The sequence below is a fragment of the Camarhynchus parvulus genome, chromosome 6 (genome assembly GCF_901933205.1).
Source record: "Camarhynchus parvulus chromosome 6, STF_HiC, whole genome shotgun sequence".
NCBI classification, from domain to species: domain Eukaryota; kingdom Metazoa; phylum Chordata; class Aves; order Passeriformes; family Thraupidae; genus Camarhynchus; species Camarhynchus parvulus.
In genome coordinates, this window is record NC_044576.1 from 21,841,307 (window position 1) to 22,111,893 (window position 270,587).

Below are 270,587 nucleotides of genomic sequence, written 5' to 3' on the forward strand. Positions count from 1 at the left end.
AAGTAGGAGCAGGGGTTGGGTTGGCATCTGCAGTGAGGGACATCACCAGGCTGTGACAGGGCTGAGGTTGGGGGGCTGCAGGACACAGGTGCTGTGGTAGGAGCTCATGGCTGGGCAGGTGAGGGCAGGGTGGCCCTGATGAGTCCATGGTGTGGCACCCAGAGCTGAGGCATCAATAAATACCCTCGTTTCTAACATGTCTGAGCTCTGGCAGGCTCAGTGGGATGCCCTGGATGGCAAGGGAGCAATGCCCTGCAGGAGCAGATCCTGCCATCTGTGATGGATCCTCCATATGCCTGGCTGGATCCTGCACATGCAGCCGAGAGCTGCTGGAGGGCCCCAAGGCAACACTTCAGGCTTGAGGTCTGAGCTGGAGAGCCCAAAGGTACCTGTGAAGCTCCCAAGCCTCCTTCCCCCACATCAGCTCCAATGCTGTGGGAAACTCACTAGTTGTTGCTTTTTTTTTCCTCTCTTTTTTTGTTGGGATGAATCTGTGCCCTCTGCTGCTCTGCCCCAGTGCCAGTGCTGTGCCAGAGGGTCTCACATGACACTGGCACCCAGCATGGGCCAGACAAGGAAGAAAACCTGAAGCAGGGCTGCCCTTCTCCCTGGGCCACCTTCACCTAAGGTCACAGAGTGCAGTGATGCCTGCTTCTGCCAAGGAAAGTTAAGCAGTAACTGGAGGTGGCCATGCGCAAGCCGTGGGTGCTGGAGAGGCAGGGAGCCCCCCATGCAAAGGTCATGCAGGTACAGCTCACCCAGAGTCCCTGCCGGTCCTGTCTAAAAGCCCGGGGACACATGCAGGGACACAGGGCAGGGGCCAAGCACCGTGCTGGGGGCTCCACTACTTCGGGGCAGGAGGTGGGAGGTGCAGCAGAGGGCTGCCATAGGGGCAAGGTGGGCAGCAGGGCGGGCTCTCGGCAAGGGTGCCGTGTCAGGGTGGGCTGCTGGAGGGGCCAGCAGTGGCTCTGGCAGTGTGGGGTGAGTGCTGGGTCTCTTGGACAAGGAGGGAGCATCCCCAGCCAGAGGGCCGGTGGGCGGCCGGCTCTCCCATGCGGGACAGGGCAGGGGCCGGGGTCTCTGGGGGAGATGCAGGATGTCAGGATGGGCTGGGGCCAGGAGCAGGGCTGCCCCTCGGGTGAAGGAGGGGTGCCAAGGTGCAGCGAGGAGGGGTGGGCAGAGGGCTCCCCCTCGGCAGAAGACGGGGCCGGCGCGGCCGGACAGACCCCGGCGGGCCGGGGCGGAAGGGGCGGCTCTGTCCGGCCCTCCCGCACCTCCCGGAGCCACCCGCGCCGCGGGCTCGGTGCGGAGCCGTGCCGAGCTGGGGAGCTCCGCCTGCCGGGACGGGACCCCCGGGCCACCTGCCCCGCGTACACCGGGTGCGTCCGCAGCACAACCGGGAGCGACCTCCGGCCCCTCCCGCCCCTGCCTCCGGCTGCGGTTCCCGGAGCTCCGCGGCGGGGCCGGGGGATGGAGCCGCGCGGCGTGGGAAAGCTCCGCGGGGAGCGGGGATGGAGCCCAGCGGGCGCCCAGCCTTTGGGAAAAATGCTGTCTGGGGACCCCTGAGGCTGTTCCCCGCTTGGGGGGACCGGGCCGCGCGTGAAAAATGCCGGGTTTGCCGCAGTGCCCCATTTCGGAAGGTTTTTAGATGCAAAACCCGCTTCTGTGGCTACAGCTGGTTTGTGTTGAAACTCTGAACGGCTCCACGCACCCCATCCCGAAAGGATGCAGATGGTGTGGGGCGGAGCGGGCGGGACGGCTGCCCTCGGGATCACCCCGGGCCACCCAGCTCCTGAGCTGGGGCAGGAGGAAACCAGCAACGGGCAGGGGAGCTTAGCGGAGAGGGAGGAGAGGGACTCTTCCCCATGCCTGCGTCGGGACAGGTCGGTGGTGACCCTGACCCCGGTATAGGGAGGCGGCCCGAGGCGGCCGGGTGCCAAGAGCCGTAAGGGGCAGGGTGGGGCGATCCCGGTATCGCGCCTGCCCCGGCAAACAGCTTGTCAGCAATCACCGCTGAAACTTAAACAAACCACAGAGCTGGGCGCTGGCACGCTGCGGCCGGACCCTGCTGCAGCCGTGGGTGCAGAGAGGTGTCAGAGGACTCGGTGAGTGCTCTGAATCCGCTTCACCCCCCCCCACAGCCCCCCGGTCCTTTGTGGGCACCTCCTGCCGGGCTTCCCACCCCACTGCTGGCAGGGGTGGGGATGGGTGCACCCATCCTTCCTCGGTGCTCTCCCGCAGCTCTGTCCTTCCGGGCGGGAGCGGGCAGGTGCCTCATTTTTTCTCTCTGCATTTCCTGGTCGGAGGCAGGAGGCAGGGCAGGCTGGGTGGTCCCGAGCCCCGACGACACCGACAGCTCCTCTCGGTGCCCAGGTGTCCACAGGAGCTGCTGCGATGGAGCTGGGGGACATCTGGAAGCCCACGTACGGCCCTGGCCCCGAGGCGCCGGGGAGCAGCACGCCGGGGCTGGTGGCGATGGCACACGGCTTCCTGCGGCTGGTGCAGCCCAACGCCCTGCCCACAGGTGGGTGCATGGCCGAGGGGGCTGGCTCGGGTGTGATGGCTGGGGCCATCGGGAGTGGGATCCAAGGATTACCAGCTGTGTCCTGCTCATGTCTATAATAACTGTGGGGCCATCTTAGCTGGGCCCCAGGACAGGTGTTAGAGGTAGTGCCACCTTGCAGAGTGCTGCCCCATCCTCCCTCCAGGTATCTTAATCCTAGGCCCCCAAAAATGTGCAGAGCAAACCCCACTCTGCCTGCAGGCTCTTTGCCTGTCTTGCAGCCCTCTGTGTTTGCTGGCCACCAAGAGCAGTGTGTCCCAGTGTCGGTGTGCTCTCCCTGTGCACTGCCCTGCTTGCTAGCACTTGCCCTTGCTCCTGTCGCTGTCACAGCTCTGTCCCGAAGCAGCTGCAGGTTTGCACAGGTGATACCAGGAGCCTGCAGCTGCTCCATATTCATGGGGCAACTGCTGCCCACCTGGAGGGAAATGCCACTCTGGGTACTGCCATTGTGTGTCCTCCTTCACTGGCTTCAACCCCTGCTCACCAGCAACATGCTGGCAAAGGTGTGGCTGGCAGCACAGGTCCTGCTTTGTGGACCTGTGTCACACAGACACCAGGGTACCAATCAATGTCCCCATGTGCCATCAAGGCTTGTAATGAGGGCATATGGCACAGGTAAGGAGAGCCCTGGGAATGAAAGAGGCAGCGTGGCAGTTGGCCTTTGCCCCACTACTCATTCCTCACTGGCAGTGCCGTTGGGCCTCTCTGCAGGAGGGCAGCCACAGGGCAGTGTCCCTTATGCCCACAGTGGTGAGGAACTCCCTTGTTCTGTGAACCCCTGAGAGCCTGGGAGCTGGCAGAACTTTTCCTGGGTGCAAAAATGCTGCATGATGTGATGGCTGGGGAGGGCAGCTGCAAGGGAGAAAAATGCCATACTCAGAGCTGGTCTGAGCTGCAGGTGATGCCTTGGGCTGGGAGGGGTGAGCAGGGTCTGGGACCCTCTTGGAGAACTCCATAGGGCCCAGCACCTGCTCACAGCCCTCTGTGCTTCTTGTCTTCCAGAGCTGATTAATTTTGAGCAGTCCCAGAGCGGGTTCAGCCAAGATAACATCAATGAGGTGAGCAGGCAGCTGGGATGGGGAGCTGGCAGCCCCAGAGCACCGTGGACTGGGGGGTGCTGGTGGGTGCTGCTCTGAGGCTGAGCCCTGGATGCCGGGCAGCAGCAGGGGGACATGTTCTGCTCCCCGGGGGGACCCATTTTGTCTGTTTGGGTCTGGACAGGGTGCGCAGAGCTGAGGGGCCTTCGGGGGCACCAACGCTGCTTCTCATTCTTCCTATCCCAGCTGCTGCTCTACGAACTGGGTTTCCTAATCTGCGTGGCCATTGGAGTCCTCCTCATCATCCTGGTGCCGCTGGTGGGATGCTGCTTCTGCTGCTGCCGCTGCTGCGGGAACTGTGGGGGCCGCATGTACCAGAAGCAGCACCGGCGGATGCGCTGCCGGCGCCGGGCGCTCTGGGCCTCCCTCCTGCTGCTCTCCGCTTTCCTCCTGTGAGTGCGCGGGCCGGGAGGCTCCGGATGGAACCCAGGGGTGGCTGGAAATGCCGGCGCTTGGCGGCCGTGCCAGGAAACTGCCATTGTTCACGAGTAGATCGCGGCACGGTGGGACAAAGGAGAGGAAGCAGCGGCGGTGGGGAGCTGGCCCCGGGGGGCTGTGCACTGCAGACCGTGCAGAACTTTCCCGACAGCTTCCCCACGGCTACCGGGCTCTGCCGTGCCTCAGTTCCCCGCGTCCCTCCTCTGGTCCCTCGGGGCAGGGCACGTGCTGGGATGCACTGGAAGCAGGAGTCACTGGCGTGCTCCAGACCCTGCAGGCTGGTGGGGTCTGTGTGGGTGCATTTGGAGGGTGCTGGGGGCAGCTCTGGGACTGACCTTGCCACCCTTCCCTTGTAGGGCTGGTGGTGTCTGTGCCCTTATCAGCAACAGCCGCTTCTCCCAGGCTGTGAAGAGCACCTTCCCCAGTGTGAACAACACTCTGGACAACATCCACACCTACCTGGCCTCCATCCCCCAGGCACGCATGGTCCCCCTGCCATGTCTTGGGGGCAAGGGGCAGGCAGGAGGAGCAGCCCAAATAGCCCCCTGGGGAAGGGCAGCAGAGGGGCTGGCAGCAGAGAAAGGTCCCCACCCTCACTGACACCACATCTCTGTCCCTGCAGCAAGTTGATTTTGTCATCGACAAGAGCGATGTCCCACTGAACTATGCCAACCACAGCCTCCAGGGTGAGAGGGTGCGACGGGAGGGGCTGGAGCGTCCCCAGGGCCCTGTGGGAGCTGCTCCAGGGCTGGGGGCTCTCGGGCAGTGGGAGTGTTGTGTGGGTTTACCTTTCTGCCCTGTGGATGGTTGCTCACCCTGCAGGCCACTGGGCTTGTTCTTATGGCGATGTCTAAGGGGTCTGTGTCTGGAGGCTCTTCCAAGCTCCAGCTCTGCTCCAGTTTCTGCTTTTCCCTATTCAGGCTCCTCTCTGGGAAGGGTGATGTGGGTGGTGGCAGAGTGAGGATATTCCCATTGCCCCCCACCTGGGAGGTGGGTGAGGGAGGGGTGCTGATGGTGTCCGTGTTTTCACCAGCTTTCCTGCAAGCCCCAGGACCTTGCAGGGATCCTGTTATTGACACCACCTCTCCCATCTCTGCAGACATTGGGCCCAAACTGGGCAGTATGATCACCTCCCACATCAGGAGCAGCACGGATGGGGCTCTGGGATCTCTCCAGAGCCTCTTGCAAGGTACTGGCCCTATCCCTGGGAGACTGGCAAAGGACTCAGGGGGATTAAGAGATGGGGTGGGTGCATTTTTGGGTAAGAATCCCATGGAGGTGGATCCCTTTGGCCTCCCAGCCACACCTGGGACAAGTGCCATGACTTTGGGGGTGCCCCTATGCTGCATTTTTTCACGGGTTCCCAAGGTTCAGCTGGATGAGAAGGAGTCCCTGGCACAGTGGCAGGATGAGGCCCTGAGCTCCCTGCTCTCTCCCCAGGGATGGAGACACTGAACAACACCTTTGCCAACATTGCCCTCCGCCGCTCAGACCTCGAGGAGCTGCAGAGCAACTACAGCCAGGGGCTGGTCAGCCTGAGGGACAGGCTCAATGGCACCCTGCAGAAATGTGGCCTCCCCTGCAGCCGAGTGTCCCTGGAGGGGCTCACCTTCACTGCCAACTTCAGCACGGTGAGGAGGGCAGGGTGTGGGTGTGGGGCCCCCTGCCCCAGCCCCCACAGCTCCCTCACCCCAGGCTCTTCCCCACAGATCCCAGGTGTGGAGCAGCAGCTGCAGGCACTGCGTGAGGTCTCTGAGTCAAACATAAAGTCTGATTTAGAGGAGGTAAGGAGTGCCTCCTTCGCCCAGACTCAAAGCTGGGTGCTCCTGCAGCTGCTGAGGCTGTGCTGACAGGCTGTGGGTTGGGAAGAGTTCTGTCAGGAGTTCAGTGTGTCACACGGAGGGAAGGGCTGGCCAGAGTTCTGCTCGCTGTCCCAACCATCCCTGCACACTGGTAGGGTGGACTGGCTGCTGTGGGGAGCCTGGCTGTTGTGTGTTGTGTGTTACATCAGGGGGATGTGCTGCTCAGCCCTGGATTGCAGGCAGGGATGTGAGTTTCATGCTGTGCTTCCCTGGATGCAGGTTAACACAACGCTGGGCATGACCCCCAACAAGGTGCAAGAGCAGTCCCAAGAAGTGGTGGCAAGTAAGCAGGGCTTTGTGTGCTGACTTCTCCCTCTTCTAGGATTCCCTCCTCCCTTCTCAAGCCATTCTTTCCTGGAGGCCTTCCCTGCAGCCCTGGCTGTCCCCAGGTGCCATCATGCCATTGTCATCCTTGGCCATGACTGCCCCTTTCCTATCCTGTCTGAGTCCCTGCTGCCCTGCAGGACCTGGGCAGCAGCTCGCAATGTCAGCGTGTCCCCATTCCTTGCAGAGAGCCAGAACCAGCTGCTCCTCATCAGGCAGGAGATCAGGAACTTGCAGGGAAGGTTGCCACTCCTGGATGTGGAGCAGAAAGTTGGGGCCTTTGTGAACAATGCCACATCCATGCTGGAGAAGTACAGGGAGCCGATCGTGGCCTGGGATGGGCTCAGGTGGGTGAGGGGCTGCAGCCCTGGCTCCATTGTCTGGGGGTTTTAGGGCTCCTGCTCCTTCCATTGCTGGAGGTGGGGGCTTGCTGGGTGGTGGGGTTGTGGGTGCAGGGTACTCAGAGCTGTGCCTTGCAGACACACGTGCCCCGTCCCTGCTGTGCTGTCTGGGACCTTTTTTCCTCCCCATGAAGGCAGCCAGTGGGCTGCAGGGTGCTGCTCAGGGTCCCAGGTTCAACTGCCTGACTCCCGCCCTTTGTCTTGCCCCAGGTTGATCGTGTGTGCCCTCCTGTGCTGCACGGTGCTGCTGGTGGTCCTCTGCAACGTTTTTGGGCTGCTGCTGGGGCCCCTGGGGCTGAAGGAAGGTGTGCTGCCCACACAGCGCAGCAGCCTCTCCGATGCTGGCGGGAACTTCTTCATGGCGTGAGGCTCAGCTGGCTGCCAAGGACACGTGTGGGAGCGGTGGGGTGGGTGGGCAGGGCTGCCCTGGGAACACTCGAGCTCCTAAATCATCATTTTACTGCAGCTTAATGGCCTGCCCCGTGGTGACTCCCTGTGCAGGTGGTAAATTGAAGGTCAATCGTGGTGCTGGTGAGAGGTGTTTGAGGGAGCCCGTTTGCCCCGTGACAGCAGCGAGGGCTGGCAGGGTGAGCGTGGCTCCTGCAGCTCTGCGGGGGAGTGCTGGCTTCCAAAGCTGTGGGAAGCTATTCTGGAGCCCAAGCTCCAGGGCAGAGCCTGGCCATGCTCTGGGGTCTGAAGGCAGAACAGAGACAAGCTTGTGGGAAGGGTGGTGTTCCCACAACTGTGGGGGTGAGGGGTGCACAGCCCCTGGGTTCTGGGGGCAATGCCAGCATCAGTGCTGGGCTGCTGGTGGTGATGGCATTTCTGTCCCGGCAGAGGGGTTGGCTTCAGTTTCATCTTCTACTGGCTGCTCATGCTGCTGGTGATGATCATCTTTGTGCTGGGGGGGAACATTTACATGCTCCTCTGCGAGTCCTGGCACAACCAGCAGCTCTTCCAGGTAAGCTTGCTGTGGGGAAACTGCCTGGAGATACTGCTTCCTAAAATGAGGGCTGCTGGTGGAGCAGAGGCAGCACTAGCCATTTAAGATGCTCTTCCAAGGTGTCCTGTCCTGCACTATGTCTAGTTTCTCCATCTCTTTCCTTGCTCTTAGCTCCTGGACACTCCTGGCAAGATCCCCAGCTTCAATCTCTCAGAGCTGCTGGGCCTGAAGGGTGACACAACAAACTTCTCAGAGATATACAGGTGGGTCCCAGCCCTGACACTGTGTCTTTGGTGGGGGTAAAGCTGCTCAATGCCCTCAGATGATCTCCAGGAGCAGGGCAGCTGGCCCTACCTTCCCAGGCTGTGGGTAGGCATTGATCACAGGGAAGGAGCAAGGTGCAACCTACCTGCACAGGTGAGGGCATGCTCTTGGGAGAAGGTGGCCCTCACCTGCCCTGTTTTAAACCCCATGCCCCCATCCTGCAGGCAGTGCCAGCAAGATGCTTCCCTGTGGCAAACTCTGCACTTGGACCAGAGCGTGTCCCTGGATGAGCTCTTGAATATCAGCCAGGTGAGTGTGAGAGTGCCAGGGGCTTGAGGGCAGGAATCCAGACCAAGGGCATGGGGACAGTGAGGGGCCAGCACATGTCCCATCATGGCCCCCTTTGCTCTGGCAGTACGCAGGAAACATCTCCACAGCTTTTGAGAAGATGGACATCACCCTCAGCCCCATCTCCCTGCTCAACCAGAGCCAGAAAGACCTGCTGCTGAGGGCCAGTCGGGCTGCACAGCCTCCCAACTTCACCCTCACCCTGGAGCAGGTGTGCTGGGTGTAGCCTGGTCTTGGCATCGGGGTGGGGGGATTGGATGTGGGTTGAGGAGGTCTATTGCACTCTCCTTTTTGCTGCTGTGAGAGTCCTCTGGCATCTGTGCAACCTGTTAGGGTAACAAGGCACATCCTCTGCCTAGAAGGCCCTGGCTCCACTCTGTCCCACAAAGAAGGGGTATAGCTCCCCTTGTGAACCCCATTCCTCATTCTCATGGCTCTGTCTCTGCCTTTTCCAGCTGGATCAGAATATGACCCAAGGAAGCCTCCTGGATCTGGCTGCAGAGTTGGAGCAGCTGGCAGAGGAAGTGGTGAGAGACCATGAGACCCAGGGCCATAGCCACCCTGTCCCCAAAGCCACTGGTTACTGGGCTCCTCTGTGCCTGCCTGGGTGTTGAGGGGAGGCACAGAGCTGGGCACTGCTGACTGCAGCTCTTCCAGGGCACAGACGTGAAGAAGGACCTGCAAAATAATGCTCGTGAACTGAGGGAGCTGGAAAAGGAGATGCAGGCGAGCTTCTCTGGGCCACTAGTGAGTGATGCTGGGGCACATCCTGGGGATGCTGGGCTGGGCTTCCCTAGAGCTCAGAGCCTGCTGGCAGGGTCTGGGGCTGCACCTCTGATCCCCCTTCTCTCCGTCCCCAGCAAAGTCTGAAGGAGAACATCCACTCAGCGCAGAGTGGGGCTGCCCAGCTAGAGGTAAGCTGCACAAGGGGAGTGCATGCCAGTCCTGGGCACCCTGCAAAGCACCCTCGAGGTCCTGCAGTGGAGGTGGTGGGGCTGACCTGCAGTCTGGGGGCTGCCGTGGCACTCTTCATGTGCTGCAGGGGCTGTTCATGGCGTAGAGGGAGGGAGGCCATGGACCCTGCCAAGCACAGGCTCCCTCCACCTGAGGTACCTGGCACTAGCAGCGTGTCACTGCTGGGAACACCACAGCTCCGAGAGGCTATGCCCCAGGGAGTGCTGCTTGCAGGGCTGGTGAAGTGCAGAGACCCCACTTAGATCACAGTGCTGAGAGCACTTTCACCTCAGGGACAGACAACAGCTGCGCTGGACAAAGCCAACAAAACCCAGGAGTTCCTGGAGAGGGAGATGCCAAACATCATCAAGAACGTGAGCTTGCCTTCCCCTGCTGTCAGGTCACACACCAGACCCCCTCACCAAGACCTCCCTCTATACAGGGAAGCCAAACCTTGTCTGGCTGCTCATCCTGCTTGCCTTCCCTGAGTGTCTCTTGCACCCCTGGGTGCCCCCTTTCCTTATGGCATCCCTGGCAAGGGACTGGGGTGGGGTGAAGTATTGAGCCCTGTTGCTGCTGGGCTGAGGTGGTCTGAGAGCCCTGGTCCTGACATGGAAGGGACATGGGGCATGGAGGTGCTGGTGGTGGCAACATCTCCACTCTGTGCTTGCCCCTCCAGGAGACATTGGCCTTCCTGGAGCAGCTGTTGGATTTCTTTGAGACCTACATTTCATGGGCCAAGAGCAGGGTAAGCTGAGCCTTCCTCAGTGAGGTGGAGAGAAGGGCAGAATGAGCTGCAAGGCTTGGTGGATGCTGACATATGCTGTCCCCACCATGTCCCCAGGTGACAGAAGATGTGGCACGTTGCAAGCCCATAGCTCAGTCCTTGGATAACGTGGAGGTCATTGGCTGTGACTATATCATGGACTCTGTGGTGAGTGGGGCAGCGGTGTGTAGAGTGACACACACGTGTGGGGTGGCAGTGAGGTCCTCTTGTCCTCCTCATGGATAAGGGATGCAGGAAATGATCAGGGATGCACAGGAAGCAGTGCTCAGCTTCTGCCCAGCAAAGTGCTGTGGCTAAGAGGAAAGGCCAGGCTCTGAGAAGGAGTGGGTGGTCATTGGGGAGCACTGGGAGCAAAAGAGATGCTCCCAGTCACACTCTGGACCTAATGGCTCTTCCTGCACCCTATGCAGAATGCCTTCTGGTTCAGCCTGGGCTGGTGCACCTTGTTCCTGCTGCCCAGCATCATCCTGTCTGTCAGACTTGCCAAGTTTTACCGCCGCATGGACACTGCTGATGTGTACAGGTGAGGAGCAGCCCCACCCCTGGGACCACACTGCGTCTGGGGTCCCCCTGCCTCCTGTTCCTTCATGTCCTGTGGTAGCCTGTGGGGCTCATGCTAAAGCAGTGTGGGCTGGGGAGAATCTGAGAGGTGACTTGGGGCCCTCAGCCTCTGAGGATGGGGATGTTCTGGAGCTTTTCTCTGCCTGCTCTGAGCCTCCTGGTAGGGAGGGCAGACAAAGGTGCATTCCCTTTGGAGGAAGGAGCCTGGCAGGACTGCAGCCACAGCCTGGCTCGAGTCCACCACCTGACTTGCTGTGTTTTGCACCATTTTTGTGCTGGAGCTCTGGCATGGGAGCCCATGGATGCTGTGCAGAATGCAGTGTGCTGCGTGGTTGGTGGCATTGCCACGAGGGTGCAGTGCTTGCTCACGTGCCTGTGGCCAGCAGTGTCCTGGGGCTGCCCCAGCCCTCTGGGCCCCTCTGCCTGGCAGCTCCATCACCGGCACAGGCACTGACCCCTGGGGATAGCGAGGTAGTTGGATTTCTGACTCCTGAGGGCTACCTCGTGGCCCTGTGGTGCAGCTGCTGTGCTGGGGGTTCCCCAGCTCCTGCCACCCCTCTGAGCTGGCTGGAGACACGGGCTCAGCTGCCCAGGAACCTCAGGGAGCTCAAGCTGAGGCACAGGGAGCTGGTGCTGCTGAGCATGGGGCCCTGCTCTGCCTGCCTGGGGAAGGAGCACTGATGCTCTGGGGGGCTGTAAGAGCCAGTGCTCTCTGATCAGATCAGGCAGCCAGGATGGAGGGGACCACAGCACCCTGAAGCCCATTTGCTCTCCTTTTGTGACCCATTGGAGACCCTGTCCTACCATGAGATGTTGTCTTGTCCCACAAGGCATCTTCTTGCCCCACTTTTTAACTTGTTAACACTGTCCCCTCTTTTTTCTCCCCTCTAGGAATGAAGACTTTGAGATGTAAGCTTCTTACACTGCCAGGTCCCATTGTGGGGTGGGGGACAGCCCCTGTAGGTACAGGGGAGTCAGGGGACAGAAGGAGGGGGTGGGGACCAGGGTGAGTGCAGACCAAGGAGTGTGCTGGTACCAGGGGATGGCTGTGAAGGTGGGACTTTTGTAGTGCATGCAGTTGTGGTGTCCCCTATCATCTTCCCACACTCCCAAGTCTGGAGGTGCTGCTGGTCCCAGTCTCCCAAGCTGGTGGGTTTGGGGAGGTGTCTCCATACCCCGTTTCCTGTGGGGCTGGGTGATAGGAATGGGATGATATTTGACCATCCCAGTGCATCCTGAGATGTCCCTTACCCCCCTCTGTGGCTGGGGGTGACATATGTGACCTTGGTTTTGCAGGCCACCAACATTCAACTTCTATAAAATCCCCAGGCCTTCCACAAGGCATTAGCTCCCATCACCACAGATGGAGGAGGAAATGGACAGACCTCCCCACTTGAAAAATGTGACTATTTATTTTTGCAGGGAACCTGCCTCTTTCCAAGGCTGTAATTTTTGGTGTCAAACAATAAATGGTGTGTTTGTGTGCACTGTGGGATGTGACTGTGCTCCTCGGGTCTAGCAGTGATGGAAGTAAGCAGGGCGAGGGGCTGGAGGGTTCCCCACAAGCTGAGGCTGTGCCTGGGACCACAGGGCTCTTTCTGGTGTTCCACAGCCAGCCTATGGGTCAATACAGGATCACTGCTCAGTGTCACCAAGACTGGGTGATGTTCCCCTCACTGGGCAGCCCTTTGCACCTCTGACTGGGTGAGTGCCAGGTCCCTCCCTGGGACAAGCCACACGAAGAGCCTCCTGTCTATGAAGTGCCATCCCAAGCTGTCCCCAGTACATAAGCACTTCCCTCTGGCAACCCTAGCATGTATCATCTGTGGATTTCCAGTGAGTTTGTGGGGTGCCTGCAGCCCACACCTCCTTCTCTCTGCAAGATATGTGCAAGATATGGTGCCATGGGTACTTTCTGTGCTCACCCCTGCACACACCGTGCTCTGCACAGATAAATCAAGGGTGACTTGGTCTGGAGCCTTGGGCTGAGTTCAGGTATTGCTTTGTGCTGCTTCTTGGTGCAAGCACAGGGCCCATCCCGGAAGCTGTGTCAGGCACAGGGGATATACGTGAGCAGCTTGACTCATTTCCTTTGTTGCAAAGTCCAAGCTTCTCTGGAGCAGAGTGAGAGGGCCAGGCCAACTCCCCCTCCACTACGTGCATCTCTTACTGCTTTTTCCCCTTGCCTTCAGATCCAATTGCTAGTTTTTCCTTTGGGCTTTATCTGAGGCTGCACCAGCCTTACCTCCTGCTGTCTCCCCCTAGCAGAATCTGACTGCAGAGAGAGAGCCCTGTGCTTGCCTGTAAGTCAGCTCAATCTGTCCTTCAGGTTGCTTTGGCCCCTGCTTCCCCCAGGGATGCTCACCCTTCCTGGTTCTTGGCATGAGACATCCAGCAACCCCTTGGAAAGCATTCAGCTCAGTTATCTGCCCTGGACCCTCAGCCTCCAGAATTCTGTTTCCTGTTTGTCTGGGGCCCATACATGGAGGCTTCTGCCCCCAGGCCTCAGGCTGTCCCTACTGCGTCATGTTCCCACTTCCTCTTCCCTTGCTGTGCCTCGGGGATGCTGTGTCTCACACAGCACTGCTGCTGGCTTCAGTTTCTGCTTGCTGGCTTTGTGGGCATTGCTTCTTCCCTGCTCTCCGTTTTCTGCAGAGCCAGTGCTGGAAGGCAGGGAGCTTCACCCTCATTCACTGTGGCTACTTGCACCCAAACCCAGCCCTGGCAATGAAGATATCCCCCCAAATACTGCACAGCCTTTGCCAAGGTGTGGGGCTTGCTCTCAGCAGCTCCCCATTCAGTGCAGCTCCAGGGCAGTGTTCCAATCTCTGGAGCCATGGCTCGAAGAGGTGCTGGGCTCCGTCCATCATCCTCCTCCCAAACAGCCCTGGGAGGGGGGTGAGACCAGAGTCAGGCAAGGCCACCAGCTGCCTGGAGAGGAGGCAAGGACAGCTCTATACAGAATGCCCACAGTGGATGCCACCAGCTCTCCTTTCAAGCCTGTTCCCTCTGCTCACGTGTGGCAGCTGCCAGAGTGAGAGGGAAACTCACAGTGCCCCATGGCCACAGCACAAGGACCCCCCCAAGGAAGGTCTCATCAATAACCAGCCAGCCTCTAGGGCACCACTGCAGCAGTTCCTCTTCCTCTTTGCCTGGCTTTTTTCCACCACAGGGACTTTCCACAGACAAGCCTTTCTCTGGGGGAGACCCTGCCACATCTTTACAGTGGTTTCACAAACAATAATCTCTCCAACGGCAGCTGTGACACTGTGCCTGGCAGCAGGATTTTGCTGGGCCAGCCAGGTGCTCTCTGTTGCTAGTTTTCCTAAAAAATAGAGAATTTGCAGCTCTTGACAAAAAAATCCCCCCTTCCTCAACTCTCTGTTGGGCCCAGCCACAGCTGTGCATGGCCTGGGTGGCCCTTCCCTGTGGCACACAGCTCCAGCCTGCCTGTGCAGACTCTGCCTCTGTGGCTTCATAGTGGTAAGCAGCTGAGTACCACAGAGGGAATGAGCTCTGAGCTCTACTAGTTGTGAGCCATGCTGGCCAGCACCAGAGAGATGAGCCTGGCCACTTTTCACCACAGGCAAAACAAGACTGCCCCGCTCCTGAGGGTGTGTACCCTCATAACATCCACCACCACCTCAGCAGTGCTTTAGGAACCTTTATTTTTAAAAGGAGTCTGTCTTCCACACTTAAGACCACTCTCAAGAGGATGAATGCAGGTCAATCTCTACAGCCCAACAAGGCACCAGACAGCTCCTTCAGACCAGAGCCCAGAATGCAGGGGCAAAGCCACAGCGAGGGTCTCCCTCCTGGAGGAGGGGACCAGGCACCTGAGAGAGGCTGGAACCTGGATCTTCCTGCACAAACTATTCTCAAGTTACACTGATTTTGCAAACAGAGGCACAATATGAGCCAGACAACCCTGACAAAGCCCCTTTGTATGCAAAGGGCAAAGGTAGAGGAGATGGGAACAGAGGGCTCGGGTGTCCTGCAGCATAATCTAAGCTTCCACAAAGGAAAGGGAAAGGCAGGGCCAGCCCCAAGCTCTCATAGCCTGCTGCAAGCTTCTCAGCTCAGCAGAGAGTTTGGGTACTGTCTGGGACAGAGAGATAAGGGAATTAGGCTGCTCTTTTCAGCTAAGTAGCTGCAATCAGTCACAGCTACAGGACTGATCCCAGAGGAGCTGTGGCGAGACAATCTGTGGAGTGCTGCAACTGCCAGTGCGTGTGCTGGGATCCCCAGTGCCATGGAGCTGTGCCACACTGGCCTTTAGCATCTGACTGAGCCCAGAGCAGCAGCACTCAGTGACCCAGCTGCAGGAAACATGTCCTGCTTCTCATAGGCAGAGCTTGGAGGTACCACCCAGCCCACTGAGCAGAGAATGGGGAGGAAAGACTGTGTACTGCCTACCACTCCACCACCAGTACCAGAGGATCAGGGAAGTAGAAGTGGAGCTAGAAAGGAGCCAAACAAACCAAAGTGCTTTGGGCGGGGAGCAGTTCTGTAGTTTTGTAGTGCAGCCAGCGTTTTCATCTGCAAATGCACCTGGCATTTGCTCCTCCACTGGCATGCACACAATTGCACTTGCTAGGAATAACCCGAAAGCCTGGCTCAGAGATCCCCCAACCTCAGCCACCCAACAGGCTTTTTGAGATGCTGCAGGGATGCTTCAGAAAGGAGCAGGCTTCTGTACTGCCAACACAGGTAGGATTTCCCTTCCTTGCGCACCCAGGGCTTGGGATGACATTGTCCTTCCCCCCCTTCACACACTGTCATCCTGTAGCAGTGCTGAGGGCGAGGAAGTCCTTGCTATAGGTGGCTGAGGAACATCATCAGCCACTGCTTTTGAGGGGATTTTGTGCTCTCGGGGTGGGGTAGGAGGGGGGAAGGTGCTGCTCTGCAGGGCATCTGAGTACATCTCATCCTGGACACTGGGACGCTGCACAACCCTTTGCAGCAGTGGCTTAAGCAAGCCCACAGTCAGCTGGTTGCCCTCGCTGGAGAAGGGCACTGGGTCCTCCTGGGAATGAGGGAGGTGCTGCAGGACCGTGGTGAGGATGTCTGAGGCAGTGAGCTCTGCAGGGCACAGCGGCCACAGCCTGTCCAGATAAGGGTCCAGCTCCCGGTGCTGGGCAAACTCAGCCAGCAGTGTGATGAATATCTCCTTGTTGAGCAAGGGGCTGAGTTTGGAGAACTTCTCTGCCACCTCCACCACCCGCTGCCACTGCTTCAGATGGATGAGAAGGTGCAGAGCTTGCAGCACGGCCTTAGGTCTCTTGCTGCAGAGCAGCAGTTCCAGCTCCATCTCCTCATCCGCCTCGCCGTGTTTGTTCTTTCGGGCCAGCACTCCGAGTGCTCTCTTGTACAGTGGCACCCGGCCCTCTGGGCCCTCCTTGCTGCCGTATAACCAAGAGCTGCTAACATACTGCTGGGTCAGCTCCACAAAGCTGGGCAGCCACTTGGGTTTGAACCTCAGGAAGGAGGCGCAAATGAGCTCAAAGAGCGGGACCATCCCATTCTGACCCACCTCCTCCAGCTGAGGCTGACACAGGACCTTCTTCCATACCTCTGGGGTGGCCCTGGCTACCAAGAGGCCATCCCCATTCTGCTGCAGCTGCAGGCAGCTCCGTGTGGCCTTCCAGGCAGCCCTGGGGAAGGAGGCAAAGACAGAGTTCAGATAGGCCAAGTTGTCTTTGTCCATGTCAGACTGCAGAATGCGGCTGACCTCCTGCTCCACCAGCTCCTTGCAGTAGCTTTCCACCTCACTTTCTGGGGCGCACACCACGCAAGTCTTGAGGAGCTCCAGGCTCCTGTAGCTCTGCAGCTCCAGGCTCACTGTACTCAACAGCTTGGAGTAAGAGTCTTGAAGGCTTCGGGCTGGCTTCTGCTTCTGGTGGAGGCTGTGCTGCAGGATGGCAGCGAGGACCACAGGAGCCTGGAACGTACCACCTTTCTTCAACTTCTCCACCGTCAGCTTGGAGCTGCTGAGGCTCCTCCTCTGATAATATCTGCAGGCCTCCTCAAACACCATCTCCACCAGGCAGGGCTCAGGCCTGCTGTTGTCCTCAGGTTTGGAAAAGGTAAAGCTGTAGATGCCACTCTGACTGAGGAGCTGGATACTGTCCTCCTCTCCCTGGGACTCCAGGAAATGCACCTCTTTCATGCTCAGGACTTCCTTTTCTACAAGCCTTCCACTGTTCTGGTCGACAAGGTACAGTACTCCAGCCAGCACACAGGCCAGGATGCTGCCAAAAGTCTTCAGCTGGACAGGACTCCCTTGGGCCAGGGGGCCGCTCTCCAGGTCAAAGATATGCCTCTGTGTCCCATCTGGCTCCAGGATACTCACAGAACCCTTTGTGCTCACCAGCAGCAGACCCCCGCTGTTGGACACAGTGGAGGTGTGAATATCCAGAGGTGCAAAACCTGAGAGAAGGCCCACAGAACCCAGCAGGAGCTTCTTGAAGTCTGACTCGCTGCTGGAGCGCAGCACCTTGCTGTGGATGAAGCCTGCAGAGGGGGCTGTGATGGTGAACTCTGCATTCTCTGGGTGCCAGATGAGGAGGAATTTGGAAGTGGTGGTGAAGCCGGCAGCAGCAGGCACTAGGAACACATGCTGGGGAGAGGCCAGGACCTGGTACTCGGGGCTGTTGTGCAGGACTATCCTCGCAGTGCCCAGCCGCACACCTTGCTCCCCCAGCTCCAGAGCACGGGCGCAGACACAGAACCTGAAGGCACACTTGCTCACGTCCGAGTGAGCGCCCAGCGGCGGCCTCTCCTCACACCACACCAGGCTGGCTCCCTGGCTGCACACGGACACCACTCGTGCCCGAGCACCCTGGCACAGCTCCAGCGTCTGCAGCAGCTGCCAGCCCACGGCCACCACAAAGTGCCACACCTCAGTCCGGCCGTGTTCCCACACCACGGCCAGCACCCAGGAGTCTGGTACCACAGGGCTCTGCAGGAAGAGCAGTCCCACAGGAGCTGGCTGGGGCGGCTGCCAGCTCCTCTCCAGGTCGGCTCCAGCGATGCTGTGGCGCTGGAAGGCCACCACCCGCGGCAGGGCGGGCGGCCGGCTCTTGAGCAGGAGCAGGACATGCTGCCCGTCGGGGCTGGACTGGACGTGGCTGGGCTCTTCTCCGCGGCACAGCAACTCCCGCAGCCAATGGCCTCGGCTGAAGTCACTCAAGTCGGAGACCTGCCGCAGCTTCATCCTGTCAGCGACAGCGTGCAGCAGGGCGAGCTGGGGCACGGAGCCACAGCCGCCACTCAGCCCCTCCCGGCGCCCCGCCACACCCTGCCCCCGGCACGCTGCTCCCTCGGCTCTCTAGGAGGCCTCCACGGACACCTCGGGCACCTGCCCCCGCGGCTCGCCGCTTCCGCGGCAGCGACTCCCAGGGACCGGCCGCGCCCGGGGCTCGCCGCACACCCAGCGCCGCCCGGGAAACTCCGCGCTGCCCCGGGCACACACCGGGTCCCCCTCCCGCCGGGACCCACCTGCCGCGGCGGCGACTGACGGCCGGGCCCGGGCCGGGCCAGCGGCAGCTCCGCTCAGCGCTGCGCAGTCACGGGGCCGCGGGTTTCCGGGCGGAGCCGCTCGGCGCCGCCGCGGGCCGGCCCGCTCCTACTTCCGCCGCCGGTGCGGAGCGGGCTGCGGGGCCGCGTCCCGAGGGCGACCCGCGGATCCCCGCAGATGGCGGGGCCATTTGTTACCGGGGTGCGCGTGTGTACGTGCGTGTGTCAGTGCCCGCGGGGCGAGCCGAGCTCCGGCCGGCCCGGGGAGGAGCCTCCCCCGCCCGCCCCGCCCGCAGGAGCCGCGGCCGCGCGGGGAACCGGCGGGCGCACGCGCGGCGCCTGCGCGGTGTGCGGGGAGCGGCTGCCCGCAGGTGAGTGCGGGAGCGGCGGGGGGACGCGGGACCCCGCCCGCGGGGCCGGGCGCCCCCCGCTGCCCCTCCGGCACCGGGGGCTCCGCCGCACCGGGGGCTCCGCGGGGCGGGTGCGCTCCCCGCCGCGAGGGGCCTCGCCGGGTACCGGCACCCGGTTCCAGGGCCGCTCGCTGCCCACCCCGGTTGGCTGCGGGAGCGGCCGCACGCACCCGTGCAGCGGGAGGTGGTTCTCATGGCCCGCCGGTAACGGCGCGGTGCCCCGGTGCGTGCCCCGGGTGCCGGCCCCGAGGAGGCCTCGGGGCCTGCCGCAGCCCAGCCCTTCGGTGCTCGTGGGCCGCACCGTCCCCGGCTGCCTGCCGGTGGTTGGGGCTCGAGATAACCCCTAAGGAAAGAACGAGCGTTCGCTGATCATTCCACTTGTCTGGTTTACCTCGCCCTTCTCCGAACACTTGTGCGGGCAATGCAAAGGGGAACAGCAGCGGTGGCAAAGCAGTGGGAGCTTGCCGTGTTTATTGTGCTGAAGGCAGAGGCACTTGCTGCATGAGCAAGCTGCGGCCTCGGTCTAACCCTGTTGCGTATGTCGCTGTAACAAAGTTTGTTCATCAGCAGAGACTGTGATCCGAATGTATGGTGAGAGCCAGTTAGTGGGAGCGGGCGGATGGAATATGCAAAGCAATGCGATAATTTGAATCATTGCGATACGTGGTGGCTGCAGTTCACCAGCTGTTTGAGCTCTAGTAGGAAATGTGACAAAAATGTAGAAGAGGAATTTCGAGGGGAGGAAAGAACAACAGTTTGCCTTTCCAGTGATAATAGGTTGATCCACTGTGTAATTTATGGCACTTTTCCTGTGTGCAAAGAGATACTGTGGGCAGAGTACATGCAGTGTAAAAAAGTTAAATAGTTATTGGCTAGCATGCACAAAAGGAACAGTGAGGCTTTAATAGGCTGCTGGGCTAAGCATTCATCTGCTCCCTCCCCCAGCTAACACACCAGGCAGCCATGCAGACATCCTTTAGGAGGGGAAGGGTCAGCCTCTGCTGCTCAGAGTTGCTGAGTTGCTGTATTCTGGGCTCCCTATTTTTGATTTTTTTTTGAACTTACACCTTTTCATGTTTGCATTTTAACTCCTGAGTACTTGTGCTGCTGATGTTCTGTATTGCAAAAATGCTACTCACTCTGCAGCTCCACCTTTCTTATCTTGGTGTGACTTTACTGTGCAGCTTCTTAGAACATAGCAGCTACCTCAGAAGTCAGAGCCGAGGTCATGCAGCTGCACTGTATTCAGCATGGGCCTTGGATCCACACCACCAGCTGAAGCCATGGGAAAAGGGCAGGGAAGGTTACAGGGAGAGTGTTTTTCTTCAGAAGGAAGGCATTTGAAAAAGTCTGCAGGTGACATGAGCTCTTAGGTAGGAGTGTAAAGGCAGTGCAGAATATTTCATGATAAACTATGTGGAATGGATTCTAAAGCGCTTGAAAAGTGAAAACCCAAATTCATTTTCTGACATGAGAGAGCTGGTCATGGTAGCCAGGAATACAGAGAGAAAGTGTGGTGAAATGAAGAAAATTACCTCGTATGAAAATGGTGTGAACAGATGCTGGCAGAAGCATGCAGACCTTGTCTGGAGGGACTTGACAGGAGGAAGCATAGCTAGTTGGTGGTGTGAAGTTGATGGATTGGGTGTTATTTTAACTGGACATATAGAAATTAATGCAGTTATGCATGAAGTGTTAAAATTGTAGCTCAAATGTTACTCTTCTATATCATTGCTAAAGCAGGTGGAATGGGAGAGGTAGCATGTGGCTGTATTTGGCTAATTTTCTAATTTTTCGAGAGGTAAAAAATAGGTCAGAAATGGTGTAATTAGATTGTACTGTGTAGAAGCACATACACTGAGTGGGATGGAAGGAATTTCTAGTAAAATATATATATACACACACACTGTGGCTGTGCTGGGGGTTGTTGCTTTGTACTGCAGAAAAAATAGGATCTCTATGGGCTTTTTGTCATCAGCACGCCTTCAGAATATGTTTCTCGTGTACTGCCTAAAGGCACCTGGAAATTCTGCAGCATGGCTCCAAAGCTGGCATGCTGTGTTACTGTTTCCCTTGTTGGTGGGTTGAGCACCTTACAGTTGTAGAGGAAAGCATAGTTTGAGCAGTATTTATTCCTATGGACAATATACAAATGAAGTTGTAAACAATGGATGGAATATAAAAGCAGTGTGGATGTACTTGCACAATCTGTAACTGCCACTGCAAGAGTTTGTGGAGAAAGAGCTGCAAAAGGGCTTATGGCAGAAGTTTGTCCATGATGGTTTCTAAAGCATTGAAAAAAGCCCTATGTGTTCTTGCTCTGTTTTCAGTAGTGGTCTACTGGGCTGCTGATGGGGGGTCCTGGGGGTTTTAGCAGAGGAGCTGGAACTGGGTCCAGGCACTCCCTGTGCACTGGGATTCATAAATTCTTGTTCTGGGTGCAGGTTGTCTGTTGCTTCCAGCGATGGATGGGCTCTGGGATCTGTGTTGTAGCTGCCTGTTGTTCAGGTCCAGTATTTACTCTGCACATTCATCACACGAATCAAGTGCAAGTTTTTTCATGGTACTTCACTGAAGTATGGTTGCTTAGCTTGTAACACATTGCTTTAGAAGCTGTGAGTTAACTTTTAGACAGGAATGTATCCCCCCTCTTGCATGATGGAGGCAGTTTTTGAGCAACTTTGCTTTAATCCTGAGTGATGTACCTGCAGAACACCTTGAAAGGCAAAGCATGATCACACTGAGTCCCAGGTGCATACACTCAGGGAGGGAGGAGGCAATTGCTGTCTTTGAAATGTTTGAACAGGTGAGTCGAATCTTAGTAGTTCTGGCAAGTCAAGGGACCTTGGATTCTAAAAGCAGAAGTATCTTAGCTCATACTCAGAGTCTTTATAAAATTGATTGAGGTTCAGGGCTTTGACATTAACAAACTAATACAGATCACGTCATTTGCACAGCCTTTTCCAGGTAGTGAATAAATGGTTTGCCAAGTAAGTTGTATGTGAAAATACAATTTAGCATCATCTGTATTCTTTTTGTCTAGCCAAGAAGTGTTGCAGTATATTTTGTGAGGGGTCCACTCTGGACAAAATACACTTATTCATGTTTGGTTGCATGTGGGGGTTGTGTATGTGCATTTATAATCATGAAAATTTTCAGGTTTGTTAGCTAAGGCAATTGAATGCAAAGTATTGTGCTTGATGGGCTGCATGCAAGATTACACAAGTTACAAGTTTTGGATCCTGATGTCATTATGCTGTAGATGTGCATTAGTGTTATCCTCTTGACAGTATTTTTGCTGTTAAAAGACAGTCTGTGGAATGCTAATAAGTCTGTGCAGGAGCTGAGTGACAGTGTGAAGCACTGTGTAGCGGTTCTCAGTGTGCACAAGTCTGAGTAAATCTCAGACTCAAAACACCAGGTACATTTTCCCTGTGGCTACTCTAACAAAAAGCTAACAGAGCTGTGTTCATTGGAATGTCATATGTTTGGTTGGAATCTCTGTTACAAGTTCTGGAGTGAAACAGAAGGGAGCTGCCTGGTTGGATGTGCTCATCTCTTCCTGACTGGATCAGCTGATTCTGGGGTTGATGAGAGATAAAGCAAGAGTCTGCCTGAACTTGTGTCTTTTATCTTCCTGCCTTTGAGCTGCCAAGACTCGTGCTCTGTCAAGTTTTCTTTTAGTTCCAGATGAAGCATCTTGGATCTAGTGCTGCACAGCAAAGTGTTTGTTGTTCTAAAAATCCCCATGTGTGTGCTTCTCGCGGCCCTGAGGGGCAGTTCTCCTGTGCAGTCAGTGAATACAGCAGGATTCACTTAGCAGCATGTGTTAATGGGAATGACCTATTGACAGAATAAATTATCCATTTGAACCTAAAATGTGGAAAATGTACCGATGTCTTTTAAATGTGGTGTTTAAAGCAAAATTGTTAATTATCATCAGTGTTGTTGTTTTCATAAGCTGTCAGGGCATCACGATAATTTGACACTTCTGCAACTTATTTATAAATGTTTTGTGCATTTAACTGTTGTTTTCTGCAGCTGAGTAGAAGGTCTCCATTAGCAAAATGCAGTTTTCTGTTTGTCTTTATGACATCTAGAAAATGTAATTGCGTAAAGTGAAAAGAAAAAACCATTTGTATGACCTGATCATCATAGGTCACAAAACAAACACAGCCTAATAAAGCGTTGGCATGAGAGGCATGGTTTACGTTTCTCTCCTTGCTCCTCCATATGCTCATTTGTAGAATAGCAAATTATAAACAAGAACATTATTTAATCTTTGCCTCTAGCAGTTGTCTTTGTATGTGCTCTGTGCAGCTTTGATTGAGAGAATGTGAATCCTAAGACCCGTTTTGACAGAGACTAGAATTTTCACATCATCATGTGATCCTTCTGGTGCTCACCCTTTGTATCTTGATGTATTTCGATTTTTCTGTCTTTCTGGAAATGTAGGAGAAGGGTTATAATACAGCTCTGAAAATCCAGGGACTAAGCAGAGCTTATTGATCCCCTCCCATTCACATACACATTTGATGTGAGAACGCTGACCTAGAAGCACTGAGAGTTAGTTTATTAGTTTTGACATTGGGATTCGTTAGCTGTAATTCAATTAGAAGCACACTGATGGATGTGTTTGTATGCTGGGGCTGGCAGCTGTTCAGAAACTTACAGTTCTAGTAGGAAAATTGTTTTGTGCAATCTTACCCAAGATTTGTATTCCTAGGCTGAAAGTGACATCGCTCTTGATTTGGTTTTTAGTAGATTTCTCAGTGTTTCCAGTTATGTTTCTAATTAGAATAATGTCTTATTTCCCTTGACAGTTTAAAAATAATGCAAAGTCTTTAAAAGAGAACCTATCAAGATGATTGAATAATGTTTTCTTTTTTGTTTGTTAGTTGGAAACCTTCTTCCATCTTAGTTTGATACATAGACCTACTAGGCTATGGGAATAATTTTGGATTTTACAGAAGGTTATGGTGCACTTGTTGTTAAGCTTTCTTCTGTCGGTGTCTCTGAGCTCTTTCCATTCCCACCCCAGCCCATAACCAGTCAGAGTTCCCTTTCTCTGGGAAAGGTTCCCTTTCTAGTGGGAAGACAACACCTCTCTCCTTATGTAAATGTTAGCTTTTCAGGTGTGAGATCTGCTGCTCTCTGTCCTTTCCCATCCCAGCAAAGTTCCTTCCCTTTGCACCTGGAGCAGGGTCTTTTGCAGCAGAATTCTTTTTCCAGGCCTGAAAATGTTTTTCTTCCCCTTAGAACCAAGATTTATGGCTAAAGGGATGTTTGAATAACTGTCTCTGGAAGCCTGAGAGTCCTAGTTGAGAACAGAGTTGTAAGTCAGCTAAAAAATTGTCTGCAGTGGAAAGAATGTAAGGGAGATATGGAACTGGAATTCAGTAGTTGGTAGAACTTGGTCTTTGAGGGAAAGACAGATCTAAACCTGTGGCAGGAGATTCAGGCAGTCTGGGATGGAGGCTACATCCAAAGCTATCTCCATGGCTGTCAGCTCAGAAAGCTCTGGGGTCCTTGTTTGGAACAGTGAACTTACCTCTCTGTCCATGATTTATCATGGCTGAGTGCGACTCCCACAGGAGCCTGCCCATGCTTTCCTGGAGCATGACTTAAGCCTCTGTGTGTGGGATGCTGCTGCCATGTGTGTAATTACCTTGGAGGTATGGGAGAAAGTCTGGGAGCTCAGGGGCATGAGAAGGGATGGCATTCCCTTTCTGCCGAGTACTTGTGACATTCTGCAGTGATGGAGGAGGTTAGAACAGTGCTAAAGCTGTGATGCTTGCCAGGAAAATCTGTGACTGCAGACAAATGTGTATTTGCAAGGTCAGAGTAGTGCTGCACTTGGTAGCATCACACATGAGGTTGAGAATATGTGGCAAGTTGTGTGTTCTGACTCAGCCCCTGGAGTGGGTTGTCTCTCACAGAAGGCTCAGGACCATGTTACTTTGTGTAATGGCTCATTTTGTAATAAGGATACCTCTTTTTTTTAACAGTATAATCAGTAAGGCACCAATTAATGATAGTAAAACTTCTTTGTGGTTTTAGAAAACCCTTTGCTGTCAAATGGATAATGAAATTAAGTTGGTTAAAAAAAAAATCCCTGAAAATTTGTCCTCTGTCTTGCATCCTCCTCCCAAAACTGAACCACATGGGGTGCTTTTGGGGTCGGGCTTTCTCTCTGGCTTCATTTGCAGAGCAGCTGGCCCAGATAAGGGTGCTAAGGTACAGAGGGAGATGTGAACAAGGGTGGCAGGAGTGCTTTATGGAGGCTTGCCTTGTGTTGGATGCCACTTCAGAGTACAAAAAGCACAATTTGAAGTGCTTTGGTAGGCAGCAAATTAAACAGAAAAGAGAAAACTTTCAAATAGTTTCAGGAGCTTCATGTCACCAGATGCCTTTGAGGCTTGACCAGTATAAAAAAAGACTGGGTACCTATTTGTTATCAAGTATCACAATTCCTCCAGTGAGATTAAAAAATACATACTTTCCTAAATGTAAACTGCATTGGTCTGGATAATGAATCGGTTCCTAATAGAGAAGAATTAAAATTTATCCATAAGGAGCTTATTCTGTTTCTGCCTGTGTGCGGACTTCTGCATGTCTTTGAAATGGGATGTAGAGCTAGATGGGTCCTTTGATCTGATTTCTTATCTGATATAGTTATAAATGCCCCTACTTAGAGCTTGTGAGAGACTGTTAGTATTTCAGTGCAGTGAAAAAAAATCTTTCATGGTTGAGGCAGGCCAGATATGCCTTGAAGAAAAGTTCAAGTTTTCTGAGCTTTTTTGTCTGGTCTGTTCTTCCCTTCAGGGTATACAGCATGGCCCAAACAGAGAAGAAAGGTGGGCTGCTCCGGAAATCTTCAGCCTCCAAGAAGCCATTGAAAGAGAAAGTGGTGTTGATGTATGATGAAATTTTCACGGTAAGCAGCTGAGCATCTCTTTTTTCTAAAGGTTTGTGTTAAATTTTCTTTGTTTAGTTTATGCTCAGGGTTTTTTCCAGTGGGTTTCTTTCCTCAAGGTAAGGCCTGCACAGTGTAGGCACATGCTCCAGGCTCTCCTACTGAGTCAAGCAGAACTCTGTATTCTGCTCTCTTCCAAAATGTCTCTGTGTCCTGTTGCCTACCAGAACCTACCATCTATGGGAAGTCATGGCTTTTCCAGTGTTTCTCAAATAACAATTCAGAAAATAAACAGAGGCATCCCAATTGGGAGCTGCTTCTCTTGGTCCTTCTTTGTTCGGGGAATCTCTGTAGCCAGAATTCTGCACTTTGAGATGTCTTGGTAATCTGGCAGGTGGTGCTGACTCTGAGCTACCCATGATAAAGACTTTCTTTAAATTCTGCCTGGATGATTTCTTTGTCCTCATGCCTGTTCCTTTTCCTTACAGACAGAGGACCCCAGTAAGTGCAACCCTAGGTTTTGGGAGGAGCTATTTCTCATGAAGGTAACAGCATGTGAACATCCTGTTGCTGTTCTGCCTACAAAGTGGCAGACAGTCAGTGCAAGGACTTCTGTTTCTAAGGTGTTGGTGATGGCATAATGTGCATGAACTGCTTCTTAACCTGACAGGTCAACCTGGAGTATCTAGAAGGCAAGCTGGAGGCCCTGGATGGGGAAGAATTAATGAAGATAAAAGACAACATCAACTGCTTGTTTCAGCACTGCATCCAGGCCCTGGGTGAGGAGCACCCAATCAGAGTGGTGAATGCATTACAGGTACCACGCTGGGGGACAGGGAATGCTGTCTTTCTACTTCTGATGCTGGTATCAAACACCTTGTGCCTGTTTCTTTGTTATTGAGAAGTGATGTCTACAGGGCAGTTGCTACTTGTTGTCTGTGGAGGTTCCAAACATTCATAGTCTCTACTCTTGGTACAGCAATAGATGGTTTCAGAATTCATGAGGATCTGATGATGGAGCATGAAGTGGATGGCAGTGAGGAATCAAAGGGGCTTGTTCACATTGCAGGCTGTTGGTTTGGGGTCTCAAAAGTACTTAGGCTGGTGTGGCTTTGTGTTTTACTTTTGCCTCTTGTCCCTTATTTCAGCTGCCTTTTTCCATTTCCATTTGGGTCAAAAAAGAAATAAAGCTCTGGAGAAGTTAGTGTGAAATTTACGCAGGAAATTGCCTCAGCTGAACACTTCCTAATTGGAAGCTGTGAAGAATTATCACTCAGAACTCATAGCCATTTTTGTGCAGGTTGTTCCTTACCCAAGCTCTGCTGCTCCATATCTTGTGGGAGACTCCCCTCCTCAGTCTTGATATTTGATGTTAATAGTTCACAAGCTGATTCTCACAGTTTGGTGAATGCGTTTGTTTTAGGAGTATGCAGAATGCATTTCAGGAGTACAGGATATGAAATTCAGGTTTGAAGAAGTCATCTGTAGGAGACTTTGGACCAGCAGTGAGCTGGGAAAAGTTGATTTAAAACAGAATATTACATCTCTGTACAATCTTGCATTGTTTTATTGTTATTTTTAGAATTAATTTGAAAGGGTGCTACTAAAATTGTAGTTATAGCTACATAGACAGCTCAGACCAGCCCCAAATTCTTAAACTTGTATCCAGACTCTTGGAAGAACTTAGGGTAGGTCACAAGAATCCTGCTGTGTGCATGTAAATAGGAACCAGGTAACACATCCTGAGCTCAAACTGGGAGAGTGTTCCCTTAACCAGACTATGTTAATGTGGAAAGTGATCCTGAAGCCAAAACTTACTTAAGCAATCCTTTTTTTGAGAATCAGCATGGTGACCAAAGGTTTGTTTAGCTCAGTATCTGTTTCTGACAGTAACCAAAAAAAGGATGTCTACCTTACCTTTTTGCTTTTGTGTGGTTCTGGAGGTCTGCTAAATCTATCAGGTCTGTTTTGTCTCCAGCTTCACATGTGAAACTAATTACCTCTCACTGGTGAATTTAAGCTGGAATCTAAAAATGCAGTGGTGGTATTCCTGCTCATTCCCCTCTTCAAGGGTCTGAGAGGTGCCTGACGACAAAAGTCACCCCAGACATTTCTGTCTCTTAGGACAAATGAGTAATTTGCTGCCTATGAATTTTCTAGAGAGTCTGCTGATAGTGTGCTGATACCTGTGTATCTTCAAGAATTTGGAATGAAGCAGTAATTAAGCTGCCTGATAGACTTGTAGCCTCTTTTTTTTTGTGGGAAGATTGGTTCTTCTTGTTGACAAAGACACAGTTTATTGGTCCACCTTGGTATAGCAATGTGATAACCAAACAGAAATTTGTGCTCAAACAAGGAAAATATGGACAAATCTATTCTTCTCCAATTTTTACAAATTTTCAGCATCCAAGATACCTTTTAGAAATGCCAGAGCTGGAGGAGAGGTCAGACAGAATGTATGGCCTCCAGGTTGGTGGTATTAATTTCAGTATCTGCTAGTGCTAGGAGAGGGTCATGCAGTGGATTTTGCTGTTGAGTTGGAGGTGTTGCCTTACATCTCACCTTCTGGTTTTTCCCTTTGCAGACTTTGTGTGCATTGATCCGGGGTGTCCATCAGAAGAACAAATCCACTTCTGGGTTTGACATCATCAACATGCTTGTGGGTTTTGACAAGGCAGAGCTGTGTATGAAGGTGAGGCCCTGGCAATGCAGAGAAGCAGTTTGCACAGCAGCTGTGTGGCAAGGGCAGTGAGTGTACATGGGTATGTCTACCAGGCAGCAGCTTTTGGGGGAAATATTTGAGCCACTTACTAAAAATAGCTGTCCTGAAGTTCTGTACCTGCCAGTAGCGCAGACATTTGGGGTCCCTGGATTGGTTAGTAATACAACAGAGCACATTCTTTTTCTTTAGTTCCACACTGTGTAGTCACTACTGTTGAGAAACCTTAAAGCCAGAAAAGGCTGTCACAGGTGATCAGCACCTAATATTGAACCTCACATCTTTTTCTTTATCTGGGAGTCATACCCTGTATTCTCACACTCCATCAGCACATGTACTGTTTTAAACCTACTTGATGTTCTTCTCTGTAAAGATGTTGAGTTTGGGAAATGACAAAGTAACCAGTGATAGAGCTGAATTCTTGTTGTATCTTTCATCTCTGTACAAGAGTAGCAATTTTTCTTCTCTATACAACATGTAATATATTTAGGGAAAACATTAAGTAGTAGTTTGCCTATCAGATTTTTAATCATAACTTATGTATGTATTGTTAATTGGAGCTGTGCTGCTGCATCTAGAGAAAACTCATGGAAAATGGTAATGATGTTCTACCAGTAGTCATTAGGCTGTAGTTAACACAAATAGTGTTGAGAAGCAATAGTATGAATATGGCCTGGGTAGCAGTAGTAATGGCTCAATTATTGATTCTGGAATAACATGGCTTTATATTAGTGCTCTGCTACTTGAATCTTCCGGAAGGCTTTATATAAAAAACATTTCAAGTAATTTAAAATACTACTTTTAAATAATGTGACTGTTGTTCTTTAGAATCTGATGGAGAGCTTGGACTCCCTCCTCTGTGCAGAAGGTTCTGAAAGCCTCAAAAGCTTGTGTCTGAAGCTACTTCTCTGCTTGGTGACAGTAAGTAATTAACAGCTGTATAATAACTTAAGGGCTTATATGAGCCACATCTGAGGGATGGAGCTGTTTCAAAACTTGAGCAGAATGCTGCAGTGTGAAGCTTAAAAAGGAGAAATAAATGGTGAATGAGAGCCAGTGTCAGTCCAGAATATGCATGATGGCTCCAACCATGATGCCAGTGCAGACTAGCAGACACTTTTCATCCTGTTAGATAGGTGTCACCTGGGGCTGAAGGGGAGAGGCAGGAGCAAGTATCAGTTGGATTCACAGGTGTGTATTTTTTTAAGGAAAAAATACTTAAGAAGTCTCAGATAAATGGAAAGGAGGGGAGAAGGGTTGAGGTAAGACAGAAGGTGTGGAGTAGACCGGAGTGGTGAGGATGTGAAGAATGAGGAAGTTGTAATAAATTACCACTCATCAGCTTTTGGAGATGGTCAACTGTGAACTATTTTGACTATGATAAGAGATAAATGAGAGTGGTGGAGCTCTTCATTGCCCTCTTCATGATGGCAAGGTTCTCAGTGGAGCATATGTGCCCTATTTTTCATTCTCTTCCTCCTGTGTAGAGCCTGCAGCAGCTGATGGCTGTTGTCATTCATGCAGCTGTGTAAAATACCAACGTGTGGAGGAGTGGGGGAGCTCTTAGTCCGTGGGTGGTGCTTCTTGGCAGAGAGAGGACTGGCAGGCAGGACAGATTTCTTTTACTTCGTGTCTAGCTCTATTGCTAGTCACACCTTGACTTGCTAAGTGTGAGATTCTGGATAAATGTGTCCATCTGGAAACAGAACTCCCCTGTTCCCAGTGTGTGCCAGAGGCAGCTACAGCATTGGTGGAGGTTTTGGATGAGCTTTTAAAACTTGTGTTTGTACTCAGGTGACAGATAACATTAGCCAGAACACCATCCTGGAGTATGTGATGATTAACAGCATATTTGAAGCTATTTTACAGGTAAGAGTTCTTGCTTCTACTGTGGACACTCTTCCATAGTGATAACTTTCAGTAATGTGTTTGCTTTTCAGCTTTTTCAATGCAATGTGGTTCACTGGTACTGTTGCTGCATCCATTCATAGCTCAGTCATACATAAATTTTGTAATGTTCTCTCCCCTTTAGTCTGCTGTTTTTAGTCACTACTGACTATTTAAAGTATTTTCACTTGAGACATTTCTGCACAGTTAGATTCTGAACAGATTTCTGGGCTAATTTCACACAGAATTTCTTTACTGCAGAAACTGTTTTTCAAAAGGTAGTGTGGATATATTTTTTTCTGCTCTTGGATAAATTATACTTTTTTCAGTGGAACTGAGCCTTGGAGAAACCCAGAACACTTGCACAGTTTATGATGAGATACTATACAATGCTGTTGTGAAATATATTTGCCCTTTATGCCCTGAAAGCCTGTGTGCATCCTTTCTGTGATAAATGAGCTTCTCTGTGTGCAGAACTTCCTTGAGGCACTGACACTCCCTTCACCCAAATATCCTCTTTCAGATAAGACATAATTTGCTCTTACACATACATTTCATGGCTGTGCTCTGAGTCACTGCAAGCTTCCTGCAGGAGGCCTGACAGAGCAGTGTGATTGTTTATTCCAGATCCTGTCCAGCCCTCTTAGTCGCAGGGAACATGGGTATGATGCTGTTGTCCTTCTGGCCTTGCTGGTCAACTACAGAAAGTATGAGGTAGGTGTTGAAACATCACTTCTCTCTACTTTGTTGATTTAGAGTGGCCTCTGGATTATGAAGGCAGCACACAGAACAGTTTTTAGCAGTCCACACTGTAGCATCAGGGCATCAGCATGGAGCAGGAGAAGCTTTGCAAGGCAGCCCTGTTATGCTCCCTGTGTCTGTCTCTGATGTATGTGTACAATCAAATGTGTATGATACTCCTACACCTCCTTCTGTGCCAGCATGAAAGAAACTACCTAGGGAATTTGCATTTCGTTCCTCTGAGGAAGGTCCTTTTGGAAGAGTTGCTGTTGTGCCAAACCACATGTCTGCCCGTGTGAGTGTGTGGTTATACATAGTCTCCCAAGTAAAATGAGCTGTCAGTCATCCTGGGCTTCAGACTGAATTTGTGATTCAGGAGCTGACTAGCTGACTGAAAGAGCACAGATCCCCAGAAGAGATGGTGAAGCTGTGACCAAAGAATGAACTGAAACATCACAGCTAGTAGTTCCAAGAGAAGTCTCTCTCTCTCTCTCTCTCTCTCTTTGATGGATTCCTCTTTGAGGAACTTTATTCATCATCCTTTTTATGTTTATGGTATATTCCCATTTTTTCCTGTTATTCATCAGCTTGAAAAAAAACATTTCAGATGTCAGAACAACACCTGATGTTGGCTTTTCTTTGTATGATACATGATGCTTTAATGATCAGGGTTTTTTTCTTCATAAATAGGAATATCTTAATATACTTCATTAGGCAGCAAATAGGAAAGTTCTGGAATAACTTGCCCTTCAACAGAATTACTAGGAGGGAGCAGGCTTCAAAACCTACCTGGTTTTATAATAGATCTTGTTCTGTATTACGAATAGATCTAGAGAATATGCAAGGACAGGAACTACACTTGGTGTCAAAGTAATGCCTGTCACTTTCTCATTCCTGTCAATGATGTCAGCATCATGAATTGCAGATTCTCTTCAGCGTTCTGTGCTGTGGTAGCATGGAACAGGAGCATGGAGCCTGATTTCAGTATATGGCTATGAGGGAAAGCTGTTGGGAATTATCTGTAAGTGGGGTTACTTATGAGGGTGGACTGGGAAGACCAGAGGTGTCATTGCAACATTCAGACAAGTGCTGGAGAGCTGTGTAATGCCATCCCTGGGACTGCAGTTTATGTCCTTAGTCAGGTAGAATGCTGTGAGTGCAGGAGGCTTGTCCTTGGCTTTCTGGGGAGTGTTGGGCTGGGGTCAAGTGCTTTGGAGAACACTCTGAGACATCTTGAAACTGGGCACTCTGAAGGAAGTTGTGCTGATGTTTGAAAAGTGCAATCCCTACAATCCAGCTAAAGCAGACGTGTAGCAAGGGGAACTTCAGCCCAACCAGCTCCTCTGGCAAGGCTGAAAGTCACTCCCAGGAGGGTTTTATGTGACAGCTGCCCAGCACTGCCTTGGTAGGAGTGCTACAAGCCAAGCCTCCAGTAATGCAACCATTTTATTGTCCTTGAGTAACTGATTTCATACGCTGTTCTTTGGCCCTTAGGGTCAGTATGGTGGTTGTCTGGTTGTCAGTCAATTGTAGCACACTTTCATGCCTCAGGTGCTTTGGAGTTCTCTTTTTAGTTAGCTGTGGTGCAGCTGAGAGGTTCTCTTTTGGTCTGAACTCCATTGGTTGTGTTTCCAGCTGTTTAAGAAAATCTAATAAGGCTCAAAATCCATTAGCTGACTATGATTTTGTGTCTGTTTTTAGCATAAATATCAGTGTGTTTTACATTAGGATGTTTTTTTTGTGTTTTTGGGATGAGAATTTTGTAATCTCTCAATTTTCTTGGAAGTATCTCTCCATGTTGTCATTACCCATGTTGATGAGAGCTTGGCTTGCTTATTAACTTCTGTTCTAGGGATTTATATCTCTTTACTTGGAATCTTTAAAGGGATGCCCCTGATTGAAATCCTAATAGTTTTCAGAAGTTGTTCCAACTATATACTTATCCAAGCCATCAGCTATATTTTTTTTTTTTTAATACTAGTCATGATTTCAGAGAAAATACTTTTGCATTGATACTGCGAGAAAGAAAATGCTTTGAGAAAAAGTATTTATTTGATCACTTTCCCAGTGTTTTAAGGGATGGCTGATAGGACAGCAACTTAAAACATAAAATCAAGTAGTGACTTTTGAATACATATTCATTGATAGCATATAGGCAAAAGTTTGTTTGCATCATGTTCAACCTGTTAGAACTGCATTGTAGCTTTTGATAGAGCTGAAAGAAATTAGTTAAAATGTGGGGTTTTCCCTTTGTGTGCTTGTCTGGCAGCATATAGTGTATCCAACAACCCCTTGTGTCCAGTTTTGTGCACTTGCTTCTCTTTGGGATAGACAACTACAGGTCTGAAAGACACAGCTTTGGAGAATCAGAAAGTTCATGTGTTTTTCTTTTTTTTTTCTCCAAAGATCTTGCATAACTCAATTTTTTTTTTTTAGTTCTTTAACAAAAAAGTAATTATTCAAGCTCCAATTCCCTGCCAAATGCCCTGCCTGCAGATGAAACTTTTCTTCTGTGTCTTGATTCAAAATCAACTTTTTTAGTTTTGCACTGACACACAAAAACCAGGAAAAATGTGCATTGCTAATCTGAAATGCTTTGGAAATTATTAGCATTTGTCTTTATAGATGAAGCCTGTGTGCTTTCTTCAGCTAAATTCAAGGCATTTATATTCTCTAGAGACTTCCAGCTCCTAGTGGTGCAAACAAAGTGTTGCTCTCTAACCCAGCAGCAGATGAGTCTAGGATGTTGTCCTGCCTTCCTGGGTGCTGCAGAAGGGAGATAGCAGAGCACTAATGCTGCATCCAGCCTCACTGCCTGTTCCTGCTGCAAAACTGTGTGTGTGTCGCAGATAACAGGCTTGCAGGATGGCTGCTCCACTTTCCAGACTGACAGATGAGCTGGTGGAGGGACAGAAACTCCCTCCTCTTCTCAATAAAATCAGGAGACTGCCTGGCTGAGCCAATAAGGGGAACATGTCCCTGGCCTAGTGGTCTTAGCATGTGCTGTGAGTCTGCTTATTTATGTGTATTCTGTTTTATGGGACAGGACAGAGATTCTGCCCAGGTGGTTGTGTAAACTTGGAAACATAATAGTGTTTTTCTTCCCCTGAAGGCTGAACTTAAAACCATTTTTCTTTCTTCTTTTTCACCCCACCTTGAGCAGTCAGTGAATCCCTACATTGTGAAGCTGTCCATTGTGGATGATGAGGCCACACTCAATGTGAGTACTTGGCTTGATTCCTCTGTGCTGCTGAAGATGCTCTTTCACATGAAGTGTAGGCTAATGGATGCCAGCATGGTGTATGGTAGAAATCAGGTCTCAGAACAGTGCTGCTCTAAGGGGCACCAGTGCAGTGGTTGTTCAGCCCTGTGCTCTTGCAGTAGGTTAGGCAGCTCATGATTTGGACAGTTTGATTACCATTTAAATGCTGATTAAAAGCTAGGTAACAAGGAACATGCTAAAGTTGATCTATTATGCATTCATGACCTATCTGTACACTGTTTGCTGTCATGTGCCAAAGAAGCACAGGATGATTTATGCCAAAGGGAATCTCATTTCTGGTGCTGTGTCACTTGATTTTACCAGTCAATTCTTGTAACTCAGCGGAAGCTTGTAACTGAGACAAGAGTCCTGCAATATATTTTGGGTTGTAGCTATAGTCTGATTTTTTTATCCAGGCCTGGATTAAAATTGACAGCAGACTGAGTTATGTGAGTTCTGAACTTGGAAGCTGCTCTTTAGGCATGAAGTAGAAAGCAAGCTCCATGCTGAGTAAAGGGTGAGAACTGTTAGTAGTTCTGTAATGGTGGAGGCTGTTTGCAGGAAGTCCAAGGTTATTTGTGTCTGTGACTCTTTGTTTTGAATTTTTGGATGTCCTTCCTCTGACACCAACTTCTTTCTAAATGTCTTGATGCCTTACTGAGAATTCTTGAGAGAAGAAGAAATGCTTTCTGCTTAACTTAGTAATTAGTAATTAACTTTCAGTTTTGTTGTCTGGGTTTTTGTGTTATAGTGTTGTATTGTAGCACATCTTAATAGTTCAAACAGCTTCAAGGGAAATTCTGCATAGCATGCTAGGTTATCTTGGGGGGGGCAGCATTGCAATGTGTGTTCAGTGTGTGATTTTCTCCCTTGAGATTTTAATGTCAAGTTTTTTTTAAATAATTTTTTTTCAGGGAATGGGACTTGTAATTGCCCAGGCTTTATCAGAATATAACAGGTAAACCCAAATTTTGTCTTGTTTCTCAATACATGATAGTTACTGTATATTTTCACAAACTTTTTTTTTTGTGTGTGTTAAAGCACTTGTTTATCACCTGACAGCCTTGATGCACCTGGAGAGGCAGGGAATAGTCTTATTTTTTGAGGTACTTTGCTTCAGTTGATGCAGTCATTGCACGTCTCAGTGCATCTATACCAGCTGGGCTGATGTGCTTCAGGAGAGATCTTGCTGTAGGGAAGGATATCCATTGTATGTTTTTACTGTCATGGGTTTTACCTCTGTATGAACTCTGTGTAAAATCCTAGTCACAAGCGAAAAGATAATAATTTGCTGACAACTCCTCTGTTGAAAAATTGATTTAACTCAAACACTATCTACAACAAACAAACAAATGCATCCTGGGCTGTCCGCCTGCCAGATCAGAGATGATTAGGAGATGTAAACTCTTCCAAATGGTGGAAAGCAGTAACTCCTGCAGAAGAAAAGAGATAGAAAGTCAGCAGAAAGGGTAGCATATTCTTAGCCTCTGCTTCATAAGTAGCATCATAAAACATGCAAGCTTTCCTAAGACGAAAAATTTGGAAAGCTTGGAAACTTACTTTGGAAAAATTTGGAAACTTACAGCAATTTCACCTAGGAAACTCAAGATTTTTTTTTTTTTTGTGCAGTAGGGTTCTCAAAATATCCAGAAAAATGTTTTAATTCCTTTGAAAGCCTGCTGTGATAGTTATGCAGGTGACTTGCAAAATCAACTAATCATGTAGATGTATTTAACAGAGTAAATGATTAGAGTAAAGCAGAAAAAAACCTTCACCCACCCAATTTCCTTCATTCTGACAAAAGCTGTCTCAGATCATGGCCTCTTTTGCTTAGCTCATTCCTTCCCCCTTTCCCAAGAATTTAGAGTTGGTTTCTTGGCCTGTTACATGTGTGTGATCAGATTCCTGTGTGACAGACAAAATAAATGGCCATGTGAGCTTTGCTAGTCCCTTTGAGTGCCAGATGAAGCAGTGTAGCTTAAATCTGAGGTACCCAACCTGTTTGTTGACTTCACTTGCTCCAGTTTCAGTCTCTTCACTTGCTCCAGGAAAGTGGGATCAGGCCACGAACCATAAAGGTCCATCTGGTTTCTTTCTGCACCCAGTAGGGTGACCAACTCTGATTTTTTTCTGTGGTTGATGATGAAATGAAACCGTTCTGTGGTTACTGACCCTGTGTGCCCCTGTGGCTGATTTCTGTTTGTCCAGTGCAGGACAAAATTTCTGAAGTCACTTGATCCCTTTCCTTCAGAGTTAGCCCAAATTGCTTGTGTCCTCTGTAACAGTACAGGCATTGTTCAAGTTTCACATCTTTCAGCAGCCTCACTCCAACTCTACACAATTTACAAATATTTTAATACCCTTTGTCTCTTATTTTGTGAGTTCTTGAAAAAGGCTGTTGAATGTTCAAGTTTCCTCCACCCTATATTCTTGTCAAATAAGACTAAGACATAGAGATTTAGGGGAAGTAACCCTGGTTCCATTTCGAATCCTGAAACATCATCCTTATTCCTTTTTGTTCAGGCAATACAAAGATAAAGAAGAGGAGCATCAGACTGGTTTCTTCTCTGCCCTAACTAACATGGTAAGCAAGGAAATGGTGATTTTCCATTCTTAGAAAGGTGCATTCATGCAAGTTCAGCAGGAGAGTGTTTCTAAAAAGTTTGAGTTTGGAATGTGAGTTCTGGAGGTAGAGATGCATTGAACAAATCAAAACTAAATACAGCTGAAGTGGTTGTGTTCTGAGGAGTGTGTTGTCTGGCTGGAAAAGCTCTTTCAAAGGACTCTCTACTCTTCTGTTGATAGCTGAAATTCTTTTCCTGCATCTTCTTCCCTCTAGGTGACTTTATTTTAAAAATCGCCTTATTTAAACTTTCAGTAATTTTTTTAACTTCTTAATTCTTTTAAACAGCTATGCATTTTTAAAAACTACTTGCTGTTCAGGTGATGTGGCCTAAAATGTAGTGGCACATAGTCTGGAATGTCACTAGTCTTTGAGGTTCTGTTTCTTTACTGTTTTGTTTCTCAAGCATGGATGCACTTTAGCTATGGAGTGCATTGGGCACTGTCTGCATTTTTGAAGGGGTACCCTGCAAAAACAGTTCTGAATTTCTTCCTTGTAAAGAATATCCACTGTTCCCCTTGTTCAGTTTAGCTTTGCTTTAGTCAGAGATTTCATAGTATTTTGAGGTCTAACTGACTGAAAAATTTCCTGCAGTTGAGGGTAATTCAGTGTAGACAGCTCTCTGTCAGGAGTGACTTGGGTAAAACTGCATCCACCCTGGAGCAAGCAGGTAGGAAATAATCTCTGTTGTCCCCTTAAAAAATGGCAAACTAATCCAGGCTGGGATTCAAGATCCAGTATTTTCTTTTTTTCGTCCTTTTTTGTGATTTGACAGGTGAAGCATTGGTCAGTGACAGTACAGCAAAATAAAATGTATTTTCATCCATGTGTTGTCTGTTGTCTAATAGCTTTCCCACATTCCTGCTGTGCAATGCTCTCTCTTTCCATAGGTGGGCAGCATGTTCATAGCAGATGCTGATGAGAAGATCTCTGTCCAGTAAGTGCACAGATGTTATTTTATTTACACAATGGAGTGGTCAGTGCCATCCATTACCTCACAGAGCTATTTAATGTCACAAAGCAAACTAGAGGAGCAGGCTCTCCTGTCACTAAAATGATACCACAGCCTGCAAACTGTGGATTTGCCCTTCTGTGAGAAGGGTACAGCAGGAGGAGACACAGCTGAATTGCTTGTAATGAAGTCTATTAAAAAATTCCAGTGGTTTTTGAGGTATTTAGGATATATATTAGGTGACTCAGAGGTGGCACATAAGAAGCAAAAGTTCATGCACTCTGGCCCTCACCAAAGTATTTTCTAAATTAAGGGGGCAAGTGATAAATATGACGGATTTTAGTGTCTTTAGGACCCTATGCTCTTAAAGGAGAGGACTTCATATGGAAAACACTGAGTAACTAGGGACATCTTCAGTGGGAAGGCAACAAAGGTTGTAGCTGTGCTCTAAAAATAGCTACTTTTATGAGTTGCTACTACTAGTACTATTATTAGTGCTACTAATAATTGGAAGAACAACTGGATTGCAGAGGCAGAGTTTTCCATAGTTGAAAAAAATTTCTTATTTTTTCAGATAGGCCATGCTTCTGAAAAACTTGGCTCCTTGTATTCTGATCACTAACTGTGCCTTTGTCTATATCCTTCCCACAGAACAAATGAAGCAATCCTTTTGGCCCTCTATGAAGCTGTTCACTTAAACAGGAATTTCATCACAGTTCTGGCACAAGTGAGTTTCAGTGGAATGTTTCCCCATTTCTTTGTAGTGGATGTCTTTGAAATCAGAGAGCCAGAAATGGAATTGGTGAAAAGATAGTTTCTTTTTTTTTTCCCTTACGTACTTGTCATAGGATCAGCATGAAAGAGCAGAAGCAGGCCAGGACCAGAGGAAGAATTTGTTTGATATACTTCCTGCCTTGACAGTAAATGAGTAGAGTTTTGAGGTCACAGTTCATGTTGGAATTATTAATTTTTGCCATTAAATGGGAAGGGCTGCATGGAGTGCCTCTGTGCCCCATTGATAGTCCCCTTAAGGGGAGGATGGAGTGAGCAAAGCAGTTGCTGTAGCTCTCAGATCAAATCACATTTTTATTAAGTTAGGGTTGAGAGAAAGAGGCTGATTCAGCCCCCAATTTGGATGGATTGTCCTGTGTGTGTGTGCATGGACTGTGTGTTGTTGTCTGTTTGGGTATTCTTCACTTAGGGACCAACTGGCATGTGACAGTTGTTGTTTCAAATAGTATTTTGTGTTCAGACTTCCTTGAAGAGCCCAGCCCCTTTGGCATGGGAACCTGTTGTTGGAGCATGGCATTTGTCCTTGGGCTTTTTATGGTGGAGAAGCAGCCTTCTGAGAGGCTGCTCTCAAAAGTCTCACAAGTCTCTGGATGGTTTTCTAAACCCTGTGTGAGTTTGGAGAGGTGGTTGCTGCTGGGAGGCAGATGATGAGCCTGATGTAGTGATTGTGCTAAAAGGGTAGCCTGACGGACCTTCAGGTTCAGGCTTTTAATTTTGGTTTGTAGGTACTGCTTGTAATCTATTAGAAGAACAACATCAACAAAACAGTTAACACCTTTCCCCAGTTTGTTCAGGTCCTCAGACTGCAGCCATAGACCTCAGGCTGGACACTTGGCATGATGGAGGAGACCTTTGGGGACTCCTGACAGTAGTGGTGATGGAAGAGGTCTGATAAGCAGATCTACAGCCTCTGAAGAAGGCTTCTGTTTCATGGGTGGTTAATTTGCTGAAGTTCCCTGCTTGTCTTTTCCCAGGTTATTCATTCCTACCACTTCTCAGAGATTTCTGCTCTTTCAGTTCTGTGTAATACCAGCTCAGGCCTTTCTGTGGACAAGATACTCCTGAGAGACATTTGGCAGGGAAAAGAGCAGAGCAGAAAAAGATCAGCTAGAGATCAACTCTTAAAAATAAAAGGATAGACTAGTTACTTGTGAAAGAAGTTGAAGCAGCCCCTGATCCAGTGGGTTGAATTGCAGAACTGATACTCTTGGGTGGATTGTCTGTAATCCTTCATTTAAGAGAGGGCAAGGTAGGTCCTGTCATGTTGAAAAAACCTCATAACAGCTGATGAATGCTCTTTCCTAAGCTGGTGTCCATTGCTTGGGGCTGCATGAATGGCTTCCTGCTGCTGTGTGGCACATGGGAAGAGCAGGGATTCAGGTGTGTGGGTATCTGGAGCGTTGAGTGTGTGCTCACCAGCTGTGGATGCTTGGGTTTGCTGCTGGGTGGCACTCTTGTCTCTCAACTGCCAGTCACTGTTCTGGAGAAAGAAGGTAAGCCTCCAAAACCTGTCTAAGGAAATCTGGCTTATGTAAGACTTTCAGTGAAAAATTGTATTTTAAGTGTAAGTTGGTAGCTGTGGGGATGCAAATTATTTTTGAGTTCTAGTATATGTGTCTGTGCTTCTCATAAAATATATGCATTTATAGTTGCTCATAAAATGAGATATTCAAAGGCAGTATGAAGGATATCCACTTGTGAAAAATCCTATGGAACTAAGTAACATCAAATCAGCAGTTCTGTATCTTTCTTTTATTTTGAAATTGTGATGATATATTAAGGCAGATGATACATTTATGTAAAACTTGCCCTATGAAATGGACACTTTGCTTGGCAGCCAGGCTCAAAAATAGCATGGCAGATTTCCTATACTCCCACCAGTGTGGATGGGTCCAGAAGCCTGCAAAGAGTGAAGTCAAAGCAGTAATTAGGCAGGCAACTATTAGCAAAGATTAGATGGGGAGAGTGACTGGCTAATGGAAGCTGAGAGGATCAATAATGATAGTATTATTTATGTTATGCACTGTTTTCCTGCAGTGTCTTTCCTGCAGGGTTTTACAGTGAGATAGGAAAGTAATAAATTGCTGTTATCTTTGAATGTGAACAGGTGGGGGGGCAGGAGCAAGGAGAATTTGCTCTTAGAAATAGAAGTAAAAGGATTGTAGGGGAAGACTGAATGCACATCCTTGGGTTGTTTTAGGGGGAATTAGAAGCTATTAAAATTGTAGGCTTTTGCAAATCTCCCATTCTACGTTAGGGAAGGGGATTTTTTCTGTCTGCTGGGGAGAGCCACCACTTTCTGGTGTATCTTTGTGTTTTGTGGAGTAGAGAAATTGATGTACAGTTTAATCGTTAGACATCCAAAGTCAGGAACTATGGCCTGGCTCTTTGGAGAAGAGGCTGAAATTTCTTGAGACTTCTTCAGTCATGACAATTGTGCAAGAGTTTGGAACAGTACAAGTAGTGATCTGTGTTTCCAGTGCCTGGGGAAGCAGTTGACCTGTGCATTTGTGTTTTCTCTTAGAGCCACCCTGAAATGGGCCTGATGACATCACCAACGAGCCCAGTTCCAACCACACCTGTCACTCCACTTGGAACCACCCCACCTTCTTCAGATGGTAAAAATGCAATCATCTCCTGAGAAAAAAGAATTTAAAACTGTTAATTAACTAGCAAACTATTTTCTGGAGATTGCAGCTAATGAGGTCTGTCTGGAGCAGATGTAACTTGGTGGTCTTTTCCTGGGGTAATATGGCTTGCTAAACATGAGCAAGATTCTTTGACTCAAATTTATTTTTATTTTGCCTTGTGTATTGCTCAATGCAATTATGCTGATATTCCTTCTGAAAATAGTACTGCCCCAATATTTGCATGAAAGTATACCCAGCCCATTTGTTATTCTGTGTAGGCTTTTACTTACGAATATTTCTAGTGTCAGGTCCTTTGCCTGGGATTATTTCTCATTGGAACAGATTTACAGAGAATTGCTGTGGATTCCTGCTTGTCCTTAATGCACTTGTCCTCAGCTTTGAATTAATTGGGATTTGAATTCAGTCTGGGTGTGGAAGTATTCCTCCCACTTACTGCCTTTTCTTTGACAGGCTTTGTAAAAGACTGCTTAACCTGAGATCTCTCTTCTAAATGAGATGTTATGTGTCCACATAAATATGCTTTGAAATCATCTAAAATAAAACCCTTTCATTTTAAGGTATGGATAGATATAGCCTAGTTGAAGAGAAGAAATGAAATGGCTGTTTTCATGTACTTTAATGGCATCTGAGCTGAAGAGAGTTTAATGAAGGAACAGAGTCAATTTGGATAGAGCACAGTTTGGAAATATTTCTGGGGAAAAGCAGCCTGGGTTTCTCAGTTATATCAGCTATTCAGGTCATTTGATACCCTAGTTAAGGATGATCCTCCTCATGGATGAATTCTGTCTGGTTGCCATGGATAACAAAAGCTTCAGATAAAGAGTCTCCTAGGTCTCTGTGTGCATTTAACATAAAATGTGGAGGGATGGGCATTTGTGGGCTTCTGTTCAACGTGTTCATTGCAAATGTATCCACCCCCACACCATATTACACAACTGACAGAATTTGTGCTTACCTCCATCTACGGCTTGCTTGCACTTTTTTTTCTTTATTTTTTCATTTACCACAAGACAAAACAAAACCTCCATCCTGCTTTCAGCAGCGACAGTGATCTTGAGAAGTTTGAGGCTTCTTGTGGCTTGTATGGTTACTAAATTTAAGAAAAGGATCTGATCTTTATGTGCAGCAATTGTATTGGGAAAGTTGCTTTATTTTTATCTGCTGTTACCTTGTTGATCCCTACAATGTGATTTTTTTTTTTTTGTGGCCCTTGGCTTGGTTTAGTTTGGTGGTGCTTGAGTACTGCTGTTTTAAAGAGATGTCAGAATTTTCCTCATTTACTAAGGTCTTGCAACTCAGCTGTAAAATTTGCCTATGTGGCTGCCAGTTAGCAAGAGGCTTTTTGGCTTTGGAATGATAAGATTGCTTTCTCTTTACTGTGCTAAAATAATGTGTAAACAGTTGAACTGTTTACAAGTTACATTAACATGTAGAAATCCATCTATGAATTTCAGGTGCTTTTCTTTTATGCTGTCTGGGATAAAAAAAGGGTTCATATTCTAGTTTGAAATTTCTCTGGCTGTTAACCTATAGTGTAAATTAAAACCTTGTAAAGTTTCAAAATGTGTGTTAAAAAAGATCTATATCATGAACCTGGATAAGCAGAGATGTGTGCTTCAGAGTGATTTCTTCCTTTTTTTTTTTGGTGAAATGAGGCTTTTGCTAGAAACTGTTTATCCATAATATGTAAATCAAGTGTGCCTGTCACCATAGTTATCTAAATGTCAGTTTGCTTACTGTTGTTAAATATTCATTCACTACGTTCATTGTAACAGCTCAAGAAGGATCCACTGGGGATATAAATACATTTTTCAGACTTTTAGCTAAATCTTTGAGCTATTCATAATATTGGGAGTGAGAAAGCTTCCAGACTCATTGCACAGACTTTGCCAACAGACATGGCACATGAGTAATGTGTCAGGAGCCCCAGGTCTTCAAGACTGAATGGACTAAACCAGTTCATGCCTGGGAATGTGCAGCCTTTATAACCTAAAAGCCCCATTATGTTTTTTTATGTGATTCAAACAGTGAAGTTACACTGATCTATTTGACCTCTTGTTTCCAAGGGCTACAGTTTTGTACTGAAGGTGATTTTGTAATCCTGAGGTCCATGAGGTCCTCTGCTGTACTCTGGGCCTCTCGCTGCACAGTTTAAAGAATCCTGCATTTTACTCTTGCCTTGTCTCCTTCATCCTTCTGTCCCTGCCCTTGCCCCCGTTGAAGCCTTACTTGCCTCATTACAGGGTTATGAGATACAAACCTTGAATTTTGAAAGGGGTTTTATATTAAAGCAGACTTTTCTCTGAACCAAAGTTCGGTTGTGTACAGGATGAAATTCCCCTCAGAGCCCCCAACTTAGTCATCCAACAATCAGATGTAATTCCTCACTTCTTAAAAAGTCCAATCTCATGATAAATACCTTTTTCTTTCCTAAAAGACGAGAAAAGCCTTGAGCATTCCTGAGGATAGGCCGAAAAGAGATGATATAATACTTAAAATGTGTGTTCTAGTGGTCTGCAAGTCTGTTTCCAGTGCAAAAGGTGCCTTGTCTTAGGCTGTTTTTATAGTGTGAGAAGAGAGAGACTTTGGTCAATTGTAATTCAAGCCATCTGTGACCTCCTGAATGTGAGAACCTGTGAGTTTCACCGCCTAGGCAGCCAGAACAGTCATGTTATTGTCATGTCAGGACAGTTGCATAGAGCTGGAAAAGGTCTCCTTAACTCTTGAGCCCAGTGCCCTCTGCTTGCAGGCATATCATCATGCAATCCCTTGAATTTATCAAGCTCTGACTGAATCTGTTAAATTTGTTTCCCAATAATTTCTGTTGGGGGGAGTTTTGACATCTTGTTCCTTGGTTAGAAATATTTAACTTTGCGACCTGGATTTCTTGTAAATTCATACCCATTTGTCATGGTGTTAAGCCTCCCTTGAAACAAAGCTTGCTCTTCTTCACATGTTGGTTTACTCACCTGTGTGTTTTGCTGTCTCACAAGAAGAGTACTCTCTTCTTCTGGTCAACATACTAGCCTGTCTTTAAACTTGTTCAAGTTTAAGTTTATCCTGTTTGAACACAGCTTGTGCATAGTTATGCACAGTGGTTGAGACAAGGCCTCACCAGCACCTTGTGCAGGGCACTACAGTGTCTCTGCTGGAAGTGCATTTCTGGATATATGTTGTAGAACTGCACTCCTCAGCCCTTCATGCTGGTAGCTTGTCACCTCGTGATCTGATCATGGTATTTGGTTTGCAGCTGATGAGGTCTCAGCTTGCCATGGTAGTAAATCCCTGAATTCCTGACCCTATGGCTTGCATTGTTTAATTTCATCTTGTGTTTATTATCTGTTCTTGTTTTTATCCCATTCTTTGTGTGCAGTCTGATACTCCTCTGTGTTTACACATCCCAACTTTCTGCCATTAGCAGGTTCGTTATCAAGCAACTGTTTCTTATATCCAGGTCACACAGAAAAAAAAAGAATTATTCTCTAAACTGATGTCTACAGAATTCAAGCAGTAGTTTTTTCTCAGACCAGTAATTTCTCTGATTATATCTTGTTTGCCAGATCTTTGATGTGAAATAGAAATTTAATTCTATTTAAATTTCTTTATGGGTTCCCACCTATTTCCTTCACTTTAATTTTTTTATACAAAGCTGTATTAAGTACTCTACTGAATATTCCTAAGCTAGCTTCATTAGCTTGGGGATTTTTTTGTCTGAGCTACATTATCTTAAATGCTAGCAGACTTATCTGACAGGATCTGCAGGTAAATGCATGATGCATGTTTCCCACTGATCTTTCTCCTCCCTTTCAATATTTCTTGTAAAGCTTTCCAAATGGGAAGGCGGAGAATGGCCCTTTAGGACAGCTCAGGCTCAGTCATCAGTAAAAATGTGGCTCAGTCACATGGCAGAGGCTTGACAGCTCATAAACTCAGTGCTTCAGATGGTGCATGGGGAGTGGGGGAATGAGCGAGGAGGCACATTGTGCAATCAGCTGAGGAGATGAAATAGCTTCTTGTAAAGTCTGAGGCTGATGATGTCCATGGTTAGGGTGTCAAAAGTACAGCTGGTGTGCTCGAGAAATGCCAGTGAACTGCTGTGGGTATGGAAGGTACAGTTCTGCTTCCTGCTGGCTTGGGGTGTATCTAGCACAAGCTGTGACTGCTTTTGCTTCTTGGTTTTTATAGATCTTCTGTTTCTGCCTTCTTGTTCTATCTCTTTGGTACTGCAATAATTGTTACATTGTCTTGTGCGTTGCTCCTGCAAGAGAAACTGTTGTTAAGAGGGAAGAATGGAATTGACCCAGACTTTTTGGAACTAACATTTCAAAATTGCTGAAACAGGGAAGGGCCTTTCCTGGGCACGTCTTCTTACAAAATGAGAATTGTGTGAGTGTTATTTGTGTTGCTTATGAGAATTAATTGGGTATCAGTGCCAATATCCCGATTTCCCTAGGCTGGGGATGTTGATGAGTGCTAAAACCGTGGGCTCATCTCCCTGGGAGGAGGAGCAGGGGCAGGACAGAGAAGGATATCACTTTGCAGGGTACCACAGTCTGTGCTTAGAGCAGGAGAAATGGTCTCTGAGGGAGTGCTACCAGTCTTCATAACAAAATCTTTCCTGGGTGGTCATGGAGCAGGAGGAGGAGCTCAGGTGGCCCTGCAGGTAGACTGATCCTACTCCAGACCTGTAAGTCTGTGTCTTAGTTCTCTGTATAGTTATTTCTTGTATTTGTATAGGATAAATGTGTCTTATCTGCTTTGTTCCAGTTATAAGCTCTGCAGAGCTGCCTTTGGATGCTGATGTGCAAACGAGCAACCTGCTGATAACCTTCTTGAAGTACAGCTCAATTGTGATGCAGGACACAAAAGGTAAGCGAAGTCTCTGGATGCAGCCAACAGTGCTTCTGAAGTCAGGAGGGCACAAGAACTTGCCTAGTGACTCCAGAAATAGAAGTGGAGTCTCTTTATAAAAAGATTGAAGATTTCACCTTTTGAAAAAAATTAAGTGATTTCTTATTATGAGATAAGACTTATGAAAGTAGGAGAGATGTCAGGTATGGAAAGAATGTAATAATAAAAGATAATACCTAATAACCAAGCCTGTCTATGTGCTGAAGGTGTGAGTATATCTGATTCACAACTATCTGTCAGAGAGGGCAAGTCTGACACCAGAGCTGTATTTTTAAGAACACTTAGAAACTGACACAGAGGGCAAAGCTCAGCATTAGAAGGAAATACTTCCTTTGTCCTTTGGTTAAACAAGTAGCTCTGTTATTATAAATAGGGCAGCAGCAACTTAGACTGCACTGGCAGTAATTTGCTTGAGAAAGTATCTGTCTGTGTTGTGCTTTTTGTTTCTCCTGTAGTTCTGTGGGGGTTAATTTCAGCTTGCTGGAGCTGAAGTATTGCTTAATCTCCTGCTCAGGGTACCCAAGGGTGCTGTTTTGCCCAGTGGTTATAAGGGCAGGACCACAGTGTGAACATAACAAGTGATCTTTGCACCGTATTTCAGGCTGTTACTGGCTTTTGCTGTTAAGTTAGATATAACAATAGAAATATGAAGATATCTGCAGAGCTGTGATACATCAATTACTGAGTTTCATGAATGCTTAGCATTGAATAAGAGAGCAGGCAGTTTCCTTTTATCTACTAGCTTGCAGTGAAGTTGTATTTTGCTGTCTGGCACTTGTTCAGTAAGCAAGCTAGTTGAAGAAAAAATAGTAATTGAAATTAGGACCAAAAGGAACTTCCTGCACCCCTGTCTGGTTTTGGCTGGGACAGAGTTAATTTTCTTCTTAGTATCTGGTACAGTGCTGTGGTTTTGGATTCAGGATGAGAATGATATTGATAACACACTGATATGTTGGCTCTGGCTAAGTAGTGCTAACCCTATGTCAAGGACTTGTCATTGCTCTGTCAGTGGGGAGGTGCACAAAAAGCAGGGAGGGAGAAGGGACAGGGTAGGTGCCCTGAGCTGGCCAGAGGGATATTCCACACCACAGAATGTTATGCCCAGTATATAAACTGCAGGAGTTACCCAGAAAGAGATGATTGTTGTTTGGGGATGGGATGGGATGGGCAGCAGGCCATGAGTAATTGTATAATGAACTGTATTGTGCATCACTTGTTTGTCTTTGGTTCTGTTACCCTCTCTCACTCTGCTGATGATTATTATGATTATCACGATTATGATGATGAGGTTTCAGTTATTAAATTGTTCTTATCTCAACCCACATGATTTACTTTTTATTTCCAATCCTTCCCCCCACTGTGGGGAGAGAAGCATTGTGAGTGATTGAGCAGCTGCATGGTACTTAGCTGCTGTCTGGGGTTAAACCACAACTCCTTGGAACCCAGGCAGAATCAGGTTTACCTGTATCTTTTCTCAGAGGTTTTGCTGACAGGTTGGGTGAAGATACTGTGATAATGGAGCACCATTTTCAGACTATCCATTCCAGTATTTAACTTACTGTCCTTACTGTGAGAAAGCCTTGTGTGCTTCCTAAATTCTTTGCTGTGATTTAAATTAATTACTAGTTATCTTCTCCAAGATAGATATTGAGAATGGATTATTTCTTTTTTCTGTGTGTCATCCCTTACATATTTGAAGTCTGCTTTCATGTTTCCTCTTGCTTTTGTCTTTTGAACTAAACCACATCAATCTTGGCTCAGTCATTTTCATAGATTACACACGTGAGGAGGACTTACCAGCCCTCTGATTTGCTCATTCTCATTTGCTTTTCTCAGGGTCTGTCTTGCTGATCCAAGACTCTTGTAGAACAATTTTATATTTTTCAATTTAACTTCTGCCATTATTAGTCACTGTAATATGGAAAGTCTGCGCAGGGCCTTGGAAGCTGCCACACAGGATTAGTTTCAGATAGAATGAAATCTGATAGAAGGGATTCCTTACTAAACAAGCCAATGAGAGACGAGTTTATTGTGTTATGAGACAGGAGTTGATGTTTCTTTCTTTCTTTACTTTGGTTCTAGCTTGTTTGGGTTTGAAATTTGTGTAGCTGATAGACTCCTTCCCACCACACTAATTCATGGCAGTGAGCTCCACTGATCATTTAAAAAGTGTGCCTTCCAAACCAATGCTTATTAATTCTAGTGGGTATGTTCCTGTCCTTCTATTTTGATTATAGATGCAGCACTGCCTTATTTTTTTTCTTGTATAAGATCAAGCATGGAACAGACTGCCCAGGGAAGTGCTTGAGTCGCAATCCCTGAAGGTATTTAAAAACATGTAGATGTGGCAGTTAGGGACATGGTTTACTGGGAGATTGGCAGTGCTGGATTAACATTTGGACTCCATGATTTTAAAGGTCTGTACTAACCTAAACGATTCTGTGCTTCTATGTGACACCAATATAGCAAGAAGAATGAATAATTCTCATTTACTCCTTGTTTCTTGAGACAGGTGGGAACACTAAGAGGGGAAACTGGTTTGTTCCACATCCAGGACTAGACAGTTGTTTTGGTCCTATCCCAGAGAGCATAATTTAATAGACTGTGTTTGCTAGATCCTTCTCTTGTTATCCTCCCTTGTGTCAGTCAGAGGCAGCTGCCTTGGGAGAAACAAAACCTCTGTGTCATTTTCTCCCATCTGCAAAACAGGTTTTGTGCTGCTATGCCTCCCTGTAGGAAGTGGTCTGCTTTGTTGCTTTAATGAAGGATTCTGTGAAAGTGTGAAGTGTGTGCAAGTAACTGCTTGCATAGCTGCCCCACAGCTCCTGAAAATGGTCTGATGTTCACAATACACTGGCAGAGGGCAGAGTCCATGGTGTGAGACAGGAGCCTTTACATCATGATCCCCAGAGAGACAAGTGGTAGCAGCACCTACAGAAATATACAGGGAGGCCTTACAATATAAAAATAACAAGACTCCTGTGTATCAGTTTTATTCTAGGTCATTTCTCCTTGCTGAAGTACAAAACCTGACACTTAAACGTTTTAGCTGAGGTAAGGAGATGGGAGAGGCGTTTAACTCTTCCATTCCAAAATTCCTCTTCATCTTACTTAGTGCTGCAAGATGAAATCAGCACACTTCAGGGCACATCTTGCTAGTAAATATCTGTCCCTGAGCAGCATAGAAAAGAAAACAAAACAGGTGTCAAACTAGACAGAACAGCTAGCTAAGCCCATTCTGTCTGTTCTTATAATTACCATATACACACCAGCTAGCAAAGTGTTTGTAAAAGTCACCTGCAAAGAAGGAATTGGGCTGATGCTGTGTTCTGCTTTATATGAAAGTGTATCTGACTGTTTCAGATATCCCTCTCCTTTGAGTTTGACTCTAAGGCAGAAGTCTGGGATGGCATGTTTAGTACTCCTGTGCTTTAGAGCAGCTTTTGGAAATCTTGGGAATGTGCAACATGAAGCCTTCTCAGATCTTAGTTATGAGTGTGTTGTTTTTTGTTGGTTTATTTTTGTGGGTTTTGGGGGTGTGTGGTCCAAGCATGTTATTTTTTAGAATGATGATTTTTAAATGTGCTTGATTGGACAGTACCTTCTTCAACATGATCTTACCTGACCCTGCTTTGAGCAAGGATTGAACCAGAGATTTCTTCCATCCTGTGTTACTCCATGACTATACATATCTTGGGGTGTTTTTTTTTATATTCAAGGTTAAAATTGAGAGGAGTTTTAAATAATCCAAATAAAAATTGCATTCTTCTGCCTTAGTCCCTCTGTTTTGCTCCAGCTGTCATTCAAGGCAAAAGCTTTTTGAAGTTGTGAGATGAATAAGAAGTTGTGGAACATGATCAGGGTGAAACTCTTGGCTTAAAATTCTAAGTCTTTGCAGAGTCCCTTCTTTCATGGTTTTGCAAAGAGCAAAGTAGGTTGTGTCTCTCAATATTGGGGTTAAAGCTTGGAACTTGGAGCATAATGTCAGCAGTTGTTTTGCTACACAGTGCTGTGCCTCTGTGAAAGCTTTGCTGCTTGTTTCATAACCTACAGCAAAGGTGATGTTTTGCTTTCCACCTTGTCTAAGAGAGGGAACAGTGTGTCTCTGCTGTGACAGAAGGACAGTATTTAAAATATCTGTGGAAGTAAAACTGAATGTGACAGAAGCCCAGTGGATTGTTACAATGCTGTTGGAAGTTCAAATCTGAATCTTTGCTGTTGGTGCAGACTGGTGACAAGTGGGTGGGATTAAGTGGCCAGGCTGGACGGTGAGTGCTTAATACTATTAGCTATCATGGAGGAAGTAGGACTATGAAGAATCTCCAAGCTGGGCTTTTCTTTTGCTGCAACAGCTGTCTTGCTCTTCAGCCTTGCTAGGCTTGTGTGGCTCATGGAGGGTTTGTTTTCTCTCCTTTGCAGATGAGCACCGGTTGCACAGTGGCAAGCTGTGCCTCATTATCCTGACGTGCATAGCAGAGGTAGGTTTCTCCTGTGAAGCTGCTCAGCTGATGGTGTGTTACAGGGCTCTGTGCCCCTGCCTCCTGTGGGACAGGAGCTGAATATTCACAGTGGTGCTGAGTGGTGAGGTCCTCAGGCACTTACTTGATGCAGTAATGTTAAAGTTGACTTGAAACTTGGATCATCTTTTTTGAGTTAGCCAACTTGTGGGGATGAGGAGAAAAAAAGAGTGATCCAAAGCCTTTTCTCTCTAAACTTTTGAGTGACGCAGTGGTCTGGCTCTTAGATGAGTAATGTGCTAATGGCTTTCAGCTCTGTGCTGTTCATGGTAAACATGGCTGTGCCATATCCCTTCAGCCAAAGAAGGATACAAGTCTGAAAGTAAATCACATGTTTGTAGGTCCCTACAAGCAAGACAAGTAGCAAATGTGGAAGTAGGGTGAGAAAGCAGCATCACAGAGTTCTGTCAGCAGTCCTGGCTGATTGTGGCCCTGTCTTATGGGGACTGTGTTCTAATGGCTGTCTGATGTTCCTGAATGGTGGTTGTGTTTGTGTGGCATTTACATTTTGCTTGCTTGCAAGTAAAGACCTTTAATCCTTAAAGAATAAAAAGCAGTGAGGAAGATAGCCCTTGTAAGGATTCTGTAATAATGTTTCTTCTCGGTACAGCCTGAAAAAAAATCATCTACATTTAAAATTTTTCTAATTAAATGGTTTTGGCACTTGTTCTTCAGGTGGCTGCATAGATAGTACAAGATAAGAAATTCTGTACCTGCATAACAAGGGCATTCTTTGGTTCTGATATTAAAGAGAGGGTATATTTATTAGCTATTCTGGCTGTGCATTATCTGGAGAAGTCTCTTTAATTTAGAGGTGGTCTTGGAATGAGATTTGCTTGAGGGATGGACCAGCTCATAAACCTATCTGCTAGTACTGTAGTAGCTTCTGGAATCAAAATGCCAGAAGAAACCTTGATCCACACAGTCACAGAACTGGTGCTGGAGACCCACCTCTTACATTATATACCTGGAGCACTTGTTAAACTTGTGACACCATGGTGTGTACAGTCCAGAGTTTAAATGAGTAAAGGGGGAGAAAGTTAGACTGAACTACTGCTTGTTTTGTTAGCAATTTATTTTTCTAAAGTGGAATTGGGAGGGGGGTTTACTTTTATGTGACTGGAAACATGAGTGGGACAAGAAGAAATGGACAGATGGCTTTATAGCTTGGTGGTTGTATCTTGGGATTTTGACACTGAAACACGTGATTTGAAAGGCAGCTGCAGGGTGTTGGGCTTTTCATATCTCCTCCCTTTTCTTGCCCTTTTCAATAGGATCAATATGCTAATGCTTTTCTTCATGATGACAACATGAATTTTCGTGTAAACCTACACAGAATGGTGAGTCTTTTCCTCCAGATTGTTTTCTCTTTAGAATGCAAACACAGAGGATTTGAGTATGTATGAAAAGTATATGTTGAAAATTGTGTCACAGACATCTAACCTACATTGCTAAGGCATGTGGAAATACTGTCAGAAATACAGTAGCTGCAGAATGATTTTGAAGTTGCTCTCAGAATGTCTCCATTCTTCAAAGAACAAAGAGCTCTTTGCCCTGTCAGTGAATCCAGAGGCCTGTCTAGCTGGCGAGGAGCTGTGTGAGGAGCTGTGTATTACGAGGTCTCTGAGGAAATCAGTGCTAGAGAGAACATTCTGCCTTAATCTCCAGCAAGCATTAGCCCGCATGTGATACATAATAGCCAGCTGGAGTTACACTGAGTGCTCTTATTTGCCTTATTCTGGGTGGAGTGATTCGCCTTCAGGGAGGAAAGTGTTTTTTCCAGAGCTTTTTCCTGTGATGGAAGTGTCCTTACCTGGCTCATGAAGCTCTGCACTTACAAGTAATTTGAATAGTTACCCTAACTTGATGCATTCTGTTTTTGTGGTACTGGCACAAAGTTCCACCTCATCTGACAGTGAAGCAGCACTTGAAAGTCACTCACTGTTCAAGAAACAAACAAACATTTTACTTTACGGAGACCATACTGCAAGAATGCTAGTCATTAGCCCTTAACAACAGGTTTGCTATCCAGTTTGCCTTTCTGGTCTGCTTCAATGGACACCAAAGCCATTGACTACTGTACTTACTGTTAAGAATGCCAGTCAGACTTCGGCGTCAGAAACAAATCAGTATGTTAACCAAGGGGGAGAAATTTCTGTGGGATTTGTTTTTGTCTTGGGGTCCCTCCCCTCAGTAGAACAGTGCCATCCAGCTTCACAGCTAGAGAAACAAATCCCCAGTATCAGCATGCTGGAAAGCAGGCATGATTTTCCTCCAGCCATGGCCTTTAGGGTTAGTATGTATAAGATGGCAGTTGGAGAAAAAGACAAAAGAAAGCCTGTGCTGATTGTACTATTTGCTTGAAAAATACAGTAATACACAGACTGTCACTTGAGGCTTCTGCTGACTTCTTTTCATCTTTGTGTGTTTGCAGCCAATGAGGCATCGGAAGAAAGCAGCAGACAAGAACCTGCCCTGCCGCCCGCTGGTGTGTGCGGTGCTCGGTGAGTGTTGTCAGAGCCACTGGGTGCTTGTGGCTCCTGAAGCATCTCTTGTTGGGCAATAGAAATATGAGATTTGAGGATTAAATGGAGCAGTGGATGGACTTAAAAGAAGGACAGTTAATACTAAAGATGTTTCCAGGAATCCATACCCATCTTTGTACATGGCTACCTCGCAGACAAACCCAAGATTGCAGCTCTGTAGCAATAAATCCTATATACATTTACAGAAGGTTTTACAGACACCGCTTGGCCCATTTGAGCTGAGTTTTTAATAAGAGGGAGGGCAGCTGATTAATAAATTGTGTTTAGGTGAGTGTGGTAGCAGCGACAAGTATTTTGTAGATGATATGATGATGGCAAACCTGTGGTTCCCAAAAACATATTTGTGAACATGTTTGCTGGGCATTGAGCCTTTTCTGAGCCAAAAAACAACAGGAATATTAGTAGCTAGGATTGTTTTTTCCTGTGGATATGGAGGCGTAGTTGAAAGCTTTTCATGCAGCACATGATTAAGTTGTGACTCTCGTTACTGTGGAGGCCAAAAGCACATGTGGGTTCAGAAATGGATGGAACCTGCATCCCTGAACGGCTGTTCAGCCTGATGGTACAGGAGCAGTCTTCGACTTCAGCATTTTCAAACATGATTGTTGAAGCCAAGACACCAGAGCTGCATGAAGAATCTTCTTAGAGCTCTCAGATCCCCTCTTCACCTGCACTATTTCTAGTCACTTGAATCACACTGCTGGGCTCTTACTGCCCTAGGAGGTTACAGCTCACGACTGTGGCTTGGTATAAGCATTTCGTGCTGAAGTTGGGTTGAACACACCCCCACACACATTCAATTGTCATTGATTAGCTTCTCTCAATTGTATTTCTATACTCTTTGCCTCTTATCTTCATACTGGAAGCCCTTAAATGTTAGACACATTCTGCTTTTTTCTTTTTCCCCCAAATTAGTTTTAAGCAGAAGCTTAGCCTATGTTGCGATCAAACTAGCTTTACTTGCTTCAGAATTTGTTTTAGGAAAAATAGGTGTTATTTACTATGTCTCTAAGTAGCATCTAGGTTGTGCATTGTTTCTGAATAATTTTCTAAAATGTGCTTCTTAATAGAATTTTCCATTAGTGACAGGGCTTGAAATATGAGAGCAGTTCTAAACATCAGAAGTCATGGTATAGTCTTTATTTGACTAATAGTGGGGGAAACCATATGGGGAAGCAGTGCCTCAAAGCAAATTACAGTATGTACCCTCAGTTTCCAGTAGGTTCTTTTCTAGTTCCAGCAAATGTCTACTGTTCTTTAGAACAAACAAACAAAAAAGTGAAATCCCTTTCATCTAAGCAGGACTATTGTCTGGTAGAGATAGGTAGGTGGGGCAATTTGACTTCCTTGTAGTTGACTAAAAGCTAACAGTAGCCAGTTCAATACTTACTTTTATAATTTTCTTTTCTGTCAGATTTGATGGTGGAATTCATTGTAACACACATGATGAAAGAATTTCCTATGGATCTCTATGTGTAAGTGTCTGTGGGGTAACTCACTGTGATTTCATTTGAAGTTTGAATTTAGGTAGAATCCTGCCCATAGAGCAATCTTCTGGCTGAAATAACACTTTGTGGCTGGTGGGGAGCGGGATGGCTTTTCATGAACTCTTCCAGTAACTTTTTCTACTTCAAAAATCCTCTGTGTTCCAGAAAATTGAAAGCAATTCAATTTCAGACTGTTTCCCTAATCTACTTGATCTAACACAAAGAGCTTTTCAGTCTAAAAGAAGTTTCATAACACAGAGTCATTGCAGCAATCCCCACTTCCCTGAAGATGAATCTTGGTCTAGAAACAGAAAAGACGGTTTTGAAAAAGCAAGGATGACTGGCACGAGGCCTGCAAGGCAGTGTGGGGAGGGAGGGAGGTTTAAGCCTGAGATGGACTGCTAGGCAGCAAGGGGTAAAACTCAGCAATGGGCAAAAGGAGACAAGAGGACAGAGCATTCCCTGTGTCCCACAGGGGCCTCTCCAGTGCTTTGTACTGCTTTAGCCTGGAGGGCAGAAGTAGGATTTAGATGGTTTGTTGGCTTTGCTCTGACTGTTTTTACAGTGCTGAATTTCCTCAAGATGTGAACAGCACTATATTCTGGAGCAAAGATAAAGACACATAGGATGTTCTCCCTTAAGGTAACTTTTCAGCATATTCTGGTTTTGCCCAAATAACCTTGCAATTACAGTGCCTTTGCAAGGGTTGTGCGATTCAATTGAGTTTGTGAGAATTTCTCTTTTTTAATGACAATTGCAGAACTAATTGTAGATGGGTGTAATGCTCAGGAGTTTCACAAGAAGGTGTGAAACGCTTGGACTCAAAAGCAACATCACATCTAGAAACCCTGTAACACTAGAAATAATGAGCAGTAGCAACCATCAGTGGACATTTGTATCCATTTATTTTGGCATGTTTGTGCAGTCCTTTCACTCTGCTCCTGTCTGAAACCATCCCATAGCAGACACAGTTATTGCAGACAAAGCGGGTGTTCTGAATGCACAAGTAGTGTCATACTTCTCTGCAGTACATTTAAGAGGTGACAATATGAAGCTGCACAAGGCTGGGCATATTAATATTTAAAAGAGAAATCCAGGTTCCTTAGCCTAAAAGTACTTTTTGTCCATTATTTGTATTATGCATCCTCAGCACGAAACTTTTAAAAACCAGAGACACCACACCAGGACAGATAACTTCATAACTTGACTTGCAGCCAAGCAGATACAGAGGTGAGAAGGTGCTGGGCATTGTCCAGTACCAGTAACATCAGAAACAGGAGATTTCTCCCCATAGTAGTTGCTGTTCCTGATCTGAAGACAGGTGTCTATCCTAGCTGGTTTGCTTCCTTTTCTTGGTTGAATTTATGAGAATCCAATTTGAAATGCAGCACTTAATGTCATGCTCAGTGATTATAAATAGTTTTACCTTTATTCAAAGTTAGTTTCAGTTCGTGCCTTGTTGTATTTTTGGGATTATCTATGGGTCTGGAAAGAATAATGCATACCTTCTGCATATTTTTTTGCTACAACCTTGTTTTAAAGCCTTGTCTTGAACTTTTCATCTCATTTTGAATAAATTCCACGAAAACTTTTAGAAACTAATTTCTCCATGTTTATCTGATGTGCAGTGTCTTTCATCAGTGTCTTTTCAGAAAGATGTGGGTTTTAATGAGATAATGTGTTTTTGAGAAATAGGGATTTGGGGGGAAAGAGATGTTTCTGTTTTGTAGTCTTCCTTCTATTTTTTCTCCATGTTGATAGCTAAAAGTAGCTTGGCCTGACAAATTCAAATTTGTATATATTTTTTGTCTTGCCCATAATGATAGAGTTAGAGAATTTACTCATTGTACTGTATTTTTGGTTTGAATGTTATTTGTGAAGAATATTTGTGCACCTAAGAGTCTGGATGAACATTAGATGCTTTAGAGATCTACAGGATTTGGAGACTTGAGAAGTGCACTTCTTGTATGTTGGGGGATTCCAGAGCTTGCATGTGTATTGCATGAACATTGCAAAGTCATACTTAAGTTACGGAGACTGGAAAATTTGATAGAAATATATTTCTTTTATTTTTTAATTTAATTAAACCATACACCTCAGTCAAACTAAAAATCCTGTGGTTTTTCTGACACCCTCATTTCCTTTAGCCTCATCACTGGGGCCAGAGAAACAGAGAAGCTCCATTGTGTCCAAATTTTACAGTAGCTTGCAGTATCTCACTGCAAGTTAAGTAACTCGTTCTATAGAGTTTGTGAGGTCCTTAGGTTAGGGTAGCAAAAGGTGAAAAGTATTTATTGAACAGCAAACATGCATTTGTGGTTAGTCCTATCCTGTTGAGTGTAAGCTAGCATACAGGCCCCTTTTTTCATTTGGTCAGATTCTTTCTTTTGTGAGTGTTGATTCCCCTTAGGAGGCAAAAGTCACAACTCCCATCCTCCTCTGATAGTCTTTGAATTTGTCTATTTCCCTGCTGCTGATTTCAGTGATATTTCCAGGCTTGCTGTAGAATTGTGGGAAGATACAATGTCATTAATCCTTTGCCCTCTCTTTTCCAGACGGTGCATTCAGATTGTGCACAAGCTGCTGTGCTACCAGAAGAAATGCAGAGTGAGGCTTCATTACACTTGGAGGGAGCTCTGGTCAGGTACTTGGCCTCTGCAGAGACAGTCAAATATGAAAATCCCACAGTGCTGGTTGTTCTGTGGCTGTGACTGCTTGTTCCATTGCTGCTGGGTTGAAAAGCAAGCAGCAGTTCTGTTAAAGCATCTTTATGTTGCTTCTTAGTTGCTGCATGCAAATTGCCTCCTTTGGAAAGCCAGTTCATTATCATAATGGTAGCTAATTTACTTCCTTGTCTTCCATGCTCACTATGGTATCCAAATGTCTTTGTTTTTCTGTTCCATTACCTGAGTCTCTCTTTACCTGATTGGAGAAAATGGAGTAATGTTTTATGGAGTAGTATTTCTCTCTCTGATATTTGTGAGTAGGAAGGAGGTAGGCTCTTGGGTAAAGGGAGATGGACCTTTGCTTTCCTTTTACTGCAAGAGATGCTCATGCATAGAATAGTGTATGCAGCTCCTAAAGAGAGCAGCCTTGAAATGTCAGTGTGAGGATAGAGAGGCTTTTAACTCTGACCTTTGAGTTGATGGTAGATAGTCTGGTTTGTGCCACTTGCATCCCAAGATGGATAAATAAGTATTGTGAAGTCTGACATAATCTTGTGGACAGCTTTGTAGGACTCTTCTGTGAAGCAGTCATAGTGTGGGAGGTCTGGGGAGGGGAGTAGCAGAATGGATGATGAGACCTAACAGGCATCTTTGGTGGATATGGTTTGTGCTTCAGTTCTTATCTAGCCAGTGAAGTAGCTCAGCCAGGAAGTACAGTTAATCCCCTTGCTGTTGTGGCTTAAACAAGAGCTTTATGAAAATTCAAGGGAACATGGCCCTAATTGTGTATTCCTGGAGCTGTGCTTGAGACCTAGGATCAGCGACTTGCCTGGTGTAATGCAACTCTCATCAGAAATTTGAGAGGATGGCTTTTGAAAGAGGCAGTGATCAGTGGTTTGTGAAGCTCTTCTCAATTGACACTGAATACTTCCCTTCAGTAGCCTTGCCCAGCTGAGATGTAGGTACTGAGAAGTGAACCAACAACCTGAGTCATTTTCAGTTACTGAATTTTCACCTTGTGTGACATGTGGCCCATTCAGACTTTCTAAATTATTTCTGCAGAAGGTGAAGTGGGTGCCACTAATTAAGGGACTAGCAGCTCCTTTTCAGTTGTTTTCCTCAGAACAGAGCCCCTAGAGGCATGGCTGTAGTGTAGTGCCAGTTCAGGAGATGAGTGTGTACAATGTGGATGTCTGTTGTGAATGGAAATTGCATCTGGCAATGTGTGTGATACCTTCTTGGCAGCTACAGTGAACCAGAGCCATTTCTATTTGGCCAGGCTGGAATTTTCTGCTTTTCTGTGCACTGTCAGAGTGAAAGTTTGAAATATAGCACCTTTTGCTTAAAAGTATTGTTCCATGGTTCAGGGAGCACACTTGTTGGCATCTTTAAATCCTTAACTTTTCCTATTTTAGGGAAGGAGAAAAAATTAACATACTCACTACACACTGAGATTCAGCATCTTGGGATATTCTTGTTAGCTGTCTCTAATTAGCTGGTGTTTATATAGACCTTTGGAAACATAAAGTGCCTGAGAAGTATTAAGTACTGCACATGCTTTGAAAGCAAAGCAGTAATATAAAAACACTTGGGTTGGTCAGGTTTCTGTGAAGGAACTGAAACATTGGCACACCCGATGTAGCTGAAGAGCTCCATGCTTGCGATAGATTTTTGTGTATTTTAGGTGATCCTCTTCTGAGAGTAAACTACTGTAGAATGTTTCAAAATTTTTTTTTTAATAGGATGTTGAGGTGAACAGAGATTCTTCTGTAGGTGCTTAAGTGGTTTATACAGGCTGGAAGACCCTGGGTGAAATGGTGCATACACCTGTAAAAGGGCAGATCCTGGCTGCTCCAGGTGTGCTTCTAGAATGCTATATAATTTGCAGAATAAATGCTAATTGCCAGCCCTGTCTTGAGATTGGTTTCATACTTAACTCTGACCCTGTCAAGGTTGCTCTTTGATTACTCAGAATGCTGCTGCCTTTGATGTGAAAGAATGTCTCTTTCTGTGGTCTTGATCTGTGTGACAGACAATTCCAAACCAGAGCAGGAGACTTGTGAAATAATTTCTGTCCTTCATATGACCATGAGGCTTTTGTTTTGGATTGAAGAGTTAGTTATCTCTGCTGGATGAACAGCCAGAAGGGAGCAGCTATTCACTGTAAGGTCTGAGATACCAGGTTGCCCCATCAGGTGTGCTTTACAGAAGGTCTTCAAGCCCACACTTGTCTTCTAGAATGACAAAGTCTGTGATGATTTAAGCAGTGCCCCTGTGGTGTAGTGTGGATAATAGCAGTGGAGGCCCCCCAGCAGAGCTGAGTGGAACAAAGAGGCTGGAGAGAATTTGTGTAAGGAAGTATTGGAAGAAAGGGAGAGAGTTATACCTGGCACATAAAAGGAGGAGAGTTTTTTCAGGCAGAAAATTGAGTGGGAGAAGAAGACAAAGAGAATGCTGGGGGCAGGGAGTCGGTATCAGGTGCGGAGGAACTGAGATAAAGGCTGGAGGTGGAGGCAGTAGCTGTGTATGGAGCCTTCTGTTCACTTGCCAAATCTAATGTTAGCTGATCTCTAATTAAGGAAAGCCACTTGGGTGTCATCTGATGGATTGATGCTCTTCCTTTGTGGATGCTTTGTCTTCAGTATGGAAGGCCAGCAGCACTTTGAGAGTTGCTGCATTTACTGTTTGATTTTAATTTGCAGTGATGGCAGGGAAAAGTAGTGGAGCCAGGTGCTTTGGCATCTCTCAGGACACGTATCGTGCTGTTTATGCAGTCTGTAATACTTTATGCTTTTTTGGATATGCCATTATTTGGCACATTGTTTCCATATGATCTTATTTCTGTTGAACTTTCTTCTGCAACATCTGAGTTTAAAGAAGAACAATATTGTTACAGTCTTTGGATGTAATCCAGCCTGAGCTTCTCTATTAGAATAATTTTTTCACATTAAGTTAAGGGACCAGAGGAATGGTACTTAAAGCAGCATAAATCTCTGGCTGTGCTGACCAGATGACTAAGAATGTTTAGGTGACAGAGAAAGATGCAGGGATTTGAGAGCTGGAAACAGGATTGACAGAAAGAAAAATCTGTGGGTGGCAAGAGTAGTGTGTAGAAGGTTGTTCTAGCTGAAAGCAGTGCGAAAATAAATATCAGATCACTAGTGGAGCTAAATTCTGGAACATCTTGAAAAGAGGGCTGGAGAGTGAAATCTGATTAACCTATGAAAGTGATTGGCAAAGGCAGTTACTAGATACACCAGACATTCAGATCGAGAAGTGTCTGTTGATCTTGGTTGTTTTTTAATAGCCCTTTTCACCAGTCTGTTCACTTCTGTTCCACCACTGATTAGTGTGCAGTTCTTCCCTTTGAGTGCTAAAGAAAATCTTCAGGTTTTTCACCACTGACCACGTACCATTGCTGGTACTAGCTGGTACTAGCTTGGAAATTTGGCCAAGGTCAGAAACTCTAAGTGGCTATGACTCTGTTGACCTGTTTGCTTGCAGACATTTTGGCCAACTGGGAGTCTCCTGGATTGTTATGCCAGGTACCTTATTCTTTTTAAACACTGATTAATTGAATGTCAAGTGTAAGGTACTTCCTAGAGCCAATTAAGAAACTTGGGAACAGCCAGTTCACTGGTCTCAGAAACAGCCTGTTATACTGAATGTTCTTGGGCTGGTTTGTACAGCACTTGAGTGATGGGCAGTGCTATATGTGTTGTTGTTGTTGTTAAGCATGTATGAGCTATGCCAGAGGAGTTTTCATGAGTCATTTAAGCTTTTTATATAAAAAGACCTCATTTCTTCAACTCCTCCCACTTCAAAATTAGCTATGCTTGAGCAATTCACGCTGAGCTTAGGGGGTGCAGGTAACTTCTTTGCAGTTGCTATGGTTTGCTTTAAGCAAAAGCTGTGTTTAAAGAAACAGAAAAGCAATACTAATAAAGACTTCTAATAGCAAGAGTAGAGCCTAAAAAATCTGAATTATAATAATGGTGAAATAGCTATTTATTGGGGTAGTTGAATGCAAAGTAGGATTAACAGTGGGTATGACCATTAGTAAGATCAGTTGAAGATCAGTTTTCAAATTGTTTTAACATAAGGCTGTAATTCCTTTTCTTGTAGCTTAGTTAATTTGGTAGATGCAGAATGCATTGTTAATACAAGGGTACTTCAAATATGTAGCACCATCAAGAAGTTAATTTTTCTCCTTTTCATTTTAGGGTTATCAAAGCAGACTTCTACTATGCTACTAGACAAAATAGACTTCTTTTTTCCCTTTTTGTACCCTCTTCAGATTTCTTTGTCAGGTTCTGTATTTATAACAAGGATAGTACTGCATTCAAAAATTTTTGTGTGCATACTAAAGACATGAAAGGTTCCTGTGTGGAAGATTTTAAAATAAAGAAGCAATTTTTTGTGAAGGAGACTCTCCCACCCCAACTTTCAGTATATATAATGCTGCCCTTATGCAGTGCATATTTAAAATGGTTTAATCACTTTGCTTTGTTATTTTTGTGACTGAAATGTTAATTACTGAGAGTGTGTTAGCTATGTAATTTCTGTTTCTACAACTGTGGATCAGGTCGGCTTCAACCCTCTGATTTATGTTGCTGAACAGACTGGGAAGTCAGGTGATGTTGTGTCTTCCCTTCATCTCTAATCCAGCTGTCACTGTCACTTTCTGCAGCAGCTATCTGGCAAGGGAAGCTTATCATCTTGCAGTTCTTGTGGAGGCAGGATTCACACACTGGTGTACCAGACAGTCGAGTTCACTGGCAAAGTTCCTGGTCACTGGATGTCATGAGAGTTGGGAAGAACACAGAGCTGCTTGGCCAGTTAGCAAATGACTCAGTTTCTCACACAAACTAAAAGCTGTAACTGTTGTGTGCCATGGAATACATACTGGAAGTTTGCAGCCTTAGGGGATCCTATTTTCTTTATTATAGGAGTGTTGGTGCTTGTGATACGTGGTAGTGTGTCGGCCCAAGCTGGGTTCAGGAATGCAATTGTTAATCCTGTTATCTATTTCACAGTATGATATATCTATCATACTGACGGAATTCAGGAAAGGATTGAAATTGAAAGATGGTTTTATAAAATAATTTTTGTTTATAGCTGCGGTGTGTGTTGTGGGTTGATAGTTATTGATTTATTTAATTTGTACTCCTGGCAGAACTCCACGTTACCCCAAAGAAAACCCCCGTCCCATCTTACACAGCTCACTTACAGGCAGCAAGATGGGAAGGTCAGAGGGAGGACTGCAAATGTCTGCTTGTAGTATTCTGCTGTCATTCTCAGCTGGTGGGACAATGTCATGCTCAGCTGTCCACATTACCTCCTCAACCAATGCTAGGATATTTTCATGGGAGCACTCCAGCCATTTAGTGAAATGCCTTGGTGTTAAACTCTTAAAGAAGATAGTGTAAGAAATGCAGAAACTCAGTGGCTTTCTTGTAAAGGAGGATGTTCTAAATTCCCTGCACGAGTCATTTTAAGGAAGCATCTGCTTTTACCTAATTCTAGTTTAATTTTACTTTATGCTAACATATTTTAATACTGATGGTAAAGAGTTTACCCTGATAGCTAGTGAACAGAAAAAGTATAAGATTTGGGGCTGTTATTGATCACCTGATGAGATGAGGGTGGGAATTTCTCAACATAGCCTTGCTCAGGTAAGCACAAATGGAATTTAGTCATTTGCATGGATAAAAGTCTGGCAATGTTTTGGTCATCCTGCCTCAGCCTGGCAGTTCTCATCCAGATATGTTGCTCTGTCATGTTTTAAATACAGCTAGCAAATGCTGGAGAACTTGATTGTGGATCATTAACAGTTTGCAGATCATAGTGACCTAGTGGAGCTAGTGTGATAACTTCTCCTGGGAAATGGTCCCATTGGTGATAGAAGTGTTACAGTCAGCTGCTCAAAGCTGTTTCTTTATCTGCAGGGAGGGATTGCAGCACTCAGAATGCAGCACTCAGAATTTATCCTGTGCCCCTTTTTGTGTTCAAGCAGCATCACTCCTGGGTTCCTTACCTTGCAGTCTTTCCATGTTCTCACACAATATTTCTTCTCTTTCTCTAGATTCTCCACCTTTTCTGTTTTAAAACCTGAGGCAAAAATGTGCAATGGTAACTCCCAAGACTACTGTTTAACAGTGTGAACCTACACTGTCAGACAAAACAGAATTGAGCTCAATACTAACCTTTCCTCTAAAGAGGGATGAAGCTTGTGGGTGTGTGCTTTTTAAAAAAAATAAATTATTTATTTATTTGTAAGAAAAAAGCATATTGTTCATCTGAGCTTTAGCTGAAGTTGGAAAATTTGTGTTATTTCTTTTTGCTTGCTGGATTGCCATCTAGCAGCATTGCTCTGGCATCAGCAATCACCATTTCCATTAAGCTTGCAATTTCACACTGTTGGCTCCATTTAGGTGGGAACAGTGAGTACCAGGGATGGGGGCTATATAAAGAGAGTAAAGGCTTGGAAGTGAAGGAGCCTGCTCGACTAATCCTGGGAGTGATGGCTTGTGCCAGCATGTGCTCCAGCCCTCTGGCAAGCTGTTGATTCTCATTAAGAAAACAGCCTGCTTTCATGGATGCACCCTTGAGAGCCAGCCATGGGGAAAAGAGAGGGCAGCTGTAGAGTGCTGGTGATGGGGAGCCTGCCAGTTGCCAGCTGCTTTGTGCCACAGAGCTGTGGTGGCTGGGAGGAGGAACTCGGCTGTGCCTGTGGCAGCAAGAGGGAGGGTAGAGGAGTGTCTAGGCAGGTGATGGTTACAGCAGGGAGCAGAATGCTCCCTCCTGATCAGAGCAGAGGGAAGGAGCTGGAGCATGTTGACTGGTGATGTTGACAGAGCTTTTATTGCTTCCCCTGCTCCCGAGAGGGGACTGCAGCGTTGGTGCAAGAGTCTTGTGTTCTAATGCTGTGGGTGATTGACAGGAAGCTGCAAGTGCTGTCCCTGAGTAATTGCTTCACTTGTCCAAGGGTTCTGGGGTAGTTTGTGCCTCAGGGAGTTCTGGTGTGTTAGTTTGTAATAGCAATGTAACTATTTCTCTGACAGGATTCCTATTCCTACAACTCTATCTGGAAAATACCTCTGTAGGTTCTTTCCTGTCAAACCCAATCTGTAGATTCTCCTCTCCTGCTGAGTTTGTTTTGATCACTGTTCTTCTGAGTGCCTGCCAGAGCTGAATGTGGCCAGATCTGCACCCTCTTAACACGTAGGTCATCTCAGAATGTCATATTTGAGCCTTTTGCTTCCCTAAATCCGAACTGCCTTTCAGGTATAGCATTTTCTAGAGGTGATTACTCTGTTCTGGGGTCTCTTCTCCTCATGGCTGCACAGTGGGCTCTATGGTTATCCTAGCTTAGCCCTTGTGACTTCCAGTCTGGAGCAAGAGAGTGGACTGGTCTGTGGTTATGGTATTGGCATGTTGTGAGAATCTGCTTTTTTCACATTCTGTGCTGTAATTTCCCTCGTGTAAGGGAATCGTGCTGAATTTTGGAATCTGGAAGAACATATTAGAAAGCATTATTTGGCCTATTGTTTCTCCACAAGTGTTTGATGTTGATTGACCATTTAGAGACAGAACACTAACCTTAGGTGGACCTTTGATCTGGCCAGGTACAGCCAGGGCTCGTGGTGTTGCTCTGTTTATACTGTTGCAGGGAGAATGCTCCTGTTTTTCTTGTATGTTGGAAGAACTGAAGCACAGAAAGACCAGTGCTGCTTCCTGGAGAATCTAATCCACTCTGTTCTTAGTTGCACTCGGCCTTAATTGGATCTGGCTACAGTGAGTAGTGTGGACCTTGCCTTGGCAGTATCTACACATGAACAGGGTGGCTGTAAGAGGTGCAGGGTGGTTACTGTGCTGCTGCTGAAGCACTTGTAGGCAGATGACTTCTCTGCAGCATGGAAGTGTTGCCCAGATGTCATGATCAGCTGCCTTCCAGTGGTAGATGGGTGGGGATCCTTCTAAGGGGGTTGTGGTTTGAGACATTGGAAGGAGGACACTGAATACACTGTTGGTTCAGTGGTAACTTCTAGAGGGAATGGGCAAGTCACTGTTCTTCCTTGTGTGCCCTGAAAGTTGGAGGGTAGAAAATTGGAGAATTTTAGTAGAGCGCTGTATCCTGTTAATGGATGTTATACTGCAGCTGAGGAGCCCTCACATCTCTCTCTGCCTTGCTCCTTTCTTGAGGACCATTATATGCACCATTAGAAGATTCTTGACCTGTAAGAACCTGTAGATGCAGTGACAGAGGCCTCTGTACTGTGCTCAACCCATCCAGCTCTCATTGATGAGTGTTTCAGGGCTTTTCTCTTCTGCTCCATTGTGCAATAACACATCAGAGCCTTCTGATGCTCCTGGCAGAGTCTGTGCTACATTCTCACTTGCTCAGGGGATAAATACTACTCTTTTTTCCCCCCTTTTCTCTTGGCCTGCCTCCATGGTCGTGTTGCATTACACATGATCCAAACAGAGAACACTGAGACACTAAATAAAAAAACCCCAACTTTGTGTGAATCCAAATTTACCTGGGGCTGAATATACTTCTGTTTGAAACAAGACTTACAGGGGGAGAAGTTAAGTCTGCTATGTGAATAGGAACAGGGGAAGGAGGGAGTGAAGGGCAGCTGTAACAGGAATTACCTCCTTCCTGGTAGAAGAAAATGAGAGATGGTGGCTGCCCACAGTCTTCTCACAGAGGACTGGCTTGAGAGAGGGCAGCAAATAACTGAGCAGGCGTGTACTGCTGCTCCTTAGCAGACAGAGTGGCTACAGAAGCTGATAAGGGAAAGTGTCTTTAAAAGCAGCTGTGCAGCAAAAGAGCTGAGAGGTTCTTTGACTGTAGTCATTTCAGTTTAAAAAGTAGGGAGGATATCTATGATGTCACTCTTCATCCTTTGGCTGTAATAATCCTTTGGAGAGAAAATTGTCCAAGAGCCAACCTGCTATATACCACTTTTCACATGCAGCCTGCCATATGGCTCTGTGTCCACTCAGCGTGCTTGTCTACTTGGGTTTGAGGCTCTAAACATAAGTGTCCAAAGCTGTGTTCTCTTCTTGTTGATTCAAGAAGCATAGCCAGTGTACTCAGCTCAGGTCACTTACATGAACATACTGGTGGCTGCTTGTTTAGTTACAGCCTTCTCCCTTTATTACTAAAGAAGTCACACCGTTGTATTGTGAAATTATGGATGTTCCAAGACTCACCACAGTGGGTTTTTCAGGTCCTGCTAATGAATGCCAAGAACAGATATCTTTAGGGAGGAAAAAAAGGCTCTAGAGGGTATTGCAAAAATGGTGCTGTTTTCCAGTTAATGTTGAAATAGATCTCATACCCAAACCATCCATTGCTGTTAAATCCTGGAGCATAATTTGGGATAAGGTGGCTGAGCCCGAGCAAGGAGCACATTTGTGTCTGCCTGTGCAGCTGGGAGACTGAATTGCTCCTCTGCTGGGGAAAAAAAAGAAAAAAAAGAAGATAATTTCCTGGCTAGAAAGGGCAGTCTGCAGGTGGGGTGTGAGAGGCAAACAGTTGATTGCAGCAGGGAAAATGTGACACATCTGGTTTGGCTTCAGACTGTTTAGGAAAAGTAGCATCAGTGCTCTGTTGGAGCTCAGGGGCAGAGGGGTGTTCAGTCAGTTGGACTTTCCTCTAAAGGTTTATTTTGTGTGTGTAATTGTTGCTGAAGGGCACTAGGCATGTGAAGCCAGATCTAAAAGTTGCTAGTTCTGAAAACTTCAGGGCATAGCTGTCCTAATTTTCAGTACAGGGTCTGCCTTACAAACAAACTACAGAGACATGGCAAAGGGATTAAAGGTTCCACAGTGTTTGTGGTCCTTAGAGACACTTGAGTAGAGGCTGCTGTAGAATGTGCTGGTGTGGAAAAAGATTGGCTGCTCTTTTAGCATTGATGTAGTGTATATCCCAGTTAGGAATACTGCAACTTTTCTAGGAATGTGTGGTTTCCTAGCAGTTGATAAATTTTTCAGTGCAGGGCACACAGTGACTGTAAACCTCTGATAGGGTAGTTCTTGTGACCAGGCTCTGAGCCCACACTCAGTTTCTTCTTCATGTGAAGCATGTCCCTCTCCTTCCTAGTTCTTAGGGAAGGAACAGCACCGAGAGTTTTGAGTGGGCTATGATTCAGTGCAATTCAGGTATAAATACTGACTTCAAGCAGAGCTAATCTCTTGTCTTCTTTGTAACTGAAACAGGAAAATTAAACATAGATTCATCATGATGGCCGAAACAAATGTAGGGATAGAACAGAGAAAGTGCTCCTTCAAGTATTGTCACCAATATAGAGCAGTACAAGTGCTTCAGGGTGGTTTATGAGAAGTACTGCAGTGGGCAGTTGTAGGGTGCTTGTCCTTGTCATTTGCTGGGTGCTTGTGCTCTGGATGAATACACTTGTTCTTTTAAAATAGTTTTTCCTCATCACAGACAGCTTTCATGTTCACTGATTTTGGATGATTGTTGGTGGCTTCTTGTCACACTGTGCCATGAGCTGCTGACAAAGGCCATTCAGCAGGGCTCTTGTGGGACAGTAAGAAGCAAAGGAATGAACATGAGGCTTCTCACAACTTGTCATAGGAAATCCAGAGCTCTGCTACTTTGCTTCCACAAACCCAAGCTGCTGCTAATTGAACAGCAGCACCTGGCCATGAGCTGTGACCCTGTGGACTTGGTGGCTGGGAAGGAGGTAAAACCAAGCTTGTAACCATGAGATGGAGAAATGGCCACTGAGCTGCTGTGACAGAGATGCAGGGCAGCTGTCTGCAGTCCAAGGCACTGACTGCAGGAGACTTTTTTGCTGTGGAGATTTGGTTACCTTGGCAACCTGTTTTTAGCTGGATCTTTGCTCCGGTGGAGAGCCCATCTGTACCTGCTACTTTGTTTTGAAACGTTTGTTTTGCAAGAAAAGAACTGACAGGGGTATTTTCAGAGCTGTGTTACTGTGGCATCCAGGCTCTGCTTTTGGTCCCAGGAGTTTGTGTGATGATGGGGTGATGATGGTATGGAGAGTTGCGTGGCTGGATTGAAAAGGTGTTAATGTATTTGCTTCATGAGGTGAGCTGCTGACATGGCAGGGAGAAATGCTGTTGCTGATGGTTAATCCTGGAATAGCTCTGAAAGATGCATCACTTGCATGTCTGGAGTTTGCAGAGAATTTTGTTCATTCCTGGTTTTCAGTTCAGCATCAGACATCTGCTGGAAGGTTAGATGGAAGTAGCTTCTGCCTGTGATGAGTAAATACCCACCTTGGGCTGCAGGCTTCCCTTTGAGTGTGCATGTATAAACTTGTGATACTCATGGTCAACTTGTAGTACTGTAAAGTAGAGCTTGCAGGACTGCATTCAGAATCTGAAAATTTTGTTTAATTCAAGATCAGACTGGTGTGTTTGCATGGTTTTGCTGTAGGTTTTTTGATTTTACCTTTTGTGAATACTTTGCAGTCTTGAAAGGGATGAGTATGTAAATTCTGCCCATACCTCATTCCTGTTCCTTGTGCTTTATCTCTTCCTCTTTCGTAGCCTGTACCTTGGGCTGAATGGTCTTTTCTGCATTCACTGTGGAGTTCCCCCAAACCACAGTTTATTTTCACACCAGTTACTGGATGGTGTGTGACACCTGTGTAATGTTGGGGGAAAAACGGATTAGTGGGTTCTACTTGTGCCTGTAAGAAATAGGAGTAATGCCTGGTATTGTTCTGTTGGACGAAGTTACTAATTAGTAGATAATTAGGAACCCTTTAAAAAAGATGTGTACACTGTTCCAGCATTGACTTTTCAGGACATCTTAATTCAGATGTTTTAAGTCTTGAAATGTGTTGACTTCAGAGAAGAGAGTACATTAAGAACCTCTTCTAGTCAGGCGTCAGCTTTCACTGCTGAACAGCTATAATGCAGAAGAAACTAGTTTTCTGAAAATTTCAACAACTAGGGAAAAAAAAAGATAAGAAACTTTACATTTTATTCAAGTGCATGGGATGCAGTTGTTTATTGTAAAGTCTGTTTGATTAAAGCATTTTTAGCCAACCTTTTTGTTAATTGCCACTGTTACTAACTGATACTGGGTGGTTACAGCAGGAGCTTTTGTTGGTTTATTATTTAAGACAAGTGTGAACCAGATCTGTAATCTTTACGGCACAGCCCCAGATAACTGACACAATAAAGTACTACATCCTTCTTTTTACCACTGCAGCAGCATTGACACAGAGCTACAGAAAAGCTGTGCTATGGGGGTTTTCTTACCTTTTTTATTTTTTATAACTGCGGGTATCAACAAGAGTGACAGTTTGGGGCTGCCTGTGCATACATCATGTTGGTGATATATGAAGCAGAAATGAGACAGTTGGATTCTCCAACCCCAAAGCTCACTCCAGGATCTAGCAGATAAAAAAAATCTTGAACTGAGTTAACAAAGGACGTACCTTGAGCCTGAGTAGATTTGATTGGGAAGTCAGTGAAGGAGAATAAATGTGGGAAGGTAAAATCACTGTCACTTACCTGTTTGGCAGGGTATTGTAGCAACAAAAAGCACTGCCAAACCCTACATATAAATTGATATATTTCTGAGTTGAATAGCTGGCATTTAGTTTAATTTACACTAGATAATGTAAATGCATCTGTATATAAGTGACTTGTTGAGAATGACTTTGCTTTTTATAGTATTTTAAAAATACTTATTATTTTCTCCTAGCTTTGATCAACTTGTTGAAGTTCCTCATGTCTAATGAGACTGTGTTGCTGGCCAAGCACAACATCTTCACCCTTGCTCTTATGGTGAGCATCTTTACCCTTGCACAAATCATCTTAATTTTAACAACTCAATTGTGAACTAGTATTAGGAAGGAATTGTAATGCTGAAAGGATTCCAGAAAGTATTTCTGGCCTGTTAAGGAGATATGAGAACATGGCCATGAAGCAGAGTAATATCGTGGTTGGTTTCACTATGTGTTTGGAAAGGGCAGTGCTTGGACTCACTATAGGATTGGCTCATTGAAATAAAGAAGTCTGTGTGAGGAAAGGCCTAGTTTAATTTTCCAGATTTGTTAAATTTTTTTTTGTTCTGTGCTCCCTTGTATTCAAAATAGAAACATGTGTTTCTGGCCCTAGATAAAAGAGTATTTAAGCTTTTTGTCTGTCTCTCAGGTACTATAAGGAAAATAAGCTGCAATTGCAAGCTATTCCTTTGAAGGTTTTGGACATAATGTGTATTGTTTCTGTTGCAGAATAGATTTGGGATAAATATTCCTGTTGCAACTTCTTTTCACTTGTATAGGTTGTGAACCTGTTCAACATGTTCATCACTTATGGAGACACATTTCTGCCCACTCCCAGCAGCTATGATGAGCTCTATTATGAAATCATTCGCATGCACCAGAATTTTGACAACCTTTATTCTATGGGTGAGTACCTCCTGACTCGTCAGGACTGCTGCTGCCTGGAAGTGAGGGTGGTGGAAGAGGGATGTTTGTGTCAAGTGTTTGCTGTCTACCTGCTACTGATGTCTGCTGTGCTGGGTGAACATGTTTTGTGTACTAGGGCATGTTGGTAAATTAAGAATTGAGAGAGGGATAAACTTATTAAAAGGTTAAGTTTTTTTTAATGTCACAAAAGAATTACAAACAGGCTCCTTGCCCCTCCCTCTGTCACCTAATGTTGGAAATATAAATTTATTGTCACAATGGAGTATGTGGTATTTCATGCATTTTGTGTAGTTTTCCTCTATTACATTTGACAATTTCAAGTCAAAAAGCAGGTACATGCTGCAGAACCACCCAGCATAGAGAAACACTGAATGCAAGTAAGAATTTGGAAAGGAATTTGAGAAACTTACAGCAAGAAGCTTGCTGTGCTAGACAAATCACGTCTACTTCACTCATTGCCAAAGCAACCAAGAAAACAGCCCTCACAAACCTGCTTGCAGTGACAAGTGAATTGCTGGACTGAATAATGTTCCCCCTGGCAAAACAGGGAGAAGCTGCCAACCTTCAAGAGAGAGGGAAGGGAGCCAAGTGTCACCCAGCAGGGAAGAGGAACAAAGAAAAGCAAGGAATGCATGGAGGCATAATCAGTCAGTGTTAGACACTGGCACCTGCAGCCCAGGGTAGCTGCAGCAGCACTGGTGTGCTGCATACTTGAAGCTGTGAAAAAAAGAATATAGCTGTGTTCTTTGTTTGTTTCATTCCAAAAGGACCTTTCATTCCTTCACCCTCTCCTCCCTTCTCAGCTTGACCACCCAAGGAACAACAGGAATTGATATAAATGTGTAAGGAGAGCTAAAGGGCAGACAGTTGGGCCACAGCCCTCTTCTGACATGGGGGAGAGACATCCTCACCTGAATGAAAGTAGCCAAGTACCCCTGTAACTGCAAGCAGAAACAAACTGCCCTTTTGTATAAATTTCCCACAGTTTTCAACTGTTACATAAGGGATTGCTTGGCCATTTTTGTGCCCTCTTAAGTGCGTAAGATTTTTTGCTTACCCATTTTCTACTCCCAAGAGTTGCAACTAGTGAGGTGAGGTGCTTTTACTAGGTAATATTTTTTTCAAACCCATCCCCTGTAGAAGATGAAGGTAAGTGGAATAGAAGAATAATGCACTCAAATATTTCCTCAGTTGAGTTGCAAAAGGCACAGCTGAGCTGTTGAAACAATTTATCACATGAACATTTGCCATCCTCCTATGTAGAGTGAACCCCGTTGAATTACTCGTGCAGATGCCTGAATTGAATATATTACTTCAGATATTCTAGTACAGTACCTACTGTTTGACAAAACAATGTTACTCAGAGAAGACAACTTTTTTCTGCAGATGGCATGTAATGGTAGAATAGGAGGTGAGAAGGTAGCAGTGTCTCAAGCAATGAAAGCTACCAGGTGTCCTGAAAGCTTCCCTTTGCTTGTCAGACTAATTCTGAGACTACAGTGACCCTTCTGTCCCCTAGCCTTGGGGTGTTAGTACAGATGAGAAAGCTACTCAGACCTTTAGTTTTTCTGTTAATGTGGTTGAAACTTACCATGTTGGGAGTGGAGGTGGAATCTAATTGATTTGGTTTTTTTTTTCCCTTGTTCTGAAATTAAACTTTGTCCAGATCTGCAGGACTGAAAGCTTCTGTCCTTCAATTATAAGCATTAATATGCAGCCACTGTGTTTAAGCATTCACTTGTAGAATCCATGTTTCTGCATGATCTTAAATTTGGATGCTGAGCTGTTCCTTCACTTCTAAATTGAGGGTGAACCTTTCTTGTGGAGTCTAACCTCCAGAAAACCCTGTATGTACAAATTCATAGAAAATTCTCTTTGTTCAGGCAAGATGGAAATTAATCAAAACATCTGCTACAGGATCTGTTATTGTTTTGATGCTTACCAAGAGTTGTGCAAGTAACTGCCACCATAAAAACACTACATATTTTGACCTAAATAAGTATTTTTGGTACTCTGGCAGAAAGGAATTGGGTTCCCTAGAAGTTCTTCCTGTTGCAGAATGTTTTCAGATCTGCTCTTAAGTCTGTCAGCGACCATCTGTGCAGGAGAACACCACCCTTCTTCCTACAGGCAGTGTTTTTCTTTACCTTGGTGTGTAATTCCTCTCTGCAGCTCTAGGTAAATGGGCATGTGAAGAATTCTGCATTGCTGGAGAGGGTTTTAACTGCAGTATGTAGTCCAGTTCAGATGGAACCTTGCATTAGCAGGAGCTGGAGGAGAACAGCTGTGTGTGGAATAAGAGCTATTCTAGGCTTGGGATGCTGCTCTGTTTCTGGGGAAAATGAACTCTGTGTGTGATAGTGAAAGCAGTTTGGAGCACCCAGCTTCTCCCATCCCCTGTGGCTCAAGTCATTATTCTGTTCTGCTCACCCCTTCCATGTTCCTTATGTTTCTTAGATGGGCTTTGAAGGGAATTTCTACCCTGGATCACATATTCTCAAAGATGACATTTGTTATTATGTGGTTCCTGGACTGCCATCTTGCCAAAGCAGATTCTTTTTCCTGTTTGGAATTATGAAATTGCCAGTTCTGTGCCAGCTCTGTTAACTGTCTTCTCCTTTCAGTTCTAAGGCTGTCTACCAATGCTGGTCAATGGAAAGAGCCTGCAAGCAAGGTGACCCATGCATTAGTCAATATTAGGTAAGGAGTAGAAGTTAATTGCTCTTTTAAAGTTTCTCATTTCCTGTGTGTGACTACATTTTTATCATGACAGTTACACATTTGTTTTAATGAATTTTGTTTTGAATCTGTTCTACTTGTTGGGCTAAGTTGTTGCTCAGACAGGGCTCACAGGCATAAAGGTTTGATTGTCCCCTAATAATTCTCTCAGCTCTTCTGTAGACTGAGTGCTTTCAAAGTGTAGCACAAACTGTAATGAATTAATCCTCATACCATTCTTGGGAGAAGTTACACAGTGGAGAATAATGCTGTGCTGGCAGAGCAGTTGTGAACCCGATGGATTTCTGGTGTGTGGTTCCATAGCAATTGCACAAAGCTATGGAGGGGACTGTAAGCCTGCTGTAATAAGCAGATTTGAGGTCTCTTAATATTGCAAGATTTTTGTGTGTTTAAAACTGATTATTTAAGGATATTTCAATGTTCTCTTAAACCTCCACTTCCTGTTCAAGGGCAGAAGGGGAGAAATGCTTTACTTGTAAGTCTAAGGAGTGTAAATCTAGGTATGTATTTTTTCACAATGGCAATAATTTATTTTTATGGCACCTAAAGCAGCTACTAGTGACCAAACTGGGTACTGGGCAAGAAGATCATGGATATGATTAATTGGAAAATGGAGGAATGTTGAGAGGGAAAATTTACTTCTTAGCTCTGGCTTATGAACAAACCATGTAAGATAAAAGTACTTGTATTGAAAAAAAATCTGTATATCACTTCCCTAGTCACTCCAGACACTTGGTGTCTGTGCAACACCAAGTAGCTCAGTAATGTTGCATTGCTTGTACTCATTGTTTTCCTCATTACAAAAGACATTGTGTAGGACAAACTCCCTGAGGGCATTTTTCAAGACAATATACATCTACATGTCTGTAAACCACCTTAAAGGTTCCCTTAAAAAGTCTGTAAGCTTGATAACATCATATATGATTCTAGACTTATTTTGCTGCTATCCTTATTTTTGGATTTTTTTAACCAGATGTAAGTGAACGTGTGTGGGTAGATAGTGCACTTGGAGTGAAGCAGAAGAACAGGTGGCTGTTGACTAATGTCACTTGATGTGACAAAGTGCCTGCTCTGGGAATGCTCTGTATAACCAGTGAGAGAAATCTACACTTGGAAGGGAGAAAAACCAAGTGATCACAGAGAGTTTGTGCTCACCTCTGGTTTGTGGAACCAGGGCTTTGCATGGGCTTATTTCCTGTTGACTTGGTAACTGCTTTTTGTGAAGATCAGCATGCAGTTGAGACAAGATGCAACCAAAAAAACCAGCAAAAACCCCACTTTGTGTGTCCTGTTATGGTATGGACATGATGTGCCTGCAAGGACAACCTGTATCAGACATGTTCAGAAGGTGGTGATGTCTGCAATCAGTGGAGCCTCTAGTCTGTTTCTCTTCTGGACTTAAGGTAGCTTTCCTCTTCTCCACCCAACTGCTCATCTATGTTGAAATTTCATGAGTGCTTTTCATTCAGTGAAATAAGTAATGGTCTAAATTACAGATGATTCAAGGCTTTGAGAGGGACTAGAATTCTGAGAAGTTAGTCTGATTTATCCCATTTCCTCGCTCTCAAAAGAGGGAAGGAAGAGAGTTTTGTCTTCTGGTTTGTTTTCTTCTGGTGGTAAAAATACTGTGTTTGAAGGATTCTTTAGCTGAATAGATTTCAGGCAGCCACAGAAGTCCAAAGGTAGTGTGCTTTTGTGAAGGTGTTTGACGGTGTGATGTGACAGGGACTAGAACCTGGCTTAGCTCCCCATTATCTGGGTTTCCTGTTTGTTTGTGCCCCTTTGGTTTTCCCTTAGAGTATTCTTAGTGTGCTGTCTTATTTGGGTGCTTTTGCCATGAAGGAAATGAATTTAGAGAAATCCACACTGGATTTTTTCCTCCTCTTGCTTCATCATTCTGTAAAGTTTTTATGAGCAGTGATTACCTGCTTTTTGCTGTAACTGTGCAGTGCAAAGTCATGCTTTGGTTTATATCTTGGTCTCATTACACAAGCTATTTAAAAATAAATAAACCTTGCAATTTCCTTATCCTAGGGCTTTTAGTGGGTTTTAGAAATATAGAAGCATCTGCCTGTGCATGCATACAGTGGGCTTTAACAAGTGTCTTAAATCCTAGTGTACAATTTTATGTGCATTTCTGCTGGGAGAGGGGTGGTGCATTGTTTACAGTGTTTCAAGGCTGCAATGCCTTTGTGTTACAGGAGTAACTATTGAGGGGACACTGAAACAGTCCTGCTTGTACCCCACAGTGCTGGACTGATGAGGTCTGCTGAATAATTGCTTAAATAGACAGGATGAGTAATGCCTAGAGAATCTTAGACATGTTCTTCTTTAAACTCAGCCACAGAGAGATCCTGCTTTGTGTGTCCTGTTACGGTATGAACAGCACCTTTTAGTTGGACTAAAAATTCTCCAGTAGAGTCTGAGTTTTGTTGTTGCTGATTTTTTGAATTTTGTTGTCCTTACTCCAGTCAAAAAAGCAGTCATGAATATTCTTTTTGAGTATTAAGAGATAGGGAGACTATTCCTGCCTTCTTTCCTTTCTACAGATAATTCATAATTTCTGTCCAACCCAAAGAAAATGAAAAATTGAAGAAGAAAGAATAATAATATCCTTATCTGTCTGAAAATCTTACATACCAAACTGGAATGAGTGATTCTGATTGCTGTCCTATCTCATAATAGTCATTATAATTTCTGTCTGTGGATTTGTCTCTGTGGTTTTCATAAATAATTGAGATATGATAGACTGCAAGATATAGCTGCAGCACTGATGAGGTTGAAATAGGAAGGTGCAGCAGTTGGTGGTTTGAAAACTCACCTTCTCACCTATGAGGAAATAAGCACATTTTGAGACAAGTTTTTTTTTTTTTTACCTAATGAGCCTCTTCAAGATAACACTGTGCCGATTTGCATTTAATGAGAATTTTATTAACGTGGGGTTCAAAGGGGCATTTTCTGATTGACTGTTCTGTGAGCAAGGTGGCAGCTGAATCCCTATATTCTTTTAATAGACTTTTTCCTGATCAGGATTTTTCCAAGGTGAATAAATGGATTAACTCAATGATTAATAGACTGAATTTCTCCCTTGTCTGAAATTCATCCCCATTGTAATTTTATTTTTCTGACTGAAACACTTTTAATAAGCAGAGAGTAAGTTTGTAGCATGGAACTGGGTGATAGGATTTTTTTAAGGTGTTTTCTGTGCTGTTGTAGCATAGGCTGCAATCCTCGCTTGGGTGCTTTCATTCACTCTTCCATTTTGCAGCTACTTTTGTTCCACTTGAGCCACCCTGTGTGATGCTTTTGCCTTGAATGGAAGGTGCTGCTTCTTCCAGGGCTCCTTTGGGGTTGTAAAGGAGAGGCTGGGGATTTGGGAGGAGCACTCAGAGCGTTGCATGGATGTGTATAAAATGATTATGCTCGGTGCCAGTCTATGTAGAAGCACTCTGAAGGAACATTGGCAATTTTAGTTAGGCCAAATTGAACTGTGCTTGTTTGTTGTAGAACACTTGTCATCCTGGCCCTGAAGCTATAGCTCCTGATAAATTACCAGCACTCACAGAACTGCACTTACTGAAAACCTGGACAGAGGAGAAGGCTCCATTCAGATATTTGTTAGAAAGTGGGTGACTGCAAGCAGTCCAGCTAGTACCTTCAGGATTGTTCCACCAGACTGCAAGGAATTTATCATTTAAGGAGAGAGACCAAAATGCTGCTGACCTAGTCATGTTGGAATGGCTTTTATGCATTATATGTGAAAATGGACCTGCTGATAGAGAAATGCATCTGTATTTGTGGTGTAGGTGGTGACCTACAGATTACAGTCAGCTGAGACTGTGTGCAAAATACTTATTTATATCGGTATACACACACTTTCTTCCTTGCCTCTCTGTACAGACTTAGACATACAAACACATTTCTTGCCAATATGAATCAGAGTGAAAATAGGAGAACAAGCTTAAAGGCTGTTTATCAAAAGAAATGGTCAAGAAAATCTATGTGCATATATGTTAAAATACACGTCTGTATTAACATTATAAGTATATGCACCTTTATAAGTGTGAATATCCAAATATGGACGTCTGTGTATATATAAATGCCTATACAATACTTATATAGACATACACACATATATACACTTATATACATTTATTTAGATATAGAACACACATACAGACATGTTTCCTTTGGCAATGGGCTTATTAAAGTCATAATCTCTGAGCTGAAAATACCAAGGCTCTACCAAGCTAGAACCTGTTTCTGGCCTCTCCCAGATGAACCACAAGGCTATAGATGCTCAGGTGTTGCTTCTTCCAGCAGTATGGTTGCACTGGATGAGTCCCCTGGGACTGTGGGACCATGTGGAGTTGCTCAGGGCCAGCCAGTACAGGGCAGCAGAGGGTGCTCAGGCATGCAGGTTACAGCCCACAGTGATCTGGAGTTCATTCCCTGCAATTCTTAAAACCACCTGTGAGGACTACACTGATGGAATAACAACTCCACTGAATTGTTCACTGAGGTGTGTTTAATGGTAATGACCTCTGACATGCTGTCACTGCTAATCAGCCTGACTGAGCTCAGATCACAGGATAGTACAAGACAGTCAACAATTATTTTTTTTAATAAGAAAAAAAGCAACAAGGCCTAAAGAGAAACTCAGCAATGTATTTTCTCAGTACTTTTAAATTGTAACACAAACTTGACAAGATTATGGATAAAATTCTTACTAAAATGATGTAAGACAACTTCTGAAGTGTATGCATCCAAGCTATTTGAAGAATTAGTTCATTGCAGTTTTCAGGTGGTAGTGTGGTAGCTGGAAAAAATACTGATGCTGAAAATCTGAAAGCAGATTTTAGATCTGGATTCTGGCTTTGTTCTGTTTCTTTTTTAGTGATCTGTGGTCACTCCTCACAGAAGTAGCAAAAGTAGCAGGCCCTTCTTGTCATTTCATGTGTTTCTTGTTGCATGCTTTTCTGGCTGCAGAGGGACTTCGGCACAGCAGAACAGTTCCTGAAATGCCACAGTAGTTATAACAGAGTTATAGTGGTTACTCAGAATTCACCTGCTACCACTGCTTGTTTTTCACTTCACCTTGCAGTATTGTGGTAGGGAAAGTTCCTTCCCTAGGAGCAGCAGATCTTGGTGTGAACAGGTTCTGGCACCTGAGCAGAGAAAGCAGACGGATTGAAAGACCCTGTGACCAGCAACATATTAACAGAAGAATCAAAAAAGAAGGAAAGAAGCATTCCTATCTTGGGTTGCAATGTTTCATCTTTTCACAGCAGTCTAACCCATGTTTCAGTTATTTTTGTAAGTATTTAAGGCTTTCATCTAGTTGTGTAACTTCAGTGCTTCGTTTCTTGTACATGATCTGATTTCTTCTCAAAACAGGAGCGTTAGTTTTCAGTTGTTGCTCTTTATTTACTCACTGATTCATCTTGGTGTGTTTCTTTTATAGAGCCATAGCCAATTTCATTCTGCTATAATTTTCTTTCATTCTTTCTCATTTGTGCAGTGGCTTAATTAAATGTTGTCTCTGCCACTGGCCCAAATCCAGAGAGCAAATCTATTGGTTGAGTGGTGTTGTATGGACCATTTCCACAAACACAGCAGCATGGTACATCCCAGCTCACCTTTCTGCTTTCTGTCAGTTACTTCATTTCAGTCATGAAGGGACTCTGACAATGTCCAGTCTGTTTTCTCTTTAATGAACTTGTGTTTTCAGTAGGTTTTCAAAAGGATTGATTTCTTTGTTGTTTGCTTCTTTCTGTGGTGACTTACAGTTTCTGGAGCTGATGCTGATTTTAAGCAAAGATGTTTGTATGGCAAAGAATGCCTCTGTCTGAGATACCATAGCCATGGCTTGCTTTCTGCAGTGCATTTGGATGCCATTCTGCAGAGATCACTAAAATTTCATCCTCAAAGTAAACAAGGCTCTCTGGATTGGAGTGGTTAGAATCTTGAAATGATTTATTCCTAGGACAGTAGCCTCGCTTAACTGGCTTTTGTAGCTTTTCCCCAAGGTCTGCAATTGTATCAGCAGCTTTCATCTCCTTTCCTCGTGTCTCAAAGGTGACAGGCTGGCCTTCCGGAGGGGCCTGGGAGCAGGATCCACTTCTGTACTTCAGCTGCTCTCTAGGGTTTGCTGTGGAGGTGAGCCCTGTGTACAAGGGAGGATTGTTCGCTGGGTGGAGAGGAAACTCCTCTGCAGAGCAGGCACTGCTTGGCAGCCTCTTCTGAAGTTCAGCAGGTCTCCCAGCTCATGTGATCCTTGTAAGGTGAACATCTCAATGCAGTTTGCCCACTTGTGAGCTTTTGTCCTCCTGGACATTTTATTGGAAACATTTCTTCCTTGAAATGTGAAAGATTTGCAAAGTTAGGCAGGATCTGTAGGCTGCTTATCAGTTTGGGGAGAAGTGTTGCCTCCATTGCAAATGTGTTAGGACCCAGATTTCATTTGTTTTTTGTCAAATGCTCTGCTCTGTGAATAGGGAATTGCTGTCTGCAGATCTCTGCTGGACTCATGGGTGCAGATTGTAGGCTTACAAGGTGGAGTTAGTTAAGCTGCTAGCAATTTTCTTTTGTTTTTTGAAAGCTGTGTATGCAGCCTGGGAAGTGTGATGTTGGCACATCATTTCAGCTGTTGTGCTGATGAATTTGGGGTGTGAAACTTTGGGAAAACAGTAGAGAAGTCAGAGACTTCTCAGTGCAGTTGAGGATTGAGGTCTCTTGTTTGATTTATGGGAGTGACTGTGCACAGCCTGGTTTGAAGAAGTGTGGCACCAGGCAAGAAATTGTTTTTTGTTTTGTTTGCCAAATACCTTTCTCTGTAGAAACATCAAGTAGTGGAGAGTATATGTCAGCATGGGGAGTACTTCTAGTTTATTTCAGAAGTGGATATAGTATTTACTGGTCAGAAGTTATTTTTCTATGTAATTTGCAGACATTTTGGTCTTTAATCCCAGTGCTGGACTACAGGCAAGTTATGTCTGGGCTTAGTAATGCATTAAAGCAGGTGATGCAAACCTAGGATGCAGACTTGTAAACATCTTGGGTTTTTTGTTGAAGCTCAAAATCCTGAGAGCTCTGCTGTTTCTCTCTCTGAATTGTTGTATTGTTTCCTCCTGCTTATGAGAACAATCTTCATTACTTCTCTGGTACTGTGGCTGGCATGAGTTCAGTTCCTAATTGATAGATTTCAACCTTACAGTCAATGTCTTTGTTGGTTGCTCTGTTGCAGCCAGGAAGCAACCAGATTCTTTTGGCCCCAAGAACTGGCTCTACTGGAACATGATTGAAGCACAGTTTGAAACAGCTGTTTATAGCTTGTCGAAACTTCATCCATGCTGGTTTTATTCTTTGGGTAAATACAAGGGACTCTGATCTCTGCTGGTCTCAAATCTGGCTTTCAAGATTTGCTTCAGTGGAGAAAGAACATTAAGCAACTTTCTTCATAACCCAAACAATGTAAAAATCATTGAGAGCTTAAATAACACCTTTTCCCCTTGAAAAGTGATGTAGTATAATGCTGTTTTGCTCTTTCTGTTTAAAAGAAATCTGTTGCTCACAGCAGCAGCCAGAATTATTATTCCCTCTGAAAGTCTGGGCTGTGGGATGTGTACTTAAAGAAAAGCTTTTCAAAAGCCAGTAACATGTATTTCTTATTATCTTATACTGGTGGGGGGCCTAAAATTTGGATTTGCTCTAGGAATGTAAATGCTCTGTTCTCCTAATCTTCCTTTAGTACTAAACTGACAAAGTACCCACTCATTAAGTACATCTGCTCATTAAGGTAATGAAGTACCTACCTTATCTTGAACTGATACCCAGGATAATACATTGTTAGCATGACTGCAGAACTGCAGTCTGTGGTTTTTAGGTTTTTTGGTTGGTTTTTTTTTTTTTCCTGGCGCATTCCAGATTGCACCAGAATCTGGAGCTCAGTTCCCAGGGGACTGTGAGAGGAAGACATCTTGTTTCTAAGACTTTGTTCTTTTAAATAAATACTCGTTCCAGCTTTTAAAGTGTTGGGGCTTTTTTAGGAGCTCCAGCCATGAAGGTAGAAAAGGTTGTCTTACCCTACCAGTAGGTTGTCTTGCCCTATTTGTCAAGCAAAACAAAAAACAATTTCTTGCCTGGTGCCACACTTCTTCAGATGAGGCAGTGCACAATCACTCACATAAATCAAGGCTGCAAAGGGGCTGACTTTGCAACTCCCAGGAAAGTAAGATGCTGCTTGGAGGGGAGGGGAAAAATAGAACTTGAGTGTGATTTCCACACACTACCCCCCTACCCCACCTTCCAAAATGTGAAATCTATGTGCTCTAATATTTCTGAGTCCACACAGAAACTCTAAGATACATCAGAGTTTCTGGTGACCTGAATGAAATTGACTGCTTGGGAATCCTAGAATGCAACTTTTTATTCCTACTCTATGTAATTTTTAAATCTTTTTCCTAACCCTTGCAGCTAGAAGAAAGTTCTAGCTGCAAGGAAATGATGGCATAATGCTTGAGCAGTAGCAATTTCTCCCTTTGCTCTCAGGTCAGACTTCTGTTGCCTGTTTCAGGGGATGCTGACTGAAGGTTCAGCAGTCAGAAATGCCCATGTGCTCGGCTGCTTCTCAGCAGTCAAAGCCAACCAGGTTAAGGTAACAGTGATCTCATGAAGAATTCATCTGTGTTGGGTACCTGATTCTGATATCTCATCCTGTTAAGGGTTTAGTTCAAGGATGTTCCTCTGGCCAAACTGCCCCAAGTGTGCTTCCTCAGCCTGCGCTCTGCTCACTTGGAGAAGGTATAAACTGACAGAGCTCCTGCCTTCTCTTCTGTGGGAGCAGCCTGCATCGTTCAGCTGCACGTAGAGGAGGAGACTGGAGACCTGACTTAGGATAAGACTCTGTTGGCAGGACAAAAAAGGACAAAACAATGTGTTTTAATGTGGCTCTGTTCTCAAGCCTTCATTGGATACACACATGTGACTGCTTGTGTCAGCCTGCAGAGGGTGGAGGCACAAACTGCTCAGTGTTAGGGACAACAGGACAGTCTCTCTTAGCAGCATTGACCTGTTAAAATAGTTTTAAGCTGAAATGTTACCAAGTGTTCTTTATGGTTATGTCCAGAGTCATCAGAGGTCACAGATGTGATGCTTTGCAGGGTCTAAACTTACATGTTCTCTTGCTTGTGCTGGTATAGTGCAGGGTGGCTTTTGCAAACTGTTCTTGCTGTTAATATCAACATAATCATTGCCTCAAGCTTTGCCTTAAGCACTGGGCTTGAGACAATAGTCCTGTGAGCCCAGAAAGTGGGAACTTGGGTGTTACTGGGTCCAGAGTCTGAAGTAGGAGATCACTGACTCACTGGAGGCATCCCACTGCAGTGGAGTCCTGTTTGATAGGATATAAAAGCATGGTCTCAAAAGCATCTTATTTTCAGGGTCACCAGAAGTGGAATGACCTTAAAAGCTCCCTGGCAATCCTTTTGCCTGACTTTGCTAGAAAACTTTGACAGCCTAAAGCTTTTTCATGTTGCTGCTTTAGTGATTAATTAGGTCATCACTTTGTGTGTTAATTACAGTGGCATTTTTCTTCTCATTAGTTGGATTATGGAAAGTTTTTGAGTCTGTGTGGGATGGGAAGTAATGCAACCTTTGTGGCCAAGGGAAGGATGATTTCAAACTTTAGAACATTGAATTTCAGTGGTGGCTTTGGGTACTATAAAAAAAATGCTGCAATCTGCTATACAAAATGTGTCTGGTAAGTGCTTTGAGGGCAGGATAAATGCCTTTTATTCTAAACAAACGTGATGTTGCATACACTTTGGGTGAGGAATTTTAAACTGGATCCTTCTTCTGGAAGATTGTGTAGTTGTGTATTGTATTAATTAATGTAAAGCTCTAGCTGCTGACAGAGGGGTGTGAATTTGATATACTTCATATAATGTCCTTCATGGTGTGTCTGAAAAGACTTTACAGAGAGGTCATTAAGCAAAGCAGTGTACGTGAACGAAGGCCAACTGCTTTTACTTACAATTTTTTCTAATTATTTATTGTCCTTCTTGTAATTTTGCGACACTGTTTGCTTTGAAATCTGAGCTTTACATTAATTTTTAATGATGTTTGAGATGAGCTTGTCTGGGGCAGACATTTCCTTATAAACTTAGAAAGCAATAGGTCTGCCATACATTGTTCTTGATTTCTTGGTTTGAAAGCTGTGGTTGCTTTGAGGTTAAGCCCATGTGTGATAAATTGAGCCTTGCTGAGAGAGCAGACTGTGCAATTCTTGCTGGGTAGCACCTATTTTTCTTCCTTGTTTGGTGATTTTTACTCTTAGCGTGAACTAATGTCAGAAATGAAGAGTCCCAAAACAAGAGTGTCCAGGATCTGAGGTTTGACTGGGGAATAAAGTCAGATTGCAATAAGGAGGCTCTTCTCAGAATGAGTGATCCCATACTGGACCAGATGGCTCAGTGCAATCTCCATCCTTGGGACTTGTTCATACCTTACCTGAACATAGCTGTGAGTGAACTGGCCCAGTGATGGGTACAAAGTTGGACCATGGAACCTGCCAAGGTCCTTTTTAACATAACCTTTTAACCTAACCAAGGTCCTTTTTAACCATCTGATTTTAGAAAGTAGTCTCTTTACTGCATGGTCAAATGGTAAAAGAAGCAAGAAAGCTTGTTTTCATGGAATGTGTTGTGCTGTGTGTTAACTATGGACCTGTCTGCTAGACGTGCAGAGAGGGCACTTACTTAAATCAGTAGGTGCTTGGCATCTATTTTCTTTCCCTGAAAGGTCTTTAAAGAGTAAAAACTAGAGAACTTGCTGTATGTGTTGTTGCAGATGCCCAGTATTGCCTGCTGTCTGTGATCTTACCATTAAATTGGATCCTGCCAATGAGATCCAGCTACACAACTCAGTCATTTGTGAGGAGAAACTGTTCTCAGTGTGATTAATGCTGTGCTTGATGACAGGCATGGAAAGCAGAGCTTTGAATAATGCCCATAATGGCACATTCCCCTGTGTGTGTGCCTTTAAAGGAAGAGGCTGTGCTTATATGGGATTGAGGGCATTTAAGAGGCAGCTAATGACAAGTGAAAATGATAGCTAGGGTGGATTAATTGTTAAATGAATTGTGCCTGCCCTTGCTGTCGTTTTAATGTGGTGTTGGTCTGCGTATGATGTTATATAGCAGGAAGGCATCAGGGAGCAATTCCATGCACTTGGGTTCAGGTCAGAGGAGTTTAAAGGCGTAGCCATCAGGAGTTTTTCCTCTACTTTAGACATCTTTTTGCAGTGTGGAGTTTTCTTCTTCCCCTCTGGGAGTACAAAAATCTTTGTTTTGATTAATTTTGGTTTAATGAGTTTTTTTCTCTGTGCTTTTTTTGACAGTGGAGTAAAGCAGTGTTTTCTCATAATCAGTTTAATATACGCTTTGCATTAACTGTTTCTGGAATGAGATGATACTAACTGAACTTCATCTAGAGCATAGCTCAGGGGTTTTTTCTTATTTTTCTAAATTGTACTCTATCGCCAGGACTACATATTTAACTTTGATTTGTCATGGGGCTGCTTTATATTCATGCCTTCAGTCTGAGTGGAGCATAAGGGAAATTAAGCTGGAAGAGGACTGAAAGCAGCCAGCCATAGGTCTCATCCTGTCATTACTGTGAAGAAATTTGTCCTTTGAATTGATTTGGAGTGACAGTGGGCCAGGAAGGCATTGGCAGAAGTTGTATGTCTCTTGCAAGCTTTTGTTCACACATGGCCAGTAGCCTCATTTGAGTGAATTTTCTTTTGTGTGTTTTCTAGATGAAATGTTACCACATATATTTCAGTAAAGTTTAGTGGTCCCTGATAAGACTTAACTGTACTGAGGGGTTCTTAGGGCCCTTTTCCCTCCTAATACTTTATTTTTAAAGGATTTGCTGTGTTTGGAGATGAATCAGTTTGGGCCAAGGGCACTTAGAGGATGTGAGCTTTGATTGCTTTCAGCCTGCTAATCTTCATGATCACTCAGGCAGAAGAAAAATAATGCCATCTACACAGGAAGATAGACTTTCTGTTAAGTATTTTCCTTTCCTAGGAAGAGAGGAGGCCTTCAAATTCATCTTATAGAAAGATAAACTTATATGGGGACAGGAATCATGATTTCTTTCTGAAGAACTCTTGGCTCATGCTTTGCCCAATCTAGCAAAGAGAAAACTAGTGGATACTGCTAATGTAGTGGAAAACAAAAGTGTTGTAGAACAGCTTTTGAAGCTGAAGTGTTGTTTGTAATGGGAACAAATGGATGGGGGGGAGTATCATGAATAAATAAAAGTTAGAAATGAAAGGTTTTCTAAAATTAAAAGCACTGAAAGGCTGGGGCACTCCTGTAATCAGTTAGAATGATGCAATCTAAAACAAGGAAGGATTATTTTGAAGCTGAGAATATGAAAGACTGGAGAGAGCCAGAGCCCTATATGTCCACCAGGAGGAACCCAGGTGAAAGATGTCTGCAGAGGTTCTCAGTGAGCAAGGGAAGTGGGGGTTTTTTGTGGGTTTGACTTTTTTTTAATTCTCCCTCTCCCATCAGTAATGTTACCAGCTCCAGGGTGTTAGAGATGGATCAGATCAGGTTGGTCCATGGCTTAAGATATGATTTATACAGTGTGATAGATACCATTGCAGGGTTTTCTACAGTATAAGCCTCTAAAAAGTCGTAGCTGCTCTTACACTGTATGTAGGTTACTTGCTCCTGCATCAGTGATTGAGAACCTGTTACTGTTAATAGGGGAGCTGCTTCCAAAAGTCTGGTGCCACTCCCTCCTGTCTGTCAGGGATCACTTTCCCACTGAAGGAAGACAGTAAATGTCTTCAGTAAAATTCAGGGGCTGGCTAACAAATTGCAGTTTAGAATACATTACAGATGATGAATGTGATCTCCTTAAAGGGAAATCTGTTCGTTTGACTTAGTGCTCTTACGATTAATTGCTTGCCAGATTAAATTGCTCCATAAAATGCTTGCTACTTTATTCCATCTCTTCATGATGAGATTAGCTGGGCTATGCTGGTTCTTTGTATGTTAATTACAGTGGTATTTTCTTCTTCAATTTAATTATTAAATTGTTTAGCACAGCATGCTTTCTCCTAGCCTCGGGAAAGTTGTCTGTATTTTTCTTTTGACCACCATCCTGTAATCACACTGCCCTCTTTCCAGAAATATTCTGGGTTCCTTTACAGAAGTATCACACACTGTAGAGGATACATCCTGAGATTTTTCTGTTTTCTTTGGTGTTCTGCTGAAACAGAAATGGTTCTAATGTTGCACAGGTTCATTATGTGACAGTCTAGGGCGAGGAATGAGGAAAGTCTGAACTGAAGCTGTGGAGGCAAATTTCCAGGGTTGCTACACAAACAGGAATTTATCCAGATAAACTAAGCTTTCTGCCTTTGCTGAGAAGTGTAAACCTCACTGAGTGGCTGGGATGTTTGCTTTTTGTCTCAGCTAGAAAATCAATAAGTTCAGTATTCTGTGCTGTTGATGTTTCAGACCAAATTTGGAGGGAAGGACCATATATGCTTTCCTTGTTCTTGAAGGACTTCTCTGTTCTCAGTGACCATAACCAAGACACATTTTTTCCTGAAAACCTGGAAAATAGAGACACAAGAGCTTGAACAGCACTAGAATTGTGGTGACAGCCTATAGCCTACAGTTACTGAAGGAGGCCAGCAGTAAAAAATTTAAGGAAAATTTAAGAAAAAATTAATTTAAGTTTTCATTACCAGACTTGTCCCAGCCTTTAGGATATTAGTTCATTAATTTAGGATATTAGTTCATGCTCCCTTCCTCAGTCAGGGACCTGACTGCATGTGGAACTGCCCCCCACATGCACACACCAAATAACCCCCTATTCTTTTGCAGTGCCAAGACTGGGATTTGCAAATAACTCAATGTTCCCACAGTAGCATTACAGAGGTTCTGTTGGAAAATTGTCGGTTTTCTTTATTTCAAAATTTTTAAAATGTTTATTCTGCTATACCACTCTAGATAAAATATGTAATATGCATCAATTAAACTGTTGTGGTGTTTAAAATCATTCAGATCTATTGGCCTAAAATGGAGCTTCTCTTATCCAGCTGTAAAAACTTTAAAAAAATTTTGCTTCTCAGTTTATCCCCTCTCCCTCAGAAAACAGTGTGTTATCTTCTAACAGAATTGATTCCCAAAGCCAAGGCAAATTTTTGTATTTATTGACCTAGTCTTTCATTTCCCATCTATACAGAGCTTAGAAAATTCAAAAGGGTATAGGAGGACTAGGAAAGTTTCAGAAAGGGGCATCAAGAATGACTGAAGGAATGGAACCAGATGTGTTATGAAGAACATTTATATACCTGGCAAGTCTTCGGACTGGAAGAGATGGCAGAGAATATATACAAGAGTTAGTCAAAATTACCAAATGTCAGAGAGAAGGTGAAGGGGAGTTGTAAGAAGACAGTGTATCAGAAGATCAGATAAGCTTGAACCAAAGAAATACTGCTTCATGCTATGCTTAGTTAAACTGTGAAATGTCTAAAAAGTTATATGAATTTAAAGCAATGATTATACAAATTAATGGAACAGAATTTAATCATGGGTGGATCATACAGATGTTACCTCTGCTTCACATATTATCTTGAAGTGTATTTGGCTGGAGGTAAGGATTCTTTTTGGGACAGTATCATTTTGCTTGTGTCTGCTTTTAGACTGTTACCTGAGCTCCAAATTGTAGACAGTTTTGTAGAGACACAGAGGCCTTTGTTACCTCAGTATGGCAATTTTAAAAGTTTACATAAATTTTATCTGTCAGCATTTTCTGAGGAATAAATTGCTTCAAAGTTTTTAGCCAAGGGTAAATCCACATGTCAGCATCCCCCTCCCACTGCTCTGAGGATGGAGGCATTGCAGTTTGCTTTCAGTCACACATCTGGTTGTGTACATGGTGTGTTCAGTCTGTCTCTGCAAGCTGAGCAGAATTCCCACGTTAGGGGTCTGTAAGGGTTCATTGTTAGGTGAAGGAGTCTCCTACCTGCACTTTGACCCACACTCTCAGTGTGTGCAGAAGGAGAGGCCTCCAAGCCTCTCTGTGGTTTGCTGCTGTTACTTGTGTGTGCACAGGAAATTCTGTCTGTGGTAATTTAAAACAGGGATGTCTAAGGAAGAACATGAGCTGATCTCCTGTTTGGCAGCCTTTTGGTCTTTTATAGAAGTGGCAGACAAGGGAATGATTTTCTAGAGCACTGATGAAGACAAGAGTAGAATGAATAACCATGGAAGATTTTTCTTCCCTCATGATTTTACTTCGGGATTTCAGTCATCCTCACTGTTCCTTTTTTCTCCAGAAAGAGCTCATGGAGAGCTATCAAGATCATGTACTTATAAACCTCATGAAAGTAAAACCCGTGCCAGCTGAGCAAGACATGATTTTAATTAAGACTAACAGGATTTTTTGTCTTTTTTCTTCCTTGCTAGCCCCAACCCAAATATAAAAGTCTTTTAATTTCAGTAGCCTCTTGTTTGTCAGCTAAAAAAAGCTGAGTTGATGGAGCCTTTTGAGACTTCTTTGATTAAAAAAATTAAAAGTTAAAGGCCCTGTGTTTCTTTAATTTGCTTAAGGGGACAGATCCTTTTACTGCATCTGTAGAGCAAGGAATTGAGCAGGAATATAATCAGGTTTTTTCTGTTGCAGGTTACTGTTCTAAAGGAAGTTTGTGTTGGATAATTTATCATTCATTCCTTTTTCCTTCTGGCTGCTGTAGATCCCAATGCACTGCTCTATAAATAGATGTATAAAAGGTTCTTTTGCTGACATCTCTGAAGACAACTTTCGATTTCACTTAATCCAAAGGAAAAAAAACCTAGAGTGAATTCTCAGTGCACAAGTTAGAGGAGTTAGGAAAAGAAAGGGATCAGGGTAATCTGATCTCTGCTGTAAGTGCCTCAAATAATGACCTGTTCTTTGTGATGAGCATTTATCTGTGAAAACCAGCCAAGGTGAATTAAAGGAGCATTATCTGAAAGCAGGTGAAGCCACATATCCTCGTGTTGTCCCCAGACTAGCTGTGTACGGAGCTGGGGAGGATTTTTCCCTTGCTGGGGAGCTGAGACCTTGTGGCTCCAGCTGGTTCTCCTGCCCAGAGCTGCTCTCCCAGGCCAGTTCTCCATCCCTGCCTGTGCTCCCTACAAGCAGCACCAGCACAGTGGAGGCTGAGAAGGGTCTCCTTTGGAGCGCAGTGCTGACCTGACTGAGTGCCAGGCTGAATTTGCTTCCCATCCATTTCTCCCCAGTCCATGGTATCTCTTACAGGGAAAGCCATCTGTGTTACAGCATTTTTATCTCTGCTTGGGGAAGCAGATGAAACAGAGCTATTGTGATGCTTGTGGACTGATGTTGTGAAGCAGGTCAAGTTGCCTACTGCATGCAAACCTGGTCCTGACTGTTTAGGCTCTAAATGATGCAGGTACAGTTCTCCTGGAAAGACTGGGTGCTGAGGGTGTCTCTAATTCCTGCCTTTCTAAACAAATCTTCCCTTCTGTGTTACCAGTTATTCAGTTGAAAGAGTTTGCTTGATGTGGAACAATGCTGCTGTGGAACCCTACTAAGGCCCCATCTGCTAAGAGCTTGTATTGATTTGTGTCTTAGTTTATAAAAGCCTTCAATTCACCTTGTGTAAATGCCATAAATAATGCAGATGTACTAGATGAAATGTGCTGTGGGAACATCCCAGAAATCATTTTGGTCTGGGTTGAATAGAGCTAATCTAATCATGGTTAGGAGTTTCTCAATAGCTGTGAAGCAAGAAGTGTATTGTCTTATTCTAGCTTAATGTATTAGTCAATACACAGGGGCAGGAATATAGATATTTGAAAGTGGTAATCAACTTTATTGGAAACAAGAGTTTTTAATGTTAAAATATTACAAAACTTCAGCTGAAACTATTTGTAGATTATATATGTACACACACAGTGGGAGTATAGTCAAGTCCAGTCCTGTGCCTGTGATATATTTGCATAATCCTAACATTTGTATGCCTCTTTGTCACCAGGACTGCAGTGCTTCAGAGGCTATATGTATATATACTAAATAAATCATTTTGCCCACTCACAGCAAACAGCCACTTTGTGCCAGCAACATTGCAGAATGCATTTTAGTACAGAGGGGACATTGATGAATATTTTGTCCTTTTGAAATTCCATGGGCTTTAGGGCACCAAAATATATTTCAGGTTGGACTAGGTCCAGATGTGTATGAGAACTCCTTGGCAATCTTGTAGAAAGCATATGGGAGTTTTAAAGGTGACCTCTTTTTAGAAATTTAATTGGATTTTTCTTCTATTCAATTATGTGTAAAGAAGGCAAAAAGATAAAGGGATGTGGTATTTCTTAGATTGTTCAGTTAGGAATATCCATCATATCAAGGCTGATTTTTCTTCAGAGTGATGTGTAGGCATGGCATCTTGAGTTCTCTGCATTGGAGAGATCAGCTGATGTGCAGTGCTTCCTGTAGAGGAAAGAGAATGTGTGCCCATAAATTGCTTCTAATAAATGTTTCCCTGGCAGTTACTACAATTGCAAGATGAAGAATGTGTCTAGGTGTTAGTAGCATTGTTAATTGAGAGGAAACATGGATACAGCCCATTGTGAGAGCTGAGACTTGTCTTCCTGTCACTTTTCTGCACTTGATGGCCCCAAAACTGCTGATGTGATAAAATAGGACATTGCAGACAACAGTGATGGGACAAGTCCAGAACTCACTAATTCTGCCTCAGATTTTTATCAGCAAGCACTTGGTCTTGGCTAAAGCAGACAAACCATACAAACAGTTGTCCGTTGGCAAAGAGTTTTTAGGAATTAGGGGTCATATGTCAGCATTCATTGCTGAAGGAGCTCCAGGTGCCTAGAGGGACTTGGAGACCTCCTGAATGTCAGTGCAGGGCAAGACTGAAGAACTCCTTGAGATTGCTGCTGGTGTGACTTGGCTTGATGTTGGTGCCCCAAGTATTATTTGCTGACAATTGTAGCTCATCTGCTCAACTGGAAAGCTCATGACAGTACAGAAAAGTAGTATTTAAGATATATATATAATATATAAATTTTATAGTATATAAAACTTTGTGTGTCAGTTTTACAGCAGGGATTCCTGAGGTTCTAGGGACACGTGGAACTCGTAGTGTTTCTTTTGGAGCTAGTAGTGGGCATCAGTGACAATGCTGGAGATGCCAAGAGTGAATGATGTGACAAAGCACTTGTGGAGCATCTCTAGAAAACCAGGAAGGGTGCCTTTCTTAGGTGATGAGGATGAAAAGAGTGCTACATAAATTTTTCAGTGATCAGAAGGGACATAAGGATTTCTTATGAATGTTGCAAATTATGGGAAGACTGGCAGAAGGTTAAATCATGAAGTAGATGAAGCGTGTGATCTGAATTGCTTTTTAACCTATCAGGCAGTTCTTGAAATGCAGTTCTTGAAAAAATAAGTGCCAGCTTGCAAAAAGGGACTGTATCTTGAAAAGCAGTGTTTCAAGAAGCGTTGACTGACAGCTTTACTCTAGGTCTTTTGTGAAACATTCAGCTAAAGAGGTTTATTTAACCCTAGAAATATGAACAGGAGACAGAAAGTGATTTTATGATTGTATATATTTTGCAATTTTTTCTGGTGTCTTTCAAAAAAGGATATTGAATAACTGGAGAAAGGACAGAGAAGCCCCAGTTATGAGAAACTGGTGAAAATGCTTTCAAGATTTCAGTATCATAATCTCTTTAAAGCAAAACCTGTGGTATGCTCTTTAAAGTGTTCAAGCGTCTTTGACGAGATGAAATACCAAAACCAGAAAAGGAGTGTGAGGCTAGACACGGAAACCAAATTGCAGCTGCAGATTATATAACCATTTCTTAATAGGTAATTAATCACTGTAGTAAATGACTGAAAGGTTTTCTTCTCCTGTTCCTATCTGAATAGAATACCTTGGTGAAAGGTGCTGTAGCTAGCTTCTGACATGACAGTAATGCTGTAAGGGTAATGTTGAAAAATGTGGTGTACAGAAGTTCAGATAAACTGATCTACTGACTTGTAGTGCATGAATCAGGTTGATTGGATCAAAGGTGTCATTTTGCATTTAAAACTTAACAAATTCACTCTGGATTCTTGTGCTTTTGGCTTTTATCTTTGCAATGAGAGATTTCTCCTCCAGTACATCAGTCATAGGCATACTGAAATTTATCCATGGAGCAATTAAACAGAAGGGCAACCCTGAGAATTATTTTGAGGCATTTTTTCTCTTGAGACTGCAAGACAGAGGTGAGAGTCAAGGAGATGTCAGTAGGCCACAAGCTTTTCATTTTTCTGCAGTTTGCAGTCACCATGATGGCTGTGCTTGAGAGAGTAGGGCCCAGGATGAAGTACTTGTGCTGCAAGGAACTGTGGAGAAATTGTTCACTAGCTTAACCTCCAAGTGAAATTATTACATCTGTAGTTTGAATTTTCAGTGGTACGTTTCAGTTTTTTTGGGGAGAAGGGATTTTTCTCATTGTGTTTCGGAATGGAAAGAGTTTTGTACTCAGTTGTTATAGCAAAAGAAAGTGCTTCAGAGAGGCCTTAAAAAATAAGGTTTTACTGAATAAATTTTGCTCAATTTTCCAAGTTAAGTCTTGGAATTAATGGACAGGAGCAGTAAATCATGCTAGGAATTGTCCTGAAACCTAAGGAAGGGTTAAATATGCTGATTGTTTCAGCAAAGTCTCTCTTTTTTTTAAAGTGCATACATCTAGAGTAAGCTTAAGTGTTGATGTTCTTGAGCACTCTGATATTGAGGATGCCAAGACAGCCTTTGGCACAAGAGGACCTTGTTGATCAGCTCCAGGGTCTGAGGCCTGGCACCTGGAAGAGGCCCCCTGTATCCATGTGTCCAGGTACTCTGCAATTGGAACACGACTGGCAGTCCCATAGCATCTCTGTGTGTGTAAAAGTAGGGCGGGAACTGCACGTTAATGATGCCCACCACCGGGAGAAAGGAAACTGCTGAGCTGTGCCACAGCGAATTGTGACTCCCAGCTCCTGCCAGAGCTGGAAGAGAGCTCGACCTTCAGCAGCTGTCTGACTGCAGTTTTCCTGGAATGGTTAAAAATACTTAAAAGTGATGGTGTGATTGATGATATGTTAAAAACCATTAAAGGAAACAGGAAAAGCACTCAATACTTGGTGCAGATCTATTGCTGGGTCATGGAGAGCTGCTCTGAGGGAGGGTGTAAAAAAGCCCAGGACAATCTGTTTTGGAGCTTTTAGTAGCTGCCCCAGCATGTAACTGCAGAGAATCTGCAAAGGCTGCAAGTCTGTCTTCACTCTTTTAATGCCAGCCCCTAATTCTGTCTGCTGTATAATGGCAGAGGTGTTTTGGGGCACCAAATCAAACTCTCAGGTTTGCCATTGCTATTCAAGAGGTTAAGCACTCTGTTTACTCCTGCTCTCCTGTGCCACTGGCATTGAGGCAAGAGGTTCTTTGTTTCTCTGGGGGCACTCCCAGTTCATCACTATGCAGAATGAAACTGTTCATCACTATGCAGAATGAAACTTAGAAGTTGCCTGAATATTAATTTTTCAGGCTTTCTGAGAACTGTGGAAAGTAAAGGTCGGGGGAAATATATTGGCTTCTATGAAGGCAGAATGATGAGCACCCTGAGCAGTGAGCAGGCATGCCAGCCTGTAATACACCCCAAACTTGGGCCTGCTACCAGCACCTCTGGCCTCCTGCCAGGAGCCTGGCAGCAACTTGTACAGAGCAGTTGCACATCTCCTCTGTGTGCAGGGATGTTGTGTCTGAAGGCTTAGACATCCACAGAGTCCTGCTCTCTGGCAAGAGGAGTCCTGCTAGAAAGGGAGGCAAACCATTAGCCCTTGGTAGGTCTGTTTTGTGTCTATGTGCAGTGTGCAAGGAAATACTCTGTGCTGGAGCCAGTGGGTTTATTTTAGAGATTGCTTGGAAAGAACTTGGATGTAACCATTTTCTGGTGTACAGCTGAAATCAAAACACTTTTCAATATTTGCCAATTCTTATTTTGAAATATCACCTCACATTTTTAAATAGCTGGATGCTTTCAACATGCAGGTTTGTCACTTTTACCCCAAACCTTGTGTTTCAAAATTGAACTGAAATCTTGAATTTTGTCCAGAGTTTTGAATCATCTCAATTTATGGACAAATATGAAAGGAAAAGAAAAAAACTTTTAAATTTTGTTCACCTTTCTTATTTAGTTATTATGCAGCTTGTCTGAATCCAAATACAGTTTTGCCCTTTAGATAGCATTCATGGTTTCGTTTTATTTGTTTGGGTTTATATCCTTTTTTGCTTTCCATATCTAATTTTTTTTCCAGGAAGAGGTTTATACAGTTTTAGCTTTCTTGAATAATGAGCATGCTGCCAAGCCTTGGCTCTTGCAAACTGCTAAGTGCTGTTGCTCATTAGCATCAAATGCCACAGCCCATCTCATTTTGCTCCATTGCTCAGTGAGTGCATGCTGCCTGTTGTATTGGGTTTGTGTGGCAAGGGTTTGGTGGTGGGGCTACAGGGGTAGCCCTGAGAAGCTTCCAGAAGCTTCCCGTGTCCCATGGAGCCAGTGGCAGCCAGCTGCAGGGTGGATCCACTCAGGGCCAAGGCTGAGCCCATCAGTGGTGGTGGTGGTGCTTCTGAGATAATTTAATTAAGAAGGCCAAAAGTGACCCCATGGGAAGCCCTCTCTGGACCAGACTCTTGGAATGACCTGTGGTGCCATGGAGAGAGGAGCCCACACTGGAGCAGGCTTGTTCCTGCAGAAGGGATCCATGCTGGAGCTGCTTGTTCCTGAAGGATTGCACTCTGTGAAGGGACCCACATGGGTGCAGTTTGTGAAGAACTGCAGCCTGTGGGAAGGACTTACATTGCAGAAGTTCCTGGAGAACTGTCTCCCATTGGATGGACAGACCCACACTGGAGCAGGGGAAGTGTGTGAGGAGTCTCATTACCCATCCCTGATTTTGTTGGCAATGAATTAAACTAACTTCCCCAAGCTGAGTCTGTTTTGCCAGTGTTGGTAACTGGTAAGTAATCTCTCCCTGTCCTTATATCAAGCCATAACCTTGTCATTATATATTCCCTCACCCTTCAGCTGAGAAGGAAAAAGAGAGTGTCTTTGGTGGGCATCTGACATCTAGCCAGGGCTAACCCACCCTGGCTAATAAAGCAGCAATTAATTGCTTTGATACTGAATGGGTTCTGTAATAATCTGACCTGTTATTTAAAATAATAATCTAAGTTCCCTAGTGACTCTCATGATTTAGTTCCTTCAGGAGTCTTGCAACAGATGAGAAAATTCTGCCATGCAAGCTAACTTAGAGTAGCTGGAGAGCTGCTGGCAAAGAATGCTTTTTAAATACAGTCAAGAAAAAGATGTCTTAAGCAAAAGCAGTGTGGGTGAAGGGAAAACAGTGTTTGGTGGGTGAACAGTGAGCAAGTCTGATTGCTCTCTGTTGCTCTAACACATTTTTTGCTGCAAATTGGACTAGAGTTTTTGGAGCAAGATTTTTACAGGATTTTACCTGGCAGTAAATGCTGTATCAGTCAGGCTAGAGCAGTGCTGGATCTGGGTTAAGTTGTCAGAAATTTCCAAGTGTGTGCCTATCAATAGTAAGTAATTATGCATATGCTCAGAAGGAATGCTAGCCAAGGGAAAGAAGGCGTGCAATTTCTTTTTTTCTCTCTAAATGTGGTGGAATCTGCAGTGTCACAAAAGCATGCAGTAATCATTGACAGTTCAAAACTTTGTAATAGTGACCTGTATATGTGCTGAATGCCTTTTTAAAAGATATGCCTGTTCCTCCATGTTTTCTAAAATGCTTAAATTGGGCAGCTTTCCCTTCATGGCATATGACAGCACTCCTATCTCCAACGTTTCTAGTGCTGGGCTGATTTTGCTAATGCAAAATCAGGGGAACAACACCAGGGGAAAGATTGTGGCCTCTGGCCTGCAGACAGAAGAGTGGTTAGGTGGGACAGGAGTAGGAATCAGCCTGCTGCAGTGGTTGGACCACCAGAGAAGTGCTGCCTTCAGTCTTTGAATGGAAGAGCTAAAGGGAACTGAGGAAAAATCAAATTGCTGACAAGTAGTTAACACTGCATTTTTGACAATGTGAAATGACAGGTCAAGATTTCAACAGCCTTTTAATGCTTAGATTTTGTTGTTCACTAGAGCAATTCTGAATCAAATAGAGCTCAGAGAAATTAATGCAACCAAGTATGGTGACTTCCTTTTTGCTATTAATTATTTTACAAAAAACTGCAATACATGTTGCTTTTAAATTAAGTTTGGGGTTTTTTTTCCCTTTGCATTTTCACTTGATTATGGATAACATGTATTTGTGTTGTTGCTGAATTGGGAAGTTGTGTGGTCTTCTCCAAATGCTGAGTGTCTACAAACCTTTTCAGCATCCCCTGAATACATGGATGCTTTGTATTTCAAAAAGAAAAAGGAAAGGAGGGGATAAAACACTGACTGTGTTGCACCACTCAGAGGTTGACTCAAAGTCTGGAATATTGAATTAGAAGTATTGGTGTAAGAATTGTACAGCTTAAGCTTCAAAAAGAAACTGGCTTGAGCTATCCAAAGCTACTGCCCTGGTTAGAACTAATGTATCTCCCTGGCGTGTAGTTGTGTATTAGCAATTATAAGGAAAAAGCAGAGGAAAACCTTTAGCTCTCCTTCCATAGAGAAAAGTCCAGGGCTCCTTTCTTAGATCTTTCAGATCCTCTGCCACCTGCATTATGTCACATGTAACTGGTTAAAAATCAGTGGCCTTTTTTTGCATTATGTTTTTGTAAGAGCCTTGAAAAACACTTAAATTCTAAAGCAGGAAAGATATATCAGTAGCAGAACACTGTAGGAGTTGGGCTTTTTATTTGACTTGATGGATGGGAAAACATCAGCAGTTAACTTGGAAATGTTTGGTGTGCTGCTGTTTCTAAGACTGGAGGACCATACTTCATTTTTGAAATAGAAAATGCACTTCACTGGCCTTGCTTTTGCTAACACTCATACAAAGGACAGAGCAGAAAAAAAGCTTATGTCTAAATTACAAACCCAAAGCTTTGAGAGAGAGGTGAGCATGTATAGACATGTCAGGGATGATAGTGGGTGGTTTGAAAAGAAACTGGATTTCTCTACTTCTGTGACATGGGAAAGTGTTCCCAAAGATCTGCACTTCAACGGCCGATTCAGCTGAACGGGTTTTGTCAACTTCTGCCTGAAATTCTCTGCAGGATGAGGATGGGTGAAGTAAAAGCAAAACCCAGAAAACCCCAGCTCTGTTGAAGTGATTCTGGAAACCCTTGGTGAGGCAGATGATTGAAAAAAAGTTGTCCATTGTCCTCTGGGCTATGATGAGTTGATCCCAGTCCTCCTGTGGTCAGGAATAGGGAGTCTCTGGGCACGGGCGAGTTTATCTGTGGCATTTTACTCTGCAGGAACAATGGATTTACAACATGCTTATTGCCAGTAACTCAGTTGGTAACCTGATCAACGTCAATAAATCACTTGCTTCTGATCATCAGCTCTTAGTGAGAGTAGAGATGTCAGTAGTGTAGATATTTGTGAGATGTGAGGATATTGGGATGGAGGGGGCTAGGCTTTCAGGGAGATGGGTCAGTTTAAGGCAATTAAATGGGGAAGAAGATGGGTATACATGAAATACAGCAAAGGAGATAAGATGGAGCTCTCCACTGGTCCATAAACCAGGTAGCCTGTCTCAGGAAAACAGAATCTTAATCATCTACAGGTCCTCCAGTCTTTCAGACATGAATTAAATATCCTGAAAAGAATAACATTCATTCAGCTGTAATGCTGTTGGATTCTAGCTTTCCTTGCCATTGAAAACCAACTTCACCTTGTCCCAGGTGATGTGTGGTGACATCTTTATTGAGGATGTGGTATTCACTTGGGGTGTGTCTGGGGGTGTCAGCAGAATCCATGCTTCAGTCTTGGTCCTGGATTTTGGAAGGATCTGAATTCCACTAGGCATTTTTCAACAAATGTGATTCTCATTTGCACCTGTCTGACAAGAAAAAACATTGGGAGGTTTGCAACATCTTGTATTTTCAGAGGATTGGACTGTAAATAATGGGTTTTGGTTGGCATGGCAGTTGGTAGTGTCTCAAAGGCTGATATTGTGAACCCTGATTTACGTGGCTGTGCAGGTACAGCCATAGCTGACACTTGGTGTAATTAAGCTAATTAAATACCGTCGTGGGACTCATTTTAATTTCCTTTGCAAAGTAGGTTTGACTGTAGCTGATTCTTGCTTAGACAGTGTTCCTTCCCCTCCTCTCTCTGTAATTTAATATCCAGCTACTTCATGACTCGATTGCATTGTTCTAACCCTTCACTCACTCAATACAGACAAATGCTGATCCTTCAGGGCCTTCTTTCCCTCTGGGACTTCTGTTGCAGGCACCGGTTTTACTCTGAGTCAGTAAAATAAGTTTGTGCTCCATGACCTAGAGAGGGAGGTTTGTCTTGCTGCCACAGCCTGCAAACAGGGTGTTCAGGACCTCATGCAATACCTGCTGGCTCACACCTGACAAAATGAGGTAATAAGAGTCGTTTCCAGTGCACTCTAGATAATGCAGGGTTGATGGCAGGTTTTCACTAAGTTAATTAAACTAGCAGCCTACTCAGAGCCTTTCTCAGAGAACTTTAAAAGGTCCCAGTGGGATGACTTATAAACTTTCTAAGTCTCACTCTTCACTTGATATGTTTGGAAGCTGGTGTGTGCATCTGTACAGTATTTTGTGCTAGATGGAGTATCCAATAATCCAGGCTTTCCTCAAAGTCAAACATCCTGTGATTAAATACTGAGGAAGATAGTAAATGTAATTTTAAAACTTCAGGTTAAGATTCTGTTTGAGGTTTTGTGATGTGTCTTGTGTCTCAGGAGGCTTGGATAGCATCCTGTAACCTGAATTATGAAGCAGTGGGTAGATGCTGACCCACTTATAGCACTTGCATAATAATAATAAAGAACAAATATTTGCCATAATGCTTTACTTCAGGTCTTAACCAGAAGTAAAGAAGGTGGCCATGTAAACGTGTATGGTGAACTACTGTCAAATGCGCTTTTTCCCTCCCTTTTTTTTCTTTGTTTAGCTCTTATTTTTTCCTTGCCTTCTGGATGAATTATTTCTTCATACCTTGCGGTTTGTTTTAGGTTGCCTTGTTACATGAGAGTTAAAAGCTGGTGTGGCTGAAGGGCTGTATTTGCTGTTAAAGCAGTGTTCTGTAACCCATTTCACTGCTCTACACCAACTGGCTATAAGAGACTGTCGCGCTGTTTGCATCACAGAATGCTTGGATGCTAAAAGAACCACAGCCTGTTTGGCCTGTGGATTGTACTTGTTTAGTACAGCTGAAGAACTTTGGACAAAGGAATGTATATGAGGTGAAAGAACTGGGAAATAGGTGCTGCAGAAAAGGTTGTTAAGGCTCTGAAAAACTTACTTCCATATTAATATTGCTTGTTATGGCTCTGTGCAGATATTAAGCCAGGACCACAGCCCTAGGGCAGTAGGTACTTTTTAAAGGAATATATTAAGGAAGTTTCAAAGAAGGACTTCTCATTTTCAAAGCTGGCTGAATCTTCAAAATTGGTAACACAGATGTGGAAGAAGCACAGACATTGTGCCTAAAATCCAGTATGCTGACATAAATCATGGTTGGCTCTCGCACCTGGGACATGCTAGTCTGAGCTGCAGGTTTTAGTGCTGGGTGGCCTGAGCTCAGAGTTCCTCTATTCCATCACACAGCTCCAGCTCTGTTTGTAGTCAGAGGTGAGCAGGTATAGTTACCTGCTGCTCTCTGGATTGAGGTGTAATGAAGGGTTGGCTTTTTAATGTCTTTACTTTGGTAAATGTAAACTCTTGCCCCACTCTCACCACTACTAGCCAGCTGTTTTGTAGCAGTGAAATGTGACATAAAATATGTCATTTGATCTCTCATAAATTACATGTTTGAGATGAGAAATGTATTTGTTATCAAGTGATAGCTTTGTTGTAGAACAGTCAATTACAGATTAGGAGATGAGCAGGAACACAGATCAGTCTGGTGCCCTGTGCTTCTGTAGATATTTTCACTCTCTCTGCCTAGGTAATATTTTTTATTTTGTCATTCATACCACTTAAATTATCAGTGCCACTGGTTATGTATACCTAAGAATTCTGATGCTTACTTATTGAGAGAAGGGAACAGAAATGCTTCTTAGATTAGTTTCCAGTGATGCACTGGCTGCATGAAAATAGGTGAGTGGATAAATTCCCTAAATTGTAGTCTCAAGTGAGATGTTGTGCATCTGTTCCAAAAGATGAATTAACTGCTCACCCATGAGGATTTCCTTAGTTAAGAAGACAAATAGAAGTTAACTGAGGTATTTGATTTGCTTGACTTAAATTTATAGACATGGACTGTAAAAAGAGAAAATCAGCATATCCTGCAGCTGTGGTGATACCGGGTTAGTATCCAGCAACACTGAAGTGCCAAGATGCACTGTGTAGCTGCCTGGTGGTTCAGAATGCACATCTTCTGCTTCTGCCCCTGCAGAATGGAGCTTGGTGAAACCATGCTGAGAAATGTGAGAAGCTCAGTTGCTGTGTGTGCACTCTTTTGTCCCCTCCTTATTACATAAATAGAGCGTGTATCTCCCTCTGCCATGGAAGCTGTCACTGGGATCAATAGTTTCCAGGATGGCAGAATTGAACAGGTGTAGCAGTTGCTTCTCCTCTGAAATTGCTGCAGTGCTGACTCGGATATTTTCAGTGAGCTCTAAAGCAAATGCTTTTGACTAAAATATCCTTTTGTCTTGGATTCTTCCCTGCAGTTTATTATTGTGTCTGGAAGGTGCCTCCCACTGTGAGTTGTGGACTTTCAGCTTAATGTCAGTACTCATTAAATTGTAGGAGCAAAAGAAATTTAACAGACTGGAGTTAAACCACAGTAGAAGGAAGAATTTGGTGCACAGTTCCAGGGAGTTTGCTTGCTTTTAATTGCTGCAGACAGCTTAGGTATGGTAGGTATGTGTACTTCATAGCACTGCTTCATGGATGTGTGTTAAAATAATGTAAACCCTCTCACCTCCTGCCAGGTGGGGTTGTACATATGGAGCAACTCCATCTAATTGTTGCAGGCATGGAACAGATGGGGTTTTATTGTCTGGAGTTCTGGGAGTGCCTATGAGAGCAATGTCAGCAAGATCCTTGCCCCAAACAGCACTTGCTGCAGGAAGAAGACACAGCTTGCTGCAGGAAGATTGCCTTGGAAGCTTTACATAAATCTCCAGCAACCATGGTTATGATGGCATGTATGGGAGAAAAGGAGAGAGGGTTTGTGTTCATTTTGGTCTCTGTGTTGTGTGTAATTTACTTGCTGCCCTGTGCTTGAGCAGTTTCCAACATACCACATAGCAGAACACTGAGTCTTACCACCTTGGGTAAAACACTTTGTGGAAGTGATTGCTCTTATTTCCATTTCATAAAGGAGAAACTAAGATGTATGAGAGGGAGAGGGAACTGGTGTGGCAAATCAAAGAGAAACTGTTTGCTTATTGATTCCTGTTCCTGAACAACAACTACTTCATCTCAGGCCTCCTTTTTGTAGTAAAGCAGCTTTGTGGAGTATGATGAAAGACAACTATGCCCTTTCCTGCTTGCCTATTCCTAGCCTTCATAATAGATGAAGCTTAGTGTGTGCTGGAGTATTTGTCCATCTCAGATTGTGCCAGTTTTCATTGCAGAGGGTGAGTGAACTGGCTGCCTTTGGCGTGCATTCAGTTTTACTCAGTGAGGACTGAGATGCATTCCCTGCTGCCCAGTGTGCTGTGCTGGCATGAGCAGATGAGAAGATGAATGTCTGCAGTGAGTATAAGGTCACCCTTGATTTCCTGGGAAGGGGTAAATACCAGCCAAGAGCTGCTGCTTTTCTGTTCCACTCTAGCACAATGGAGGAAGAAGTGAACTTGTGGTGTTACTTTTATTGTGCAAGAAATGTTTGGGAATCCACAAGAATACTTTGTCAGGCACTGCATGCTGGGCTTGTGAAGTAGGTGCAAAGGCCAGGTTCATGCAGCAAATGATGGCTCAGCATTCCCATCTCTATATTAGGCTTTGCAACCTTTCCGTTCTTCCCTTAGCCTACTTTCAGCGCCTCCACAGTGCTGTACTTTGTTGCTCAGGATAAGAGGACAGTGTTGTCTTATGGGACACTGGCAATGTAGCTGCTGTCAGGCAAGAGTGGGTATTAGACAGCTCATCTGCAATAACTTGATGGGGAGAGTCTGGAGGTCAGAGAAAATGTGCTGAAGAAATGCTGCCTGCCTGAGCAGGGTGATTTTGCTTTCCCTGCACATTGGACCCAGCCCAGCTCGTTGGGAGGTTAAGGAGGGTGAGGTGCCTTCCTTACCATGGGGGGTCACCTAGGCTGGAGGCTCCTGTTAATTGTGGGACCAGTGCCTTCGTGTTGCTGGTGTGTTTCACTTCTCACACCTGATGTTACAACTAGTGGTGAATTAAACTCAGGAAGTAATTAAACCTTTTCTTTCCATGCATGCCATATTAGTTTTCATAGGAGCCCTTTCCAGTCAGCAGAATTTGTGTCTTCAGAAGTTCTTTTAGTCTGGGCCTCTCTTCAGGGCAGCACTGGTTGTTTCTCTTTATCAAGGACTAACTCTAGGCAGTTTTTAAAGACTATGAGCCTAAGTTTTTAAATGTTATTGTCTGGAAAGCTACTGCAGCCACTGCAGAAGCAAGTCCTGTAGCAGTGAACACAGTGAGGGTAGGGGAATGCAGCTTACCTGGGGGATTCCTTCTGTCACTGTAGCTCTAGGTGAGAGCTCCACAGTGTCATGTCCCTATTTGGGGAACAAAAAGCCAGCAGGGCCCACATGGAGATTCTTTTGCTTCTCACCTTCCAGGATATGTGTTTTTGAGGGAGAAAAGGGCAAGTAAAAGTCACTTCAGGACTGGCCAATTTCTGCAGCCTCAAGAATAGCCAAAGTAGAAGCCTTCCAGCAGTTGAAGCTTTCCAGTTTGCAGAGGACAGACTGCCCTGGGATGAGTTGCTATTTCTCTGATCCTCCCTGTTCTGCAGTTTTTCACCTCTGTGTATCTTGATCCTATCTGCCCTTCTATCTCCTTTTTCCTATCTCTCTACTTATTCCTTCAGTATTCTTTCTGTGTTTTTTCTATCCATGGTTTATCTCAAACTGAATTGTTTTGTGATGCTCAGTCAGGAGCAGCACTGTTACATATTCTGTTGCCAATGAGCTTTTCTGTGTTTTCCCTGTTCTCTTGCATTTGAGATCCTTAGCCCCTGGGACAGAGGCTTTCCACCACTCTGGATTGGTGCAATACCTGTTACAGTGGGACCTGCTTTTACTGTCTAATAACATGATTAATACAGCTAGTACAAATAAATGATTCATCTGCACTTTGAGGCTTCTAAATCAGGGTGATTTTTCCTGCAATCATTCTCTCCTTCATGAAGAATTAAATGAATGCAATAAATATGCAATAAATGCAAAGACACATAAATTCAAGCGTCCTAGGTTGTTTATCCTGAGAAAATATGCAGGTTCATTCAGTATGTGTCTCTGCATGTTTCTGGCATCATGGTGTGTAGGTAGCTTGAAGAGCTGCATGAAGAAGTGATGTGAGATGTGTGCTTTTGGAGACCACTGGTATGCCTTGTGTATTTACTGGGAGATCAACATCTCTCCCCAGGAGATTGAGGAATAAAGAATGTGGAGATGGCTTGTGATCTGCCTTAGAGCACTAAGCATTAATCTCAAAACAAGACACTGAGAACCAGTTTTTTAATTCCTGAGCCTTCTGCTTATTCAGCATCTTTCCTTTGCCCAGTGACAGTCTCCTCTTGTCAGTTCACTGCTGAGCTGTGGATCTGTCAGAGGAGGCAGTGTGGCTGAAGTGACATCTCTCAGTCCCTGGAGAATTGTGTCCCACAGGTGCTGTGAAATTTGTGTGACACTTGGCAGTGTGCAAACATGTAAGTGCACATCCTATGGAAGGCTGTGTTGGAACTGCAGCATTTTGTCTTTCACTTGACACTTCACCATTTCCTTGCTTTACAAATGTGTTGAAGATGTTCACATTTCATGAATACCAAACACAAGGGTTTTCTTTTTTTTCCCCATGATCAATATGAAGATCTCAGTGGAGCACATAATCACAAATCTTTTCTAAGTGCTTTAACTGCTCCCTTCCCCCTCCTCAAAGCTGCTGGCTGGTGTGGCAGTAATTGAGGCAATCACAGTGTAAAAATAAATCATTGCCAAGGATCAGCTGTTATGTGCTGGTGTGGGAACTAATGGTGGCAGAACCACTGGTTTTTTTGTCAATAACACTGTGTTTCAAAGTTCTGGTCTTCCATTTTCTCCAGGATCAAATTGAAGAGGCATCTCTGCAAAGTGAATTCCAGCTGTTAATCAGTGAATATCCCAGGAGGCCAGTTGCCAAAAGCATGCCGCAGGGAAAGGATGTATTTTGAGAGATGGAAGAATAGCAGAGGTGTATGAGAATAGCTGATGCAGAAAGGTGTTTTTTGGCCTGGATAGCAATGGAATTTCTCTTAGCAGATGAGAAGGAGCTGCACCATATGCAAAGCCTGGCCCTGGTGGGTGTGTTGAGCAGTAAGAACCTGGCTACACAGAGCCAGGATTGAATCCAGGCTCTTCATGCTTCTCTGCCCCAGGCTGCCTGTGGGTTCAGGAAGATAGCTCTGCAGATGGTCAGTTTGGGGAGGAATTCTGCACAATTAGAACAAATTAAGTAGTTGAACTTCATCTAATCACTGAGGAGTTGCCCATTCACCTTTTGGGAAATGAGGAAGGCGACTTAAGATTCTTTTCCGTCCTTAATGTCTGTTGATTCTCACTGCAGTGGCAGCTGGTTGCTGGCTTTGCTTTCACTGGGTGAATCCCAGCTGTGATTGCAGGTGCTGCTCCACTAGCTCAGATCCAAGCAGGGACTTGTGAGCAGGCAGCCCATGCTGAAGTGCTTCACAGCAGTGGGTACAAATGAATGCTAAATCTGTTCCCTGGTAAATGTTGGAACCATGTGAGTGCACTGAACCCTTCTGAGCTGCCAAACCTTCTGTCAAGCCAGAAGTTAAGTGGTTGTAAGTCTGTGTTCCATTTTCTTTCAATAACTTGCAATGTGTCCTGTAGGGGTATAAATATGAACTCCAGCCAGGCATGATGCTTGCAGTTGAAAGCCAGAGTGCTGGAGGGGCTGAGTAATGGACAGTGTGATTGTGACTCTGGTCACACTGAAATGGGAAGAGTCTGGGCGTATTTCCACCTGGGTGTTTGTCCTTCTCCAGAGGGAAGGGGTTACAGAAAGCCTGGTAGAGGCACTGCTGAATTTGTTTTCTGGATGTAAATGTCAGGGTTGGTGAGAAGGCAGAAGTGCCCCTGTGCCAAGTGTATATGGATGCTGTAGGAGCAGCTGCAGGAGTGACTGGCCCTGTGTGCTGACTGGCACCTGGTGTGTGATGAGGTGTGGCTGGGAGTGTTGCACTGAGGGTAGCACAGCCAGGAGGGTGAGCGACATGGTTCTGTCCTGCTGCTCTGCTCTCTGAGACCCCACCTGGGGTGCAGTCTCCAGCTCTAGTGTCCTCAGCACAGGAAGGACGTGGACAAGTTGGAGCCAGTGCAGGGGAGGCCATGAAAGTGTTCAGAGGGATGAGCCCTTCCATGAAGACTTGCTGAGAGGACTGGAGAAGAGAAGGCTGTGGGTAGACTATTGCAGCCTTTCAGTACTTAAAGGGGACTTATAAGAAAGCTGAGGAAAAACTTTTTAGCAGAGCTTGTTGCAACAGATGAGGGATAATGGTTTTAACTAGGAGAGTTGATACAGATTATATATGAGAAATAAGTTTTAAACAATGAGAGTGGTGAGGCATTGGGAGTGGGTGGATGACCATCCCTAGAGACATTCAAGGTCAGGTTGGGATGAAGCTCTGAGCATCCTGATCTTGTTGAAGATATGTCTGCTCATTTCAGAGAAGTTGTGCTAGATGTGCTTTAAAGGCCCCCCTACGACTGAAACAATTGAGTCTATGAATTGCAGATTCTGTTTGGGTTGGAGGTTTTTTGGAGTTGTGTTTGTTTTTTTTTTTCCCACTCTCACTCTCTACACCTTCCACACTCTTTATCTGTGTATTTAAAGAAGTAAGGATGCTTCTAGGTAGGTTTTTATCCACCTGCTCTGACTGGCACCACTGAATATCATGTATTCCTAGACTGGGGTACAAGCTCTTAGCTGTGATGAGGTCTGGAGAAAGCAGCTGAAAGTCCTTCTGCAGGTGGAGGAATGGGGAGGAGGGAACCCATTAGAGTACCACAAAGAGAACTGGAGTGAATTTTCATGCTGATGAATATGAGAGTGGAAGTCCTGACTGCTGCTGCAGTGTAATCTGGCTGAGCAAGTGTTCTCCAGGCACAGTCAGAACTCATCTGTGCTGAGCACTGACATGGCCTATTCCCATGATGAATATTTACCTCAGCAGTGGGGCTCATGAGTAATATCCCAACTGGAGAAGTTGCAAGCTCTGTTCCAGGGAATCTTTTCTGTCCCGCCATTTATCTTTGCAGCAGCACCTGACAAGCAGAAGGAAGGCTGAGGAAATGCTCCAGCTGCAGTTTGGTGGGGTTTTTTCCCCAATTGTTCTTTTACTTTCAATTTCAGATTTCTCACATCTGCTTCTAGATCCACCTAGAAGGGAAAGGGAGTGGTGCAGATTGGTGCAGCTAGTGAGAGAAATGAGGCAGAGGAGCAGGAGTGACCAGTATTTATTTGCTGCTGTGTTTGGGACAGTGACATAAGTTATCTCTAATGATCTAAACTGGGGATGAGGACTGAAGTCATTATGGTAAGAATTCAAAATGTAGTGGTTGTAGTGATGGATAACTACCAGTCAGCCAGCTACAGCATTTTAAATGGAGTGAAAATCCAAAGCAATAAACCATCAGATTCATCATATCAGGCAACAAAGTTTCACAAAATGTCAGGCCATGTGAGGGGCTGCAGTTCCTGAGCAGGATGGGGCAGTGATGGCCGGGTTTGCTGTGGCTCTGCTGGAACACAGAGCAATTTCCAGCCTGTTCCCAGCAATTCCCCCTGTCAGAGCAGCAAGCTCAGGCCAGTATCTGCTGGGACAAATGCACCATGTGTAGGACAGTGCCTGTGCTTGCAGTTTCCAGCAAGCTTGTGTCAGGATCTGCACTGGCCTCAGCAGGGGCATGCCTTCAGCACAGCAAACACTACCTCGTGGAGAGAGAGGAATTTCTTGCAGGACTGGCTCCATGTGCACCTACTGAGACTGACAGGGAATTTCTGCTGCATCTCTAAGCTGTTCTGAGACCTCTGAAAATTTCCCTCCTTTGTTTCAGAGCCATCATCAATCACTTCAACCCGAAGATAGAGTCTTATGCTGCAGTGAATCACATATCACAGCTCTCTGAGGACCAGGTAAGCCAGGCATGCCATGGCCTTTTCTCATGTTAACCTCTGGAATATGGGTGTTCAGGAGTGCTTCGTGCTCCCTGGGGCTGATGATGTGGCAGCAGTAGAAGATGCAAGTGGTCCTCTCATGTTCCTTGTTCAGACGAGGGTGAGAAAGCAAAGCAAGAATTACTTTAGCCAATTTTACCACCACATAGAGAGATTTTGGTCCCATGGATGTAGAAGGATGGGTACAAACAAGAAAAATATTCAGCATTGTCAGCAAGTGTATTTGGACACTGTGAGGATGCTGCCATTTAGAACGGGACAGGATGTTTTTGGCAGCAAACTTAGTTATCAGAGAACTGCTGAGAGTAGTTTGATGGTTTTCTTTTGGTGATATTGGGGACCTAGAGCTCTGAAAGCAACTGGTAAAAATTTTCTAGGGTAATTGAATTCAGTTGGGTTAGATTTTAAAAAGCAGAGGTTTTTAATAAAGAGGGTGATTGTGTTAGGTTTCCCTTCCTTAATTTGCCCTGGTTTGCTATCTTCGTGTTCTGCTTGTATTGCATAAATTTGTAAACGTGGCTTTTTGAAAATAGGCTACTGTGAGTGGTCTCAGGAATGGAAGAGATGGCCTATTTCCCAAAATAAAATATCAGAATTATACATTAATCACTCTTAGAGAGATAAATGACTCTGCAGGAGCATGTGGTGGACAAAATGCAGAGGTGCCAATGAGAGCTTGGGGAATCATCCCAGATACAGCTGCATCAACAACCCTGGACCTTCTGGAGAAGAAATTGTTTATGCAGTCCAGGACAGACTTAATTTAAGTCACCTTAGGTTGCCCCTTCCATTGGATGGGATCCCATCCTTGTGTGTGCTAGAAGGTCCTCACTGTATCCTGCTCTGCAATTCATTTCTCTTTCTGTCTATGATATTTTTACTATTTCTTTATTACACCTTTCAATATTTCCCACTAACCTTTTCATTTAGTAACCTACTTGATGTGTAATATGTAACACCCCAAAGACTTAGGATCAATGCTGTACTGATGCAGTGGGGGGAAAAAAAGGTGGTCCCTACTGGTTTCTATTCTCTTCTTGGTATAGTTGGATAGAAGAACATTGGTTTTAATTAACTCAGTTTTCCTTACTGTTCTGCCTTTGAGAATCACTGTATCCATAGCTATGCTTTGTGATGGTTTGTGTTATCAATCCTCATTCATTGATGATACACTGATTACATCAACCCAGGCCTCTAAAAAAGAAAAGCCTTTGATAGCCCAATTTAAAACTGGAGACTTGGATAGAGGGGGATTTTGCATAGTCTTTGAGTTAGTCTGAGAAAGGAAATGAGCTTTTCACTGTCAGCTCTGTGTAGTATTCATCCCCCAGCAGTTCAGGGAGGTCAGGTTAAATCTTTTCTTCCTTGTGTGTTATTCTTTAAATAAAATCCCTAGCAGCAGGCAGATAATGAAATCAGTGCTGATGCATGAAGCATTTTGAGGAAGATGATTAGGAAGTTGAAAGGCAGACAGATTTCTCTTTTTTCTCCCTTCATGCTTTCTCTCAACATAGGGAGAATATAAAACAAAATAAAGCAATAATAGCCCCAGATGAACTGCAGAGAAATAAGGGAGATGTCACTGTGGTGAGGGAGTGTGTGGTCCCAGGGTGTTTATTCACCTGCAATTTACTGCACAAGGAGGAGAGGGATGGAGACTTCTTGCCTCCACTTGCAGCTGTTCCAGTGAGCTCAGATCTGTGTGTTTGGACTGTGGTTTCCCCTCTGTCAGTAGCTGTAGGTACATGAGACATACTGGTAGTTGGCCCAGATCAAGCCCAGGGTCTGGCTTTTGTGGGCTAACAGAATTTGCTGTTTTCATTGTGTGAGCTGTTCAGCATGTGTGTGGGAAGGGGAGGGATCAAGCTTGCCTTCTGGCTGCTGCAGTCTCTTTCCTTTTTTGTTTTTCCTTCCAGCTGTACCTTTGTTTTAAATTGTGCGTTCACTTAATTACCCATTTCTCTGTTCTCCTTAAATATTTTCTACACAGAATCCACCATCCTTTATAGCCCTGTCTTTTGAAGTGTACCCCACTGAAATATTTAATGCTGACATTGAGATTGTGTGTCCACACACAGATACTACATTTGAGACTGGTCATTTTCTCCTTTGAGTTATTCCAGTAGTTTCAGAAGATTTATATTTCTTTACTGGAAACATTTGTTTTTAGAATTTTAAGGGTAAAACTTTCATTTTAATTAAGATTTCCTTCTCAGACACCAGTCTTTCTCTAGATTCTTGTATGCCTGCTCAGACTCCTCTGTGGTAATCTCCTTCTGATCAGGCAGGTATGTCTGAAGGGGAATTTCCAGCTGCTCTGCTTTGTTTCAAATTCACCTGAAGCTAAGTTTTGACACCCTGTTCATGTGTTAGATTATTTATTTATTTTTATATTTTAATATCCTTAAATTTAGCTAAGTAATCAACTGAAAGAGATTTTGCTCTTTTTCTTTTTCTAATCCTATTGAAGCCTTTATTACCTTATTAATTACCAATGTCCATTTATTACTATTCTAAGTCTGTCATTTCAGGGCTTTCTGCTTTTTTATTTACAAGCATTAATTTTAACAATATTACATGCTGGGGGGATTTGTAGGCCCTTGAAAATGATGGATGTGGGATTGTTTTAAGGGTAGGCTGTTAATGCCACTGTATGTTCTCAGCCCTAGAGATTTCCAGGAACCATAGTCTGAATATACAGGTTTCTGGTCTAGGCAAGTATATTTGTAAGACTTCATGGAACTGCTTTGCTGGCTGTTGTGGGATTTATCAGTGTTAAGGGGTTTATCCCATGTTCTTATCAGAAATAGTGGGAAAAGACCTTTTCCATTCCATGTTCTCTCCAGCAAAGAGTGGGAGATTCCCAGGGGCAAGCAAACAATGAGGCCACTTCAGTCTATAAACACTATGGGATCCTCAGTGCCTTCTGCAAAGCACTTCCTTGCCAAGGCAAACTCAGAATCCTTCCCAGTCATTAGCTGGTTTGACCTTGCTGTAGTTCCTCACCATGAAGCAAGGAATGTCTTAGCTAGTTATTGGCATCTTTCCTCACTTGCTAATTTGTTAAACCTGCCTTCAGTGTTAATTTGTTGTTTTGTGGTATGCTCTCTCTCAACACATTTGGTTCCTCCCTGCACATCCTTTAAGGGGCTGAAATATGCTGCACAGTCAAAAAGGTGGGGTTGGCCATTAACTGCCAATGTAATTTTAGCTCTTCCATGCAAGTGATTATTCCCATGTCTTCAAAGAGGTTTTGGTACATTCTTGAGTCAAAGGGCAAAATAGCCTTTTATGAAATGAATTCATAGGCTTATCTGTACTTTCCAGATGATTGGGCTGCCTTGTACTTAATATGTTGGAGGCAGTAGAGTTTCTCAGTGCCATATCTGATCTGAGAAGCTCCCAAAATGTTTTCTAGCATAAGCAGTTGTAGAGAACAGGGCCAAGGCAGTGAGGAAACAGCAACACAAGAGTTGCTCCAGAAGAGCAAATGCAGACAAACAGAAAGGATGGAAACACAGCATGAATGGTCTAGGTGGGGTCGCACATCTGCACTTTTCTGGATGTGAAAGAGCAGCTGTTTGTAAGAAGGCAGCTCTCTACCTGATAGCAGTGTAGCACAGCTTTCAGGAAAGGCTAAAGTGAGAGGAACCCGTTAGTTTGGGTCGAATCTTCTCTGAGTAGGAATGTGTTGTGGTGCCTTGCATGCCAATCAAGTCTTGTGCCAGTTAGAAAACTGCTCACTGAGGTCTTGTTTTCTCTTTGGCATTTTTTCTCTCCATGATTTCCTCTTTAAGGGTCTTAAAATTGAGATGTCAGACACACAGGACTGATAAAGCTTGTTAGTCAGGAACATTTCTGTTTTTTTTTTTTTTTAGTAGAAGCCCCTCTTTTTTCCCAGCCACAGTGGGGACATTATGTCATCTCAAAAATGGAGGTAAAGTTCAGTGTGAGAGACTGCTGTGAACACCTGTTTTATGTCTTGTAATTGCAGATGGAAAGTGCTGGGAGCCAGAAAAGATTGTGATGGAAAAACAGGACAACTCTATCACTTCAGAAATTGTGACAAATGAGTGTAATACTTGGGTTGTTTCACACTGTAGTACCTTTGTAACTCAGGTAGAATCTTAGAATTGTTTCAGGTTGGAAAAGACCTTTAAGATCATGTAGTCCAAGCACTAACCCAGCACTACCAGTAGCTGCAACCCAGTTTGGTCAGGCCACTGAGGTCATACCTCAATTGCTGAATGTTCCTCCTTGCCATCCAAATGTCCTCTGTTACCTGGGAGGCTCTCAGGGACTAACCTGCAGTGCTGCTCAAGGAGTTTCCACAAGGGACTTGTGAAAATAGGAAGACACAAAAGGGTGTAGTTGGTTTTAGGTGCCCTAAAGTGTTTTAATTCCAAGCCATTGATGTCAGGGTTTATTCAGTTTGTTCTGGTTTCCATAACTAGTAGCAAAACCACTGGCAGATACCAAATGCTTTGTCTTTTTTTAGCACTGCTGGCAGTGGTGTTAAAAGCCTCTCATCAATGTCTGCATTTGATATTTTTGAAATGCAGAGTACTGTCAGTGCTAGGTGCTACCACAGTAAATCCCCCTAATCTCTCACATTAATATAAAGTGTTGTGAGTGCTTGAGAAATACTTTATAATGGTCTTGGAATAATGGTGCTTCACTTCAGAAATGCACTGAGCTTTGGGGTACAAGGTCTCAAGCCTGCTGGTGTTGTGTTGCACACAGTAGTGGGAACGTGAAACTCCAGCTAAGGAGGGATCACCAAGGCAAGACCTTAATTTAAAGTCATCATGTCTTTGCAAATGAGGCAGGGATGTTGGTTTTCATGGTCTCATTACAGACACCTACTCATGACTAATGGCTTGAAACAGATTTCATCATTTAAATAGAAAGAGCAGAGCTGCACCAGGTGAAATTGGAAAGAATCTATATAAAAAGTCTTTTGGAATTGGCAAATTGCTGGTTTGCTTAGCTGATGGGTGTTTTCTCTGGTTTAGCTATTGTCCTTTTTTTTTGTTGTTGTTGCTTTTGTTGATTTTTGTGTTATCAGAGAAATGTCCCTACTGTTTACTAACACCTCAGACTGCTTTATGCAGTGTGCCAGACTGAATGGGTCTGAACAGGCTCCAAGGTCTGATCAGCTTTGCAGCAAGGAGATTTGGAGCTGGAGGTGAGCTTTGGAGCAGTGACTTTGTGCTGTGTAGTGCCTTTTATTAACATGCAGAATGCAGTAAACTGTGCGTCACTGGAGGAGGGTGGACAACTGTGCCAGACCATTAGAGAGACAAAAGAAGGACGTGGATTTTTAAAAACAGCTGCTACTGGAGAGATGCAGCCCCGTTCCAGTAAGAAATGGGAGAAACCCTTCCATTCCCTTCCTTCAGGCTCAGCACAAAGGTGCCCCAGCATCCTGCCTCTTACTGTTGGTGGGACTTTTAGCTGCTCTGGCCTCAGAGGCAGCGTGACCCCAAAAAACCTTGGCTGCTCCTGGAGCAGAGGAGTCTTTCCACCCTTTGTGCACTGCAGATGCTGAGGCATGTCTTGCTTCCACCCCTTTTGTGAGCTGCCCTCTTGGGCAGATAAGGGACTGCCTTGAGGTACAAACTAGTAACAAAATAAATCCATTAAACTTCAAAGCAAGGCTTGCCTTCAGTTCTTAGGGCTGTTTCCACATCCCGGCCTGGCTTTGCCACTACAGCAGGGACTGATAAGGGCCCCAAGACTGCAGGGGCACAGGTGACCACTGAATGCTGGGGACTTGGCTTGGAAGAGCTGCCTTGGGGAGGTTCTACTCTCTGCTGGCTGCCACTGAATGCAGTTTATCTAGCTGGAGCTGGACAGGTGTCTGTGCTGGGGCTACAGAAGCTACCCTCAGTGCTGTGAGTTCTGAGCCCAGCCTGATTCACAGCTGGGACTGTGCTGAGCATGAACCATAGGTTCAGCTTTGTAATGAGCTCCCAGTCTGCATTGTGGAGACAGGCTGATGTTGCTCTAGTTCCAGTGCTTGTCCTCTTTACCAGTGAGTTTGTTTCACAAAACACTTCTCAGATTTGCTTTATATGTGCTTCTTTTGCACATACTTGCTTTTTATTGCTTCTAAACCTAGAAAAGGGGCTGTGGGTTGCTGGAGGAAGGGGCTGCAGGGTGGGGTCTGAACTTCCTTCTGTCACTGCTGCTTTGAGCAAACCTTGAGCCCTGTGTCCTCCTGAGTGAGGGGAGCCCTTGGGGAGCCGGGCAGCATTTGAAGTGCTGTGGGATCTGCCAGGGAAAGCTGCTGAGGAAGTGCAGAGCAGTGTTAGGGATTCCTGTCACTGTTAAGTGCCTGTATAGGGCAGGGAAGGCTCCACAGAGGATTGCAACAGAATGATCAAAACAGTCTGCATTTATAAAGATTAAATTACAACTCTGCACATCTGTGATTAAAGCAGAAGCTGTCAATGTCTGGCTTGTGTGAATCCACAATTCAATTTGCATTTTGTAAAACTTCAGATTGAGAAGGTTCTTTAATCCCTTGTGAAACAGGAACAATAGGTGTTGGCTTTTGCCATAATGCCTATAGATAGTGTGCAAATTTCTTTGGCTGTCCTCTGTAAAGCTGGATTTATAGCACTATGATTTGTTACTCTAGTCCTGAGCTCCACCCTAATTTCCTTACACTCAGTTGTCCCTGTGCTTGGGAGTCCTGAAAGCAGACAGAGCACAGCCTGCTGTGCCAGCTACAGACAGCAGTGTGGCTGTGAGCAACCATGCCTGGAGTCACATTCTCCTCTCACAAAAGGGGACTGACTGTAGTGACTGCCAGCCCTGCTCGTTCTGGAGCTTCTTCAGGGTAAAACTCCTGCCTTTAGAGACTGCTGCTCTTCCTTTTCTCTGGTAGTATCCTGCTGTGACAGATGATGTTTTTCTGCCTTCCTTTTCTGGATCCTATAGCTGAAGCTGCAGCTGTTTCCCAAAAGTGACAAATTGGGTCATGGCTGTGATTTCAAAGTGGGAAACAAATGGAGCTTTGTGGTCTCCGCCCCTTACAGAGCAGGAGAGTAAATGCTGCTGAGCCAGAAGGTGCCACATCTGAACAGAGCTCCACTCAGCTGTGAGACTGGGGTTTTTTTGGCTCTCTGACACTTGACATTTGGATGTTAAGGCACTACAGAGAAATTTATTGTCCACAGTAGGCACCTCAAAGACAAACCTTTTTTTTAGTAGTGGAGAGGATGGCACCCCTGATGTGTGTCACTCTTCCTGTCTTCATGGGAGATCTGGGACAGGCACTGGGATTGCTCAGGGAACCAAGAGGTGCCACTCAAAAGGCAGCAAGCTGGGAGAATGGATGTCTGGAGAGATGGGAGCTGGGGAAGGTGGTTCATCAGCCAAGTGCCAGAGGCTATAAATCAATTCCACTGCCTTAGTCAGAGGGCCCCAGGATTCCCCCATGGCTCAGTTAAGGCACAGATAAGCTCCTGGGGAGCTAAGCATTGCTGGCAGCACATGCTGTTTGAACAGCAGCATCTGCCTCATAGCTGGAAGGGGTGTAGGCCTGCAGAAGGATTAATTCATAGCCCTGTGTTTGCTTTCACCTGAGCACCTGTTTGGAGGAGTTCCTCTTTCACATTTTCCGATTTGTAGATTTATGTTCTCCACCAATAAATGCTTCACAGCAAGAATTTCTAAGAGGAGAAATGTATTCTGGTGTCCCAGACAAGAAACTGGTAAATCGTTGTGGAGCATTGTCTGACAGTACGTAGTGTTTTAGAATAAGCTGGTGTGACCCAGCAAGCATCACTGGTGTCAGTGTTAACTGGTGTGTCACAGTTGTATCAATGTTAGTTTAAACTAGCAAGCTTTCCTCTTCCATGAAAACAGGTCTTAGTTGGGATGACCTCTGGCAGTAAGATGGATAAGTATGGAAAATCTACTGTTACAATCTCAACAATTGGAGAAGGCAGTAATGTGCAGACTGCCACCTAATAACATTGTTTCCAGTGCCTCCTGCCATATGCCTTAGTCTCATAGCTGGAAACTTTGCCACTAAGTGTCACTGTGTGCAGAATCCCACTAATGAACTGTCCTGCTGAAGGCTTATTTGTGCACAAACCCTATCGAGGTTTCCCAAGTGTATTTTCCTCAGCAGCTGTAATTTGGCAGACTGCATTTGTTTTTGAGTTGGATGTAAAAACACACAGAAAATGCTGTCGAAATCATACTCTGTGGCTTCCTGACTACTCTGAAAATGCTGGGTTTGGGTCCTATGTGAAAGCTGTAGAAGTTCTTATGAGTGCTTCTGCTATTTGTGATGGCATGGACGAGCTTCTGTCTCTGAGACAGTGGCAGCTGCTTGCAGGGGCAGACAAGGCATCATTATAGCAATGAGATTTAGTGTCAGGGAGCTGACATGAGGTGGCTAGCTAACTCTTCTTGGGGTGCTTTGGCTTTAGGAAGGTCTGCAATACCTTTTTTCAGAGCAAACTGAGCTGCACTGGAGTCCCATGAGCATGTTTAAAACAATTGAAAGCTGGAAGTAACAGTATTGTGGGAATACTGTGGGAATCTGGGCACTGCTCTCACCTCCCCTCTGGCTGTATTTCTTCAGCATATTGTAAACCAAACTACTGCTCTTCCTGCAAGTAAGGCACCACTCTTTTCACTTAGGTGGTGCATTGTACTTTGCAGCCTTCTCCTGGTTCAGTGGCAAATAATGCTCCAAACCCAGGATGAATCAATCCATATGTGAATCTGAAAGTCCCACAGAGCCCTGAGATGTCTCTCATTCTGTCAGCAGTTCTCTTTCCAAGTGTTTAAAGGGAGAATGTTCTTAGCTGGCTGATTAATGACTGAGTCTCCTTTTCCAGTTCTCTTCTGCGCTAGAAATACATATACCCCTCCCCAAGCCTAGGCACCAGCCTCTGCTCAGCTCTGTTTTGGTGGTGGTTTGCTGGAGTCAGGCATCTGTCCAGCTTGCAGGAAACATTGGCTATCTCTGTCACCACAAAGTTTATCTGTCATTTTATAAACAGCTTACAGCACAGAACGTGGTTCTAGCTGGAGCTTTATGTGACTGTATCTGCAGGTGGTTTTCTCCCTTTCATTTCTTAAGAAAGGCAGCTGTGAACTGCAGTGTAGAGGTCTTAAGGCTGTTTTGTTTGCAGCCAGTGCTCTTTTTGTTGAGCATCTTGAAACACTAGAACAAGAACAATCCTTCCACTGATGAAAACAGAAATGTGGATTTGTGAGGGAGCTGAGGTAGGCATGCTGGAACTCAGACTTTGATTGTCTGCTTATATTTTTTGCATCCAGGCTGCTTTGCTGGAAATTTTCTACCCTGTCATTTATGCTCCTGAAAACTAGTGACTTGATGGAAGCATCTCACTACAGAGCATTAGTTCTCACCTCAGCTGTAAAGATGTGCTTTTCTATTTTAAGGGATGGACCTATTTAATTACAGTACCACCTACAAGTCACTTTATAGGCATAGAAAGAAAACTTAGGTCTGTTGCTGGGCTAAACTCCCCTTCTCAAAAGAATAAAAAGAAATCTGCTGTAATACTTCATCTCAGCCTCTTTGCAGATACCTGAGCGTGACACACTTTTTGCAGGGTAGGATATTAACATGATCTAAACCCTAATTTATCTGGTTGGTGACAGATTTCCACATCATGCAGATTTTGCTGAGCTTTCCACCCTCAGTAGTGCCCAGAGGGATAATATTCCTGGACTGCTTGAGTCCTAAAGTGCTTCTGTTGCTATTTAGTGTGTTGATGCATCAGAACTAGGAATAAGTGGTACTGGGGCTGGGCAGTTAATGTCATACCAAATGTTTTAGCATAGAGAAATTGGTCACTGACCACTCCTGTCCTAATTGCTCAGGAAGTTAGTTGTTAATGTGTGGTCTTGTTAGCTTTAGGCATAGCCTGGTCCCTCATTGTCACCCAGCAACCCTTCAGCTGAGTGAGGCATGATTTGAAGATGCAGGTAACTGTTCTGTTGTGAGATGAGGATTGAAGCTGCCATGTTTTTCATACATGAGCTCATAACTCAGCATGACTTCAGCTTAGGTACGTCATGGAGACCTTTTTCTGTGACAGGTTTGGAAAAGATCAGGTTAAGATGCTCGAAGGAAAATTGGCCAGTTGGCTCGACCCTGATCTTTATTTTAGGAAAGAATGATGCAAAAATCTGTGAAGTTAAATCTGGGGAATAAGTGGTTTTTATTTTTATGGAATAATCTGTAGAAACCTGGGGAATGGAGGGTGAAAATCACCTCCTACACTCTTGAGCCCCTTACTTTCCAGTACTTAACAGCGTTGTTATTGAAAAGGTTAATCCAGACTCTGGGCTGGTAACCCTCTGCAGTCACCTCACACAGTTGTACCTGGGTGTTTACAGACTGCTGCACATTCTTCTGCCCTGCCACTTATGGCTGAGTCAAGAACAGATGCTGGAGGAATAGCCACAAAACGTTTAAGACAGCTGTCCTCTGTCCCTTTCTCTTGGAAAAGGCAATGGGATCATTCTGATGCTCAGTGTCCCTCCCTGGCAGAGGCTCTGATGAGCCTGCTGGGGTAAGGGCGAGGGGCATTTCAGATCTCAGGCTTCTTGTGTTCTCTGTAGCTCCTACTGTATGTTCCCTTCTCTCTGGGTACTGAACTGTTGTTCTGGCACAGTGTTTGACTGGAGTTTTTTCCCTGCCCTTGTTTTTTCTGTGGGTGGCTGAGTGCTGTCACTGCTGACAGTGCAGGCAATTTGAGGATTCCTTTGCATGTGCCTTTCTGGCATTTTATGATTCGGTCTCTTTCAACATGTGATAACAGAATATAAAGTAGGTCACTTTATTTCTTTTTTGCTTTTCTCGGTTCTGCAGTTCTTGTGTTGTTGGAATTCTTTCTGGTATCAGTTTTGGAGACTTGTGACTGGGAGAGTTCAGTTGGTTCCTAAAGCCTTGGTAGTCATCTTAGGATTGGACCTTAACAGGACACTAGGGATATCTTTTTTTGTGGCCCTTATGTGCCTTGGGTAGCCTGTTAATTAGTGCCTTTCACATATTTTAGAGAGTTGAGAAGGAAAAATGATGGGACCTTTCCTAATGCACAGCCATCACTTGCTGCTATGCTGCATCTGGTGGCTGCTGCCAGCCCTGTCCTGCTGTCCTCTCTGAGTTGATTGTAGATGGCAGTTGTTGTCTAGAAGCAGTAAACAAAGTGAACAGCTCTACTTATTGCAGTTTGTGAAAATACACCAAATAAAAGCTCTAGGCACAGTCACAAGCTGGGCCTTAAAAAGGCATATGGAAGAAATTCAGTCTTTGCTGAGTCAGGCCAGTTCAGGTTCCAAGAAACCCCAGACTTTTAAAGTACCTGAATTTTTCAACCTGCAGACTTGCTTCTGTGTTTTATTTATAAAGTATAAGATGTAGAAGTGTTGAGGTTAAATGATAGCACTATTTCACTGAAACTCCCTTTAGCAAATGATGCTTAGAACTGTAAGATCAGAGTCTCTACAGGGTAATTAAAAATGTGACCCCCTTTAGCTTCTGCCACTGGCTTTCTTAGCAAGATAAGTGTGGTACCAATTTATTCTGTGTTAGCTGAGAGTGAGAATGGATCCCTCTGCTTTATCCTTAAAGGTGTGCACTATGTGATCAAATGCAGACAAACATTTTGTAGAGCTTCTTTGGATTGTGAGACTGCGTTGAAGACACAGAGAGACCTGGTCCAAAGCATCCACCCAGGCCTTCTAGTGGTGTTGAATTCCTGAGGGGACTGCTCAGCTGTTGTGTCTGGTTATTCAGGAAAAGCCAAGTAGAACTTGAACTTGTGCATTAGTGTAAGGTGCAGTTTCTTAAGAAATTTCCTAAGCAAGCATGAAATCCTCTTTACATATAGTCAAAAATTTGGATGTGAGAATAATATCAGGAGGGCAATGCAGCAGCATTTTGGGAAGAGCAGGGTTTGATTCCCATTTAAACAAAAATAGTTTTGCAAATAAAACTACCAACTGATGCAGTATAAATTAAAGGTTTTAAAATCTGGAGAAAAAGCTGCTGAGTTATTAATCCCTGAACTGAAGCCCTCAAGTCCTTTTAGTGAGTGACTTCAGCTTGTCGTCTAATCCCTTTGACTCATAGAAAACAGACCCAGAGTTGTTCTCTGTGGTGTAGGAAGAGGAAATTAAACCAGTGAACTAAATAAATAAATTGATTAATTGGCAACAATAAGGAGTTGTGTATGCACTGTGTCTAATTGCTTTCTTTATATTGTCTTCTTCAAACTTCTGGGAAGACACGGGTTTATGGGTTGCTCATGCAAAAATATGCTAAAAAACCCCACCTCACCAAGGCTTAGAACCTTCAGCCTCAAAGATCGTTTGTGGGTAATCTTAGGTTGCTTTGGACAGTCTCTAATGGGGACATTGCTCAGCCAAGTTGAATTTATGCAGTGGAAATTCAGGCTGAAATTAAATACACGTCAGGATCACAGAGTGAATCAAACCTCATTTCCTTGCTTACAGGTGATGTGGGCTGTGTGGACTTTGTTTCTCCTTCTCCTCCTCTTCTTCCTTCTCAGTAATTTTTATTCTACCAGATCAGATCTACCTTTTTCTCATAAGAAATATTGAGGAAGTGGCTTTCCTGAGCCTTATTCAAAAACCCATCAGAGCTAATAGTTTTCAAAATGTTTGATGTACAAGAGGCACTTGGGAGCATTAAATCCTCACACAGGGATTTTTAGGCTGTAGAACAATGGTGTCCTCCAAGCTCTGCAGAAATTACAGTGGAGATGATATTTCCATCACAAATCCTGCAGGTACTGATCCATGGAATATGGCAAAAGAGAAATATATAGAGAAAGCAGAAGCATTGGTGATCAGCTTCATATCCCCAGGACAGTGGCATTGTCTTTGCCTAAGTCTTCAGTATATCCCACCTCTATAGCCAGCAGATTCTCTTTGGAGCTGTGATAGCAAAGGGTGCATACTCTTGATTCAGAGGGCAGGCATTGTGGACAAGTAGTTCTCCAGCTTGCTGCTCAACTTGCTGATCAGCTCAATTTGAGGAGTCAACAGCTAAAGGTGCTTTCGAAAGGAAGCACAGGTTGTATTCTTTTGTTCTCCTCATCCTTTGGAGAGAGCAGGTGCCAGCACAAGTCACCTTTTCCTTGATTGTCAGTGGTGGGTGTACAGCCAACACTGTAATCTTATCTGGCCTGTCAGCAATAAACCTCACCTTTGTGTCATGTCCTTCCTGCCCATCCAGCATCTGAATGTCTGTGGAGCTAAAAGCTCGCTGTCATGGAGGTAAGATGCCTCTTTTCAGTCTTTCTCAGCTCCTCATTCTGAAGAGATTTGTCTCCTGGAGTGTTTGGGCTTGTTGCTGGGAGCATATGAATCGTGAGAGTGCCGGTGCTGAAGGGGTGGTAGGTCTGATATTTTAAGGACGTAAGTGGAAGAAATGTTTATGGGATAAACATTGTGTTCCAAGGCATACAAGGCTTTTTTGTTCTCCAAGTATGTTTTGATTGCAAGATGCCATTTAACCATGCCAGGACTCCTTCTTCAGAGGCATAACTATTATCTTAGGCTCTGGTAATATGAGGACAAAGGACTAGAAACAAATGAGTGTCAGCAACCTTTGGTGCCTCTGTGTTTATTCCAGAGATTGCACATGGATGTCTTTCTCTGAGAAGGACAGTAATAAGCAGTAGATTGATTTCTCAGAAACATCTGAGCTGTTTTCTGTGTGTGGTCCGTGCCCAAGTCTCCGCTCCCACTCAGCTTCACCTTGCTGGCTCTCTGCTGGCCAGCTTTCCAGCACATCCATTTCAGTCAAAAAGTGCCTCAGCCTACAGCATTCATCATCTCATCAGTCCTGCCCTTGCTAGTGATTATCTTGGATAGTAGCCCCTGCATTTCCATTTGTTCCAATAGCTGTTTAAATGTTCCTTTTAAATTAACTTAGCAGTCAAGTTTAAGTAGTTCTGGTTTTGCAGGCAGAAAACGTTTTCTGTGTTGGCTGTGGATGCTTCCAAGCATTAAGGGTCTCGTTCTGTTTCAGTTCTGGTCATTGCCCAGATGGAGTTTCAGAAGAATGACACATTACAACAGCACAAAAGGGAATAATTCAACAAATTAAAATGTTAACAAGCTTCACTCCTTCAGCATGTCAGAAATTATTTGGTTTCCTCATTTTTGCCCTCATCACAGACGTTGTCCGCTCCTTTTCCTCTGCTGTGCAGTGCAGATTAGTCTGAGATCCCAAAGTGTGGCTGGGGTTTGTGAGGAGTCACTTAGTTGGGATAGATTTTATTTGATCCCCTTGTCTTGGTAGGAATTCCATAACTGCTGTAATTCTTACAAACCTGACCTGCACAGCTGCATTCTCAGTATTTTAGTAATTTGTACTCCTCCTTTACCTTCTCAGTCCCTCCTGATGTCAGTCCTGCCTGGTCCCCAGCATCCTTGGTACTTGTGTTTAGAACAGAGAGATTTCTGACTTGCACAGCAGAATGTCTCATTTCTGCAGTGAATGCCCTTGAAGGAAGAACTCCAGATTCTGGATTGCAGGCTAGGTGACCTGCACTTAGATTGGCTTAAACCACTTTTGAGACTGCTGCCTCAGAGCAGACATTTTGCAACTGAAGTTTTCTTTTCACTACAGGATTTTCTGTAGGATAAGGATCATCCAGCAGCTTATAGCTGTCTGTTCCAACTCCAGATTTGTAAAAGCCTTAAGAGCTAGAACTTATATGTGGGTTGAGTCACACAAATTTCCCAGCACTGCCCACCTTTCCTTATTAGCTTGCTACCTTAGCATACTGCTACTACAGTCTTTCTAGCTATTTGTAGCTAACCAGTTGAGTACAGATCTTCTATTTCTTTTGGGCTCTATCTTTAGAAGGCATTTTTGCAGACTGAATTTGTAAGTCTCTCAGAATCATTAAACTGTAGTTTTAAGTCTTTTAGATATTGTTATGCAGGAAAGGACTCCTGGAGTCATTGTGATAAGCCTGGGAATGTTGGCTCAAGACTCAACAGTAGTCATAAAGACAAACAGAGAATTAGAAATTATTAGAGAGAGCACAAAAATAAAGGAGAAAAACTGTTGTTTTCACTGTGTAAGTCTTTGAAAACATGTTTTAAATCTTGTGTATTGATTCCAGTGCCCTTAGTTCATCAAACATACCAAAGAACTGCAAAATAGTGCAGATAATCAAACAGCTGTTTGCGCAATGGGTTTCTTAACTATCCAGAGTTTTTGCTTGTATTCAAAAATTTTTATTTTCCCTGAGAACAGACTTCAGTTCATTTTCCACATGTAGTCAGTTAGGCAGGTGAGCTTAGTGTTTCTTCTTTCTTGGCTTCATTGCATCTCCTCAGGCCACTGAATGACTGCTTTTTATCACTTCCACTAATTGCTAAAATGTAAGCAGGAGCTAGGGAACTGATCTTCCTAATGTCTGCCCTTGCAAACGTACACCTTCCTTTTCCTGCCCTAGCTGGTTTTCTCTAGCATGTCCTATATTGATTTGACTTACTTTAAATACAAGCATCCACTTGGTTTGTGGCCAGTTTTTTGGCATGTTGGTATTTAGTTATCCTTTAATTAAATTTATTCATGCTGTGCAAACCACATTTAAAAAGATTTCTGGTCATTAAAAAAAGAAAAAAACCTAATCTAGCATCCACTTTTTCTCAGCAAGCATCAGACCTAGGACTGTACATTCATAAAGGCCATTGGCTTGCTAGTTGCTGTAAAAGATCAAAAAGAAAATCAAAATGCATGCCAAGCTCCCTAGCTTTTTGTAGTGTCTGTGTTCTCCTTTCACTTGTCTTGATCTTCAAGTCAGAGTCCTGGTGAGTTTTGATTTGATTTTATCTCTATGTTAGTCTGCAATCATTATATCCCAAAGAAGTCCATGGTGGCGGTGTGAGGGGCACAAGCTCTCTTGGATCCTCTGCTGATTTCTGTGAACCTGACCAGGGGTCATAGTTCCAGAAGCCTCATGTGACTGCAGGTGTTTGATTAGACCATGACCAGAATAAGGCTCCCCATTGTTTTTTCCTTGGGCACAATTAGGTTTTGGTTTCTTGGAGTTGGAGCAGTGCACTTACTTCTGTCTGGGTTTGATTGAACAGAAAGGGCTTTGTTGCATATCCTGCCTTAATCTATTCTCTAGACAGCCTTATTCCTGAGCTAACTGTCGTGTGGGCAAATTTGAATTTCTTTGCTGGAAATGAGTCTCCTCTGGTGTACAGCAGGTATCCTGTTGTCATTTCACTAAGGCAATCTCAGCTGAAAGCTGTGTATTTGAGTTCCAGCATTTGCCAGGATGCTTTCTGGCTACTGGTCCTAGAAGGATTTTATTTCAAACTTTTTCTTAAAATCTTCAGCTACCATTTTTAAGGTTCTGCTATGTGTCTTTGATTTCTGTAATAACTTTGTATGTCTTGGCTTCTCAGTTCAGCTGGAGCAGCAGTTCCCAACTTAAAAATCTTTTTATCTTGTTTTGGGCACCAAGGTTACTGGTCTTGCTTTGGTCAGTTAAATGGTGCTGAAGAGCAGCTGCTGACTATTTTTTTCCTCGATGTTCAGGAGGACAAGGTCTTCTGTAAATAGAGAATTGCACCAAAGGTTGCACACAAATCACAGCATTCATTTGCTGAATGCTGGTTAGCCACTTAGGCTGAACAGGTAACATGAATGATAACAGTGAGCATAAGGATGCTCTTGTCCTCTTGTGTGATGGTTTGGTGACATCAGTTGATTTACTGCTCTGTGAGAATGCAGCTGGCAGATAAAAAGCTTCTCCTGGAATAGCCCATCACTTTTCAGCACTTAAGTTAATTGTAAGCACAAAGGGGAAATAAAAAAATTAACGGTCCAGTCCATTGCTGTCTGCAGTGCATTTCGAGCCTTGGCAGAATTGCAAGTGCTCTTACGTACCTAGCAGTGAGAAATGTTTTCATAAATGCCACCAGCTGGAGATAAGGGTTCACAACTCCAAAATGGGCTGTAACTCCAAAATAGCAAATCTATCTATCTCAGGTTTTTATGCTCCTGCCATCATCCTGGCCTTTCTTAACGCTGCCTGCCTTTCTCAACAAAATTTCTAAAAACAGGCAAGCTTAGTGGGCCTCATTCGGTTTCTGGTGTATCTCCCCTTCCAGATCTAAATGTCTGCTCTGGAGGCTGCTTATTTTATTAACTGATAATTTTTAAGATAATTTGTTTTAGAATCTTTGACTTCTTTTTCTCTGCCTGGGTTTTGAAAGTGCCAGCATTACTCAGTATATGGAGGTTTGTTCCCTTGGCAGAAGCCCACTGAACCTGTTTTCCTTCCTTGAATGGCACAGAGTTGCCTCCTTTATTTTCCCTGGAGACCCTGCCCTTACAGTCTGGCAAAGAGCACCCAGTGTCCCACGAAGAATGCCAGGTTCTTTGTGCCAAGTGGTATATGCAGATTAGTATAAACCCACTGACCATCTTTGAAACTGGGAAAGGTGGATTGGGCTTGAGAAAAAGCAGTGTGATGCTTTTTCACATGCAATTTTGCTCCATATGCTCCAAACCTGAATGGGTTGAGCAAAGTGCATTTAACATGTACAGACATGACTTCTTGAAATTACTCTGCAGCAGAACCATTCCTGGCATGGGCTTTCTGGTAAGGTGGGCAGGCTTCAGCAACCTGGCAGCTGGAGCTCAGAAGGTATTTATTGCAGCACAGCACTGCCTAGTCCCAGTGATGGCTGCAGGAATGTCCAGGGTTATCACCACATCAATCTGTTCTGCTTGTCTATACCTCTTACAAATGAAGTGCCCTGCCAGCTGTGCACATAGAGACCATGTGTCTCCTCGTTCCTTGCCTTTGTCCTTGGTTGCAGCCTTACTGCTTCTTAAAGTACCTGTTGATTGTTGGGAGTGCCTGTCCCGTGGGAGCTTGGAATGGGCACTGTTTGATACATTTACACTTGCTTCTTGATGGAGCTGGGTAACAGTTTTGGCTTTGAGATGTTTCTGAAAGCTGAGTGATTTCCAGATTGGTTGGATCAGTGTGTTTTTTACCACCATTAAATAAAGTTGAACACCTAAGGCTTCTAATGGATTGTGGGTTTAAAACATTTCTGAAGCAGATAACTCTTGTCCTAAAATAGGATGTCATTTCTGCTAGCAGAGTTCAGAGAACAACAGTAATTTTCTGAGTGAGCTTATAAATTATTTATCTTTAGAAGAGGCACCTGTGGGCAGAAGAAAAAGACTGTAACCAAACCCTCACGCTCCATGGATAGAAAGTGTTGCCTTTGTAGGCTTGTTCCTTTAAAGATCACAGATCCCTGTGAGATCATTGAACAAACATCTGAGCTACTATATATCATCTGAGCCTGACAGACTGCCTCTATGCTGAGGTGAGAAAAGGGGGTGTGAAATGTCCCTCCTTGATGCTGCTAACTAAAATAATAATAATGAGAATCTTTTAAGTACGATCAAAACCTTTTCCTTGCGTAGGGAAGTGATGAGGCCTGGATTTTGATACCACCCAAGTGCAGATGTATAAAAGCAGTCCTCAGGAAGGATTTGGGACACAGAAAGTTAGACTATGTTTGGCTGAGCACAGAGCAGTTCACTGAAAACAGCAGCACTACGAGAAGTGACTGGCAGGGACAAAGGACCAGCTAGTGGGCAGAGACAGTTCACTTCCAAACTCCAGGAAGCAGTGTCCTGGCTAATGCTCAGTGAGCTGAGCAGAGGGAGACTGACCCTTCTTAGTCTGTGCTTGCCAGAGTAAACCTGGTGGGAGCTGTGTGCAGGGGTCCCTGCACCAACCCTAGCAGCGGGAGCAGGGTGAGGCTCCTCCTCTCCCTATTTCCTGGCTCACTCACCTTTGCTGTGTGCTGCTCAACTCTGTCCATGTGCCCAGCTCCAGGCACTGAACAAGACTGTCATGATTTCCATCAGCTTTGGGCTCTCCACAGCAGGACTGGAGCTATGTGCTCATGTCTCTCTGTTACCCTGGAGCTCATGGGGAGCTGCACCCACCTCTGCAGGCTCTTCTTCTCCCCAGTGACCTCTTAGAGCCTCACTGCCCAGCAGTGTTGGTGCATCCCACCTCAGTGGCAATCCTGTTTCATACCTCAGAGGAGAAATTTGCCCTTTTTTTCTTTCACTTCATCTTTTGGTCTGGCTGAACTTTTTACTATTGGAAAAATATCCTTCTTCCAGCAATTTTTCCTGTACTCAGGGCAGAAAAGATGATGCCTTCTGCTCTGGGAATGACAGATGTGTGAGCTGGTGGGGGCTGACTTGCAGGCTCATGCTCTCAGCCCACAGCAGGAGAGGGCCATGGGTCCTTCAGTGCATGTAGTACAAGCTGCAGCTGCTGGATGCAGGAGATCTGGGACACCAGAGCAGGATTGGCAATGTGCTGTGAGTCTGACACACATGTGGCATGGTTACGCTTGAATCTGCAGCCCATGTCTTTGTCTTTCCCATCTGACCCACTCCACATCCTCTGGATCCACAGATATGTGCTGTACATGCAGCATGTCCTGGGAATCTGAGTTGTGAAACTATCACAGCACCATCCTCCTCCTCCTCTTCCTCTTAGCATTCACGAACATGGAAATAACAGTGATGGCTTGATCAGTGTGGGGGTGAGGAGCAGTGCTAAAGCATCAGCACTGCATTTAGCTCCAGGATAGCTGCAAAGGTAAGGCAGTGTTGGGTCAGACCAAAGCTCTGAGCTGCTGCTAGTCCTGGAGGGATGCTTTTCTGGAAGCCAGTGGCAGTGGCAGCTGCTTCCACCGTGTTTGTGTAGCATTGGCAGCCTTCGTGGAGCCTCTCTCTGAACTTGGCTCCTGCAGACAGAGAAAGAGGAAAGGGAGAAGGAGATGAGTGCAGCTGGGGTTTAGGCAGAGTCTGTTGGGAAATGTGGCAGCTGTGTGTGTGTTTTTATTTAACTTCTAATTATTTAGTTATGTTCTTTCTCTGTGGTGCTTCTGGGGATTAATTTCAACAAAGACTCTAGCCTGCATCAGCAACTTTAAAGTTGCTCTGTGAGAAGTGTGATGGCACTTGGAAAAAAATTGTTTTCTATATTAATTAGAAGTTACTACTGTAAAATTGATGTCAATTATCCAGCACTTTATTATGGAGAGGCAATAGCCTCTTCGTAGTCCAGGTGTCAGCAGCCTTTTCATTACAATGAGAAATGTTGCAATTCAGTTGAATTCACGAAGAGAAACACTCGGGGACTTTAAGTTGTTGTAGAGATTAAGGAGGGAGAAAAAGGGGAAGATTTGTACTAAACCTGGAATAAACAAGCCCATTTGATGGCTGCAATGTAAAATGCACACCTCTACTGGCATAGGAAAACCCTAGAGTCTCTTCCTACAGCCTCCACCCTCTGAGCTGAGGGGACAGACTGCTGAGTTTGCTGGTGCTTTGTGCTTTGACCGGGTTTGGGAGGTGGGACTGCCAGAATTGCCTCTGGGTGTGGTACACAGGCAGTGACTCCACCACCTCTGCAGGGTGCACAGAGGGCATGTTTGGCTGCCCTGAGTCCTTCTGCCCTGTTGTGCAGCAGCGCTGATGAGAGGTTGGCATTACATGCCCCATAGCCTGGCTGCTCCATCCTCTGGCATGGAACAGATGGCACAGAGCCTCTGGCTATTCTGTCCTGTGGGGCCTTGCTAGTCCTGACCTGGAGACCCTCCCCCATCCTTGAGCAGCTGGGAGTTGGTAAAGGGGCAAGTGCATTTTAACCTGGGCATTGTTGGAGGTGTTTTACCTTTTGCCTGGTGTGAGATCATTCAGTCTGTGTTGTGGTAGTTAATGACTGTCTTATGGGCATGGAGAGGCTTTAGTGAGGTACTGGTGATGCTGACTGATTGCATTCTTGTGCTTTCCTGTGCTAATTAAAAAGACAGTGTAGAGACCTTGATTTGTTCTTGTTTCTGTTTTCCCTTTTTTTTTTCTGTCATTACCTGTGCATGCTCCCTGGAACCTACCCACCAGCAGGTCCTTTGCTGGGTGCTGTGAATTGCTGGTGCCCTCTAATTTTATGTTCCAGCAAGGCAGAGACTGCAGATGCAGATGATGAAAGATTCTGCAGGTTAAAAAGTTACTAAGCAATGAAGCAAATGATGCCTGCTAGATAGATGGGCCCTAGAGCTGCATGTTGCCCATTAGGTTTTACTGCTGGTGCAGATCCCTCTGTGGCATTGCTGCTAACAGTAGCAGCATTCTCCTGGGCACAGTGGGGATAGGAGACTGCTGAAATCCCTGTGTTTCCCCAGGACAGGATCTTCCAGGAGGACTGGTCTCTCCTGGGGGAGTGCAGTATGCTGGCTCTTGCTGAGGATCAGTCAGAGGGAACAGCTCTGGTGCAGTAAGGAAGAAGTCAGTGTGTAGTGACAGCAAAATGATGGTGTGTGTTGAATGCTGAAAATTTCAGGGCCAGGGCAACTGCTTCTGGGGGAAATGGTTTCAGAGCTCATGTGAGAGGAGGCCACTGACCCAACTGACCAAGATTGTCCATCCAGTTTGCAAGGCAGTGGTAGAAGGAGCTGGTGGATGGAGCAAAGTAAGGAGCCACAAACTGGGAAATAATCTTGTTCCTCTGGGTGCAGTGACTGGCATGGCATGGGTGGGATGCTGCAGAGAGCTGAGCCCCACATCAGTCCCTCCTTTGGAAGCCAGCCCTCCTGCCATGTTCCTGAGGGTGTGCCTCTACTCACAAGCTGTTGGTGTGACTGGGGAAGGAGAGTTTTATGGGGCATGGGCAGTTGTAGCTGCAGGAGCAAACTGAAATCTGAATGCCAGGGAAAGCACTTGCTGTTCAGAGCAGCCCCTGAAAAGTTGGTTTGGGGACACACATGCAGGGACCTTAATCTCCAGCATTCCAGCATTTCTCTGGAACTTCTGGAAAGCAGTCAGAGAGTGAGTGGTGATAGGGGGTTAATTTGATGGCAAATTGTCTTTAAATTACAGTGGTGCAGCTCCACTGCGTTCTGGTTTGTTGCAGTGGAAAAAATGAGCGAATGTAGCCGCTGGGGCTGATACAGGTAACTGCAGGAAGGGAACTCAGCAGCCTTCCCTCCTCTTGTATTGACCCTGTCTGAGTTGCTTGCTTCCGTCATACTGCTTTTTAAAAACTCTGATCCCCCTAAGGTAACCTACAAAAAGACTTTTAGATTGTGACTCCATTAGGGTTTGTTTGTTGGTTTTTTTTGGTTTTTTTTTTGGTTTTTTGGGTTTTTTTCACTGTAAAGATCCAGTAAACTATTTTTTTTAAAAAGAAAAAAGCTTCCCCTGCATGTTTATCCTTGCAGTCTTAGGGGTGTCACATCAAACTCCTTGAAGATCATCTACAGTCCGATTTCATCTGTCCTTGCCTGACACTAAAACTGGTGTTTTTCCAGTTTCTCATGAGATTGTAAAAGTCTGAATGAGTATTTAAAATCTGTTTGGAAGAGCAGCTAAAAATCCTTTCCCTTCTCATACTTGACCATCTTGGAATTCATGTTTTCTAGAGACGAGACTTCCAAGAAGAATGAGTTGAACAAGACTTTGAAGGAGAAATGCTTTAATCTCAAAATTAAATTGCTCTAGTTCCTTTGTATCTGACAGAAAGGTGCAGATAAAGATCTTGTGTGTTTTAGGAAAAAGGCTGTTCTTCCTGCAGTAGTTTTCCTGAGCAAAAGTCAAAGCAATGTGGACGAAGGGCAAAGAATGCTAACATGCAGTCTTCTATTACAGAAAGGATGTGAGGTTTTTTGTCATCTGTGTAGGAAGTTGATGTCTTTAAACCTTCCTGTTAGGTATTCTTAATACCTTCTGCTGCTCTTTGACCTGTCCTCTGTCTAGCAGCTGCATCTTAAAGAGCAGGTGAAATCATCTCAAGGATGGCAGGTCCTAATCTCAGTAATAGTTTCTATCCATTACAAGGTATGAGGTTGAAATGATCAGTGAGTGGGTTTATCTCAGATCCCACGTAGCATTTTTTTCTCAGTAGCAGCAAGAAAGGGAAATTATCAGGCAGTGGGGAGAAGCTGTTTATTTTTAACTTACCCTTTCTTTTTAAGTTCTATTTCATAATTAAAGGAGATAAGGAGTAGAGGCCAATGAAATACATAGTGAAGGGATAAGCTGATCTCAAGCTCACTGCAGAGATTACAATAAGTAACAGAGTAGAGACTTTGGGGGCCTCTTTCCTTCCCTGTCCTCATCCTGAAGTATCAAACTGAGTTCTTAGCTGCCTTTCAAAGGTGATGCAAGTAGACAGATTTAAAGGGTTCTGGTTACAGAGCTCACTACTGCTCTCAGAGTTTACTTCTCTTCACCATGGTTTGAGGATGCCTCTCTTGACTACCTGAAGAGATCTCTACTCAGAGCTAGCAAGGAGGAATCCTGATTGTTCCTGAAGAAACACATGCATTGAGCAATCACAGCTGTGGGGCACTGTGCACACCTGTGTGTATGGGAATACAGGGAGACTGAAGGGAAGGTTCCTGGGGAGTCAGGTAGTCCTGAATGAAATGCCTTTGCTCTTGAATTACTGCTGGAGAAGCCTGTTCAACTTCTCACCTTTCAAGCCAGGCTTTTTCTCTGCAGCTTATTAATCTTGATCAATTTGGCTTCCTCTGATTGACAGGAGCAAGCTGCCAGATCCTTTATTGCTCAGAAGAAGGTGCATTATGCTATTACAGTGTCCCTAGTGGATAGTTATTCCTGTGCCCAGGTGGCTTTCTTTCATCATTGCTCTTGGCTCTGCAATACTTCTTGTAGCTTCTCTGCACACAGGAGCAAGAAGGGCAAGCTGAATTTGGAGATGGATGTCATTGCAGGGAATTCTTTCTGCCAGTGGAGCTGACAAACAAAACAGCATTAGGAAATGAGTGCTGGAGAGGAGGCTGTGAGCCTTTGCAACACTGACAAGCTGTTCTTAAATAACATTGCAGAATCAGAATCAATGCAGTTGGAAAAGGGCTCTGAGACCTTCAAGTCCAAATCCTTATTCTTATCCCTAGCTTGTGTCTGCAGTGCTGGAGGACAGTTGAGCTGCAGAGACTGCTGTGTGACCATCTCACCTGGGAACCACTTCTGGAACCCCTTTTTTGCCCCCAGTCCTCATTTGGATGATTCCCTCTAGCTTCTGCCATCTCAGGCCCTAGCATGAGTGTCTCTGTGCACCACTGCCACATGCAGAATTTGGGGGAAACAAGCTTTTGGAGGAACCCTAAGCAACTTTAGATTTCTTAGAATAAAAGATGTAAGGACAAGATTCAGTCCTGTAAAGGGGCAGTTGACAGTAGTGCTTACACAGTTGGGAGTACAAGAGGAGAAGTGCAAGGGCTTCTTCTTGTTCTGGTCACTGTTGTCTTCAATCCTCTGCAGTGCTTTTAGGATCTGTTCTGAATTGTGATGCCTTGGAGCAGGGTCCTCTTCTTTTGCACTTTTTACCATGTGTCTTCCTGGCTGAAGCTTGTCATGAGCTGGGGTTACTGTAGTGCAAACCTCAGGTGTTCATATTCTGTTTAACTCTCAGAGCAAATGGCAACAGCCTAAGAATGAAGTTCCTGTGTTTAGGAGAATCATTTCAGGCATATGTTTGCCCAGGAGTTTGACCTCTGTGGTTCCTTGTAGGAAGATTGTTGTCACCAACCATCTCATAAGTGCTTTGAAGAATATGTTAGTCCATGCAATGCTTTAAAGGTGAAAATCATTGTGGGAGTCCCTCTTGGTGCTCCCTAGTTAGGAAAATGAATGGTTCAATAGAACAGAGATGTGTAACTATGAGTTTGTAAGTACAGCCCAATGCTGGGAGCAGAGTAGGGCAGTAATAAAAGCTGGAACTGCTTTGGTTGTAAAAACCAAAGATAGTAAAATATCTCCTGGGCAGAAAGACCTGGATTCATGTCTTCATGTCTTTCTAAAAGCAGAATCCATACCAAGGCTGGTCTTCTCTTAGTGCTTGTCAGAAGTTTGTTCCTATCAGGAGAGGCATACAGTGCTCTGAGCAGCTCTAGAAGCTGGTGGTTTAGCAGGCTGTGATGGTGATTCATGAGCCAGGAGGGAAGTGTGGTGACAAAACTAACGTTGGAAAGACTGTGGGGCTGGGCAAATCTGTGTTTGTATTGTGCTTCTGTGTTGCATCTGGGTGTACATGTGGTAATTAGCTGCTTAGTTTATTAATATGTCTAATTCTGATGACAGAAAGCTGCTGCTGTCATGGATATAGGTTTCATCTACCATTCTCATGAATGGAGAAATTCTGTAAATTTCAGGGCTGGTTCTTGGCATCAGGAAGCCTTTAGTGCCCACCTCTGTGTTGTTAATCATGGGACAAATGTGTGATGGCTGTTAAAGCCATCTCTGTTGTGAGAACAGGTGCCAGAGCTGTGATCTATCTCAGCCCTGCTCCTCCTGTGCTGAGGAGTCTGTGGTGCTGATTCCTGTGCTGTGTTTGGCTGTTCCTGGCAGGTTTTGGAGGTGGTGAGGTCCAACTATGACACGCTGACGCTGAAGCTGCAGGACGGGCTGGACCAGTACGAGCGCTACTCGGAGCAGCATAAGGAGGCTGCCTTCTTCAAAGAGCTGGTGAGCTGCCTTGCCTCTGAACAGTCAACAGCCCCCTTCAGAGCCTTTGTTATGGCCTGGGCAGTTGTATCTGGGGTGTAGCTGAGCAGTCCTGTTACTCCATTGGACTGCCCCCAAAGACAGGGCATGAGCAGGATCTGGACAGACACTGCATGTCTTAACAGATCTGAGAGCTTCCTGGAGCTCCCTGTGTGGCTGAAGAGGAACCTCCAGGCTGCTTAGGCCAGCACTGGTCAGATGGTTTCTGTCCCTTTTGCATGGGGATTTGCTCTGCTTTGCAGTGGTAAATTTGTATGGGGAGGAGCTGACTGAGCTGGCTGCTCCCACCTGGGGTTAATCACGCAGAGCAACTTGGCTTTTTTGCTGTTGTTAAGGGGACCATGAAGTTTGGGACTAGTGAAACACCTTCCTGCTCATTGCTTTCCTCTTTCACTCACAAAAAAAGGGTTTCCAAGCATAGAAAGTGAAGGCATTCCCTAGAAATGTCTCCATCTGCAAGAGGAGAAGACTGATGGTAGGAAGACCCACAAAAATTATAGAGCAAAGACAAAAATTAGTCTAAATAATTCAGGTTGGTAGTTATAATTCTTCAGCAAGCCAGCTTGCTTACCCTTCTCCAGAGAGCACTGATGGAACTTTTCTTGTCCACATGAGCAATTTTCATGTCCACTGCCACATGAGCATGGAGGCAGTGTTTTTGTAGTGACTAGTGTGTGAGGGAAGCCTCACTCTTGAATCATTACAGCTTCACCAAAAGGGAGGGATCTCTAACTTTGGCAGCCTTCTCCACCAGTCTGAGAACTGATTCTTTCTCCCAGCTCTATCCCTGCTGATTGATGAGTAATTGATGCCTGCCTACTGTATCACGAGTCTCCATGAGTTTGGGCATGTTGTTGTGCATCCTTCTGTCAGCTCTGCTCCAGAACAGGCACCTGAAATGGTTTTGTTTCCTTTTACAGAATGCTTTTAACTTTCTTGGGGTCATTCCAGCCCTGACATTGGGTGGTATATGGGCAAAACCATTTGCAATTGCTTCTATGCTATTTTTCTGTGTTCTTTTGTGCCTATTTTTGTCTCTCTGGTCTGCTGTTTGACACAGCTTTCCTGGAATGCAGAAAAGAAATTTGGCCATAGCCTTCCTGTGACACAGGCTTCTTCTATTACTGTACCCTAGAAATAAGACACATTCCTGTTTCTGTTGTCATCTCTTCTGTCCCAAGGGCTCCCACCCTCAGCCAGCATCTCCTTCCCCTTGGCCACATGACTGCTCTGCTTCCTGCATGTCCCACTTTCCACTTGGCCTGGCAGAAGCTCAGGCCAATCATGCCAATTGATTAAAATTACATTCTCAGCCCTATGATCATCACAGCCACGAAACATTTCAGCTAAAATTATTTTCTTCCTAGACCAATTTCCTATTTTTTTTCAAAATCCCAATTTTGTATCATTTAAGAATCTGTTTATCATAACCAGCCCGTCAACTCCCTTGTGAAAATTGCCCATCCGGGTACCCCTGGGACCCTCTCCTCAAGAGCATATAAAAGCCTGAATAATTACTGTATAAATGTGCTGATTTGACCCAGTTGTGAATCAGTTTAATCCACATCTCTAGATGCCCTGAGAATTGGGACCCTATTAAATGTTCTTTACTCACAGCTACAGAAAATCCCCTGCATTCCATTAAGCCGTTGCCTCAGCACAGCGGGAAATGAACCTGATACGTTGTGATTTGTCTTCAGCAAACCCACTTGGCCTCCCGGCCTCCTTGCCCTGCTTTTCTCCAGGTGCACAGTAACTGATGGCTTTATTAATTGTTCAAACAACTCATCAAAAAGGCCCTAATCTGCCCTGTCCTTCCCACAGTCCCTTCAAACCAGGTACTTGCTTTCTTTTTGTGAAGGTTTTGAGTTTTTACTTCAGCTTGTGTTGCCAGTCTGATGCTGGATAATACCCCCTACCCAGTGCTTTGGGTTTAACCTCGGAGGTTTGCAGGATTTCATGGAGGGGGCAGAGGGAAGTTGCTGCAAATCTCTTTGTGAGTTGTACCAAAGGATCAGGGCTGGTGGTGAACTACAAGTTTCTGAATTCACAGTGATCCCATCAGGTCTTCCTGGACAGGATCTATTTGCAAGTAATTCTTTCCAGATTCTGCCAGGTTTTCTTATCACTGTCTGCAAATGTTTGCATCAAAGCAAACCCTTCTTGGGTGGGGAATGACACAGAGGAGACATTTTCCTTTTCAGCTGCCTTTTTATCTCTCTTTGCTCCCATTAAGTAGGTGAGCAGAAGCTTCCCCAAGCCATTCTGGGGGCTCCTTTATGCTTAGAAATCTTGTTCTCACTCCTTTGACCTGCTTTGCTAATTCACTGCTTCTCTTCTCTTGCTTTGCCTCAGTGCTGCTCTTTCTTGCTAATCCCAAAGAAGAATCTGCTTTCTTCTCCCATTCCCTTTACAAAGAGGTTTTCAAAGGCTGCGATACTGCGGCCACATTGTGGTGGAAGGTGATGTGCAGATTGTTTTATCAGCTGGGTTTTTTGGCATGTTGTGCTGCCTTTGAGGGGCTGAAGGAATGAAGTTAAGAAGTTTTCTTATACTTTTTATTTCTTTTCCTTTGAAGCCTCAGGGATGTCATTGGAGGTCTGTGCTGCTTTGATAGAATGAATGGTTCTTGGATATGAGCTTTCAAACCCTCACACTGCAGCTGGAGGAAGGTGTGGAAAGAGATTTCAGCATCTTTCCAAAGCATTCACTGTCTCTGCAGTTAGATAGGTTTCATCAGTCTCAACATAGTCTGATTAGGGATTGATTTCGACTGGGGAAATTATCTTAATTTGACTTTTAATTAAGTGTAGTAGTCAGTGTAAATGTTCTTCCCATTGTACAAATAATTTAAGGGCTGCTTGTTGATTAGGAATAGGTTTAGTTGATGAGACTTGCTGTGAAATAGGAGTGTCGGTACAACCTTGCACACTTCCAGCTCTGATGACACAAAACTAAAATTTAATCATGTTTCCCCCCCCATGGTTAATGCCCTTGCTTCATCCATTCTTTCATTTACTCATTCTTCCACAGGTGATGTCAGTATTCTGTGCATTTTCCATTTTTTCAACATTTGTGGACTAATAGTAAGAAAACAATTTTAGAGCTCTTCTGTCCCTAATTCTCCAGGATACTCCATACAGAAGCAAGAGAGGACATGTGCTCTGCTTGTACTTCCTAGCAGAATTAATGTTAAAGCTCTGACCTTAATTTCTGCAGTTTTGGGGCCTTTGTGTAAGTCTGGAGGGATCTGGTAAATTCCAGGCTTGGGCTGCCCACTGCACCAAGAGCTAGGAGGAGTCCTGGGGTGTATCCTTATGGAGCAGCTTAGGTACACTATAGGAAGCTTCTGAAATTTATCCTTGTTACAGACTGACACCTCCCTATGTTACTGTCTGGTCTTCCAACTCCAAAAGGGAGATGAGCTCTGGCTCCCTGTGCTGAGCCCTGGTGCTGGAGATAACTTGATTTAACTTTAATTTGAGCTATTCCTGCCTTTAAAAGGGTTGGCTCAGGCTGCCTCATTTCTCACAGCAGAAGAAACGCTGGGCAGGGATTTGTGTAAATGTCACTCCTGTGTGTTACCATGCCCACTCTTCTCCCCAGTTTGTGTTAAGGCAGATCTACGTTCATCTAGACTGCTCTTGACCAAAGTTTGTGTCTAAAGCTTCTCTTGAAACCTGAAGCTGTCTTTAAATGAAACTGGCTCCACAGCAGCTTCAGGTGAGCTCTTCCACCACTTCACAGCCCATAGGTTTTAAAAGGATTTCCTCTTTTCCTGTGTAAATCTTCTTTGTCTAAATTAGGCTGTGTATTTCTTGCCCCATCCCTGGGGAGCCAGATAAATATTACTCACTGTTCTCTTTGTGACCTCATTTTACATAATGGAGTGTGTTTGCTCTATTCCTCCTTCTCTTTGCAAACTAATCAGGCTAATTAATTTCTTGTGCTCTACCCCATAGCTACAGTTTCTGCTAAGCCCTGTGTTCTCATTGTGCCACTCCAGCCTCACTTTCTGGGCTTGCAGAGACTCCTTCTTGGAGACCTTGATGTGTATACAAGCTGGGAATCTTCTACTGCTGGTGCCTGAGTCCTGGCAGCAGCTCCTGAGGCCAGGAGCTCATTACTGCTTGTACTTTGTGTTGCTGGGACCCACAGAAACGCTTTTAGTCAGAATAAGGATACTGGCTTACACTGCTTGTAGCATCTGCCCCTTTTCTTCAGGCACTCATATTCCCCAGAGCAGAGAACTCCCCACAGCTCATTGCTCGTGTTCTTTCCTTCTTGTTAGAACTGACTGCATCACTGGCACTGGAGCACTTGGTAGGACTGGGACCAAATCCTGGCAGTGGGACTCCTGTCTCCTGGCAGCAGGACAGACCTGTGCCAGCCAGTGCTCTGGAGACCCCTTGCAGTGGTGTTTAACACAGGGTACAACCGTGCTTATCTTGCAACACATGGTCCCAAACTATTTGAGGATGGAGTAGGTAAAAAGACACCTAAAGTAGAGAGTTGAAGGGGTGCTCCAAGGGAACAAAGATGCTTGGGGCCTCTGCCAAGCATCCTGATGAAGGGGAGTTTGTGGTTTCTGCAGATGACATAAAACTTATGCACTTTGTCTCCTAGGGTAGACATCTTTGCTGGCGTGCTCGGGTTGTTAGGGTTTATGCAATGGGGCTCACTGGGGTTCATTTCACACCTTTCCCTGTTAACCTTCCAAGTTTTGCTTTCCTTCCCTTTCTTACACATTCTGCCTTTTGAGTAGCTTTCTGCCCTTTCAGTGTGTTTTTCTCACTGGGTAGCAAGTGGGACCCTCAGCAGTGTGTATATGTATGCTCTTCCAGCCCCTGGTATTGGATTCCTCATTATGCATCTATATAATTCTTCCTCCAGTGCTTTTAGAAAGTACAAAACACTAACCAGGTCAGCAACAACCTTATTATCACAGGCTCCAAGTCTCTGGGAACTGTAATCCTGTTGTTTGGATGAGCTTGTGTCAGTTTTGCTTTCTGTCACTGCTGCACAGTCGCTGACACAGATGATGTTTGACTTTGTTTTCTCGTTGCCAAGTGCAGCTGAGACTGAGCCCAGTCTGGGGCCTGTGTATTTGGCCAAGAAGGCTGCTGGCACGAGGGGGAAGGGAAGCTGCTGTCAACAGGGCTGCCCAGCTCTTCTTTGTGCTCTGTGGGTGACCACAAGTCTGGGTGTCATTGAGGGATAAAGGTGTCTCTTCTTCAGAGACAGCCAGTGAGCCAGCTGCATGTGTACAGCACTCAGAATACACACAGCTGGCTCTGAACCCAGGGGTTTCTGCCAGCCTGGGTGATAATTTGTGTTTACAGCACAGTGGCATGGCCTCTGTCCTCTCCTTCAGTCTGTATCTTTGGCTCTGTGGGTTCTGGAGCAGGACAGAGGCCATGGCACTGCATTGATCTGGAAAATGCTCACTGGCACTCTGGTGGGCATTGATAAAATATGGTCTTTAGCTGCAGCCTGGGAGTGCTCACTTCCCCCTTCTCTTTGCCCCAGAACAGGAACCACATCATAGCTCATGCATCCACACAGAGCATCTTCTCCCATCCCAGTCTCATTGGGAATTTACTCTCCCTGCTGGGATGTCACTGTAGACATTCCTGTTTTTCCAAGGAACAGCTGAACCTCAGCATTTCCTTGCTAGGCTGGAGTCTCGGTGAGAGCTTGCTGCAGCAACTGCTGCGCAGCTGGAAACGCAAAACAGCTTCATGCTGAGTGTGGAGGTCAGCCGTGTCAAAACCACCAGGCTCATGAGGAGCCAGCACGAGTCCCGTGGCTAAAACATCTGGTTTTGTTCCTGTCAGGTTCGCTCCATCAGCATCAACGTGAGGAAGAACCTTGCTTTCAACACGCTGAGCCAGGAGCTGCTGCTGAAGGAATTCTCGACGATCTCCTGAAGCGGGGACGCTGCGGCAGCGCGGGCGGAGCCGGGGCGGCCCCGGTGGGCAGGGACGCTCCGCTCTGCGGCCGGTCGCCTCCTGCCTGCGGAAGGGACTGTGTTTCTTTTAGGGGAACGCCTTGCTGCTGTGTGTTTGATCCCAAAGGAATGTGTTTAAACTGACCTTGGGCTGAGGAGAGCTGATTGGCATGTTGAGGAGGAAGCAACTTTTTATGGTGCCATGGGAGTGGGCAGCCATTCCTGTGACATAGCAATGGGAGATTCCCTCCACAGCCTCAGGGAAAATGCACTGGAAACCTTTGTAGCAGAGCTGGGGAGAGCTCACAACTGAAATAATAAAACCAGCCCAGCTGTGTGAAACTGTTCTGGGTAGAGATTGCTCACCTGCTCTATGGGGAAAGCTCTCTGGTCCCAGGTGAGGGCTGTTCTTTTCCATCAGCCCGGGTCAACGTGTCCTCCTGTCATGTAAGTCAAATCCATTACCATCCCATTGGGAATGGCTTTGGATTATAAAACAGTTTCCCCAAGGAGCAGGCCTTGCTCACTGCTGTCTCCTGATGTCAAAAGGTGTCACTTCAACCAAGCCATTGGATTACTGGAAAAGGGGAAACTTTGCCTCCAAGGCTGTTGGCTTGCAGGGTCCAGCATGAGCCAGTGTACAAGAGTATGGGTCATCAAACAGAGCACTTTGTTACTGGAGACCAGCTCTGCTTGGGGTCACTGTTGCTTCTGGCAGCCCCAGCTCATCTGCTGTTTCTAAGGTAGAGGGACATTTTTAGATATTTGGTTTTCATGGGGCAGAGGCTGACTCCTCCCCACTCACCTTGTTGCCCATCAGAGACTGCTTTGCGACAATCCTCCTCTTCCTCACAGGAACATCTGCCTTGCACATGTTTGCAGGTGCCTGGTGACCTTCATAAATGAAGAAGTCTCCAGTTTTTCCTTTGTGTGTAGCACACAGTTAAAATGCATCTGGAGAAGTAGTGACTTCACTTTCTCGCCCTCCTCTCTTCACCAAGCGATGTTCAGCTGTGTCTGCAGAGGGCTTCCCAAGGAGGAGCTCTGGGGTGATGCTCTGGGGCACAGGCAGACTCTCTGCTCCCAGAGCGGTGCTGCAGAGGTGCCCACATCTGGCAGAGCCTGTTTAGAGTGCTGTGTCAGGCTCCCAGCTCAGGAATACACAGCATGAACACCTGTTCCACACCTGTTCCCTGCTCATGCATTTTCAGCTCCCAGCAGTGTTGTTATGATATTAGGATCTGGCCTGACTTGGTGGACTGAAGTAGAGAAGTTATTTACATCCCAGATCCACGGGTTTTTTCCCTCCCCCTAGAAAACAGATGTTTTTTTTAAAAAGTGCCTAGTCCTGCTCTTAGCCTTGTAGGTTAGTGTGAGTAATGTGGATGTCATGCTCATTTACTACCATTTTTAGGCAAGGCTTTTTTCATGCTAATGTGCATTAATTGTGTTCATGTTTCATCTTACCTGCTATGAGCATGGGAAACTGAAAGCTGTGTCCTTGGCCACCCACTGGGCACAACACTGATGACATCCCTATGTTTTCCTTGGGAGCACTGGCTTCTCTCAGCAGATGATACTATTCCTCAGCAGGGAATTGTCTGGCTTTTAACAGCTAAGCCAGACATTTATTTGCTTTCTGCCATGCAAGTGTATGGGAATGTGTATGTGTCAGAGGGACAGTGCTTAGGGGAGAGCAAGCAAGCTCCATAAAATCACTGCTTGAGAACAGGCCAGGGCATGTAGGGGAGGCAGCTTCTGCAGTGGAAAATGAGGAGCAGTTGTTTGCAGTACGTGGTGCTTGTCTGGGGGGATAGAGGGGGAGCTCACCCTCTGAGGGGTGGGATCTCACCTTCTCAAGGGGACTTGAGGTACATCCCCAGCATTGTGACTGGTGGAGCATTGAGTCATCCAGCTGTCCTCATGCCTCCTGTTCTCTGAGCCCATTTAGGCTGAGCCTAGACACATACATGAGAGAGTTTGGGATGAGTCTGCTTCTGACTTGGCAGCCTCTGGAATTTTCAGCTTCTCACTCTGGGCTCAGCTATCCTGTCTCCCTGAGGGTGCTCCCTTGCTGGGATGATCATAGAAGCCCAGGCATGTGTAGGATCAGTTCCTGAGCCCAGCCCTCATCCAAGTCTGAGCTGGGGAAGACTGTGATACATGTCCTCTTGTCACACTGTCACTGAACCAAGCACTGTAAATGGATGTACATACAAACCTAGAGCTCAATAAATAGCAGAGCCCCGTCTGTCACAGTGTGCAGTGTTTGTCCTTCACTGGAGGGAGAGTGGGGTGGTTGGGGAGTGGCCCTGTCACCATTTGGTGGCACACTGGCTGCAGCAGGGCTATCACCTGCCCTTGGGCTTTTCCTGCCTGTGCAGAGGGAGGCTGTGGTGCTGCACAGTGATGCTTTGTCCTTGGTCCAGTGTGCAGGTACCACCCAGCAGTCAGCATCCCTCTTCCTCCCACGTGTCCCTGTGCCTGGCACTAAGGAAACCATGAGCAGGGCTGAGCCCATGAGTGAGGGATGCAGGGACCTGCCTGTGCATGGTGTGATGTTCTCTGTTGCTGGTGTCAGCAAACTCCTGCTCACAGGTTCTGCTGCATATTTGTCTGCTTTGTTAAACACCCTACTACTATTTGTGTTTTGAGGCCAGCTTGAACTGAGCAGAAAGTCATTTAAATCTTAATGTTCAGCTTCAGGATGTGTGTGACAGCCTCCAACTTCCCTGTATCTGATCTGAGCAGGTGAGTGTATTTTGTTATATCTAATTCATAACTCTGTCTGTTATTGGAAGAGCTGTTTCTGAGGCTTGGGGAGTGTGGGGAGAAGTCAGATTGCTACCTTTAAATTATGCAGCAGCTGCAGGGAGACAAATATTTTACAAAATAATGACCTGGAAGAGAATTGAATTTGAGCTAAACTTTGGAGGGAGTTACTAAGAGTTGTTTTGTAAGTGCCACAGATTTTTGATCTCTTTTTCCTGAGCTCTTACAGGTCCCACTTTTCATGCAGACTTCAGAGAGAGGCAGCTCCTCAGGAGCTGAGTCTTCCCTGCATGAGCCAGCAGCTCCAAATGGTGTTTTGTGTGTTCTTTGGAGCTGCCAGGAGCAGTAGTAGCAAACCCCTGATTGTGTACTGCAGCCAGAGGGCAGGGTGCACCTTTGCCCACCTCCTGTGTTTGCTTTGCAAACCTCTTTGTCCTCTTCCTGGTGATGGCTATTGCCTGCTCTGGTCCCAGATCCATGGCACAGGGGCCATTCCTCTGCAGGACTGAGCTGCCTTCCATGTGATCAAGTCCGGTGTCTGCTGTGGGGTGCTTTCCTCTCCCCACTTGAAGAATTGGACACTCCCTGTGCTGGGGTCCTGCACACTGTTGATGGTGGATATTAGCAGAGTCCTGGAAAGAGACATTTCCTAGACAGCACTTGCACAAGGGACCAGCTCCAGCGTGCTCCACCTCCTTCCCCACACGTCCTTCTCAGCGTGGAGCTGCTCTCCTCCCTCGCTCCCGTTCCTGTACAGGGCAGGCAGAGGGAGAGGCTGTTCCCCCTGCCAGGTCACAGCTGGCACTGTGTGTGGTGGGACAGTGCATGGCCAGCAGTCAATGGAAAGATTTACAGCTGGCGCTCGAAAGCAACTCTTGGTCAGCACTGAGGCCTTTTGGGTATTTATTCTCATCTCTTGGGTATTATTCTCATCTCTCACATTTCCTGTTTGGTGCTTGTTGGTATGAGCAGGGTTGTGCTGGACAGAAGTATGATGGGTTTCTTTGGCAGATGAGGCGTTGCAGTAACCTGAAAGAGGTAAAGCCCAGCTTTGGAAAGGGTAGGAATCCAAAGGGGCCGGGATAAGATGAGCTTTTTCCCTGGTGGCAACTTATTAATGCCTTTGCTGATGCTTCAGGGGGAGGGCAGGCAGAAAAATAAGTGATGAATGGAAGTCTGGGCTGGTGCAAGGTTGGTGGGACCTGGAGGCCCCTGGGGCTGCTGAGAGTCCTTTGTGCTGGTCAGAGCCCTGGTTCTCCCACCTACAGCGCAGTGTGGTTGTGCCCAGGGGAACACTGAGCAAGCAGAGGGTGATCCCAAATGTATGTGATAGGCAGCACCCTCGAGGGAGCATTGCTGGATGCTGATGTCTTTCTAAAGCTTCTTTGGGCCACCCTGGCAGGTGCTCCGGGCTGCAGACCTCAGATCTGACCCAGTGTGGCTGTCACCCCTCAGGGTTGGGACTGGCTGCAAAGAGATGCTCGGGATGGGGCTTCCCCAGCTGTGCTCTACAGCTGCCCACACATCACTCAGGACCAGCACCTTGTGCCCAGAGGCGCTCCTGCTCCCTGGGACAGAATGGGGCTCCCCAGGAGCCCCTGACATCTCAGCTCATCCCAGAGGGCCAGAACAAGCACAGGGTCCAGCGCTGCCCTCTCCCAGCTTGGCAGCTGCCAGAGCACAGGCTGGACCATGCTCTGCAGCTTCTGCTCTCTGTGCTGTCCCTCCAAGGCTAATTGAATCATGTGGCTGGAAATTGAATCCAATTGAATAGATTAAATGAGCCGGGCTTGCCTCTCACTGCAGCACAGCTCAGAGCCTTGCCAAGCTGCTGCCAGAGGCTGGGAGCTCCCAGGAGTCCCGTGGGGGCAGGAAGGGGCTGGGGAGGCTGCTGGGATGGACACCCACTGTGCTGGGCCGCTTCTGCAGCTCTGCTGTGACAGGTGGAGCCTCGGCCATTTCTCAGGGATGTGCAGCTGGCTGTGTCCCAGGGCCCACAGGTCACTCTGCTACAGGCACACAGAGGTTGGCTTGGCTCCTTTCCCTTCTGAAGCAATTAATGACTAATTAGCTGGAGCTCCCCTGCTCCAGGGTTCAGCCAGGGCCCTCCCAACAGTGTGCAGGGGTGGGATGCTCTAATGACCTGTGGCTGCTCAGGAGTTCCAATCCTGTTGTTCCCCCAGCCTACAAGTGGAGCTCCAGCAGCACCCAGCCCCGTGCTCTGCTTTCAGCCCCTCTGCTGCAACCAGTGGCAGGCCAGTGGGATGGGATAGGATGGATTAGGATGGGCAGCTGAGACCAGAGTCACAGGGGAGACATCCCTGCCCTGCCCTGGCAGACACGTGTCCATAGTGTGGACTCGCTCGTGACAGAGATGCACATCTGTTCTCCGAGCAGACCTGAGCTGCTGAAAGAGTCCCTGGTGTGGCATCCAGCGTGGCATAAATGAAGGCTGGAAATAGTATCCAGTTCCTCTTTAATTAAAACCTGAGCCCACAGGCACTGAGCACACAAACATGAGATGCTTTGTAATGCTGGGAGGGCTTTTGGGACACTGGGTATGTCCTGAGCCCAGGAACACTCCAGTCTCCACTTCCCAGACTAAGTCTTTTCTTCACACAGATTTGTATCTGTTGTGCTGAGGTGGCAAAGAAACATTCTGGGTGGACACAGAGCCTCCTGCAGCCCTCCCAGCAGTGAGGCCATGCTGGGGAATCCCTCCTGGCTGGAGGGATAAGCAGAGGCAGGTGCCTGGCTTTCGAGGATACAAAGTGTGATGCAAAGTCCTTTCTCCCTCCTGCACACCCAGATTTCTCACACCTGCTAGTTTGCATTTGACAGAGGAATTTCCCTTCCTCCTGCAGCATTCCTGCTTGCAAGGCTCTCCCAGCAGCTTGCAGGATCATCTGTTCCTCCTCCAGCTTTGCAAGATTTTTCAGCAGCTGAAATTCCCCCCAGGTCTGAATCTCACCATGGATCCCACCTGCCCATGTGTCCCTGCAGGGTGGATTACTGGAGATGGGAGCAGCCCTTCCCTGTGTGTGTCCTGGCTGATGTCCCCATGGGGCTGGTCTGCTGTAGCTGTTCCAAGATTCCCACCTCTCTGCAGGGGCCCATCCTGGTCTTGTGTCACCCAGATCCATTTCCTCTGCAGATGGAGTAAATATTGTGGTTTATTCCTGAGTGAGGCCACTTGCCCGGCCTGGAGCCCTCCCCAGACCCCTGCACGGCCATGAACATCCATCCCTGTGCCAGCCCCTGGTGCAGAGCTGCTCATCTCCATCTGCTGGCACGTTTGCAAGGGGTGAAGCTGGTTTAAGGAGCTCCTCTTGTTTGCCCTCTGCCTCTGGAGCCAGTCCCTGGGGGCTGCACCCCTTGCCCAGCCCAGGAGCTGCCTGGGAGCCCTCTCTGCTGGGGAAGCAGAGCTGTCCCTTGTCACCAAGTGTAAATCTGAGCCCAGAGACACCAGGTGACCACAGCCAAAACAGGATTAATGGCATCTGCTGGGAGCTCATCCCGAGGACTGCTATTGATGATCATGGCTTTAAAATACTGTTAACAGTGGATAAAGCACCGTGATTTCGAGCACTCCACAATTACATCTCGGTTTGAAATTTCCTAAAGATAGGATCAGACTCCTGAGTGCTGCTCTCTGCTTTCTCGATAGAACTAATAAGAATGGAGATTTGCAATTAGAGAGCGTGCAGGATGGTAGGGCAGATCAATGCCTTGTAGTTACCTAATGAAATGTTAAATTATGTCTTTCCCTGTCCCCTAATCACGCCACCCCAGGCTGCTTGCAGAGAGCAGAGGGCCTGGGGGAGATCTCCCTGCATTCCTCTACCCCTGAGGTGCAGACCCAAGCACTCCTGGCTCCTTTCTAGGGTCATCTTCTGTGGTTTGGGACTGTTTTGGGTTTTGTGTGGAGCCTAGGGTTTTCAGCAGGGGAATGCAGGGACTTGTGGCCCCAGAGCTGGGGTGTCCCAGGAGGGAGCAGGAGGCATAGATGAGCCAAAGGGATCAGTCCAGCATTGCAGGGTGAGTGAGTGTTCTGGAGGAGGAGTAGGGATGTTGTGAGTGGGCTCAGCTTGGTCCAGCCTGGGTGTGGATGAGGCTGCTGGCAGCCTAGCACAGTTCTGTCTCCAGCCAGACTCTTAATCCGGTGAATTTCCAAACTTGTTCTCTTCCCCAGTTATGACAAGGCTGCAGTGGCCCCGTGATGAGCTGGGGACAAACAAGTCTCCTGGACAGCATGACCCTGCTCATTCTGTCCAGCCCTTCTCACCCTTAGAGTCATTCCTGGCTGCAGCTTCACTGCCTGGGGAGCAGCAGGAATCCTGTGCAGATGTCCCTTATCAAAGCTCTGCTGTCTCTGTCAGGGTGACAGAGAGGCCACTTAGGGACCATACCTGGGTGATTTCCATCATGACGAGGGTGTCTGAGTGGTGCCAGGGACACCCTGCCTCACACGGCCTGGGGACACCTCATGGGGCAGCACCATTGGACTCCCAGCCTGTCTCCCTCTGTCTCCTACTCATCCCACCCCTCTGCTGGCTCTGCCAAGCTCTGGGGCTGGTTTACACGGCCCTGTTTTCTCATGGCTCTCTGCTGCTGTTGTGGAGATGAGTTTGGGGACCTGGGTGCATCCACCAGACCCCTGCCTGCCCCAGCAGGCTCGATCCATCTCCCTGCTGCCTGCCCTCCACACTCCCCTGGCCCTGGGCTTTGGAGTATGGGTTTCATGGTTAGCTGTGCCTGTGGAGCCTGTGCCATGTGTTGGCCATCTAGAGCACGGCCCTCCCTCCCAGTTACCCCGTGTAACTGGGATCTGGGCTCTCAGGAGCCGACAGAGCTCTTTCTCTCCTCTGGAAATAGTTAATCCAGTGACATCTCCGCAGTGCAGACCACCAGCCCTGCCTGCAGCTGGCTCCTGCCCATCCTGAACCTGCTGATTGCTTTTGTGGTGGACGTGGCCAGCAGCAGCCAGGCTGCACAAGGCACGCTTTGATTAAAGCCTCAGACACTGCTTAGGTGATTTTCCTCAGCCTGGCCCTCTCTTTTTGCATCTGCAGCACGTCCCGGTGAGATTGAGACATGTTGCAAGGGATGCTCAGCATTCTGGGGTGACTTTGCTGCTGTGCCTGTCCCTGTCCAGACACACTCACTGAGGCATCTATGCACCCACAGCAGGGCACCTGTCTGGGTCTGGGCAGGAGGGCAGAGACCAGAGCCATTCCTGCTGCTCCTCCCCTGGCAGCCTGCAGACCCCCACCTGCCAGTGCCCAGAGGAACATTTAGGGGAGGATGTTGTATTTTTCCCAAGCAGAGAAAGGCTCAGAGGCTGTGAATCCTGGCAGAATGCCCAGCCCTCATGTCTGCTACAGAAAGGAGCTGTAACCAGCAATCAAGTGAGTTGTGTCCCCCTTTTTCTACACTGTGGGGGGGGGTGGGATATGTTAGCCTGGGCCTGGGGCTGCCCCATCCTCCCCTGTGGTACCCACCAAACCTCCCAGCTTCCCCCCTCTGCCCAGCCTGGCAAAGCATCTCCTTCTTGCCTGCTAGAACAGGAGCACTTAGCTAGGATAAAAATAGCCATGTTTGCCTCCCAGTGGACCAGGGATGGCAGAAGGTGAAAACTTCCCTGTGCAGCTCTGCTGGGCTCGCCACATGCAGAGCAGGATGGACCCCGAGGAAGGTGCAGTTGGTGGGTGAGCCTGGGCATGGATCACACAGCGCTCCCAACCTTCTTCCCTGGGACCCTGCTGGTCCCCAAGGCAGCCAAGGAAATGTGGGCAAGCACGTGGTGGCGAGGCTGGAGGAGGGAGGCTGAGGCCAGGGAGCAGCAGGATGGACAAGCCCAGAAGTGCAGGGGCTTTGTGGGCTGGCCAGGCTCCAGCTTTGCTTGTCAGGCTGAGCAGAGGGGGCACTGCCGGAGCTGTCCCGGGAGTTTCCCTCCAGGCAGTCGGTGCAGGCAGGCTCCGTGCATTGGCCGGGCCACAGGGAGGGCTGCGGGGATGTGTTTAGTTCTCTGAGCATTTCTCCACTGCGTTTTCCTTGCTAAATGGCTCTTATTTTTAGATCCAGGCAGTTGCTAAGCATCACTGCCTCGCTAAGGCGGCTTCTTTCATGGCTTGACACCAAAGCACGCTGACAACATGCTGCCTCGTGAGCACGGCCCTCCCTCCTCTGCTCTGGATTCCCTTCTGCCCTGCGGCTCCCGTGTGCCGGGCTGGGACCAAGAGGGATGCTTTGCCTCCTCCCGCAGCCCCTGCTCTCCTCTGTCTCTCTGCATGGGTGAGAGAATGAAGGCAGGAGCACTGGGAAGCGATGGGAGCTGGACGGGCCCTGAGATGTGCCCAGGTACCCTGTCATGGTGCAAACAGTCACTACTCAGGCAGTGGCATGACAAAAACCCCTGGCTTTGTCCATGGAGGGGACTCTCCAGCACAGTCGGCATCCCCCGGGGATGGCTTCGTGCACAGATGGCAACAAATAACCAAGGGCAGCAGCGGCACATCAAGTTCCCAGTGCCAGATGTACCGGTGGGCTGTGAACTCCTTCTCTTGGCAGCACTGTGCCTGTGGAAGCCTCCCCGAGTATGCAGCTGCTTCACCCTCTCCCTGGGGCCGCAGGAGAGGAGGGTAAAATCCTGCTCAAGACCCCAACCCTGCATGGAAAGCCGTGCTCGGGATGGGGACGGCAGTGGGATCCATTCTTGTACTTGGCTGCAGGCAGAGGGACCTGGCCGCCCTCCCCACACCTCTCCTGCATCTCCTGACCCCTGCCCATCCCCTCCGTCTCGGGCCGATCTCTCAGCCAGCCTCTCCCCCCAGGCAGAGATGCACCAGCCCCGCGGGACCGGCCAGGGCTGGGGTTTCCCTTCCTGGGCTCCCAGGCGCAGCCCGGCGTGGGCACCATCGCAGGGCTCGGGGCACCATCGCCCCCCGCAGTGGGCTGGGGGGGTCTGCACCCCTCCTGCCCCGCGCCTTCTCCATCTCTGTCCCTTTCTCCGTCCCTGCGCGGTGCCTGATGCCGGAGCCCGCACCTCGGCGCAGTCCGGAGCAGCTCCCTCTCTCCCTGCCTCTTCCAGGGAGCGCCCCCGCTCTCCGCCCCCCGCCCGTGCCTCAGTTTCCCCGCGGCGGCGGGGCCGGGCTGGCGGTTCCCGGGAAGAGGCGGGGAAGGACGAGAGGGAGGGGGCGGCCGTGCCCAGCCCCGGCGGCGGGGACCGGGGCGGCTGCGCGTTCCTGCTGCCGTGCCGTGCCGTGCCGTGCCGTGCCGTGCCGTGCCGAGGCGAGCTCCCGGCACCGCCGGCCCCTTGGCGCTGCCGCGCTGAGCGGCGCGGAGCGGCGGGGCGGGGGAGGCGGCGGCCGCGGGCAGCCCCTGCCCGCCGGCGCAGCCCGTGCGCCCCGTCGCCGTTCCCCCCGCCGCTCGGCGGGGCGGGAAGATGCGGAGCAAGGGCAGGAAGGAGAGCCTGTCCGACTCCCGCGACCTGGACGGCTCCTACGACCAGCTGACGGGTGAGTGCCGCCGCCGGGGAAGGTGCAGCAGCCACTCGGACACGGCGCGGGGCGGTCCCGGGCAGCCGCTTCCAGCCCCGCTTCCAGCCCCGCTCCCTGCCCCGCTCCCTGCCCGCTTCCAGCCCCGCTCCCTGCCCGCTCTCTGCCCCGCTTCCAGCCCCGCTCCCTGCCCACTTCCAGCCCCGCTCCCTGCCCGCTTCCTGCCCGCTTCCAGCCCCGCTCCCTGCCCGCTTCCTGCCCCGCTCCCTGCCCGCTCCGCTTCGCCGCACGCCTTGCTCGGGGAGAGGGGGAACGGCCGCGACCCCGGCGCTGGAGCAGGGGAACAGTCCCGATCCCTGGGGGGAGGGTGCTCCGGGGGCGATAGGGCTGGTCCCAGCCTGCAGGGGCTGTCCCGAGGCAAGGAAAAGGCCCCGGGCGAGGGGTGGAAAGCTTGGATCGCTTTTGGCCGCCCCCAGGTTCACACTCCCGCACTCTTACGCCCAAACCCCTCGGGACACCAGAGTCTGGCGCTGGGCTCTCACTGCCATGCCTTGGGGCCCCGCCGCACCCTGGGGCGGCTCAGCAGCATCCCGGCAGCGGGTTCCCCAGGGAAGGCAGGCTCACTCCACTCAGAAAACCCCAGCAGCACCACGGTGCCTTCACCCATCACCCGGTGTCCCCTAGAGCACCCCTTGAGATGTCCTGCCCCTGGACGGGATAGCTGTGGGACAGAGAGGATTAAGACAACCCAGTTGTGACCGTATTGTATTCCCCTTCATCCTCTGCCCGATGAGGGAATTGCCGAGCATCCCACATCCCACAACACCTGTCCATCCGTCACACCTCATCTTCCACTGTCCGACAGGGAAGCAGCTGGGCTGGAGCTCAAACACCCCTCCTTCCCCACGTGCTCTCCACAGATCAGGCCAGATCCTGTCCTCTTTCAGGGCCTCTGTTACAGCTGTGAAATGGGGCAGCAGTTCCCAGCTGCCTTCTGGGACCTAGATGGAGCTGAACCTTTCCTTAGCCAGCGGGGTTCGGTGTCCTTATGCCGCAGGCACCGTTGTGTGGGCACGGGCAGCTTCCCTGAGTCCCGGTGATGCTTTTCCTGCTGAAGTCTGGAAGGGGTGGATTTCAGGATTTGCTCCAGAATTTCAAATAGGTGGTGGTAGCAGAGCAGGACCTCTGCTCTGCTTTCCTCAACAGCCCCGCACATGGGAAACGCTGCTTACTGTCTGCCCAAACGTGCTGCAGGGAAGATATTTTTGAGCTGTGTAGGAACTTGGAACCCACACACAACTTTTGGTTTCTCCGGAAACTTTAAAATGTCCATATGGATTTAAATCAAATCAGAGTTAAAAATAAATTCCAGTCTCTCCAAGACTGAGACCTTTTATGCCTGGGCTTACCTCTGAGCCAGCTGTGCAGCAAACATGGATGGAGTGGAGCTGTACCACCATGCATGTCCCTGCCCGCAGAGATGGGCCTTTGGGGAATAAGGGTGGAAATATCTGCCCCATTTCCTAGAGTGGGAAACAGGCCCTGTAGGGCACGTCACTCATTTCCCATCTCTGTCAAGTCAGTGACCTGTCAGGGCAGAGCCTGCAGTAGCACCACGGAGGAGAGGGAGCTGGTGCCAGTGGCACTGATTTCCCCTGAGCTGGCTGGATGCACTGAAGCTGACCTCCCCTGTGGAGGGAAGGGTGTCTTTCTCCCAGAAAGTGTGGAAGTGATGCAGGCAGGAGAGGGGATGCAACCTTAATTCTAGGGAGGGTTTACCAGCTTGACCCCATGCCTTCTAACCTGGTCTTGGCTCTCCTGATACTCTGGAGATGTGGTGAGGAGCTGGGGCCTCCACAGGGCTGTAGCAATGCCCTGGGGTGAAGCTGGCAGTGCCTGTGTGGGCTCTGTCTGCAGAGAGGAGGGTTGCTGCTGGCACCTGCTGTTTGGCAGCTCAGCTCTGCTTGGGGTCAAGCATGAGCAGTTTGGGGTGTTCCTGCAGCTTTGGAGACCCCCATCCATCAGGATGTGTCAGAGTTTAGAGGACATGCGCCGTGCAAGAGCTGTTAACCAAGAGATGATTTGGTGTCAGGCGAGGCAGCAGCCCCACAGCAGCTCCAGTGTGTACAGGGACAGCAGTCAGTCCGGCTGCCTCCCATCACTGCCTGAAATCACGGGTGAGAGCAATGTGATTCCCACCTGTGCATGCCCACAGAAGGGTTAGCACACCCACTTCCAGCAGGAGAGGGGCTAAATGGGAAGCAGGACCCCCATCCATGCTCAGGGTAGATACACTCCACAATGTCCACTCATTTTTAAATTTAAAAAGCTGTTGAGAATGAGGGTGCAGTGACAGTCCCCACCCCCTGCAGCATCTCCAGAGATGCCCAGCTGCCCTGGCTGTGTGGGCACGTGGATGTGTGTGTGAGAGCCCGGGTGAATGAGAACTGCCTGTGTGTGAGCAGTGGGGAGAGCAGCAGCGCTCCCTGTGCCGGGGAAACACAGACAGGCTGTGCTGGGTGAGCCAGGGTGGACCCTGTCTGTGCTGACCCTGTGTGGAGGCATGGGGCAGGAAGCAGCCATGCCTGCCTGGCTGCTGAGCCTGAGGCTGGGCACCCACCTGGGTGCTGAGGAGGGAAATGTTTAGGTTACACGCCAGGAAATTAAACTGGTCCATTTCTGGGGTATTTAGATGACGCTAGTGAGAAATAAAAGCCTTCCATAAATTACATTATTCCTCCTGCCTCTAATGGCATGAGCAATTAGTGTGCAAGCAGCGCCCAGAGCCAGTGTCTCAGGACTGCTGTGGCCATGGCTCTCCATGCGGGAGGAATGGGAACCCAGAGCCACTTTGTCCCGAGAAGCGCAGGTGCCACATCCCTGACCCTGAATGCCGGCAGTGTGAGAGGTGAGTGAGCTTGGAGAAGGGTTTCCCTCCCGCCTGATGCTCCACAGGGATGTGTGGGTGTCACAGCTGCCCTAGCTCCAGATCTGGAGCAAGGGTGGGTGGCCTGGAACTTGTCTTACCCCACTGGACAAACCCCTGCCAGCCATGCTGTGTCCCGTGAGTGGGACAGCATGTGCCAGCACAGGGTCAATATCCAGGCTGTCTGGGGTGGGGCAAAGCCCCTAACTGCCTTTTGGAAAAATGAGGGATTTATCTCCAGGGCTGTTGGGTCCCTGAAAAAGGGTTAGGAGGCTCACTTTTCACCCTTGCTTTTTCACCCCTGCTTTTTTCCTCCAGTTGCCATGATCTGGGGACTCGAGCTTTGCTCCACCCCAAAAGCAGCCGCAGCATTTGCAGGGTTGAGCAATTGCTGTAGAGATCATCTGCAGAGCTTTGGGATCCTCCTGTCTCCAGAGGCAAGCTGATGGATGGGGACTTCCCAACTCCTAGCACTTCTAGCAGCCCACCCTGAGAGATGACAGCCTTAGGCAGCAGCGTAGCAGCAGCACAGCATCTGGCTGAGCTCTCCTCCCCACCTCGAGGGAGGGTGTTTCAGAGATATTTCTCCCCATGGCAGTAAGAAAGGAGAGGCGGGGCCAAGCTGTCCCCCACAGACACATCAGAGGGAGAACAGGCCAGCTGGGTCGGTGGGAGGACAGTGGGAGCAGGGTTCCAGTCTCTGCCATGGGATAAAGCTGAGGAGCTGTGTCCTGGCAGTGCTGCAGGAGGGTCCCAGGTGATGGGCAGAGCTAGGGCTGTGCCAGGGGCAAACCCAGCACCTTCGTGTCTGCTCACAGCCCATGGTCAGCCAGCTGGGGGGAACATGTCCACCAGCTTGCCATGGCGTAGGACTTCCATCTGCATGGGGGATAATTTATTTCCCAGAGTGTGGAGGAGGTGTCAGTGATAGCCTGTCCCAAATAATAGTGTGTGTAGGGGGAAGCACTGGGATCTGCTGCTGGAAGATGGAGTGACAGGATCATTGGGTGGGAGCAAGGGCATGAGCAGGCAGGGGCTGGCCAGGAGCTCAGCTGCAAGTGTGCATGGCAGGCTGTGTGCTCTGCCTGTGTGCTGGATGGATCCCAAGGAGGGGGACTGGGGTGGAAACTGCGCCCAAAACCAGCTCACCCACGTCCAGAATAAAGGCCCTTCTCTTGCCCAGTTGCTTTCTTGAGAACAGCCCTGCACAGCCCTGTCCTCATGGGTCTGGCAGGGCCAGCTACCTGCGTCCCTCTGGTCGCTGTCAAGCATGGGTTGTCCCCTCCTCCTAACAGCAGCCCCCAGGAGGGGTGACTGCCACCAGTGTCCTTCCCCTGGGTGTCTGACCCTGGGAACTGTGTTGCCCATCCGCCTGCTCCCCTGCTAACCTGCCTCCCCTCCTGCTGCTGCCCCATGCAACCTCCCCTCTGCTTGCCATTTCTGCTCTTGCAGCCTGGCAGTGAGGCTGGGCTGGAAGCCACACTGACCTTCAAGGCAGGTCCCCGAGCTCCCTGTAGGTCCTCTGTCAGGGTGGGGTGCTGTAGGGAAGGGTCTTCCCCCGTGTGCCAGGGTTAGGGGCTCCCATGGGTCACCTCTGTGCCAAAGCGCCTGCCCTCGGTGGCTGCTGCACCTTCCCGGGGTGATGGGACTGTTGCCTGACTCTGCCTCATCTCTGTCTGCTGTCTCCCTCCTTCTGGCACCTGTACCCTCCTCCTCTTCCCTCTTTGCTGTCCTGGCTTGTCTGCAGTCCTCTGATGCTGCTGACTTCTCTCTCGTGGGGTGTTGTGGCATTGCTGACATCCTGAGGGTCCCTGATGGAAGGGATGCTGCTCCCAGCCACACACAGGGCAAGGAGCACGTGAGTGATGCTGCTGGGTACCACTGCTCACGAGCAGGCTGGATTTCGCAGGTGGAGAGGCTGGAGCTGAGGTTTTGGCAGCCGCTGCTGCATCCATGCAAGCAAAGGCGGGTTGGAGTCCATGGGGAATTGGTGGCACAGGATTAATTGACAGGAAGTTCCTGGATTTGGTTGGGCCGGTTAAACAGCTGATCTCTACAGATGCTGATCCATAATTCATGGATTGTTGCAACTTTGGCCAAGGGATACAGCTCCTGCTGCGCAGGGCTGGCCATGCAGAGCCTCTTTCACCAGGTCTGTGTCTGGGCAGAGAGTTTTTCCTCACTGTTGGCCATGTTACAACTGGAAAATGTGTCTCGACTCGGTGGTGCTGTTCTCCTACTGTGTGTTGTGCTGGAAACAGTCGCCCTCAGAGCTTTGGGAGCCAGGACATGAGGAGGTTTGGTCCCTGGAGCAAACCCTGGTTTCTCCCAGTTCTGCTGGGTCCATATGTCCCAGCTGGACCTGAGCTTTCATGCAGTAGCAGCCCGCACATCAGTGGGTTGCCCTAGCACTGAAGGACAGGAGAGACCCCATTCATGGAGCTGCCTCTGCCTCGCTCCTCATTAGTGATGTTTTCATTAGGGGAAGTGGTTTGGTTTTGTTTAAGCCAAATTGCTGTGCTTGGGAGATGATAAATCCATCTGCTGCAAATCGCTCTCCTGCCGCCGGATCCCAGCCCTGCTCTCTAATCATGCCGCAGATAAATGAGCCCTCACTGAAACCAATCTCCCTGTGCCTCGCCGGGGGGCTGAGCTGGGTGGTCTGATGCCATGGTGAGGGTTCTGCCTTGAGCTGGGGAATCGCAGCCCTTCCCTAACACTGTAGAGCTCTGAGGGTGGTTATTGCAGAGCAAGTGAACTGCTGCGGTTGCTGCAAGGGGCTTCTGTAGGAGCAAAGGGGCAGAGGAGCCCCTTTCCACGGGGCAGGGTCTGTGCATGGGTGCAGGGGTCATGTTCAACCCCCTGTCCATGCCAGGGTGCTCTGCTGGCAGCTGGGGCTGGGTGCCTGCCGTGCCATGGGGGTGAGTGGCAGGATATGGGGGTGAGTGACCCTGCTCCCAGCGATATTCCCCTCCAGGGTTTGGCAAATGTTCTGTGGCAGCCGGGCTCTGCTGAGGGGGAGGCTCTTACTGGGGTCCTCCTGTCCCCGAGCTGCTGTGGCTCTGGCTGCTTCTGGCTTTAAGTAATTTGTCTTCCTCTTCAAGTGAAAAGGGGTGGTGCAGCCCCTGGGGAGCAGTGAGAGTAATTAGCTTGTTTGGAGACAGAGCCCTGCAGGAGGGAGCTGGGGGCACGATACTGCTGCCTTCAGCAGGAGTTGGCAGAGATGGGGGATGTGGAGGGCTGCCACATGAACCTGGGCTGCCTTGAATGTTTCCCCTGTGGTCCAGACAGGGCAAGTCACCTATGGACCCTGCTGGGCAGGGAAGGCCCTCACTGCCATTGACCTGCACTTCTGTGTCCCTGTGTGCCTCTGCAGCCCCAAAGGCTCAGCTCCCTCAGGTTCCAGATCACTCCAGCCCCACTTTGGCAGGAAGCACTCTGCTTTTGAACCTGTTGGGTTGGAGATCCCTTCTGTTTAGGGGGCTGGCACGTCTCCCAGCCCCAGGTTGCTGTTGTCATTGCTGCTGGGGACTCTGGGCAAGAAGGTGAATGTCCCATCCATGCTGCTCCTGCTCACTCCACCTGGGGACATGGGGGGCCTTGAGAGGTCTGCAGGACATAAAAAGCAGGAGCCCCACTCTGAGCGTGTGTGATCACCCAATTCCTGCTCCAGCTTCATCCACAGTGAGTGTTTTGGGGGCTGTGCCCTGTGCCAGCAGGGATACACTGCACACCCTGCCTGCAGACAAACCTGCTCTGCTTAGAGAGCCCTGGGCTGGAGCTGGAACGGGCAGATGGCTGTGTCCTGATGGGAGGGAGGTGTGGGGTCTGGCTGCTCACAGGGAGTCTGTCAGGGACCATGCTGCAGCAGCAGCAGTGCCTGTAGGATGGCAGGGAACACTCAGAGCCCCAAGGGGCTGGCAGTGGAGATGGACAGCTTCACCTGTGGTCGCCTCTAGGGTGCAGGTCAGGGACAATGATGGAGTGACTAACTCAGAGATGGGACGGTGACACAAATCTGCTGCCTTAGCTCTGCCCTGCAGAGACTTGAGAACTGGATGGGACTGGACACCCTGGTCTGTCCTGTTGTCCCCGTGAGACACATCCCATGGCAGTGACATTTCGGCTGGGAAAGGGCTGTACAGTCTGAAGCAGAGGCAGGTTCTTGGTAAGATGTTACCATGAGAGACTGGCATGGCCTGTCAGTGAGCCTGTGGGGCAGAAAGTGGGACCCTGCTCCTGGCTTCAGGCACTGACTCCAGCAGCAGAGCAGAGACGCACCAAATCCCTTACCTGTCCTCTTCCTGTTACCAACCACGCATCTGGACACCAAGAAGTGCTTTTTAAGGATGGAGTATCACTGGTGATGGTCTGGCCAGGATGAGAGTCACAGGGAAGAGGGGTTTCCTTCACCCAGATGGGGAAGGTGTAGCCCTGGGGGATGCAGGGAAGCACCAGAAAACTCTCACACCCATCAGGAGCCTGATCAGGAGCCAGGGAAGAGCCATCTGTGTGCTTTCACCAGTTCCTGCAGCCCATGCAGCTGTGGTGGGGTGAGATGGGAGCCGGCCTGCTCGCTAACGAGATTAGACAGGTGAGCCATTGCTCTGGGCCCTTTGGTTAATCGCTTCTTCCGAGACTGAATTTTTTAAAATTGCATTGCTTACAGAAAGCCCCTGAATGGGTTTAAAGGCAATAATCCACCCAGCCCTCTGCCACTGCAAGGGCCCCCCTGGGGCTACTGGGCAGTGGGTTGTTGAAGTCCCTGGTGTGTCTCCACTGTCTCTGGTGTCCCCAGGAGGTGGCTGGCAGCACTGGCCTTGACAGCTTCTGATTTATTCCAGGAGGGAATATGCATTAATTTTTAATGGTGTGATTTAGTGAAGTCTCCAGAGGTGAGGGAGAAGGGACTGGGTCAGAGGCCAGGCTCTGTACTGCAGCCCAGGCGACAGGTCCCTTTTGCCATCCCCCCCACCCCTGCTGCCTCGGGGGCCGTGGATAGGCAGCTGCCCATCGTGCTAGACTATCCAGGGGCATGCTGGATTTGGGTGGTTCAGTGATGTGGTACAGCACCCCCAGCCCTGGCTGCACTTGGTTGAGGTCTCATCTGACCCTGGAGCAGGGAGGGACAGCTGCTGGTGCTGGGTTCTGGGATTGCAGCGCAGGTGGAAAAGGGGTGTGAGAAAAGGGGCTTGGGCAGCACAGTATCAGATGTTCTAATATGCTGTGGTTATGACTGATCCCAGCATCTCTTGGAGACATCTCAGCCCTCTCCTGAGTGGTGGGATCTGTCCCTAAGCACCTCTTTCTTTCCCCTTCACTCTGCTTCTAGCAGTTGATCTTCTGAGCCCATCCCCAGCCCTCTGCTGATCATGCTGACCCAAACAAATTTCCCCTGGAGCCCGCCCTCCCCGCTTGCTTCTCCTCCATCGTGCAAAGTGAGTCACTCCCAGCACCAGGAATCATTCATGTCATTTCCCCCTTTGCCGCAAAGTCATTAATGCGAGTGGAATAATTTGTTGCATAACGGAGAGGATCAGCGGGAGCGCTGCTCTGGCAAGGAGTTCCTGGCCCTGGCCACCACTGCCCTGGGAGAGGGCAGCTCGATGGGATCCTGCTGGTCCCGCAGCTGCACCATGCTGGCAGCAGTGGGGTTGGATCCCTGAGGTATTTTTCCAAAAGCCATCAAGTCTTGCCTGAATCCCAGCCAGGGGGGATGGACCTGTTTGTCACAGCCTTGGTGTCTGCTCAGCCTCACACAGATCCTCTGAAAGGGACGTGTTCCAGCTCCCCCACAGTGGCACAGGCAAGAAGTGTCCCCAGCATTGATCAGGGTGTGTATTGTGGCACTCTTTGTTCTGGCCATGTCCCTGCCTCCCACCCACTGCAGCTCCTCTGAGCTCCCCACGCTATGGGTGTCACAAGTGCTTCCCACCAGCATCCAAATCCCTCCTGACTTCTTGCTCCAGACTGGGGACTCCAAAGTGTCCCAGCAAGGGTGCAGGCAGCTCTGGAATGGCTCTCAGTGAGTTCCCAGCTGGCTGCTTTTGGGGTAAACCCAAGCACAGCTGGCAGACCTTGCAGCCTCCCAAGCAGAGGGCTGCCCAGAGGGGACTCTTGGCGCCCCACCAGCCAAGGGTGTGGGGGCTGAGAGCCTGTGCTCGAGGGATGCTCGCTGTGATTGTGGTAGATCTGGTGTCCCCCCTGCATATCTAGTGGGAGAAGGGAAGGAACAGTGCTTTAGGTGATAAGAGGCATTGTAGAGACTGCTCCTCCTCCCCAGGGTTAATTTCCTTCTATCCCACGCTTGGCCAGGCATTAATTTAAGGATGCTGTAATGGGAGAGGGAGAGCATAAGAGGATTGGGCTGAGGGAAGGAGGATTTAACAAAGGGAAGGGATGTGGCTGGGGCAGGGGGCTGCACAGGGTCTGATGGGCAGGATGGGCTGGGAATGCTGTGCACTCCTCAAGCGGCAGGAATACTGAGCTACCCTGATGTGTCCCAGCTGCCCCTGTGATGGCAGGACTGCGTACCCTCAAACAGAGCAACCATGTGAGTGATACCGTTTAAAAACTTTTCCCCTCCTCAGGGAGAGCTGCTGGTGGCTGGGGGGGACAGGGCTGTGAGCTGCTTGTTTGCACTGTGGCTGTGCCGTGTGTTCCACCTGTCTGTGCTTGGCGTGAGACACCAGGCACAGGTTCACACCCCAGCCTGGAGTGACCCAGCAGGAGGGCATCATGCCTGGGTGGGGGGACTGGGGGGAAGGAGCAGGCAGAGCCCCTTTGGGTGCCATGTACCAGCTGGGACTTAGTGCCCTTGGCACCCCTCGGTGCAGGGGGCTGCCCTGAAGCAGAAAGGGGAAGGAGGAGATGGCGTTTAATATTTCCAAGTGACTCACTGAAAACCTGCTGTTCCTTGGGACTGGTTGTCCCTCAGCATCTCCCAGGAGGGGCTGGGATTGGGGCCACCCCACTGCAGTGTAATCTGGAGGGAGAGGCTCTTTTGGGACCACACCCATGGAGGCAAAGGAGCCTTTTCTCCTCCTCCATCCCTCACCGACTCCAGAGCCCCACCTCTGCCCTGGACCACAGTGCCAGGACAGGGACGTAGGTCCCAAGGGGCTGTGGTGTCCCCCCAGCCCTGCACCATCCTGTGCCTCCCTCAGCACTGTTTGTTTCCTCAGCCTGCCCTGCTGTAATTACAACTGCTGTCACTCTCTGGATAATACAACTTCTCTTTTATCATTGCTTAATTAAATAATGGGAAGTGAGGGGCTGGTAACCCCTTTGCTGGGATGAACAGCCCAGTGGCACCGAGGAGGTCTCCTGGGGCTGGCAGAGGAGCTGGGTGGGGATGGCTGTGCCCTGGCCTGGGTAACAGGGCTGAACACAGGGTACCTGCATGCCCTTGGGAGGGATGAGGTGCTGGCTTTGCTGCCATGGGCACAGGATCTCTGGCACAGATGTTTCCAGGCCAGCCCTGAGGAAGTGCCCTGGATGTGACCACTGACACCCCATCTATAATTCTCCCCTCAGTTTGGAGCCTTGCCCATTACCAGGCTGGGAAGAGTGTGTGGTCAGGTGCCTGCTGCCAGGCCAGCTGCCTCTGCCTGCAATTAGTTGGTGCTAATGAGTGTCCCTGGCAGCTGCTGCCAGGTCAGTGGTCTCTGGCAGAGTATCTGCCAGGCTATCCCCCTGTGAGACCAGACGCGTGGGTCCCACTCCCTGCTCAGCAGAGCATCCTCGGTTGTGCTGTTGGTCCTCAGTGCAGACGTGGCTCCCTCTGCTCAGTCTCCATCCCTTCCTCATCCCTGTGCTCTCTGCCTTTGCACCTTCCCCTGGAGGCTGGTCCCAGTTTGGGCACTGTCAGTGGTGCTCCTCCAGGCACTGCCCCTGTGTCTTTCTGCTCTGGGTGCTCCTCTCTCCCATCACAGCCACCCCACAAGCTGTTGCAGCAGTGGAGATGGAGTCTGTTATCACACCCTCAGGAGCAGGATATGGCCCTGTTTAAAACCACGTGGGCTGGGGTGGTAGGAGTACTCCCCTGGGCACTGCTCATGCAGCTGTGATGGATCAGGGAGCAGATGCAGACCAGGTCTGACTGGGGTAGACTGGGAAATGCCCCCACTTGAACAGCCCTGGCTCTTGGGGTCCTGGCTGGGAAACCATCAGTCTGGAGATGGAGCAGGTTTAGAGGCACCCCGGTCTTTGTGCCAGGATGTTGTGGGGAGCTGAGTTCCGTGGTGATGTAGGGGTTGTGTGCAGATGTGGAAGCATGGGATGACCTGCAGGCTCAGGGTAGCTCTCCTCCTGGTGTGCTGCCCATGCTCACAGCCTGTCCCCCTGCCTGCCCTGGATTTGCAGCTCCAGACTCGATTTGCACAGATCAAAGCCTGGGGCCATCTCTCATCTTGGCTTACCCGGGTCCCGCCTGCCCCCAGGTTTGGAGGTAATCCTTGCAGACTGGCTAATTATAGAGAACCTCTCACTTCCTGGGAACCACGGCAAATTGTCCCTCGAGCCCTGGCAGCAATGGTACAAATCTTCCACTAATTAGACTTGAAAGTCCTCCCGTGAGCTCAGACACAGGATGGATATTTGATTATTAACATATTTATTTCTGAATCTCTCAGCAGGTCTTGCACTGGAAGCTTGTACTCCCCCTTCATAATTGCCAGGCACGTTTATTCCTATAAAGAGTGCCTGGGGGCTCCAGGGAGGGGGTGCTGCTCAGGTCTGTGTGCTAATTTTTGGAATTGTCTCATTAAGGTGTGTAGAAGAAAAGCTGCTGATGCTGAGAAGGTCTTAGGCAGGAGCAAGGCCCCCAGGCTCTGCCTTGTGCCTCCCAGATGGGATTCTCCTGACCCTCCTGCCCAGCTGGGAACCCAGGGATATCTTCACATGTGCTCCCAAGCACAGTGGGTCCAGGCACTGGGCAGGCAGAGGAGGGATGAGGATGTCCCAGTGGTGCAGAGCTGGTGCTGGGCGCCACAGCCCAGCACAAAGCTGTGGCCATGGCACCTCCAGGGAGAGCATCCCTCCCTCCAGTGGAGGCAGACAAACTGCAATGGAAACACTGTCTCTGAAACAACTGAAAATAGCTTTCCTGTCCCCAAACTGTCAGTTTAAACAGGCAGTATTTAGGGCCCCCCCGGGTTGGCAGTCGCCTGAGCAGGTGCCCTGGAGATGCTGAGTGGATGGCCCTGCTGCCCCGTGGGGCAGAGAGCAGCAGGGTGGAGGGCTGAGCCACCCCTCAGGGTACAAGTGGGGAGAGGGTCACTGCTGGCATGGAGGCCATTAGCCCAGCCATGGGGATGCACTCTGCCTTGGCTTGAGGCTGCAGAAGGGCGCAGGTGGGCTGTGGGCTGTTGGAAGGGCAGCACTGACCTTGTGTATCTGCCCTACCCTGAGCCCCCAGGTACACCCAGCCACCTATCCAGGGGCTTCAGGCCAGTGCTGAGGTGCTGTTGGCATGGGGACTCCATGGGCTTGGTGAGGAGCCGTGGGTCAGGACCTCAGCCCCATCTCCACACCACGTTGCTCTCCCACCCTGCCTCGTTGCTGTGTCTCCCTGAGCCGAGGGCACGCTCCTCGTTGCAGCTCTGCAGTTATTAATAGCAGCAAACACTCCCGGTGCCTTCAAGCCAAGTCCATTTTGGGGGAGATTCCTGCCATTTGAAGCATCTTTCCCCTCTGGGCGTCTTATCTCCCTCTCCCAGCTGCGCGGGCTGCGTGTGCGGAGCCCCTGGCTGAGCGGTGGCGCTAACAGCCCGTGTCACTCAGTGTGACAGCGCCCGCCTGGGTGACACAGGGGGTCCCACTCCCGGCCCAAGGCAGCCCTGAGCTGCCTGAACACGTGGGAGCCGAGGTCGTGTCCCAGCCTGTTCCCACTGTGCTTCCTCCTGTCACCCTGCCAAGACAGATCTGTTGGTGGCCATGCGAGCGCTGATTGCGAGGAAATGAGCCTGGTGCCACCTCCAGTTTACTGGAGCCCAACCTGTGTGTGATTGCACAGAGCTCATTAATCTGCCACCATCACTGTGGCTTGGTGTGGGGCGGTGAGGGTGGCAAGGCTGGAGAGATGCTGAGGACAATGTCCTCTCCTGGAGCAGGCTTGGGAGCAGGGCTGGCATCACTTGTGACCAGGCTGAGATTTTTCTCAGCTTCTCAATTCAGGAGACCCTGGTGATGATTGGAATGGGTGCTGGACCAGGACTGGAGCTAGAAATCCCTGCTGATTTTCATGGGGTGCTGTGGGCATGGAGCGAGGTGGGCATCTGAGGGGCAGAAAGATGCTGCTTTGGGATAAGGAGATGCTGTGTCTGTGCTGTGCCCCAGTGTGAGCTGTGCACCCCTGTACAGCAAAGTGCACACTTGGGAAGGCCACGCTCTTTGGAGCTCCTGGGTGCTGTGCTGCCTCACTGCCTGATACACCCTGGGTGCCCCCAACACTGCTGTGCTTTTTGGACACAAAAACCTCTGAAATGCCCCCAGATGGTCCAGGCAGGTTATGGTTCTACTTGCTCACAGCTGCTGTCTCGATGTGTCAGCCCTATAACCAGGGCTGGGTTCAGCTCCTGGCTCTTCTCCCTTCCCTGTGCTTCTGTTTCCCTGCAGCTCTGGTGCAGTTCTCTGCCCTCCTGTTGCAGGACATGGAGATGCTCGGGGTGCACCCCAGGAGCCGGGGCGGGGTTGATGAAGCCGTTCCCCCGACTTTGTCCTCTCCTGCCGCCCTCCTGTTCATGGGGGCAGTTAATTATTCATACCCTGGCAGGCGGGGGCGTGTCTGTGGCCGCCTGTGTGATGCCAAGGGGGCCGAGCACAGAGAGCTTTTCTGTGTAAATACCTAAAATATTTAGCAGAACTGACGAAAAAAGATTCAGCTTGGGAGCATTCAGTGTCTCAGTGTAATCTGGATGTCTGAGGGCCACCACGAGGGTTCTGGGTGTGATGGACAAGCCAGGGTGGACCCTGTGGGGCTTTGACTTTCATCTTGGCCTGACACGGACCACTCAAGTTGATGGTGGAGTTTGTGTCTGTTTGTCTGTCCAAATACCCATCCATTGGGTCTTTCTTTTTGTCTCTGCCGTCAGAGAGTGGGGGTGCCCCATCCCTTCCCTGCATTGCAGGGATGCTTTGGCATGTGCCATCCCTAGCGTGGTGCCACAGAGCCAGGCTGCTGCCCCTCACCTGCTGCCTGCCAGCTGCTGGCAGGTGGGTGCTGCAGGGCAGGAACCAACCCAGCACAGCGCTGGGCTGGGCTCTTTCCCTGGCAGCGCCTTCCCGAGCAGACAGATCACGTCACATGCATTTTTTAGCAAGATCCACCAGCTGAGAACGAGCTGAGCTGTCACTGCACGTTTGTGATCAAAGCCAGACGTGCCCTGGCAGCCCTGGAGAGAGTGGCCCTGTGTGCCATTCCTCTCTGTCACAGTTTACTGGGCACAGCAGGTTGGGGACCCAGCCATGTCACAGGTTGCAGGTATGTGCCCCTGCATTCCCGAATGTGCCAGGAAGGCCAGTGCCCTCCTGCTTGCCGAGGTTCAATGATTCCTGATCCGAACAGCTATGGGTGGGTGCAGTTATGGTGCAGAGCTGTTGATGGAGTTATGCTTCATGCACAGTCCTACATCCCAAAATTGCACCTTCTGCTGGCAGTCAGAATGAGGTGGGTTTGCTGGCAGCAAAGATTGGGCTAGAAAGGGTTTGTGCTTGTCCTGGGATGTGTTTTAGGCCAGGCTTACAAGGGAGCAAGCAGATGTAAGAGGTGCAGGGAGCTGTGGACAGCTCTGGATGGGAAAGCACATGGAGCCAGCTGGCTGTGACAATGTAGGGCTGCCCTGCGAGGAAGCCTGGGCTGCTGGCAGCTTTTCCTTGGCCTTTGCAAGCTCGTCCTTTCATGGATGCTCTCTGAGCCTTGGCAAGGTAGGAGCTGAGTGCTGGCCCACGATCTGTGCATCCCAGGGCCAAGCCGCGCCGCCAAAGGCAGGAGGGGCTCACGGTTAGAGCACACAGCTCCTGCCAGGCCGTGTGCCGTGCTCCGAGCCTTCCTCCACCTCCTCGCTGGATCTGCTGGTGCCCCCTGGCCGCCCCGGTGCTGGGGTGGGTGCCTGCAGTGGGTGCCTGCGGTGTGCCCCTGCAGCACGGCTGTGTTGTGTGTTTCCCTCTGCAAGCGCAGCAGAGCCCTCGGGCTGCGCTGCGCTTCGCTGTGACAGCACATCCCATGTCAGACCCGCTGCAAATCCTGACTGCTAATAGCTATGCAAATTACCTCATTAGCTGCTTTATTTATTTTCTCTGGCATCACGTTTTCAGCACTTCCCCCAGACCCGGAGGCTGCGGTTTCCCCGGGCTGGGAGGAGGCAGGAGCAGAGCAGCAGCACGCAGGGCTGCCTGGGCTGAGCCTTCCTCTGCTGGTGGCAGAGGTGCTGGGATCCCACGGAGCCACCCACCCCGATGTGGTGTGTCTGGAACCAGAATCTCATGGCTCCTGAAGAAATCCCTGCTGCTGGGATGCCCACCTCCTTTTCCCTCATCGTATCCTAGCTCTGGGATGAGTCTTGCTGAGCTCTCCCTGCAGCCAGGACCTGCTCTGTCCCTGCCAAGCAGCTGTGGGTCTGGCATTGCTGGGATGTGTATGCCCTCCATCCGAAAAAAAAAGGTGAGTTTGAATTATTTAGAGAGAGAACAGAGCATTTGCTCAGCCGCTGTGGACCTGAGTGGTGGGCTGAGGCTTGGCACAGGGTCGCAGGATGTCCTGCATCCTTCCAACTCTGATTATCCTTCCTTGGTAATGGAAATTTTCCTCCTTCCCGCCCTAATTGTCCTTCCTCATTACTGGAAATGTGCCTCCCGTCCTGACAGCCCTTCCTCCCTGAGAGAACTGTTGGCATCTGCTTTCTGCCAGCCGCAGGATGACTCCAGAGAGCTCACAGATGCCCTGGCCAAGGTGGCCCTGGGCTGGGGCCCTTCTCTGCTGTTGTCCCTGAGGGCTGTAGCCCAAGTTGAAATACTTTGAAGCCCAGGCACCATCCAGGGCTGGCACAGGCACAAACAGTCTCTGACCGCCAGCCCAGCATGGTGCCCCTTGGTGATGTGCCTGTCACAGGGCAATCCCTGTGACATGCTGGATGGTAGGCACATCCCTACCCATGCTGGGTGTGCCTGCAAGACCTGCTCTTTCGTGGCTGCATTTTCTAAGGGTGTTTATGTGCCCACGACATCCATTACAGTGAATCAGGCTTTGCATGGACACCAGGGGACCCACACACTGGTGTGATGACTGGTATAAAGACCTTGATTCAGCCACTCCATGGGCTTGTCAGTGCCATGCCGAGCTGCCTGCAAGCATTATGTCTTCTCCCCCATCCCCTTCTGTTTATCTTTTATTTCCTCCCTTCTCTTGGCGGCTGTGCTAATGAATATTTCATGGCCGGGAAGCAGCGTGAATTCCCCCGGCAGCTCCCTCCGCTCCCTCGCCAGGTACAGCCCAAGAGTCGGTGGCTTAGGAAGGATGCATCTGCCAGGAAGCCATCTCGGGAGGAGAGGGCCCGGGTAGGAAAGGAAGCAGTGGCTCTGGTGCGGGCAGGTGTGTCGTGTCCTCCTCCTCGCTGCTGTTGTCGCTGTCTCTTCGGCCTCCGAGCGACTGCCTGGGGACCGCGGTGGCCGCACGTCCGTGGTGGCCGCATGGCCTTTACGGTTCCCGTGCATCCTCTCACACGCGTGCAGGGCCACGCTCCGACACAACAACACGTGTCCTCTGCTGTCCCTCGTGTGCCATCGGCTGCCACAGCCGTCTGAGCGAGCCGTGTCCCCGGCTCACCTCCCGCCGCTCCGCTGCGCTGTACCGGGGCTCCTCTCAGCGTCCGGCGGCGGCACCGCGGCCGCGCGGAGTGAGGGGCGCGGAGTGTGGGGCACGGAGTGTGGGGCACGGAGCGAGGGATAGAGAATGTGGGGCATGGAGCGAGGGGCACGGAGCGAGGGGCACGGGGAGTGGGAGGGGTACGAGAGTGTGGGGCACGGAGCGAGGGGCACGGGCGAGGGGCACGGAGCGAGGGGCACGGAGCGTGGGGCACGGAGCGAGGGATAGGGAATGTGGGGCATGGAGCGAGGGGCACGGAGCGAGGGGCACGGAGTGAGGGGCACGGAGCAAGGGCAGTCCGTGTCCCCACCCATGACAGGGAGCGTCTCATGGCCTGTACTGCCCGTGCTGGCTCCTGTGCTTCCAAGCTGGAGGTGTCCCAGCACAGCCAGCAGGCAGCCATGGGACTGGGGCAGGGAAGTGCAGGACAGTGTTGTTCTTCAGTCTCTTGAATTTGCCCTTTGTCCCCTAAGCCAGGCTGGTCCCTGGTGCAGGCTCAGCATTAGGAGGGGCGGGCAGTTTCTCTCTTTGCCAGGGTCAAAGCACATGGGGGACGACGTGCTGGAGCTGGAGGCAGAGCCTGGAGCCACTGTCTTCCTCCTTCCATCGCTGCAGCTCCAGCAGCAGCATGTCCCCTCTGGGGGCCCAGCGGATGCTCTGGGGACACAGGCTGACTCTAAGGATCTTTTTGGGAGATGATTTCCTTTGCGCACAGTGAGGCACTGTGGGGAATGGAGCTCACCTGGGGCTGCAGCTGGGGCAGGGCGGGGCAGCCACTGGCCTTCTTAAGCAGGGAGCAGGTCTGGGAGAGCCACAGGCTGGGCTGTGGGGCAGGAGGCTGGCAGGATGCACCCTGCAGTGGCACCCGTGGGTGGATGTGACCCAGGTGGGGTCTTTAGCAGGGAAAGTTGTGTAAGGGTGGGCTCAACAGCCCTGCCTTGTGGCTTGCTTTTGATTTGTGCTGAATTCCTACTTGGCTTTCCAGGGAGGAGCAGGGTCAGTGACCAGGGTGGCCCACATCTGCTGATCTGGAAGGGACAGGAGGTCCCCTGTCCCGCATGACCATCACAACCAGGGGGAACAGGATGGCACTTGCACATCTCACCCACCCGGGACATGCTGGGATGGAGCAGCTTTCCCTGGCAGATGGGAACTGGCTGCCAGGGAGCTGGATGGTGGGGCTTGGGATGGATCTGCAAGCTTTGTGTGCTGCCACGTACGGTGGGCTCTGGCACCCTCCTGTGGCTGTTGTGTCGCCTGTCCTGTGTCCCGCGGGCCCTTTGGGATGCTGCAGCTGCCTTGGTCTGGTTTGTGCTGGCTGGTCCCCGTAGCACTGGGGACACCGTGCATTTATAGGGTCTGGCCTTGTATCACACGGCTCATGGGACCTGATCGCTGCAAGAAACTGTCCGAATGTGTTTGTGTTGTGAGGTTGAGCCAGGAGCAGAGCTCCTGGGTACTGCAGACATGGATGTGGATCCTAAGCCCCACACCTGTTCCTGGAAGGTGTCAGGAGTGGACTGGGCACTGCTGGCTATCCAATCTCTGAACTTTCAGCTGGGGGCAAGTGGTTCACAGGGGTAGATTCAGTCAAGGTGTTGCACTCACAGATTGTCTTTGCATCTGTGTCTCTGCTGAGCTGCCCAATCTGCCTCAGCTGGCCTGGACTGGCCCCTTCCTCTTGTGAGGTTGATGTCCCTTGCAGCCCTTCCCTGGCCTGGGGCTTTGTAGCTGTGTTATTAAAGGGTTGCATGTCCCTGCTGTGCTGTGTGTTGTTGCCTTGTTTAGGATCTCTCCAAACCTGGCTCAGCTATGCAGTGGCCAGTGCAGCATCCCCTGCTGCAGGTCCCCTCCCCCTGGGACACTGTCCTGCTGTGGTGGGGACACACTGCTGGCCCCTTTTGCAGGGCCACAGCCTGTGTAAGAGAGGGGGGCAGACAGAGGGGGCTTGGTTTGGAGGGGATGGCTTTTCTTTTGGGGAGCAGGAGGTGAGGCTCCCCTTTGCTAACCCTAGTACAGGGCTGGTGGGAAGTGGTGGTGCTCTTGCCCCTTCCCTTTGGACTCCTTGAGGTATTTATTGGTGGGGATTGGACAGTCAGGCTGTTCCTGGCTGTATCATGGCTCCACCCTCTTTTCCATCCCTGAGGGAACAGAAGCTGTAATTTCCATCAGGTCCCTTTTTGTTCGCTTCCTTCCCTATTAATAAGAGATGAAATTTATGAGATTATAGAGTCTGGATGGATTCAGAACTGATAGAATCCTGCTGCTGTGGGCTGTGAATGCGCTGTAGAGATGGAATACAGCTGGGAAAATGGTGCTAGGGGAAGGGATGTTGTCTTTAGTCTGCTCAGGCTAGCTCTGGGAGCAGGGAAATCCCACTGCCACCACACTCCAGTCTGTCTGCTGGCTCTGACATACTGTGCAAGTCAGCAACTTGCTGCCAGGCTCAGCTTTGGAGTGAGCAGCTCTTAGCCTGGGTGGTCTCAGAGTCTGACTCCTCTTCCTCCTATCCTTGCATCCATCCTTGTCTCCTCCCCTGTGTGGAGCCAGCAGAAGTGGATGCTTGGAGATGCAGGACACTTGCAGTGATGAAGGACCGATGCCCAGGGATGCAGGATGCTCACAACAGTTGACTGTGGGAGTGGATGGCTCCTGCTCGAGGATGCAGGATGCTCTCGGTGCCGGCTTCCCTCCGGAAGGAGCATCCTCGCCTGCTCTTGGAGAGAGGCGGCCCTGGGATGCAGCGGTGCCTCATTGGTCAGCGGGACCTGTGGAGTCTGCGGGTTGCCATACCAACCTGCCTCTGGTTCCCGGCCAGCCGGGGCGTGAAGTGCCGGGTCGAGCCGGTGCCAAGGGGCGGATCAGGAGCCGGGGGCAACCCGAGGCTCTGCCAGCCAGGGAGGCGTCCATCCGCTTCTGCCGGAGGGCTGGCCAGCACCGCCGGGCTCCCCGGCACCCCGCACCGCCCCGACGCTGCTCCCCGCCGCTCCCCGCAACTTTGCGGCCGGCGGGAGGGCACGGCCCGGGGGGGCGAGCCGGGACATCCCGCTCCCTCTCAGCGGCCGGCTTTCGTGAGCCCCAGCCCCGGGAGGGGCACCGCCGCCCAGCTCTGTGTCCCGCTGCCCTCCTGCACCGGAGCATCCCCGCGCAAAACTTCCCGCTGCCCGCCGCCGGGAGCGGGGCCGGCGCTGCCGGGGCTGCCGCTGCCCGCCCCGCCGGCCCGCAGCGACGCCGATGCCCGCAGGCTCGCTCCGGGCAGAGCGGCTCGGTCCTGCCCCGGGCATCGCCCGCTGCTCGCAGGAGCCGGGGGGCTGTTTGGCGGCCGGGAGGGGCTGCGGCTGGGTCCCTCCCCAGCGCTGGGAGCTGGAGCCATGAGCCACTGCCAGCAGCGCTGCAAGAGGCAGCTGGGCCGGGTGATCCGCTTCTTCTACCAGTTTGTCACCGGCACTCTCTCCCAAGGTAAGTACCGTCCTGGGGGACTCGGGGTCTCTGTTCTGTGACTGGGGGTGTCTGTCTGGTGAGCTCTGTGGGCTTATTTGGGGAGGGGAGAAATGCTGCTTAGAAATGCTGGTGGAGGGGTTGCACTGAGCTCTGTGTGGAGCAAAGCTGAAGATGGCTCCAGGAGGCAACAAAAGCCCCTGAAGGGCCCTTGTGGACCTGGGGTGAGGGGAATGTTTTATTTGGGGAGGGGACTGATGCAAAGTGGAGCATGAAAGAACTGCTGTACATATAAATTGCAGCTGGTCTGATGGTTCCTGACATGTCAAGGAATCTGACTCCTCTGGGGCTGGATCATGCCCTCCATCTAGCTGGACAAAGAAGCCCTGGATGTGCCCCATGAGCCAGGGCAGGGACACGCCCTGGTGCCTGCATCTACTGGTGCTTTTGTCCTGGGATGCTTGGTCCTGGGGAAAGAGCTGTGTGCTCTTGGTTTGATGTCACTGCCATGGCAGGACCCTCACCCCTGTGCCAGCCCCTGCACTGCCCTGCCAGCTGCCCAGAACCTCATCTTCTGGGTGTGAACCCAGCACCACCGCCTGAACCCAGTGTGCATATCCTGGGGAGGTCATCATGGGCCTGTGTGTGCTGGGAATCTGGGTGCCCTATTCCCACTCCTGTCCCTGCATCCCTGTGCAGGGACAAAGGTGGCATCCCCATGGCCTTGCCCTGCTGAGGACCACTGGGCTGCCCCTCTGGGCCCCAGCGGTGCTGGGAAGGGATGCACCATACCGTGAGTGCAGGGAAAGCCTTGTTAGGCCAATGTGGCAGCGTCACGCCTCAGAGCAGGGCTGGGACTTGCACTGCTTCTGCCAGGACTCAGCCTGCCTGGAAAACCCCTCCCAGGTTTTGTCCCCTCCTTGCCTGGGGAAACCCCTGGGTCTGCACAGCCTGTGCCTGTCCTTGGGGCCAGAGAAAGGCAGGAATAGCATGGAGCACTTGGCACAGCCTGGGAGGCCGGGATGTGGGAGCAGTATTTGACCTGTGAGCCGTGCCCAGCTGGCATGCTGTCTTCCTGCCCACAGGGACCCAAGCTCTGGGACGGAGGCTCCTGGTCAAAGCAGGGGACAGTCCCCAGGCCCAGCAGCATGCCAGGCTCTGGAGGCTGGGTGTGCCACACGCAGTGCCAGCTCCATCCCCGCTAGCTGGCTCCATTGGGCACCAGCCAACTTGCCTGGAGTGGAGGGGCCGAGGATGAGTCAGCTGAGTCCAGCCCAGGGCATGAGGGGCAGAGCTGCAGGTGATGGAGCAAAGAGGGAATGGGACTCGGGATGCTCCCAAACCCCATCACCTGCAAGGATATCCTGCAGGTCCTTCTCCCAGCGTGCTGGGCTTTACAGCTGGGTGCTGTGGCATTGGGACTGTAGCAGGTGTCCCCTGGGACTGGGTTTCTGGGGTGACCATGTGTGGTGCTGTGCAGGACCAAGGGCTTTCCCTACAGCCCTGCTGGGTGTGCATGGGATTGGGATGGGCACAGAGGGCATGGCTTGCTGTGGGGCACCCTCACTGTCTTCTTGGTGTCCTCCCAAGCTCTGAGACAAGCCAAAGTGGGGTGAAACCCAAAGCCAGGCACCTCTGAGTTGGGTGTAGGATGTGGGGCTTGCACAGCCTCCTCCCCTCTGCAGCTCCTCTCCTCCCCAGCTGCTGCTCTGATCCTTGGGTCCCCAAGATGCTGACCCCTCTCTGGCTGTTACCCTACCACATCATTCCCTTTTTGGGGGGGCAGTGACCCCCTGTCCTTCCTGCAGAGGTGAAGGAGGTCTCCTGGAGCTCACTGCAGAAGGCACTGGGTGCTTGACCAGGTGGGCCTGGGGCAAGGGGTCCCCTGGCTGGGTGCCCTGAGGAGCTGGCCAAGGACGGGTTGCCAGAGAGGGCAAAGAGAAATGACTCAATCAATTAACCAGATTAAAACTGTGACTTCACCTCCCAAAAATAGCATTTCACCAATATTTTAATGTGCTTATTAATAATCTGCTCGCGCTCTGATTAGCAGCAAGGTAATAAGGGATCAGCTTTAACCTAAATTTAACTCTCCCTAATGGATGATGGCCCCGAGAACCAAAAAAAAGGAGAAATTCCTATCCATCAGGCCGGCCCCCCTGCAGGTCAGGAGCACCTGAGACCTGGGCAGCAGCTGTCCAGCTGTGCCCAGGGACTGTCACCTCACTGTGGCCCAGCAGGTCCCGTGGCACATTTTGTGGAAGTCGTGTTCTAACACCCTGCTGCACTGAGTGAAGAACACTTTAGGGGCAGCCACAGGGGTGGCTCTCAAGGAGGGCAGATCCGGGCCACAGTCAAGGTGCACGGTCCCCTCCTGAAGAGACAGATCCCTTGACAATGGATGATTGCCCTGCTCCGTCCCCATCTTCTCCATCCCGCAGTGGGGGACAGTTCCCCATCCCCAGCTGCTGGTAGTGCTGGGAGGATGGAGACGGGGCCCAGCCACCTGGCTCCCTGGGTGTGCTTGTGACAAGCTGTGTGCATGGAGCTGCTTTTTGGGCAAGAATCCCCACTCCAGGGGTTATTTATACACCTCCCAGCAGGTGGCTGGCAGGGTGTTTGAATTTAGCAGTGTGGCCGGGCTGTGCTGCCGGCCAGGGGAGAGCCAGGGCAGGGGTGGCTGGGTGGGCTGTCAGTGTCACAGCCCAACGTGGGACAGGCAGCACAGGCTCAGTGCCAGCCTGGACTGCCTGGTCCTGGGGCTGTGTTACAGGGCTTGATGCTCTCCCCAGTGCTGAGCCATGGGCATGTGCCAGGGCCACTTTGCCATCCTGTCCTGTGTCACCTGTGGATCCTCAGAGCTGTTGATCTCGGGGGAGAGAGAAGGGAGGAAGGGAGGGATGGATCTGCATGCTTGGATTCTGCTCCCTGAAAGGGGCACAGCTGGGGCAGTGCTGTACTCCACACACAGTGGGGTGGCCACAGTAGGCATGTGACATCTTGTATGCAAAGAGGCTTTGGGATGAGACACTGGGGTTGAGTGTCTTCCTCAGCCATATGTCCCATGGGACAGCACGTGGGGCCAAGCACCATGCAGGGGTCAGAAGTGTCTCAGGCATGGGTGCAGCTAATCCAGCATGGTTTGGGGTCTGTAAGTGAGTGTGCCCAATCCCACAGTGGCACTAAATGCACCTGGCATCATGGAGCAGGAACCAGGCTGGTTGGCTCTGACTCCAGGCTGAGAGAAACAGATGCTGATCGCAGACATCCCTGGGGAGATGCTGTTGTGGGACACAGGGAACAAGATGCCAGACCCAGCTCTCCAGGATGGCAGAACTGCAGAGCCACCTTCCTTCAAGCCCTCGTGTCTGGAGCAAGGACAGACACAGGCATCAGCAGAGATCCTTGCAGCATCGTTCCCTAGGGAGCCCCTTTTCCAGGACTCCCAGCTTCACCTATGGGGTGGCAGCAGGGAGCTGAGCCCTGAGGATCCCAGGATCATCAGGGAACTTGGAGCAGCCCTTGGGCTGTGGTGATGCCTCGCTGGCCCCATGGCACTGAGACACAGCCACATGTGTAACGAACCCCGTCTGTTCTCTGCCCCCTGCCTCCTTCTCCTGGCTGATGGTGCCACTCTCCCCCCGGGCCAGGAGGGTTATTTTTAACTGTTTGCCATGTGCTGTCTGAGCACAATTAAGGTAATTGGTTTGGGAGCCTGGCTCTCACACAACGCTCCCAATTACCTGCCTGCCTGCCCGTGCGGCCCCCCGCCTCCCTGCCCGCGGTGGCCGCTCCTCTGGCGAGGGACTGCCGGGACAGGGCTGCCCCACATAGCACAGCGGGGCACGGGGCATGGAGCCATGGAGAGGACATCCCTGCACAACGACAGCCTGCTCTATGCCTCCCTGATTGCCATCCTCCTCCTCATCTCCTATTGGTTCACCACCCGCTGCTTCAAAATCATCAGCGGCATTGAAGGTACGGGGCTTGGGATGTGGGGGACAGGGTGGCCCGGCCACTTGCACAGACCAGGCGGTGAGGTGGGCCAGATATTTGGTGTGGAAGAGGTGCACTGGGGACTCCCTCTCTGGGAGACCTCCATGTCCTCAGTGACTTCATTAGTTCCTCCTGGCTGTGGTCCTGCTCCCGTGTGTGAGAGCAGCCAGTGGCAGCCCAGGGCTGAGCTGTGGCTCAGGGCTGCTGTATCCAGCACGGCTCGGGGTCCACCACGCTGCTGGTGTTGGGGTGCTGCTGCCCCTCGCTGTGAGATGGGGATGCAGATGGACTCTCTGGAGCCTCCCACTCTTGTAGGGTGCCCAGAGCTCATGCTCGGGCCTCAATCTGCGTGTTGGGGCTCTGGGTCCCATTGGGCGTGACCCACATCTTTGGTGCTCAGCCGGTGTGTTGGGGAGCTCTGGGATGTGGTGGGAGTCCCACTTTCCCCAGTGAAGGGTCTCTCCAAGCCCCACTGCAGTGGGATGTGAGTGTTAGGGGTTTGCAGGGTGAGACCCCAAGGCAAGGAGCAGGGCAGGAGGGGTGAAACTGGCATCACGTGTCTGGGGACGTGCAGAGCCTCTCCTGCCCGGGGTGTGCATTGCTCTGTCTGTCTGTGAGACCGCTCTGCACAGCTCAGCCAGAGCCTTGGGGCACTTCCCACAGCTTGGCCAAATGCTGACTGCCTGCAGGGGCAGGGAGCACCCTGGGAGTGATGCCCCTCAGTGGGATGGGGGGCAAAGCCCTGTCCCACACTTCTGGTGGGATGCGTGTGCTCTTGAGCATCCCTTGCAGGCAGCTGTGGGTCTGGCTCCATTGGTGACCTCCCACATGCGGTCCCATGTGTCTCCTCCATCCTGGGGCAGCTCCAGATGGAGTACCATCCCTGGAGACCTTGGTGAGGTGAAGGGGTGCTCCTTTGTCTCACCTAGCCCATCTGGAGCTGCCCTTGATTGAAAGGAATATGCTCTGGGCAAGAAACCCTGGGGAGTCTGGGGGTGCTGGGAGCTGGGCACAGCGTGTGGCACTGGGACATGGCAGCAGTGCCAGGTGTCTGTGCTGGTCCTGGTGGGATTCTGTGTTATGCTGGTAGCAAACAATGCAGTGTTTTGTCAATGGCTCCAGCACAGAAATGTGTAATCCTGACAGGGCAGGCAGTGGGAGAATTATCACTGCTCTGCTGGGGAGGATGGCTGGCACAGGGGAGGCACAAGGGCAGGTGGGGAAGCTGTCACTTGGTGACTGACCTGCCCCTGCTTCAGCCCCAGCATCCCACGATGCTGCCAGAGACATGAGGGGCCAATGTCCGTTCACATGGGTTCAGCAGGTTCCCTTTGCAGAGAAACTGCCCTAAACCCTCTGGATCAGGCTGGAAGGGCTCCTCTCCCTCTACATCTGGCCAAAACTAGCTTGCAAAAATAGACTCATGGCTTGCAGGACAGGCATCAGCGCTGGAAGCAGCTGGAGGCTTGAGGAGAGGATGGGTTGTAACTGGGGCTCAGCAAGAGAAATGGCTTTAAAAACACATTTGGCATCAGTTGGAAACTTCCCACAGGTGTGCAACAGGTCTGTGCCACCCCAGCCCTGAGGGACTGACTCGAGGGCAAAACTGGGAAGCAGACACATGAAATCCAGGCTCAGTGCCTGGAAACTCAGCTCTTTCCAAGAAAAGGAAATGTGAGGTCTGTAAACTTCCAGCCTGGGGAATGTTTCCCCGGGGAAGGCTTTCAGCTCTTTTCCCAAGATGCCTCTGATGCATCTCTGGCATCTTCTGCTGGTGTTACAACAACCTTGGGAGCGTGCCCCAGGTGGGCAGGCAATGCCAAGCCCTGTGGCATGGAGCCTCTAGATAGCCAGGCTGTGCTGTGACCTGGGACTGAGACACCAGCCCTCCCCATCCCCTGCCAGGGGACAAACCTGCAGCTCCTGGCCTGGAGATGGGGGTTCCTGGGAGGTTGGTGTGAGGCAGCCCTGCTGGGAGCTCTTGCCGGGGGTCTGCTCCATAGCCTGGATATGGTGACCCCACCTGTGGCTGTGGCAGCTGGCCTTGCTCCTGGGGTGAGCTGGGAGGCAGCAGTGGCACAGGGGCAGCCCTGATCCCTGCTTACCACACCAGTGCTGCAGTTAGGACTGGTCTTGCATCATGGGCCATACGGGAATTGTCTGCCTGGAGATGGGCAGTGCTGGTGGCATCCCTGGGGGAAGTGATTGGGAAGACCCCAAGGGGTACTGGGCCCTGGTGATAGGCAGTGACCACAGGTACCTGGATCCCCAGAGATCCCTGTGTTTGTGATCAAACAGCCAGACAGGGGTTGGAATGCTGTTAGAAAAGAGCTAAATTTAGCCCTGTTGTCTGTGTGTGGATGTGTGCTTGAGGCACAGATGCACAGGTTCACCCTCTGTTTCCAGCTTCTGTGTGACCTTGGCTGGATCCCTAGCCCCTGCTTCTCCTCCTCTCCTGCTCTTGCTGCACCATTTGGGGGTCTGGCAGTGTCTTGGGAATCCTGCATCACAGCCTCTGCTCCCAGCCTGTTCTCTCTGACCTGCTCCCCATCTTCCCTTGGTCTTCCCAGCAAAACAGGAGGACCCATCTGCCTGCTCAGAAATGGGGCAGATGGAATTGTTGCCCCAGACACTCTCCAGGAGGGAGATGTTGAGGTGTTTAGCCAAGTTGGTCCCCGTGGGGCAGACACATGTCTGGGGCACAGAGGACAAATCTGAGTCATCCCCATGCTGGATGTTTTGCCAGTGCCCAGCGTCCTGCCCCTCCCCGTGTCCCCCCCTGGGAACCGAGTGCCTTTTAATATCTGTGGCCCGTTTCCTTAGCAACTGCATTAAGCAAATCGATGGAGGTGGTGTCATTGGAATGGGAGGGCATGCCTTCTTTCCCCCTCCGACCCCCCCATCCCGCCACCCCCCACACCTCCCTCCCCTTGGCCTGTCTCCACTCTTACTCACAGGCACGGCCCTGCCTCCGCCTGCTCTCCCTGAGCCTCCTGCCACAGCCCTGCGCTGACCCCTCGCTCGCCCATGGCTGATGGCAGCTGTCCCTGAGTAGGGGGTGACAGCCAAACCCCCGCCAGGGACACAGGCCCTGGTCCCTGGGGATGCGAGGTGCTGGGGTGAGGGGGCTCCAGGACTGTGGTAGGGAGGGGTGGAGGGGTGAGGGGCCATGAGACACCCCCACCATGAACCTGGAAGGCCTTGAGATGATTGCAGTGCTGGTGGTCTTGGTCCTCTTCGTCAAGGTGCTGGAGCAATTTGGCCTCTTCGAGCCTGTGTCCTTGGAAGGTAATGGGTGTGGGTGGTGCTGTCACCTCTGGGGACATGAGGGGCAGGTGGTGGGTGTCCAGAGCTGCCCCCAAGGATGCTCCAAGGCTGCTGCATCCATGAGGGAGTCCTGGTGTCCGCTGGCTGCTTGTAGGGGCGTAGTATGGAAGGAGCAGAGTATCCTGCCTGTCCCAGTGGCTGGGGATGTAGGGAGGGGACCGGGCTGGCAAGGTGTCTGCTGTATGGTGGTGACTTTGGTGTGTGCTGGGATGCTGGGGCTGGGACTGCGTGTGACTGTGTACGTGGGCACCAGGCTGTTTTCCAACACCTCCACAGGAGCAGGGTGTTACCAGAGTCCACGGTCACCTCATCCTGCACGTGAGGTGTCGGACTCAGCACCAGCCTGCAGAGCAGCCAGGCTCAGGCAGGATGGGTGCATGCTGGGCCCTCTGCTCCTGGCTCTCCCAAGGCTCCCTGTGGCCCTTGGGCAGGGTGGGAGACACAGAGGGAGCTGTCCAGCTGTGGATGGGTTGTGAGGTGCTGAGTGCTGTGCACGGGACACACTGGGCAGAGTCTGGATCCGCCCAGGGGATTTTGCTTTTTCATGGTGGGAGTGAGGTCAGGACTGCTTGGCTGGGTGCTCCCTGGACTCCCAGGGTGATGGTTGTGTGAAGGGTCCCCCAGCCCCTGCTCATGCCTGCACACACCTCTCTGAAGGATGCTGCAGCCTGCCTGGCCCTCGACATCGGGGCATGCACAGGGTGAGGAGGAGACAGACCATCTTCCTGGTGCAGTGGTGCCCTGAGATATCTGCTGTGCTTCTCCAGCACTGGGTGCCACACGGGCTGGGTGTAGTGGTGAATGCTTGCCTCCACAAGCAGTGAAGCAGACAGCAGCCAAGGCTGCACCTACAGGATGGCTGTGCCTGGGGATAGGGAGGGAGGGGACAGATGGGGGGATCTCTCTCTCTGATCCTGTGAACCTCATCACAGGACAAGAAAGGTGGGTGGAAGTTTTCATTGCCATTTAACGGCTTGCTAAGTCCCTGTGTTCCAGCAGCAGCACTCCTAGGTGGATCATACCAGGAGGGAAACTGAGGCAGGAGCTGAGCTGTCAGACACCCTGCCTTGTGAGTGCTGGAGGAGGGCATGCTGACTGTGCCCAGGGTGGACTCCCCCTCCCCAGCTGCTGGTGATTTGGGGGTGCCTCCCTCAGACCCTGCTTTCCCCCTCCCAGTGCTTTTACTTCCCCATGTAGCTGCTCGAAGCTTTAGACCAAAATTGGTGGCATTGATTGCAGCTGTTCTGCAGCTCCCAGGTGTGGTGGAAAGAGTGGAGATAGAGAGCCCCCAGCCCCTGCAGCAACCCTGCAGAGGGGCTCAGGACAAGGCAGGGGCCAGTCCTTGCCTTGTGTGGTTCCTCTGTTTCCTGGGGCACACTCCTTGTCCATCTGCAACTGACTTTTCCCTAGCGTGGGCCAGAGCAGGATGCTGGAGATGGGGTGTCCTGTGTCCAGCCTTGTCCCGGTCATCTGTCACCCCTCCAGAAGGAACAGGGCTATGCCTGTCCCACTCCACCCACATTCCCGTGCTGAGGAGCTGCAGTTCCCTCTGGCTTGGCTGGAGATGCGCCCCAGCTGTGAGGGTGGGAATGGGATCCAGGTGCTCTGGATTGCCAGCAATTGCCCCCATTGCCTGAAGGTGCCCAGAGGAGAAGGAAATGTTGCTTAAGGGGCAGAAATTGGCAGAGGTTAAGCTGAGCCCTGGGCACTGTACAAGGAGTCCTGTGTGTGAACGGCAGTGGTTTGGGATGGAGGTGAGGTGCTGTTGCATAGGTTGCTGCCCCTCGTGACTTGAGAGGCAGCAGGTAGGATTTTGCTCTCCAGGGAAGGTCCCAGGCAGTGTCTGGGGCTGGTGAATACTGTGTCCCCTCCAGGGGTTGTTTACAAGCCATGGCTGGGTCAACAGTGACAGCCCAGAGACCGCAAAGAGCCTGAAACCAAACACTAATGGCTTGGGTCTGCTAATGGACACGGGCTCTGCCCCTGCTCCGGAGCCATCGATGCTGTGGCGGTGCTTCCCTGCTCCGGCTGCTGGCCCAGGCCCTCCCTGCCCCATCCCTGCTGCTCCCCTGCCTGCGGCTCTCTCTCCACCCAGGTAGTGCTGTGCCACCACAGTCGTGGGCTGGGAATGGAGCAGCTCCAGAGGGACCAAGCCGACCCCTCTAAGTCTGGGGGAAGGGTTCAGTGGGAGCATCTTGCAATGAGATCCCGGGGGAGTTCCAGGCTTGCTGGTTCCCAAACTCAGCTGGATGAGGCCCAAGGACCCCATCCTTCATTTGGAGCTGGCACTTCCCTGAAAAAGGGGATTGGACAGAAGTGCTGGCTGTCTGCAACCCCTTGTCCTGCCTGCTTGGCACTGTACCCCCTGGGACCTTGCCACAGCCTTGGTGGCACCGGCACAGCCACTATCTGGCAGCAGCAGTGGAGCATCCCTGTGATTGCACTGTGCTCCAGGACCTTCAAGGTGATCAGTGCTGGAACTGACGTTGTTTACCAGCTGGCTCATCAATGATGGGTTGTGTCATCCCACCTCTGCCCTGTGCCATCATGGCTGTCCCCAGCCCCGAAGATCTCCTGGCAGACCCATGCAGGAGGCTCTCAGACCTCTGCTGAGATCTCGCTTGGGCCAAGCGCTCAGCATGGGGCAGGTGGAGAGAAACACTTATCAATTTTGCCTCTTGAAGTGCAGCATCAATAATTCAGCTCGGAGCAATCGGTCCCGGCTGGGAGGAGGGGTGGCGGGAGGGAAGAGGCGGGACCGCCACCCGCGTAGCCCAGCCACAGATTAATATTGAATGAAGTGGCAGATTGCTGTCGGCAGGATAATTGGTGCCTGCCCAGGGCTGTTCCTGCCTTGGCTGTTCAGGGTACGTGCTGGGGGACAGGCAGGACTGGGGGTGTCTTGGAGAGCCCCCAGCATAGGGTGTGCTGGCCTCTGCCTTCCCTGGGGGCTGCTGCTGCTGTAGAGCTCAGGATAGGGAGAGAGAAGCAGGGCTGGGAGGGTGCCAAACCCTTCTGGAATGTGGGAGAAACAGGAGGGAGCAGCAGCATGCTTGGGTGCCACCAGCACCCCGAAAGGTGCCAGGCAGAGGGTGGTGGCAGTGAGCAGTATGGACCCCTCCTCATGGCTGGCTCAGGGTGAGGGTCCCTCTGGAGAGGGGAGAAATCGAGCATCCCCAAGGTGCTGGTGAGAGCAAAGTCCTGTGCCAAGCTCTGGTTCCTCCTGCTTTCCAGGAACCTCTGGCAGGAGTGCTGTGTCGTGGCTGCAGGAGGGACTGGCCCTTTGGGGTGTGATGCTTTAGTCCCTGGGCTCGGGGTGTCATCCAGCCTGGTGGGTCTGACAGATCGCAGAGGTCAAGGTGAGCTTGCTGCAGGGCAGTAGATCTTAGAGCATTGACATCTAGCCTAGGATAGCTGCAGGCACTCCAGGTTGAAGTTTGAGGTTCCCTGGGCTGGGCTGCACCAGACATTCCCCCATCTGCAGTGGATTTAACCCTTGCCCTTCCATGGGCTGGCTCTAGGGCTGGAGAGAGTTAGCTCTCCCAGCAGCCCTGAGCTCCCCAAGGTCCACAGTACCTGTAGTGCACCCTGTGCCTCTGGCTGCTGTGTGGTGACATGTCCTGCTCAGCCCAGCCAGACCTAATTAGCTTGTTGAATCTCTTCTCCCTCCGGCCTTGTGTTAATCACTTTTCACATTGCTTCCTTCCCAATTCCCTCTGGCCTGATTTGCTCTTGCTGTTGCTGATGTGGCTGGAGAGGGGAGCAAGGAGATCCAGCTGGACATGGGAAAGGGCCCCCACTCTGTCCCAGGATGGGCTCTGAGCCAGCAGACAGAGGGGCAGGAGATCACTTGGCCACAGGGAGGTGAGAAAACCACAGGCTGGAGAAAAAGCAAGAAATGTAGAGAGCAAAGGAGCCTGTTAGAATAGACTGCCCTTCTTTATAGTCCTGCTCTGTTGGTGGAGGGTGAAACCTTCATGTCCAGTGGAGAGGCTGTGACTCTCTAGGAAGAGGTTGTGTTGGGCTGCAGGGTGCTGTGGGAGCTCATTGGGATGTCCTTCACCTCTCCCCTGTGAGGGACAGGATTAAACACCAGAACTGGGCACAGGTGGGAATAGAAGTGCCCTGGACTGCGCTCTAGGGAGTGTGGAGTCCATGGTCCCTGGAGTGCTGATATCAGGATGTCAGATGTGCCATCCATGCTTGGCTACAGCATGCCCTGCCAGGGATACAGGAGAATGTCTCATTCCACCATGGGTGCCTGCCCTGGGGCTTGTACTGCTGGGGCAGGAGGTGGCCACATCAGAACAGCTGTTGGGTGAGAGATGCATAGACAGCTGAAAGCCACTTTCTAATAACTACTGCTGCCAGGCTGGAGTCTCTCCTGCTGCCCTCAAAGCAGGATGCTGGGTGGGCTGTGGGGAGCACCCACCCTGACTGTCCCTGACGTGCTGCCCTCCCTCCAAGCAGCACCCTGTGGGGCACACTTGCACCCTGTGGGGCACATTTCCCTCCAGCAGCAAGCAACTACCCAGGGCTGGCAGCCTCTGCTGTGGCTGTGACTGACTTGCTGGTGCAGAGATGCAGAAGAGGGAGGAGATGAGGGTTGCAGATGTCTGTGGAGGTGATCAGTGGACAAGGCTGAGCTCCAAGGCAGGGAACTTGTGCCATGCAAGGTGGGGACACTGTTGGGGGGAAGGTTTGGTGGTTTGTCATGGGGCAGAGGGGATTTCCTAGGCGGAGCTGCTCACCAGGCTGGTGACAGCAGTATCCCAGTAGTGTGTGATGAACTCGAGGGTCCCTGCAGACTGCTCAGCTCCAGTGCCACCATGAGCTGCTGTTGGGATGGAAGTCAGTGTGGCTGAGCCTCCTCCACCTCCATGCATCCCCTGGTGCCCATTGTGCACCCCTTTGCAGGTTCCTGTGCCAGGCTGTGTAGTGCAGGGGTGCCCTGCAGGAGAGCTGACCCCTAAGTCCCTTGGGCAGTTTCGTGGGCTCTCCTTCTCTGCAGCCTGGGTGCCCCGGGGCACCCCAGAGGATGCCAGGGCAGGAAGAGGGAGGGCCAAGGCAGGTCTCTCCTCCCCTGCCCTCCCCTCTCCTGCGTTGCTGGGTCTGTTGCTGCCAGAGCAGCTGCCGGCTGGGGCTGTGTGTCTGGCCATGGCGCTTGCTGAGGCACCCTGGGACCTGCAGGGGCTGCAAACCGTGGGCATCATCCTGCTGCTCTGCTCCAGCCTCAAGATACTCCATGCTCTGGGCATCATCGACCTGACCAGGGGAGGTGGGATGGGGACAGGGATGGGGATGGGGTTGCAAGGAGATGGGGATGTGGTGGTGCAGGTGCTCCTCCTATCCCAAGGGTCCCAAGGGCTGCAGGGTGCTTAGGGGAGTTTCTGAAGGATTAGTGTGGTGTAGGGCTTTTTTTTTTTTTTTTGGGGGGAAGCGTTGGAGTGTCTGGCAGCATTATGGTGTAAGGAACTGGGGAACTGAGGGTGTCTGGGGGTGTTTCAGGGTGTTAGGATATTGGGTGGGAATATTTGTGGACATTGGAATGTATGGTGTTGGGTGCAGGATGCTACAAATTTAAGGTGTCTGGGAGCATTAGGGTGGGGGATATCTGTGTCTTGAGGCACTGGGATGCAGTGACGTGGGGTGCTGGAGGATGGAGACTGTCTGAGCTATTGGAGTCTCAGGACAATGGGATGCAGAGGGCTGGACTTTGTCAGATGATGGGGAAAAGCACTGCAAGTAACTGGGGCTGAAGAGATAATTGTGAACTGGGAGAAAAGAGCCATGAATGTGGGGGGCAGCACCATGCAGGGCAAAGCTTTCTCACTGCTACAGGAATTGGTGGCTATGGGGAGAACATGGGAAAAGAGCTGAGAGCCCCTTTGCCTTCCCTGTGGGTCTGTGCCAGGGTTGGGAAGGAATAGGATGCTCTGGGTGTTGGGCTTCCTGGACTGGCAGTGGGTACTGAGGACGGGGCTGGATGTGGCCAAAGAAAAGGACCCAAAATATGTCAGCAATGGATGCACCACCTGTTGGTTGTGCCTGGTGAGGGTGGAAGTGCAGGGAGCTGCATGGTGCTGATGCCTTGTTTCCTCTGGCTCGACAGTGCCAGAGACAGTCCAGCTCAAGCAAGGGCTGCCAATGGACTTTGCATGAATGTGGCTTTTTGCCTCCATCCCCTCTGCCTCCTTGCTGGCCCTGGGGGTGCTGTGAAATGAAGGGACTGCAGATCACATCCCCTTGGGTAGCCAGATTTCAGAATGGAAGATGTCTGGCCAGGAGTGATCAGAGGAGCAGCTAGTAGTAGAGCAGAGAGAGGGGAGAAGAGGAGGGTGCTGTGCTCAGGAGGTGCTTTCAACCTCCCTCTGATGGCGGATGTCCCTGAGCTGCCTGGGATCTGGCTGGGGTGTGGCTGAAGCACATCCACTTTTGGTCCCTGTGCCTTACTGTGGAGGGTATGGATGACATCTGGGTGATGGAAATGCAGAACTCTAGCTCTCTTGTGGAACTCACTGCTTGCAGCCAAGAGGAGCTGCTGCTCCGCTGGGGCATTTTTTTGGTAGCTCCTCTGGCACCTTGGATGTGCTGGTTCCTGCTGCCAGAGGAGGTGCTGATGGGGGCAGGATGTGTCTCTGTGTGTGGGTTTTCAGCAGGGTGATGCATATGGCTGTCCCAGTCCTGCAGCTTTGTCTGCTCCATTTGAGGAGCCCGTGAGCTCCATTCTCTCTTGGGATGTGTATCCTGTCCCATTCCCTGCTCACAATATTTTGTGCACGGTGTGGTCTGAAGAAATTATTATTGTGCAGCATCTCCTTTGTGCACAGCCAGGCTCTCTGGGAGCACTGTCACAGGCTGGGGATGGCAATGGGGACAGCAGTGCTGCGAGCCCCACTTGACTCTGTGGCCCATTCTGGCCCATGGCCAGTACCCCCCCCGGGGATTGCTCAGCACAAGGGTTGTGCAGCTGTTTCTCCCTCTGGCACCAGGGAATATCCTGGTCCTGAGCCTTTGCTGTCCCACAAACTGCAGCTTGCTTGGCAGCTTTGCTGCTCCCAGCTCTGTCCCACCCCCAGGACAGGGACTCTTTGGCCCTGGGAGATGCCAGCTGTGATTTCATTCCCCTGATGGATGACTGTCTGGCACCTTTGCTACACTTGGCTCTGCATTGCTGACTGATGAGGGTCATTTGCAGAGCTGCTGTTGGTGGGACACATCCTGACCTCCCCAGGGGAGACTCACTCTTCCTCGGGCTGAGCTCATTGCAGCCCCCAGAGAGCTGTGGCTGGGCACTTCCCTGAGCGGCTGAGCCCTGCTCAAGGGTGATTGTCAGCCACAGGTTTTATCGGGGCAGCTGGGTTCAGATCAGCCTGGGATAGCAGCTCCTCCTGCCTTGCCAGCTGCCCCAGTGTTGCCCACGGGGCCGAGCAGGGGCTGTGATGCTCCATGACCGGTGGGCTGCTAGTGCTCTGCTCCCCTCCTGGAATGGTGCTGTGCCCTGGGGATGGGGACACTGGGGGGGTCTTACTGTGGGATGAACATTTTCCACCCATCATGATCATGCATTTATTGACAGGTTACTGAGAGTGATGGGGGAGTTTTGGCACTGCCTGTTGGTTTGTTACAGAGGGTGTATTCTAGCAGGAGGGTGCTATAGGAGGGGTGGGTTGGTCTCTCCATCCAGCTGTCACTGGAAGGGCGCTGTGGCTGTCGCTCTATGGGAGGGCAGGGACATTGTTATGCACCTGACTGACTCTGTCTCCTGGGTCCTCTGTGTGAAGGAGGTGTCAGCCCAGCACTGGGTAACCCTCAGCATGGTGGCATTGGCTGGATCCAGCCTCCAAGGACACATCAGCTGCTGGTGGCTCGATACAAAGTGGTCTGTGGCCATCCTGAGGGCAATCATTGCTGGGGGCAGGGATCTACCCGCTGTAGGTCCCTTTAGAGCCGGCCTTCGGGATTCATTTCAACAGCGTGTGGAGGTGGGGGTGGGAAATCCCTTCCCCTCTGGTGCTGCTCAAGGACGGAGTGTCAGCTTGTGTGTGTGTTTGTGTGTTTTGAAGTCTCTGAGCTGCAGAGCGATACCCGGGAAGCGACAAGGCGCTTAACACGGCAGCCCTCCCGCCGCAGACAAAGCGCTGCCCGCCCTTTCTGCTCCGTGCCGGCCGCTGGACGGCCCTTGCAGGAGGGTGGAAAAGGAGCTGTCGCTGGCAGGGACAGCCGATCGTGCTGCAATGTCCCGTGTGTCCAGAGTGGCAGCACGTGGTTGGGCTCTGCTCCTCATCTTTGGGCAGAGCTGTTTCCCAGCAAGGAGCAGCTCCCAGACTTGCTTGTGGTTTGGATGCTGGAGACAGAAAGAGGGTGGTGTGTCCTACTCAGCAGAGCCCTTGTGTTCACTAAAGCCAGGACAGCAAAACCCCAGCCCTGGTCACCCCTCTCCTGTTGTTAAGCTGCATGTGCTGAATGTGCTCCCCCCCTGCCCTGGGGACCCTGGAATCGGGCCCCCTTCGGTTTCCTCCTTGAGAAAACGCCCATGTTCTTTATTTTTTTCTTTTTCCTTCTTTATAACAAACTAAAGTGTAACTTGCACCCGACCTGACCTACTGCACGTGCCTATACCTGCTGCCCCTGTGAGTCCAACCACAGTTTACTCTCTGTTGCATCTCTCTCGCTGTGTGGTTTCCCTCCTGCCCTGCTCCCTCCTGGGTGCATCACCCTGGCACTGGGTGTTGCTCTGCCCACCCTGTCCCTTCCCTCTCAGCAAAGGGGATACTTCTGCCTGTCAGGTCTGTTCCACAGCTCAGCTCTGCTGGAGGGACCTGGCTCCAGAGCATCCTTGGAAGGCTGAAAGGTGCAATTTCCCTTTCCCTCTGCAAATTAAGGCCCTGGAGGGGTAGCTGGGACAAAAAAATCATGGTTTATGTACAACTGATGCCCACTTCTAGGAAAGAAAGTCCTCTTTCCTCACCTGCCTGCAAACCCTGGAGCAGACAGGAGCCAGGTTGTGCTGTTCTACCAGTGCCAAGATCCTGGTCCTCACCCTTGCCCCTGTCACTCCCTGACAAATGCCAGGGGATGTGTTGGTTCATCCCTATAGGTTTGCAGCTCACTGTCACCCTGCTGAGGATGCCACATCCCTGGGGAGAATTTGCCCTCTTTGAGTGGCTTTTTGTGATGTCCTGCTGGATCCATGATCTCCTGGAGCTATTCTCCACCCCCTAGAATGATGGAGCTGCCTTGGTGTGAGCTCAGAGGATGCCAGGTCCTGCCTGTGAGCACTTTGGGGCCAGCCTGCCTAGAAGTGGCTGCTGGATGCAGACCCATGTCTCTGTCTCGGAGCTGGGTACCATGCAGCACCATTTTCCTGGCATCTGGGGCTCAGCTTAGTCCCACAAGGCTGAGAAGGAGCTTCTCTGGCAGCTATTTGCTAGACCCCTAGAGCAACAGCCCCAAAACCAGGGCTCAGGATGCATAGGCATTGTGACCTGCTGCTTGCAGATGTACAGGATGCTTGGGGCAAATAGTGACAAACCAGAGCCCAAAAGGGACTTTGCACCTTTTGTCCCATTTGTCCCCATGCTGGTGTCTGCCTCCCCTCGGAGGCTGGAGCCCAGCATGGCCTTCATCCCCTCCTCCTCCTCCTCCTCCTTTCCCCCCTGCAGCGTTAGTCCTGCACTGAGTTTGCTGGCTTGAGGCACTGTGGGAAGGGAGGGAGGGGGTCTGCAGCCATGGGGCAACACCAGCTGGGAGAGATGGGGCTGGGTAAACCCACTGGGGTCCAAATGGGGGAGCAGGGGGTGGCAGTGGGGTCAGTACAGTGAGGGGACCTACTATTAATGCAGGGTGACTTGGATGCAGTGGCCATGGGCCAGGCTGGCATGGGGAGTCCCTCGCCAGCCCTGTAGCCTGGCCAAGGCAAAGCCCCGTTCCCTTTCTGGCTGTCTCAAAGCAGTTCCCTGGGCTCAGATCCCAGTGTTGCACTGGGGTGGGGGTGCATGCTGCAGTCTGGGGCTGCATGGGGGGTTCTGGTGCATGCTTTGCCTTCAGCCCTTGGGTGCCAGCAGGATCAAACCCAGCCTGAGCTTAGCGAGGATGCAATGCCCTGGCTCTGCCACAGGCTCCTTCTTGGGCTTCATTCTACCCTGCCTCCCTGCAGAGCCCCTCGGAGAGGGTCCCCAGGGTGCAGGTAATTGTCCTCAAGGCTAAAGGACAGAGTCTGGCCCTGCCATTTCCTGACTCTCTGGGCTCCTGGAAGTCTCCAGGGCACCCTGGTAATGATGAGGGTGTACAAAAGTGCTGGGTGTGGGTAGCTTAGCAGGGTTGTCCTCATCCTTCCCAAGGATGGATACTCCAGTGCTGGGTTTGTCCTGGGATTGAGCAGGAAGGTCGACCAGAGCCTGGGCTGGGTTTTGCCTTCCTGCTCCTCCAGCCTCACGCTGCATGTGCTGCCTCTGCTCAGATCACCCCGCGCCGGGTGCCCAACCCTGCTGCCCGTGGGGACCGGGGGCTGATGCTGTGTTAATTCTTCTGCTTGGTGACTCCTTCTTTCTTCCAGGCAACCCGCCAGTCCAAACTAAAAAAGCGCTGAAGCAGCGATTCCTCAAACTGCTGCCCTGCTGCCGGCCCAAATCCATCCCCTCGCTCAGTGAAAGCAAGTGCTTCTTCTTGCCTTTGTGTGTGTTTGTCCCCGGCGGTGCTGCTGCCTGCTCTCCGCCCTGGCCCTGCCTGCGGGAAGGGGACGCCTCCATCTCTCCCCTGCCCTGGCTGTCAGGATCAGCCCTGCCCCGGAGGGGTCCGATCCCATGGGCTCTGCACCCACCTCTGTCGTTACCTGCTCACAGGCTGGTTTTCTCCCTGCTCATCTCCCTGGAGCAGCTCCCACGGGATGCACAGCGGCAAGGACCGCTTGGGAGCTGGCTCAGGGAGCAGGGCCCTCCTGACACTGGTCTGAGGGGTGGGGACTTGTTTCTCTAAGCTGAGGGGCAGTTTGGAGATGGAGGTGTGATGGGGCGATGAGAGAGGCTGAGCAGGGTGTGAGTGCAGAGTCCCTTAACCCCCTGTACTGGGTGTGCTTGGCTCCTTGGAGAGTCCAAGCCCCTGGTCAGGATCTCTCCCAGCTCCACGGTGCAAGCCAATTCCCCCTGGGAGAAGGTGAGTATGGAGGGGCAGGGTCTGAGCCGTCCCACGAAGAGGGAGTATCTGCTGTGTGCCCCCCTTGGCTGAGTGGGGTCTCGGGGTGCTGGTGCTGCAGGCAAGGGTTGTGCAGCCTGGCAGGTGGTGGAGAGAAGCCGTCAAGGAAGGTGGGAGCACAGTGGGTAGAAAAGAATCTGGAAAGGCTGGGGTGGGGGTGGCATTTGGGACTGGGGGTTCTGGGGGGCAACTCTCCTACTGGATGTGAGCCCTGGTGCTGCAGGACATCAAGGGTCTGAACTCCATGGGGCAGATGCCTGTGCTGGTGGGAGGAGAAGGGCAGGCAGGGAGGGTTTCAGCACTGGGGGGTTTTCACACCTCTTTTGTGCCCAGCCTGGGCTGTACTGGAGGGGGATTGTTGCCCAGTCTGGTCTGAACCCAGGGTGTCTCTGAGTGTCCTCTTCTGGCATAGACCCAGCTCTGGCTGAGCAGAGCACCCCAAACATGTGTCAACCTGGGCAGGTGTGAGAGGACAGCGTGTGCTGGGCAAGGTGCCTCTCTGCCCCCTGGCATGACAAGATAGGGCAGGACAGTGCTGGCCTCAGCCACCCTCTCTTCCCCTGGGTTCCTTGCAGACAGTGTTGAGGATGAGTTTGAGCTCTCCACCGTCTGCCACCGCCCCGAGGGGCTGGAGCAGCTCCAGGAGCAGACCAAGTTCACCCGCAAAGAGCTGCAGGTCCTGTACCGAGGCTTCAAGAATGTGAGTACTCCTTGACCAGCTTTGATAGCCCCCACCTCTCCTGCCATGTTCACCTTGGGTACTCCTTTGTTTGTGAAAGTTTTTGGGGTTGAAGTTTATGTAAGGCTACAGTCTGATCTTACCTCCAAGGAGCTCAGTGGGAAGACCTGATCCTGTGCTGTTTCCTTGGGTGCAGAGAGCCCCTTCCTGGGTGCCTGGGGTTCAGAGCCCCTCCAGTGAGGGGTGCAACCCAAAAAATCAGGGAGATGCTCTAAGCAGCTTTTCTAGCCACCTCACCAGGTGCATAGGGCTGGAGGGCAAGGCAAGGCAGACACAGGTTTTAAGGAGGTGCTCAGCCCTTTTTGCAATGTGGAAGTGATGCTGTGACCTTGCCCTGGCAGGAGTGCCCAAGTGGCATTGTCAATGAAGAAAACTTCAAGCAGATCTATTCACAGTTCTTCCCTCAAGGAGGTGAGTGCCCATCCCCATCCCTGTCCCCATACACATGGGTGCCTCTGCAGGGCAGAGGGTCACCCAGCACCCCCTCATGCTGTCTGCCTCCCTGCAGACTCCAGCACCTACGCCACCTTCCTCTTCAACGCCTTCGACACCGACCACGACGGCTCCGTCAGCTTTGAGGTGAGCTGTGGCCAGGGAGGGGGTGATGGGGTGCAGCAGGGCAAGGAGAGCACAGCCCTCCAGGGACCATGGACTGGGGTCAGCAGTGTTATTGCAGATGGATGAAGAGTTGGCAGGCCTAGTGGAGTTTATTAAATTCCCAGAGGCAACAGAAACTAATGCAAAGCAAAAAAAAAGGGGCTTTCTGTATTTTCTGGGTAGGGACCCAGACTGGCAGACACAGCCATGGCTGGGTCTTGTTCACACAAGACTGAACACATTGTCCTCTTGGTTGCTGTGACCCAAGAGAGTAGTGTGGGAAATGTACAGTGTTAAGCAATTTTTTCTCCCCCAACTCTTTTTGATACCCAACATTTCACCTTGTCAGCCCAGCCCCAGGGCATATCAGCTTTGGAGCTGAGTTTCTCCCTGCTGGAGAATCAAGCAGGACTGTACCCTGTGTCTCTGAGGCTCTTGGTGGCTGTAACTCCCATTTGCCTGCCTTGTCCATCCTTGCAGGACTTTGTGTCTGGGCTGTCCACCATCCTGCGGGGCACCATTGATGATCGCCTGAACTGGGCCTTCAACCTCTATGACCTGAACAAAGATGGCTGCATCACCAAAGAGGTGGGATGAGGGGTCCAGACTGGTCCCTGGGGCCAGTGCAAGTCTGCACCTGGCAGGGACAAGGGCAGAACTCGGCTGAGCTCTGGAGGAGGGCCTAGGGGATCAATATTTAATTGAGCTCAGCTTTGCAAATGTCCCTCCTGGCCCCCTGGCACTGGTGTGACTCTGGGAAGGAGGTGGTTGAGTGGTGTGCAGCTTTGGGGCTCCATCGTGTTTGCATGTGTACACATGGCCCCACACTGTGCACAGAGCCAGCAGAAACACATTTCAGCACCCCACAGGTCCTTCAGGAGCATCAAGAAAAAGGTTTAGGTTGGGGACCAGGTGGAAGCAGAGCCCTGTGTTGACACTGCAACCCTGCTCCCCTTCCCATCAGGAAATGCTGGACATCATGAAGTCCATCTATGACATGATGGGCAAATACACCTACCCGGCCATGAGGGAGGAAGCACCCCGGGAGCACGTGGAGAACTTCTTCCAGGTGAGCTGAGTACATCCTCAGGAAGCAGGAGCACATGGGGAAGCAGAGCTCCAGCACAGAGCTGCAGTGGGTGCAGTAGAAAACACCCCACTCTGGGGATGAAGCAGGGCTGTGCTGGTCCTGTTGGTGCTTGGGCATGCCTGGGGCCAGGGGTGCACTGTGTCCAGCCCCTGTGGGACCTGGGCAGGGGGTATCAGGTTCTCCCTAGGGCTGGGGCTGTCCCTGCTATGTTCCCTGTGCTGTGCTTGTCTGCAGAAAATGGACCGGAATAAGGATGGTGTGGTGACAATCGAGGAGTTCCTGGAGTCCTGCCAGAAGGTAAAGTCACCAGCAACTCTTCTCTGAGCTAGGTTACCACCCTCTTCCTTGGGGACCTTTGTCCCTCCTGCTTCCTTCTTGCAGAGAGGGAGTGAAGCCAGGGCTCCCAGGGGCAAGGCTGGGGCTCTCCTTTGGGAACTGTACCCATGCCAGTATCCTTGAAGAGATGAGGAGAGCTATGGATCCCACTAGGGCTCTGTAATCCCTGGGACTCTTGTCCCATGTGCCAGAGCTGCCATGAGGGTAAAGCCAGGTTTGGGGGAGCTGCCCAGATTGCTGTTCTGTGCCCAACTTGCCTGCTTCCTACCTGCTCCCGACAGGATGAGAACATCATGCGATCCATGCAGCTCTTCGACAGCGTGATTTAGCTCCCGGACCTGCCTCCAGATGAGCTCTCCTGACACTGGGCCCAGAACCTTCTCTCTCTTGACTTTTCCTTTGAGACTCCCCTCCTCCGGCTGCACAGACACCCCCATGGAAAGGGGCCTTCCTTCCCTGGGCTGCAGTCGGTGCCGAGATCTTCCCTTTCCCCTGGCCCAGCTCTGCTTTCCTCGGGGAATCCCAGGCAGGTGCTCCCAGATGTTGGAGCATGGGCATGGCTGGCACAGGATGAGAATTTCACCTGGATGGACCTCCCTGCACCCAATCCCGGTGGAAAAGATGCATCCTTAGGCTGCAGTAGAGGTTTTCCCCGTGCACACCACCCTGTGCAGCCACAGCTCGCCTACACTGATCCTCCCCAGTCCCAGGAGCCCCCAGCTCCAGCCCAAATCCTCCAGCAGCACTGTCTAGAAACCAATAAAGTCTTGGAATGGGCACAGCCAGTGCCCTGGCTTCCTCCCCTGCCCTGGCTGTGCCCTGCTGTGGGAAGATGTCCGGTGTGTCCACTGTGAGCCACCGAGCACCCTCCCTGTCCTGGGCCAGTGGGTGGGCAGAGGGGCTGTGCCTGGAGAAGGCAGCCACACGAGCCCTGGGGGTTCACTGCTGCATGAGCCGTGGGGAGCATCTCCTGATCCCAGGGATCCTGGTTAGAATACTCTTCCTGATAGAGGCTCTTCCTGACAGGGGCAGAGGGGAGGCTAAAGGGACTCTGAGTGACTTGTGGCACTTGTCCCCCAGGACGGATGATGCAGGGCTGGGAGAGCTGCAACCTCAGCCCCTGTCCCTCAGGTTTGGGGTGTTGGCACAGGGAAACCCCAGGGATCCACTTTAAGGCTCCAGTGGAGAGACACCGTTTCCAACCCTTCCCAAGGATGTGACAGCCAGGGTATGGGGACATGTGGAAGAGGGAGATGGGCTGGTCTCTGGTGGCCATTCTGGCCCCATAGGGCTGGCAGCCATGCTCCTGGCATCACTTGCAGCTGGGCTTGCCCTGCTCCTGTGTCCTAGCCCATCCCAGCCCACCTGTTGCCCTGGGAATGGGGGAATGAGCAATGAGGCAGAGAGGTGTCCCCACAGGATAGCCCTGTGCTGGTGACATGGCTGAGCTGGCAGCTCCTGGAGGAGAAAGTCGAGGCTGGGGTTAGACAGGAGTCACTGCCATGCTGCTGGCAGGCTGGAGGATCACCTTGGGGCAGGGAACTCTTCTCCTTTTTCCAGCATGGCCGTGTGACAGCCTGCCTGGGGACCTTGGGGATGGGGACCCTGGGTGTTTTTGTCACCACTAGCTCCTTGGAGATGGGTGTGTGCAGACAGGCCTGTCCTGCCCACATACCACTCCAAGTCACAGCTGGGACAGTGATACCCATGGGCTAGTGATCCCATGCCAACTCCAGAAGCCCCTCACAGGCACTGGGAATGCACCCAGCCCTGGGAGCCCCGACTGTGGCTTCACTCTCTGTGTCCTTGGCCAGGGGTGGTTTGGGCTGGCCTGAGCTGCAGTGTCTGGGATCAGCACCCATGCTGGGCCAGACCAGGGCTGAGGCCCTGGGGCTGGAGACATTAGAATTTAACCCCTGGGGCTCTGAGCCAAAGCTATGGGGCTGCTTCCCAGGGGGACCATCCCTGTCCCAGCCCTTGCAGATATCACATGTTTTTTAAGCTCATTTGACACATTATTTATCTCGCAGACATGATGTGTTTTTTAGGTTCGTTCAACACACTGTTCATCTCACAGACCTGTTCCTAGGTTTGCTGTGAGGCTGAGCTCCCACTTGCATTCTCCTAAGGGTGAGAGGGCCTTACCCCTCCATCTCTTGGCCCTGTTCTCCCTCCTCCCAGCTCTCTGGGGTACCCATTGTTCGCTGCCATGTGGAGCACCTGCCGCCTCCCCCCTCACGCTGTAGGTCGCATGGTGTGACCCCCTGCCCCAGGGCATGGTGACCCACAACCCGCTTGGCATCTCCAGTCTGTATATTTTGTATTATAACAATTATATGAGTTAAAAAAAAACAACAAAATAAAAAACCAACAAAAAACCAATAAAATCTAACCACACTCGCTATGCACACTACTGTTCTGTCTTTGCATCTGTCAGCTGCCTGGCATGGGAGGGCAGGTCTCTGCAGAGGGCTGGTATCCTCTTTGGGGTGCTGTGGTTGTCAGGGTGCTCTGCATGGGTGCTCTGGGAGGTTGCATGGGGGACAGGGTGCACACTGAGCTTAGCCATGCTGTTGGTTGCATTTTTCTCCTGCTCAGAGGCTGGAGATATTAAGGTTAAAAAGCTCTTGCATCAAGTGTGTCACATTTCAGGAGCCAGGCTGCCAGGTGTGCTTTCAGCTTGCCACAGATGCTGCTGGGTGAACCAAGCTAGGGACCAGGTGACCCTTGTTAGGATGTGGCATTTAAGGCTGAGCTAACAGGAACATGGTCACCTGCCACCTTGAGGAGGTAGGTATGGACTGGGAAGAGGTTTTCTTATGGCAATTACTGGTTGTTGGAAAGGTCCTGCATTGAAAACTGGGAAAAATTAAGTAAACAGTCATGTAAGTAAGAAAGTAGCAGAACAAGAGAGCAATGGACCTGATGTGGGACAGCAGAATGGTCCAGCATTCTACAGGCTGTGGTCCAGGAACTGAAAGCTCAATGCAAAGAGCTGCCTGAAGACCAAACAGAGCCTTAAAAGGATGGGCTCTGGCTGTGGGGGAAATTACCATTGTGGGACTGGGTAAGCAGCAAGTCTGATCTTTCCACAGCCTCTGACCCTCCAGGGACCTTTTTGGGCTGCTGGCCATCACCCAGGGCTGTGTATGGCAGTATGAATGGGCCTGAGCACGTTTTCCCCTCTAACCCACTTTCCCCGGTATATCCTGTCCCCTGAGCTCTGTTCGGCTGGTTGCTATTTTGGGCAATGACATCCAAGGGCTTGATGTGCCCTCTTGTGGCACAGGGATGCTGTGAGCCACTGATGGGATCCCTTGGGTCCTTGTCCCCAGGGTGAAAGGCAGGAAAGAGGCTGAGGTGATAGCGGGAAAAACAGCGCTGTGGGGCTCAGCCTTGGAATGCTGCTGTAGACTTTTCACATCAAATGGGAAAAGATTTGTGCAGGGAGTGTAGCTTTTGGAGTGGGGGGTGGGAGAGCTGGGAGTCAAAAATAATCTGTTTAGTCCTCCCCAAAAGGGGCTCTCAGGAAGGGCCTGAGGGCAGGGAGGCCTGGATCCTTTAGGTGTGCCTTCAGCTTGCCATGAGAAACTGCCGTGAGCCAGGGCTTGGATGACCCTTGTTAGTAGGAGGTGGCATTTAAGGGTGGATAGCCAAGTCACTTGGTCTATGATGAGAACAGAGAGAAGAGCTGATGGATCCCTGGAAAAGGGCAAGTTTTTCCCAGCTTTCAGAGGAAAAGATAATAGTAGCTATGTGGTAAAACAGCTGAGCAACTGGATGAGGCAGCTGATGCAGCCTGGGGCAGTGATTCACTCCAGCATCCTGAATACTGCCTAGAAACACAAGCATTTTGTAAAAGGATGAGATTGCAACACTGGGAGAACTATTACTGTAAGATCATTTTGCCATAATCAGAGCTATGAGCACCTCTTCAGGGTCTTTTGTGACCCTGTGGTCACCACCGAGCTCTAGAGATGTGTGAAAGTCTTGGGTGTTCTCCACCCAGATTCAGTGCATTTCTCCTCTCTAACCCTTCTGTAAAGTCTGCTCATGTGTCAATACAATTTAGTCGGTTCCTATTTAGGGTATCTGTACAATTTCTATTTTTGCTCATTGAAAGCCTTGGCCTGCTAATGGTGGTAACTAGAGATGCCCCTTGGCCAGGGCTCTGCTGCAGCTTCCCGAGCGCGGGCATTGCCGGTGCCGGAAACGCGGCCGCCTTCGGTTTCTCGTCGCGCCCGAGCTGCTATCAGTGGGAATGAGGGAAACGTGGCTGAAACGTGAGGTGTCTGCCCCGATGTCTGCAGGCCTTGTCCAGCCCTTCCTCGCCAGCTGGGGCTTGCGGCAGCTCTTTGCTAACTTGTTCCTTGTTGGCTGGCACCTGCTGCAGCCTGCCCAGCGCTGCCAGGATCGCCTTGCCGGAATTTCCCCACAGTCACAAGAGAGGTCACCTCAGCCCTGGGGTGCTCCCCTGCGGCTGCAGTAGGAGAGGCGCTGTGTGACGTCAGAGCCCTCCTCTGATCTACTGATAATACCATCCCGCCTTCATCATTCTCGTGGCCTCTTCCAGGCACGGACACACCTCCAGCCGTGCCATCGCCCGCGCCGCGCCGTGCGGGTCGCAGCTGTCCCCCCGCAGCCGCTCGCTGTCCCCGGCGGGCCCTGCTGCGCTTGCGCGGCAGCGCGAGAAGTAGGGCACGTCTCACGGGAGCCCGCGCGCCCTCCGCTCCCGCGCAGGCGCGCTCCTGCCAGGGCGCTGTGCCCCAAAGCGCAGGCGCAGAGCGGTGGTAAACACTTCCCTCTCCACCCTCCTTCCCTCCTCGGCGCCGCTTCCCTACACAAACCCCAGTGCGCATGCGTGCTGTCCCACTGCCGCTTCCCCCTCAGTCCCCGCGGCCCCTCGCGCGTGCGCCGCGGGTGCGCGCTGCCTCCCCGCGCAAGCGCTCTGAGGCGGCCGCGGCCTCGCCCCTCCCGCTGCCGGCCCCGCCGAGCACGCGCAGTGCGCGCCCTCCCGCGTCCTGCGCCTGCGCAGACCGCGCGCGCCGCCCGCCCGCCTCATTCCCTGAGGAGCCTCCCGCGCCCCAGCCCGTTGTTCCCACTCCACCGGCGCCGTCCCGGCCGCCCGCGTCCCTCGCTTCCTTCCCGCCGAGTCAGACGCTTCCCCTGCCTCCGCGGCGGTCCTGCGGAGCGGGGCGGCTGCGGGCGGAGCGGCGCGGACCGGTTGGGGCCGGTTCCCCGCGCAGGCGCAGCGCCCCGTAAACAGGAAGCGGCGGCGGCGGCGGCCCCGGAGCGGCGGAGACAAAGGGGCTGCGGAGCGGGGACGGCAGGGACCCGGCTCGGCCCGGCCCAGCGAGCGGCGGCGCTGGCGGCGGGCGGCAGGATGGTGCAGAAGGAGGGGCAGGCGGCGCTGGAGGAGCCCCAGGGCAGTCCCAACCCGGCCGGGGTGCCCGGCGCCCCCTTAGAGCCGCCGGGCGCCGGGGCAGGGCCTGTCCCGGGGGGCGAGGAGACCGACACCGAGACGGAGACCGCGCTGGGCTCCCGCCGCTTCCTCTGCGGAGTCGTCGAAGGTGAGAGCTTTCAGAGGGGGTCTCCCCTGGGAGACGGGGTGCGGGAGAACGGGGGGTTTGGTATCCGCGGGAGACGGGGGGTGGGCTGGTCCCAGCTGGCTTTGCTTTGCCGTCTCCTCCCCCGCCCGGAGGAGCCCGCTCGGCGGGGAGGTGCCGTGCGGCTCTTGGCCGGGACTCCGCCAGGGTGGGGAGGAGCCGCGGCTCCCGGGCGGGGCTTCTGCCCCCGGGGTTTGTGCCGGAGCGGGGAGCGCCCTTTGATGGCAGCTGTGCGGCGGGGCGAGGGCAGGCCCGGCACCCAGCGCGCCGATGATTCCTCCGAGAGGCTGAGGCGGTGCTGGGGCTCGCTTGCTCATACGTGTCTAAAGGGGGAAGTGGGAGAGCAGAGCGCGATTATCTCGGGTGTACGTGCTCTTCCTGCGCCCCAGAGGCTCACTTTCAGTCCTGAGTAGGAAATAGGTGATTCCGTGGATTTCTGCTCAGTAATTAAATGCACTTTGTTCTCTAAAATATGTTAGCATCTCATTTTAATTGTAGAACAGTCCTCCGTCTTTTAGCATAGTTGCACCATTAAAAGGTTTAAATTGTTCTTGAAACTGCAGAATAAAGGGACTTTTTTAGTTCTCAATAATGCATTTCTGACACATCAGTTAAGGTAGGTGGTTGAAAGTCAGCAGGAAAAATGGTTTATTCCCAGTGTAACAGTTGGTTTTAAATAGTTTTATTTCCCATGATCTCAAATTATTTCTGTACCAATAATGATTTTCCAGTAGGAAAACAAAAATTATTAGCAGATGGAATGGAGAGGGGAACAGGCCGTTTATCAAAGTCAGTATCTGCATTGCTTTGTAGACTGTTTTCTGTTTGTATCTTTTAAAAAATTGTTCGGGTTCTGTAAATATGACCGTGAGAGGTGAATTGGTAAGGCTTAAATACAATCAGTGTAGAGAAAAATGCCTTTCTTCTGCTAATGGACTTAATTCTGTGAAGGTAGATACCAAGTTAAGGGCTTTGGAGACACATAAGAGTGAAGAAAAACACAGATTGTAGCAACATGTTTTCTCATGTTCCTGCTGATACGCCTGGAATGTCTCTTGTTCATCCAGGTTTCTGTTGAAACCACTGAGAATACCGTAATAAATTTTCTTGTCATGTTAGTTACGTCGTTGGTTGCCTCAGCATATATTTTGTTGCAGGTGTTCCTGAGTGTACTGTGCAAAAAAACAAAGCAAGAAAATGGCCTCTGCCCGAAGAAGCCATCAAACACTGGTTAGGAGTTACCAGTCTGACAATAATGTGTGTACGGGAAAAAAGGAATAGGGGAGTGTTGAGAAAAAAAGGCAAACAAAAAGCCACCACCAACAGAAAAACAAACTTGTGGTGAAGGAGGTAAACGGTAGTGAGTAAAAACATCTGTCTCATTAGTGACTCAAGGGAATTACAGAGTTAAGAGAAAAACAGGAATTAACTTCAGAAGTGTAGATAAATACTTAAGCATAAAGTAGTGGTTAACACAGAGTAAGGTGTGGTGAGGTTAGAGTGCTGAGATGGAAGATTTGGATCTTGGTAGAAAAGGCAGAGGGCAATTGGCCAGACACTGGGGATGCACTCTTAAGGGTGTGAGGAGTGTGTGCCACTTACCAAATTCACTCTTTGCACAGTAATAAGGTCTAGGAGATTGCTGAATGCAAAGCTTTGGTGCACTGCCTCTAGGATGTCCTGACTTTTAGTGATGGAGAGCGTGGTAATGGGATAAGGTATTTTGGCATAATCTGTTGACTTTGTATTAACCTGACACACAGTCCTGAGGGAGTAATACAAAACTAGGTCGAGTTTTTTAGTTAGACAGAAAGATCCAAGAATTGTACTTGGCTGGTGACCGTAGTAACCTAAGAAATGTGGTGACAGATGGAAAAGTATTGTTGCAGTTTAGCCAGTTCTCTTCAGCCTTATTTAATTAGTTTTTGATAACTGATTTTCTCTTTTTTTTGTAATGGTAGGCTGTACTCTGCTTTAGGCTTGTAGGTCTGAAACAGTGGTATTATAAGTAAAGCAAAAGTGTCATGAACAAGTTATGAGGCATAGGGGAAATTCTTTAGGTTTCACAGGATTTCACTTCTTTTGTGAGTTCCTGAGCTTCCTCAGCGCAGCATCAGTCAGAGTTTGGAAACTATAGTGAAAATAAGAAATTCCTTCTGGATGAAGTAAACTGGGAGGTTTTCAGGCCTCCCAGCTCTCTCTTGTTGTTCCCTCTTGCACTGGGCAGTTGTGAGGAGGAGTAGTTGCTCAGTTTTGCCACGTTGTGGTGCCAGGCAGTTTGAGATCACTCTTAGAGAGAATAATTCTTAAAACTTGAGCCTCTTGTTTTAAGTTTCTTAAAAGAGCATTGTACACTTAGCATGTAACTGAAATATAATATATAGAAAATGTCTTCAGTTGCACCAGTTTGGAGTTTTTGAAGGTAGTAGGGTGGTTGTGTCCTCGATGAGACAATATTTACTGATTTACGAGGATGAATAGCTTTGGAAATGGAGATACTGTTTACCTTTTGAACTGGCGTTGTAGGGGGACTTGAGAGCTTTGTGTTTTAGTAGTGTCATTCATCACTGAGTGGCCACGCTGTTTGAAAGGAAGAGCTTATTAAATTTCATGTTATTTTAGTCTCTGGTCTTTGCATGGGCTGCAAGCTGAAGCTTTGTTTTGAAGTGCCCACTTGTGGTTGAACTGTTTGCACATAGGTCTAAGTGAGTTGGCTTGACTAAGAGGGCATAGAGAGTGCTTTTTTAAAGTATTGTTTCTAGAATGGAAAGATTAGATTTAAAGCCAGAAGCAGTTGCAATTTCCAGGGAATTGTATGACTTTCAATACACTCTAAAATCACTTGAGTAGATGCTTTTATATATGATTATTCAAAGACATAGTATTAGCTTGTAAAATGTGGAAATGGTAAAGTAGGACATCAGTTTGCAATTAATTTTGACAAAGATCCTATTGAACAGAATAAGAGAAATCAAATCCTAAGCATTTTGTTGACTCATATGCACGTTTTTTTAAATTACACATCATCTTCTGCAGTATGTATTTATATATTCTGCTTATATAAATCCTAGTCTGTACCACCAGTTAAGCATTTTTGAGCTGGTAAATATTTTCAAGTGTTTTCAGTGTTCACCTTAAAGTCAAATCTATTTTGTGGGTGTCTGGTGTGGTAGTTTAATTAGGTTATAACTGTTCAGACTGCTGCCATAAAAATGCTGACTTGACTTGTCAAGGGCATATGCTCAGGAGCACAGTTTGCATTCTGAAAATTAATTGCTTCAGTGGCCAAAATTATAAGACCTTAGATCATAAGAAATAAAGCAAGTTATAATTGCATTTTAAATTTAGATCACTTTAGGTTATTACACTTTCCTCATGCTAACTATTTCTCTTTCCCTTTCTACTTTGGGAAGCTTTTTGACAAATGTAGCAAAAGAGGAAGAAAATGGTGGGTTGTAATACAAAGTTTCATGAAGCAGGCATAATCTAACTGGATAATTCTAATCTTGTTGCCCGTAGGATTTTATGGAAGACCTTGGGTGATGGAGCAGAGGAAAGAACTTTTTAGAAGGCAAGTCATGTTTCCTCTTACTGCAGCACATTCCATCGGAATGTAATCATAAACTTCCACTTAAGTCTGGAAAGAATTATTGTTGTAACCTAGAGCAACTTTCTGCTTAATATCTGTATTCTTGGGATTTGTATTCACCTTTTTATCTTGCATATACCAAATTTGTCCAATATAATTTGTGCTTAAAGTTACTGTGACTTTATAATATAACACAATGTTCAGTGAAGAAAAAAAATCCGATTGAGTAAAAGAATAACATGAAATAAAACACAGAATTCCTGAATTTGTAGGCTATTGGAAGGCTTTTTTCCTGTGTTTTTAGGCTGCAGAAGTGGGGACTGAATACATACCTGTATGCTCCAAAGGATGACTACAAGCACAGGATGTTTTGGCGAGAAATGTACTCCGTGGAGGAAGCGGGTAATTGCCTTTATTTCTCCTCTGTGCTTTCTATAAGTAGATTTTTTGAATGAATTGGTTATTGCTATGTATACTTGTGTGTGTTTAATCACAGTAGCCATTCCCAAAGGTGACTGAAAGCCTCTTTTTAGTACCCTGCAGGTGTGTTTATGGGAGATTTGGAACAAGCATGGATTTACTTCTTTTAACTATAACTGCAGATGATTTCTGAAACTGCTTTTAAGGCTTTGTCTTGCAGGATTTATTTTTTGTCGTGGGGAAGGTTGCTTAGACGTATTCCTCTGGCTCTTGAATGTCTTTTGAACATTTTTTGAAGTAGAAATTTTTTGCTTTAGGAAAGGAAAAAAAGATTGATGAGCAAATAGCACGTCCTTTTATGTGATTCATTAAGTCCTTGTCTCAATGAAAAGAGTACCTGTTAGAAAAACAGCTCTTGACCAGTTAGTCAGAACATAAAAGATCTATTCACGCTAGTATGAGTTGTTTTATCCACGTCTGGTGTTTATGGGATTTGTGATGCTTTGTTAGACTGAAGGGATTATAGGGTGAGGGGAAAAATTAGACTCTCTTGAAATTAAATAATTCTTCTTGGAGGCCTCTTTGGATCAATGCAGAAAAATAAAGGATAATGCAAGGTAATATAACAGCAAAGATTGTTAAGTATGCTAAAATATTTATTAATTCTATTCATATTATAAAAAGTATTTATTGATTCTGTGAAAGATTCACTTGCAAGTTTGCTTCTTAAGGAAACTACTTCTGCACATGAAGTAGTAACATGGTGATGTTACACCCCACTTTTTCATGTGCCCAAGCTTCAGTCATCTGAGTGGTATGTGAACCTCTGTCACATGGGGTGATATTACTGCAATAAATTGTTAGTATGTGTGGAAAAAGTGAGTAATAATTCTAGACCTGTTGTTGTATGTACTGTGGAGACAGACTATATCCATATTTGTCTCACAGCATTGACATAAAGAAAACTGCTAAGATCTTTATAAAAATTTTAATATGGAAAATGAGAATACAAGGACAGTTGTTGTATTCCTTTTGGCATAATTGCTGAAAAATCTTCCAAATAATTTGGTGTTCTTTGCTGTGTTAGTTTCAAGAAATTCCAGCAATTCTTTTTTCTAATTATGGTAGAAGAGGTATCTGCACTTTATAATACACTTTAGATGATGGCTGAGAAATTTTTTAATTGAGTCCTTCTGAAATATTTTGATTTAATTTCCAGAGCAGCTAATGACTCTAATATCAGCTGCACGAGAACATGAAATAGAATTCATCTATGCAATCTCACCTGGACTTGACATCACTTTTTCCAATCCTAAAGAGGTATCCACATTGAAACGTAAGCTGGACCAGGTAAGGATGACACAAAATTAGCACACTTCCAGTGCTGCTTAATTTGGAAGCTCCAGTTCCTTGCTCACTCTTGCAGCTTTTCACCAGCTCCTTGAACCTTTTCAGCACTGGTGTTAGTTTGAGTGTCTCTGAATGATTCCAATGGATGTGTTCAAGTTGCTTTGCAAAAGTAGCCAGTGATAACTTTGATTTTTAAAAAGTTCTCATCTTGTATTGGATGCTGAAGGCTATTTTTGTCTTCATAGTATTTCAGAATCTTGAAGCCAAGATGCACTGCTAAAGCAAGAACGCGGGCCCACAATAAATGCCTTTGCAGACCTGACATGCACATCTTCTTTGTTCTCCTGACTCCTCTCCTTTGTCCAAGAGCTGTTACAGAATTAGCTTTTTTCCCAGCTGTCCATCCTGTGAGATCAGCTTTGGATGGTTAAAACTGGAACAGATTGCAGGTCTTTAAAGATCTAATCTTTGAGACAAGCAGAGCTATGGGTCAGAGACAGGCATTCATTGTGAATAGAACTATATCCCTGTTCCTGTAGCTGTCTCTAAGGTTAGATCTAAAAATCCTACAGTTGGATTAAAAGAAGCAATAATAATTTAACAAATTAAGGGTTTTACTCTTGTCTCTTGTATTAGGTTTCTCAGTTTGGCTGCAGATCTTTTGCACTGCTGTTTGATGATATTGATCACAACATGTGTGCGGCAGACAAAGAAGTTTTCAGTTCTTTTGCTCATGCTCAAGTCTCAATCACAAATGAAATTTATCAATATCTAGGAGAACCAGACACATTCCTTTTCTGTCCTACAGGTAAAACAAGGAGAATATTTTCATTGAGCCTTAAAGGAGGGGGACTGTTACCTTACTGTTTGAAAACCTGGTTTAACATTTAATAAGTGCCTTAAGGAGTATTTTGGGGTTGATTGAAGAAATTGATTTACAAAGAAAAGTTTGATTATTCAGATGTATGCAAAGATTTTTCCAAATGTATAAATCTCTGGAAGGCTTAATGCCAAGCAAATAAGGCAGCTTGATAGAACAGTTCAAGAAGTTTGAACTGAGAATTAGGCTAATGGAAAATTTATTTTTTCCTAACTTGAACTGAAATCTTTGCTTCTTGAATTAGCAGGTTGTTAGTTTCTAAGAATTTTTTAAAGTAGAGGTAGTCTGTGCTTATGGCTGTCACTGGTTCCTATTTTTAATAAGATTGCTCACTTCACTAGTCACCGAGTTGCTTTTTTATCAAAAATTATTTTTAGTTTATCCTATTACACTGTGGTTCTGTTGCAGACCTTAACTTTAGAGATATATGTTCCAGTGTTACAGTTTTTAGGTATTTGCACTTTGTAATGAGTGTTGGGGTTTTCTCATTCTCTTGGATACTATCTGCTGTAATAGGCCTTGTACTTGAGGACTTGATTAATTTTTTCCTAATTTTGACATTTGAGCAATTTAAAATAATTCACTACCATTTGTGTCTGATATTTATGCTGAATGTCATTCATAATGTCCTTTTTGTTTATACTTTAGACTTTTGGGCCTTACTTGATTAATTTTATAAATGTTTTTCATTTCCAAGGGTGGTATTCTCTCAGTGTGTTTGTGGGACAATTGGGTATGTTGTCACACATGTGCATCCTTCTAATGACAGTGACATTCTCTTTTCCTGTGCAGAGTACTGTGGAACTTTCTGTTATCCAAATGTTGCCCAGTCACCATATTTACGGACTGTAGGAGAAAAACTGCTCCCTGGAATTGAAGTGTTATGGACAGGTAAAGACTGATAGCTTATTTCTTTTATTTTGTTGGTGTTAAGTATTTTCTCATAAGTATTTTGTGAAATAAATTGTCCAGCTACTTGGGGGTTGAATCTTCAAATATATGCAAAGCCCTCTGATCATCCTCTTTCCTGCTTAGGTCCGAAAGTTGTATCCAAAGACATTCCAGTAGAATCCATTGAAGAAGTTTCTAAGATCATCAGGAGAGCCCCAGTTATCTGGGATAACATTCATGCTAATGATTATGATCAGAAGAGGCTTTTTCTTGGGCCTTACAAGGGTCGGTCAACTGAACTCATCCCTCGACTCAAGGGTGTTCTGACCAATCCAAACTGTGAATTTGAAGCCAATTATGTTGCCATTCACACGCTTGCAACCTGGTACAAGTCTAACATGAATGGAGTGAGAAAAGATGTGGTGATGAGTAAGTATGTGTAACTGTTTGCTGGATCTATGCTTAACCATATAAATCATACCAATTCTCTGTGGTTTTAATGATTTTCTCTCTTCCTCCCCAACTTTTGCTTCTTATGATTGATCACCCAGCCTTTTCTCTTCCATAAGTAAATGGCAGTTGCCTGAAAGATAATGATCTTGCTGACTTCCTGGGGCATATCTGTAGCACATGGTATCAAAGAATTTCTTAGTCTGGAGAGGTTATGTAATTAATGCTCTTTGAAAGCAGTTTTAATACCCAAGTTTGAAATGTGTCCATGGATATGATTTCATTGGGATAGCAGCAGTTCAGATCAGAAGGCACCCTGAATGCCAAGGTGTCTGGTTTCTGTGTTGACATTGGTGGTGACCATCATTTTCTTTTTTTTTCCAATTAGAATCTAGTAACTTGTCCTTTTTGTCAAGTGAGCCCCTGAGTTACTGAATGCCTTGTCTGACGTCTATTTTTGCTATTTTAAATTAAACTAATCTGCTAACTTCTAAAATTTGTCTCTGTAGCTGATACTGAAGACAGCACGGTTTCGATCCAGATTAAATTGGAAAATGAGGGGAGTGATGAAGATATTGAAACAGATGTTCTCTACAGCCCACAAATGGCCCTGAAGTTGGCCTTAACGGAATGGTTACAGGAATTTGGAGTACCTCAGCAATACAGCAGTGAGTATGATTTGGTATTATTCTGGGACTGGTAGAAAAATGGTGTTAGATGTTAAGTATTTGTGTTTAGATTAAGGATATCTTACAGATCCTGGCAATTCATACACCTTGGCTGGAAATATTTTCTGCCTTGGTAACTGGGGAACCTTAATTAAAAAGGAAGAATGCTTGATGTTCTGCAGTGTGCTTGTAATGCTCTGACTGATCAACAGAAGCAATCTTGATATATTATCTTTTGGCATTTCTGATAGGAGGGTCTAGAAAGGAAAGGGTCCAGATCTTGCTAGTCCCAGTTTTTACTAGGGTTCAGTGGAACCTGAGAGAATTGGAAGTACAGTTGAGATTTTTTTTTGAGTTGATGTTAGATTGTTGTAAAAACTAGTCCTGGTCCTGAATACTCCACGTTCTTCCAGTTGTTTTAAGGTAGTTTTATTTTCCTGAGTTTGTCTGCATAAATGAGCTGAGCTCCTTCTGGCACTGTACACATTTTTGTACAGTGGGAGCTTCGGGATGTGTCTTGAGTCTAAGGACCTTGGTCAGGGAGGGTGAGTTAGAGCATGTTGTCCAAGACTGTATCTGGTAAGGTTTTGAATGTCTCAATTTTCCCCAGGTTAAAGACAGTTTTGAATTTGAAATATTTAATCATCAGCTTATCATATTAAGCTTTTATTATGAACTGTCCTTTATATTCAAATACAACTTTACCAAGTCATTTGATGCGGAGGGAAAAATAGTTACTTGGAGAGCTTTTTATTCTGTTGACATAGTTAAAAATAAATGTTAAATAATTTTCTTAACTTTTTCTTCATCCTATCTTTGCTTACCAGTTATGTGAAAAGGAAACTTGCAAAACTCAAAGTCAGTAGTTAGAGTTACATTGACAGAAGTGAACAGGCAAAGTACCAAAAGGAAGCTGTGCTGATGGGATGCTGTGGTAACAAAATCATCTATCATTTGCAGGAGTTGCTGATTTGAATGTTAGTTGGCAGATATTGAAAAACTTGTTTCTTCTTATTCTCAGGTAGGCAAGTGGCCCACAGTGGTGCTAAAACCTCTGTAGGGGATGTAGGGCCTCTGGTGGCACCATCCCCTTTAAATGCAGCAACAGTGGTTACCACGGTGTACCAGGAGCCCATCATGAGCCAGGGTGCGGCACTGAGCAGTGACTCACCAGCCTTGGCCAAGGAGGAGGAGAAGAAGCAATCTGATGAGGAACCAATGGACATGGTGGTGGAAAAACAAGATGATGCAGACAAGAATGCAAACCAGATACTGACAGATATTGCTGAAGCCAAGATGGCAGAGGAGCTGAAGCCAATGGATACAGATAAGGAGAGTATAGTTGAGTCAAAGTCTCCAGAGATGTCTATGCAGGAAGACTCTGGTAGTGACATTGCACCTATGCAGACTGATGAGCAAATTAACAAAGAACATTTTGTGCCTGGACCGAATGAAAAACCTCTTTACACAGTAGAACCAGTGACTTTAGAGGATTTACAGCTTCTTGCTGACTTGTTTTACCTTCCTTATGAACATGGACCCAAAGGTGCACAGATGCTGAGGGAATTCCAGTGGCTGAGAGCAAATAGCAGTGTTGTCAGTGTAAATTGCAAAGGAAAGGATGCTGAAAAAGTGAGTGCAAATCTTGTTTCTCTCCTTTTATGTCAAAATTCCAAGCAATTTTATCTGGTGTTCTGCTTAGTAGGACCTGAAGGGTAGTGTATAATGAACCACAGGTCGCAATAATTTTCATTCCTCCAGTGGAATCTACTGTTTTAAGCCCTGTAGTGCCATGTAGCTATGAAAGCAGTCTAGTATCTGCATTTGACCAGTGTTCCCTGTACTGGCCTGACTTCTAACAGCCATAGAGACTAACTGTGAGTCATTTGTGGTGTGGTAGTCCCTCCTGGTAAAAAGAAGTAGTGAATTGTGTAGTCTTTCTCCATATTTAGAGTACCACTCCTCCCTAGGAGCCTGTGTTTGATCTTGTGGATCTTTCTCATAGATAGAAGAATGGCGTAACCGAGCAGCCAAGTTTGAAGAGATGTGCAGCTTGGTGATGGGCATGTTCACTCGCCTCTCCAATTGTGCCAACAGGACAATCCTTTATGACATGTACTCCTACGTCTGGGATATCAAGAGTATTATGTCAATGGTGAAATCTTTTGTGCAGTGGTTAGGTAGGTGCATTGGGAGCCATTATAATCCCAGATAGATTATTTTTTATGTGTGTTTTTAATTAGCCCACGGGGAAAACTGAAGCATTAGGTGAATGTGTTTTCTTGGACAGGGGGTCTAGTTTGACCCTGTTTTAAAGGTTTTCCTGTCTTGCTATTTGAAGCAACGCTTGCAGTGAGTTTGCTTTGCTATTAAAAGTGAAGTCTGCTGGATGCTTAAGATTGGAGACCTTGATTTTCTTCTTGGGCTAATGAAACTTGAATCTCATCTGACACGTAAGTGTTGACTTTAACTTACTCTTGACTGAATGCACACTGGACTATGCCATGTAACTCCTTGGATGCCCCGCTGTTTGATTGGAAATGACACTACGAAATGTGATCACCTCAGCCATCTGCTGTTTGCTCTGTCTTGATAACATTATTGCTGTCTTCAACAGACCTTTCAATGGGCCTGGCCATGAGGAAGGTGATCCTCCCAGCCCCTGTGCGCATGCGAGCTTTAGCATAAGGCTATTCTGGTGCAAAATCGTTTCCTTTAAACACTTTCCAAATTGCTGATTTTTAAATTTTTTTTAAACCTATATTATAGTTTTTGGTAATGAATGGAAATTGTGGAGCTCTCTGGACAGATTTTTGGGAGATCCTAAGTTGGCAGATAGCACCAGCATGGCCTGGGTAATTCTAGTCACCTCATTTCACTTTCAGGTTTCAATCCAACTGTAAGGAATATGCTGTGGAGTTGCTTGGTATACACAGCAGACAGCAAAGCTGATGGTCTCAAGTCACACTTTCTGTAGCTGTCACAAACCTCACAGTGGCTAACCATTACACAACCTTGGTCTAATCCTAGTGTTTGGATTGTCTTTAAATTATATTCTTAAATATTGACATTTAAACAGGGACAGAGAAGACCTATTAAATCATCAACTTGGTCTATGCCCAACAAATTCCCGAGTTTTGTGCTTATTAAACATCTGATCCCTAAACTCATAGTTGATAAAGAGGAGAGCTTTTAAGACTGCCTTCTGCAAAGCACAAAGAAAGCCTAGTGGAGGAGGAAAACTCAGCAGCATTGTATTACGTTAACATTTCTCGAACAACTTCATGCTGTTTTTAAAGCCTTAGTTTGTGCATTTTTAAGTGTAACACATCTCCTCCAACTTTACTATCCTTGCTGTGTGTTGACATTTAGCTAGACAGAATGCTCTCTTCTTGATAACTTAATCTGCTTACAACTCGAGGCCAAAGCTCTATAAAGGGAACATTGGTTCTTGTAGTCTTTGAGAACATCAAGGGCCCAATGCAGACTGCATTTCAGAATTATCAGACTATGTACTAAATTCAGCTGAAATTGTTTTCAGTGTCCCTGTAAAGTTAGGTTCAAGTCTCTAAGTGCATCAAATATTTGGAGTGGTTCACAGCAGAAGCCAACTGAGTAAACACCAACTTTGTTAACTTTGGCACTGTTCTGTTCCAGTACTCGCACTCGTATTAGATAGTTGAAAAATTAAGATTTTTTCACATGTACAGTTTAATACTCTTATGCTAACATTGCTTCTGTGAGAGGGGCCATTTTTGTCTTCAGCTTGTTTTATCACTGGTGTAAATACAGAGTAAAGGTTTTTGAGAAAATACCTCATTATATAAAGTCAAGTACATTACAAATCCAAACAAGTTAGTTTTCACAGTGGTGTGCTCAATGGTCCACTGGATGTTCACTTTTTCACATCTCCTCCCAAGTCCAGCTAGCATTCAGTCCCTTAAATTAGTGTGGCTGTACAGTACTATGGATTACTAATGACTTCTATTGTCTTCTTCCCCATTGTGTACAGATGGGAGAATCCTCAGCACAAGTTTCTACTGCTATTGGATGGACAGCGCCAGATGTTCACAGCGCGTCGTCATTAATTAATTAAAATGGAAAGGTTTTGTCTGTGAGGCAGCTCAGATAGATTAGATGTACAGCAGGCATGAACTGAAGTCACATTTGCGCAGCGACTAAGGCATTAACTATGTTTTTCATTTATACAGCTCTTCATTCACACAGCTCTTTACTGTAATTATTGGAAGTGCTAGTTAAGTTGTAGTCTCAAAGGACAGACAGATACTGTCTTCCAAGTTTTTGACTAAATCTTTTTGGGAAGGATATCTTCTTATGTGAGAATTCTAAAATATGGGAGTGAACCAAATTTGAGTTCTGGTGTTTGGATTGTTTCTGAAATTTACCATACTTAGGATAGTTTGTATTGAACCGATATTCCTAAACTCGCATAAATGTCAAACTTGGCACACTTTGGGACTCTCTGACTAGCACAACATACTTGTCTGTACTGATCTGAGGCTGTTACTTGAACAGGAGGTAGATTGCTGTCCACAAAAGGAAAAGAGTATTTGCGCTGCTCCTCTTGTCAGAAAACTAGGCGGGTAGTTGAGATCTCCACTCCAGATACCACTTGGCTTTTTTGTCTCTCCAGAGCTGTCATTTATGTTACTTGGTGAAGGCTGCAGTGCCTTGCTGGCAGAACGGTGTTAAAAATCAAACAGCCAATGGAAGCTTCTTTTCTAAAGCAAGTGCAAGCTAAAGCTAAGCACTGCAGTGGGCCTGCTGCTGGCTGGTTGAGCAGCAGGGTCCTTGGTGCATCCAGTATGCTTGTGGAAATAAAAATCAAGATACAAAAAGCAAAGCTAGTAGTGGCCACCAAGGTGTATTAGTTAAATTGTGAGTTAATTCCAGTTAACACTACTTAGCTTTTTAATGTGCCAACAGTATTGTGAAGGCCTGGATTGTGTAAATCTGTGTAGTCTCTTGCAAGAATGCTGTTTCATACAGCTGTCCTGGCTGCCTGATCTGTTCCAGACTGTTTACATATATTGCTAGTCCTAGTTTTCTGACAAGATTAGAAACAATCAGTACTAAAATGTGACTTCAGAAAGGTCCATTTTTTTTTTCAGGGGCTGTGATAATGGCATTTGTTTGATCTAAAATTTATGGTAGTATCTATTGAGCCACGTAGCTTCCAAGATGTCAGATTTTCATAGATTAAATGTTTCTGACACAAATACCCCCCCAAAAAAAGTGTACAAAATGTGTGGGAAGTCTGTGTAGTTCTGCATGGCACCATTCTTGTGCCTTCTGGTCTAGAATAAAGTGTGTAGCTGAATTGTCTCACCTGTCTGTTACAGGTAATCAAAAATTTGAAGTACCGCAGTTAAGTGCGCAAGCACAAAAGTTTTATAAATTATACATTATTACAGCCCCTCCCCCTCCCCAAGCCCTGGATTCTAGCTCAGTTAGAGAGCTTTTTCCACAAGTGTATGTTAGCTTTTTGGACATGTAAGACACCCAGGAAATCCCCCTTCTCGTAACTTCTCCGCTTGGATCTGATCTCAACAGGGTGTCGTAGTCAATCTTCAGCACAGTTCTTAAGTGGAGACCAAGAACCCTGGGCCTTTAGAGGTGGTCTAGCAGGAGAGTTCCAGGTATCAATATGACTTCACAACTGAATGACATTTTCTTTGTTTTATGAGAAACCTTTTGTTGCACATCAGAGGTCTGGAAGGATTGGTCTGCCGAAGGCTTTCTGGTCCAAAGCCCATTAGCCTTACAGCTTGGTTTAAAATAATTTTCCTCCCCTTTCTACAGTAATTTCTCAAGGAGATGCTGCCTGTCCCACGCGCATGCGAAGCGCAGCGGCTTTAGTTGTACATTTCACATTGTTTCTTTGCAGGTCGCACAGCATTTTTACCTGCGCCCGCAATTGCACAATGCGCGCATGCTTGTCTGCCAATGGGAATTCCATGAGCAAAAAGGATCATCCTCCAAATTTTGGTTCCTCTGGAAATAATGCTGTACTGTGCTTTACTGCGAGGAATTCAATTGGCCAGTATTCCTAGCTTGCTGTTTGTACCATGTGCAGATTTGTTCATGGATTTTTCAGGCGCTGTACTTTTCCCCCCTCACAGGTGCTCTGCGCGCAGCAAATTGAATCAGCGCATTGCTTTTGGGATAAAGCGTCTCCTCTGGCCAGTTAACCCTCTTCAGACCAAACCTTTCCTCCTGACATTCTGTATTCTTAGACAGTGTAGATATGATTGGTAAAAAGTTTTTAAAGCAGTTAAGATTAACAGACTCTTAATGTGCTGTTTCAGTTGCATATTTTAGAACACCAATTGGATATTTTCTATTCAAATAAGGTCTTTGCATTTGTAAAGCATACCAACCCCACCTTCTTTTGGGGTAGCAAGTAGCAAATGTTATTTTGGGAGTCTGCAGTGCACACCCAAGAGTGATGGGGTTTGTTGTTCATACAGTTATATTAAATATTTTGTTTTCACAGCGTTTGCTGCCTATTGATGGGGCAAATGACCTCTTTTTTCAACCACCTCCATTAACACCCACTTCCAAAGTGTACACCATACGACCCTACTTCCCTAAAGATGAGGTAACTGCTTTTGACCCTTGTCACTTTTGCTGTTAGTCGTGCACTTTCTTTCGTGGAAATAGTGATTACTGCTGAGTCCCTTCTTCCCTAATGAAGCAGATGTCCTGATATCTTGCACAAAGTACAAATGCAAGCTCAGAGGAAAACTGAGGTTGATATGCCTCTGGTTCAGCAATATGCTGTGCAACACTTCGTGTACACCCACAGCTTGATTCCCAGCCTCCCACCCCCTCACCCTCTTAAATCTGTGAGTGCCTTCCTTATTTATGAAAGACAAGTTAAATTTGTCCAGCTGGTAGAAGAATTCTTGCAGCAGGGAGCCATCCAGGGAATTAACCTTTGAGGGTGGGCGTGTATGCCTGTTTCACTCAGTGGTTATTGTGGTACCTGCTGGTATTTGCAGAGCTGTATAGGCAGAACATTGATATTACATCTCAAAATGGAGCTGAAAAATGGGATCATGGTTCAGCCATTCATGCCATTTCAGTTACAGTTGGAAGCTTTTTGGTCTGATTTCGAAAGAATGTTGTCAAATCTGCTTTGGAGTTTTGATACTTTAAAATCAAGAAAATTTCATTAGTCATTTTTGATTAGTGCTTTTTACCTTTTCTGTTTTCTGAATAGATATGTAGTGTAGTTTCTTTCCTATTAGGTGGTATGGAGAATACTTGAAAGTGAAGTATCAGCCAATAGTTACTTAACTCTTTATGGATGCAGTTTAAACAATGTAGGGATTAATGCATCTTGAAATCTTGTCTTGGTAGGTAGACTGAGATGAAACAGGAGTTTCTAGGTTGAGTTTGCAGGATTTCAAACGAGTCTTAACTTTGAAGCCAGTCAGACATACCAGGCTGACACATGAAGACTCTTTTTCCTGCCAGTTCTGGGCCAGCTCTGTCCTGTGCTGTTCTCACGAGCAGCAAAGCAGCCTTTTCCAAACCTTTGTGCAGGCCTCCACCTTAGCTGACTTGTTCTTTGGGAGAAAATGGAATTGATATTTCTAAACCACCTTAGCAATGAGAGGTGCAGCTAAGCATGCAGTCATAAACAGTATTTCTTCTGAGGAGTTACTCTTTAACTAAAGGAAGAAAGTGTCAAATGCAAAGCATTTTTGTTTTTAAAAAAATGTGAAGTTTCTTATTTAAGATGTGACTAATTCAAATTTGCTCTTTTAAAGAGTTCCAGGTGAAAACTTTTTAACGTGCAGGATATTTCTGTCCTTTGCAGAGGTTGAGTTGCCATACTGGAGCATCAGAGGTGTTGTGAAGGGACTTTGTAGCAATGGTGGTGGTCTTCACTGAATGTTTAGGTACCTAACCCTCAGAATTAGTCTTGTGCTGTTATAAGAGCAGGAGGTTGCCCTCCAGCCTTTCCTTCCCAGCCATTCAACTTATCCTGCCATGTTTTTGAAGGCAACTTTGAGTTACTTTCAGGGAAGAGATGGAGGGAATGCCTTTCTTTTGCGTAGATGGATACTTTTGATCTGTGGTGACTAGTGCCTGTCAGTGCTAGGTTAAAGTGCAGCTGATAATGACATACTCTCTTTTGAATGTGACTGCTAATTTGAAATCTCTTTTCTCCCCTTAGGCATCTGTATATAAGATCTGCAGAGAAATGTATGCTGATGGAGCTGATCAGCCCTTCCATAGTTTACCAGATTTAATTGGAGACAAGTATGTATTAGGAACAAGTGTCCTGTAGAGGTGGTTCTGAAGGATGAAGTCCTGATAGTGTATTTAATTTTAATTTTTAGGATTGTGTGTGGGAAGAATACAAAGAACATTTGAAGCAGATAAAATAATTTACTCTCAGGAAATTGGGGTTTTGATTTCTTAAAGAGACTGTTGACACTTATGTCTCAGTTCATGTGCTGGTTGCCTGTTGTGAGCTGTTAGAAAATAAATATAGCTGAAACCTCTGTATTATGAAAGGTGTACATCACAGTATCTTATTTCAGATTTTGTGAAAGTATATCATGAGAGTGTCCATCGTCTGTAGTTATTCTCTGGTATTTTTTCTGACCAATTGTAGTTCTTAAAATAGAATTGACAGGTTTTTGAGGTGCAGTCTCCCAGGCCAAGTGCCTCAAGTTTTTTCTGAAGTACATGTACAAACTTTTTAAAAGGATAATCAATGATAGATGAAGTTTAAAAAAATGGGGCTTTAAAAATGAGCTGTAAAATTAACTATGTTGAGTGGATTTTTTTTTTGTCTTGGATGTTTAATTTAGATGGAATTTTATAGAGAGTCTGCTCTGGGTGGCAGAAAGGCATTTAAGAAAGGATGTGTAACTGGTATCAAACAATACCCAAAGGCAATTATGAAAGCAAGGAAATAATGGCAGCAGAACAGTTAAGAGCAAAAGCTGAAGAGCAGTGTGTATGGAATGAAACAGTGGAATCCTGAGGTGCAGATATTGCTCATAGCTGAGTTTTGACAGCTGATCAGTCAGTTAGTGCTTTGTTGGAACTAATTCCATGACTGGAGGACTCAGCTTCTTTGGTTGACTCTGGAGTCTCCTCTGTGGAACCTGAAGGGCATACTTGGTCAAGCAGACCTTCTTTTGACTGAAATTTGCATTTTTTTTCCTGCAGGTTAGTTGGAGGTCTGCTCACCCTCAGCCTGGATTACTGCTTTGTCTTAGAAGATGAGGATGGCATATGCGGCTATGCTTTGGGAACAGTTGATGTAACTCCCTTCATTAAGAAATGCAAAATGTCTTGGATCCCTTTCATGCAAGAAAAATATACTAAACCAAATAGTGACAAGGAGCTGTCTGAGGCAGAGGTTGGTATAACCTGGGAGGTCAGAACTGTATGCTGAAGTCTTTCCAAAGTGGGTCTTTGTTTTTTTGAGCTCACATGAAATTCAGTTTTTTCACCTTTCTGAAGACTTTGAGCATGTATTAAAGCATCTGATGTATTAGAAGGAGACAGTAAAATTATTAATTGCCAGTCAGATACAGCTATGTGCTATAATACACCCATGAGGTGTACTTGAGTAGTAATCCATGCAGTAAATGTAAAGCACCTTCATCTGGAGAAAATTACATTTTGAAAGTAAAGTATTGCTCCTGCTCTGTTCTGCTGCAGAATGTAGTATTAGTTTCTCCGTGCTGCAGGTAGAGCACTGAAAGTCTTGCCAGTTTAAGTAGGGAAAACAAATTCAAGAGCACTTGGTTTTGGTGTGAAAATCTGAGCTGTTTGTGAAGTGTGAGAGCTGTAAATGGTGCAAGGCAGCCTAAAACTGCCCATTTAAAAGGCAAAGAAACAAAGAAGAGTATCTGTGTGCAAACTGCTGGTTTTGTGTTGGCTTGTGTTTTCTTTCACTTGAAGTATGGGTCACTAAGAAGGAGCTTTGCATGCCTCCTTTGATGGTCTGAGAAGCTTTTCTAGCCAGTACTAGATAGAGTACAGACAGCAGTTCAGCAGTTGAGGAACTAAGTAGCCATCAAGAGGTGTAGCTGAAAAGCCTGCTGATTTGGAGGTACACTCCATGAGCAAGGGAGTCTCCCTTGATGAAGATTAATGAAAATGAAAAGCTGGATAATTATTAAATACCTGTTTCTAATATTCTTTTCAGAAAATAATGCTAAGCTTCCATGAAGAACAAGAAGTATTGCCAGAATCGTTCCTTGCTAACTTCCCATCTTTGATAAAGATTGATATCCACAAAAAAGTGACAGATCCAAGTGTGGCCAAAAGTATGATGGCCTGCCTGCTCTCTTCTCTAAAGGCTAATGGTAAGTTTCTTGCACTTAGAATTCCTTGTTTCCTAACCACATGTCATTTCTAGGGTGCAAGGCAAACTTGGGAAGATTTGGGTAAATAATTACAAAAGCTTTTGAACAGCAAACTTCTGCTTCTGCCTTGAAAAAAGGTGCTTTTCATTTTAGCCATTATCCTGCAAATTAGAAGATAGGCAGGACTGAGGGAGCAATTTGGCACTGAGAACACACATCTTTACATCTTGAACACTGCACAAAAGTCTATATTTTTCCTGGTGGCATTGGTAATGATGCTTTTTTTAAAGTTTGGCTGTGTGTACTGGTGGGTAATTACCAAACCTTCAGCATGGGAAGTGCTTGGCTGCCTGCCTTGGCTGTGCACCTCACACTTACACTTCCTTTGTGCCACTTGGTGCCCTCCTGCAATGCTGCTTTTGGAGCCAACATCAGATATTTTTGTGTGCAGTGAAAGGTGTGCAGAGGGATTGTTCAGACTGGTGGATGCCTGCCATGTGTATTCCCATTAGGCATGGTCAGCTGTGCTGCCATACATCTGGACTCTTGGGCACTATGCTCCATGTGGAATTGGATCACTGATTTACCTCATAAAATTGGTGGGAACTCTAGTAATATTTGATGTCTGTGTTTTTTATGGTAACTCTTCCCTTACAGTATTTTGTTTCTTTTCTTTCTTCTTCAGGCTCCCGTGGGGCTTTTTGTGAAGTGAGACCAGATGATAAAAGAATCTTGGAATTTTACAGCAAGCTGGGTTGTTTTGAAATTGCTAAAATGGAAGGATTTCCAAAGGATGTTGTTATCCTTGGAAGAAGCCTTTGAAGTGTTTGACAGTGAACTGTTCCAGTACTGTAGACCCTTAACAGCTGGGCAGGTAGTGGTGGGGATCTTCATATGGTCTAACTGCACAAAGCCAGCAATAAGCCAGCTTGGTAAAAGGGGCTATGCGAAAATCACCCATCACACATTCAGACTGTCATTTGTTGGAAGGGGATAATGCTGCTGAAAACATTGTTAAACAAAGAGAAACCCTGTCCTCTCCTGGTCCTGTGTGAAGTGCCAAGGAATCTTGCATGGGCTATAGCTTCTCAGAGGAATCCCTCTTAGTCGGTGCTGTGGTTGATGACAGTTCTCTGCATTCAAGTGTCAACAGAAAATTGGTCTCTGGCAGAATGCCTATAAATATGCAGGTTTTGTTCCCTGTCATAGAGCAGGATGTGCAGTTGGAAGTTGCAGAAATGGGAGGGGTTGCTTGTGTCAATCAGCATTTTTAAAGATAAGTAGTTACAGTTCTATTTTTTACTACCTTTATGCCTGTTGGTAAAGCAATGACCCGTTGTCACTTCTAATGACCATTGGTTCAAGCTTTTTGTTTTGTTAGGGACAAATGTGCAGTGGTCTGTGGCAGAAGTCACTCAACGACAAACTTGTAAATCTCAGTGTATATAAACCTAGATGTATGCTGACTAACTTTTTGTTTACTGGTTTTTGTAACTTTTTCTTTTGAAAAGTGAAATGGTATAGGTCCAAGATGGCACTTTTGAAAAACCTACAACCACAATCGAGAACAAGTCTGTCCTCAGCACTGACCTTTCTTACTGTGCCTCATATCCAGGGCTAGGTACTGACCATCTTGGGAAAGGGGAGCAGATCCCAACTGACCCTTCCTTCAGATAGCAGTTTGTCACTGCTTGAGGGTATCATTCTCCTGGGACTGAAACAGCAATTCACAGGATGCTTTGCTGAACCCGTTAATTTTGGTAATGTTCACATGGGATTATGGATGAAAGATGGTGAGAGGGAGAGAGAGCTGGCCCACAGCTGGGATTTGTCCTTGGAAGAGTCACCATGTTTCAAAGCCTGTTCGTACTAGTTTGATTAAATCAGGGTCTTCAAGTCCTGCACATTTGTATCAAATAACTTTTCTATAAGAAATGCCACAATAAGCACATTTTTACACATTATTTAAATGGTTATCTACTTTTAAATGTTCCAAGAGTTTAATGTTTTTACCCAGGATGGACATGCTTGGTGATGGGATGGAACTGGTGTGGTGTGGGACCTGGTATTCAGGTAGTAGGATCATTTAATGGAAATGGTATTTAGCAGTAGTCCCAGTGTCCCAGACAGGTGATTGGACAATGGTATGCACTTTGCAGTACTTTGTTTCTTCCACCTGCTGCCATAAGCTGTCTATATCTTATGTTTAAATTTTCCTGGGTTTTTTTCAGTGGTGCACAAAGGAAGCTTGGTTGCTCTTACAAGCCTCCAGCTGCATAGAAGTTGATTTGCAACCTGTAATGAATGGCATTAAGATTGCAGTAATGCTCTCTGCAGCCTGTAAGGAGTTGCTGTGTTTGGCCTTCTGGTGCAGTCATGTGCAAGATGTTTCTTTCTTTTTTTTTTTTTTCTGCAGAATGTGAATGATTTTTAATGCGGTAGCGAAGTATTTAAGTTGAAACAACTTCATTTCATTTTTAGAGAGAGGTATGGGGTTGTGCTGTGGGATTTCATTAAGTCCAAGCTGAATGCCACTAGTTTTTATACAGCTTTGAGTGCATGTTGAGTAGCTGATAACCTTGATTTACCAGGTGGGAGAGTTTTGTTTCTTCATGGATACCAGACTCGACTTACTTCATCTGGATGCATAACATTACAGCATAGGATGCTTGTGGCCTTATTTCTTGGCTTTTAAGGAGTTGCCACATTTTCTCTTCCTATGAATTTGTTATTATTATAGAAGTTAATTGTCTAAGCCTATGGAATGTCAGGCCAATACCATCATTCTAGGATTGTAAAGTGATATGTTGACATATCTTTCATGGTTATGAATTTTCATTAAGGTTGGAATGCCACTTTCATTAATCTGTTTTAGATCAACAGTATCTGTAGCAGAAAAAGACCTGTAAAACTGTATTTGAAGACCATGCGAGAAATAGAATAAAAATTGAGAAGTGAATGTAAATAAATGTGTATTTTGTGCATGAGCTGGCCCAGAACCAGAAGTGGTTCAGGAGTGTACCTTACATCACACTGTAAGTGTTTGATGCCCTTGGGATCAGCTGTCAGAGACGTGTGTATGGTTTTGGTGTTGGCAGTTATACATCCACAAAATTTAACTTGGAAAGATAAATACTGAGATGCCTAAAGCAAGTAGCTTCCTGCTTAGAGTGACAGCTAATAATCAAAGGGATGGGCCAGGGGTATGAAAAGCAGCTTTTTCCTAAGGTCATTTCACAGGAGTTTGTCCACCTGCTGCACGGGTGCACTCACTGGTGGTGGTTCAGAAGCTGTGCAGTGTGGAGAACAGGATAACACACAAACCAAGCAAGGAAGTTACAAGGTGAAAACTTTTCTCCTGGCCCAGTAAATGTTCTCTGTTAAAACAAGTAATGTTTTGCACATAGGTGACTATGTTTTCTTAAAGCCTGTTTCATGAGGTTATGGCAGACTTGTCTCTGTACAACGCATTGTGGGCCTGGGAAAAGGGATTGGGCTCTGATGTTGCACCAGACTCTTTTCCTTTAAGGGAGCATAATGCAGCAGTGGATGCTCCTGCCTTCATCGCTCCAGGGTGGTGGCTGCAGACAGGTCAGGTAGGGTCAGGTGGCTGCGCAGAGCAGCTGCTGAGAAGCACATGGGTGTGTTTGTGTAACCATTGCTGCACGAGCCCTTGCTTCTTTCTGGGACCTGGTTCAGCTTTTAAAACCTTCAGTCAGGTTTTCCTTGAACCTACTCCAGCTCAAGGAAAGCGCGTGGCTGGCTAGCAGAGGTCTCTGTGGTAGGAGCAGAGCCAGATGTGTCCCCAGAAGGCAATGTGAGCTCGTTGTTAGTGGGGTTTGTTTTAATTTGGCTGCTCCTCTGCAGCACCAAGCAGCCTGCTTCCCTTTCTGCTTTGAAAGACCCATCCAGCCCTCTCCTCCTTGCCGTAGATTTTGAAGTAGGATGTTGCCTTCTGTGCTCAAACGCTCCTGGTGCCGCAGTCCCCAGTGTCAGGTCACGCCGCTCTTGTCCATGCTTAAAGGGATAGAGATGAAGAGCTCTTTCCCGCTGCCGTCCTGCTTCCATCCTTGTCACCCTCCTGTTCCCCCGATACCCCTCTTCATATCCTCAGCCTCCTGGGGGCCTCGCTCTGTATGTGCCCTGTGTCTCCTCCCCAGTGCTGGGCGGCTGCTGCCGTGGGCCGGGATGGTGCCCATAAAGGCGGTAGCTGAGCAGCCGGTAGTAAGGGCCATTTTTCCGGTGTGGCGTTTCCACAGCTGGCGCTGGGGTCAGTAAATGCTGAAGGCCCAGGATGGCCAGGAAATACCCTGATATCGAGCTATCCGGCGGGGCGCTGCCGCAGGAGCCTTTGGCTCGCTCCCCGGGGGCGGGCACGGGGCGGGGCGGCTCGGCTCGGCGCGGCCCGCCCCGCTGCCAGACCGATCCCAGTGCCGCCGCCTCATGGAGCCGCACGGGCCCGCCTGTCCCGGCAGCGTCCTCTTCGGTGAGCGGCCCCGGGCCGGGGGAGCGGAGACAGGGCCAGGGGGAGCGAGAGACACGGGGAGGTCACAGATGAGCTAGGGAGATTACACACGAGGCGGGAGTGGGGATGAGAGGAAAGTAAGAAAGTGAGAGAGACGGGGCAGAAGGAGACTTTGGTGAGTAATGGGGGCGGTGTGGAGGCTGGAAAGGCACGTGTGGGTGGAGGGGGAACACGCGTGGGGGCAACAGGAGCCGGGGGGCAGTGTCAGAGAGAGACCCGGGGCAGCAGAGACATTGTGGGGGAAGGAGGCAAGGGAGACACGTGGGTATGGAGAGACACGTGGAGGGCATTATCGTGCCGTGGGGGAAGGACGGCGTGGAAATACACGTGGAGGGCATTATCGTGCCGTGTGGGAAGGACGGTGTGGAGAGACACGTGTTTGGCCGGGCTTGGGATGCGGCAGGCACATGCTGGAGGTCCCGGGGCGGGCTGGGGGAGCCGCGTGGGGTTTTGGCGTTCTGGCGGCTTTAGAGGGCTGGGATTCATGGGGCGGCAGGTTGGCAGCCCCGGCTCCCGCCGGCCTCTGCCGCTCCTGCGGTTCATGGCCCGCGCTCGCACGTCAGCGTGTCGTGGTCGCCTGTGGCAGGGCGGTGGGGCCGGGTCCCTCCTCCGGGAGGGGTTTGGCCGGGCCAGGCGGGGCCCTGCGCTGCTCCCTAACCCGTGTGAGGCCGGGCCGGGCCCCGCGGCGCCGCGCACTGCGGGAGGAGCGCAGTTACTGCGCCACAGGCCTTTCAGGCACCGCGGGTTTGGTCCTCCCCTCGGTAAGTTCAAGATATAAGCATGGGAAAAGGGCGGTCCTGCCCCGGGCTGCGCTTGTGAAGGCTGATTCCTGTCCCTTGGAAGTGCCGGCACTGGTTATGCAGGGCTTAGCTCTGTGTTTTTCCGGTCAGCCTCACATTGGTGAATCATCCTGCAATAAGTAAACGCGCCCAGGGCGGTTTTGTCCCTCCCTTTAGTCGGCTGAATCCTGATACTAAGAGCTGAGGACGTAGTTATGCATCTCTCTTGTTTTTGTAACTGTCTGAGGTATGTAATGAAATATGTCTCAAAACTTCTCTTGAGGGACTCCAGCTCCCTGCAACTTGGCTGGCATCCTCCCCTTGGGTTGTGCCTCATCATTCAGGTCTGGCACTCTGTGTCTGTCTCTGCTTCCAGACTCAGACTCCCATTCAAGAAAAAGTTGTACTGGCGATGGCATGAGCAGAGTCACTGTTTTGTCTGCTCCCTCCTGTTTCCCACAGTAGTGTGCCCTGACTGTTCTGCTCTCTGTAGGGGAAGAACCTTGCCCTGCCAGTGCTTGGGAACCTTGGGTGCCCATGGGCATTGCTTCATGGCAGCCTGCTTTGGGGACACCAGGTTTTGTCCCTGCATGGTGCAGAGGCAGGTGTGTGGTTTTCTGGGACCCTGGAGCCCAGGGTGCCCTGGTCTGATGCTGCTCCTCACATGAGAAAATAAAGAGTTTTAGGATGCCATGTGCATGCCTGGCCAGGGCTGCCCCTCAGGACCCTTGACCTGTAGTGAGTGTTGTGTAATGCTTGCTACTGCTTTTTTAATCTCCTCCTTCTAGGCTGTGAGCTGACTGCCAGTACCAAATCCTACACATTTCAGGTGGATGAAGAAGACAACTCTGACCACATTTTAGCACTGTCTGTGGTAAGAGAAATGTTAATTACTGTGCTTGTTCTCTCCTGTAGCTGCCCATATCCTTATGCCCCTTTTCCAGGTTCATCCTCCTTTCTTGGCTGGGCTGGATCAGGGGACTCCCTTGGCTGAGGTCCCAGGACTGGCTGCTCTCAGGGCATGACACAGAGTGGTCACAATTATCCATCCTACAGATGGTGCCTGTGCAAAGCCTGTTGTGGCAGGAGACTGCTGAGTAGGGGAATGCTCCAGGCAGGTGGTGAAGAAAAAAGTTTTCCCTTTTATCTGACTTTGCTGGAGCTTCACACCAGATCCACACCAGCTGGGTCTCTGGCTTGTTGCTCCCCAAGCCCAGATAGGTGCAGGGCTTCATTCCTGGCTCTTCCTGGGGATATTTTCCATCCTGGGAGCACAGAACCTGTCAGCATGGATCAGATCAGCAGAAAATGCAGCCCAGGTGCCATCCCTGTAGGTGACAGCAGTAACAGCTGTTGCATCTGGGAAAGGCACAGAGCCCTCTCTGAGGCAGTTGGGACAATTGCAATGGGGTTGTTCAGTTGTTCTCCCTGTTTTGTGGAACAGCATCCCCACACCTTGCATGACATCTGGGCTGATAGCATTGCTGTGGGTTCCTTGTCCTGTGGAGAGCTCCAGCTGTCCCAGATGTGTCCCTTGGGAGAGCATTTGTTCACAATCTCCACTCCCACCCAGGTCTGCCTCACTGATGGTGCCAAGGATGAGTGCAACGTGGTGGAAGTCGTTGGGCGAAACCATGAGAACCAAGAGATTGCTGTGCCTGTGGCAAACCTGAAGTTGTCATGCCAGCCCTTGGTAAGAGGCTGATTTGAAGACTTGGGGGTGGATGGCTGCAGGGAACAGGACAGCTCTGGAAGTTTGTGGATCCTGATCTAGGATCTGCGGCTCACAGCAAATGCCCTGGGTACCCTTGGCCTGGCTGCAGGTGCCCTCAGATGGACTTGTTTAACTGGGCCAGGTGCTGTACTGGGAACTACAGGATATTCTGCTTTTTGCCTCTGCCCCTAACTCAGCTCCATCTCTGCTCTTTGCAGCTGAGTCTGGACAACTTCCCACTGCAGCCTCCAGTGACCTTTCGGCTGGCAGCAGGCTCTGGCCCAGTGCACCTGGCCGGCTGGCACAGGATCAGTAAGGACTGAGGGGTGGGGAAAAGCTTGGGAGGAGTGAGGGGGATAAAGGGGCTCCAGTGTCAACAACATCCAGGGAGCTGCTGGGAGATGCACTGGGTGCTACCTGGCATTCATGCTGTCCCTCCTTTATGCTGGTTCCCCAGGGGCCATCTCAGTGCAGGGATTCCTTCCCTACCATAAGGCCTTGCATGGGAAAAGGGGTCTGGATGTCTCAAACTGTCCCCTTTTTTCATGTCTGCCTGTCACCATTCCCCTCTGAGACCTCCCTCCAGCTGGGATGCTGCTTATTTCCCACTGTTAGCTGCTGTGAAAGCTGCTTCAGAGCTCCTCAGGCTGCTCTGCTCCTGGGGTGTCTCGTGGGCCAGCTGTATTTGCGCAGACATGCATTGGTGAGTAACAGTTCTTGTGTGTCCCAGTGCACAGGGAAGATGTTTCCTTTGAGGAGGACGACGATGACTTCTCTGAGGAGGATGAGGAGGACCTTCCTCCTATTATGCCAGCCAAGAAGTAGGAGGAGGAAGGAGTAACTTGTCTCCAGGCAAGGTGAGGGGCCAGGCTGCCATGGAGGAAGGATCTGGGTGGCTGTGATACTGGTGTGGCAAGTGTGGGTGGAATGTGCTGCTCAAGCCTGCTGATCTCACCCTGGTTCTTCCCCTAGGTACTCACTGGGACTTCTCTCCCTGGATGGTTTTTACCTTGGATACCTGTTGCCACGACCTCAACATTTGCTGCTTTTTTTTTTTTTTTTTTTATCTGGGGAGCAGGGGCTGCTCCCAGCACTGAGGTGTCTCCTTTCACACAGCCCTGGGAGGATGATCCCAAAACTGGATGGATGCTGCTGGTATATCCCCTCTCCCTGATCCCTGTTCTGGGAGCTGGGGATGGAGGAGGCGATCCTTACCCTGTGCCTTTTTGCTGTCCTGGACCTCTGCTCTGTGTACCCCCTTTCCCTGGCTGTGAAACACTCAGTCCTGGCCCCTTCTCCAGCAGATGGATGTAAAGCCAGTGTGGGACAGGCACTTTCACTGATTCTAATGTGTTTGCTTTTGCTTTCTCACAGTTTGGTAGTTTTTATACTTGGAAGTGTGAAAGTGGGGCCCATGCTCTGTTCTCAACTGCAGTTATGGTGGGGTGGGAGCTCACAGCCTCTCTGATTTGGGGGAGGTTCAGGGTCAATCTGCATTGTAAAGAACTGTTCTTACACTCAATAAAGATCTCTCAGGCATCAGGTCTGAAGAAAGGTCCCTGCTGACTGCAGGTTCTTCCCCGGCACCCTTCAGTGGGGCAAGTTTGAGCTGTGACCTTTGCTGAGGAGTTGTGTCCCCCTTGCCTGGGTACCTGGAGAGGGTTTGATCCTTTCTGCACTTCAGCCAGGTGCCATTTCTCACCCATGGTGGCTGGTTCTGCGCTTAAATGTTTCTCTGGCAGTTTCTGTGCAGTCAGTCTTGCATTCTTGGCCCATGTGTCCGTGCCTGTCCTCCTTGCCTGAGACACTGGCTGTTGTCCCTGAGAAGCACCATGGACTGTTTTGTCATGCTGGCTCTGTGGGTGCCCTGGGACAGTGAGTTTCTCAGTAGCCTGGACTCATGTAGGAAATCTAGGGTGTATCCTCAGCTCAGGCTGTTTTCTAGATTGTTTCTCTCCTCTGGAACTGGTACAGCTCCTTTGCACTTACTCACTGTTTCCTTCTGGCCCCAGACAGGCCTTGCTTTGCTCTCAGAATGAGGCTTCAAAGCCCCGAGCAGCAAAGGGAAAAGGACTGAAGAAGAGCTGGCTCTGGGGGAGATCTTCCTGTGGCATTTCAGTGCTTAAAGGGGGCTTCTAAGAAATACGGGGACAGATGTTTTAGCAGGGCCTGTTGAGGTGGGACAAGGGGTAATAATTTTAAACTAAAAGGGTTTATTTAAATCAAATATAAGGAAGAAGAGCTTTGTACCACCCTTGGGGTTGGTAAAACAATGGCACAGATTGCCCAGAGAAGCGGTAGATGCCCCATCCCCAAAAACATTCAGGATCAGGTTGAGCAGGGCTCTGAGCAACCTGATCTAGTTAAGATGCCCCTGTCCATGGCGGGGGGTTAGACTAGATGGCCTTTCAAAGTCCCTTCCAACCCAAAAAATTCCATGACTCCCAGCCCGCTGGCATCCCAGCTCCGTGGAACGCGATCTCGGCTGCCTGGGGGGCACCAGCAGAGAAAGCCGGCTCGGAGGCGGATGCAGGGGCGGCGGGGGCCAGCGCGGCACCGCCAGGGGGCAGGCGGGCTCTGCGGGCCGCTCCGGGGCACCGGGACCCGCAGCTCCCCGCCGCTCCCGCTCCGGCGGCCCGGCCCGCGGGGCTCTCCCCCGGCAGGGTGCACAGGGCATCCTGCCTGCTGCTGCTCCTCTCCGGTGAGAGGGCGGCTGTGGCTGGCAGGGCTCCTGTCCCCCGGCGAGGTGCGGTGTCCCCCGCCATCCCGCGTGCCCGGGGCTGGCGCTCGGTGCCCGTGCCCACAGGCGCCACAGGATCTCTCTGCAAATCCCGTGTCCCTGGGAATGTCCTAAGTAGCGGGACATTGCTGCAGCCGAGCTGGGTGAAGAAAGGCGGTAGCATCCTCCCTGTGGGACAGTGGATGTCGGAGAGGTGTCGGTGGGCACACGCACGAGTGCTCCGTGCTGATGGCACGGGAAAGGGATCCTGGGCTTTGGATGGAGCCGTAGCTGGGACAGTGCCCAGCCCCTGCCAGGCTGGCACCCCATCACCTTGCAGATTTCTCTGTCTATGTGCACCTGGAAGGGGTCAGGGCTAATCTGTCTGCCAGACCTTGACTGTGCTTGTGCTCCGCAGAAATGCAGCCTGACTCCAGGGGAACAGGAGCCAGCAGACCATTTTTAACAAGGCACTCTTGGAAGGGAGGGTTGGGGGAGGCAGCTGCTTCCAAGCCTGATGGGGAGTGATGAGCGGAGGGAATGGGCACTGCTCAGTCCTGGAAGGGTGATACTGTTGCTTCACACAGAGTGGAAGAGGCTGTGACAGCTAATGCGAAGGAGCATTTGGCCTCTTCAACAGTAAAAGATTATTTCAGGTTGCTGGTGTGTGTACTTCAGGGTGTCTGGGTAGCTGGAGCAGAGGCAGGACTGTCCTGCCAGGGGGCAAAGGTGGCACCATGGGGGACATGAGGGTGGTGGCAGGAGGCTTGACAAAGCTTGTGCACCCCACTGTAGGACCAGCTCAGCTCAAGATCTTTCCACGAGTGCTGGCTGGTCCCCCGTGCTGCTGTAGGGAATGCTGTGGGAATTGGATGCCCCCAACACAGAGGGAGCAATAGAGGGGCTGGGGCATGTTGGTACTGCCAAGCCCCTTTCTAAGTGACTTTGGGAGGTTTGCTTCCTGCTCCCCAGCAATGTCAGAGCCTTGATGTGCTCAGCTTGGGGAGAGGGAGATAAATGCTGAAATGTCAGGAGGCTGGGAGGGGGGATGCGCTCACACAGCACTTAATGGGGAAGGATGGGATTACAGGGGTCACGCTAGGTGAGCAGCTTCCTTGGTGGAGCTGATGGTATCAAAGCAGGTGCCCCCGGCTGCAAATACCTTGGGCAAACAAACAGGGCTGGCTAAGAGCAGGTGGGCTCGGGCATGGCTGGGCTGGGGGGCACTCAGTGCTCCTGGGGGGCAGGAGGCTTTCTGTGCACAGGGAGTGAGGCTGGGGCTCCTGGTGTGGGGCTGCCTTATCTTCCACAGGGTGAGGGGTAATCCAGTGGTTGTGTTTCTATGTACATAGGTGAGCTCCCCATGCTGGAGACACACCTAAGGGTGTGGAGCCTATCACTCTCCCAACAGGGGTGGAGGTGCCAGTACCTGGGGAGCCAAATGATGCCCCAGTCCAGGTGGGTCTAGGATTGCTCTGGGAGGTGATTTGATCTGAGCATCCCCCCTCTCTGCTGCTTCAGGGCTCTGCATGCTGGTACAGCTGGCGATGGATCCCTCCCTGCTCTGGCAGCAGTGGGTAACCCTGCCCCAGGCTGAGCCATGCAGCAGAGAAATGGAGCTTAATGTGGAGCTCATCTTGCATGAGGGTGGCTGTGCACCCGTGGTGCCACACACTAAAACCGTCCCACACCAGTCTGCTGCTCCTGGTGAGAGGCTCAGACTGCTTGCTGCAGGGCCTGGCTCAGGTGCAGCCTTGCTGGGCTGGGGCTTGGCTGCCTCCTCCCTCTGAGTGGCTGGGCCAGGCCAGCAGCTCCCAGAGGATGCTCTGATTTCAGAGGTCAGGTCTGAGTTGCTATTTCAGGGATGGAGGAGCAGGATGGGGAGCTGCTCTGCTGAGCATGGCCAGGAAGTGGTTTTCCTTTTGATGCCCCAGCGGGTCCTGCCCCATCAGAGTTCTGGCTGGGTTTCAACTCTGTGGCTTAGACCACGGCCCCAGGGCGGCTGAGCAGCACAGCTGTGACTGTGCTGTAGGTGGGGCTGGTCTCCTGCTCCATGAGGTCCCTGTTGCTGGTTCCCACGCTGATCCAGGGTAAAGCTCTTTTTCTCTGAGTCTTGGCTGCCTGGGCTTCGAAGGAAGCGAGGGGGACACCCCAGGAGATGCAGCATCCCGTTATCCTGGGGTGCAGCAGCTCTGCGAGGGGGGCAGAGAGCCACGTGGCACCCTGGTGGCAGCAGGAGCCAGAAAAAGGGCCAGCAGAGCCACCTTTAGCTGGGACTGCCCTGATGGTGGGTGTGATGAGTGTCCTCTCTCTGGGGTGTTAGCTGACTGTGCCATCCCTGTTCCATCCTGCAGCAGTGGGCACGGGTACCTCTGCTATTGCCTCAGGGAGCCAGGGCAGGCCTAGGTAGAGCTGAGCTGAGGGCAGACTGCAAACAAGCGAGGCAGCAGCAGGATCTGGAAGGGCCAGGCTGCCAGTAATTCCCATCCTCTTCCCATCAATGTGCCTTGCAAAGGGAAATGGTGCTGGTGCACTGTGTGGGAATGGCCTTGTCTGCTGGAAAAACTGAAGCTCAGGTCTGGTGTCATCCCCTGCATGCTGGTGCTCAGACCCGTGCTGGGTACTCCCCAGGCTGCCTCAGGTTTGCTGGGAGCTTGGATGTGTGGCTGTTCACCCACTGAGTGTTCTGTGGGAGGAGAAGAGGTTCCTCCTGCTCCCAGTTCCACAGCAGATGTCTGGATTCACGTCCTGGCACAGGAGTCAGCTCATGCCTGGGGTGGTGGCAGGCTGTGACAATGTGATGTGGACTCGTGTCCCCAGCCCCACAGTGCTGCCCAGAAGGCAGGAGGGGATGTTTCCATGAAGGTGCTGCTGTGGATTTTTTTTGTGCAGTGAGGGCACAGCTGGAGAAGCACAGGACAATGTTGGAGCAGGGGTTGTGTGTGGGTTTAAATTCACAGACACAGACACGTAAAGCAGGTGCTAAAAGTGAGTATGTGTGGGCCGTGGCAGAGAGCTCCGTGCAGGGCAGCCTGGGCTGAGGCTCCCTGCAGCTGTCCCACGCTGTCCCCTCCTGAGCCCCTGCACAGCCACCTCACAGCAGGGCAGTGCTGGCAGCTCTGTGCTCAGCACCCACAGGTGTCCTGCCCTCCAACCCTCGAGTGCCATCTGATCACTCTGCTCTGGGCTGTCCCTGGCACTGGCACAACTGCCACTACTGCCCACACGTCCCTGCTAGCCTGGTGGCATCCAGGGGAACGGGGCCTGCATGGAGCATCTGGGCTGTGTCCCAAGGGATTTAGGATCTCTCAGAGTTTTTCTCTCAGGGATGTCAGTGGCAGAGCCCTGGCCTGAATGGGGCAGGATTTATCTTCTGTGGTATCCTTGGTGGTGATGTCTCTGCACAGGGCCTGGGGGACACCTCACATTCCCTGCTCCCCTGACAGGCTCTTGGGCAGGCAAACACCCCTGAGCTGCAGTACATGAGGTTTTTGGGGCTGGATGGAGAGGGTTGCTGCTGATGGGCAGAGTAGAGGATGAGGAGAGCAGAGGGAGCAGGGACCTTGTCTATGGCAGGTCTGTCCTCCTAGACTTCCTAATGCTCAGCTCACAGGGGAAGGCAGCATGGTCTAGCAGTGGGGCCTGGCCATTGGGAGGTAGGATTTTAGTTCTGGAGAAAAAAATGGAAGTAGAATGTTTGGAGAGCTCTCAAACCCCATCTGAGCTCCCTGGGCATTTGCACCTGTGCCTAGGCTGACTCCCTGCAGCCCTGACCCACCCCTGCACATCCTGGAGATGGTGTTGGCACCATGCTGGCAGCTTGGGTTGTGCTTGCCATGGCCACACTCCAGCGTGGTATGAAGTCCCCTACCACAGCTGGTACTGGGGAGACACCAGTTACAGGCTGTCTGCGGGCTCTGGCTGTTGTTTTGCCTGTGACCATATGTTCCCCACCTCCCTAAAACACAGAGCTCTGCAGGGCAGCCCAGAGACCAGGCATGGCCTGGGCATGGAAGCTGGCAAGGGGTACAGTTCCTGTGCCAGTCCCCATCCCAGCATGGGGTGGGGGCTGTGTAGGCTTGACAGAAGATGAAGGGCTGGTCATGGATAAGGCCTAGCAGGGGGTTTGGGGCAGGTCTGTGTTGTGGTGGTCCACAGAAATGGGGGGGGCTGCAGCCAAGCCTGGACTGCAGCGAGTACCGTGTGTGCCCACCTCAACACTCCTGTGGGGTTCGCTCCCCCTGGCCCCACTGTGTCCCCATGGCCATGTGGGGTGCCCTGGGGCCTGGCTCCTCGGGGCCAGGGTCAGGATGAGCTGAGGCTCTGCTGGGCTGGGATGTCAAAGGGGCCATAACCCTGATGTTTTGCAAACTCCTGGGGTCAGCAGTTCAGCTGCCACTGACACAGAGGCCCAGAGACACACACGGGCATTTTGGGTGGATGCTGTAAGCAAACAAACGAAGGTAGAGTTACAGCAACGTGGAGCCCCCCCGGGCCATGCTGTTGGTTTTAGGCTTAACCCCACTGCAGGCTGGGTGTAGAAGTCCTCTTCCTAAGAGGACCCAAATGAAGCCAAACTGCCTGATGGGGCTGCCTGGGAAATGAGGCAAGAAAGGAACAGCATTTTGCATCTCTGTCTCAGCTACTCGTGATCCTGAAGGAACCACAGACCCCATCCCACAGACAGGACAGTGACGCCTGGCATTGAGTGATGGCTCCCACCTTCCTGGGTGGCCAGTGGAGCCCCTGCCTACCCAGCCTGGCTTTGACCCCCCTTTCCTAGCCCTGCCTGATGATGTGTGGCTGGAGACCCCAGCTTGGGCTGGGGCTGTGATGCTGGGGAAGTTGTGCCAGCCAGGAATGCCTTGGGACCAGGTTCTGGAGGTGCTGTTTGTTCTGTACAAGGGGGTCAGCAATGGAGTGGAGCTGCCCAAGGGCCATGAGCACACACGTCCTCATCCACGTGACCATGGGTGTGAACCCTTCCCTGTGCACATGTCATGGCCATTCCTGGTCAGGCTCCTTGTTTGCTGACCCCTGTTCAATGCAGAGCAGAAATGCACAAAAATACTCAGCCTGGGGTTTAAATCCTGCAGAGGTGGAGATGTTACCTTCTCCCTGAGCTGATGCCATGTGAACTGCCCTTGCTGGGACCCTTTGGTCTTTGTTTCTGGCTTGCCTAGCTCAAGGACTCTGTGTGGATGCCTTCCTGAGCTGGGTAGTTGCAGAGCCATCCCATTTCTCTCTCCTTGCAGATGGATGGGACCTGAGCATGTGCCTCCCCTGCAGTGCCCTCCACAAGGCTCTCGGTCTTGCTCAGCTCCGCCAGTCCATTACCCATGTGCCTGGCTCACCCCAGGTGCTGGGTAGGGATGCCAGAGATGAGAACAGCACCAGCCTCAACAGACCCAAATGCAGGGTATGCACACTTAACACTATGGGAAAATCCGTGTGGGCATCCATGGACCGTCCTGGATGACAGGAGGATCCTCTGCTCTGCCTGGGAGCCAGGAGTGAAACTGCCCCAGGCTGAGCCACCCAGGCTGCCCCTGCTGTGCTGGCAGCCCTGCTGCTGTGAGTGGTGAGCTCTCCTCCCTATGGCCCAGCCTGGATGGAAAGCAGAGCCCAGCTTTGCCTTCTCTGATCTGCAGGAGCATCGCTGCCTGGGAGGCAGCACATGGCCACTGGAGGATGGTGAAGGCAATACTAACATCTGCAATTCCAGAAGCATAGACTGAAATTATGGAAGCAAAGGTTGTGTTTCTAGAAAGCTGCTGGGTAGGAGGGACAGGAGGTGGTGAGGGGCAAGGAGTCAGCCCGATTCCCTGAAAGGAAGCTGTGAGAGGAGGCTGCTGAAGAGTGACCAGAGAGGGTCACATCATCCAGGCTGGTCCTGCACAGGGGGTCCAGGGGGCTGTGACCAGAACACAGGGACAGTCTCCCGGGCCACAAAACACGCCTCAGTCTTGCTGCTAGTAATTGAATAGAGAGAAGAATTAATTGTGAGTGGGTTGTGTCTCCCCTCCCCGCTCCTTGTTTGCCCTGGAGCTGCCTTGGTGCTGTGGGTAGTGAAGACAAGGTCATTCCCATGTAACACATCCCAATGGGGTTTCGCCAAGTTCCTTTCCTTTGGGGGGTGGGGGCAGGTTAATGGTGAGCAGTGGGATTGCCCCAGGCTGCTCCGTGCTGCTCAGCCATGGAGGAGCTGCTGTTGCCTCTGAAACGGCCCATTAAAGCTGCAGTGAAGGATCAGCAGGCAGGGCTGGGGGCACTGGGCCACGGGGCTGGGAAGGGTGAGGGTGGAGTGGGCTAATATCCCTCTGGTTTGCTGGGAAACCTCCGTGTCTTTATTTTGGGGTGGAAAAAGTTAGTTTATGGCCAAGCATCCTCCAGGCATGGCTGTAAAACATTACAGGATTCTGGGATTTGTGCATTTTGGCTCTTCTTCATATGGTGTTGGAGCAGAGAGAGATGCTCAGGTACTGGGCAGTGCTTCCTGCATTTCAGTGTCCCCACCTTTGTGAGCCCCAGCCTTTGGCTAACCCTCAAGCCTACTGCCTACACTGTCTGTCACCTTTCAGAGTCCCCCAGGCAACTGCTCTGCAGCTTGTCTGAGTGCTCTGCACCTGCAGAGAGGAGCTCTCCTCGCCCTCTGGGCGGCTCAGCGCTGCTGTGTGCTGCTGCAGGTGCTGCTCTCCTCCATCGGCCGGGATTAGCGCTGTGGTCCTGTCCGTGTCCCTGCCTGCCAGGGGCAGGGAACTCTGCCTCTTGGCCTCTGTCTGTGAGTGACAGCAACGTCCTGGGTGCTTCTCCACCTGATAGTTTCCCCTGAAACTATCCACTGGTAGTTCCCCCTGAAAGAGATATTCAAGGAAAAGCTCCTGTGGGTGTTTTGCTGGCATCCCCTCACTCCAAATTCTCCCAGACTCCTCTTATGATGTGAACTCCCAGTTTGCCAGGAGCCCTTGTCTCCATTCAGCCCAGTTTGGACTGCTTGTCCCTAAAGCTGCAGTTGGTGTTGTTTTCCTTGTCTCTGCCTTTCTGAAAGAAGGGGTGCTAGTGGAGAAGTTTAGGCTGATGCTCCTTGCTGGCTTTGATCTCTTGTGGGGAGCAGGAGCTGACACCACTGTTTGTCATCCTGCACAAGGAAAGGGGTGTATGTGGATCATTTCTGGCTGGAACTGGGCTACACAGGGATGGTAAAGAAGCGGGCAGGAAGGTGGAGATGGAATCTGGCTCTGTCCTGCAGATGTGCTAAGGGAGATCCTGGGAGAGAGAAGGGATGGTGCAGGGGTGGCCCTGGGTTGTGGGGCTGCCGTGCTGAGCATCACAAGGGGAATGGGAAGAGCTTTCTTCTGCACCTGCTGTGCTCTCTCCAGTCCCTGCTGTACAGGGGCACAGACCCTTCCCAGAGTCTCACAGTCCCTCACATGCTGCTCCTTCCATCTCAAATCCTCTCCTGATCTGCTTCCTGTCTTATCTCAGTCTAGGCTGCTCCAGGAGCTGCCTCCACACTCCCCAGCTGCCAGGAGGTTCTGTGTGGGGTGAAGGAGGTGGGCAAAGCTTGAGACCAAGCCTGGACCCCAGCCAGGTTGGGACAGATGCCTCTGTGTCCTGGTTCCTCTCTCAGCTCCTGCTTCTTGGTATTGTAGCCCTGTGGCTGCACCTTGGTACCCTCAGCTTTGTGGGGAAGGGGATGGGAGGGCTGCAGCTCACATCTCTGCTGCTAATGCTTCATCTGCAGCGTTTAACATCCCTGATGAACATGAACATGAGCACTTCTCTGAAGGAAAACCCTTCTGTATCTGACCAGTCTAAGCAGGGTCGCAGTTCTGCAGAGCAGGGCAATGGAGCAGAGGGGCAGCAGGACAAGATCTGATGGGACCATGCTGGTAAGCCTCTTCCAGGGATCACAGCCCGATGGCTGCTTGGTGTGCTGGGGGCACAGCAGGTCCCCAAGCCTTTCTGCCACAAGGGCTTTCTTCCACCATCTCCACAGCAGTTTGGCCTGAGGCCCAGCTGGTCTCAGGAGCATAGGGCTGGAGTTTCTCTTCTCCCCAGGAGAGCCAGACAAGCCATTTAGCCTTGTGCCAGGGGATGGAGGGGACCCTCACCCTGTGGACCGGGGGGCTTATCTCAGATGGCCTGTGAAGGAGCTGACAGGCAGGCAGATTTCCCTTGTTCTGCCTGGCACGGGGGAGAGCCTATCCAAAAAGGTTTTTTACTTAAAAACAAAAGGGGGTGGGGGTGTCACTCTTGATGCAAACACAGGTGGGCTGGGAAGCACCAAGGGAAGAAGGCAAATGCCTCTGTGCAGGTCCCCATGTTCCCTGCAAGGAGCAGATTGTGGCCATGATCCAAGGCAGCAGCAGAGGTGGGGTGAGCTCAGCAGCCGTGGTGCTGCCTGTCCCTGGCTGCTGTCACCGACCTGCTCGTTCCTTTTCCCTTCCCAAAGGTGGGGTGGGATGGGGGCTGTGGAGGCTCTGGCTGTAGGCCTGAGGATGGCTGACAGGAGCGTCGTCTGTCATCCCCTGTCAGGCAAAGTGTGGCCACCCCTGCGTGATCCCACACTGGCTTGATTTTACAGCCATGACTGGCACTTGAGCCTGTTTGCTGAGGGCAGGGGGCACACGGGACTGTCAGCTTGCAGCTGCCTCTGACCCCGTACAGGACACCATAAATCTCCCAATTTAAGGCAGTCTGGGCTGTTCTGGAAATGGTGCTATTGAGTAGACTGTGGTGTGCAGGGTAACATGTGCCTGCCTGATCCCCTGCCCACCAGGAATAAAGCAGAGGCGGCCACTTGTGAAGGAGAGCAGCATCTGGGAAATAGACTGAATTCCTTGATTTTTTAGTATATAAAAAAGTACAGATTGCCTGAATTTAGAGCACCAGGAGTGGCTGGTGTTTCCTGCTCTGGTTTTGCCTGGTTTTCCTTAGGCAGTGCAGAGAGGTGAATAGGAGGAACCACCTCACCTGTGCTGTGGTACATCAGCTGTTCACACAGCTCAGCCTGGAGGGTTTTTCTCCTGACCATGTGCTGTACTGATGAGCTGAGTGTGTGAATGTATTGTGCCCTTGGAAACCAGCTCCTGCTTCTTCCGAGCACCTTCAGTGCTTGTCCTGCCTTTTCCTCGTCCTCCTAAATGCTTTCAGTTAAATGCTTGGGCTTGGCCCAAGATTTCTTCCTACACATAGGAAACCCCTTTAGAAACATCTTTTTGCACCAAAAAATAAAAAAGGGAAGGAAAATGAACAATTAACTCAATTTTGGGGTAATTTTGGCCAGCATAAGAAAGTTGCTCCTCCTGTGCTGTACTGGGTTTATTAATACTGATGCAGGGACTATTTTCTCCTTGGGCCCTGTGGGGTCAGCCCAGTGATGGGGCAGTGCCCAGGCTCCCCTGCCTGCCTGCAGCACCCCTCAGCAGTGAGGATGCTGAGCAAGATCAGGTGAGAACCCTGGGGGATCCATCCCCAGAAGTGACAGTAGGCACAGTTTTGGGGTGACACACTGTGTGGTGGGGAGAGATGTTGGTGCACTTGTGTCTAGGGCTGTTGGGTGCCTGAGCAAGGGGGAAAGTGCACAGGCTGGGTGTCAGTGTGCATGTGAGAGAGAGAGCTGTGGCTGCAGCTGGTTGATCGTGTGTGAGGCAGAGGGTTGTATTTTGTGGGTAGGGGTAAGCAAAACAAAGCGAGGATAGCTGTGCTGGGGGGCCCAGAGTGTGAGGGGTGCGAATGAGAAGGAGGGCACCTTACGGGAAAGGCTGCACGCATGTGCCAGCTGTGTGTGTGTGTGTGTGTGCGTGTGTGTGTGCCAAAGGGACTGTGTGCAGCATGCGTGTGTGCCTGCACAGCTGTGTGTGTGCAGGAGGGTTGCACAGACGTGTGTGGGGCTGTGCACGTGAGCGAGGCTGTGTGTGCGTGAGTGGGGCTGTGTGTGCGTGAGCGGGGCTCTGTGTGTGTGTGTGTGTGTGTGTGTGCACAGGGCTCTGTGTGTGTGAGCAGGGCTGTGTGTGTGTGTGCGGGACTGTGCGTGTGCACAGGGCTCTGTGTGTGTGTGCAGGGCTCTGTGTGCGTGAGCGGGGCTGTGTGTGCGTGAGCGGGGCTGTGTGTGTGCACAGGGCTCTGTGTGTGTGCACAGGGCTCTGTGTGTGTGTGCAGGGCTCTGTGTGTGTGAGCGGGGCTCTGTGTGCGTGTGCGGGTCTGTGTGCATGTGCGGGTCTGTGTGTGTGTGCGGGGCTCTGTGTGTGTGCGGGCGGGCCGTGCACGCGTGTGTGTGAGTGTGGCTGTGCTTGTGCGGCGGGGCAGCCGCCGCGCTGTCACTCAGGGGCGGCTGACAGGAGCTGCCTCTCCAGCGGCGGCAGATAGCGCTGATTGCTGATTCGAGGAAGCAAAATAGCAATTGTAATTATGGGCTCTGATAAGATAAAGGAGGGCGCGGGGAGCGCGGGGACCGGCAGCGGGGCACGGCCGGCAAATTAGCAGCTGTCACTCAGCGCCGAGCAGGCGGCGCCGGCCCCGGCCCCGGCCAGGTACCGGCCCCGGGGGCCGCCCGCCGCAGCCCCGCCGCAGCCCCCGCCCCGGTGCGCAACAGGTGGCGGGGCCGGGAGGGTCGGGGCTCGCCGGAACAATGCAGCCCTCGGCGGCCCTGCCCGGGCTGCGGGGCTGAGCCCCGTCCCGCCGCCGCCCGGCCCCATGGCCCCGCAGCGCCGGCCCTGAGGGCGCCCGCCCGCTCTACAAGGTAAGCGCCCGGCGGGGATGCTCGCGGAGAAATCGGGGGTGTCCCGCTTCCCACCCCGGTTGCGGAATTTGCTCAGCCTCACTCCTTCTCGAAACTCCGGCCCCCTCCATCCCCCTCCTCCGGTAATCCTTTTAATGTCTGGCACGTCCCGGGAGGGCTCGCCCGCCCGCTCCCAATCCACAACGCGCCCGCGGAGCGGCGAACCCCCAGCGGGGGGAACCGCGTCCCCGACCCACCCTCCGAGCCCTTAAACCCCGTTTTACGGATGGGGAAACTGAGGCACGGGCTGGGGAGGGAGTCCCGCCGACCACTGGCCGCGGAGCCCGGCCCTTAGTGGCAGCCCCAAGCCCCGGCGACACCTGGCCCGCCGCTTGCTTCGCTTCGGCAGGTACCGCCGGGACCGGGAGGGGAGCCGGGGTCCGGCCGGGCTTCCCCCGTGGCGGCTGCCGCCCCCCGGCCGCGCCCGCCCCCGCCGTCGGGGCTGCGGGTCGGCTTCGCCTCCCGCGGCGGCAGCGGGGCCGCGGAGCGGGGCGGGGGGCTCCCCGCGGCAGGGAGCGCCCCGGGGGCTGGCCGGGCGGAGGGGCCACCGGGCCTTTCCCCTCTGTAGCCGCTTGTGCCCTCCTTTCTTTGGGGCGAGGACGTGCCGGCAGGGCGAGAGGAACCGAGGAGCTGAGACAGCGCCGCGCCCCCCGGGCGCTCCCCGCCGCCGCCGGGCCCCGGGCCCCCGGCCCCGCATCGGCGCCGCGATGGACCCCTGCTCTTCGCTCTTCAGCTACGTGTGAGTAGCGGCAGCCGCAGCCCTCCCTCCCCGCGCCCGCAGCCCCCCCCGGCTCACACCTCTCTCCCGCTTTTCCCCCTCCCAGGTTAATGCACTTGTTCGTCCTCTGCCTGCAAGCCCAGGTAAGTGCCCGCTGGGCTGCCCGGCTTTGTTCGCCCCGCGGGGATGGGGGGTGCCCCGCCGCCGCCGAGCGGCTGGGCAGGGAGGGAGACAGGGAAGAGGAGCAGTTTAAAACCCAGGAGACAGAAGTTGCCTGGCTGTAAAAAGCCGGAGCCGAGGGGGACCCCACCTTTCCCGGGACGCAAAATAACGTGCGAGGGACTCCGGCTGCGAGGCAGAGAGTACCGAGACTTCAAGGAGATACGCAGGGTTATCTTAAAGCAGCTTTAATTTCTGTCCCCCCGACCTCTAATTACACTGTGGATACCCCCGTCCCTCTACTCCGTTTTCCCCCCCTACATTGCTTCATGCAAAAAAATAAAGCAGAATTTAAAAAAAGGATAAGAAACCCTGCAAAAGCCCTTAGTAAAAAGCGCAGGTTTTGATTCAGCTTAAAAGTGTCAGACTTTAGCATCGCTGGTTTGTATCGGCAGAGACAGAAGTGACATGAATAGATTAAACGTCCCGGGCAGAGCTTGTGCAACACCCGCATACCAGCAGGCACGCGTCGCTGGGAGCGGTGCGCCTCCAAAACCGGGGTGAAGCCCCCCTTCCCCCTGAGATTACAGGTGCAGAAGCTTTGTTTAAAATGCCCTTTAAGCTACTTTTAAAAATTATTGTTATTTTCCTGGAAGCTTGGGGGGGAAAAAATGGAGTTTCCAGCTGAAAAGTGAAGGGAGCGGAGCACTGGGATTGTGCAGTTGTATAAAAACATAGCTGTAATATTTTGGAGTATGAGATGGAGACCAAATAGCAGCATGGCTAATGACCTCTCCTCCACATGGTACCCTCATCAGAGCTGGGGAGAGAATCCTGCTGCATTATCCAAAACCCTTCTATAGGAAACACACATGCACAGGCAGAAGCAGAGGGAGAGAGATGACATTGTCAAGGGGAGATATCTCTATAAAGCTGGCTTTGGGAGAGCAGCGGCTTTTGCTTTTATTGTGGTTTTCTGTTGTTGTTTAAGACAGGAGGAAATCTTCCCATTTGACGTGGGGGTGGTGGGGGGTAGCCCCAGCCTTCTGATGTTGAAAGGAGCGATCTCCTAACATTTGCTCAGAATACATCTTTATAAATGTCAGGGAGCAGCGAAACTTTCCAGACTTAAAAGAGAGATTTGAGACAAGGGGGGAAAAAGACTTCTGTGCCAGCTCGCGAGCCGGGGCTGAGGGGGGAGCAGGTTTGGCCGCTCGTGAAAATCATTGAAAGCCCAGGAGCAGCAGTGTCGGGTCTGGAGAGGATGGGCTCAGCTGCGGCTCTGGGACTAAAGGGCTCGGTGTTCTGGGGCTAGGGATGACCCTGTGCTGGCAGCAAACAGCTGAGCGGGGATGAGAGCTGTGTTTGCATGGGTAGCACGTTGATATCCTTGGGTTGTTATACTTCTAAATACCTGCACTGAGGTATGGTTTTCTTGTAATTCTTATGCCTCATAGTTCCACCATCTCTGTGAACTTTGTGTTTGAAGAACTTAATAAGTGGGGTACTTGGGAGCAAATAAAGAGCCTGAGACCCAGAGGACAGGCAGCTGTTGAAACTGTTGGGGTGTGTGCCCAGGGCAGCTGAAGCAGTAGTGTGCTCCTGCAGAGGTGAGAGAGGTGTGGGATGAAAGCATCAGCTCCTTGAGAGGACAACAGAGCACTGTCCTGTATGTCCCACCTTGATCCCCTCCAGCTCCCAGCCTTGATGCCTATCTCAAGGTACCCCAGTCCCAGTCAGGACCCACTGAGTCCTGGAGGGGTTTCTGGGGTCACCAAGCCCTGTTCTACTCCCGAGCTACCAGCACCTCTGCTTAGGGCATGTCTGGAGAGGGCACAGCTCTGTACAGGGCTCTGGTCACTGTGTCCCCAAGCTTAATGCTCCTTGTCCTGGAGAGACTTTGATGGCACAGGAGGCACCGCCACGGTCCTGGCTCCTGGCCTCCCGTAAAGCCCAGCTGGAGGCCAGCGATCTCAGCTCAGCCCGCTTGCCCCGCTGAGGAGTAGAGATTATAATGGTGTGTTGTATATTTTTTAATTTCCTAAAGGTAACTGTTCAGTCCCCACCTAATTTTACACAGCATGTGAGGGAGCAAAGCCTGGTGACAGATCAGCTCAGCCGGCGGCTTGTCCGTACCTACCAGCTGTACAGCCGGACCAGCGGGAAACATGTGCAGATCTTGGACAACAAGAAAATCAATGCGATGGCAGAGGATGGGGATGTGCACGGTAAGGACACACGATGGGGGGAGCTGGGGAGGTGTTCTCAGCCCAGCGTGGCGATTGATGATTTCCGTCCTGTTTGTTAGCCAGAAATCGTTAAAATCGTTTGGCTTGTGGGGGCTTGTAAAAGGAGAACATAGGGGTCAGTAATCAGCAGCTGCGTGATTCAAGGTGAGGGCAGGTTCCCTGTGCCAAGGGAGGGGGACCAGTTCTTGAAGGATAGGCTCTGCTTCTTCCTTTTAATTCTTGGTTTGCACCTGACTCAGAGGGCTTGGGGCTGTGGCATCCTGAGCATCATAAGGCATTTTATCCCAGCTCTTTGCAGGGATGGGAATCCCTGAGACTTGCTTTTGAAACAGAAATGTAAATTTGAAAAAGAAGAGGCAGGGAGGAGAAAGGAATGACTGCTTTGGAAGCCTTCCCTGATCTAGGACTGTCTAAAGTGGCATTTTCCTGTCCCATCCCTTCCTTCTCTAAACAAATCACAGGGAAAGGGTCAGTGAGGCAGTCAGCTGCAGGCAAAGATGCTGCGGTGTCTCCAGAGACAAAGCAAGGACTCTGCAAGCGTGAGAGCCTGCGCTCTGCCACGGCCTCTCTGCATCACCCTGGCACCCCCTCCCCAAAACCTCCACCTTCTCTGGGCCAAGGGGACCAGTCCCTCCACTGGGGACTCTCGAAGCCCAAATACTTTGATCGTGTGAGCTCCTGACATGCTGGGATGGTCGGATGCAGCGCCGGGGTCAGTGGGGCCAGCGAGCCCCGGCACTGCCGCGGGGCCAGCTGCGGGAGGCCTGGTCCTGCAGCCGGGGCAGGGAAGCGCCTGTGTTCCTGTGTGCTGCACGCAGGTATCACAACTGATCCTCTTTGGTATTAGCTGCATTTTCCTTTTCTTCCTTGCGTAGTAGAAACAATTTTTTTCTTTGCCTTTCTGGTTTTTGGGGGCTATTTCTTCATTTTGCTTTGGCTGAAAATTTCATGGTGGACATTATCAGTACAAGCACAGTGCAGGTTCCATGTGATGCTCCATACATCCAGAATTAATCTTGCAAATGAGTTATTCCCATCCTGGAGCAGCTCTAACTTGAAAGGGCAGTAGCTAATTTCCGAAGCAAAAAAAAAAGAAAATCCCATCTTGTTTTAGACCTCTAACGCCTGGATTTTAAAAAACAGTTAGTGCATATTTAAATAACAACCAGGTTTAAATACGGCCAGAAGGAGGGGACTGGTGGTGGCTTGAAAAACTCTATTAAAATGTAATAAAAAAAGGTTAAGCATTTGAAGAGCTAAGGAGGAAAATGAAGACTGATCTAAACCAGAAAGAGAACAAGCAGTTTTTCAGATGTAAAGTTTTAAAAGAGTTGCAAGTCTGTAAATGTTAAAATAGAGGTTCAGGATTGTTCTGTATGAATCTCTAGGGAGGCCCCCATGTCTGGAAGAACTATTAAAACGCTTCTTACTTTCACCTTTTTTAACATTTCCTGAATACTTTCTCCTCTTCGCAGTCCAGTTGGGGGATCAAGTGTGTCTCGCTGCATTTTTTCAGCATTTACGTAGCCACTTTCGCTTCAAAGTTTGAGCATGAAACATAATTTTACTGGGATAAATCTGTCACTTAAATGAAAGAATAGAGTTGAAAACGTTAAGCCTCCCCCCTTCCCCAAAAGAGGAAGGGGAAAAAAAAAGGAATCCCCCCCAATGTTATTTAGAAATACACTTTTGTAGCAAAGATCCCCCCTCCTCAAGCCCTTCTTTCTGCTTTTTCCTTTTTTTTTTTTTGTCTCATTTTTGGGGGTGGGCATGTAAAAGGGGTTGATTTATTTTTGCAGATGACCCCTTTCCCCACACTGACATTTTTACAGCCGACTTAACATCGAGTCTGGTGTTTTCAGTTATTTGTCTTAATTGTCAATATTTGATTGACTTTTTTTAATTCTAAGGGAAGGCAGGAGGCTGGTGCAGCCCAGCTCGTCCCTCCCAGGCTGTGCTTGCCACCAAGAAAACCACTGCCAGCTGCAGCTTGGACTCGACCCCACGAGTGGCTGGAGACACCAGCACAGCTCTCTGCCCACTTGCTGGTTTTTGTCTGTGCCCAGGGTTTTCTGTGGGCTGGGGCTGGAGTTTGCAGGGTTCACGCGTTGCCTGCAAGGGTCTAGGGGTGCGAGTCCCTGGGGCCAGGTTGTCTTCATCCTCTGTGGATAAGGGGTCTGGAGCGACACATGGGCTGGGCTCGTGCAGGCCAGCAAACCCGTCTGGGGCTGTAAATCACAGCTGCCCTTTGGGGGAAAAAAAAAAAAGGAGAAAAGTCCAAAAGAGAAGCAATGTGCATCTTTAAAGCAGGGTTTTGTGCTCACTGGGGCCAAGGCCTCCGCACTCCCTCCCTCTATCCCTCTTCATGCCTCCCTTCCTCCCTCCCTCACAGCTCTTTCTATCTCTCAGAGAGAAAAATCAATTCTCCTCAAACCTTTTACTGCCTCCAAGATCAATTCCACCCCTTTCCCCAATATAGATAAATAGGGGGTCACTGTCTCAGTGCTTTGTTTGCAGAGTGCCATCGCTCCCGTGGGTGGTTTTGGGGATGCTATGCACTTGTCAGGCTCTGGGCATTGATCAGCACAGCCTGGAGTTCACTCTTGCCAAATTTCTTGTCTCTGAGTTCAGTCTGTGCCTGCCTAGGAGTAGGGGGATGTGAGTGCATGGTAGCCTGGGAACAAGAGATGCTGCAGGGTGATATTGAGGAGGGGGTGCCTGCATGCCCATCAAGATTGGCCTGTCTAACAGCACCAAATCAGTTGGCCCCAGCAAATTTGGGGATGACCTTTCCATTGGTCAGCTCAGCAGCTGCCAGTACTGCCTGCTTGCTGTCCCCACCCTTGGTGCCATTGACCTCAGTAGCATCTGTCATAAGATGCAGAGCTGAGGCACTGCAGAGACAGAAGGGCATTTGCCCCTAGCCCAGATTGTGATTTAGGCTCAGTTTAACTTGTGTGTGCACCTGCAGCCTCCTTCTGCCATTCAAAGCATCCTCCTGCAGAGCCACATCACTGCCCTCGCTGGGGCTCGCTGGAGGCTGAGCATCCTGGGGTAGAGATGTGCAAGCTGCAGTGAGCTGCAGTCCTGAGAAACTGAGCAGCCCTTGTGCAGGAATCAGAGAGCAAAAATAAGGCATCAACAGACTTAAAACCCATAATGAGAGTGTAGGCTTGGAACCTTTGTGGCCTGTCCTCTAATTGCCTTGCTGGATAGCACTTACAGTACTGTGGGCTGATGCTGGCCAAGAGGTGATGGGACAGTCACAGCGGGCTTTTCAGCATCGTGGGGAGCTCTTTGGTGCTTGGCACAGCACAGAGCTTTTGAGGTGCAAACAGGTAGCCACCATTCCCAGCGGGGCTTGCTCTGGGGACAGCAGCTGCAGGAGCAGGAAGAAGGATGTCCTGTCCCCATCCTCCCCCTTCCCTGGGAATGGATGGGCTTTGGGGCTTGGGTTCCCAGGGTGAAGGCAGGGAGGGAAGGTGACAGGTCTATTTATAGGCAGCCCATCGACCCAGCAATTTGCATAGCTCCTTCGGAAGTCGATCGATGCCTCCATTAAAAAACTGAGACCAAATCAATACGCCCTCTCGACTCGTGCAAAGGTGAAAGGCATTAAAAGGGTGCCTGTCCCCTTCACGCCTCCCCTGCCAGCTGCAAAGTCACTGCTCCTCCTGCAGTCCTGGCCTGGCAGAGGGACACGGAGCAGTGTCCCCTGGGCTGGGGACAGCTGGCAGCACACTGTGCACTTCCAGAAGGTGCTGTCTGGCTCTTGCCCACAGGCACACCCAGACTTGCCTCAGCTTGCAGGGCAGCTGCCTTGTTCTCTGCCAACCAGCGTGTGCCCTGCTCACTGCCCTGCATCCATCTGGGGCACCTCTGTGACACCTGAACCACTGAGCCCTGTGGAGCTGGGTAAAACAGAGCTACTCCCCGTCCAGCACAGCTCAAGGTGGCAGAGGGACATGTCCAAGGTCATGCAGGGACATAGGGGCAAGTTAAGGGGGAAGGGGGGACAGGCTGTATCTTAACCTCATGTGCTGATTTTAGGGATCTCTGGCCCAACTGCCAGAGATCAGGTGCCTGCAGTGCCCAGCATCAGGGTGCATTGCTGGGGCCTCCTTGCCTGTGCCAGCCCTATCCCACAGCCCCTCTGACCTCCCTCCCTCTCTCCCCAGCCAAGCTCATCGTGGAGACAGACACCTTTGGGAGCCGCGTGCGTATCAAGGGGGCAGCCACAGGTTTCTACATCTGCATGAACAAGAAGGGGAAGCTGATTGGCAAGGTAGGGTGCAGGGGTATGGGCAGGGCACTGCTGGGGACACGAGTGGGGACTGCCTGGAGATGAGCTCTGCCTTTTAGGAGCAGGGGAAAAGCCATCCTGCAGCCTGAGGGGGAGCAAGAGAGGTGGGCGGGTGCCGTGTGGGGCACATTCCTTCTATCTCTCGGAACAAATAGGCGGATTGCTGCTCTATTCTCCACGATTACATGGTACAAGTGCCAGGAATGTTAAGATGCTCCATGGGGCTGGCCCCAAGGCCAGACCCCACCACCCGCTGGTTTGTCATGCAGCTTCTGTGCCTTGTGCCCCTTCCCGTGGTGGGGGGGCTGGACATGCCAAATCCCTCCAGACCAGTGATTATCTGCAAGGATTTTCCACGGCAGCTGCTTCCTGGGGGCTGCCCCATGTGGGTCCCTCTCTAGTCCTGCTACTGCCCATCATGGGGGGGAGCTCAGTTCCTGGCTACCCCCTGGTCCCCCCTGATCTGTGGGCACCATCACCACTGACCTCATGTCACTCCTCCTGCCACTCAATGCTCCTTGATGCCCCTCCTCTATTAAAGACCCCAGGGGAACAGGATGGGTGGGTGAATTGGGATGGAGAGTTCACTTATGGTTACATCCAGGCACAGATGGAGGCTAAAGTTCCCTCGTGGCTGTGGGGGAAGTTAAGGGTGGGATGTTCCCCCATGGATGTGGTGGAAGTTAAGGCTGGGATGTTCCCCTATGGACATGGTGAAAGTTAAGGCTGGGACCAGCTGGACTGGTACAAAAGCAGCAGCGAGCAGTGCTTGTATCTCAATGCCTTCTCCCTGCAGCTTGTTAGGGAAAAGCACATATTGGGCAATTCTGACTTGTGGGAGAAGTGAGCCTTTGGCTGCCCCCAAGTTCTGCAGCCAGCAGTCAGCGCAGGGTGGGGCAGTGAGAAGCAGCCCTCCGAGAGAGTGCCTGTTGCTTAAATCTCTGCTCCTGTCCCCTTGTCAGAGCAATGGCAAAGGCAAGGACTGTGTCTTCACGGAGATCGTGCTGGAGAACAACTACACGGCGCTGCAGAACGCCAAGTACGAGGGCTGGTACATGGCCTTCACCCGCAAGGGCCGCCCCCGCAAGGGCTCCAAGACCCGGCAGCACCAGCGGGAGGTGCATTTCATGAAGAGGCTTCCCAAGGGCCACCAGACCACCGAGCCCCACAGACGCTTTGAGTTCCTCAACTACCCCTTCAACCGGAGAAGTAAAAGGACTAGAAACTCCCGAGCGGGCCCTTGATGTGCCTGCCCCGCCTCCTCTGCCTGCATCTCTCCTGGAGGATGCTCCTCTGAGCTTGGTGGACTATATGTAGAGACTTTCCCATATGGGTATTAAGGAAAACAAAAAAAAAAAGGGAGGGGGGAGGATAAAAAAAATTACCTGCTCTAGTTGTTGGTACTTTTGGGGGGGTGTTTGGTTTTTACAAAAAAAGGAAAAAAACAAGAGGAAAAAAATGAGAGAGGCTCTATTTTTGTACTCCAGCTTTAAAAGTAATGAAACATTCAAAGACTGGTGAAGGGAGAAGAGCCCTTCACTTAGAAATGTTCTAGTCTGTTTGGGGTTGCGCTTTATTTTGTAATTTTTTTTTTTTTTGTAGCTCTAGAGGGAAAGGAATTAAAAAATCATGTTTAAAACAAACAAGCAAAAAACCATAGAAATCCAAATCTGGAAGCGATGTGCTACTTAAATGAACTGAACTAATGCTATGCTTGCTGGAGAAGCTGGAAAACAGCTGAGAGGAGGGGATTTGTTCTGGAGGTGGTTGGAGGCCTCCTAGGCGGTTTTTGCAGCCTGGGTGATGTGGGGACACTGCCAGTGGGGGCTGACTGTGACGCCTTGGGTGAGGACCACTGGATGCTTTCTTTCCTTGGATGTGCCTACTTCTCTGGCTGAGCAAGGGGTTGCTGGAAGTCACATCTTTCTGAGAATGCTGCTGGCTTCCCAACTCTCAACGTACTTTTTTTCTCAGGAGGGGACAGGGGTGATGGATTCCCCAGAGAAAGTCCTGAACTGACTTGGTACCTCTTACCTACGGGAGCATCTTTGGCATTTGGTTTGTTTTAAAGTACTAAGGTACAGCTGCTGTGGAGCGGGCTGATAACTGGTATTATTTTTTTCCCCATGTGGAAAATGTGAACTTCTCACCAAAAATTGATATTTTTTTCTGTCTATATTTTTTTATGAGATGCAAGTTTTCATCCATAAAATTAAACAAAGTTTACAAATTATTGTGGAGCCATTTCAGGCTGTTTTGTTGTGATATTCAGTATCTTGTCATAATAGTTGGTGCTTCCATTGCTAACCATCTCCAAAAGTTTTCTGATCAGAAATACTGCTACCCTTGCCCCCCCAGGAAAGGAGGGGTTTCTTTCAAAATTTCTCTATTGACAGAAGTCCAATTTTATATTAAGAAGAAAAAAAAAAACAAACCAAAGGAAACATTTAATCTCTTGAGTGAACATCCTCAGCCAGCCCTGCTCTGCACATGCTGCCCTGGGACTGTGACTCTCTCCAGAGGGTTAAACCAATTATTCTTCATGGGGAGGGCAAACAAAGACACTGGATAGGAGCCAGAACCAGGGGTGACTTTTCATCCAATCTTTTTTGATTGTTTGAGGTTTTTCCTGTTTCCTTGAGGATTTTTGTTTTGTTTTGGTTGTGTACAAATTGAATATGAAATGACTGAAATATTTATTTAATATGTGCATTAAAAGTTTGTATTAGTCTAACTGAGCCTGATGCTTTCCAGGGAGGGGCTGGGGGCTGGACAGACATTGGAGAGGGATGACAGAGGATGGCAGTGAGGTGCAGGATGGGGCTGAGGCTGCTGGTTGGTGCGATTTCCTTCCCAAGGGAACAGCTCTGGAAAATGGGACACTGCCCCAAGATTTTGTACCCAGATGAGTCTTGTGGAAATTGTGGTTTTCCTTGCAGCAGATTCCAGATTTAATGTGCAGATGCCACCTTCTTGAGGTGTGGGAGCAAGGCACACTGCAGGTTGAACGGGGACAGAGTAATGGAGCCTTGACCACTGCTTTCGAGGATGGGATGAAACTTTCCAAGAGAAAGCTGCCATCTGCTCCTCTCTTTTGCTGTGCAAAATGGGCTTTGCATCCCCTCCTTCAGAGAATACTCAACCCTGCTGCAGTGCTGGGTCTTGCTTACAGGAGCTGACCAGGGATTCAGATATGGAGCAGTTCTAAAGTGTGGAAGCATGCAAGAATAAAACTGTGGAATGTGTTAAACTGCCCAAGTGTGGCAGCCCTGCAAGGTGCATCTCAGCATCACTGGTGCCAGCCCTGGGTTTGCTGCAATGCTCATGGGGTGCCTGTGACATGACTGGGTGCTCAGGCTGGGACTGATCTGTGGGTGTGAGGCCGAGCCTTGCCCTGGCTGACACAGCAGCCTGGGCTGAGCTGGCAGTATTTGTCAATACTTTCAAGGAGGGAAAAGAAGGGGCTGAGCACTTGGCCTTGCTCTGCACCTGAGCATCCTGCTGCATCAGGGAGATCAAGGATGTTGCTTGAGCCACAGGACAGCATGGATGGCTTTTGTCTGACGGTTCCAGGAGGGACCCGAGGGCTGCAGAAGCCTGAGGATGACACCGGGGGCAGACTTTGTTGTGGTTTACAGACGGCAGGAATTAAAAGTGAATTGCTCCTGGTCTTTCCCCAGGCAGAGATGGTGTTTGATAGTCCTTAATGGTTGCTTTTCTTACTTTAATTTGTCTAACTGCTTTTCCTAATGGCTTTGTGAACATGAGTGAATTGGTGCCAGGTGCCTGCTGCAGGTACGGGCAGCAGAGGCACAGGACTGGCCGCATGTCTCCTGTCTTGTTACAAATGCCCCGCCTGTGGTAGGGAAGGGCATGGTGTGGGTGCTCAGCCTCCAGTAAGGCGGTTCCCCCACCTCTGCCACTCTGGGATGCAGCCAAGAGCTGGGGCAGTGAGCAGCCAGCAGCCTGGGCTTTGAGGTGGGTACGGACACTCCTGTGTCCCCACACAGCTCTGTACCACACCAGCCCCCAAATCCTGCTCTCTGCTGTGCCACAGTGAAGGCACCCAGGCCTGGCCTCTGGGAAGGAATCCCCAGCTCACCTGGTCCATGGCTAGTCAGCCGCTTCTCATAGAAGGGCTTTTGGGTGGCCATGGAGCACTACAGCTTGAGACTTTGTTCATTGTTTGAATTTGTCTGACTTTAGCTCCTCATCAACAAAGGTTGTTTCACCATTGCTTGGAACATTAAAGACCCTAATTCTAGTGAGTTAATGAGTAAGTGAATTAATTAATGGTTCCTCATATCCTGTCTCTGCACTGATACCACTTCATCCTTGGTGAGTCTGGAGGAGCTCAGGCTCCTCCTGGCCCTGCACGGTGCTGTGTACAGGGTCCCCAGGGCTGGTGGCTTCCACCACCCATGCAGGGAGGTGGGGACAGTCCCTGGTGATATCTGCTGTCCCTCCACAGTTACAGGAACCCTGGCTGATATTTGAATGCATAGGGTCAACCATCAACCCAGGAATCTGGGACTTTTCCTTTTTCCTTCTTCATCAGCAGGTGTGTGATCCAAGCTGGAGAATCACAGCCCTCCAAGGGCCCTGGGGACTGCAGGGTGCTGAGATGGGGCTGGATGCAGGAGAGGGCTGGGGAGGGGGGTTTGCTTTTGTTAACTCATGCTATTAGATGGGTGTTTTGGGCAGAAACCCCTGCTTTGAGCCAGCAGAGTCCTTGTGGTGGGCATGTGCCTGTTGCTAATGCCACCATTCCCAGTGTCACCCTGCAGCCCCCTCACTGCCACCAGCTGGCCGGAGGGAGGTGGCAGATGCAGCAGGAGAGGGGCCTTGCTGCTCTGGCTGTTGGAGCAGGGATGATGCCCCATCCTGAGCTCCAAGCAGTGGCGTCCCTGCCTGGACAGGGCTTCACCATGAGGACACAGCGACAAGGCTGGAGCTGAGCAACCTTTGGGAGACTCCACCTTGCCAGAGCACAGGGAAGCCCATCTGGTCCAGCCAGCTGACACAGGGTAAGAAGTAAATGTGGGGTGAACACACCAGGGCAGCACCAGGCAGGAGAAAGAGCTGCTTTCAGGTTAGATGCTGCTGTGGGTGCTCCATCCCTGGCAGTGTTCAAGACCAGGTTGGATGGGACTTTGAGCAATCTGATCCAGTGGAAGGTATCCCTGTCCATGGCAGGGCACTTGGAACTAAAGGACCTTTAAAGTCCCTTCCAATCCAAACCATTCTGTGATTCTCTGGCAGAGAAATAAAGTAGCAGGCAGCAATAAACTGAAGTGGCAAGAAAAGGGGTATGTGCTGTCTGAGCAGGGGCTGCACCCCTGCTTTTTCAACCAAACCTTTTGGCACATGCTGTCTCTGCTCCCACCCCTTCTCTGTTGACAACTTTTCCACGAGGTCTGCTTGGATATGGGTGCCCACTGAGCAGGGTGGGCTGTGGCAGGGCTGGGGCTTGCCCAGGCTCCCTTAGGCAGCTTGGGAAGGACGACTGGGCTGTTTGTTTATTGCATCAGGCTCAGCTTTCAAACATTTCCCTGCCATCCCCCTCCCCCTCCTTTAATTAATTCTGGGTAAGAAGTTCTGGCTTTATTGTGCCACCGAACTGAGGGCTCCCTGTGGGAAAAGTCACACCTTCTGAACAGCTTCTGATACCATGCAAATGAAGGACAAGTCCAGGAAACGCTTTCATCTCAGACCTGTCCAGCCCCCTGCCCATTAATTACACACATTTCATTTGTGTGAGAGCAATTCCTCTCGGGGAGGGGGTGGGGGGTGGCTGCAGCTTGTGGATCATCTCAGCCCCCCTCTATAAAGCCTCCTCCTTGGAAGGGATTTATAGCCAGAAATGGGGATGCTCAGGGACCCAGTGGGGGATCTCATATTTTGGCCACTCCAAACCACACCGGCTGTTGGTGGGCTGTATCCTGCCAGCAGGGAGGGCTCAGCACTGCTCTGTGCCCTGCTCCACACCAGCGAGGCCTGGCTGAGGAGCCAAGTGGAGCATCCTGGAGGGAGACACAAGCGGAGCAGAAATGAGCTCAGTGCTGTCACAGGGGAATGGCCCTCCAGGGCCAGGAGCTCATGAGTTAGATTGCTTTGGGCAGGGTGGCCACAAAATGAGTCTCACATGAGGAAACATCCTTCTGTGCTGCTACAGTGCTCAGCTTGTATTGAGGGACAGCACCATACTCTGACAGGGCACAAAATCTTCTTGGCCACAGGGGGACCAGACTCGATGCTCCTTCTGAGCCTTGGTCCCTCTCTGCTCCTCTCCTCTCCTTCCCACACAGGTTGTCTGACCACAGGGTGCAGCCAAAGGCACCCCAGGCTGGTTCCTCTTTTCCTGAGTCTGATGGGGAGTCGGGTCCAGACCCAGGAGAAGGTGCAGAGAGGGGGGATGTGGAGTACAGTTGTTTTTCACAGCCAGTTTCCTGGCCACAGTAATAACACTTAGCACTTCTGTAGCACCTGGGATGCTCCAACACCTACACATATGCTCCTGATTACCACTCTGCTTCCCATTTGCAGCGTTCCTGCCCCCTCCCCAGGCACACCTACAGCACTATCAGTTCTCCCTTAGAAATGGGGCTGCCCTCCAGTTCCTGTGGCTTTGCTGCAGAAGACCTTTGATGGCTAAGTTTGCTCTCTGCTTTCCTCCTGGACAAGGATGTGCTGTGGCCTCTGGTGTTGACAACCCATGGGCCCAGGGAGACGTGGCCCCTGTGGCTTGGTACACCTCTTGGGAGAGGTTGGAGGGATGTTTGGGACTGGGCTAATGGCAGCCTGCAGCCTTTGCAGGGTCAAAGTCAGCATGAAACTGGTGCCAGGCTCCAGCAGAACTCCTTGTGCACCCACTGGCCCTTCACCACATCAGCTGCAGACCAGAGAGGGCTCGTGTGTGGATTGGTTGAAGGTTATGGCTGTAACTCCAGGTTGCCTAATGGCCAGGTACTGTGCAAGGAAATGCACCTCAGATTTGCTGTTCTGGGAGCAGAGGGGATGTCCTTGGGCTTCATGTGACCTACAGCATCTCTCCTGTGTTTATAGGATCTGTAACACTGGAATGTCCTTCCAGGCTGTGTGGTGTCCAAGATAAAACCATAGTCCTAGATCAGAGGCTGGGGGAGGCTTGGCTGTGATGAAAGAACCATTTCAGCCATGTCCAGGTATTATCACTTTGCTAAGGTTGTGCTGTTGGTTGTTGTGGACTGGAAATGGGATGCTGAGGGCTGTCAGAGCCTCCCCAGTTTGGTGAATGCCTGATCTGTGCCACTGCTCCCATCCAAGGCCTCTGTTCAGCCATAGGAGTAACCCCTTCTAACCATGACCATGCCACTGTGAAGGGTCCTTGCTTCCTGGGCTGGCTTCTCCTGCCAGTGTGGCCAGAAGTGCTTTCTAATTGTTTGCCTCTCAAAGATTCATAGCAGGAGGAGAAGGAAAAAAATCTCAGCCTCTTTCTGTGATTGTTTTTGCAAACTCTTTCTGCTGTAGTAGCACGTCTTGGTGGCTGGAATCGCCTCTTTAATGAGCTGCTCCAGAGTTAGGAGCAGCCCTTGTCCCAAAGACATCATGTTTCCTGTGGTCCACTGTAGCAGGTGCCATAAGCTGTCCAGATAAACATAAACATGGGTCCAGTTGCTACCACAGCAAAAAAGAGTCCTGAGAAGGGATTTGAAGAAGAGCTGGAAGGTGTCCCTGTGGAAGTTCGTGGCAATTTTTAAGAAAACTCCAATTACAACATTAAAAAAACCCCGTAAGTTCCTCCTGAAGTGCAGGATGAGACCTAGGCTGTACATCCATAGAATTTTGACTATCAGGATGTGAAATAGGACCTTGAGGGCTGGCTGTGCCTGCTCAGGCCCCGGGCTGTGGCTGTGCTCCCTATCTCCCCATGAGAAGCAGAAGCCCAGCTGGGAGCCAGCCCTTTGGTAATGGCCTGCGAATTTCCCCGGGCTCTGTTAATTGCTGCCTGGCTACTGGTTACAGCTCCAAGTCAATTGCTGGGAGTGTTGGGCCCTGCAAAACAACCCCTTGAAATCAGTTGTTAGCCCAATTAACAACCAGTTTGGCTTGGGTTCAGGCTGTTAACCATCAAACAGCTAACTGCTGGTAATGATTGATTTCTCAGCAGTTGGGGCTGCAGTGGAGGAGCCAACCTGTGTCACAAAATGCCATTGAAACCAAAATTCTGTGAATGCATCTGGCTCAGGCAAACGTTTGAGTTGTCCCACACCAGTGGAGCAGGCAAGGGGATGATCAGAACTTTTATCCATTTTGATTAAAAGAGGATGCATTGGTGTGTGTTGGGATGAACTGGCAGCCACCAGAACAGGGCTGCCACCACACAGTGCTCCAGGAAGACAGGCACCACTCTTTGTTGGACAACCACTGATACTCAGGGGGCATCATGGCATTCCAGGCCCCCACTGGGAACTGCTCATTGTCCAGCTTTCTTCCACAGTCACTGTTCCAGCCAGAAAACCTGCACAGGTTAGTGTATCTCGTTTGGATGTTAAGGTGTTTCCACAAACCAGCACTTCCATCTGCACCACCAGCCAGGAGCTTGCACAGGGACAGCAGCTCCTATCAGCATCTGCAAGCTTGGGATATCTCCATAGCAGCCTGGGACACTGTGCTTGCTGGAAGGCAGTGTAGACTTCTCTGCAGGTGTGAGCATCTCTACAAAAACGATAAAATACTCTTTTGGTATTTTATACTTTGGGTATTTCACTCTTTGGGTTCAGGCAGGGTTTGTTTTGTTTTGCTGCTGGTCAGGTCTTCATCCTTTTCCCTCCACAGTTTCAGGCCCTGGTTCTCCACTGTGCCCCGACAGGCTGGTTCAAAGACATTGCTGGTGTTACACCAAGAGCTTTTTCCCCCGGGGATATTTTCCCCCTGATCAAAGTGTCTGATTCAAGCTGTAGCATGTTTGGGGAGGAGGAGGAGGACAGCCACCTGTTAAGGAAAGACTTTGAAAATGCAGAGGATGCACTGCAGAGGTTGGCTTTGTGAAATGTAGGCTCCAACACAGGGTGAGGAGTGCGCGCCCTGACGAGCAGCACTATGGTGGTTGTGCTTTTGTGAGTACTCAGGGGCCTGTGCTCCTGCCAGGGCCTCAGCTCTGAAGCCTGAGCTGTTTCTGAAGCTGGAACCTGGTGCCTTTCAGCAGGACGTGCTCCTGAGACCCATGCAGATGTTTCGAAGATCTTCCTGCAGGGTTCCTCTAGGTGCAGATCTGGTTCTGCCTGGAGCCATGCTTTCCTGTCCTTTCACTGCAAGTATGACCATCCCAGACCAGTGCATGGTGCATGTTTTCTGTAATTAGCTGTATTAGATCCTTGGGCACACAGGACAGAGTTGCTTATTTCATCAGATACCTACTAAAAGAAGCTGTGTTCTCTCCCACATTGGGATTACCTTGCCACCCATGCTGGGGGGGCTGGGTTGCAGCTGAAACTCCTCCATGCCAGGCAGTGCCTGTGCAGTGAGCCTCTGCATCCAGGAGGTCAGTCAGGATTTCACCTCCAATGTGTACAAGAAGAAACTGGTTCTTACAAAAGTAAAAATGAGGAGTTTGGGGTAAGCAGACTATCCAGTTTTCTCACTCATCGTGTCTGTGAGCAAATGTTTTACTTGCAGCTGATGCATTTGAGTGGGCTGAGTTACAGCAGTCCCAGTCTGTGCATCTTCTGGTTGTCCCATTCCCCCTGAGCTGCTGCTGAGCACATCCTTCCAGGTGGTGCTGGTGGGTGCCTCTTGCCTGCTGCAGCTGGATGAGCTCTGCCTGCTCAGAGTTTTGTATACCAGAGAAGGTCAGCTATAAACAGAAACGATTGGTTTTGTTGGGGGCCCTTTTTAGACATCAAAAATGCTCCATCATCACCAGGCTGGCTTAGCTTTCAGCAGCCAATGCAAACAGAGCCAAACCCTCAGCAGAGAATTTAGCAAGAGAAGAGCGCAGACTTTCCAGAGCTATTCTGCCAAAGTATCACATCCTCATTCCTCCTTATACTTTGTGCCACATCAGTTGATGCTGTCCTGGGCTCTGCACAGACACGGTGAGCACAGAGGAGCTCCCAGCCAGAGCTGAAAGCAAGTGGCATAGCCCCTCTTTAGAGAAGGTGTGGGGAAAATCAGTAACCAGAAAGATTAAGATCTGATAGAAATTCTGGCAGAGCTGTAAATCAGCTGAATCAATCTGTAAGAGGCCAAGAAAAGGTATGGCAGTGGCCCAGTGGGAGAAGCAATGCATATATGCAATAATCTGAGTTATAAATGAGGTATAAAACCACAAACCTGATTTTTTTTCTAAACCTCATGTCCAATTCCTCAGCTTTGACTGAAGATTGGACTCTATCCTGAATGCTGACTGGATTTGTTACATCAGCAGATTTCAAGGTCGTGGGGAATATTTCGAATGTTCGTCCCAGTCTTCTGCCATACTTGGATGAGAGAAACCTGCTCAGTGCCTTCTGAGTGAAAGTCACAGCTCTTACTTAAGGAGCAGGAAGAAAGGATATTCTGCAGAGACCCCATATTTCAATACACTTTGTCATTTTTGACCTAAAATGCCTAACTTCAACTCACAGCACTTGATCTTGCCCTCTTCCAGTATCATCCCACCTGACCAAGTTTCTCCAGGCAGAGCAAGCAGGTTTTCGAGGTACCTCTGAGCTCTTGTAGGGATTTTTTAAAGCTGATTCCCATCTGTCAATATCTCTTGTGAAGTGCAGCCAAGTGTTTTGGCCTGAGCATCTGGCAATACTGGCTGGTGTTGGCTTGGCTGTGTCCAGGACCTTGAGAGGAGAAAAGATGCTTCGACCACCCACTGGGGTGATGTCTCTGCTCAGAGCTGGTGCTTTCCAAGAGGGTATTGCAGGACTTGCAGAGCAATTGAAACCAACCATGGAGCTGTAATCCTCATTCAGGTGGGACCACTATAACTCTAGTCTGTTTTGAAGAAGGGAGACATGGATGGTCCTCACAGGAGGTGCAGGTAAGGCAGTTAAGTCTCCTGACACATCCAGCTGCAATGGCCACAGCACATCTCTGAGACAAAGGCAGCATTTATTTTATAATAAAATCTGAAATGCTGGATCTTGTGCCTTCCCAGGAGGACTCCATCTCCTGTCATCTTTATATTGACATCTGATCTATTTTTGGTCTCAGTTGTGATGGGTAAAGCCACAGTCTTTCCTCCAATTTCACCAGAACCACTGTGGATAAGTTCACATGTGAGCAGAAGGTGGTTTGACCTAATTATCCTCCATGCCCACGGCTACAATTCTCTCACACTGAGCCAGCACAGTGACAGCAGTGAGAGCACAAGTTTTCATATACCCAAGGGTTTTGGCAGAATCTGTGTTTTTGGAGCTGGTCACTGACCCCAGATGCTGTCCCATGGCACTTTTGAGGAGTGACCGAGATGTAGAGGGGCAGGAAGTGCTGTGGAAACTGCAAATTCCCAAGGCTATGGCTGTGGCTTGTGGCAGTATGTGCAGCACCTGCTGCTCTGACCCAAATCCCACCACTCTCACAAGCTGGGTAATTATAAGAAAAGCTCTCCCTTACTAATTGCTGCTGGCTGGTAAAGGGGCATCCCCAGCCCCTAAAGGACTGGTGGGATCAAGAGCAGAGAGCGGTGGTTGCTGACATGTGCTGAGCCCTTGCAGCCTCCATTGTGGAGCCTGAAGGTGTCTGCACTTCACTCCCTCTCAGAGAGATCACTGCAAGGAGCTGAGAGTTTCACCACCTCGCCCTGCAGAGCCGTGGGTTTGCCATGCACTTGACACTGGTGCAGGGGGATGACTTGTGCTTGATGACTGTCCCCACCACAGCAGCTGCCTGTCCTCCACCAGTGCTCCCCTCCAACCTCCTTGCAAGAGTGGTGGCATTCCCACTCCAGGGTGGTGTGTGGGATGTGGAGGTGGCACCCCCAGGGGCCATGTGGCCAGCTGGTGAATGTGACAGCCTCCAGGCCACCATGGTCCCAGACACTCCAGTCACCAGCTGGGGCTTCCCAAACCAAATCTGGGGCTCCCTGGGGGACCCAGTTTGCCTTCAGCTCCAGTAAGGATGAGAAACTTCCCTACAGGTAAGAGAAAATTACAGCTGAGATTTTTATCCTGATGGTGATACTCTGTGAGCTGGGATTTCAGACAAATCCTCACTGCTGTGACATGGATCACATTACAGGTGGTGTGGATGGGGCATTTCTTTTGTGTATTTGCTGCCTTTGGTGTGGAAAGCTGTACTGCTGATGTGAGCAGAGGGACAAACAGCAAAGGGGACAAAGCAGGCAGGAGTGTGGACAAGTCCTCCATGGAAAAGCAGAAGCAGCCAGACTGGCCGGTGGAAGGGTGAGGAGAGGCTTTGGGTCCCATCCTCTGCTCCTTAAAGATTTCCTGGCAATAAATACCTGTTGGAAGGAGAAGGAGGCTGGAGCTGGTTAGTGAAGCACACAGGCTTTTAGTCCTCTTGTCACTCATAGGATGACAAATGTGGAGTCTCTGCTGTTGAGACCAAGTGAACCCCTAACAGGCTGCTTCAAGGGACTGTCACTGAGAGAAATGGCAGTGTGGCACAGACAGCTATTTCATGGCTACTTTACTAGGCAGCACCCACTGCTCACTGTTCCTCTGCTGCCCGCTCCACCCCAGAGGCAGGTTCACCCTGTGGCATGGCAAGCTGGGATGTCCTGGCCATAACCCATCCTGATGAATGCTCCAGAGGGGTTGCACTGACTTCCTGGGGGAGGTGTTGGACACTGAGATCAGACTCTGCTCTGGGTCTGGGCAGCATCACAGACAATGTGCACTGGTGGGTACTTATGGATCTGGCCTTCCCCGTTGGTGCCAGTGCAGGACAGCTCTGAGTGTGCCAACTTGCAGGATTTTATGCATAGGATGGATAATGCTGCCACTGCTGTTGGCTGGAGCAGGGTTGGAGCTGTTACTTGAAGCTGGCTGTGTGGGAAGCAGTCATAATACAAAAGGTCATAAGGACAAAGGTAGAGTGGGTGCCAGTGGGGCATGAAGAGCTCAGGATGGGGAGGAGGAGAGTCATCAACATAGCACAGAATCCTCATCCCCAGAAACCTTACTGTGTGCCTTCTTGCTCTGCTTTAAACCTATAGAAAACCTATGGGGGTAGGAACTGTGAAGAAGTTTGTATGTTATTTCAGGAACATTCATGGTGGGGAAGCAAATCTTTCCCTGCCAAAGCAGTGAATCCATACCTGTGCCAGCAGCCTACACAGAGAAGGCTCAGCCCTAGGTAAGACCCGAGGCAGCAGGTGAACATCAGGATGCTGCAGGACCATAGCACAGACTTAGCTGCAAGCTGGGTGCATCATTTACTGGTGCGAGCTGTCATGGAAGGCAACAGGTCTCTGGAGTTATTTGCCTGTATTGAGCTGCTAGGAAATGTCTGACCTTCCTTGAAACCAGAGTATGCAGAGCAGCCTGCTTTCCCTCAGCAGTGATCTCTGGGCAGGAAGCTCAGATGTGAGCGATGGAGGCAGCAGCTTTGCTGAGGAAATGCATTTAATTTGGTCTACACTGCAGTTTTTGTTGGAAAAAATGTTGATGCAGTAACATTCTGCACAGTAACTAGGGGTGGATTAAAGGTCATAGAGATACTGTAGCATGCTGAATTCACAGGTGGCAGATGGGAAGAGTCTAAGACGCACTGGGAAAGTGTCCCTACAGTGAGTTCTCAGCAGCTTTATCTGTTCTACTCAAGAACTGGGTTTGCTTGTCCTTCCTAGCACGTTTCACTCTTGCTTGGACACTTCTGCACACTGGGAATAGCTTGGCTAGTAAGGCTGCACCTGAATCTTTCCCCCATGCTTTAAATCATGGGATGACCACCTAGCATGGTGCAGGTGGAGCAGGGAAGTGTCTGCTGATGGGGATGCAGAGGTGGCTGGGCAAGCACAGCCTCCAAGAAGCAGTTTCCTGCACAGATGGGTCTCGCTGCAGAGCATGCTCTTGGGAGAGGGCAGGAGCAGGTTTCCTCAGTCTGCTGCAACTTTTGCAGTTATCTGAGGGGATGGGAAGTCTTCAGTGGAAGACAGCAGGTCTGTGACAGCAGCGTTTTAAAGGACTGTTCCCAGAGGTGTAAAATTCAGCACTGTGCACTGGGAGTACATGTGTCTCAATGGACAGTGGAGAGCCTCACACATTCCAGCTCACAACATGGAACAAGTGGCCGATCACCTGAGCTCCTCCTGCGCCCTGTGTGAAACAGAGCTGGTGCCAAATCACTCCACAGGTCACTGGAAGTTTAATGCAAGTTTCCCAGAGGTTGTGGAGCATGCAATGAAGGATGTTGCAGTGCAAAGCATTGCTGTTTATTCCACTATTATCACCCAGAGAAGAAAAATGCAGAGTTCATTGTGACATCTACAGAAATGTCATGGGGAAAAAAAGCCAACTGCACAGCAGTGAAATCCCCCTGTCCTGCAGGACAGACAGACAGACAGCCCCCTCCTCGTCCCCCCAGCCCCTCCCGTATTTTGTGCTCTGTCCCAGCAGAGGGAGCCCGAGTTTATTAACAAATCCCGATCCCGGAGATGGCTGCTATCAAGGTGGTACCAAACCCCGGGCAGGATTCTGGCTGCTGGAGGAAGGCAGCAGAAGGAGCAGGGGTCTAGCAGTGATGTTGAAAGCAGGGTTGTGTTTTCAACCAGGGAAGCAAGCGAATGGTGAGCCAGGACGCCCTGCAAGGAGCTCTGCTCCTGGGCCACTGCAACAGCGTCAAGAGATGGATGGCCTGCAGCAGCCAGCAGACAGGCTCACTGCACAGGGAGAACATTTTCCATCAACAGATGCAGCAGATCCACACTACGATGGATGAACTCAGTTTAATTTACTTCAGAGGCTACTTCACGGCAGTCAGCAACCTGTGTACCTGCACTTGTACTGGGCTAGCCAGTTTTAATCCTGTCATCTGGACAGCTCTCCCAACAGTGTTCAAATCCATCAATCACTGTGGTGCCAAATCCACAGCTGTTCAGCACCTTGTGCCTGAGTCTGATCCCATTCAGCCTGCATGGTAATGCTGTATAACTTTCCAAGCACAGGACAGTGGCCCTGAGCCACCTAGCATGAGATTTTGCACTGCTTTCCCTTCGTTTTGGAGGCTCTGTGTTAGTGCACAGAGTTTAGTTGAAGGAAGCAGGAGCAGTTTTAGTGAAGTGCCTTCTCAGAGCTCATGAGGATGCCCTAAGTTTTCTTTGCTGATGATGTGAGATGAAATGGCTCCCAGGGAGACAGAAGATTCCTGGCTCTGTGTTCTTTTTTACAGCCAGCAGTTGCACTGATACCATGGATGCACACGTGGGTACAAGATTATCTGGGAGAGAAAAGGTTGTGTGATTGGGTTGCAGGAGGGTCACAGATAATTTTAGGCCAAATCCAAAAACCATTAATATCAATGCAAAGCCCCTCATTAGCCTGAGCAAGCACAGAGATTCCTGTTTTAGAAGCTGAGTAACAAACCGTGACATTTTAGGACGCAGGGATGGGAAGGCAAATGACTCAGGCTGCACTTTACAGAAAGCAGGAGGCAGATATTTTCCGAGGCAACTTTTAAAAGGAAGGTTAAATTTCTCCAAGATAAGGAGAGCTCCAGCCCGCTGGAATGCATCGCGACCCCCCCTCCCCACATCATCCTATGATAACAGCTGCTGTGCTGGAAACCTAATGCTGATGAAAGAGTTAAAGGCTGGTTGATGGGCAATATCGGTGACACACCTCTGAATTGAGCATACTCCTGGAGTGAGACTGCGGACTGGTGTTACTCAATGAATAGAGGCCACTCCAAGGGAGTTTTTCCTTGAATAGAATGGGGTCAGGGAGCCGCTTTGGGGAACAATGGTTGCCACCGGCTAGCTGAATTTCTTACAATCACACACCATACCCCCTGATCAAATAGCTCCTTTGTCAGTCTGATATAAAAACATGTCATACAATGATGATCTGGAAGAATGACAAGAGCTGGCCTTTCAAAGAGATCAGAAGGGCTTGTTTTGCACAAAAAGAGCCCCCATCAGAGTCAAGACAGAAAAAAATGGAGAATAAAAGGGGGTGAATGGAAACAAACAGCAATAACAACAACAACAGAAAAGAGGGCAAGTTGGAAACTTTGGTCTGGCTTGTTTCACAGCATCCCATAGCCACAGCAGTGCAGCACGGTCGAGTTGAATCTCTTTCAGCATGGACGTGGATGTCAGATTGCGCTGCCATTGGGTTCCCATTGTCATTCTGCACTGGGACAGAAGAAATTGCTGGATGGGAAAAGGTCACTTGGCCCAACGAATCATCTCCCTGCCCCCCCGAAAATGTCTCAACACCATCTCTCTCTCACTGTAGTTCACTCCTCTGCCTTTTTAATACAATGTTCATCTGCTGTCTTTATGCTGCTGTACAAAGTTCAGATTGCTCAGAAGGCTATTCTTGTCCATCTGTTCATGTGAGCTGGAAAATGTCTTTATTCTCCCCTACTACCTTGTTAACTTTAATATTTTTTTTCTTGAAGTGTGTACCCTGTTTTCAACCCTCTTCTCAGGACTTTCAGGGACATAATTGAGATTCTGGATGGAGAGAAAGAATTTTCTCCCAAAGAATGTTTTAAGATGGGCAGGGAAGTGGATCCCTGTCTGCTACTTGCAAGGGAGCTGCATTCCTACAGTATCTGTCACAGGAGTCCCAAGAGATGGCATTTACACACAATCATTACAATTATTTGCAAGCCAGAAAAGCTCAGCAGACTTGGAAGTGGGCAACTAAAACTGCCACAGTTTCAGGCAATTTCAGTACCTAAAAGTGTTTGAAAAAATTGTATTTAGATTTTAATCTGGTATTATATAAAATAAGAAGTCAGAACAGTCAAAAGAAATCATATCATGTAAAAGACTGAGCTCTTGGGAAACGGCTCCTGAAAATACACACACAATAACAACACACCAAAGCTTTGCCCCATGTTTAAGTTCTCTTTATTTATTTTTTTTAACCACAGTGTTTTCTTTAAAGAGAAACAAAACCCAAAAAACATTTCTAATGCTTCCAGGGGTTTGTATGATTAAGCACTCAAACTGAGAGGTACCTTGCAGAAAGGATAACTTTATGCACCTCTTTTTATCTTCAAGACAAATATCTATTATCATCTAGGATTTCTTCGTTGTACAGTGTTACTTGACCCTTTCTGCAATTTTGTACAGAATCTGTTGTACCTCTATGCCCATTACTCAGCATATGTTCCTTTTTAAGAAAAATACTGGGTAACGTCTATTTACAGAATACATTGTTTATTAAATACAGAGCATATTTATAAACACACACATAACACTGACATGTGTAAACCAAATAGAATTGATGCTGACCTGAATAGCGAAGAACTTCAATTCCTTTACCTAAAAGTCTGTATAACATAAAATTAGGGTCATAATTAATCACCTCCTCTCCCGAATAAAGGTCTGAAAAGCTAGCTGAAAATAATTAGGCCACATTCTGGGTGCAGGCAAAGTTAGGATACAGGTTACAAATTCTGGGTAGGTTCCATTTCAAGACTGCTACTACCAGTGTATTTGGGGTGGTAGAGGAGATAGAGGATATGCAGTACTGTTTGAGAATTAATTTGGAATTGTAGTATTAAAATTTACACCACAGCAAAACAGTGCAGAAGGTAGGTGAGACACAGCACATGTAGTGTTAGGAGTCAGAAACTAGACACTGAAAGGACTAGACACTGAAACTAGACACTTTATTTAGGCACCTAAATAAAATGTTCTTAGTGATCTTGAGCACCCAACAGTGCTCTGCAGGATTTTCAGAGCTAGTGACAGACAGACGACTTTTGAGTTTGTCAGTCTGAAAGGCAGGTTTCAGTGCTTGTATTTGTGATTGCTCCAGCTTCCAGCTGGAAACCACAAGTAGGAAAGAAAGTGACAATTCAGTTCTCAAATGGGATGTACCTGCCCTGGGACCGGCTGCTGACTTGAACTGAACACCTGGTAAGTGGTGATCGGGTTTCTGCAATGCTGGTTTTGATCTAGCTGCCATTAAAGCATACCAAGACTTCATCATTTTGTGATCAAGGAGGGCTACATGAGAAGAAGCCCTTGGCATGCCATTACCTGCTGGCTGGACTTTGCAAGCCCAGTTTGCCCGGGAGAGTGTTCTGTATGTCCTACAGGACTGGGGCTCTGGTCCACTGGGTGTGATATCCACTTGGTGATAATCTGCAACTTCACAGCACCTTCATTTTTCTTACTTTAACTGTTTTTAAATTGTGTTGTTTGGCTTTCACTGGATATTTGTTTTGAGGTTAGTCTTGGTTGCTGGGTTTTCTTGATTATGGAAGTTCTGGATAGGTGAATAATTTTTGTAATTTCTTTAGGTGACACCCTGTTTCAATATAAAGCAGCATAATTCTGTTAAACTTAGTGAAAACTCTTGTTTACAGCACCCTCACATCTGGTCCTGAGACCCTGGACAACTCTGGGAAAAAAAAATATGTTAAGGGAACACTTACTGTGGAATTAACTGTTCCAAAGATTGGAAGGCATAAGAGTCAGCTTGCACACACATCTTAATTTTGTCCTTTTGTCAACAGGTTGTACAATCAAAATTTAAGTGACACTTCTGTCTTCTTTGGGCTGCTGGCTCTGCTGTGCTGAATCTCACCTGTTCAAGTTTCCAGTGAACCTTCTTGCATTCTCCTCTGGTTCTTACCCTGCAGTTATAACCTCAGTATTGGGAGCAAGCCTGGAAAATTTCAGAATGAAAACTGAAACCTTCCAAAAGGTAGGAGCAAATAAAAAACAGAGGATATTAATATAGCAACAGCTGGACTTCAGCTTTAATAACGTATATTTTTTTAGAGCACGTAGCAATTCAGATCAGACAGAGGTATTTGTGTGCTCCTGTTAAATCAGGCCTCTTGCCAGTAACACAGTGAGAGGCCGGTACACTCTATTAAAATATTAATTACCAAGCCCCTTTCTTTTGATGGGTCTACTAAAGATACTTCAAATGGATATGTGAGAATTGATCAAAGATTCTGCAGGTTGTTGCCACTGCTCACTGGGCATTTCAAACCAAAGGAGAACCTGACTCCCATGAAAAAGATACTGTGTTTTTACAAGCAATAAAAAAACACTGGTCACTTGATTGCTATGGGGATGGATATAACTAAACCGGGCTTTCTTAAGGCAGAGAGCACGATCTAAGAGAAACAAAAAAAGACATGGGAGAGGGAGGGAAAGAGCGAGCAAGAGAGAGCTGAATTGATTTCAGTCTGTTCAGGTCTAGCTGGAAAACACAATGCAGTGAAACGGTCCCTTAGTCGGCAAGCTTCTTTTCCTAGGTTTTTCCCATGGTTTGAAGTGGAGAGGGAGGGATGGTATTAGAAAAAGTGTGTATGTGAGAGAGAGAGAGAAGGCTGTAGGAAAGGCAGAGAGATGAGAGACATCGTGTAAAATAGTCCTTTCCTTCTGGGGAGTGGAAAACTTTGATGTCCACATCTCTGGTTTTAAAGTGGCAGTGTCAGGTTCAGGCTGAAAGGTCCTGATATTTGAATCTTTGTGCTTGTGCTCAGGACTTTGCCTGTGCACACACCTGCACATCCAAACACCTGCCAGAGCATCCACACAGCAAATGGGCCCCACACTTCAGAGGGGCAACAGAAAATAAGCAAGGAGATGGCTTCACTGGTTCCTTGTACAGATATTCATGCTGGGGAAAGGCACATTTGTATGTGTGTGCATGGAAAAAGACATAACCAAAAGTGAAAAAGTGCTGTGGACTTTACCTGCCTTAGAAAGCTCTTTTCTTCCTGGCATTACTAATGGAGTTATTAGGCTCAGCGTGTTAAAGGCTCACGATGGCTAAACAGATAAACAAGCACAATTACAAGTGAGGAGAATAATCTGTGAGAAGCACTGTGATTTGTCAGGCTTCACCATGCTAGTAAATTCAGTTTCAAGAGTCACAACTTATGTCTGTTAATCAGAAGCCTTTTCTCCTCTACAGGGGCATGGACATCTTGCCCAGCCTGGATGTTTTGTCCTTGAAAGGCATTTCAATAGATTGTTACTAACACTTCAGGCATACTAACAGTGGTAAATCCACTACAAACTGGAGGAAAAGAAAAAGGATAGGGCAGAATTTAGCACTCGTGGCAGTCAAGTGAATTTTGATAAGAGTTGATCCAGTGTGCAAGTGTCTCTTTCTTCTTTTCTCCCTTCCAAGAGCAGGAAGGCTTGTACTCAAGGTGGAGCTGAAGGGGCTCACGCTCTACTGGGTAGCAACCTAATCTGACTGGAATCTGCACCCAAAAACTGCACCACATGCTAAAACCAGAAAGGTATTTGAGAATTGTGCAGTTTCAGATCAAGCCCATGACAGATGTAAATGTTACTGGGATGGCCTGGGACTGTGAGGTCTGTTTCAAGCTAGAATAGAAGCATATGTGCATGGGGTGGCTTGTGGGTCCTGATGGGAGACAGACAATGGATCAATCTATGTTCAATTGACAGACCTCCTTTACTGGAGGGGGAGATTTTGACTTGAATCCCTGGAATGTCGGCATTTTTCTTCCGAATACTCAATTTTCAGTTTAAATAGATAGAGTGAAAAGCCTATTTTCATGGCAGGTGGGCTAGAGAAGGGAGGTTTTAATGACTCTTTATTCTTGGATTTATAATCTGACACGCTGTATGCACATGTGTTTGTCACAAAACTGTGTGAGGTGCCCACCACCCAACCACGCATTGTCCAACAGATGTTAAAGCCATCAAGTGTGTTTGCTTCCAGTTCCAAAGGAAAACATTCTCTATTTTGGGACCTGGGATTTTTTTTTTAACTGATCTAAACAAACAAATAAAAATAGTCTTGGAGAGTGGGGCCTTACGTGATCATAAGAAACTGTGTAAATGAGGATCTAAGGCCTGTTCCCTGACCCATAAACTGGGTTAGTAATCAGTGGTTCCTGCAGTTTGTTATTGTCGTCACAAAACCTGAGGTTAGGCTGCAGACTATTTAAAAATCATGTGTACTGCCAACACGGGGTATCTAAACATACACTTACTGCAGTGACAAAGCATTAATTGCTCCTTCTAACAATACCTGAGAGGCTCAGTCACAGTAGAGGTCATGTCGTGTGAGGTACTGTAGGGGCACAGAAAGGACAGTGCTTTCCCCAAGGTGGGTACAGCTGAAGACCCCAAATCTATCATGAATCTGTGTGGTAGGACTGTGCACAAGTGTGGTGCTCTGCTGTGGGACTAGGACCTACAGTGTGTGGACAGCAGGATACTGTCCTTGGTTTTTTTATACGTGTGCTTCATTTGTAAGAGGAGAGAGGGTAAAACCTGCCTTATAGGTTGGCATAAGCTGAACTGAATAGAAAGAAAGTCTGTTTCTAGCATTAGCCAGATTCCTGTTGCTGCACTCTAAGTCTCTTGACTTCAAATTAATGAATTTTGTGTTTCAGTAGTAAGAAATAGAATTACCCAGCAAGAAATAAAAAATGTCAGCTTCCAGATTGAGAAATCCTACTGTGAAAGAAAGGACAATTAGTGAGATGCTTCCTCTGACTGTAGAAAAAAAGAGAAGTGAGCCTAGGACTCTAATACTTTTGCTTATTTGTAGTTGTTGCAGGTAATGAGGCTCTGTCTTGGTTGCCTGGTCAAGGCAGACCCAAAACCATTTGTAGGATTAGGTTTGCTCACCTTTCTTAAACAAATTATTACCTTGTAAGTGATATGACAGCAGTGAATCCTCCAAGAGCAATGAACCCCTCTGTACCCAGGGACACAGGATGAGTCAGGGCACTGTCAGACTTGCTCAAGGCAGGTGAGAACTGCACAATGTAGCCATGGAGGTGGAAGGAAAATGCAGGATAAAACAGTATCACAGACACTGCTACACCAAAGATATTTATATTGCTTTATAAATACTCCAAAAATTTTGGAACTACCTGCGGAATTAATAAAAACTGAGCTGAGAATCCCTAGAAACAGCTTTGTATGTCTTGATCTCACTCCCAAAAATGCCAGTGGTATTTGAATGTTTAGTTCCTCAAGTTTTAAGCACGAAAGGAAAAAGCCCCTAAAATATCTTCATAGGTAGCCCCTATAAAAGAACAAGATTCAAAAGCATTCCTTCAGGAGATCAAGGACAGTCCAGCCTTTGAAGCCTGGAGGATTGGGAAATTTAAAGATCTTTGTGGCAATCATATTGTGCCATTAGAAATCTACCATTTGGAATTGTAAAGCGTTTAAAAGGAATGATTCCAAATTCCACAGCTGTCTGGTGAATGACAACTTGATGTGGCCTGGGGGGGAGGAAGAAGGTCATTGTTGGGAAAACAGTTAAAATGAACATTTTCTGAACCAATGCTTTAGATAATACTTTGATAAATGAGGTTTAAAACAGATAAAATATTCCAGGTGACTTCCTGGGAAGAACAGGTTAGTAAAACAAACAAACAAAACTCAAAATGCAAAGACAAGAAATAGGTATATGGCTTGTACTTAGCAAATAATAAAGGACTGTTCAAAATAAAATGCACAATAAACAGAGTCTGAACCAGTAAGATAAGACACTTCTGCTGGCTATGGGAGGTGATATATTTTTTTTATTGCACTGCAGTTTTGCCAAGCAAGAAAGATTCTGGAAGGCTCTGTTCCTTTTGATACACTAAAATATTTGAGAATCCCTTTTTATTGCCTTTTATCCCAAACCATTCAAGCAGCTCAGCTGCTTGATCAAAATACAAAAGCATTGCATGTGCCTAGCAAGTGAATAATGAAAGTGATCCTCTCAGTTTAGTATCTTTGTCAGCAGAGTGTAGTGAGAAAAGTAAAAAACAGCATCACTGATGATAAACTGATTTATGGAATTGTTTGTTATCATAATTTTCAGCATAATCATGACTAAAGGTCCCAATCCTGTGGCTGTTAAGAACGTTGTAGGGACGGCTGCTAGCTGTGTGCCCATAGTACTCATCAAAAGCTTCTTGTGGATGGGTTTTGGAATAGGGTCTGTTGAGAATATTTTTAAGGGAAGATTTTTTCATCTCCCTTTAAACAGAACCCATATGAAACAGTTTCTAATCCTGGTTTCTTCTGGCAAATATTTTATAGGTAAAACCAAATCAATATGTATAATTTGGGAGAAAATTTAAAAGCAGAAAATTTGCCCCCAAATTCAGCATAACCTTTTAATTTTATCCTCTTTAATCCTTTGATAATTTTTGTGCTTCTCCTACAGAAAAGCAATTTTGCTAATCACCTTTGTGCCAATCCCTGCATTCCTGACAATAGCGTGAACAGCTTCCATCAAAGTCTTTGATGTGGGAAAGACACACACACACATATAATCTGAAAACAATTCAGCTCCTTGGTTCTCAATGGTGAGCACTCTGCTTTAATAGAGTGCAAGTTCTGTGGAGGTTTCTAATCCTTTCTGCCAAACAGAAGAGACACAGTCAGGTAGCACACCTTATTCAGAAGTTAAAATAACATGTTACTTGCTCTTAGAGAAAATCAAAACAACTCAAGATCAAAAACAGATTCCGCCAACCCTAACGGGATAGACTTTCTACTCAGATAACTCTTGATCTAAGTGTGTAACAAGTAACCTGCTTTAATCCCTCAAAGCGATGGTGTTACAGATAAGTACTGTAGTAGCAGAGGAGGTGTCTTAAGTTTCAGAAATACACAAAAGCATTGGTTGGAAGGAAAAACAAAACAAAGAGCTGTCCACATGAATGTGTCTTTAGGTGGAAAGGTGTATTTGGGGGCACTGCAAATAATAAAACCCCTTGAAGACAGAAAAAAAATGACAGGCAGGTATTCAAATGGTGTTTCTCCAAGCTGGATTTCATTGACTTACGCTGTTAAGGCTTTGCAGATTTAAGCCCCCTGATTCTTAGTTTACAAGCCGTGATACTGGAATGGTCTGCTACTTCAGCACAGAACCTACCCCCTCTTCTAGAGGCTCAGACTGGTCATGAGCCATGAAAAGCACTGGGATCTTTGTAAGATTTGGGAAAGATACATTATTATGCTTACACTGCACTGAGCACCTGCTTTGAGTCCTTTATTAGAGTGTGAACAATGCAGTGCAAAATAATCACGCTATGCATACAGTTTTTGGAATGGTTCAGAACCTTCCTTAGTTCTTGCTCCTGCAGACACCTACATAAGCACCTACTTTGGCATTAATGCAAAGAGTAAGGCTGTGGAGTTCTCAGTCTGCAATGCACAGCTTTGTGACAGCTCTGCAGTATCCAAAACCATCCCTGAGAAAGTGTATGCAAGGGTATGCAGTTGCTGGTATATTTCTCTTAAAAAAGAACCCAGAGAAAGTAATGGATGGCATCTACATTTTGGGAAAAAAAAAACCACCCAAACTATTGTTACTGTGTTGTAAGACAATTGTCCATACTTGAAAACAATGCCATATTTAAGAGGAAGGTATTGTAATTTTATTTATACTGCTCTGTGTTCCCTGCTTGGAGCATATTTGACCTTCTCCAAGATTACTGGGTGTAAATACCTTTCATCCTTACTAAGTATTTCACAGTTGTTTACACCTTGGGTTACCAACTGGAAGGCACTAAGGCCCTTCTTCTTCACATGCACTTGTCCATACCTTGGACCTGGTATCCCAGAGGGTCATGCTGCACATGTACTTTGCACCCAGGCTCCTTTGGTCTGTACCAAGTAGTTTTCCTTGGTAAAGCAGCACAGCCAGAGGCTGGAGACTGTCCACTGGAATTTGAGTGCCACACAGTGCAGGGAAACACGCACTATGCACATGCTGCCTCTGCAGAGTAGGAGAGCCTAAGACTAGAAGAGTCCCCTTGGACTGTCTTGGTCTGATATCCTGAGTTAGGACTCTCCAGGTCAATTCCTGGTGAAGTTTTAGCAGTTGTGGTCAAGCCTCTCTCTCTCTCTCTGAGGAAAAAACCTGAAACCAAACCCAACTGGTATTGTTTTTTATAAATCCAGTAACGGTGAATCTACCATAAATCTTGGTAAGCTGTTTCAACAGTTGATATTATTCACTACAAAAGCACACCTCATTCACAAATTTGTTTCCCATCACCTTCTGTCAAGAGATCTTATCTCTTAGTCTGTTAAATGGAAGATCCAGATTTTTCTTCCTGTTTTAGTGCTCATAAGGTATGATCACCTCACACCTTAAACCTTCTCTTTAGAAAGCTAAAACAGGTTGAGCTCTTTGGGTCTTACTACAAAACATGTTTGACAGTCCTGTAATCATTCTTTACTATACTTCTTTGAAACCCCTCTAGTTTTTAAACATCCTTCTTGAAGTGTTGTCTGGACAAATTATTTCCAAAACAGTCACAACAGAGTCAAAACCAGAGGTAAAAGAACTCTGAGCTCTTGTTTTTTTCCCAGGACAACACTAGCCCTTTGGTCACAGCACAGCAGAAGGAGCTCACGTTCAGCTGATTATTCATCTTAATGAAGTCTTTACGGAATTGCAGCTTTGCAGGATAGAGTTACATCCTTTCAGTGTGACCTACATTCTTTGTTCCTAAATGTGAGACTTTACATTTGGCTTGATTGAAATACATATGATGTGATTATGCCTAAACTTAACTTAGGGCTATGCAGCCATAAGCATCCTTTGCCTCTTGCTCCATGCTTTGTGCCTCCTACAAAGCTTTGCCAAGAAGGATTTCAGATTTTTTTCAGATTAGTAAATATTATGTTAGTAAATATATTAAATAGTGTGGGGTGCATAAGCAGTTTCTGTGGGATCCTGCTAGAGAAATACCAACTTGAAAATAAGTATGTCTTTACAATAACAATTTCAGACAGAGAAGTCACTCAGCTTTTAATAATTTTAATGTTTCAGAAAATATTGTAGTCTGTTACAAAAAGAACCAAGTTTCATGTAATCAGAAAGATATGAAATTGACATAAAACTGCATTCACACAAAGTTTCCATAATCTTAAGCAAAATTTGTTTATTACCTCCCTTACAGCTGGTTACTTAAGTCCTGTAGTAGATGTGCTGTTATTTCACCTGAGCTCAAACTCAGGTTGAGAAATTTTTAATTACTTCAGACATCACTCCTTAAAAATGCTGATAAAAAAAATCTGCTGCCTTCTGAAACTTCCTTGACTTCCAGGGTATAATAAAACTCAGTGTAAATGGACCAGAGAGCTCCTTATCCAGCAGTTTTGAACCTCTAAAATATGAGGCCTTCCAGACCTGTTGATTTACTCCTAGGAGTATTTGGGACCTTCAGATTAGACAGACAAGATGGCTTTCTGGAATAGGATGCAAGTACTGTCAAGTGGCCTGTATACTATGGTAACCTCATTATATGCTAAAATTTATTATCCTACTCCACCCTGCAAAATGAGATGTTGATTGTGGTGGTAAGTGATACCTGTTCAAAGCATTCTAGGCAGATGATGAACTTCCTATAATTTATCTATTTTTTTTTTTATTCTGAGGGAGAAATTTCCCCAGCATTTCAGGCTTCTGTAGAGTGGAAAGTACTGTAAGAAAGAATAACACAACACTAGACTCATATTTTCCTGCTCCACTGTCTGTGGAGAGCTACTTTGCCATTTTGGACCAGAATCCTGCGTTGTCAGTACTCCAGGCTCCTGTGGATGGCAACAATGACTCAGTTATTATGAACTGTTCTTTCGGGGCGGTGTGCTTGTGTATGTGTACACACACGTGTGAACTGTGAGCACTTTTCAGACCCCACCCACTCTGAGGAGCTCTGGACGGGGGAATAGACTGCAAGGAAGGGTGCTGGTGAAAAGCCAGCCCTAAATCCATTGTAGCAAGGCCTGCTCTTATGTGGGGAAGACCCTTTCTTTTACGTGTCACAGGAATCCGGGAGTGTTGAAAACTGCTGTGCAGCACCAGATGACCCCTGCCGTCACTTCGTGGGTGACAGGTGCTCCTGACCCTGGTCAAGGATAATTAATGAGCATTAAATCACCTTGCTGTTCACCTTCCTTTGCAGGAGTGCAGTACCTAGCTGGTGTTGCTCCAGGTGGTGAGGCAGATGTTCTGGTT

General features: G+C 48.5%; 7 protein-coding genes across 11 annotated transcripts; 6 read left to right on the top strand and 1 right to left on the bottom strand.

The window, feature by feature from the left end:
- Nucleotides 1-2,066: 2,066 nt before the first annotated feature.
- On the top strand, nt 2,067-12,021 carry LOC115905188 (prominin-1-A-like). Its single transcript, XM_030951311.1, has 25 exons — nt 2,067-2,105; nt 2,311-2,524; nt 3,566-3,621; nt 3,847-4,052; nt 4,455-4,575; nt 4,721-4,784; nt 5,198-5,287; nt 5,539-5,729; nt 5,808-5,882; nt 6,180-6,243; nt 6,472-6,631; nt 6,896-7,048; nt 7,523-7,646; nt 7,800-7,891; nt 8,117-8,201; nt 8,308-8,451; nt 8,696-8,767; nt 8,898-8,987; nt 9,101-9,154; nt 9,488-9,568; nt 9,874-9,942; nt 10,039-10,128; nt 10,392-10,504; nt 11,434-11,451; nt 11,839-12,021. The coding sequence occupies exons 2-25, from the start codon at nt 2,395-2,397 to the stop codon at nt 11,888-11,890; spliced, it is 2,394 nt and encodes a 797-aa protein (XP_030807171.1). The 5' UTR covers nt 2,067-2,105; nt 2,311-2,394; the 3' UTR covers nt 11,891-12,021.
- Nucleotides 12,022-12,763: 742 nt separating this feature from the next.
- HPS6 (HPS6 biogenesis of lysosomal organelles complex 2 subunit 3) lies at nt 12,764-18,366 on the bottom strand. Its single transcript, XM_030950819.1, has 2 exons — nt 18,043-18,366; nt 12,764-17,759 (listed from the first exon to the last, which is right to left on the bottom strand). The coding sequence occupies exon 2, from the start codon at nt 17,756-17,758 to the stop codon at nt 15,311-15,313; it is 2,448 nt and encodes an 815-aa protein (XP_030806679.1). The 5' UTR covers nt 17,759; nt 18,043-18,366; the 3' UTR covers nt 12,764-15,310.
- Nucleotides 18,367-18,375: 9 nt separating this feature from the next.
- Nucleotides 18,376-141,788, top strand: ARMH3 (armadillo like helical domain containing 3). 3 transcript variants are annotated; one of them, XM_030950820.1, is made up of 26 exons: nt 18,376-18,431; nt 25,296-25,407; nt 25,875-25,931; nt 26,057-26,203; nt 27,971-28,078; nt 28,934-29,026; nt 29,900-29,974; nt 30,620-30,706; nt 33,897-33,953; nt 34,910-34,953; nt 36,519-36,579; nt 37,509-37,555; nt 38,222-38,297; nt 40,887-40,980; nt 45,781-45,882; nt 50,344-50,402; nt 51,716-51,781; nt 52,876-52,945; nt 54,402-54,462; nt 57,030-57,118; nt 69,859-69,941; nt 70,441-70,567; nt 73,213-73,288; nt 107,830-107,908; nt 133,437-133,553; nt 139,430-141,788. In XM_030950820.1, the coding sequence occupies exons 2-26, from the start codon at nt 25,306-25,308 to the stop codon at nt 139,520-139,522; spliced, it is 2,070 nt and encodes a 689-aa protein (XP_030806680.1). In that variant the 5' UTR covers nt 18,376-18,431; nt 25,296-25,305; the 3' UTR covers nt 139,523-141,788. The 3 variants fall into 3 exon arrangements, with proteins under 3 accessions (XP_030806680.1, XP_030806682.1, XP_030806681.1); XM_030950821.1 differs by lacking the exon at nt 18,376-18,431 and adding an exon at nt 18,537-19,061; XM_030950822.1 differs by lacking the exon at nt 133,437-133,553.
- A 7,937-nt stretch (nt 141,789-149,725) lies between these two features.
- On the top strand, nt 149,726-193,716 carry KCNIP2 (potassium voltage-gated channel interacting protein 2). 2 transcript variants are annotated; one of them, XM_030951010.1, is made up of 9 exons: nt 149,726-149,831; nt 187,917-188,012; nt 189,127-189,251; nt 189,632-189,701; nt 189,799-189,869; nt 190,368-190,475; nt 190,852-190,956; nt 191,212-191,274; nt 191,595-193,716. In XM_030951010.1, the coding sequence occupies exons 1-9, from the start codon at nt 149,759-149,761 to the stop codon at nt 191,640-191,642; spliced, it is 759 nt and encodes a 252-aa protein (XP_030806870.1). In that variant the 5' UTR covers nt 149,726-149,758; the 3' UTR covers nt 191,643-193,716. The 2 variants fall into 2 exon arrangements, with proteins under 2 accessions (XP_030806870.1, XP_030806871.1); XM_030951011.1 differs by lacking the exon at nt 187,917-188,012 and having other exon boundaries at nt 149,759-149,831.
- A 2,613-nt stretch (nt 193,717-196,329) lies between these two features.
- OGA (O-GlcNAcase) lies at nt 196,330-218,500 on the top strand. The gene is made up of 16 exons (XM_030950928.1): nt 196,330-196,883; nt 200,439-200,490; nt 200,813-200,910; nt 202,148-202,278; nt 202,915-203,086; nt 203,951-204,049; nt 204,194-204,478; nt 205,009-205,167; nt 206,189-206,799; nt 207,173-207,347; nt 210,742-210,827; nt 211,685-211,789; nt 213,377-213,462; nt 214,384-214,576; nt 215,372-215,531; nt 216,217-218,500. Exons 1-16 carry the CDS (start codon nt 196,697-196,699, stop codon nt 216,351-216,353), a joined length of 2,736 nt encoding a protein of 911 aa, XP_030806788.1. The 5' UTR covers nt 196,330-196,696; the 3' UTR covers nt 216,354-218,500.
- Nucleotides 218,501-219,904: 1,404 nt separating this feature from the next.
- NPM3 (nucleophosmin/nucleoplasmin 3) lies at nt 219,905-224,128 on the top strand. The gene is made up of 6 exons (XM_030951351.1): nt 219,905-220,017; nt 221,624-221,709; nt 222,409-222,528; nt 222,768-222,861; nt 223,280-223,406; nt 223,522-224,128. Exons 1-5 carry the CDS (start codon nt 219,975-219,977, stop codon nt 223,372-223,374), a joined length of 438 nt encoding a protein of 145 aa, XP_030807211.1. The 5' UTR covers nt 219,905-219,974; the 3' UTR covers nt 223,375-223,406; nt 223,522-224,128.
- Nucleotides 224,129-236,731: 12,603 nt separating this feature from the next.
- On the top strand, nt 236,732-244,821 carry FGF8 (fibroblast growth factor 8). 2 transcript variants are annotated; one of them, XM_030951365.1, is made up of 5 exons: nt 236,732-236,790; nt 236,876-236,912; nt 238,976-239,156; nt 243,356-243,462; nt 244,443-244,821. In XM_030951365.1, the coding sequence occupies exons 1-5, from the start codon at nt 236,759-236,761 to the stop codon at nt 244,722-244,724; spliced, it is 639 nt and encodes a 212-aa protein (XP_030807225.1). In that variant the 5' UTR covers nt 236,732-236,758; the 3' UTR covers nt 244,725-244,821. The 2 variants fall into 2 exon arrangements, with proteins under 2 accessions (XP_030807225.1, XP_030807226.1); XM_030951366.1 differs by having other exon boundaries at nt 236,759-236,790; nt 239,009-239,156.
- The last annotated feature ends 25,766 nt before the right edge of the window (nt 244,822-270,587 follow it).

Coding starts and splice junctions, on each gene's coding strand:
- FGF8 (XM_030951365.1), top strand. CDS start 236,759: ATGGACCCCTGCTCTTCGCTCTTCAGCTACGT. Junction 236,791..236,875: donor TCTTCGCTCTTCAGCTACGT/GTGAGTAGCGGC, acceptor TCCCCCTCCCAG/GTTAATGCACTTGTTCGTCC. Junction 236,913..238,975: donor TCCTCTGCCTGCAAGCCCAG/GTAAGTGCCCGC, acceptor AATTTCCTAAAG/GTAACTGTTCAGTCCCCACC.
- KCNIP2 (XM_030951010.1), top strand. CDS start 149,759: ATGCGGAGCAAGGGCAGGAAGGAGAGCCTGTCCGACTCCCGCGACCTG. Junction 189,252..189,631: donor TGTACCGAGGCTTCAAGAAT/GTGAGTACTCCT, acceptor TTGCCCTGGCAG/GAGTGCCCAAGTGGCATTGT. Junction 189,870..190,367: donor ACGGCTCCGTCAGCTTTGAG/GTGAGCTGTGGC, acceptor CCATCCTTGCAG/GACTTTGTGTCTGGGCTGTC.
- OGA (XM_030950928.1), top strand. CDS start 196,697: ATGGTGCAGAAGGAGGGGCAGGCGGCGCTGGAGGAGCCCCAGGGCAGT. Junction 200,491..200,812: donor AGGAAAGAACTTTTTAGAAG/GCAAGTCATGTT, acceptor CTGTGTTTTTAG/GCTGCAGAAGTGGGGACTGA. Junction 213,463..214,383: donor CCAGATTTAATTGGAGACAA/GTATGTATTAGG, acceptor TTTTTCCTGCAG/GTTAGTTGGAGGTCTGCTCA.
- NPM3 (XM_030951351.1), top strand. CDS start 219,975: ATGGAGCCGCACGGGCCCGCCTGTCCCGGCAGCGTCCTCTTCG. Junction 220,018..221,623: donor TCCCGGCAGCGTCCTCTTCG/GTGAGCGGCCCC, acceptor TCCTCCTTCTAG/GCTGTGAGCTGACTGCCAGT. Junction 222,862..223,279: donor GGCCGGCTGGCACAGGATCA/GTAAGGACTGAG, acceptor TGTGTGTCCCAG/TGCACAGGGAAGATGTTTCC.
- HPS6 (XM_030950819.1), bottom strand. CDS start 17,758: ATGAAGCTGCGGCAGGTCTCCGACTTGAGTGACTTCAGCCGAGGCCAT.
- LOC115905188 (XM_030951311.1), top strand. CDS start 2,395: ATGGAGCTGGGGGACATCTGGAAGCCCACGTACGGCCCTGGCCCCGAG. Junction 5,730..5,807: donor TCACTGCCAACTTCAGCACG/GTGAGGAGGGCA, acceptor TCTTCCCCACAG/ATCCCAGGTGTGGAGCAGCA. Junction 7,049..7,522: donor GGCGGGAACTTCTTCATGGC/GTGAGGCTCAGC, acceptor CTGTCCCGGCAG/AGGGGTTGGCTTCAGTTTCA.
- ARMH3 (XM_030950820.1), top strand. CDS start 25,306: ATGGCCCAAACAGAGAAGAAAGGTGGGCTGCTCCGGAAATCTTCAGCC. Junction 29,975..30,619: donor TATTTGAAGCTATTTTACAG/GTAAGAGTTCTT, acceptor TGTTTATTCCAG/ATCCTGTCCAGCCCTCTTAG. Junction 52,946..54,401: donor GCTGGTGTGTGCGGTGCTCG/GTGAGTGTTGTC, acceptor CTTTTCTGTCAG/ATTTGATGGTGGAATTCATT.